The following is a 284,817-nucleotide window of genomic DNA, read 5'->3' as shown; positions in this document are numbered from 1 at the left end:
AAGCAGAATTTAAAAAAATAAAATAAAAAAAATCCAGCAGGGAGCATGTGTGTAAAATAACATCATCTGCAAATAATCTGACTTTCCATGCTTAAAGTCCTGCAAAACCCAAGCCACTATCAAGACTGCTCTCTAACTCTGAAACATTAGTCCACAATGAAACCTAACTCCTCATTCTTATTCTCATTTCACCTAATCTTACACTCATTTAGCTTCCATCAGAGTTAAAGGATTTACCTACCTGTTCTCAGTAGAAGCAAGGCAAAGAGAGTGGAAGTTGACGAGGTGAGCTTGACTCCCAAAAATCCAGTCGAGTGGGGGGGATGAGACAGTGAAGTGGCTGCGAGGGCCTATGTGGTAATTGGACTCGGAGCGCGTGTAGCCAAGATCAAGCAGGTGTGCTCTGTCACAACAAGGGGAGGAGAGAGAAGGAGAGAGAAAGGGAGACAGAGGGGAGAGAGATAGAGCGAGGGAGGGGTCCGACTTGCCAAGCTCCTCACTGGACCGAAACAATTGGTGGAGAACTTGCCCCGCTCTCGCTGCGTGCACCAAAAACAGCTGGAAATGGAGAAGGAGGAAGAGGGAAAAAAAAAAAAAAAAAAAGGGTAGTGAGTGAGGCAGCAGGAAAATGGAGACAGGGAATGGAGCGATGAGAGAAAAGAAGAAAAAAGGGACGGAGATGAAGAAGAAGAAGAAGAAGAAGAAGAAGAAGAAGAAGAAGAAGAAGAAGAAGAGAGGCAATAAGCAGTGATTGGTCTGGCAGCCTTCCTCACTGTGACATCTGGTAATGATAGGCCCTGTGTGGAGCTTATGAGAAAACGCTGCACACAAACTCCCTTTCACCTTCTTTCACACTCTCTCTGTCATTCATCCTCATTCAGGCTCCATACTGACGGCCCCAAGGCAAAAACAAAGGTGCCACACATACACACACACAAACACACACATACTTTTGTCCAGTCTATTCAGTTTCGCACCTCCCCCCAGTAAACTGCCTTTTCTTTTTAACCCCAAATCTTGATTAGGTTTGTTTGGGTTTCCTTAATGGACATTTGGGTCTAATAGCCAAAAACAGGACGTTGAGGGGAGGGGGACACTTTGGGGCACTATGTGGGAGGTAGAATGATCCCATGTATAGTCCTTATAGACTTTTTTTCAACCCCCTCACCACCAAACAACACTATATGATGTTTGGGCAATTTCGCCAATCACAGAATACCCTCATTTGCATTTTTCTTCACATTTATTGTCCACGTTTCTAAAATGCTTGCGTTCTATGATGCATGCTCACAGAAACTACTGCACAATATGGTTGTGGTCAGGGGAGACTGCTGTTGTCTTCTTCACAATGACGATAACAACATGTGTTAAGCAGGTAGAATATATTTTGTCCACTACCTTAGCGTCGCGTATCTGCTAGTAATAATGAATAATGGGATCCATACCTCCAGACTCTTCAGGAGATTCACAAAAGTTATTGGGTTTAATCCCCTTGGAGCCATGAATGTATGTACCAAACTTTGCCCCAATTCATTCAGTAGATTTTGAGATATTCACTAGTTTATGAAAGACTATGGGCTTTGGGTGAAGGCATCATTTCCTGCATTGGCATTGATATGATCAGAATCAAGCAATATGGATGTGATTTAGATATGCTTTAAAAAATCAATGCATTATTTTCAATTACTAAGGAGCTTTACATGTTGACTGAACTTTCTGGAAGGGGTGTCACTTTACCCAAAGTGAACCAGACCCCCTCCTATCACCCTGACTGGAAGGAGTTGTGGTGTTTAGAGAGACTGTGTCATGCTTGTTCAGGAAGGTCACAAGTTTAGCTTCTGCGTTCGTCTCCATGAGCTGCCATGTGTTCGGTTGGCAAGAGCGTCTAAGACTCTGTTTGCTTCCTTGTTGGACTTCATCCTATACGTCACAGATGTTGCGATTGAACATTGCCTGGAATTGATGATTTATGGGTAAAACTTTGAGTAATCTTAAAACGATTATTGTGTAATTTAAGACTTAGTTCCACTTTACCGCTTATGAATGCTAAAATTTCCATACATTCAGCAGTCCTAGAAATGTGTCACAAACTGATGTTACTGGAGGTGGATTTCTAAATAAGATGACACATAAAGAGGTCTTACACATTTACCAATAGTTTGCAGAGATCAAATCCTTGTTTGCTCCTCTGTCCTTTTATTCAGCTCCTGATTTTGTTAATGCTTCAACCAAAAGAAACACATAAGAAAGACTACCAAGGGTACTGATTGGTCTAGTGGTTTGATGAGGCTGTTGTCCCCGAAGCAGGTGGCCCAGGTTTGACCCTTTGCGTCTTTCTCACATGTTATCGCCCCGGTTTCCTACTCTATCCATCATCCTATCATCCAAATACAGGCATTAAAGCCCCAAAAAAAGAAATAAGGACTGCCTTCCTTTTGCTCCTATCTTTACCTACACTCTTATTCTTTCCCTGTAGGACCAAAGAATCAGAGTAGAGTAGGTTTCATCGCTTGCTTTTTCTAAACCTGATGGACTTCCCTGTGAGAAGGCAAAAGGCAGACCACACACATTGTGGCCTGAAGTGTTTCGAAACACAACATCACGGTCTCAGGACAACTCCACTTTTGGTTGGATAAACAATTAGCTCTTTCAGGCTACAGTATGCACTTTGTCGCCTGCGTTGAAATCTTCTGAAGCTCAAATTGAGTCCACAGATGGGAGAGCGGACAATAGGAAATGACTACCATGGAAAGAGGTCAGGGGACTGCAGAGTGATGTGGATAGAGCCAGGTGTCCAAGACAAATGGTGAGATCATACCTGGCAGATTTTGCAATAATGGGAAGAATCTTAGGCAGATGACGATGGAAAGCAGGCTTTGTATAATAGAGTGAGCAGGCGGTGACACGTGGCTTCAAGATTTTGAAGTGTTGTGGCAATCTAACCTATGACCTTTTGACTACCAGGTGGCCTTTTGCAAAAAGAATCTGGCTGTTTAAACTGACTTCAGACCTCCTTTAGGCAGATTTGAGTAGAACACCTTTAGAGATAATTAAAATAGCATAATTCTCCAGAACAGGTAAGAGATATCCTTCCACTTTGTTCTCAGGTGATGATATCCCAATGAACCAAAGAAGAAGCGGGAGGCAAGCGTTTCAATGATAGTGCAGGTGATGATGAGTAAAAAAAACAAGCTTAGAGATGTCAAGACAAGAGAAATGAGCCGGAGAAGAGGCAGCGGGTTCATTGGAATTCCAGGTAAACTTGTGTTTGCTTGGAGAAGAGAATAAAATGGGAAGATGAGAAGGAATTTAGAGGTCTTATCTGTGCTTAGAAGAAAAGAGGTCTTTTGAGAGAGGTTAACGGGTCCATATGAAGTTGTGACACAGGTATCTTTTGGATTTGTCGTAAACCAGGCGGGATTTGCCGCAAGTGAAGGGCAATGCAGGGAGTCTGAGAATGACTGTTAAAGTTTTCTGTGCAGAAAGTATCCATGATGTTTTTGAGCTCGCCTGAAAGTCAGCTTCATATGTAATGTGTGTGCTTTATACAGTATAAGTAGGAAACTGTCTTAATGACCGTTTATGAACAGGATTCAATGTATATTCTAATTATATTGCAGACATAACTACTGATTAGTTTCTGTCTAAAAAGAGACATATAGGTCTGTTTGCCTGTGCAGACATGCCTTGGGAAGGAGACGAACCTGCGACTCAAAGCCTCATCACTCAACATGCGCACATGAACATATACACAGTTTTCCGAGCAGAGCTGGAGGCTATTTCTACGCTCCGTTGCACTTCCATATATGTTGCATCACTTTCAAATATCTGGATCGCTGCCATCCATTCATAGACTTTGAGCTTTTCCATCTCTTAAATCTCACTTTGTTGGTCCAACGAGAATCCCTTGATAACACCAGAGTACAAATGATTGTTAAGGAAAAACAACCATTTAAGATGTCATTAAAGTCAGTTTTTGCAATGATGCTCTAAGGGAAATGGTGCATGAGCATTTTATATTTAAATACATCTTTGGGTCTGGGATGGTTTGATCGCTGGAAGCTCGATGAAGAATAGGGTGCAGATAAGAGATGTAGCTGGATGGAAAACAACCTGTTTAAATGCCTATTAGTTGTTGTTACCCATGTATTAGATTGAATATCTTTTACTTCAATTAAACAGTTTAAGGTCAAGGTAAAGAAAAACACAGAGGTCGATTCAGCAGATTACCTTTTTATAGATTTTAAAATGCTGCAGAAAGATATTTTAAAATGTAAGCATGGTCATGTCTTTAATACAAATCCGCTTTATGATCACTAAAAATATCATTTAAACTTTATTCAGTTTAAGAATTAATTCATATTTTGATGTTAGCTACTGGGTGAGGGAATTTAAGTCATACATTTGATCTTCCTATTAGCTGTTTGTAGATTATCAACGTTCAAAATTCCATGAAAATATATATAACAAGGTAGTTGTGCAACCGAGCAAGTCACTAACTCTGAGGAAAAATTGTCATCATGTTCTCGTATAGGCCTACTGAGAATGTCCAGTCATGTAGTTTGTGGTCAGCAAACATCTAACTGTACTTCCCCATAACGAGCTACAGTGATGTTTCGTTTGGAGAGTCAGGGCAAAGGGAGCTTTGATGTGGCCAGGTTTAGCTGTAAAGGGGAATTTGATGGATGTCATGCGTGAAACTGTAAAGCTATATGATGGCAAAACATGGAGTCCCTGCCAGGCAAGTTAAGTCGATAAGTTTCATTTTTTTAAATAAAAATGCCTCAAAATTAGCATTAAGAATGAAGTTTTAAGTACAACTTCCTGTTTTTGAATATGTCGGTCCCTGTCTCATTATATCTGGACAGTGAACGGGCACATAAGCTTAAATCCTAAACAATGAGAGATTTATTTGTCCATCATATGCTTGTCATTCCCAACGGAAGCCTTTTAAGTACTCCGTGCATGATTTTATGCACAAATCCCAATGCAGACTCTAAATACTTTACCAGCAGTGAGGTGGAGGAGCTCTGTTATTTCCATCTCTGACTGCAGCATCTCAACGGCGATGGACAAAGTAGATCCGACACACACACACACACACACACACACACACACAAATGCAAAGTGGGGGCGCCGATGATGGCAGTGACAGGCCAACAATTGGGTTCTGGGCCAGTGGCACTGTGGGAAATGACCTTATTTGGAGCAATCAAAGTAAGGCTGTGTGTTGATATTTATTCATATGATAATGGAGGCATCTAGTCTGTTTGGTTTGGTTCACTGACTGCCTTTCCTGTAAGTTGCAACAATCCCAAATGCATACACACACCCAAACAGAGAATAAGCCAGTGTGAGAGTGGGAGATTTAATGAGTATTTTTCATGATTGTGGTGATAAGAGTGCCATTTTGCCAGTCCTATCAACCATTACTGGGTCTGAAGGCCAAGCTGTTTCCAATAGCAGCCAACATTCATTCAACACTTCAACCTAGCTCTGCAGTGAAATGGACCAGAATTTGAAGGCAGAAAAAAACAGGGACGAGATAAGGTGAGAAAGACTAATACTTTTTATTGGGGGCTGTATACATTAAATTGTAAACCGATTTCAATTTTAGGCTGATGTAATATCCCACTTTGACTGACGTCAGATCCAAATGTTAAATTGATGTCAAATTCCAACGTTGGACTGATAACAGATTTTCATTCGGGCTGATTTCAGATGCCAACATTTGACTGACGTCCAATCCTGACATTGGGCTAAGGTCAGATGCAGAAGTTCAATTGACATTCAATTCTGACTTTGAGTTTACGTCATAATGATAATATTAAGAAGGTTATCTGATCAAATGGGGACATTTTGGGGGAACAGGTTTATTCTTAAGGTATGCTGTTGATGGATAGTAGCTAATGGGATATCCAATTGTCCCACTACCTCCTCAGATCTTCACCACCCACTGTCTTGTGTCAGCAATTATCAAAGGGTGAAATTATGAACTGTCATATTTCTTAGGGTTAAATGTAACCCACAGCCTAGAACAAAGCTGCACCACATTATTCTCTGATAACGTTTTCATAACAAGGCTGCCGCTGCTAAATACCATTTAAATTTCAATGTGGCAGGAGTTCAGCACCAATTGAGGCTTATTAGAAGAAAGTACACACCGCCGTTGGCCAGTGTGAGGTTGAGGAACACCAGAAGTTAAACAAAAAACCCACACAGAAAGGTAATGAATTGCTACTTAAATGTTATGAGGCTACTTGTGGTATGGCCAAAGTGAACAATAGTTTATTTTTTACCAACATCATAAACTTTGGTTTTAGTCACCAAACTCTTAATTTGAACCTTGACTGACTGGGTCTATACTTTATACCCCTAAAAGCTGCAAGTTCCCCTTTTTTTAATAAAAAAACACAAGATCAATGCTGCTGTCTTTAAGTCTCTCTTTGTTTTGGAACATTATTCTGTCATCACTCATGTCTGCTGTTTGATGAAACTCTGCACCGTAAGTCACTTTAGGGGCAAGTGTCCACTAGTGTTCGAGAGACTTCATTAATCTCGTGTTCATGTCTGGATGTGTTTGTTGGGCATTTTTCTGTGTTTCCATCTTAGCCTGGTTCTGATTTACTAGACTGAAGTGAGGAGCCAAGAAGCTCCTTTTCTGCCAACAGAGCGAGTGAAAACCTTCCCAGAGCAGTTGGGGTTGAAACAGCGAGTATGAAAGTGCCAGGTTTGAAATGAAAAGAGCTCTGAAATCTAGATGTGTACATTTTTCTTTAGTCTTTTAATCAGATGTCATGGGAACAAAACACATTGTGGTGTATTTAAGGTTGAAGATGATCCCAAAAACTCTGTACTTTGGAATTCCTACACTCAAGTATGTCCATTTGATGGTTTTATGAGAAGGCCATTGGCAGAATAATAACACACAAGGGTGGAAAATCTATAGGAGCCTAAGCTTATGGGGAATTGGAAAGTTTTATATTTTATATCCATGAAGCAAAACAACACTGAACTGATTCTCAACAGATCAGTGGTGGACTTGACTCGCTTACTAAAAGTACAATACGATCAAGCTTGATAAAAGTTTATTCTCTAAATAAAACTCATGAGAAGGTGGTTTTGAATTATTCTTCAGCTTTGAGGAATCCCTTTCTCAGTTGAATACTTCCTTTATACTAAGGGGGCTTAATGAAATCTTGGTGTGTTTATTTAGCTCATTGACTGCATTGAGTTTTATTCCAATGCTGGGAAAACTACTATTCTGCCCACATTTAATGAGAGAAGAAGAGTGGAAACTCTTTAAAGTGTTGGTGTGTGCATTGCCTGTGCACGCTCAGACGTATTTTCCACAGCATCAGCAAAGCGGACATGGTAATGGTCCAAGCTTTAATCATGGTATCCCATTAAGAAGTTGAATTAATCCATCATGGCAGCGCACATACAGTAAGGAAAGGCAGCACTTAGTCAGCATTTTCTGAGGATGGGGAATGAGCCTTAACATGAACTGTCAGATTTACTCATGTAACATGTCAAACAAAATTGATGGCAAATCACTTCAATGTGCTGCAGCATCTCAGCACAAGAATGACATTCAGACTAAATGAACTGAGAATTTCAAATAATCACCAAGGTTTAAAAAAAAAACATCCATACATGCATATAGACAATGAATAAGGCGCCAGCAGCCAATGAACAAGTGCACAAATGGTTAATAAAAGTGTAAAGGCCTTCAAAGAAGCTGCCAATTAAGTGTTGGCTACTTCCATCTGATATGAATTGGAGGAACCAGCAAGAGAGAAATATGTCATGACCAGTTAAACTGATCGGTACGCAGAGGCATTCACTGCAGTTCAATTTCAAAACTTGTCAAACATAGCATTTCAGGCTGTGGCCTTAAGCTTCAAAATAGGACTATCTGGGATCCAATCGAACGTCAGTTTGCATTCAAGTTAGAAATACATGTGCAAAGTCTGGTAAGATGCTCACAGTTACTGAAGAGGCTAAGGGCCACATTTTGCATAACTAATTCACTTTTTGGGACTTATGATTGTGATTTAACACTGAAAACACATATTTTATTCCTTAAGCTCTTTTTCATCCAATTTCGGGTCTTTTCAAGGTTTATCAAGGTTTCTGCAGCAGCTATTTGAATCATCCTGTTAACAGCTGTCACGAGATGGGTCGAGCAACAATCTTGAATGAGTTCAAGGATTGCTGATGCAGTAAATACATGAATGGCATTTATTATGCAAAGTTTGGCGTGGTTCAGGGTTGCAGATCAAAGGAAAGAAAGACAGGGATGAATAAGACTTTTGATGAGTGATGATTTATGATGTTATTTTCCCCCAGGTGTGCTTTTTAAAATGAATTTTGGGCTCTGTGTTACATGAGAAGGCATGCAACAGGTAAATGGAAATTTATATCGCCCTCTCTTCCTTTAATTATGGTAATAATTAACAGTTATTTGACAGTTGTTAGCTGATGAATGAGGAATTAATTGGGTTTATTACATTAAAACATGTGTATGACACTTTCAGAGCATGTTCTTTGTTCCGCTGTAACAACTTTAAACGTGGGTCTGCAACATTTATTTTATTAAACTTTCAGATATATAAGTAATGTAACATTTATGAATATGAAAGTATGTTAAAAGCGATAAAAAAGAAAGAGGCAGATTTAAGTGCATTGTGAATACTATAAGAGTGCTCTGGTGGAAACTTTCAGCCTGGTTTTACACCGGGTGATGTCTTCACCAGGCGATCCAAAGCTTTAAGTTGTCATATGGCCAAACGGAGGCAGAAAGTGTCTGACTGGGAAACACATTAGCAGCAAATCCCACCATGGCATCATCTGCTCAGCATGGCAGAACCATTCATGACTAACAAGAACTGGTTTGTGTCTGATTGTCACCATCAAGCCAAAAAGAGTGTTTATGGGACCAAGGAGTGCTAATATTAGTGAGAGAGAAAGTGCGTAAAGACTTGAAAGTGGTAAGACAGTGATTGAAGACGACATGGATTTATTTCTTTAACATCCTCTCAGCTAACAGCACAGAATATGAAATAACGCTAAAATATAATGACTGAGTGTGTGTTTGGAATCTAGAAAGTCAGCCTTGTTACTCTGGAGAAAATACAGCTGCCAATAAGTAGATAAACAGGTGTCTTACATACACACACATTCAATATTAGGCAATGTCTACATACCATTACAACACAGACACATCCCCTCTGACCAGTGCAGATGGTCAAGTGAAAGGCCAGCCAGTTATTTCTTAAAATGTCAAATATCTTCAAAATATCTTAGAATTGCAAAAACACAGCATTACATGAGTAAAGCACCTCCAACAGCATGTTGGCGGTGAGTGGAGAACATGGGTTATAAACAAGTTGTCAATAACATCAGGCCCAAATGTTCCTAAATCCAGCATGTTTAACTGATATCTTTTAGTATCCCTTTGGAGAGATGATTCTAGCCAGTAAAGCAGAAGGCAAGGAGGGAGAAATAAAGGAAGAGCTGTAAACAGTTTGCTAATGACAACAACAAAGCCCTCCCTTCAAGGCAACTGTTGTCCTCATTTCCATTACACAAACTCATTGTGAACGTTTTTTTAGAAATGTTGAATTAAACAAGATGCAGCTGGTTTTTGTCAAACAATAGCAAAGTTCTAAACTTTTGTTTGGTGTATCAGAAAACATGTTTGTTCGCTTTCTAACAAAGATTCAAAGATTTGTCCCATTCTTATGTCTGTGCTGTGAAAATAAGCTAACTGTGGTTGCCAGTTAGCTAAGAGATGTCTCTGTTCTTTCAAGGTAATAAAATCCACTCCGTAACTACTATAAATAGTGTAGCTAACAATTAAGCAAATGACTTTATTCATTGTGTTTGCTCAGTTAAAAAAATTGGACACAAGCCACTGCCAGTAACCGGTTAGCTTGGTAAAAAAATTACATCAGAAGCACAGGGAAATCGCAGGCTTGGTTCTATCCAAAGGTAGCAAAATCCACTCAATTGCTAACATTAGCTGAGAATCAATCAAGTGTTCCAGCGTGTCATTTAGCCAACATCACAACAAAACCCTTTACATGAACCATAAAGATGTAGAGCTCATTATGCAGTATGTTTCAGACATGTCTATGTGTTTAATTAAAAGAAAAAACTATGAATATAAAAAAACTGCTAGCAGCCAGCGAACTTATAGCTTCTGCCCAACACCAGACTCTGTTAGCATACAGAAAGTCCAATTATAACTTTATAGTTCGTCTTCAACTTGTCTGTTTCTCTATTTTTTTAATTCTTCATGTGTATTTGAATTTACGAGACAGTCAGAAAGCCAAACTGGTCATTATTAAACCATATGGCTTTTAAGCTATTTACAATTACCTCTTGCCTGTTTTTATTTTATCCACCTTCCTGTTGTTTCTCCTCCTCTTGTCTAAAAATATGTTCGCTGAATCTCAGAAAATGAGACCCAGAGAAGCCAAAATTTCCATGTAGCTTTAAAATCTGCCATTGATTTGACTTTAATAGAAGCCATTAGTTTATTAAACAAAACATTGCTGATTCAGAGCTTGAACTTTGGATTGTGCCTGTTAGTTGGAAACAGACTATTGCAGGACTTCTTGAATTTATCACTGACTTGGCTAACTGTTTGCTACTTTTGGCATATCGTCGACAGAGCCACTGGAAAATTCTTACCAAACATCTTGAACCATTGTACATCATGGAAAGTAAGGCTGATAATTCTGATTAATTCACAGGCCTAAGTAACGGACTTCTCTTGACAGGCATATGGTCAAAGGAACACATTAGTCTGCTACATGATGAAAATTTTAATTTTACAGGGTTTTTTTTAGTGTTAATCTCAATTGTCTTCATCTTCAATTTTCTTGAACTGAACATTATCTAAACTTTTAAAACTTTCCCTTCCTCTTGTTCAGACTTGTCCATACCAAAACACTTAGATGTGGTATCTGGCCTACATACTGTAAGTCATCCACACCCTGCTCTGGCAGGAGCAGCATGTGTCAGGACTTTTGGTGAATAGAAGGTCAACAATCATTCTTAACCGTGAATTCAAGCAGATGAGTCTCAAGTGTCAGCATTGATCCAAGCTCTTCCTCTAAACAGAACCCTTCCTTTGTCTATGTTGGAGGCCTGTGTCCAGCCAGACTGACAGTAAGACAGAGAGACGGCACTGTTTGCAATCCTGAGAAAGGTTCTCCTGTTGCGCCCACATTTAACATTTTGCCTGCCAGAGCAGCAGCAGTCCAACTTCCCATTTTTAGCTCTTCAGTTTATTTCTTCAGAGTGTGTGGTAGGAAACCTGCAGATTTGTTACTGTACAGTGAACAAAAACACACAATTCTTTAAAATGTTTTGGTGGTTTTAGAATCATGCTTATCAGAGGGGGGGTCAACAGAGTAAAAATAATTTGTAACTGTAATTAGCTTGTGTAGACTTTCAGGTACTGGTAATCTGTTAATGTAGACTTTTCATGAATCTACTTTGCTAGCATGGCCTGGTATCGTTACTTAGCTTGCATACATTTTTTAGGTACCTGTACTTTGCTTAAGTGGACTTTTCAAGTATCTATAAGATGCTTAAATAGACTTTTCATGGATTGGTACTCAACTAATTTGAATTTTCAGAACATAAGTTACAAGATTCCTGACTTCTAGAGTTTCTTATTTAAACAGCGTGCTTACTTTTCACTCCCAATTCCTTCCTGACATCATTGCATAACTATGAAGTTGTATCTCTCTAATTGCGTCACATGCATCCACACTTCATGGAATCCACAACTCAAAAGATGTAGTAATGGCAAAGGAAGCCTTGATATTACATTTCAGGTTGTAGGATCAGTTCATACATCATCACAAGGAGAGACAGAAGGGGTTTTCGAGTGCTTGTAATGTGCACGACACATGTTAGGGTCGTCTTCTGAACACTGATTGATAGCACTTGGATTGATGCAAAGACAAAAAAGAAGCAGAATAAGAAAAAAAACAGGAGGGACAAGGGATAAACAGACAGAGAGAATGTTAGTGGAGCCAATTAGGTGTTGGCAAAACGTGTTCTCTCCCAGACTCATGATCATTTATTTGCGGTTGATGGCAGACCAACTTTGCATGGAAAGGATGAAATGCGGTCAGACTTTTCACCAGTTTCTCCAGCGTTCTCATGAAGCTTTCCAACGCCCTTTGAACACTCCAAAACTTTGAAATAGTCCACGTGTATTCCAGGGTAATAGTGAAAATGAAATGTTATTGGAGAGGCCATCTGTGCCAGTGTATGTATGGCAGGGAATCAGAGATCGGAAGCCAATTATTAAGGCTGAGATTTTTCTTATTGGACTGAACATTTCTGATCCAGAACTTCAGTCAGACTGGTTGAATCTGGATATTTTAGCTGTTCAAAGACCGGCAAGCCGGAGGATCATTCGGTTGCTCTTGGATCAGTCTGAGTTTACTCTAGAGTCTGCCCCAATTCTTTCCACATACTTCACATTTTCTCATCCAAGTTTGTGTGGCTTTGCAGTGTCTGTCCTCTTTCTAGTCTACCAGGGATGAGAAAAATGAACAGAAAAAAACAGAGGCCTGGATGTTTCCACCTTGAAATGTCTGCAATAGTAAACCGGACAGGATTCACCTGATGGAGAAATTCAAAAGCTTGGAATCTTTTCCACCTGTTATACAACCATTTTGAGGTCACCTTCTGTTGTCTGCCTTTTGAAAGGCCTTCACCTTAAGGAGATTGAGGTAATGGATGGTACTGGAGCTGAGTCAGACTACATCATGTTTTGATTAGAATTCAAGATAATAAGGAAATGAACAAGAGGTAGTCATAGACCATAATCAGACTCATGTGTGATGAAAGTGAGAGCATAAACACACACACATACTCTTATCCTAAGAAGCTAAATGATTCAGAACCCAGGGACGAAGGGGGGTTTAACTTGAATCTACATCATTAGGTTTTGTACTGCATAAATTAGTCCGAATATATATCAGTGGACATGTGTTATGTTTAAGTGATGACATAGAGAATGTAGTCTGGTTTTCCTGCTTTAAGCAACTTTCACCTCTTCGTTTTGGTTACATTTCTATGACTTTAGGCCTTGATTGTAGCATTCAGCTGTTTTCAGAAAAAAAAGCTTGAATAAAATCACTTCTCGCTACATGCCCGGCACCAAATTCCACTAAAACACTACGTGTTACTTGCATGTGAAGTTTAGTAGCATTTAGCTGCTAATAGAGCCAGATTCAGAACATTTGTGGCCAGATAATGTTGCTCTGGATGGGCTATTTTTGACCATTAAAACTTTACAAGTTTGGTGTTCAAGTTATGTGAATTTAGTGGTTCCACACAATCCCTCTGTAACATTCCTTCAAGGAGACACTGTGTGGATCCTGGAAAGACAAAAATAGATGGATGTTGATTTTGGCTTTAGCATTTTCTAACGAAACCCAGATAAAATTGCTGACATTCAGTATCAGTGAACTTTTGTACAACTGAAGGAAAAGTGTTTGGCAATAGGTCTATACTTGCCTGCCCATTAATCCTCGTTCAAAAAGCACACTCGTTGGATGTTTTGATTCACTTTAACAGACTTTGACTAAAAAACACAATGGTCACGCCCCGTTTTAGACACACTTTTAATAATAGTATATCATGATCTGTTAGTAACAGTGAATGGAAGGTCCTAACTGGTAGGTGTCAATCGAAAGGTCAGAGTTCACAAATTAGCACAGAGAATACAGTTGAAAACTTGGAACGGTGGCAGAAATTTTGAAGCAAACCATGGATCTTTATAATATGTTTGGATTAAATATTCTACTGGATTTGGATCGTGGGGAACCTTTTATGAGCGGAAGAGTAAACCTTGGTGGTAAGAAAAATGAATCAGAAAGACTTTTTTTTTAGGTGGTCTGACAGATACTTAGATTGTGGCTGCTGTGCTGGTTATTGGATCTTAAACATGGTCGGAATCACAGGAATCGTAGCTTTGTTATCGTTGTATAGCATGAGCGATACTTACACAGAAACATCAGTGATAATGAGAAAACACTCCTCCATCAGGAAGTGGTGATATATCCAAAAAGTTTATATTATTTGTAGATTTTTTTTTATACAGACACGTGTGTAATGTTGAGTTTTCTAAGCCATCATGGCCTCTTAAGAACTTGAATCTATTGACACTGCACACAGCTCATGTTCTTTTAATAATACTGGTTAATATTTCCGTTAATTTCATCATTAAATGAATTGACTGATATCGAAGTTAACATCTTGGTTAATGGATTAATGGTTAACGGAGGTACATTTTTGATTAACATGTCCTCCAGCTCTGTTCTGACTAAGCGTCTGCCATGAGTGATTATCATTCAAATCATTTGAAAAACAGCTGACTTATTTTGCTGTCAGATTAATTCTCAGATGATTTGGATGGTCAGTCGGGTTCATGTCAACACGTTGCCAAGTTGTGTCAATTTCATTAAGTTTAATGAAGAAAATGAACGAGCAATGACAATTCTTTGGATGATCTCCCAGATTAAAACTCTCCACTCATCTTTAAATGGTATCTTATTCTGTTTGGACTTGCCTCTTTTTCCTCCAAACATGCAGTCACTGGTACACCTCGTTCGCCAAGCTTTCTTAGCTTACATCACATTAGAGCTGTGTAATACCCGCTGTGATCAGAGAAAGAAATCATCTCTAATTTGCCATCTTGTTTCCTGTGCTACTGATTCACTTAATGGCTTTAGAATCAGAGGTAAAACAGGAAGTAGAGTCAACACCTGTCAAAGTTTCAGTCGATTGGTGAGTAGGAACTTTATAATGAGTTGAGGTCATGTTAAGTAGTGCTGAGGTCCAGAAAAGTGTTAGTAAGTGGCCTCGGATAGTTATAAATTGTCTTTTCTTTCGTCCCTTTTCAATGACTCTGCTGGCTTTGTCTGCCTTTCTTTCTGAGCATTGAGATTCACAGCAGACATCGGTTAAAATGGGAGTTGGGGGAATAATTGCTTAGGTAACGTCTGCCGTTTATCATGGAAAACAATGTGTGCTGGACCTCATCTTCAGGAAACAAGCACAAGTGAAATATACGATATAAATAAATGTTCCAGTATTGTCATTGTCTGTCTTTTTATTCTACTATTTTAGGCTCTTTGAGCGTTTTGTTATAAGTGACCTGGTTTGCCTCATACCAACCTGTCTAGACTTCAACTAATTGTGTTGCCATGGTTATAGCCAACACAGGAAGCTAAAGAAACAGGGGAAGTGTTTCCTGCGGTGACCTGGTTTATAGTGTTGTAGAGTTCGGAGCCTGGGGCAGACAGATGGTTAAGGAACGAAAATACGAGGCCACCTGTATTACCAGTGGCTTGCAGAGTGAACACAGAACAAAACAAACTGGGTCATTTAGAAGGAGATCGAGATATTTCATTAAGATGAAAACAAAATACTTGTTCTTTAATTGGAGTTCAATAGGAGTAAATAAAACTGGGTCCATTAATGCAGCCTATAAAATGTATTACTAGCACCAAGTGGAATGTCTTTAAAGCCCATCTGTGGTTTGGACTTGTTTTTTATTCCATGTTTGGTGGACACCTGTTGGCTCAAGGGGTTTTCAGTCTTCACCGCCATGTCAATGTAAAGCCGGGAATCCAAGCAGTAGAGGTTAAAGTCCATTCAGCTTGGACAAAGATTCCAGATGGGTTTTTACATTCAAGTATAAACAGAAGATCTGTACATCAACCAAAGTAAGACATTGGGCAGACGGCCGTCCAACTGGGACCGACGGACGACGATCCCCTTGGTGTGTCAGGGCCTTTAAAGCACCAACCAATTTCCTAGAAAATTAAGATGGCAATTTTCTGTTTGTAAATGAGCAAGTTACCAAATCGCATATGGTTGGATAACTTGAAAATAACAAAATCAGAATCAATATGGAATATACATTGACATCTGTACTGGATGTTTAAGAGACTCTACAGACTATGTGCTCTGCTTGGTGCTGCCTGTCTGCACATGGGGAACTCTAGGCCCCCTTGTGGAGCCCCTGAATAACAGAGTGCATATGAACAGGATATTTTCATTAAACGTGTTTCTACAAAACCCAGATAATGTGAACAAGTTTACAACATGCAAAAGTGTCATTTCTGCATATGTGCTCTGCAAAAAATCTGTTAGCTGTACTCCCCTGCATGTGTGTTGTTAGTGCAGGTCCAGACCAGGAGCAGATGATGGGCTGTTTGTCTATGTGTGTGTGTGTGTGTGTGTGTGTGTGTGTGTGTGTGTGTGTGTGTGTGTGTGTGTGTGGAGGTCCCTCTGGCTCCCATGGTTTCTCTCTCTATCCCCTCCTCCTCCCTCTCATATTCCCCTCCCTCTCTCCCTTCTTTCCTTCTCCTCTTCTTCCCCTGTCTCTTGGCTAACTCAAGCGCCATCTCCCTCTCACACATGCAATAGCACTCTGATCCGGAGGTAGTCATTTTTAACCCTTAACACGGACTTTTGGATCCTTGTGAGATTAGGCTTGAGATTTCGCAGAAGAGTGAGGTCACCGTGGTCAAGCCGAACTTTGGATCTCAGGTTTAAGACTTAAGCGTGAAGATTAGGCTCGCTTTGATTGGAGGTTTGAGGTTGAATTGGCTGAGATGATAAGGGTTTAGGGCTTGGACTGGGGTGAAAGAAGTCGGGTTTTCACGGTAGGGTACAGTAGAAGAAACAGATGTGTGTGTGGAGACAGATGTGGAGAGCCACTGCAGCATCTGTATGTGTGTGCCTATTTAACAACTTCATCCAGTTACTGTTTGTGATAAAGAGCAGCCACAAATGATGTGCTGTCTATAACAGTCACTGAAATGCATCCTCTCCCCGTTAATGTTTGTTCTATTAAATAGTTGCCAAAGCTCATGAAAGTTTTAGAATACAAAATGCACTTTATGAGCCAATAAATATATCAAGAGACTGAAACAAAGTTGAGAAGCTTTCAGCCCCTGAAGCATCATGGCAAGGATTGAAGCTCTAAGATTCATAATTAAGAGAAAAAGCACGACAGCTGAAGAGCACTGCAGCTCCGTCTGCTTGGCTCAGAAGAAGGGTGTGGTTTAATATCCTGTTCCCTCTGTTCTTCTCTGTCTTCATTTTTTCTCCCTTTGCATCGACTGACTCTTGACCAGAGGTGCTTAATGTGGTTAGAATTTGAACTTTAGAATAAGTTGTCTAATATTGCAGAGGAAAAAAAAAATAAAACCTCACAAAAAGGGATTTCATTGGAGATCGAAAGCAATTAGAAAACAGAAAAATCTCTTTAAAAAGGCATCATGGTCAGGGAAAAAAACAACACAGGACTTTTTTTAGGACAAGTTTTACTAATAAAACTTTTTTGCATTCAGAGGAGCTTTGACAAGGAGAAGAGTGATGCTTGATTCATGGTGTTGTGCTTTTGGCTCGAGCAATAAATGTGATATCCTGTTTCATAAATCGAGTCAGAGTGAAAAATAATCAAAGTAAGGAGAATTTTTTTAAATAATTGAGGCACCAAATAAAAGACCCGGAGAGAATAAAGTTGCATAAAAAACGTAACCCAGACAGGTAATACATGCTTCAGAGAAGAAGACAGGCTTTCCCCGAGAGGATGCCAAGAAGGAAGCGCCCTTACTACTACTAATCCTGCAAACCTCCGAGTGACTTAAGATTAGACGTGGGACCGAATCCAGCACAGGATACAGGAGGTACACAAATAAAATCACAGTCTGCCAAAGTGCTTAAATGAGCACATGGGCTAACTCTCTGTCAGAGGAGCAGCTCATGTGATTGTTACGAGTGCGACTCCCACGCAGAAACACGGGACAGACACAGGTATGCACAAATGCAGGAATGGAGATACAAACTTTATGATGAATGCATAGGAAAGAAAGGGGGGGGGGGGGGGGGGATAAAGCAAGAAGAAGAAGGAGAAAAAAAGGAGACAAATAAGGGGAGGAGGGGTTTCCAGTGGGTCCAGGTGGACATGTGGTGTTGTTATACGGGGTCAGGGTCCTGTTGGACCGTAGGGAGGTGCCGGTGAGCTCCCTGCCCAGGCAATGCTCTACTCTCTGGACACGCGCTGAGCCAGAGCAGCCTGGATCCCTCCCTCCCCTTCACTCTCTTCTCTTCTTCTTCACCCCCCTTCCTCCCTTCCTCCCTCCCTCCCCTCCCCTCCTCCAGCTCCTCTTTCTCGGGCCCTATGGGTGCAGTGCCACGTCGCTGAGTGAACATATTAGAGTGAGGCAGAGAGGGAAAAGAGGGAAAATGCAAAGCACCTCCACGTGTGCTGATACATTTTCCCTACTTTTTCTCCCTTGTAGGAACAATCTCCCATTTTCATTTATGATTCAAAGGAAAAAACTCAAAATCTTTTGCAAAAGAAGTCCATAAACATCTTTGCTTTCTCCGTGAAACTCTTATGACTCATGCCTGAGTGTGTGTAGAAGTGTGATTTTTGAGTGTGTGGCACTCTCATTGCAGAGTGTTAGTCTGCTTGGAGCTTTAAATACAAACTTTTTCCCCTCAAGATAAACTATGCATTTTAAATGCCACACTTTCTTATTTGGCTGTTGGAAAAGAGCCAATTTAAAGCTGCTGTATCTCATTTTACACTCTTAAAACAGAGGTGGCTGTCATAAAAACGAGTTTGCTATACAATACCGCCATCTACTGGACATGTTTTTAATTTCAATTTAAAAATGTATAACAAACTATTTTCTTACCAGCATTTTAATAAAGACTTACCTACAGGTGAGCTTTGTATGACACAGAAGAGGTTGAAAAGAATTCAGTGAAAAATTAGATTTATTCATCAAAAACAGATGCACATCTCTTTTTTTAATTTGTTGTTTTTCCATTTGTTATTGGGTTAAACACAGATTTCAGTAAAAATGTGATTTTTAGGCTTCAAAATCATTTGCATCAGTCTATGTCAGACCGACCCTGGCTGGCAGGTTCATGTTATTTATTTTCTTGAGTGATTCCCCCCTGAGAATCATGGCTGAACAAACAGCATGCACAAACAGCAAGCTTCCCTAATATAAGTGAATGGAAAATTGCGAAATCGCTCCGCTGTGGAATATTTATGAGCATGGGGAAACTGAGTTTGGAGCTCAGACGGTAAACTCTCCGTGCTTCCAGTTAATAATTTCCACAATTTTCCTTTTTCAGTAAGGACCAGACAGGGATTATGAAAAACAACACAACTCAAATAGGAACTTTACCACAGAAGGATGAGTCTTCTTCTGGGGATTCATTAAATAAAAGAACAGGACAAATAATTGACATTAAATGTTTCTGAAAATCTAATGAGAACAAACATCTATGGTGCAGTGCTAGCTCACAGGGAGAGCGAAGAATTCAACAACAAATAAATGTACAATTTTCCCAATTTTTCCTTTTTCCTGTCATGTTCAGGGAGATAAGAAACAACTTTACATTAAAAAAATGTAAAAAGCCCCTGAGGAGCTTATACGAGCAGAGCACAGGTGATTCCAATCTGTCAGCCTAATCAGCTTCAACATAGAAGTAGAATACATAGAGAGGGCATTCATAGCCAAAAGAACACACATGGCCTACATTAAGTTTTACAAAGGAGCTTTTATATTCTAACAAATATTACAAAATGAAAGCATATATGTAACTCTATAATCAGTACTGGGATGCAGGGTATTCACAGGTATACGTAGAACCAAAGTAGCCAATTAATGATGTATTTTTATATCTATGAATAAATTTAATAAACTGGGTTTTTCTTCCTGTACTTTTTAATCTATGATTCTATGAATTGTGCAATTTCACCCATTTTTATATTTATATACATTAATAAAGTTTTCATTCAACTTTAAATATTGTTGTGAATTGATGCATTTCTTAATACTGTAACTTATTAATGTTTGCATTTAGATATTTTTACTTAACACTTTCTAGTTTGTAATTTCTTTAACGTTGATGTTTGACTGCAGGCTCTATAAACTCTCTTTCTATGTTCACATTGCTTTCACACACTGATTAGAATCACCTGGTTTCTAATCTACAACACTTTAATTTGCCTGCTTTTCTCTGAAGATGACTGAATGTGTGAAAAATTGGAATTGTAAAAGAACAACACTGCTGGATCTTTGTTTTCCATGATCTCTCAGACAGCTCAGTTGGAAAGTCTGAAGTAATATCCACCTCATGACATCAAGCGTTTCACTTTTTATCGTTCCTTTGAGCTGTTTTCATTTAGTTTCTGATCCGTAACAAGTTATTTTTTACATTATTAAGTTAATGTCGTAACCTTCGGTCTACCAGAAGGACCTTACTTTATTTCAAAATAAAAGCAGAGTTGACTCAAACAGCAATTACATTGAAATAAGACAGTATAAAAATCCAAAATAAAAGCCCAACAATTTTTATTATTAAATGCGAAATAATTTAATTTCAAACATTCTATTAAAATGTGATTTATTGGGATTATTATTGAAATTTGGCGATGAATCGCAATTAAACAATTTTATTTTTGACAGACCTTATTGTTTTATTTGTCTGTTACAGTGATACATTACTGCATGTAATGGAGACCAAATGTTGCCTGTTTATTTCTTACCAGCTCTTGTTTGGAAAACCTTCATGAAACCCCCCCCCAGGCAGTCACAACATTTTGGTTACCAATACCTTGGCTGGATTATTCCTGTTTTTGTACAGTCAGCCATTGTTCTCCAAACCTTGTTGGCAAAAACAGCCTGTGGGAGGAAAATTAACATCATGAAAGAAGCCAAAGACTGAGCCATCGGTGGGTAACATAAAAATAAATTGAATTTCACACTCAATAAATATATTTTTTTTACTTGCTTGGGTCAGTTACACCGTTAGCTTCTGGCATCAATATTGGATAAGTCTGCAAAGTTCAAGCTGTAAAATATGTTTTTTTCTTTCATATATAAATTGTCTTCACAGTGCATGTTTTCTTTCGAGGTTTAGTAGAAATGCACCACCTGGAATCCCCGTAAGCACCTGAAAGCCTGACCATCCAGCTTCCCCATATCGATTAGATTGTGCTCAAGCTGCACTCGTACGAGCCTGCTGAGACTCACTCTCCTGTTCCCCCAGCAGAAAGCATCTCGAGGCACTGATTGAATCTTGTTGTGCGTGAGTGCAACCGAGTGCAGAGCTTGTGGGAGCTGTCTGGGCACTTGGCGTAAAGCGTTGTGGCAGAGATCTAACTGGTGCAGGACCGGCAGAGACCTGAAGGTCCCTGGTGCTACTTTGAAGATTGTATTCCTCGCTAAACCCAGGTGTTCCAGGTTCTTCAGTGTGCTGAAAACCGTTCTCTTTAAAGACGATATGAGGTTGCCTTCCAGATTTAGAGTTTTAAGGGAGGGCGGAAGGTGTTTTGGCACCTGTTTTAGTCTGTTGCCTTCTAAATTGAGGCTTTCCAAGTGAGTAGCGTTGACGAGAGACTCCCTAAGAAGGCCTTTGTTCGTGAGTCTGTTTGCGCTTAAGTCCAACACAACCAGCTCTGATTTTCCGTTGAAAGCTCCTCCTCTGAAGTGCTCAATGAGATTCCCTTTGAAGTACAGCGCCTTGATGGATAGCGGTAACCCCAGAGGAACTGATTTCAACTGGTTGTGATCCAGGTTCAGAGTGCGCAGGTTGTACAAAGGCGAGAGCACCGCACTAGGGATGGATTCTGATCTGTTCCCCAAGGTGTTGTTGCTGAGGCTTAGAACCAAAAGTCCAGGGCAGCGAGCCCAGACGGCCTCAGACATCACACTCAGGTGGTTATTGTCCAAACGAAGCTCCTCGAGAGACATTGGAAGGTCATTTGGCACGCTTTCTAAAAGGTTCCTGTCCAGGTAGAGGCGCTTTAGAGCCGGTATCCCCTCAAAGGCTCCCTCAATGGAACCATCTGTGAGCCGATTGTTGCTCAACACCAGGAACTCCATAGAGACGTACTCGTCGAGCAGGTCCAGCTGGATGCTCTCGATGCGGTTGTTCATGAGGAGGATGTAGCGAGCAGTGTAGGGAATACCGTAAGGAACCTTGTCCACATCTTTGTCTGAGCACTGGACCACCCTGGAAGTGACACAAAACATGAAAAAGAATGCAAATGCTTTAAGGTGTAGTGGCAGCTTTTTTTTTAGAAGATTGATACCACTCTTGTGAGGTTATGTTTCAAATTAGGCTAACATCAGCAGCTGGTTAGCATAGCTTAGCATTTGTAAAGTCTGATTATAAGGCATTCACTTTACTGACATGATCCCTCAGGGTTTATATCTCACCTTCCATAGCAAGCACACTCAGGAGGACAGTAGTTGTCCATAAAGTACGGGAAGTGCGTTGGCGCCATGATCTCCTTCTTCTTCTTCTTCATTGGCTTTTGGGTTTTATTGTCCTTCTTTTTCTTTTCCTTTGACTTCTTGGTCGTCTTAGTTTTGTTCATCTTTGTTGGCGTTTGAGAAGATGTTTGTACGTTCGTTGCCAGATGTGGTCGGGGAGGTGATGATTTGTTTCGCTTCAGTGCAAGTTTGGTGGCGTTTTCCACCGGTTTGGGTTCCCCTGTTGGTTTCAGCTTGTTTGGTTTACGTATGACCTCGACTGGCTTAACACTGGGATGATTCTCGTTTATTTTCAGAGCAGGATGCGGCTCTTTGAGTTCTTCTTTGGGTTTTGGCGTTACGTTTGTTTGCACCTTTGGGATGAATTCTGCCTGTTTTGTGTTTATTTCGCGTGCGGTCTCCTCCTTCCATGCTGGTTTATACAACATATTTCTGACCTTTACCTCCTCTAAATGAGCCGTTTCTTCCATTTCATTCTGCTTGAGATAATGTCCAGGACTTTGTAACACCTCAGTGAGGAGATCTTCAAGCAGAAAAACAGACCTCCTCACATCTGGATCCACTGTTGAGACTGAAACTTCTGCAGGGTTTGGAGAGACAGATGGTGGGAAAAACTGAGGACTAACTTTTGTGTGAGACGTCAGCGGTCGAGAGGAGACTGAAGTTGCTCGTGTGGGTGTAACCAGAACTGATGGAGGGACATTATAATGAAAAGGAGGGGGATTTTGAGACTGGGTGATAACTTGAAATGTGGCAGGAATTTCCTTCCCCTGTGGGGTAGAGGAAGTGCTCAGAGGAGGTGTGAGATCACTAACCACTGCAGGATCATCTTTTTCTCTTTCTTGTGATTCATTTGAGTTTGCATTTTTTATGCTCTCCCCTTCCTCCCTTTCCTCATTTCCTCCTTTCTCTTCGTGAAGATGAATCCCTGCAACCAGCTGGCTCTCTCTTTCTTGCATCATTTGATCACTTTTATTAAAGTTTTTATCAACCTCATCATCCTTTTCCTTCTTTTTAATTAATTTCCCCCATGTTTTAGGGCTCTCTACATTGACAGTTTCTTCCTCTAAATATTTAGAAAATGTCTCTGATGTTAAAGTTTCCTCACCTCCTTTCCCAAATCCTCGATTTATGTGTAAGGTTTCTCCCACAGTCCAACCAAAATCAGCTATGATTTGATCTATTATGTCCTCCAGCTGCTCTTTTCCCCGCCCTGTCTTTGGAGCCAGTCCTCGTCTCCTCTGATCACCCTCTGTTTTCCTTCTCTCAGTGGATTCAGCAGCCTTTCCTCCCTCCTCAACTGATACAGAAACATCCATACGCTGCTCACTCCTAATCTCAGACTGCTGGTCTCCCTCCAGAGCTGCTATCTGTGTGACTGTGAGAAAATCAAAAGAAACCACAGAGATAGAAACATCAGTTAAAAGATGTAGTCTCAAACACGTAGCACAAAGAGTACCACATTAGCGTCACAACAGTTAGCCTTCCCTTTGATAGGCTTGTGAAACAATTAGCACTGATGTGTTTATGAAGGGTAGTACGAGGATTGCGGTCATTAGAAAGAGATCATATGTTTCTTTTAAAGTCAAAACAAGTGCGTCATGAAATATATTTGTAGTGGAAACAGAGCCTGAAGTTTTACTCACTGGGTTCCAACATGTATGAATTTCCAAAAACAATGAAGAAGAACATCAGCAGCAGGTTGACAACTTCCATTTTATCTGTTAAAAATAAAAAAACAATCAGGGTTTAGACACGTTAATAGAAATAGAATCAGCTTTAAAAAAAAAATAGTTTTAAAGAATTTTGAGTTGTCTGAGCGTTGATGTTGGAGGCACCATAACAACTTGATAATATATTGGACTTCCTTTTTTTCTCCAAACTCCAGGAGAATTAAACAGAATCTATAAACCCCAGCTTGAATCCTTTAAACCACAGCTCCCAATTGAGTCCACTCCTATCTGTTGAACTTTTTATAACACAGCTAGTTCCCAATTGGGTCCAACCTACTCCAAACATAGTTCCTTGCCTTTATTTCTCTCTAAAATAACTTTGTCTGGAAACACATTTGAAATAAACACAGGGTTCTTGTACCCTTGTGAAAGAATAATCGCTCAGTAAAGAGACCCTTCATCCTGATGATGCTCCTATGCTCTATCTGATAAGTTACACATCTTATTGCCCTTAGTTGCCAAGGCAACCAAAACAGCCAGGCCACCTTCAAACAGACCCCATAAAACAGGACATGCATTCTCCTTTTAAGTCGTAAAAATGCTCCAACGTTCTACTCACAACAAATACGTCAAATCAGAGTTTGCTTTTTGCATTGACTACCTTTAGTGGTGAGGTTTTTGGGAAGTCCAGATGTTAGACAAAGATTTGATGCTCTCAGAGTACAGGAGTTGAAGTTTATGATATTAGTACAAAGCCATGGTCCAATCAGCTTGATTTATGAGTGATGCTTACCTGATGTCAAAGCGGAGCTCCTGCATGTGTCAGTGGGGATCCTGCGGACCCTGCACCTGCCCGTCTGCGTGGACCGAAGAAGAAACGCTGCAACCTTTGAACCGCACGCCCCACCAACAATGATCTGTTCTCGGCGCACGGAGGGTTTTCACACACATACTGGACGAGCCCAAAGGTAATGACTCCTCAAATGGTCTTTATCTGCAGGAGGATTCTCACAAGTACCCTCCACGTCAGAGGAATCTGGAGGATCAATAGCGGGGAAAGAGGAGCAGCTTTAGTGGATGAGGGGGTCAGAGGTGACGCTGGGTTCTTACAGTGGCTTCTGTTTGCTCCGCTGAGGGGAGACATTAGCATCCCAGTGGTTAAATGAGGATGACATGTAGCGCCTGGAAAATGCTTGACTTTTGACCTTGTATGCTAATAATGTGCTGGATGTCAGGAAGTCTACGACTGCTGATGCAGGCTTTTATTCTGCTCTTCTCTTAACAGTACTTCTATTTTTACATTCTTCTTTATTTCTTATATCTCACCTAGACTGCTTTTAAAGCCGTGTGTAGTTCAGATTTTTTTCATTCAATCATTATTTTGATGTCGAGTCAAGAGTAAAATTTAAAGAAATACACAAAACCAACAACTTTTCTGGGCTTTGATGCACTTTAAATGGATGTATTTGAGCTTCTTTTCAGGTTATCAATGTCAGGTGTTACTCTTTATCGTTAGTTCATGGGACGAATAAGATTTGCTGTTCATGGATTATTCCCAAATAAAGTATTGTGTATGTTTTCGTTTCCACTTAGCTGCACTATCTGTAGAAATAAACTGTTAAGAGTTCCTGCAATCAGTCTCTATTTTTTTAGAACCAGCTGGGTCTGGAATATCTTGTCTGTGTTTGCTCATGTTTTTGACACATTGAGCATGATACAAGCACAAAAAACAAGGCTTAGCATTTCTTTAGCAGGGTCGCTTAATGTGCTGAAAAGTTAGATTTGAGAACATGAGAGCAGTTATTTGTACATTTTTATGTTTGTAAAACCCTGAAACACTTCTAGATTAAAGACTGATGCTGAAACAAAGCTAGTGTGGTTTTTAAAATCACTCAGTGAATACCTTCTTTATTCTGAGTACTATCCACAAAAACATCACATACAATGACAAGTGCTGAACGCTGAAATCTAGTGGACAAAAAAATGAACTACCAAAATAGAGAGGCTGAAGTGAAGTGCCTTTAATGTCCACAGAGAGGCAGCATGTACCCACATTTCATCGCTGGAGTTGGCCAGAGAGAGCCATGTATTGCATAACATTGCATGGGAAAATACCGCAGATATGTGTTGTGATTGTCTTGTCTGTATCTGTGCCCAAATCAATTCGTTCATACCCACCAAAAGAAGCAGACAGAAGGATAACATCGTCTATAAGAGTGATGGGAATAGGACAATGATTGAAATAAGATCCCATGCAGGAGAAGAGCTGAGGGGGTCTTTTAGCACCTTGAGCAGTGTCATCTCATTTCCTGTTGAAGGTGACGTAATGTAAAGGGGGGGGGGGGGGAGGGGGTGTTAGAACAGCAAGAATGGAAAAACAGAAGTGGGGGTGGTGTTGTGTTATCGGCCTGCACCTCTTTATGGCTAAAAATACCACAGTGGGTAACTGTAAATGTATATTTTGTTGTTTTTGGTGCATGTTCTTTCCCTTTCATTGTAATTATAGACTCAAATAATCTGCTTTAGAGTGAAAAATATGAGACACGATGTTTTTTTAAACCCTCCGATCTACTGTTCTCAGTAAAACATGTACTTTATCTGTCTGTGAAGCTTCAGAAATCCCTCTCACAGACAAAGCCAGTGATGTGAAGTCTGTCTGTCTGGATTTGTGCCTTCTAGCTAAATCATCTCTACAGTTGAATGATTGTTCCTCCGAGCATCCAGATGCCCTAGCAGCTGCCCACCCGCCGCACCAGTTGCCCCTTCCTCTTCTTTTTTTTTCTTTTGGCAGGCCTCCAGATGTAAAGAAAAAAAAAAAACATTTTCAAATGATCAAAGATACTATTTTTCTTCACCTAGCTCTCAGATTTGAATCCGTATGGGGTCTCTAGAGGCTTTTAAAGAAGTAACTCAAAGCTGGTATTTGGGTTTTGATAGTTAAAGGCAGAACAATTGATCTTAAGGACATTGTTCTATCAGATAATAACCTTTTTTTTATCCTCTCCCTTGGTCAAATCGTGACCTCAGAGGTCAGAGGAAAACTGAGAGCGTGGTATTTGTGACGAGTTTGTTTCCCAAAAAAATGAGAGATCAAGGCTGCCTCGCAGTTCAGTGTGGAATTTCCATGAGGTTTGGCCTGAATTTTTTATGTGTGTGTGCAAGTATGAAAGAGTATACAGGAGTCACAAAACATTGTTACATTATCGTATGAATTGACAGGACAGCTGAAGGGAGACAGGGAATGTTGGGAGGATAGTGGGAGGGGGGGCGACATGCAACAAAAGGACCGAGGTCGGATTCAAACCAACGACCACTGCGACAAGGACTACAGCCTCTGTACATGAGGTGTGGAATGCAACAGATAGGCTATCCGGTGTGCTTTATTTTTTAATATGCTGTAGTTTTAATTCACTCTCATTAATAACAGTAGTCGTGTAATTTATCAAGCAATCCTTTTTTAAATTATTATTTTATTTCTTTGAGAGTATTTTTTTCTTCTTTAGGTATCATTCTACAAACTCAGTATTCAAATGTGTTCATCTTCTATTTGTTCAAGCATGCTGTTGATATCTTCCCTTGAATGTTTGCTTTTATATGTGTTCCTCTCATTGAGTTGCCTTTGTGTGTGAAATGCGCGACATAAATAAACTTGCCTTGCCTTTGTTAACGTGTCTTGACTGTTAGGAGTATTGCTCTTCATCTTATTTTTCATCCTATAAAGTCTCTTTATTTTATTCATTCGGTTCAGAGTATAAGTTTGTCATTTTTATCCGCAGGCAGCATCGAGCGCCTGATGCGTATCGATGAAGCTAATAGTAATTGGACAGATAATTGATGACCACATTAACACCATGTGCCCTGAGGTTTCCCTTTGTCTGAAGAACACACAAACTCATTTACAGTGGAAAAGACCAAACATCAATATGTGTAACTCCGAGGGTATAAATCCAGGAATGAGGGAGGGAAATGGAGTAAAATAAAGAAGTTGTGTGAAATAAAGGCAGTAAAGAGGAGAACCCGTGAGTGACAGCACGGCTGTGTAAAAATAAAAAAAAAACCTCCCCCCTCTAACTATCCCATCTGCTTGGAGCCAGCAGTAGCAGCGGCGGCGGCGGCAGTGGCGACGGGGGGTTAACAAGGGCAGGGGGCAAAGGTTACAGACTGTGATCAATTCGTTGGCTAAGAGCGTCAGACCCACTTTGTGTGCCGTGCGTGGCTCTGTGGACAAAAAGCACACAATGAAAATGGACTTTGCGTTCCTATAGGATCAAATCTCTACAGTTCACTTGTGCAGCTTCTGTTTCTGAATGTGTTCGTCGCACAAAATGTCCTAAACTGCAAACCAAAGCAGTGTGATTATGCTTTGAAAATTGGGTCGCATATAAATGCTTTGAATTATTGTGCTCTTCAGCAACAGCAACAACCAAACCGCTCCGCTGTAACCGAGGTTAATGTCACATCAGGAGAGCAGAGTGAATATTTCGCTTTTGTTTTGAGTTATTTTTCACTTTAAATAGTCGTTACAGTTCTGCTTTCAGACATGTGAGAATAAAGCAAACATTAACAGACATCGACCATTAAAGTACAGAGGGTTTTTTGGCAGCAGAATGAAGAATAATCATCCAGGCTGGTTTATATTTAGGGCGACCTTTGACCTATGGCTGTTAATTAATGACTTAAAATCTTTTATCGTTTTTCCCTCTCTCATACTTTGTGCGTCCTGAGGTGAAACCAAAACAGGAACACTCGATTCATATCTGTTTACATGAGTATGAGAGACTTTATTCCGTCTTCTTCATACTTTTCTTTCTAATATTATCCAAATATTTGTGCTGCTTTTTTTTTTCCTCCAGAGAGGGGATGGGAATCGTCTTAAGCAGAGGAGGGCCCCCACAATGCCGTGTTTTCTTAACCCTGCCTAGAATAGCTCCACCAAATTAAAACCTGTGTTTTCGTTTTGGCACGGAGTTCTTGTGTGTCTGAAAATTCAACACGGCAAGGAGATAAGGAGAAAAGATAGGGAGGAGAGCTGAACAGAGGGGGAGACATTTAAAGAGTTTAGAGCAGCTTTCAGGCTCCTTCTTTGCACTTCACTGGAGTTTGAGTGAGCAGACTCTTCAAATTAAAGTCTTTTTTTTTGTTGTTGCTGATTAAGTTTATCTTACCTTCAGGTCAGCCAGCTCCTCGTGGGATGGGTCAGAACAGACTGATCAAAACAAGGTCAGGTCAGGGAAGCAGGATTTGATAAGGACACTTAAAAACACTCTGAATGAACTTGAAAAAAACAAAGCAGGGACCTGAAGAGTCTCTAAGAAAGAGTGTTCTTTTAGTGATTTTTCAGTGTCTGTTTGTCTAAGAAGACTCTAAAATAGAGCCTCTCTTTGAAGAACACACCTCGGGAGGCATATTGATCACACACACACACACATGCACGAGCCTCAGCAAACAGCCTAGAAATTGATGTTTCCCATGGAGAAGACAACTGAATCCATCTGGGTTTTTTTTCCTCGATGTGGAGATAATAGGATAAAAGCAACATTTTGGAGCAGCTTTGACATTTCACATCTTGAGCCGAAGCTAGGACCAATGCTGAAGCACTGCTCCTTTTGTCCTTTAAATTAATCCATTGTTCCCCCAGAGTGACTCATATGTTGCCGAAATCTCCATTTAGAGCACAATGATTATATTGCTCAGCTGGTGTGTGTGCGTGTGTGTGTGTGTGTGTGTGTGTGTGTGTGTGTGTGTGTGTGTGTGTGTGTTCATGCTTATCCGATTATTAATGCTATCAGCCAAGAAAAGCTCACCATATGCTATATGACGCATATGTCACCCAAAATCGATAAACTGGTCTGCACTATTAAACTTTCCAGCCCTTCTCCTCTGCGTTTATTCTCCTTCATTTGCACGCCGAGGAGGCAACAGGTGTGAAATGTGTGGGTGTCAGAGTGTACAGGATTTATGCAGGGTGTTGTATTGGTCCGGTGATGGACACACAGTGTTTGGCTGGGTGATGTGGGTCACTGGTTAACAATTCTCCAGCGCTATTAAGCAATCTGTCAAAGTGCAAAAAACACCAGGCCGTGGACACACAGACGAGGTCAGAGTTACATTTTCTCACTTGTGATTTCCTCTTTTAGCACATTAAGGTCAGTAAAAAGGACTTAGCTAAAGTGAAGCTTAGCCTGAAGATTTCAAGTGAATGAATAAACGATATCCCGTATTTGCCTGCAAACCGCAGTAACTCTTTGAACATGAATGATATAACATGTCTGTGTTTTCTTGGTTGCAAAAACAACATCAGTTAATGCACTTTTTTTAAAAGGTTAAAAAATACTAGGTGAACTGCCTTTATGAGCCACAAAGCTGGATGTATTACCATACATCCTTTCAAACTAACATGGAGACTTGTGCTGCCATTAAAAGAAAATGACTTTATGTTTTGATACAACAAGTTTTAGCTTCATGTTTATAAGCTAAAGTCTTGTTGGGTTTTTGCTCACTTTGCGTCAAAAGGGAAAGTCACGGGAAAAGGTGAGTAAAAAAATCTCAATAAATGCAGTCTTCTCTCATCTTTCTGTCTTAAAAGGTTCATGTAACTTAATGAAATGTGTATACTTAATAATAATGAGGTATGTCAAAGGTTTTCTTTTAAAAGTTTGAAAGAGAAACACAAAGAAAAACTTGTGCAGAGAAGTTTTTTTGTGATGTGAAAAAAACAGCCTTCATAGGGCCTTTGTGTGAATCTGTGTGTGTGTGTGTGTGTGTGTGTGTGTGTGTGTGTGTGTGTGTGTGTGTGTGTGTGTGTGTGTGTGTGTGTGTGTGTGTGTGCGCGTCGTGAGGGGCCCTTGTTATTATGTCCTGCTGCTTTTCAATAGAACAGCTGTGTGAGGCTCCTCCAGCCGCCTCCAAACAAGGCCCAGGCTGCCTGGCAACTGCCCTCCCATTGGCCAACATTCCACCCTCTCCAACCAATCGCGCGATCCGAGCGATGAGGAAGTGAATGAGGGGGAGGAAGAAAAAACACAACAGGGTGAGAGAGAGAGAGACTGGAGCAGAAAAGGATTGTGAGAAAGTTTGGTGAAAAGCACGCGGGGAGTTGAGGAGTGAGATTTCAGCTCATGTTTCCAACAGGGAGTGATAAGATTGAGAAAGCAGAAACTAATCACACTCTTTGAAAAAGAAGAAGACTAAACCTCTTTTCAGACGGGATTTGAGACACATTAAAAGCTTGTCATGTAAATCTGTCCCTGGAAAACTCCAACACAATTTCCTGGTAGCTTTGACCTTTTTAAAGTGCAAATAAACAACCTTTAAAGAGAATAAATCGACAAAACATCACACTTTTTTTTAAGACTTTCTCCATCTTACACTTTATGTTAAACTACAACTAGTTTTATTTGTATGAAAGTTCTGCAAAACAAACGAAAGATGACCAAACTACATAAGAAATATAGACATAAAACTCAATATAAGAGGATGTTTCAACAAATAATTACCCACAAAGTTGTATTGTGAGCCAACCGACTCGAGGCGGGCCTGTTTTGAGTGACAACAAAAAGGTGGCCACTTTTCTCCATTGATTAGGTCGGCTTTGTGTTTGGCAGGCCGAGACATGCCTTTGCAAAACCTGCGTTTCCAGGGCTTTGAGTGGGCTTACTGGGGGATTTGAGTCACATCTCCTGGGGGATAAAAGGTGTTTCTTTTACAGTAACTGTGACGTAGGCAGTTGCTAGATGTGAGGTCGGCAGACGAGGAGGATAATAATGTTTGGTGGGACTTGTTGTGGGTGATAAACAAGAGTGTGTGTGTGTGTGTGTGTGTGTGTGTAGGTGCACTGTCCTGTGCTTTTCAGACAAGTGGGTGGGCTCCATTCGTGGTTACATCCTGTAATTACCGATCAAAGCAGCATGCAGATTTTTTTTTTGCAAGAACACTCAACATGAAACACAGCTCTCCTCTCCCCTGGAGGTCACACTTCCTACAAAGAAATCTCAAATGCAGCTTCTCCGGAAAACAACCAAACTTGTTAAGAGACAGCCATGAAGAAGACGAAGGAGCGAGGAATGTGATGCGGTACAGAAGAAGACCGTAAACTACATAAGTCTGCTTACTTTAGCAAAACATTCTGTTAATTACAGACAGACGCACAAGTGAAGAAACTTCACACTCAACCGATACGCAGAAATGAACAGGGTAAGCACAGGGCGTCATTTGTCACAGTGTTAAATACACATATGATAAACAGACAGGATATTCTGCTGACATGGCACAGTAGTGGGTGACTGGGTAACAGTGTCGGTAGATTTGATAACCACCAGCCGCACCACAGCTGACACCGTTCACACAGATCAGAGTACACACTGTACAGAACCATCTTCCCCACACAGATTTTGTAAGCGACCTTAAATTTACTCACAAATGAGCAGAGTCCCCAGCTTTAGAATTTTTGAATTGAATTGATTTATTTAATAAGGACAATGCAGTTTGATATTGTTCCAGAGCAGAGCATGCAACTGATGTGCTGCACAGAGAGTTTATAGTTATTGCTTATTTCCAACTGTTGTCCCTAGTCGGGCCTTTGGGTAAATGAACCCGTCCAACATATCTCGAATATATGAACGACCAGATCAGGAGGATTTTCAGGAGCAGTCCTTCTGAAATTCTCAAGACGTTTTCAGGAGTGCATTCGTTCAAATGGAAAGAGTGTCCAGGCATGATTATGCACCGTCATCAGTTCTGTTCACAGAAGACATGCCCTGACATGCAAAAAAAAAAAAATTAACAAATGAAAGCATTTCATTTTGCACAGGGACTGGCGGGTTTATTAGGCTGTTAGCCTGTGGCAAGTCATTTTCACACTGAAGTAAAATTTACCCCACTTGTCAGCGTGTGATTGCACGCTAATGAAACCTCGGGCCTGCAGGGCTGCAGCTGAAAATCCTTCAACTCCTTTTTCTGCGTTTCATAAATTAAATGGATTGAAAGTAGACCAGAGTGGACTTTTCAGCATGGGGACAATTATGGTTTCATTTAGCCTGTTTCATTCTTCTAAATATGCGATTAACACGTAGTTATTATTACAAACTTTAAAATATGTGATGTACATCTAGTTATTGATTCATTCTTTTTCAAATGTGATAAATAGTTTGTTATTTACACCAACTTCTTGGCTCAAGTAATGAGTGTATGGTGGTCCTGTCCTCTCTCAAGGACACACAACAAATGTTGTCATCCATGTTGATGAGCTGTCTTTCTTTTAAATGGCAGCTTCAGCAGCCCGAGGCTCCAACTGGCACTAACTGTAAAGTCACCACAGAGGTTCAGGAGGGAGACAACAAGCTGTGAAAAACTGCTTTAAGAATCAGCAGTGTTTATCACCGGGTTTCCTGTGTTGTTCTTCTTCTTCTTTCTGCATCTCTGCCAGGGCTTATATTTAGATTTTTACACTTTTGCGCCAAAAAAAACAAGTAGATTTTCTTGCACTGTTGCACCTACATGAAGTTATATTTATTGTTCGTTATATGTATGGTTTGTTCAATTTGATCAACGGGGCTTGCTCTCAACTCAAAAGTTGTTTTTTTTGTTGTTGTTAGCATCTGTCCAAGCACAACTACTCACAATGAGGTCAGTGGTTTGTCAAAAAGGTACCAGGTCTGATTTCTAGAAGGACTCTTAATTTCTAGCTAACTAAATGCTAACATCTAGCACTCTTAACTTGCAGCGTTGCAGTAAAGCATGATCAGTTAGAGGTGTTAGCATATTTTTGCTTATTGCTATCAGTTCAGATGATTAGCTTTGGTAGGTAAAGGTTTTTCCAAAAGCTAGAAGCAGAGGTTTTTGATAAGCACTATTAGAATGAATATCTTGAAAATATGTTTGTTGTCAATGAGTCTGAACTTGTTGTGCCAAAATAATGATTCATGGATGAAAGATTCATGAAAAGGATCGTAGGAGTATCCTGGTTCGGGGTAAATAAGCAGATGCCAAAATGATCGAGATACTAGCTGTGTTTTTGAGACCATATGGGGGGTCTGGAATCTCAGGTTCATTCAAAGGACAACAACCCAAAAGTAGCATCCATGTGTAACAAAACTCTGAGGGGAGGCTTCCCCAAACGGACCAATTGCAGTTCAGATCAATAATGAGTCCAGCCTTTCAGGAGACTACATGTGTGAGAAAACAGCTTCAATCTGCTCCCACTGAGCTGCCCAGACAATCTCAGCTTAATCCATGGAGTCCAGTCCTGGATTACCATGTCTGCTCCACCCACCATCTCCGCATTATGGAAATTAGACAGGATTTTATGAACTCACACACAACACACAAGGACACACACTAAACCCTGAGTAAAAGTCACTGCACAGCACATCTCTCTGTTGATTACACCTGTCGTTTGGCCAGATTAGTTGGCGGGAGTAGATTTGAGAAAATCTGCTTCACACAACACAAACAAAGCATTTCAGATCATTTCGCCTTATCTGGCAGGGAGTGGGAACAACATGGCAGCTCCTAGATGTGGATTTGTTTTTTTTTGGTGCATGAGAACATGTCACCATTGTGACCGTGATACCTTTTTTTTTTTTTTTTGGTTGACGTGTTGTGCAGGCTTGTGATTTGAAAACGATAGCAGATGGTTTCCCTTCAGTTGCACGAGTTTTGTGTTTGAATGAAAAAGAGAAACTATGCAAATGAGAAGATTTTGAGAATGTGTTCCTGAAGACAAACGCATGCATGTGAACATTTTCTGTGCGTGCAGTTGTGTGTTAATGGTTCTGAATGGGGCGATCTTTTTGAAAAGCCATATTATTAGCAGATGGTTGAGTAAAAGCACCAGTGGCTCCAGCAGGACTTTTATTATCCATCTGATCTCTCTGTTGTTTTCTCTCAATCCAGCAAAAATTTCACAGCTGAGAAAAAGCTTTTAGAAGAGGTCGTGCAGTGTCTTTGAAATGCTAAAATTAATTGCTGAATGAAAGGAAATGAATGGACATGCAGGTTAAAAAACTGCTGCTGTTGAAAATGGGACAACTGGTAGAGAGGGTGCTCAGAAAAGTGCAGCAAAGCCTGCTAACATACACCGACTGATACACATCAAACGCCAGCATGTTCATTCACAACACACGCCAACACACACATGGTAGAAGCACCTTTGAAGTTGATGGGAGAACCTTTTTCGGATGCTTGGGTTTCGATCCATGCAGAATTATAAAACATTTTTTAGGTCTGGGCTTTAGACTGGATTGTTTCAGCTATTTTAAAGTTAATATTAAAGTATCTCATTTTGCCTAATTGATAGGAAAGCTGAAGAGAGAGAGAGAGGGGAAAGGTTTAAAAGAGAGTCATGACATGCAGCAAAGGCCAGATGGCGGATTTGAACCCCAGTATCTGAGGAACATCTGCTTAACAACCTTAGGTTTCAAATAGTGCACTCATGCAACCACACAAAAGTGCACCTTTCATTCCAAAACATAAAACCTTACTTTCCTTTTCCAATTTCCTTTATTGCCTCCGTCTTCTAGCTTTTTTCCAGCCGTTTGTGTTCTTTCTTGCCATTATCTTTGAGCCCAGGCTTCTGTAGAAGTGGATGATGAGTGGGTTTGTGTAAATGATCCCGACTTAAACAGTGATTTACATCCCCAGTTTAAGACTCAGTGGTCCAGACACATTCCCTAGCTGCTCGCAAGCTGTTTCCCCTTTCAGTCTGAGGACTCCTGCAAAGCTCTGCAGGCGATACAGACATTAAAGGGCAATGTATTTTTCTATAATTAGACGGGGAAATGGCACATTAAAATAATGAGGAGTGTGGATGTATGTAAATCGGGATTTTATGCAGGACATATTGTGTCCTCTCACACATACAAACTCTGTGAGTGGTCACTTTGTGGAGAAATGCAGAGCCTAATGAAAATAAATGTCAAATGCATGTTTTCTTGAGGGAGGTTGCATTTTTTTTTAAATTTTTTATCACGGTGTGCGCAATGCTTTTAATGCTAAGCTGGCGGCGAGTGCCAACCTTCTGATCCTCAGAGAGGGAGGCCTTGTTTACCAGAAAGTTTTAGTGCAAATCTCCACCAATTACTGTCAGAGTTCAAAAACTCTGGTGAGCTAAAGAAACGGTGTGATTTGTGAAATTGGCCGTGATCAAGGCCTGTACGCGAATGCCTCTTCAAAGAGTCCAGAGATTTAAAGTGTTGTGCTGGACTTTTGAAGCCGAGTTAACAAACACTGCTGGGAACATGAACATTGCCTTTCAAAGTCATTTGCTGTAATTTAAACTCAAAATTATTCCTCCAGCTGTGGAGGTGTATGCTTTGCTATTCAGAGGGACATTTCTGGAGTTACATACTGACATGTATCAAAACATTATGGTATTTGATTTTTATTTGCCTGTTTTGAAATAAATATATTAATGATGCATTCAGTTATTTCAAGGATTAATGCCATAATGAAACACAGTCATGTGGGGAAAAATGTGCTCTGATGGGACAAATCAAACTACAAGTTATCGAATGGCACTGTGGTCTTTAAGTCAAGCCAGGTTTAATCCTTGTAAAATGTTGGCACAGGATATCAGTTGTGATGTGATCTTTGTAGTCAGAGCGAGCAGAGCTTTATTAATTCTGTTATTGATTTAAGCTATCCAGGGACTTCCAGAAAGCCGCTGACTTCACTTCTTTGCTTCCAGGAATTAAAAAAAAAAAACTATAACCTGTTTCTGTTTTCCATTTACATCCCTGCTTCTGGGTACAATATGTTTCAGTGCCAGGAAAGTCAACAGACGGAAGTGTGTGTCAGTTTTTCATCCTTCTAACTTAATCTGCTGCGGGTACTTCAAGACATTGTAAGCACCGCAATCCTGTATATTATATTTCTATGTGTTTCGTTTGCTTTTATATTACACTCAAATACAAGTTTTTCACATTTTTCTTCATCTTCCCTTTTTGCCTCCCACACACAAATATTACTTCATAAAGGAGTTCATACTGTCATGTGGTCCATAATGGATCCAACAGAACACATAAATAAACCATGAAGACATTTCATAAAATGAAAACCAAACCCATTATCATATTTCCTTTCAACCATACAGGCTCTGTACTGATACGCTTTCCTGCCATCATTCATATGAGTCATCTCATGCCACCATATATGCAAAAATAATAATAATGTTAAGGGTTGATTTTCATTTAAGATATAATTTTTGTAGTAAGCGTCCATGTGGAAATGTGAAGCAAACAAGTTGGAAAAAAAAATCCTCTGAAATGGAATTATCCAAACATAAGAGGGTATGATTTTAAAACTGAATGCAGAAATGTAGCCGTTATCTCTGGTTGCTTAGTGACTAATCAAGTAACCAAGCGCGAAAAACTCCTTAAGGGGCTAATTGCATATGCAAAGTGCAGAGATCGGGGAATAAACAATCTCTGGGTGTTTGGAGAGGGTTCGGCGTATAGGTGTGTGAAGAGGATGTGACATGGATCACAGACTAAGGAGGAGCAGAGTGCATCAGCAAGGCCTCCTGCTCATTCTCCACTAGCTCCCGTGTTTGCAGAGATAGCATGTAGCAGTGTGTGTGTGTTCTTCTAAACTTCCATCTGCAAGAACTTTCTCTGTAATTCACTCAAGTGTGTGTTTGAGTTTTACCGTGTTTGTGTGCTCGACACTCCCACTCGCGCGCACACACTCAAATGACTTTTTAATTAAAGATTGTTTGAAGAGCAAATAGGAAATAACTTGAGAAAGCGATGAGATACGTCTCCCTGGGCTAATATGGAAACTGTGAAGAAATACCATGCAACAAACCTTTTTTTTTTTTGTTTTGTAGCACCTTGTTTGATTTAAACCCTTCAGAATAAAAGCTCCATTGGTTAGAACATGTAATATTTTTTTATGTAAAGCAGTAGCTGTAGAAGATGTTAATCTACATGAGGGGTATTTTAAGAATTACTTTTGCAGAGTGAACAGTTCGGCTGGTAGTGATATTAACATACATACTGCCACTGGAATTCATTGTCTTGTGAATTCCTACAGCATGTGAAGGCAGCATAAGCTCGGTCCAGGACAGTTCTCAAACAGAAGCTACTTTTTTTTACAGAATATTACGATATTTATCCATTTCTGGGTGGAAAATAGGACAGATAAAAAAAGTTTTGATACCTTAAAAATTTAAGACACGCAATTTTAACCCAAGTTTATAAAAAAATATAAAGCTTGTCCTTTGTGACGGTAGTTATTTACCTTTCACAAAGACACACCTTTGGTCCCATTTGAACTGCTGTCACACACACTTTCATTGTCCTACATTTAACCTCAGGCAAAACTTTCTCTGTAGTGGAACCAGTTTATATCTGTTAAACTATTTCTAAGAACAGAACAAAGAACTATTGAATGCATCAGGTGCACCCAAACAAACAATGTTGGTGCGCCTTAAAAATGGGAGAAATTAAGAGTAACGACTTTGTTCTTGCTGGTTGTGTGCACATCCTTGGAGACACTTTATCAAAATCTGTTTTAAATACATGCAAAGACAGAACATGCTGTCTTCATATCTGGAACCTGAGAGAGAGTGTGTGTGTGTGTGTGCATAGTGTGTGTGTTGTGTGTGTGTGTGTGTGAGAGAGAGAATCACGTGCAACAAAGACACAGACTGATAGACACTGAATGGGACACAGTGACATTTTGCATGCGTGTGTGTTTGTGCGTTGACGTCAGTGCAATCATGTAAGTCGTAATGAAGAGCAAACAAAGATCTGAAGTGAAAGATGAACACACTGGCAGGCTTCACTGGCTAAATGCTGGAACATTAGTGTTCTCCTGCTGTATAAACAGCCACGCAACTGCACTCTAGATGATAGATAATAAAGTATGGAGCTGTGGCTTATATTTCAGAAATCTCACTGTGAGTTAGAAGCCTGGATTCATTTACATCATGCAACTGCTGCACAACCTGTGAGACCTTTGTGCACATAACAAAGCTGCTTGCTGACATGTATAAAACTCGTATAAACTGTGAGGAATACGTCGCTTCATCTGCCATATTGGAAATATTTAAAACATCCCACTGAGATTCTGCGATTTTCTTTTAGGTTATGGCCTCTCTCCCTGTCAAATCTTTCTGTAAAGGAGTGGGTGTGTGTGTGTGTGTGTGTGTGTGTGTGTGAGATTACAAATTAATTTCATCCCATGAGTCAATTTTCTTTCCCTGTCAGTCTTCTATGCTTCACTGTTTTACGCACTCTGAGTTGACCATGCGAAACTGGCTGTGCTGAACTGATGAATTATGTTGCCTTCAGGTCACCGTTTGAAATACCAATATTATTATTATTTGATCTGACACAGATGGAAGTCATGGCTTTCCTTGATTAGATTTTTTGTTTTGTTTTGCATTTTTATATTCTAAGAAGAAAGAACGCTGATTAGCTAAATCTCTGAGGTTTTATTTTTTTAGTGTTTGTACAGACTCTTTAGAGTACGGCACCCTGTCCTCCTCATCTGAGTTCACCAGAAAAACAACAGGCAATTAGTATTGTTCTATAAGAGACAGCGACTCTGAGAAAGGGAGAAAAACGGAGTCTTGAATTTCCATAAAGAACAACAGAGAGAGGGACAGTAACATAATGTAAGTCACAACATTGTTCCAGTTCTGTTCAGAATCAATGAGCCCGACTGTGCGAACACTGTGGGGACAGACGTGCGTCAGTTCAGCTCATCAAGCCCTCGATACATTCTGTTCTGTTTCTCTGTTTCTCTGTGTGTGTGTGTGTGTGTGTGTGTGCCTGTATGCGTTTGCATAACCCACTCAGCCTCGATTTCATAACCGCGATCATCTCGGACATTGCTGCCTACTTCCCACACATGTGAATATTGATGGAGCTACAGGCCACAATTACATTTACCCTGTTTGGATGCGTCTTAAAAAACATTAAATGTATTCCCCAGAAGATTAAGCGTGGAAGAAAAACAAACAACATTAAACAGAGGTGAGATTTATTTGCAAAGGAAAAATGTTGCATCACACTTGACTGACTTGAGTTTTAGTAGATCATTACGACGACTCTCACTGGAGAGAACTGTTTCAAACTTTTCTTTAAATAATGATTATTTAGATATTTGTTTTTTTAAGATTTTAGAGTTAAATATCCAGGTGAGAGTTGGTGTTTCTAAATCTGGCTGTAACTTCTGCACACAACAATGTATTTCCAATGCAAAGGACGGTGTTGACTATTTGTTAAGTTTTTAAAACACTAACATCTTGGGAAACGATTGGTTCATTCAGAATACGTATTTTCTTCTTTAAGTCATTTTTTCCTTTAGTGTTCAGAAGCAGAAATTAAAGTTTGAAAATCTACTTTTTTCAGGTAAAAAATGCCAACGCTTTATTTTCTTTAAATATTCACAACTAACCAAACTTTACAATTTACCCAATGAGATTTACATATGCACACACCCGCAGGTACAAACCAGCCATCCATCTGGTTCTGTGCCAAACTGTACAACCAGCCCTGCAGTAGGTTACCATGGTCCACAAGCACTGTCTACCACCAGCTGTGTGTGTGAGTGTGTGTGTGTGTGTGTGTGTGTGTGTGTGTGTGTGTGTGTGTGTGTGTGTGTGTGTGTGTGTGTGTGTGTGTGTGTGTGCGTGTGTGTGTGTGTGTGCGTGTGTGCGTGTGTGTGTGTGAGGGCCAATTGAAGCAACCACTTTAGAACTGGATTATATCCAGGCACAGTTTTGTTGCATGCTGACGAGTGACATTTGATTTTCAGATGTCTGACCTTTTGTGACTGTTGGTTCATCAACACATGAATTGTGGTTGTGGCCGCCTTCAGGGACCCAGCAGTTTTTCTGTGAATTAATCGAGAGACAGGGGCCTCAGAGGACACCTCACGAGTCTCACCAGCTGTCTATCATGTCTTTCTGTCGGGCTCCCGATGTCAACTGCCTACGCTGCTGATGATCTTTTAAGCATTTAACAATGACATATTTCATCCCAGAGCTTTCAGATAATGTATTTAAAAGCTTGTATCTTTTTAAAGGACTGGTCTGTGTCTAGACTGCATTTTAAATCTGTCTTGTTTCAGGTCTGAGGAAACTGTAGGGGTTTATATCATTACCGTGATTGGATGCTAAACGCTAGCTAGCTTGATTTAGTTAATTTACTGTATATTACTGTATTAAGCTAAAGCACTGTTGACTTGAAGGTAGCGTCTACTTACAGGGAGATGATGAAAAATAGAGAATATGATGCAAAAAAAATCGATGTAGTTGATACATGATTGTTAGCGAGCATTAGCTTGACATTACATGAACATAAACGTGAGTCAGACCTTCCCGTCTCGCTGGTGAATTGGGGACTTGAACAGACACGCACATTCTGGTCTAGCAAGCCAGAATTTGTGAGGCTTTATGTCATCTATTTTCTTTCTATTTCCGCCTCTGCTCTCTCTGGGCAAACGACTGTCACCTGCCTCTCTTTTCACAAATGTAGTTTTTTTTGCTCAATTTTCTGTCAACATTCGAGACAAAAAAATCAGAAGGCAACGGCACGTCGATGACTCATTACCTCCAGGAGAATTAAATTGTTGCGTCGTGTTAAGAGCCAGTGTGACGAGTCTTGAGATTTCCTCACAGAGTATAGCATATTTACCTCATCAGTGATGATTACTGCGAGGGCTTGAAGCTACTGTCATCCTGTTGCCATGACATCTGGAGTCCACAAAACGATCCTGCTGGGTTTAGGGGGAGGCCTGTTGATAGAAACACATTATACTACATAAGCGTATAAAATGTACACATCTACAAAACCCACAGAGACACGTGCACACATTTTTATCCCCTTAGATAAAAGAGGGGATAAACGTGTGACTGCGTTCATGAAAACATACTGCGTGATTAGAGGTCATTACGACACAGCGTGCTCTCAGGTAGCCGATCTGATTACAACCCTGCGGCAGCCGATGACACATTGAGTGGCTTTTGTTCCAACTCTGCGTCAAAACAACATTCCTGCATGGTCCATCATTTCGGGAGCTTTTAGATCTCTCCTGACAAATCTCTTTGATTGTGTCAGTAAATATTTCATACTGGGGGAGTATGGAAATGTTATGTTGAGAAGAGTGATGCACAAAAACATCTCAGCGATAAAAACGAGAACCGAGCTGTGGCTTGAAGGCACCTCAGGGGAGGAAGGTAGGGAAACATAACAATGACACAAATAAAAAGTGTTTTATATAAAATATATTTAAATGTAAATGTGCAACAAAAAAAGCCAACCATGCACTTAATTTTATGAAATATAGCATGTATCCACACATCCTCCTGAGCATGATAATTGACTAAATGTGTTTTATGAACCTGCAGCCAGCATGCTTACATTTAACGGTGCAGAGTGTTAAATGAGTTGAGACACCACTTCAAGGTTTTTTGAAACAAATGTAAAATCTCACAGAAATTCTCTGAGCAATACATAAAGGAGATGAAATGTTTTACTGTGCAAAATCAGAGTATGTTATAAAAGAAGACGCAGAGGACGAGAGGCAGAAAAGCTAAGCTTAACACAGTGTACTTCCTGTGAACGGTTCCACCGTAAAACCCAACACGGCGCCCCTTTTTGACAACATTGTTAAAGCCCTCAGTGAGGTAGAACGTGTTTGTTATGTAACCTCTGTCAGACAGTTGCCATGGCAATGTGAGCAGGACCACCACCTTTGAGAGGCACCGACCTGCCCCGGTTTGCAGCCACATGACTCTCCTCTGCAAGGCTTATAGGTTTAGCGGACCCCCCGGTGGTGTTCTGTTTTCACGTCTCGCTCTGGATTTGAACATGTGCTGTTGTTGTCAGGAAGGATGAAAGTGCCCACAGTTTGGTCTTCAAAGAGAAAGTATGTACAGCACTAAATCTATGAAGGATTGCAAGAACGGGCATCACATCCACCCAGACCTCTATGACAATGATGAACTTGACATATTACCAGTCTGCAGCCAATTAAAGAACCTAAAAAAACTTGAGTTTACAGACAGTCTCTGATGGAAATAACTATCTCAATTGGGTTTTTGGATCTCTATAAATCAACAAAATGACACTACTAAGGTTCGATGTGACTTTCCAAAATGGTACATATTATACATTTCAACATTTAATGCTTCTGTGTTATAAAACTAAAACATTCTCAATCCTAATCGTCTTCGTCTGTTGACATAAGCTTCAAGATATGGCTACCAATCACATCCCAAAAGCATGAAATTGGCAAAAACACTTCTTACCAGACGTAAACACTGCCGTCTTGTTTCTCATGGGAATCAAAACTTCACTGGTCTTTCATCCAGTGCTTTCTAAATCCCCCGCCACCCAAAAATACTCCCATATAGATGTTAAGTTCCTCAAACTTCTGACTTCAAAGCCACAAAAAAGCTTTCAGACAGCCTCAAAAACATTGAGCCGATATATTTGATACCTCGATAGTGAGGACAAAGACAGGCTTGCTTATCATTTTACAAATATATAACAATGAATACATTATATTACACAATGAATTGTAAGCTGGTTTCACATGAAGCTGTCTTCAAACCAACCATTCTACAATTTTTTGACTCCCTGTAATGCTAACGTTGCAATGAAAAATAAATAGTTGTCCCATGTAGTTTTGGTCTATTGTTCAAGAAACCAAAATAATTCTGTTGCTGTAATCAGCTGCTGTCTTGCTCAACCGGCCCTCGAACTTGGCACTGTGCTGGAGCTTTGAGATGTTTGTACCAGAACGATTTAGCTGAGGGTGGATTAGAGGTGAAATCTTAAAGACAAATTAAGCCAGGTGGACTCCAATCCACCTCATTCATTATAACGACAATGTTACCTCGGACCAGAATTGAAGAATCAAACGGGCTGTTCTGGTTTTCAAAGCTTTCAACTACTACTTTCAATTACAGCAGAACTAGCAGAACATATTTGAAAGTTCCCAGGAGTATTAATGATCTCTAAATCCAGACTATGTCCACCTCAATTGTTTGAATGTATTATGTAAATGGCTGAATTGATTACCATAAGACAATGCCTTGCACTACTCTAAAGATATTGCAACTATGATGGATAACACAAAAACAAAATGATGGCACATTGAAAAACCAAAAATAGCTGCTCAGATTGGATTTCAGCTTGGAGTTAGTTTTTTTTTTTAGTTGCGGTAAAGGAGTAGTAGTACTTATTTTAACCAACTGCAGTCTTTCTTCTTCGGAAACCGCAGTATTTTCCCGGGTGTTAGTGGTAAAAGTGGTAGTGTCTGTCTGTCACAATTTAACTCTGAACAATACCCAGTTTCTCGTTGTAGGTTTGCAAGTAGCATATGTTAGCAAGCTTGCGCTACAGTAACAGACAACATGTAAAAACAATCTTTAGCCTGCTAGCTTACACCAGGACTAACCGCTAAACCGAACATGTCAACGCTTAGGTTTCAAGACTGTTTTCACATATTCCCTTTCAATGTTTAATCACACTAGAAAGAAACGAGGATTATCAGCGTCAGTTTGTTATGAACACTAGCACTTAAAAATCAAAAGCAAAATGGACCTCCAGTTCCACTGAGTTATGAGGTACAACCTTTTACTGCTTTTGTTTTAACATTTAAAGCTATTCAAAACTGTTCAATGATTTTCAACAAGTGTAAAACTGAGTCCAAGGCTGTGCTAATCTTTCAGTAAGTCAGCCTCTCAAGTTATTGCACGCTTCTTGTTGAACTCCTGTCCTTGACCCAAGTACTCTCATTTGATGCAGAAACTACAACAGTCACAAATATAACAACTTGTAGATATTGAAATGCATTCACGCAATGATCTGTTGTCCTTCGTTTAAAACTGGGTATTAACACATAGAAAAGGAAGATTCAACAAGTAACTTATTTTCATCAGATGTTTGACTTGTTGAACTCATTCTGTCATCTAAGTACTTTCTCGAGGGCCTTTGTAAGCTTATCCGCCGATACTTCAGGGAATGACACGAGAAGAGGAGGGCATGCAAGAAGCTAAACAGACCCATGAAGTTCTGAAACAAGACAGAAAAAGTCAGACCTCATCAGTGAATGCAAATGCCATCGCCGCACCAGCCTCGGGTACGGCCGTGACTATGGATGCCAAGAATGTGTGGAACTAATCCTGGGGATTTGGTATGCTTTTCCCCACACCTTCCCTTCGCTCTAAACTCCTCTCCCCATCTCCCTTGTCTGTCCTACTGCGCCGATTTTTATTCGTCCTGGATTTTGTTTCTTCACATTTGACTTACGTATACAGTCACCACCCATGACCTTCTTTCCATTCATTTGTTCAGTGAGTTCTTCTCACTTTTACATTTCCCATCCATTTATATTTCCGACAATTTTGATGTAGCCCCATCTTGTCCTCATTCTGCTTGTCACTCACGCCTCCCGTCTTTTTCCCCTGCCTCTTCACCCATTATCTCCTTCCTCTATCCCTGTGGTGACTCCGGTCCCTGCTCCACTTTTCCTTCTCCTTCTCCTTTTCCCTTTCTCCTTCTCACCCTCCGCTTATTCCTCCCTCCTATGGTACCCCCAACATACGCTCACGTCGGCAGGGCTCTGAGGTTCATTTGCACCTCTGCAGCAGACTCCAACGAACCATTTCCAGGGTCACGATTTGACCTTGGAAGAACTGCGCTACCATGGCAACGAGCTAAGAGCCATGCAGTGTTACCACATTGACACGAAGGACAGAAGGTCATTGACGTAGACACCGTGGTTACAGTTTTATACCACCACGCCTCACCATCAGCAGAAAGGCCCAATAAAAGTACTTTATCCTACATTTCATTCTTTCTGATTATTTTTTTTTAACAATGCTAGTTTTGTCTTTCAGTTATTTAGCAGGTCTACCAATTTGATCAGATCAGGTATACCTCAAAAACTGCTGGAAAGATCGCCAAAATATTGGGTACAGATATTCATGGTAGTTGCAAAGGATGTGACTGACTCTATTCATTCAAAATGTAGCATCTATGTAATCATCCCCATTACATGTTGGCATAGGAAGTAAGTATTGTCCACAAGAACAGCGATAAAGCTGAGAAAAATCCTACCTTTGGTCTTCCTGTCCTTTAACAGGGATGCAGGTCAAGAAGCTTACTTAATGTGACATGAAAAACTGCCAAATGGCAAGCCGGATCAACAAGGTCATTTAAAAGACGTTACATCACCTTTTAAATAAGGGAACATTGCTCTAAGGTGAGGGTCACTATAGAAACACTAAAAAGTCTGGGCTGGTGTGCCTCTTGCGTCGATGTCTGACTCATCAAGCTCAAATAAGGATATCCTGTTTGAACTGGAAAACAATCTGTTTGGCCAAAGGACCTCAAAGCTTAATTGTCTGACTGTTCAGTTTGTGTGAGTTTACGTTCCAAGTGCAAGCTGGAGCAAAATGGTTAATGGGAGGGTGTAAAAAGAGAAATTAAGTGGGAAAAGGTAGAACCCGTCTGTAAGGTAGGAAGTAACAAAGAAGAAGTAATTCATAAGCACAGTTTTCAAATGTCTTTACCCGACGATTACGTTTTCTTTTACGTATTTGAGGACTATAACTGAATACTTTTTACTTTGAGTCATTGAACACCATCTTTCAAACATCAAAACCAATTTCAACTTAAATTGTTGGGACTATAACACACAGAAAAGACAACCAAAGACATGAAACCGAAAAAACAATGCCGACGACAAGCTAATTAAGAGCAGCAAGACATTACTCATCAAACTGACTGGCACATTGGAGAACAGCTTATGTTCATTATTTTAAGATTTTTTTTCATTTGATTATTTTCAGTTGAATGGTGTCAGAAGTATGATGTGAGAGTAGTATTATCCTTTTTTTTTTTTTTTTACTATGAGTACATTTAAGAGCCTTTACACTTCTTCATTTACTCCATTACTTTGGTAAGGAAGTTGAATCATTACTATTTCAACCTGAGTTAAAAAAAACGAGTCTCCTTTCACCACTTCTGTTAATCCATTTCCCATTTGTATCCACATTTTAGACTTGTGCAATCTCTAAATCAATTGAGAAAAACTTGTGTTCCACATGTCTGATCCAGCAACATGTGCAGAGATAAATCAAAGTAACATAATGTCTAATCTTGTCATGAACAGAGTGAAAAACAACAGACCTATCTCTGTCCCTGAGAGAATATAAATTCCTGATAGCTTGCACTCTCATTCCTTGAACCTTCCCTCATTCACTCTGGATAGTTTCCTAAGTCCGTCTTATTACAGGACAGGCAGCTGGACTGTGACTCCTGCGTCACCGTGGGCAGAATCCAGGTGGCAACAGCAGAGTTTAAGTGGTGTTACCACGGTGACGGCTCACAGAGATAAATATGGCAGATTGAACACATTCAGGCTGTCAGCACTGCTGTCATATCCAAGAGGTGGATACAAAGGTGAAAAGCAGACCGACCTGGCTAAAATGTAAGGAATGTGTTCCATGTTATTTTTCAGCTCATTTTTCATTCTAACTATGCACTTCATATTTACCCAGAGTGAGGGTTTTATTGTCTTTTAATCTAGCTTTCCAAGAAGAAGAAATGAAGCAGTGGTGTTTTGCAGAGCTGGAAGAGAATAATGGAATCTCAGTATTTTGTGTTCTTGGTAGGAGAACAGTTCCCATGTATGGCCAGGAGCAGTTTGCATAAAGCTAGAGTGAAAAAAAAGGGTCTTATTGAATAATTTACAACCGGCAATCATAGTAGATTCAATCACTGGAAAAAGACCTTGACCTTACATTTACAATCTTCCATCATTTGTGGTGAACTAATAAACATGGAGAGAAAATCAAATCATCCTTGATTTGGAAAAAAAAGTAAACCCTAGTTCCGTTTGAATTACAACTTAAATTGATTGACTGATCTCCTGGTTGTCCAAATATGAAGCTTTTTCTAATTATTTCTCTATAAATAAAAGTCATTGAGTTTGTTTTGCATGCGGGGAAATGTTGGAAGCTAGCACACTCACACTGTTGCCAGGGCACACACCCAATTAACATCATCTCACGTGCCTTTAAATACATGAGGCACGCCCAAACACATCAGACACACAGAGCCATAATCATCACATCATCCAGGCCTCAGAGAGAGAATTAAACTCTCATGCATGACACAAATAGACGTGCACACTCTTTCCTGCAAGAAAATCGGCGTAATTTTTTTCCAACTGGGAAATGTAGTGTATGTTATGAATGCATGATCCTACAATTAGCATCGTGGTGTGGCACTTGCACATGCAAAGCAGCCTTCTCTTGTACACACAAGTGCAATTTGACTCTTATTTACATGCATCTGCGCAAAGGTGAAGATGTACGCACACACACGTGTACCCCACTGGCACAAACACACACACACTTTTCTGCCCAGATACGATGAAGTGATGCTACACGGGTCTTTGTACAAGTTTAATCACGCATAGTTGTAGTTTATCTGCGTATCGCAAAGTGGATAAAGTTTGTTTATTGTCAGACGGCCCCTCATTCTCATATTTGTGCTCGTATGCGTTTACTTATTTGTCAGTTTATTTTTTAATCCTTGCTGCATTTGCAAATATTTCTTGAATGTTCTGTGGCACTTCTGCAATTTTACTAGAGAATCTGAATCCTTTAATATTAAATCAGATTTTCTCTCGGATGTGCATTTGAGCTGAGACGAAAAGCAGCTTTGGAGAGCCTGAAAGCTTAAAACAAGGCTGAATTCATGGAAAAAAAAAAAAAATACAGGTCAGTGGTGAAATAGATGTGCATGATGCAAAAAGGATGAAAAAGTATTGGCATAACATTTGAGCTTGTTTAGTCAGTTGCCCCCGCCATGCCCTACATCTGTCAACTTGTTAGAAACACCATACCTCTGTCCGGGAAGTGGGAGAGCAGCAGTGTGTCTGAATACTAACGAGGCCCTCCAAAGTGTGGGGAATAATAGTGTGTTTGTGTGTGTGTGTGTGTGTGTGTGTGTGTGTGTGTGTGTGTGTGTTGACGTGTGTGACGGCTGTCTGGTGTGGGGGCTACAGTCTGCAGGGGGTCTGTTCCTCTTCACTGGGCACAGAGATACAACATAAACAAGTCTTCCAATCGGCCAATCAGACAGCACGCTTCAGTGATAACCCATGCCCTCGAAGTAACCCCGCAAACACACACACACACACACACACACACACACACACACACACACACACACACACACACACACACACACACACACACACACACACACACATTGATCCCCATGGTCAAACTCAGTCCGAATGGTTTCAAAACACACACACACACACACACACACAGCGGAGAGTATGGCATGAAGTGCTAGAGGACACGCGGCAGAGACATTCATGACACTATCTGACCTCATTTCAGCGTGGAAGTGGGGGAGGCTGCAGACACATATACATAAGTGATGGAGCTAAGTCTGGGGTCCCACGCGACGTACATAATGGCACACACACACACACACACACACACACATTGTACTTCAAAACACTTCCCAGTATCCGCCTCCGCACGGGCACGGAGGCATGCGTGATGTTGTCACCTCCAGAAAATGCAGCGTGAAGAGCTCCAGCACGGCCTGTTATGTTGTTTGTCCTTTGTGTGATCGTTGTTTGCTTCGGTTTCATCGCTCTGGAAAGGAGCCATGATGAAATCCCTGAGCGGACCACAGGATCCCTTCGTCCTCACCCGTCCTTGTCTGCCAGGGCAGAGTCTGGAGGATGAGGAGTTGTGTCCTGAGACAGAGACGGGAAGACAAATACATTTTAAATTAAAGACAGGAACAGAAATGTATTGCTCTTGTATTATTGGAGAATGAGCAGACTGAGCAAAGGGAACAACCTGCTGCTCTCAAACTCTCTATCTCTAATTCATTGGAACCTTTTATGTTGTATAAGCCAGCCACACAGTGATAATACAAAAGGGGAGATTGTGGGCAAAGTGTCTAAATGTAGAAGGCTCTGTTGAGAATTATGACGCACATTACTATAAGATATGAATTACTGTCATAACAAGGCAATGATAACCTCCTCAATACAGATAAAATTTGAAATACTATGTTTTTTTATTATTCAGGAAGCCAGTTTGTCTGATTAAACATTATTTGAATTGGATTTTATTTAATTTTTTAACAATATTTGACACACTGAAATCCCTCCTCAGTAAGATGGAACCATAATTAAACTTTCCTTTTTCTGCCCAACTCTCTCTCTATCTCTCTCTCTCTATCTCTCTCTCTCTCTCTCTCTCTCTCTCTCTCTCTGCCTGGCTGCATTACTGTGTCTGTGCTCGTGATTTAGTGGACCATTTAAGTCAAGGGCGTGTAAAGGGAACGCGGGGACAATAGACCTCGAGGTCGGATCCATTTTCATTTTACATCACATTTATACATGACACAATGCAGATAGATTGATTCGGCACCCACATACACGCATAAATAACAGAAAAGGTACGGCACCTATGAGCCTCATAACAACATACACACACACACACACACACACACACACACACACACACACACACACATGGCCACCAATACATCTTCATAAAGTGCACATGCCACTGTAAATTTCTCGACTGTATTGAGTGGGCAGAGTGCTTCTCTGGCTCTTCAATATTCATGGAGATGGAGATAGGAAAGGTCAAAAGGGCTCAAGTTAAACAACACACACATTCACATGCTATATTAGGTGTGTTCAAGGTAGGAGACCATTTTTCAACTTTTATTGCCACTGAAATGTTTCCTTCAATACCACCATACCTGCATATTGATTCATAAAGATTTTTCCCTTACGTCTGTGGGATTTATACGTTTTTTTTCGCCTGAGTAAGTGAAATCTTGATTTTCCTTGTAATGAAGCTAAAACGAACGTGTGACTTTGTGATGGTTTCCCCGCATTGCACTTCAATCCTCTTCTTGGCACAATCTGACATTTTATTGCGCTGATCCCGGGGGTCTCTCGCTTCTCCGCCATGGGTAGCAGGATTAAGAAACAAAATCCCAGCATGCTGAGTTGAGAATATTCAAATCTTCTTTCGATTCCAGACAGAGGATGAGCAGAGGTGTGGGCGCAGTCAGGCTAAAGACGGGATTGTCTTTTACAACACGCTCACTGAATCCACAAAACACAGTCTGGGAGCCGGTGAGCCTCTTGGGATAATGTGCGAGTGAGCATACTGCATCCATCTGCCCCATCAGTCCTTCCGCCCCCCCCCGCCGTCTCCATCTTTCTCCTCCTCCTGTGTTGGCCTCCCTTCATCTCCAGGTGGGCCTACTACAGCCCGCTGCATGCATGTATTAATGCTTCCTTGAAGTGAGGCGACCTTCGGACGCCCTTTAGTTTCCATAGCAGCCAGTGAGCGAGTCGTGTGAAATTAACATTCGAAGAGCTGAAGAAGCGGCTTGATCAAAGCTCCATTGATTTAGTGTCCCACATTTATTCAGAATAACCCTTCTTCCAATTAAAAAGAAGCGAGGCGATGTCTTTCTTTATGGCTAAAATGGAACTTTGCTGGAATCAACATATGTGAGATAAAGGAAACAGAGAGTGGTAACAGATTTTTACATTAGCATTTAGCTTTCTTTTGTTTTGTGTAAAAACATATATTGTGGGAAAATGTTTAGAAATCAGGAGCTTTTTGGTTTGTTGGCTTTCTCCAAATTGAATTCTAAATATACTGCCAAGCAGAGTGTTTTTTCTTTCTAATTATGCTATTACGGCAGCCTGGGATGGTGAGTCCAGAACTGCTGACATTCTTGTTTCCCAGAGGAGGAATCCTGCCGACATGATTTGGCATCACACCGATCCCTCTTAAAACACCAATATGAGTCTTTTAGTTTAGAGCGAATTAACACAACAAATGTTAAAAGGATTGCCATAAAAGTTGGTACAGACATCAAGGTTCCCCAGAATCCGACCTCCAGTAGGGCTCCTTTCCCGCCTATCATTCCCCACTCTCTCTCGTCCCAATTTCAAAATCTATCCACTGTCCTGTCTCTCCAAGAAAGCCCAAAAATAAATCTTAAAAACACATTTCCATGTTTATATGATGCTGTATGTTCATTCAATTGCTCTGCCTTCCAGCAAAGAAACCGATAACAAAATAAATCACTACAATGTCATCATAGCCACAGAGTACAGTCTTCAGGATTTCCCTTGAGTAGATTAAGTAGTTAGAGTAGTGATTTTCACAGTGTCCATCATCACGTCATAAAACATAGTTAGGAATCATTTCCTAAAGCGAGAGAGGTCGTTGGTGCACCGTCCTCTGAGGCTCATTTGTGCATTGATTTGTGTTTAAAAGGCTCTTACTTTAACCCCTTTGATGTGAGAGCAGAGGCGTGAGAGGTGGGTGTCCCCACTGTTTGAAACACACACTCATTTTTGTGTCCAGAGCTGATTGCTTTGAACAATATTTTGACACATTAATCCTGAAAACACACACAAACACCGGGTAGCAGAGTGTTTGGTGGGCAGAAGGATGGTGAGATTAGATTTGTGGGGAGTCAGGGATCAGACAGGCAACAGAGACAGATTAGTAGATAGAGATACGGGATCAACACACACACACACACACACACCTAAAAGTACACATAGAGTGGATTTAAGAGATGACATTTGCCCTTTAAGCTGAGGCAGGATTGCATGGGAAGCACACAAAGGAATGAGTAAAGTAATATACTGAAAGATGATTAATATTTCAGAAGCTTTTAGTTTGAGGAAAGCAAAAAAAAAAGAGGCAAATAACAGTCCACAGTGGTTTCTGTCTCTCCCCTGGTTATCCTCTGTCTAGCCTCACATTTAGCTTGGGATTTAGCATAATCAATTACAGTTCAAGCCCCCATCCTCCTCCTATCCTCTCCTACATTATCCTCCTCAATGTGTGCCTCCATCCATCCTCTACTGTATTCCAGCTTTTTGGCGCGGATGATTGAATGTCATCGTCTTTTCATGTATTTTGCATCCGCGCACGGGCAGAATGCAGAGACATTGTGGCATTTCAGCTGCCCTTTGTGCCCCTCTCTCTCCCCCCCCCTCCCCCCCCCCCCCCCAGGCTGCTGCGGGACGCCGATAAAAAAGACGCAACAAGCTCAGTCACAGATCAACCTTTCAGGGCCAGAAGAGGCGGAGGCGGAGTGGAGATGAAAAGGGAAGAGTGCTTCAAAAGCTCAGTGGAGTGAAGTAGGGGGGGGGGAAGTGGAGAAAGAGACATGAGTGGGATGTGGTGACGTCGGAAGGCGAGTGTGTGCGTGTGATTTCCTGCACGTGCACAGGTGTGTCTGGGACGAATATGCAGGATAAAAGCAGAGAGAGTGGAACAGACAGGAAGAGAAAAGGGCCTTTTGAGATGTGGAACGCTTTCTTTATAAATGGCTAGCCTAACCTATTACAATGCTGCATGGTCTAGTTTAGCATACGGACCGCGCTCGAGGCTATTGCACGAGCATGAATAATGCAATGATCAGCCACTACCACTCTGTTTTCTCCGTCTGTGTGTCTGCTCAACACTTCAGGGTATAAGGGGGACAAAACGTGGGCGGACTCTGCACAAACACACCCCCATTTAAAGAGACATTTTAGTGTGAGATTTATGTTCTGAACTCAAATATACATCTGTGACAGGTGGTATAATATTACACTAATCAGCAAATATCTACATCATAACTTAACCATTCCATCGTCTTTTAGACATGTTTCCAGCTCAGGTTCTTTGGTGAAAGGTGGATTACAATCCCATTTTAACACATGTAGTTTTTTGTTTTGTAATTTCTACATTATATTATGAAGTTTGGTGAAGACCCATTGCCACTATTTGATGTATTTCCCTTCGTTTGAGCCCAGTAAAACATACAACACAATTAATCCAGAATGTTTCAACACTCTCAAATAGAATAGAATAGAATTACTTTATTGATCCCAAACTCGGAAATTGTGGCGTTACAGCAGCAGGTTGTCCAAACACACAATATTAGCAAAAAAAAACACAATGTTAGCAAATCTAAACACAATATAATATTAAATACAAAGTAAATAAGCACTAAAAATATCAAAACTAAGAATGTGAATATATACAACTAGGATTTAGCTTAGCATTACTAGTCTAAAATATGAAAGATTAAATGTAAATGTGCAAAAACAGAGTTGTAAATGGACAGTATTGACATAGGGAGATGTGCAATCAGTGATACTATAAGTTAAATGCTTCACCGATTTTCTCTGGGCTTGCTTGTGATTGATTTTATCCACCATTCATTCAGACTTGATGTCACTTTGTCCAAGTGATTGATCTCTCTGCCTCACTTAGCATCACATACTCTGACGGCATATTTATTATGACATGTCTATTTATATGAATTCTACAGCGAGGTTATATTCCCTAGAGGGCTTTCCACAAAACAGACACGCTATTCTTTGATTAGGCTGAGGGGAAAGTGGCCTTTAACTGACATCCTTGGACAGACTGAGGGTTGGTGGAACGATTCAGTATCAGGATAGCAGAGAGAGAGAGAGAGAGAGAGAGAGAGGAGCTGTCCATGACTTGTAGAGCGCCGCATAAACAGCAGACTGATGCAATGTGCTGTAATCGCAGGCTGTCAGAAACACACTTTCTGTGATGGTGTGTGTATTCATGCAGCGAGAGAGAGAGATTATGGATAGCGAGAGAATCCATTAGGTCTCAGTAATATGGCTGAACCAGATCTAATGAGAGGCAGTATGTTGAGAGTATATGAATGTGTGTGTGTGTGTGTGTGTGTGTGTGTGTGTGTATTAGACAGTAATTAAAGCAATTAACGTTACTGCACAACAGTGACATCTGTGGCCTGTCGGGCCGCACAAACAGCCTCGGTGTTTACATAAAGGCTGAAATAAAAGGCACCAGACAATAAGATGGATGTTGTTGCATTACATTGTTGCACGACTTTTATCAATAGAAGTCAAATGTTCATGTGGATAAAACAACTCGGTTATCTTAATTCAAACAATTTCTTATGTAAGAAATATAGAGTTTCAGAAACGTCATCATAATGTTGCACGGGGGACTTCATTCCCCTTTCATACAATTTCTGTCCTATGATAGCAATTTGAAAGAATAAAAGTTCACTGCTAAAAAAAAGTGAAAATATGCTTTGACATGCTCACAGAGGGAAGATAAAAAAAAAAAGTTGTACTGCCGTGTTATGGGTTTGAAAATGGTTTTAATCTGGCTAATATCCCCCCCAAAGATTCTCAGAATGACAACTCATTTGGTATTGATAGCTACGGCACAACAGCTAACCTCAGCATCCTAGCTAGCTAGCTTTAGCTATGTGCTTACCATGTTTGCAGCCTTTCAACCTTTAAAAACACAGAAGAACAAGCTGTACTGCCACCATGCAACTCCACATAAATGTGTGATGGTCATCTGCGTTTGACGACAGCGTTGCATAAGCCGAGTCGGATGCACAAACATGAGGAGAAAGGAGGGAGGGGAAAAGGGGGTGAGAGACACTGAGGTAAAGGCAGAAACATGTTTTTGTCTTCTGTTGAGGTGGGGGGGGGGAAGGTTCAGTGAATAAAGGCAACCTTGTCCTGCTCTTGAGTTTATCTGGGAGCTCTATCTCCCCTGAAAAACCAATTACACCGGAGGTCAAGGGTCTCTGTCTGTGTGTTCGTGTGTGTTTGTCATGTTGTGGTTACGTGGGTTGCAGGAGACGCTGCGGCGATTGTAAGTTTGTGCGAGCGTCATCCGAGGCCGTTGGTGCAATCATGACATAAGAAGAGACTAAATAACAGCCAGCCACCCACAAAGCGCAGGTTGGAGCAGGAATGAGTCACCCGAAGAACGGCAGGAGAGCTGTTTACATAAGTCTATCAAATGGAAGCCTCTGCTGGAGTCTGCCATTACATAAGGCTGAACACAGGAGCGGTGGCTTCTGACTGTGAATAACAGCGAAGCATTACGCAAAAAAAAAAAAAACAATAGGAAAGACAAGGAATACAAACTGAACTGGATTTCAGCAGCTCATTTTATATTCAAACTGTCGAGTTTTAAGTCTATAATGGCGCAAACACCTCAAAATACACGCTAAAGCTGCTCTTGTATTTAGATGAGCACTCGATGACTTACCACGAGTAATATTAAATTGTTTACTCGATGCAAACAATTCTCACCAAGTGCTGCAGTTCCCTTCAGCTTTAGAGCGTTTGAACTTCTTTAACGTCATTGTTTTGGTCTTGCAAACATGTGAAAACCCCTGCATACCTCCTTCCTCCCACCAAATGGCAGACAGACAAAGTCAGTCATTAACTGGTGAACACATAAAGCAATGAAGAGCCAGATATCCCCCACAGGAGACGGCAGGCACCATTTGTAAGGTCATAATATGGTAATGTTGTGTTTAAACTGTTAAAAACAACACCATCTCTAATAGGTGTCAAGTGATTCCTTTTTTTTTTTTTTTTTAACTTTGATGCATCTGATACCTGAATCCCCTCCAGGACGTTAAATTCTGAGATGATACGACATGAAACCAGAGACGGTGTGTCTGCTCTCTTTTAGTTTCACTTCATTTGGTTAATGTGAGCCAAAGGTATAGTTTCGACAAATTGGGTTACGACCAACCAGCGTTTTGGTGGTGTGAATGTTAAAGTGCTGTGTCTAAAATAAACTCTGAGGTGTAGCTGCATTTTTTAAGGGAAAGTACACACAATTACCAGCTTTTGAAACACCTATACTGACCTGAATAGAAAGTTTAAAAAAGATCTAGAATTTTCTTAGTTCATATTTAGAATTTAAAAAAGGTTCGGTGGTATTTAACCTGACCTAACCACTAGGCCATCTGCGCCCGAGGCAGTTGAGCTTCATGCTAATGTTAGCAATCTAACATGATTGAATACCCCAAAGCTCCTCCTTCTTTTGTTTTCATCTGCGACGTTTTTGTTTTCCCAGCGCTCTTACGTCTTCTTCCTGCATCATGGGTACAACAATCATCAGCGATTTATTAGGGAGATAACTGTAGCCACTGCAATGGGGAGTAATTATCGGACAGAATAATTAAAGGATGCACTCGTCATCAATCATAAATGCCATTTAGATAAAACGTTCCGTTTGTGTGTGTGGCGTTGGGGTGGGATGTGCTATACGTGCAGAGCTGCGGTGCTTATGAAAGATTTATGTCTCTGTAGGTGGTGAAGGTTATATGTGGTGGACACAGATAAGCCAGCATATAGACAAGGTCACATGTGTATACAGCTGCTCATGAACACACACACAAAAAAGGTCCCCATCCCCCAAAAGTGATGAAAATGCAAAGCATGCTACCTGCTTCAATAGGTAAGCCCAACAATCAAAGCTGCCACCCTCAGCAACATCCATTATTGAGATTTGACACAGAATTACTGAGTAGTTATGATATCCCATTATCCGCCTTTCTTCTTCCTTCCACAGAATGTATTTTTTGCTTCGCTGGAAGGATTTTTGTTTCGCTTGCTGGAGTATTGTCAGGGTGAGAAAAGAAGCAAACTGGAAGCCAAAGCGAGGAGTCTTAAAACCCGTCTGTGATTATGAAGAGACGGCATTTAAATTTCATCTCTTGTTCTATTTGTGAACCTCAGCACTTTTCAAACAGTCAGGCGGATTCCAGCAGCATGGAAATGGGCTGGGAATAGGGTTGAACGTCAAACACATCAGCATACAAAGTAGTGCACAACATTTGAAATGTTGAACAATCCTCTGCCATAACAATTTAGTCATGAAGAATAGTGTGTCTGCTAAAAGACAGAAGAAACGCTGAAAACAGCTTGGAGTTTGAAGACAAACACTGAGCTTGTTGGATCAGTTTGTCTACAAGATGAAAGATTTCAGAGACAAAGAAAGACCTGCTTGTAACATCACCCCTTCCAAAACATCTAACGCTAAACCAGTCAGGTTTGAGGATTTGGAGCTCCCCCCTCCTAAAACATGCAACGCACTACATTTAATCATCTAATCTCATATTCAGTCATCAAAGCGTATGGAGTTCTTTTTCCACAGGCAACTGAAAAATTCAACCGGAGTGTTTGTAACAACTCGACAGATTTGAAATGCAGGAGAAATCCGTATTTCTTATTCCTGCTATTTCTTTCAGAATCCACACCTTATAGGAAAATCAGGATTGACAAGTGGAGCAGACAGTTTGAGAAATGGAGTAGAACCTTTGTGAACATTAGTGCAACTTCTATCTAGAGCAAAGACTAGGACACTGCAACATTTAAAAAACAAAAAGGGGGGGGCTTGTATGTATAAAACAATTAAATTCATAGACTGAAAACAGGATATATTTTAGGCTCTGTAAATAAAACAAGGCTAAAAGTCAACAGCCATTCTAGCTGCAATGTGGGCCTAAACATGGACACGTTACGCCAAATGATGAAGTCAGAGTGACCATGCTAATGCTAAGCTTGAGTAGAGTTTAGCCTGTAAGCTCTGTTAGTTTGGTGGGACACCATGCTAATATTTGCCATGAAACACGCATTTGGGTTCACTTGCAAGAACACCATTAGTTTTGAACACGCTTGGTCATGCACTGAAATGATTGGACAGTTTGGCCAGATAGTTATGCTATGTCAAAGAGGACTCGATTTTGATGTTCCTGAGGAGGTATTTAGGACTCATAGCTGCATATTTTAACCTTGTGGTGTTGCTGGAGGGACAGTGAGTGGAGCATTCAAATAATTTGGATTCAATGCCTGGGAACAATATTACAGCAGGTCCATCCAAAAATATGAGGATATATTCAGTCTAGGGCAAAGTGGTGCGCTGACTGAGTCCCATTAAGGCTAAAAATATATATTTGTCACATTGTTTCCGTATGAAACTGGAAGCTCTGGTTAAAGATATCATTCCATCTCACCACCTGCAATCTCGCACCAGTGTCAAGTATTTTTAATATCTCCCTCGCAATTTTTGCCCCGTGATGGATCAATCTCCCAGTCAGGGGTTAAAACCTGCCGATAATGGGCCCATCCATCCTCATATAGTGGGACTTGGGGGGGAAACTTGCTCACACACAGGCACACACTTCCTTTCACACCTGAGCCAGAATAGATGAGCAGCCCCCCCTCCTCTGTGTCTCTCTAATATGGATGAAGGAGCTCTACTTGGCAACTTGACGACCCTCATTTCCACGCCAGTGGAGAGCGTCTGATACAGCTGTAGCTGATGAAATACATTACCGGGAGATGCAACTCTGCCGCTACAGATGATACCTCTCAAAGAACAAAGGCTGTCAGCGATGAAAGGACAGTGGAAGGAACACCTGTTTCCACGGTAATGGGTGTATAAAAACCTGTAATCGAGAAGTATCAATCAGCTGTTGTAAAGAAGTGAAACACTAAAGTAAGTGTTGTGAGTTAAATTCTTCAAAATGTTTGGTAGCATTGGGAAGTCCCCTTTAAGAAATACCAGCGTCTGCAATTTTTAAAGTTATTTTGGGTAATTGAATAAAAAGATAAACCTTCTTTAAGTTGGTTCTAAAAATAGTGCAAAGTTATAAAAACCAAGCGTTAAAACTTCTGTTACACTGTGTAGTTTAACAAATCGATTCGCTGAATATTTAGTTACTCCAGTGTACATTTTACTCGATCTGTAACAGCTTTTTAAGGCCTGGTCACAGAAGGTTTTAGAAAATGAAAACTGGCACTAAAATAAATGAATGCCTATGGAAACGCTGTGATCAGAGAATCCGATTAATGAGGTGAAAATAATCTGTGCGAATCAAATGGAGTTAAACTTCTTTGAACTTTGGCTGAACCATAGCAAGCCATTTTGACAGCGCTAATCTTTGAAAGGGAGTCCAAAATAGAAGCTTTTTGTAGCGCATTAACGTTGTCACACCATTCAATATAATATAGCCTCCTGTGCCTGAATAAAGTGACAGTAAATAGACCGGAGCTGATGGACAAATGAGGGGTCTGAAAAAAACCTGACTTGTTAGCCTGCGTAGCTAAGCGAATGGGATAGCAAGCTTGTAAGCTTTGAGAAGCCATTTTTATTTAACACATTTGGGAAAAAATCTTCAATTGGGGACTAAAAAGAACAATAGGGAGAATACAGATTAGGTGTTGGAGCTGCTTTGACAGGTGCTAACTTAGCTAAACCGGCTAACTTGGCAGCTAGCAGTTTGTCAACGATGCTTAGTGGCTACATTTCCAAGCTTGGGGCCTATTTCTTGTGAAAAAAAAGGTTTGAATTTATGATAAAAGTCATGAAGAGGGTCTTAAAACATAGAACAAGTCTAAATATCTAACAAAAAGAATATATATAATATTCTATTTTCAGCGTTGTAATTGTACACTTTTGTAGGTTTACAGTACTTTGGGTAAGATGGAGGTCTATGACATATAAGAAAATACATCAGGCTTTAAAAACCCAGACAAGTTTGTGGCTAAAGGACTTTTAATGGGATTTGATGACAGTATAAAAAGAGTTAAACATTTAATTATCAGCCCCATCCTTTCACTGATAAAATAATACTGTTGCAAAAGCATCAATATGTCACGTTTTGAAATGCTTTAACCTAGAAGTAATGCGTGTGTTTTCTTGTTATGTCCTTGTACATGTGAGATGGTTCTGTGGTTCCAGTGATGTGTTGAGCCCATATGGTCGGCAGGTTGGACAGTCCCGGAGCAGTCCATTATGTGGAGATTTGGCAGCGCACACACCGTTACCTCCCTCCACACTCCTGCATGGATGATGTGGCAACACACACCGAGGTGCAGCTTCAGGGTTTGTTTATGTGTGATCAACTGCTGTTTTTGCTTGTGTTAGTGTGTGTGTTTGTGTGTGTGTGAGGTAACTAAGCGTCCGGTGTGTAGGAGTGTGTCCTGCCTGGAGAGTGTGTGTCCTCGGAGCGGGCATATGGACATGGAGACGGCGATCAGCCAGCCTGGCTCAGGTTGCGGCTACTTCACGGTCACCTCCTGGACCAGAGCAGATGCCATATCGGCAACAAAGGAGGAGAAGAGAACACACACACCTACAAAGCCATGATACAAGCTTTGTAGACATCATTTTTCAGCACACCTTTCAATACACTGAGACTGAAGTGTTACTTTCAGAGTCAAATGCACATTTTACTCACTCTGTATGAAGGCTTTAGTTGGCAAGTGTTTCATCTTTTATGACTAACAACAGAAGATTAGTAAGATTCAACCCTTGCATAGAAAAACCACACAGTCCCCACTTTATCACAGCCTGTAATTCTACGAAATATATGCTTGTCAACCAAGGTTTAAAAAAAAAAAAAAATCTTGCTCAAGTGTTGCTTGCAATCAAATTTAAAATAAAGATTATTAGTAGAGAGGAACAGGTTTTGCATGATCATTTTGTCGCAAAGGAAAAAACCCTCTGCTACATGCTACCTAAGTCCTGATCTTTAAAGGCCATTTTTCTACAAAAACACAACAAATATATGAGGATATTTTAATAGAGATTGAAAGAGATGATTGTGGTATTGAAACAGTTCTTCTTATTGGTTTCAAAGTGTGTTACAAATCTTTAATGTTGACAGATTTAGAGATTTAGAAGTATACTGTTGCAAAAACCAATTTACAGTAAACGCCCACTCACATTCAAGCTCATGTTCAGAGGTGCAGAATGGTTTTTGCAGAGGTGAGCAAAGCATCCCACCAACCAGACGCAGAGACTGGCTGTCTGGATTTTTGTGTCTCAACAATCTACTCCTCTGCCTCAAGACGGACACGCAAACACAAACATGCTGTGAGATATCTGTGTCAAGCGCTAGCACAACCACAACTGCCCGAGTGTGTGCTTACACAAACGTGCAGACTGAGCAGTGGAAGTGGGTCATCTCTCTATGGGGCAGGAGAATAACAACAGAAATATATTAAAATAACTGCATCCTATCAGAATCATCCCAGTGTCTGTCTGCACAAATGTAATTACACAGCGAGGGGTAGGAATACATATTGTTGTTTTCAGGTCATGAACAACCAGATTGCGCTTTTTTTAAATGAAAAGTAGGAATAAAGATAGCATGGGCAAGTTAACATTTTTCTGTGCGTGTTTGTGTGTGAGGGTGGGGGTGGGGAGGTGAAGAGGTCGAGCTGCTGTCTCGTCTTTTGTCCTTCTGGCTATGCCCGCTTACATTACATTTCAGACATAGTGTGCACACGCTAATCGTTATGCACGCACAAACACACAACACACACACACACATAAGCGCTCTACAGCCCCCCCCTCCCTCTACTTGACCTCGCCATTGGCCATTAACTGTCTAAATGTGTTGTTGCACAACCCTGACCTAATGCCATCAGTGCACATAAAAGAGGTTAAAGCCAGCAAAGAAAACTATTTTCACCATCCTGTGCCCTTTTTAGTAAAAATGATAAGTAGACTAATAGAATGTCAACATTTTACGGACATACAACCTATCGTATGTTACACCTAACAGTGATGTTAAGAAAGAAGTGGTAGCCGCCATCCAACACTCCCTGGGCTATCCTTATTTCCATTGTTCAGTGACCTCTCAGTTGTTTGTAAAGTAATTAAATGATGAAAGTTTGTCATATTATCTACATTTATATTTCATAACCTGGAATATAGCATTAACAGCCTTTGAGTTTCCCTGCCCGAGCATCACATTTGAGGAAAATAGCCGCTGTGTGAATATGATGTATTAGACCAACACCTGTAAATTGGATGAAGCTGAGAACCAAACAAAGACACTCACTAGTACGCATTTCTACTCCCTCCCTGCCCTGCCAAGCTCCGGCTCGCCCATGCTGGCGTCCCTTTGTGACGCACCATTTCCCTTTGTTGTTTGCACCGAGTAGATATGCATGCTGGGTGGATATGCATGCTGGGTGGATATGCATGCTGGCCGTCCTTCCAGGCCTTTAAAGAAGTACAGAGGTGTCCAGCGAGGCGCCTGCCTGCCCTTTTACACCCTCACATGGCCAAACACGGCTTGAAAGGCACCAAAGACCGACCAAGATTAAAAAAAAAAAAACTGGCATAGAGGGCCGACTCAACTGGACTTTATGAATAGGTTGGTTGTTTTCTTTTATAAGAGTTTGATGACGGAAATACTATAAAAAGCCAATCACAAAGCTGAGTCTCCAGACAAACATTTGGAAAAGAACTGAATGCAAAGTGTTGTCTCTAAAATAAAAATGGCACTAATGAAGGAAGCAAATGTATCATAAATTGAACAAGGTCAGATGTTAGACTGACATATACAATAAGGCATCTAAATCTGTTGAAGACAATGGGTAAAGCCACAGTAGCTTAACTACATCAAACTTCATTTCCAAAGGCTTTAAAGTGTTCACAGACTCATGAACATGCTGTCATGCTGGGTTATTTAGTACATTCTCATTTCAATAACATATCTCACAGTCGTATTAACTCTCTGATATATTGTCTTATCGGGTCTATAGGCTTCATATATTGGGTTTGTTGAGACCCCTCAGGAAGGTAAAAAGAGGAAAGGTCTTTCTGTTGTGTTCTACACGGTGACAAAAAGCAACAAAGTAACTGCAAACATCAAGAATAATATAAATGTAATGCAGCATACGTATGAGGTTTGCAAAGACACTACAAGCGAATTAATGAGTTTACATAGAGGCTTCAGAGCGATTAGTCAGAACATCCACAGCCTGTCACTGCATGTTATTTTCCCAATATAGTCTGTTTACGACTCCTGCCGAAATGGCCCTAAAGTCGGTTTTAATCCCTGAATTAGAGGAAAGCCTCAGCTGTGTACACACCAGCCTGCTCTTTCTAGCTGCAGTTATGATTCTGCTCTGATCCTACATTTGTCTTTGAAATAGATTTTTAATAATTCCTATCACGAGCCAAAACAAAAAACTGGGCAGGAAGGTTTTACAATGGGCCAAACACTGTAAACAAAACAATCAGAACAGGATGAAATTGTGCATCACTGGAAAGAATTGATCTTTGAGACATTTGGGTCTTTCCCCTTGGTAATTAAAAGGCTGTTTACTAGATCCCCTGATAGAGGCCTGGCTGCTATGGTCGAGTGGACGTTCGTAGAGAAGAGGTGAGGGCTGTCCAAAACGCTGCCTGTGCCAAAAGCACTCTGGATGGACCGCCGTTAGCCCAGCAACCCCACTCAGTGCTACTGCCAAAGCCACACACACAAATCGCACACATACACCAGCAGCAGACAGGCACTCTGTCAGCCGGCCGTGCCAGAATAACCCCCGGGGTGGAGGGTACATTAACTAATTGCTCAGCCCAGCTTAGAGACGAGTTGGGGTGGGAGAGGAGTCCAACAGAAAGACGGAGCATGAGGAGAGTGAAAAGAGTGATCACGGTGACATGAATAGATGCACCAAAAAAAACAAAAAAAAAAAACAGAAAGACGGACAAAAATACTGAAAGACGGACAGACAGGAGCTTGTTTACATGGGCACGAGTCCAATGCAGCATTAGGACTCAGGCCAGCAGTGGCAGGACAATGGAGCAGGCTGCAGGGCCATGTGTGTTTGTGCATGTGTGTGAGGTATTCAGTTTTCGGCGTATAGGACAATGGGCCAGTGGGGTATTGAAGGATAGGGGGATTATAGGTCAGGCCAAAAAGAGAAAGACATAGGATTGAGAATTAGAGGGGGGAAAGAGAGGAGCAAAAATAAAAACACAGGTAAAGAAAAAAAACACAGGTGAAAACATAGCATCAAGCCCTCAGAGATACATCAAGGCTCATCTTGTAAAAAAAAAAAAGGTTTTCTGCTCAAGGCCTCTTTCTAGCGAAGCTTCAGATCTGCCCCTCCGTTTTCGCCCAGGCTGCCTCGACAAAGTGTCCAACACCAGCGTAAAAAACATCCCACAGCCCCCCCCCGTCTAACCCCCTCCTCACTCCCTTCATCCTAATACACAAAGGAGACCCACAAAACGAATCGACCAAACAAGTGTTCGCATTGTTGCCGGCAGTTACGCAGAATGGCGAGGATTTGGAGAACTTCTGCTCGGTATCTATGGTGATGAGAGTGAAAGAAAACAACACTTTTCTTCACGGGGAGTGTGTTTGTAAGTGTGTGTTTGTGTGTGTGTGTGTGTGTGTGTGTGTGTGTGTGTGTGTGTGTGTGTGTGTGTGTGTGTGTGTGTGTGTGTGTGGGAGGGGGGTACTTTCCAAAGGCAGAGAAGCGCAGGTGTTCGAATCCTCCCTCTCACCATTTCTTTGCCTTTTGCTTTTACTCTGGGTTGTTTTTGTTGCTCTTTGTTAACTTTCACTTCAACTTTCTGAAAAGCTTGTGTCTGGAGCCAAAATTAAAAAATGTTTAAAAAAACAACTCCTGCATTAACTTGGTCCTGTTAGTCCTCAATAACATTTGAGTCTGTGGAGTCAGACAGTTCAAACAGTAGTCCCAGGTTGCTAACTATAAGAAGAGCTTACAATGGTAACTAGTTTGTTTTAAACATGTTTGGCAAAATTAAAACTATGTTCATCAGTTCTGTGGAACATTTCAGCTAAGGGCTCATTTCTGCATGATAGCGTATCACGATCACATTTTTAGCATGCTGTCTCTGCAAATCATAGAAAAGTAGAAAAATCTGACGATTGCTTTTCGATTGGTCAGCTGTCAAGATGCTGGAGAATGAAAATCCAGACAGACAACAGGCCATAAATAGGGGTCAGCTGCCGTTAACAAACAAGCTAACAATAGAGCGAGCCACTTTTTAGCCAACATTTCGATGGTAGGAAAGTTTGAGTTAATCCTTCACACTTGTCTTCGATACATTTCTCTAAACCAGAAAGAAAAACATGATTTTTCCTATCGTAACATTTGATTAAAAATATAACCAGACAGAGGTCTTTTTTTTTTCTTTTTTTTTTTGATGCAGTCACCAAGACAAAACTAGAAAAATCCTGCTTTAATAACGTCCAAAAAGTACTGCAAAATATTCTCACTGACAACAGAAGATCGTGATTATTAAACTCAACGACATCTGCAGTGATATACTGGGAGTCAATGTTTCCCCACCAGTGCACAAAACTAATCATAAGCGTTTCACATGCCCACCTCTGAACACAATAAATCCGTCAAAAATTGGCCAGTTTTCCACAGAACAGAACATCTAATACCCTGTCCATTAGTGACGGTAAATATAGCCAGTAATGTTCCCATTCTCAGAGTGATGCAACCATCCCTGGCAGGATACTTTATCCTTCAGTGGCTGCAGGTGGCGTCATCTCCACCCTGGCACACGTAATGACCCTCGAGTGTGTCTGGGGAGCGGGTCCAGCTCAGGAAGACAAAGGTGGACAGCCATGGGGGCTATTTTCTTTCCTGGTAATTGCGCAGCACTTTTTGCACTGAAAGCTCTCCTGCTGTGTGACGCCCTTCAATGATGAACACTGCGGCGCCCTACTTTGGACAGCTGGAACTGCAGTCCTCACATAAAATGTGTGTGTGTGTGTGTGTGTGTGTGTTTGTGTGTTTGCGTGTGTGTGCATGTGTTGTTTCTGACTGACATGCGGGATGATTCAAGTTGTCACACACATACAGAGCACTGTGAGTGGTTTGTGTTCAGCTATATGGGGAAATATACTCGCTTGATAATCCTCTCACACCATGTCTTTGTGTGCATGTGTGTCTGCAGGGAGTGAATTGTGTACTTCCCCTGATTCTTTTCAGCAGATCTGTTTTCCTGCCATGGCTCGAGCTCAGGACAAGGTTGCATTACACACACAAAACTCCTGGACACACACACACACAAAACCACTCGCAAATCTTGCTTCCTAGCTTCCTAATCCTCTTCAGGGTCCACCTGTTCAGTCACATCTGCATTGACACCATTTAATGAGTTAATGATGCATCAGTTGGGAGTTTCTGACCAAATGCCGTGTCCAGACGTTTTGGGACCGCGGCATTGACTTATGCAGGGGTGGCATAAAATGTATGGTTGCGCACACAAACCTTTTATTTACATTTTCTTTCTTCACTTGTCATATGTACTTCAATTCTAATCATTAAAAAAAATCATCCTGATGTTAGATTCCTCCGTTAAAAAAATGTATTTAAAAGAAAACAAAACCTGGCAGAATTTCAACATAAATCTTTTCCATGCTTGACTTTTTCAGGATTACAAATTCAAAGATGTGTCTCCAAAGTCACAGTATACTTTTTTGGGGGGGTTTGCATATGGCCAATCAAATTTTGGGGCCACACCACCCCAGGCTGCCCAATGTGTATGCCCCAGGAAGTTACATTAGACAGAGAGGCTCTAGATTTTATTTTTTTTGCCTTTGTGCAGTTAGTTTAGTGTGTTAGTCTGCCTACTCTACCTGTTGATCTCCTGACTTCTTGACCTTTGACTTGACACCTAAAGCCAATCTTTCTAATTTAGCTCACACTCTCCTGTTACCTGGCAGACATTTCTTAAAGGAGAAACAACAAGGGAGAGAGTGTTTTTCTTCCTCCTCCTTTCTCGATTAACGACAAAATCAAGTTTCCATGACCTCAGTGATTAATTGCGGCCTCTTGCTTCTCCATCATCTTGCCTCTGTGCGGCTGTTTGCATATTTATTCCTCTTTGAAATCTGGATTTAATGACGGCTAATCACCTGGGGACTTGGCAGAGATTCGGCTGAGGAAATTGCAACGACTGACAACGAATGGCCACTCATTAAAGGTGACCAGTGATTGCAGGTTATGGCACACAGATAGCAGAGAGAGAGTGGAGCAATCACTGCATTTTCATCACACAACATACATCAAACATATCCCTTTAAAGTTCCCAGTAAGTGTTGATTAGCGAGTAAGATGCGTGCTGATTACCGCCTGAAGAATAAAGAGGAATTTGTGTCACATGTTTCCATCGGGTGAGGTCAGCTTGGCTTCCTCTTTTGCTCTCACACGCATGCAGCCACATTTTCTCTCTCCTTCCCGCTAGTTACTTGCCTCTTCTATTCCACGGAGTGCCCTGCTATGCTGTCAGAATTGATTTGCAGCACTCAGACTCTAGCTGTTAAAAAAAAAAAAAAAAAAAAAGGTAAAACTCCATAAATGCTCCAAACCGGTTCCGCATCTTCTCCCCAAGTCTCATCTCACAGCTCATCTCTCTAAACGGCAAAATATTGACTCAAGAAACGAGATCATATTGATCTTTACTACAGAAATAATTACATTTTCTTGGTACAGCTGCAGTTAAGGTGTTCAATATTGTGCTCAGTTTCCTGAGGCTAGAAGAGATCTGGAAAAAAAAAAAAAAAGATTATGTCAGGTATGAGCTGTAGTTTCTCCAGGCAAGTGGATAAAGCAAAAAATACTCAACAACAACATAACTGTGCTCCTTAACAATGGCAGAAAAGTTTATTTCCCTCACAGAGGACGGATATTTCTTCATCATTAGGCTTGTTTGAATTATCATGATTTCTGAAAGCACAAAAACATTAATGATAAATAAAGTAAATTACTGTTCTGAAGTGACATACTACAAGCCGCCATTCATAGTTTTGACATCGTTACGCAATAGTAGAGATTATTTCACTCCAAAAAACAGAAATGCTAAGTCATTATAAAGCCTGAAAGTCAGTTAGGTACAATAAATAAAGTATGTAAAAGTAATTAAAACAGTTACATTGATGGGAGGATTGAGAGTGACATTGGGACTTGCTTTTCTCACCCATATATGGTCGCCCTTGTTTCCCCATTGGCTCTATTTCTGTGGCAGTAAATTATGAAAATAGACTCAAAGAGTCCTCCAGTGTCACATACAAACGGGACATACCAGCATACACACGTACACACACACTTACACACACACATACCAACACCTGTTGCGGCGAGGAGGCCATTTTTGGGCATGCTGGGATACCTCAACATTACGTAAGGTGGCACAGGATACAGATGTTGCATCATACGTACCCTACATGACCCATACACACACACACACACACACACACACACACACACACACACACACACACACACTAACATCTCATCATAGGTTCAACAGGTGTTAAGGTCTGGTTTTTCAGTTTAGTCATCTCCACAGACTTTTCCGTTTTCAAACTGAAAAAGTGATAAAAGACGAAATACATTTTTTTTTTCATACTCCAGAATAGAAAAAATATCAATTAGATTATATTTTATACTTCAAGCAGCTCAATACAACCAACTCAATACTGAATGTATGTCGCAATACATTGCAATGTGTGGAAGTCAAGGCCTGTCCATAGGCGTCAGCAGGATATGACTGGACATGAGTCATGTCCAACAAAGAACAGATGACAGGAGGTGAGAAACTGGTTACCATGGTGATACATAGGCGGAACAAACAGAGTGGCTTTAGATGACGTGAGAGGACTGTATGCACCGTAGACACTTATTACTTTGGATTTATGACTAAATATGTTCACAGAATAACCCCAACTCAAGGTCCACTTACCCGCTTTTCAAAGAGCTTTTAACGGCATCCAACCCAATCTTAATCATTTAGACGTGCTAATAGAACAAATGTGTTGAAAGCTAAAGAACCAATTTCTTTCACACCAGTCCTGAAAAAAATCTTCAAAATACTTCAATTCTCAATTTTTGGAGGACTTGCATTCTTTGTAAAAGTAAGAAACGAGTCTAAAAATGGGTACAAATGTGTACATTTCACCCCCGACTTAAACACATTTCGTCAACATTAATGTCAGTGTGACATTTGGTGGCACAGCCGCTTCTTTCACTGTTTCTTCTTTGAAAGGTCATAGGTCACATTCATACAGGCCTTGTCCTTTCTCTGCTGTGCGAGCAGCTTTCTAGTCATGCGGAATTGGAGTGTGAACACCCACAGCTTCCTGTCTCCTCACCAGCTCATCCTCAAAGAAGCCCACTGTGTGTGACCTTTTCACAGATGTGGCAGTAGTAAACACGTATATGCAAAGGTCCCCCCCCCACCACACACACACACACACACACACACACACACACAAACACTTCTTTAATCCCACGACTGATGTAACAGAACATTCTCTAAGAGGATTCAATCTCATAATCGTGTTTATGAGCTTCTTATAAGTGTTGAGAGTGTGCGTGAGGATAAGTTGTGGGAAGCATGTTTCTCCACATGATGTGAGACCATGAGTTTGATTACAGTATTTTCATTATTTTACAGATCAACTGTTTGTTTATCAATCATTCTGAATACATATTTCTCACAAACATTACTGGTGAAGCACAGAACAATGTCTCCTTTATAAATGCAGCCCCATCGTACTTTCCTGCAAGCATTTTCAGGTTTATCTCAGGGGGATAAAAGTAAGCTGCCGTGTTTTGATTACGCAACTGGAACCAACAAATTAGAACATTTCTTCTGGGTTTCAATAAGAAGTGAGTGTCATTTTGTTTATGTAACTAATTTTTTGCCAACTCCTATCTATACTTGTGCAGTTTTCAAAACTTAAAGGGGTATCTCACAGCAGGAGTTAGAGCCTAGTCGTTTCATAACGCTGTCTATGCAGTATAACGACGCTATTATTATTTTAATATATGATAAATGACAGAAGGAAAGGCAGAAAGGGGGCTTCAGGATCTGACATCAGGCTCAACATGTAAAGCCAAAAAGCATGACGTCATAGTGCTTTGTGTCTATACATTTATTAATAGACAGCTTCTGGATAAATCAACATCTGAAAAGACATTAGAAAGTGAAATCTGGAGTAATGTAAGACAAAACTTATTGTCAAAACAACATATTTGATAACCAGTCAGCGACTGTCAGAAAACAGCTAACATTAGCATTCAGCTGCTCCAACTGGTAATGTTAGCACTAATTTACATCTTAGCTAACATGACTGTAAACAAAGAAGTTGCTTAACGCTAACATTATCATTTTAAGTTATTGTTGTACAGTACGACAGTAACGGCTCAAAACAAAAGTGTCAGTAAGGAAGAGGCTGGATGCTAACATTGGCTGCTGGCTAAGCTAACCAGCGTTTTCTTGACTTTCAACTTTTGGATTAATAAACAACTAAACCACAGCTAAAGTTAGCATAGTTAGGTAACATCACTGAAAATAAGACATGACTGAACGCTTCCCTGATTTTTAAAGTAGGACTTTTATTTTGAAAGTCACTCCTCTTTCAGTCAAACTAACTAGGAGAAGGCGTATGTCTTTCAAACACTGTTTTTCAGCATGATGGTTAAAGTTTCCCTTTACTTAACCGTTCTCCAAAGAGGTAGCCAAAGCTGCAGAGGATTAAAAAAAAAAAAAAAAGTCCACATTGATGAAGGCTGACCTTTCTTTGTGAACGAGGGGCCGTGTGAGACCGGTGAGAGACAGATTGAAGGAGACAGAGGGATCCATGGCTTTCTGACAGCTGAGGTTGTTGGCTGAAACCTGAGAAACGGGAGATGGGATCAACTTTCCAAACAAGGGGGTTTCAGCACAACAGGTGTCCATACTATCTATACTCTCATTCGCTTACTCTCGTTTTTTTCCCCTTCCTTGGCAGCTGCATCGAGTTTCGTCTTATCAGATCAGAGAACAAAAAGGGAAGCAGAGAGGAAAAGGAGGAGAGTTGGGGAACAAACAGAAGAAGGAAGAAAGCTCAATTTGTTGGAAGAATGTCGACTGAAGTTGTTAAACCGTAGAAATGGAAATGATTGCACAGTTTTATGCTTTTTTAATCAAACTTACGGCTGGGAAATGGAGCAAAACAGACAAAAGAATGAACAAACTTTGGCACATGGGGAGAGATAAAGGAAAAATAGTTTTGAGCGCCCGACGGGGGAGTTGTTGACGTGCAGGGTGGGTGTCTATGCCTCATTGTCTGCCCCATCTGTCTAGCTTTATCTCTGCTTACTACCCCTCTAGCCCCTACGCCTCCTCTTTCTCCTCCTCCTCCTGTGCTTCCCCCCCTCCCCTGCAGCCAGTTCACACCCTCCATTGTACCCGGTCAGTCTCTCCCTCCCTCCCTCCCTCCCTGCCTCCCCTCCCTGCAGACAACCAGGGAGCTTCCACCCACAGCAACTGGTGGCATTGTTCACATGCGCGGCGCACATATGTGCACAGTTGCCTGCCTGTGTAGAATGTATACACTCAAACATACATGTGAGCATCTGCTGGCACTGGTGGCATCAATCAGGATCACCCTGATGCACATCAGATGGCTGAAATGCTGTTCAGGGCATAGTTTGTCCTACATTTGTGCTGAAAATAGTGCAATAATTGATAAGCCCAAACGCAAAGAACAAAACATGTTACTGGTAAAAACTGAAGAAAATGTGAGGATTAGATCATATAATGAGGAGAAATAGATGCTCAACTATACTTTCATGACTCCTTTGATGGTCATTCATTGCATTTTTTAAAGTATTAAATTGTTTTCAGAGTTAAGAATATTAGTAAATGTACTTTTGAATAGATTTAGGTAGAGATTGCAATAAATAATAACAGAATACTTTATTACAAGAGGAAGTCAGTCAGTAAAATGAGATAAAGTAACCTTATCTGTTTCTGAGATATGCATACCCTTTCTCATTGAGAGTTACACAAGATTACTTATGTAAGTCTCCAACTCAAATATCAGTTGGTCTTTAGCCAAGCACAAGAGCTCAAAGCTAGCAGAGAGACTCAGTTACCCTGTGGTTCAAAGATTGACCTTCCAGCACCTCCATACAAACAACTGAACATCTCTAACTGCGTGTCCTAACAGCAATGGACGCTATAGCAGTCCACATTGCATCCATTAAACACTCATTTCTCTGCTCTGTGAGTTCCTGTTCCCCCTTGCAAACAGTATGACATCTGACGCTTTTATTTTTAGAGACAGAAGTGTCGGGGTCGAAAACGACGTGTCATGTCGCGCTGCTTCGTGCTGCATAGCTCACAGACGGTTAGAACATGGAGAAACAACACTTGACACAACACTGAGTGTGATAAAACTCACATTACTCTCCATTAAATATGACTCTTATCTTGGCAGTTAGCACAGGGTAACATAAAACGGATGTCATCAAAGACATCTCTAGCAAGTGTTCTGAAATCTACCTTGTAAAGCTGTTTGACGAAAACACACAACACAACAATTATGTTCTTTATCTACATTTTAGCAATTGTTGCCATGTTTACCCCCTGCTCCAAGGCTTTAACTATCTAAGCTAAGCTCAGCAATTGATTGTGCCCCTTAACACTCTTATTATACAGACATGAAAGTGCTACCAATTTTCTCAAATAACTCTCAGTAGAGGAAGAATGAACAGCTCTAAAGATATTTTTCTCCATAATATAATTTTAAATGTGAACAAATCGCAATTCCTCAACATAACTGCAGTGAAAACGCCAAAATCTATATAGTATCATTCCCTTTTGACTGCTGTCTCCTGCCTTTCCTGAGGCACATATGAGGGAATGAAACACAGACACCTATCAGTGCAGTTATATAGGGATCGCTCATAAACAAAGCTGCAGTGCACAGAGGGAAGATAAACATTGTTTTGGATGACATCAAAGATGTCCTTGGTGAGGAGCAGGGATGCAGGGGAGGAAGGTTTAGTGTTTCCCTTTGAACAGGTTTTGTTATTGGCAGGAACCATGTGGGTCTTCCTTTGTTTGGCTCCCGTATTGAATTCTGTGAAGAAATATATTTAAAAAAACAGTGTAAAAACAGCCTCACTGAGGAAACCTCAGTTGAGATTACTTGGGCAGGTTTGCTCCACACTGGCAAATTAAAGAAGCTTGGATCGCTTCAGACTCCGGTTCCCAGGAGAAAGAGTTGTGTACTAGCACAAACGCCTCAAACGTGATACTTAACACGTGCACACAAACTCTCTCTTACTCATACAAGCCCATTGTGGAATACGCAAGGCATTAAGTATTTGCAGACAATCATGTTCTTGGTCACGTTTTTTCTCTCCCCTGACAGACAGGCACAAATGCAAGAACAGAAATTGTATTTGAGTTGATTTCATCAGCCAGTTCTTCATAGTCTTAATTTAACAGTAAAAACTTACTTTACTAAAATGTGATCTTTACTTGTCAACAAAATCTAATAAAGAATCACCTTTTACAAACTGTAGTCAAACTAAATTTACCTCAAATACACCCCAAGAAAAATATGTCTAAAACATAGCTCCTCTGTCTTTGGTAAACGTTCAGCATTGTGTCCATGGAGCTGTTCAACTTGGAATGTCTCCCTCTCTTCTTTACTTATGGGCATGTATTCAAAACACAAATATACAAAATGATACACGGGATGCAGTTTGGTGAGTAACACTAAATGCAAAAATAGATTTTGTTTGTTTACAAGAGATATTCCTAGGGACCCGTTAAGGTACCCTGTGGAATACCTCAAGAGATACATGTTTGTAAGAGTTTTTCCAAGTGTTGTTGGTATCAGGCTTTTCTCTGTTCAAATTTTGGTGGCACTGCTTTTTAAGAAGCTCAGCAATCTACATCAAAGGTGTTTAAAAAGAACACAGTCTTTTAGACATTTATCTTAGGTCTCATAGATCCACACAATGCATTTTAATGAGAAAAACTGATTGTAATGAATTTAAAGTTTCTTAAGATAGAAAATAATTCATGCAGTGGCAAGTAACTACTAATTCCTCGCCACTGATCCTGTTGGGATATAAGATTTGAATCTTTTGCCGGGAATCATGGCAGCGCCCATTTAAATGTGCAAATAAAAGCGTGCCTTCAGAATGTAAATACACTGAGGGACTAATATAACAAAGAACAAATAAAACTACAAAGCCCACAGTCACTGCCACACACAGTTGCCTGCTGTGTTGATCTGGGGTTTTTCTGCTTTCGAATAACTCATGTCTTTTGTGTCTAACTTCACTTTGTTTCCATTCATTTTGTCTCATCACAAACTTCTCTCCTCGCTCAGATCTTTTGAAGTGTTCTAAATGAAAACATCACAGTGTTGCAACGCCACATCATTCATTCACTTGTTCATCAATGGCTATTAATAACCTAGTTTAAAGAGTACTAGAACATGATACTGACAGATGTGCTGCCTGAATCAGACTCCATTACGAGTTTATATAAAATACTGTGTATAGGTCACAATGTTAATATGATAAAAGATGAAGTGTAATTATGAAATGGCACTTCGACGTAGAGATAAATGTGGATGTTTTTGAATAAAGATAAATGTGGATGTTTTTGAATAAACCAGTCATTTTTCCACATGATGAAAACCATCATAAAACTGTATGATCCAATTGCATATGTTGCCATGCAATGAAGAACAAACAAACAACAGATCCCTGTGCTCACAACTAATAAACACATGGACAACTCACAGATACACACAAATACACACGTATTACTGACATCCAGTTTGCTAATACTTAAAAGACAGCGCGGCTTTTCCACCCACCCACCCAATAATTTAATGGAGTCAAAAAGTAGGCCAAGCGTATGCAGCCACAGTCACAGGCCGCTTTCATGTTGCAGCACGCCACTGCAGTTTGCATGGTGGATATACAAAGTGTATAATTTCCATTATTATTATCCTTATAGAAAAAAACGAGAGAGAAAAGGGAGCGGAAGCAAACAGGAATGAAGTGCCTACTGTAGGAAGATGTTTATGTTCTGTCTAAAACTGCACAGTAGGCCAAGATCCAGTTATTTTGGTTGGATAATCTAATTACATTCATTTATTGAGGAATGTATTTCATGGTGGAATTAAGGGAATACATAGAGGGGGAATCGTTTTATTTTAGTATAGATATCTATGTCACAGTTAACTTCATTTTGTTGTTATGCTGCTTGGAGCCGGGTCACGTTGGCCTCCATTTCCATGAAAAACTCAAATCGTTTTTTTCCTTTTATGGATCCTTTAGTTCACTGGGTTTCTGTGTTTTAGCAAAGCAAGCTATAGCAGGATATTGAATGTGAACCACAACTGTTTAAGCCCATTGTGCACGTATAAAAGGAAAAAATGTGAGAAAGTACACCGAGAAAGGCAAGAAGAACGCGGGAGGAACTTTTTGGAGAGGTCAGCACTTCTACACAGGGAGTAGAGTGTCTTTCCACAAACATGCGGCCGCGTTGTTTTGATGCACTCGACGGTTGAAAAACAACCCCAGCTGTGGTGGAGAGTCATCGAGGAGCCAAAAGCTGGGGAGCACGCTGAGAGAGAGGACGGAGAAGAAAGGGGGGAGAGATGAGAGGAAAGCAGGAGAGGGACATCTTCACAGAGAGTGAGAGAGAGAGAGAAACACTAAGGGAGATTAAAAAAGAGAAAGAGAGGGCTCGGATATGAAGGGTAGCAGATGTTTCCCTTATGAGAAGAGGTATTGAAAAGCGGAATCCTGCTACTTCATGCCCTCAGTCATGTGTTCAGTGTGATATAGGCCAGTGGAGCATGCAGTGAATTACATTTGTGTACATTATGGGAGAGGCAAAGAACACATAATTCATTTTGGTGTCCTTGTGTGCTTGCAGTGTGTCTTAAAGATATAAAGCTGTCCGTCTGACTTCAGAGTGTGGGAGCATCTGAGTCCATGTGATGTGTGCTCTTCTGCGTCTGAGTATCTTTATTATGTATTTTTCCCCGTCCCTTTTGTGCTCAGTGTGTAAACATAGGAAAGACGTAGAGACTCACAAGGAGGGGATATATGGCATGATAAATCACAATCAAACAAAGCAATCTGTGTACTGTGCAAAAAAAAAAAAAAAAGCCATATGAACAATAAGAAGATGGAACAAGATTTGCAGAGTACCAACAAACAACCTTAAAACAAAAAAAAGAACACAAAAAAGCAGCAAACAGATAAACAAAGATACAAAAGTTGGCCCTCAGACAGTTGGTGTGTGTGTGTGTGTGTGTGTGTGTGTGTGTGTGACTCCCTTACAAGAGTAAAAAGGAAAAGACTGAAAATAAAAATCAAGCTTAAATGGAGCAAAACAAAGGGGTTATATAATGAGGCTATGAAATCGGTTATTCAGAAAATGGGGGACACTTTAGCCTTTATTTACAGTCCGAGCAAGTAACTTGGACACGGCTTACTACTCTGTGTATGTGTGAGTTTGAGTGTGTGGGAGTTCTCTTCGTGCTTCCCCCACCGCCTGACACAAGTAGGCCAACAGAGAGAGTACCAAGGCGCTGGAATGTGTGGCAGGGGTCCAACTTATTCCAGCCGAGGCAGCACTAAATCCTATTGGAACTAGTCTGAATGCAGGCGAAGGAGTTGTAGCGCATATGTACCCCCAACACGCCCCAACAGCTGCAATGGGGGTGGAGAGGTATGTGTGTGTGTGTGTGTGTGTGTGTGTGTGTGTGTGTGTGTGTGTGTGTGTGTGTGTGTGTGTGTGTGTGTGTGTGTGTGTGTGTGTGTGTGTGTGTGTGTGTGTGTGTGTGTGTCCTCCACAGCCCTCAAGTGTCCAATGTGTTATATATATATCGCTGTGTCTCCATATACAACCCCCTTCTGTGTCTGTTACATGGACTGTCATATCGAAGTGGACGTACCCATTGGGTTGCTCACTCCTGTTTTGAAGCCTTGACTTAGTTACTATGGAATTCACCAGAAGTGGCCACACATGGACGAGCTGAAGCCGAAGAGAAGCAAGGGGGTTAGCAAACGCTACATTCGCAAAGTTGGCACAAATATGTTTCCAATGGCGTGACACTATATTTGTGGCGGTATTTGACTGGAGACGAAAAAAAGGCAAAGATGGCTGGTGTAACGAGCAAAATATTGTTTGCTTGGAAGCCATCTTTAGACGGCAAAAGCCCTGAAATCCTCTTTTGGTTGCAAATCTCATGAGAGTCTTTTTTTTATTCCTTTTTCACTTTTTCTCAATCTCCCTCTATGAGATATTAATTTGATGGGTGAACTCAAGAAAGGAAAATGGAGTCACCTCATCAGTGCGCATCAGGAAAAAGATTGGGTGTCTTCAATATTTCCTACTATTAAAATGAATAATGAGAAAATTCCTTTCCTTATGGCTTCTCTACTGTTCCCCCTCATAATTTTTCTTTTTTTTTTATCTTAGGTTTAATTTATAGCCAGTGGCTCTGCCTGTCTCGAGGTTCTTCTGGAAAGCTCTACAATGAGAACTTGCGATGCCTTGAATGGTTTACGATCACTGCTGAAGGTTCAAAATAGCAGGAGGGGATTTGGTAATGGAGTGTGTATAGAGCAAGATGAAATACAACCCTTTATTTCTACACCCTGTGACACATGATATATGAATGGGACTTCCAGTGCAGTTCTGTTTTAATTTTGGTTCCATTCATTCTTTCATTACTCTTTGTAATTTGCCACATCAAACTTATTTCACTTTTCTTTGGAAAAGATGAAACATGACTCTCGGGCAGTGCCGTTTCTCTTACACCTGGGCCTTCAGCGTCCTACTACAATAATAACCTCAATATGATGTCACAGCTATAGGTTATTGTTATGTCTACATACACTTAGTGCAGATACATAAAAAACAGCAAGGATGTCGTCCTATGCTGCGTCACAAACAGCCAAAATCTGTCATGGCCACAGTAACAAGAATTCATTCCTAAAAAAACAGTCACATTTATTCCATGACCACCAAGTGGGTATAAACCTGCCATAAAACCCAAATAACAGATTCCAACAGGCCTCCGCACATTCCAGACAAACTGCTGCACTAAAACAAACAGCGCACACTGAAGCGCACAGCCGGGCCAATGGAACATCACTGACATCAGAAGCAAAAGTATAAACCATGACTTCAAAAACATGACACATTAATAAAGCTATAAGGAAAATACACTCACCATGGCTGCGTGTTAGTTAAAGACAAAATCCATTCTCAATCTTGTGGTGGATCTATGCTTCCCCTCACTCTGGTTCGTCGAGTTGTAGATCCACTCCGGTTTCCGCAAAAGTTTTCAAAAGCACCAGTCCTTCTAAGTGTCCTTCTGTGCCCCGGTTAGGCTAGTCCGGCTGGCAAACCCAGCGTGGCTCCAAACACCAGGTCCATCAGACTTACATAAAAGGCATTCCCTTTCCCTGGCTTCGTCGGGGCTGGTGGCTGCGGGGGTGAGTTGACCCAGCATTTGATGTAAGAAATGAAGATAAAATTTATGTATGCTGGGTCATGTGAAACTGGCATATAATCACTCAACCTGAGCACATGTGGGGGTGCTAACCTGCGAGGAGGCCCAAAGGCTCGTTGTGCCAGCGTTGCATTGTCAACCCTTGGTAATCTTGTTGGGTCTGACAGCTCACAGATAATAAGTGCACAAGATATGCTTCCAGTCAACTTAAATACATTCTGACTGTTTATCGTATACCTTTAGTCTGCATTTAATTTTCTGTTAAACCAACTTAGAATATAGCCGCGAGGAACATCCCTAGTCACATTAAATCTTTTCTGAAAAATAAGCTTGTAGGCTAAGCTTGTGAAGGCTGGGTAAAAAAAAACAGGGCTGGGGTTTGGCACTGGTTAAAGCCAATCATGGAGACGAGATAATACGGGATTAATAACCCCTCAAGGCAAAATGGGGAATATTAAACATCCTGATCAGCTAATAAGTTTGACTAACTTCAATAGTCTGCTTCATCCTGGAAGAGTGATCAAGTGAATAAAGCACATTACGGGGGCTCCACCTGTGCTCGTGGAATTAGGGTTACCATGCATAAACTTAATTATTTATCCAATTTCAGGTTGTGTATCTTTCATGGCGAGGTGTGAGGTGGGTAATGAGTAAAATATTAGTCCTGTAGGGAAATTAGTCTGCTACAGTTACTCATTAAGCTGCCAGTCCTATGTAGGTCATATTTGTTTTTGTACGTTGAATGTTTTGATATGGCTTTATTATCCATATCAGACATACACACACATACACACACACATACACACCTACTCAGAATACACCCGTTAAGCTCATTGATATTAGTTGTGGATGTCACCGATTCTGGAAGATATTATTTATTTAATAATGGATTGAATGTTTTTAGGGAGAGAAAAAGGTGTGTGTGTGTTTTTAGAGTATCTACATGAGTGTTTTCAGAGTGTCCTTGTTGTAGTCAAGCTGCAAGGCCAAGTGTGTGTGTGTGTGTTTGAGTGTGTGTGCGTGTGTGTGTGTGCGTACGTGCCTTTGTAGCATGCTTATGTAGATTTGTGCGTTATTAAATTGTGTTCCTGTTTTCATGTGGGCACAGTTTGTTCTGTACATTTAACGGCTGTGTGTTTGTGCTAACACGTGGATGCTGCTGACTGTTATGTCTCCAATGTGGGTGTTTTGAAGCCATTTGACAAAGTGAGTGAGTGTGTGTGTGTGTGTGTGTGTGTGTGTGTGTGTGTGTGTGTGTTTCACACAGCTGTGTTCTTCCTGTCAGCTGTTTTACACTCTCAGTATATTTCCACTTAGTTTCTCAATAAGAAATCTTATAAATGATTCTGTCTTTTCTTATTCATGCAGCATTCTAATCCCTAATTCACTCTAATTCCTGATCGCATCCTTTCCAATTCCCTTCACCCAATCATCCTTTATCTCCTCATTGTATCGCTCCATCTCTTGTTGTTTTTCTCTCTTGCGAGCAAATGACATCTTACCACCGACACAAACAGGAAACAGCTGAGGCGCTGCACGCCCTTTGCGTAGTGTTTCCTGTCAGTTTCTCAGAAAACTCAACCAAAGCATCGAAAGAAAACCGGGCCAACATCTCTACAAACTGTTGAGGTGAAAACCAGTCAGGGGCAGGAGGCGGGTTCATGTGGTTGGAGGTTAGCAGGCTGCATGTTTACAAGCGACGGGGACTTTAAATGAACACGTGCTTAGCGGGGAACAGAAGTTAAATGGCTCTTTTGTTTGTTTTTGTTTTTTTTCTTCGTCTGCTGTGATGCTGGGAAACAAGACATTACACTGAAACCCTGATAACATACAGCACGGCTTGTTCTGTGACTTTTAAAATAAGGGCTGGATTTGAAAAGTCCAGAGGGGATAGACATTTAAATGTTTTATGTCAGAGCTGAATGTCAGAGCTGGAAATACACACAGTTTAACAAAGGACAATTTTAAGCCTTTAAGAGACGTACATTTCCGTTTCAATAAGCCAAATGTTGGTCTTAAAACAACTCTTTATTTAGTAAAACCCTCCTAAATGTCCTCTCTATGCTTGAATACAGACCTTACTAATACGCATTCTGATTATTTATCAATTTACAGATGATGCACTGATGTCATCTCTGTGTGTCGGCACTAACACCCAATGTGGTAACGCTGATCAACGTAAGAAATATAATATACATTGTTTTATATGAATGTTTTTTTTATGAACAGAAAAGTGGACTGACTTCTTAAATAATAACAGTTGACATAACTTTGTCTGTATGGCACCTTTAGAAGTGTGTATGACTATTTAGAAGGCAACACAACAGAAACCCAACAAGGTCAGATGATACAGCAAGACAATATTAAAGCAAAGCCAATATGAAGTCAAATCTGTAGAGGACAAAAGATGTAAAAAAAAAAAAGCTCGTAAGGATCGTATGGGCAGAAATCAAAACATTTGAAAAATAAAAAATGTAATTATAAATTTAGAAATATAGCTAAAAAGACAAAAGCAAAAAAAAAATTAAAAAAAATAAGAGAAATAGAATTATATATAATAATATAATAAATAAATATATAATAATATAAATATAATAATAAGCGCTATAAGGCTTGAGTTGGCATGCACATTGTAAAGGCTAATGGTTCAAGGTCTGTTTTGCAACAGCAGCTCAAAGTCAAAAACACTTTCGGGACAATTTGAGGATGTGAACCTCGTGTTTCTGTGTTTGTGAAATGTCTGTTGCGAAAAAAAAAAAAGAACCATGTTGTCGGCCCAGTGACCTTATATTCATGCCTGTGTGTTTGAAATAGCTGTCAACTTCTGATTGATTGTGAGGTCCTCCGTCCTTTTGATACAAAAGGTTTGGACTAAACAAATCTGTTCCAGCGTTTGTTTGTTTATACATAATGTACCTACACCTCTGTGTGTGTGTGTGTGTGGCCAGACCTCCTGCAGAAGGCCTCTCAATAAGCCCCAGAGCGAAGGTTATATTTAGCTAGCTGCTTGTCTCTCTCTCTCTCTCTCTCTCACTCTAAATATTTCAGAGCGATGCCGTCTGGTTGGGAGAGGCCGACCACAGGAATATGTTGCCTCCATGTCTGACCACCAACTTTTCAGATAACCATATGTGGGAGAATACAAACGGGTGAAGACATCGGCGGTGGTTAGCCTGTTAGTTTATCATTACGAGACGCAGCTAGTTCCTATCACTGCTGTTGGCTACAGGAATGACGAGAAAGAGTCTCGGGAAAAAAAACAAAAACAAAAACAGTTTCAGGGTTTTCAAAAGCTGCAAAGTGGGAGGAGCTGCTGAGTACAGATTTATTTCTGCCACTGCTCTGTGTTATTCTACATATTAATATAAGAGTCTCTATATAACTGGATTAATGATGATGATTAATGTTTGTTTCTAAATCAACAATGGATTTAAAAGTTTTGCCCCTTTCTGCAATTCCATGAAGGGTTTTAGTGACTTTAAGCTAATTGTTTTGTTTACAAATGGACAGTTTTTGTTCAGCGTTAGCGCTCTTCTCCCTTGAAGCAAACGTTTTGAAAGAAAGAAATTACTGTGAACAGACAAAGTCAGAGGCTAGCCTGCTAACAGTATACAGCATTTAGCTTCTAATTAGCCACATAATACAAAAGAGAGTTAGTTGTGAAAGCAACCCAAAGCAGAAATCAAAGAACAAATTGCAGACTTAGGAGGCCAACATCTTGATTAGAGCATCTTGATTTGGTGATAATATGCACATTTTGTTTTCTTTTTCTGCTTTAACTGCTTTTTCTGTTGCTACCAATCACCAACAAAAATGCAAATACTTTCATGCTCTTTGTATATATATCAAGAAAGTGTTATGTACATATATTTTCCTGTATTCTTTTATATTTTGATGGTTTATGTTATTTATGTATTCTACATTACCGGACAGAATTGAAGCTTTTCACTTGCTTTCCGTTTTAATTGTATTATTTCTGATACATTCAAAACACAAATGCTACTGCGATGTACGTACAGTATGTGCGAAGCTTCTTGAGAATAAACCTGACTCGGTTTCGGGCCCATGTCGTTAAACAATCAACCTTGACTCGCACAGGTTCGTGCAGAAATAGAAGTTCCAGTTCACCGCAATGAAGCTTAACATAAAAATCAAATCAAATTGAGCTAAACGTTTTACCTACTTTGTACAAATCATTGTTGGCCTCTTCTAGAGACAAAGAATCAAGCTTGATATTTCATTCTTGTATGCACACCGGTTCCTCTGGTTTAGTGTTTAAGTTTTAGTGTCTGTATCTAAAAGTGCGTTTTGAAGATTCAAACAAGCCCCGTTCAGTCTGTCTGAAGTTTAAAAAAAGAAACAGAAGATGAAAAAAAGATGGGAAACTTTCTTTTCGCGTCTTCCTTGCTCCAGCCGTTCGCAGCAAGCCATGAACACACAAAGGCGCTGTGCATACAAAGACACACACGACCACATGATTCCCTTCGAGACCCCTCACGTTACCCCAATAAGGCCTGCTGCCAGACTATGGAATGAATCCCTGTTCTGGGGGAGTGTGAGCTGACAGGTGACACCAGCAGCCCGGAGGAGGAGGAAGGATAAAGATAGACGAAGGACGACGGGGTGTAGAGGTGTAGAAAGGAGGGGGGAGAAGAAGTGATACGAGAAGAATCTGGGGTCGGGACATAAAAGGGTGAGAAAAGAGAATATCTATTTTTGTTTAATGAAAGAAGAGAGGGCATGAGGAAGTAGAGCTGAAGATGGGCCTCATCCAACACTTATCTGACATCCTTCAACTTGTGTTTATGTCTGCAGGTGGGCCTCATTATTTGGTCTGCCATGCTGTCATTAGTCACATTCGCGACATATTTCTTCTCCAAACCCAACCAGATGTCTTATCGCTTCATGAAAAAAACGGCGGTCTCAACAGAAAGCTATGGGTGGGGGCTAGAAAAGACTTTGTGTAAGTTGCAAGTTTTATGTTTCTCATAGTGACGCAAGTGGTAAATAGGGCAACTGGGTTTTTTTTGGTTCTCCAGGAAGAAATATCTGTTTTAAAAGATGGAAAGAGGAAATTATAATCCTTATTTGAGCAATACAATCCGGCGTTTTGTTCTATAGCTGTCACACTAAAGTAACCTCATCCCTTAAGTCCCCTCCCTCAGTCAACCCACCCAGCATTAATGACGTGTCCGGCCCAAGCTGGAGCTCTTTGTCCCCGCTGTTTTTTTTTCACTTTGTTCATTGTCCCTGCACGGATGCTGGTGGGAAGGGCGTGTGCAGCGGGGGGCAAAGCAGATGTCAGAGAGAGGATGAATGGCGCCCTGAGGGGAACGGGAGAGATGGCTAGTGTAGCATCGATACCTGGGAGACCCACGCAGACAGGCGGGGCAGGGCCGGGCCGGGCAGGGATCTGTTTCAAAGAGGAATCAACTTGTCCTTGGATTGTGAATGACGCGCATCCACACAAAGATAAAACAAACTCAAGTATGGTACTGTTGTGGTTTATAAGTGTATCATCAAATATCTGACCATTGAAACACTTTAAATTAGAGGTGGTACCAGATACAGAGAATCATTAGTGGGTTTTTTTTTAATGGTTTTTATTTTTCTGCACTAGTTTATGATCAATCAAAGTATTTTCATGCTTCATGCTCTTAACCAAACCGACTTTGAGAAGTATTAAAATACCCCAAATACACATAAAAGCAAACAGTGTGAGGTTTCTTCCGCAAAAAAAATGGCTGTGTGACTTGTGCGGCTGCAGCATAGCTTTTGTCCTTTAAGCAGAGGAGCATAAACACACACACACTCTCTGCAGGAGGGCTTCCCTGTCATCTCTCTGGCAATAAAGCGGGTCCCAGATATCCCCCCCCCCCCCTTCCCTTCTTTTATAGCAGACACACAAGCTCACACTGTCACTCACCATGCCTTTGTTCCCCAACAGCAACATATTGCTTGTAGACATTGTACAGTTTGGGTGTACATGATGCCACAAACTCCGAGGAAAAATCTTTGTTATGAGGAAAGAGTGCAGAGTACGATGACACGATAGTGTCTTTTAAGAAAACATTAGTAGAAAGGAGAATTTCTATTGGAGGTTAACGTCAACAGCTTATAATGTTTATGATTCCACCTATCTTAGCATTCTCATGAAGTAATCTCCTTATCTTTCTGTGGAAATCAGACACTCCTTTTAGGACTTTCCACCTAATCAAACTATCTCCACATATGATATGATATGACCTCAGTTGCTATGCACGTTGGAGATGAGGGCAGAAAATATTACATCGCAGTTTCATCAGCGCAAAGCTGAAACTCCAATGCAATTCTTATACGACAATTTGATGATGTTCTGCCACATGTTGCAATAGAATTTTAGAAAAAGCGGTTTTATGGACTCAAAAGATTTTCATGCTAATGGTTTTGTGGCATCCATTAAGGGGCACATTCATGCTCCAACAACTTTAACATATCTCTTTTATTAAAAACTAAATAAAACATTAGTGCACACCAGATGCAGTCAGGTCTTTTTTTTCAGGACGTGAGAATCGTGTCAAAACATCTTGCACAAGTGAGTCATTGCAAAACTATGTCCAGAGGGGATTGCAAAACTCTGTTCAATCTGGATCATTTAATGCGTTCTGTTACTCTTGGGTAGGTTTTTTTTTATTCCCTTCCCCGACACAGATGATATTTTCATGCAAGAAAAAAAAAAAGCCACACTGAGCCGTGTCGTCAGATACATCCTGAGAATCTTTAACCCCCTTTACGAAGAGGTCTAACAGGGAAATTCAGCAGGAGAGAATTTGTACCAAAAAAAAAAAAAAAAGAAATCACACGAGGTTAAGAAAACAGGCCTAAATCTGACTTAATCTCTCATTGTGAAAATTCTAACTACAATACCCACACTCTCCAGCTGTGGAGGCCTCACCCTAGCCAGTGTTTTTGCAGAGGTAAAGCCCGACTTCCACAGAACACCTCTCAGAACCCTGCAACCCCACGCCCTCGGCTCCTGCTAAACCAGCTCTCCTCGTTCTCTCCTTTGTCCCAGTGTCAAAACGAGCCGAATGTTTGTCTTTTTCTGCCTGCTGCTGAGCAACCTGTTGGGGGGGGGGGAGCTGCAAAGCCTCGCAGTCTTAATCCAAACTCTGTTTTTTTTTTTTTGCAGAGTCAGCTGGTTATGATGAGGTGATGTTGTGTGTATACCGGTGCGCCCTGGCAGTCTTTGAGAGATTCCTGGCTTAATGTACCATCTGTCACTTCCTATCATTTAAGAAGTGGAAGCACTGGCAGCTCTTTTTGGATGATTGGATAATGGATTGGGAGTTTCATTCCGTTTCTGAAAACATCATGTGCATTTGGACGTGAGGTAGATGGATTTGCTGATCAGGGCAGGCAACAGTCCTTTTAGGGGAAAAGCAGCAAACGGCTTTTTTTTAAATGTTCCACAGTAAAACCAAAGAGAAAAAAAATGGGAGCTTTAATCAACATTTCTTACATTAATGCAATCTGAGTGTGCAAGTTTGAGTTCCACAAATGATTGCACCATTAAGAGTCCCTTTTTTTCCCTCTAAAACAAATTAAACACGCGCTAAGATAATGTGCTTATGGAACGCATGACTTAAAATCTGTTTATAGACTAAGTGCTGTTTACTGTTCTAAGAGAGGCACACATGTTGTTTGGCAGCGGAGTTGCTGACTTTAAGTCTCTTTTTTTTGTTTTTTTGTACAGATGGCTCACTCAGCTCTCAAGCAAGGGGTCAAATTCCAATCTCACAAGATCAGCAATCAGGCTTGCGTAGCTTTTAATATAAAAGACACAGGCCAAGATTCTCATTCAGTACACCACAGAAGAAGCACAAGACTTTTCTGTTAAATGTAGTGATTTAAGCATTCTCTGATGGTATAATCTTGAATGGGTAAAATAATGACACCTCACAGGATATATGATGCCAAGATAGGAAATCTTTTATTACAGAGAAAAAAAACTTTTCTTCCAAAATATAGAAATCTGTACAACTTCCGCACAATCAATTTACATGAACTGTACAAATTTACAGCAGTTCATCACAACATACCCAAGGAAAAGAAACTGAACACGATAAAGATGTACTGACATGAGATCACAAGATAGACAGCTTTTCTTCTTGGGTAAGCTCAGATTTTTTTGTCTATTTTCTGGTTTTGTAGGTAAATAGAAAATAAAGGAAAAAAAAAAATATGAAAAGAAAAAGAAAAAAAAAAAAAAAGAACAAAAGGATACGTCTACACTTACAGATCATGGAAACTAATATTTTTTTTTACCAAAACAACTTTGGTCCTTGCCAACACTCCCATCACAAAATGGCTTCACTTACGAAAAAAGCGTTATCCATGTTAAAAGATGAAATACAAAAAAAGGAATACATCTAAAAACACCTCAGGATAGCAATTATTGGCACTTCCCATGTGTAATGTTATGTACTCTACCATTTGTTGTACAGTTACAATACATTCTACAATATGTAAAACACCTCAAATGTGAAAGTGGCAATAATTCAACTAATCAATGACAATTTTTTGACGACAACAACAACAACAAAACTGCTGTTCCCTTCCTGTTTCATGTCTTAACATGCACAACGTTTTTTCCACAAGGGTATTTATTGAATGTCCGAGGCCTGAGTTTGGCAATACATTCCAGGAGAGACTCCTCGCGTCTCGAAAAAAGAAATATCACACGTCTTCAACTTGACATATTTAGTGCATTTTATGTGCTATTTACCTCTCAACTTCCCAAAGCACTCTCACAACGATTCTGTAATCTATGTGCGCACAAGCTGAATGGATGCCATTTAGATCATCAATATTACCGAGGAATAAACCATTTCGGGTGGCAAAAGTGGAGTTGAGAGGGTGACGAAGGGCGGTTTTGGGTTTTCATTTTTGTAGCTCTAAAAATCGAGGTCTGTTAAAAAAAGTGGGTTAGATCACCAGACTAACTAAGGGCTTCTCTTAAAAAGAGGACGAGGGGGAGAAAACGGGGATGGCAGGGTGGAAAGATGAGGGAAATCTACCACTGTGACCATAAAAATACACTGAGAAAAAAGTGAGACGAGACGATTATCTCGCACCCGAAATATAGACCAATCTCAAAAACATTGTCACTTGACGGAAAAAACGTTAATGTGATTTGACAAAACTCGAGAATGAAAATAAAGGTTGTGGGCGCGCTACTCTCCATTTTTCAGACGTGGAATCAATGCTTTTCACAGATTGCTGAAGGGAGTATCAGCAGAGAGCATGGGAAGGGGGTTATGGGGCGGGGGGGGGGGGGGGGTTGCAGTGCGTCAAAGGCTATAGCTCTATTACCCATGATCCTCTCAGGCTTAAGGGAGCTTAAACACCCATAGGTCTGGTGATGAGCGGAGAACCAGCCTGCCGTGACAGATTTTGCCAGCAGGCTAAGGCCCGAACAACACCCGAAGCCGGCCGAGCATCTGTTCCGGCTTCCTGTTAACCCCTTTGGACCCAGAACTGGGAGTGAAGAGGGGGTACGTCAGACAGCCATCAAATCCTTTCATATGCATGTAAACAAAGTTGCAATCCAGTGAGATGAAAACAAAACAAAAAAAAAACCAACAGCCTGGTACCCTCAAACTCGTTTTTTTCAAACTAGTTCCCCCCCAGTGTAGCTCGAGCACGCCATGAGCGTGTGCTGGTTTTTGTATCCACCGCTGAGGGAAAGGGTCGAGGGCTTCTGGTCGGGATAGGGGTGTTGAATAGGTCCAGAGATCGGAGGGGCTAGAGGGATTTTAGCTGCCCTGGACATTAAGAGTCCGGCCCTTGCCCCCCCGATTCTCTCAAACCACATCTCCCCCGTCTCCCTGCCTTCCTTACCCAGCTCCCCTCCCCCCCCTGCTGATGGACGATGATATGTGTCACATTAAGTCTACCTGCATCCACAGGGGGTCTGCTAGCAGCGTGCTGGCTTGGCTGAACAGGAGGTCTGAGCTGAGGGGTGATATGTGGCACTTGAGGCACTCAAACCCCCCACCCGAGAAATGGGTGAGGGAGGTGGAGGGTGTTAAAGCTGCCAGACTGGAGAGGAGACTCCTCTGGTAGTGAGGGTCCGGGCAGCACTTTGAACCAGGCTGGCTTACAGGAGCCTGATAAAAGTTTAAAAATCACAAATGACTCAAAATTCATGACAATGAGGTCTTCGTAAGGCAATGCACCTCCAATGCACACATTAGGACAAGTCTCTCCCTTTAAAAAGACCCTAAGTAGAGCTAATGTGAATGAAATAGAAGGCCGGCAAGGCCTGGGGTTGTTTTTAAATCCAAGTTAATTTCTGAACAGTCTGTGCTTCAAACCTCCCTTTGGCCAAAGTCTCACACAGTCATCACTTAGTCCAGACCTTTCTGACTAACTCCTCTCTCTAACAGCAACACAACTCACCATCTGTGTGTGTGTGTGTGTGTGTGTACGTCTGGGGTGGAGGGGGGAAAACAGCTTAGCTCTGCATCGTGCCAGAGCGAAAACAGTGCCATGTGAACGGATGACAAAATGTTTCTTAACAAACCACCAAAAATTACTCTCCACCTACAAGTCAACAGCTCTGAAATGTTCAAATACAGTGTAAAAAGAGGGTTTTGAAATCCAGAGTTGGACACTCTGGATTTTTAAAAAGACAGATTCAATAGATCCCAACATGGGAGCTACGGTATGAACATAACGGCTAAAAAATAATAATGAGGAGGGCAATAAAAACGGTGTGAAAAGATGACATTCGAGTGGATGGAATGCAGGCGATTTTCTCTAAGAAGTACACATCCCACACAATCTAACGTCAAAGTGCATTCAATGTCAATTCTAACAGGGCCACATGACCACAAAAATTTGGGTTAAATAGGCCCCCCCTTTTTGCTACACTTTGAATTTTGGTGATGCAGGAGCCGACAAAGTGGTGGGAGGAAAAGAAGGCGCAGTTAGCAACAACATGAGAACCTGATTGTGATCATCAACAACATTCATGAATTAAGGGGAGGGGGGGTGGAGACGGGTCCCCTTGCCCTCCCCCTGGAAAAGCTACACACACGGGTGATGGGAGGGCAACAGTGCAACAGGACACGCTGGTATCCATAGGTAACAGGTGTCACGACACATTCCACATACTTACAGGCCAAGAGACAGTTGAGATTTCTCTGATTGCTCAGAGTTGATGTTAAACTGGGGAGGGGAGAAGTCAGATCTGAAGCCCTTTTCCTGCTGCAAGATAAAGAAAGAGTTCCCTGTGGTCCAAAAGGGGGGTTTATAGAAAATAGAGATGCTCTTATTGGTTGTTTCTTTACCTTGAGTATGGATTGTAAAAAAGGCTCAGACTAAACTTCGACTCCCCACCTTCCCAGGAAACAAAACAAATTATTTAAACCACAGGACTTGTGAAAATTCAAAGGGTACTTCCTGTTAAAAAAAAATCTGTCCAAATTGAGGTTTTGGTGTTTTTGGGTTAGTGTGTGGAACGTGTACCTATAGTCACCACGAGTAAGAAAAGTGCAAAGTCAATGAAAGCCTCCCCTCAGAGATGGAGCCGATCACCGTGCTGTTTACAGTTGAGGGGCGAGGGTTATGGGGGGGGGGGATGGGGTGGGGATGGGGGGGGTTGCAGATGGAACCAGTACCCCTGGGGAATCCTGGTTGGTTTATTGGTTGGTTGGTTTAGCTGCCCCAACAATTCCATTTCCACAAAGCCGGAGTGCCCAGATGATCCAATGACAACAGAACAAATGATAATAAAAGGGGTAGGGGGTTAAAAAGAGCAAACCTACAAGGTTTCCATCACCTGGACGATAGGCCACATCCTCTTTTTTTTTTTTTTTTCTCCTTTTTCTTCTTTCACTATTTCATTTCATATTCTTAGCTTTAAAAAGGCTCGCCCCGGGGTCTGGTCACGTGGTCTGACCAGCCACGGCGTGACCCTGAACAGAAAAAGTAGGCCGGCTGTGACGACGTGCCTCTTTAACTGGACACAGTCATCATATTGTAGGCTTTGGAGGGACTTGTTCTGCCCAGCACCATCAGTTCGTCCTTGCAGCTGATGTGACTGTCCATCGTCCCGTTGGGTCCTGAGGGGGAGCTGGCGGTGGCCGTCATCGGCATCCCTGGGGGGCAGGGCTGCGACTCGTACAGGACGCAGATGGAGCCGTCCTCGCCAATGCGGTAGGACACCTCGAAAGGGTCGACCCACAGCGTGAGCTCGCTGGGAAGCAGCAGGTAGAGTTGCTGGATGGTCAGGCCGATGCGCTGGCCCGCCTGCCCCACCAGGGGGTCCATCTTGTGGTTGATGCGGATGCAGCGATAACCTGAGCCCTTGCAGGGTCTGTCTGGGAACCAGTGGTGCTTGTATTGCTCTGTTGGGAGAGAAAGGGAATGATTGAATTTAGCTAGAAGTCTCAAGACTACTTATTTGTGCATCTTCTACAATAGAATAAAGATTTTCCTGTAACTACTTTTTTGTGGTGTTTCATTGTGGACAATATTATTGAGAAATCCCCCAAAATAGAATTATTTTGATATAAAAAGGAATCATATTGTCTTATTTCACTAACTACAGAGTTAATATTTTTGGTTTGTTCAAAGTACAGGACAGAAAGCATGTACAGTCGAACAAGTTTGTAAAGAAAAACATCACCACCTGTTCACAGCCCTGATAAGCAGCCATAAAGAGGCAGCCAGCGGTCTACGTGACAAAAAGAGGGCAATTGAATTGCACAATCCGTCCCCGGGCCTGTCGTCAGTGTCACAAAGTCTCCCATAACCGGCTGCACAAAAAAAAAAAACACCAAAAGTGTCGAAGTCCCAGCCAGCCATCTGGGCCGTTTATCCCCGCCTCTTAAAGGGACAGGATCCTATTTTGCTGTTGTCTTTTTCCCTCCCCCCCCTCTCTCTTGTCTGTGTGGAAGTTTTTCGAGTACAGCGAAACCAGTGATTCAGGGTGACGCCACTCGATGCATGCTTCATGCTGCATTTTAGTGGTTAAGATGATGGGAGGAAAACTAGACTGTTGACTGCTTTTGTTGAGTGTACAAGGAAGTAAAATAAGACTCACTCTTTCCATATGAGAGTTCACTTTTGGCGTTAGAAAAACCTTTGTAGGAGAGTTGTTTTTCTCTTGATTTTTTATTTTATTAACCGACCTCTGCTTTTGGCGACAGACCAACCCACTACTTTGAGAAGACTCATCCATATTGAACTCCTATTGCGGCCGCTGAAAAACAGAGCGGAGTGAAGCAGGGCCGCATTCAGACTGAGGCCCGAAGGCCACCTGCATGCAGTCAGAGGTGAAAAACACCACCTCTCCCCACCGCTCCGCCCTCTGTTGTCTTATCACTTTGGGGCCGTATTCTGTTGAGCTAATGGAGGGGCTGGCACTCGTGAAAGAGCACAAGGGGGGGCTGAGATGACCTTTCAGCTGCAGACTGAGCCAAAAAAGCAGCTAACTACCTACAAACCCTGGAGCAGCTGGGAAAGGATCAGCTCGGCCGGGCCTATTCTTAAAAACCAGGGCACAGAGGGGCAAGAGAGGAGGGGGGAGGATATAGCAAACAGAAAAGGAAGCAGATGTGTGCGGGTGTAACCTTAAAAAGTTTAAAGAAACTCAGTTGTTTGATCAATAAAGTAAACCTTGAGCACTGGCAAAAAAAAAAAAAGTAGAGGGCTCCTGTGTGTGCCTCTCTGTGTTTGGGTATTTCACATTCTACCACAAGCATATCACGCTGCTAATGATAAACCGGAAGAAACAGAATCCTGCTAACCACCCTTACACAACTATTGAGGTTTCTGGTCACTGTTGCTAATTCACACACCTCTTTGTGCAAATAAGACGCTCTCTGCTTTGTAGCACGCACACAGTGATTTCTTGTGATTCCTACAGATACAAAGGAGCTGTGGCCTCTCCGAGTACTGCATTTCAACTTCCATGTTTTGTGGAAATCCTATTACTTTTTAATATTCCTTTTAACTTGATAATTCAGCAGTATGGCTTTAAGCAGTATCAAAACACCAAAAACATTTTTTATACCAGTTTGAAAATTTGTTTTATTTTTATTGGCTTCATTTTTGTATAATTTGTGTTTATCCTAATAAATATGGATTGGGGTTACTGCAGTGGATTTCCCCTCCATTTCCTCCTGCTTTTTCTGTACTGCTGCCTCTCTCTGTGTGTAATGTCCGCCTGTAGGCACCGACCAAAACACCCCTCCCCCCCACACACACACACGGCCGACTCCATTCCCAAACTTTTGTCTGTTTACATACATTGTGAATAGAGTCCATGCAGACGTTTACTATTTTCAACACAGCTCCAAATAAACATAAACATTTACGCTTTTAAAACCCACAACACGTTATCTTACATCGGCTTTTAGACCCTAGATAATCATTTGCAGTTTCTCGGAGCTACAACCGATGTTAGTTTTTCTGCTACTTTTTAGCACAGCCATTGTTCATGCGATTTAGACAAAACAGAAAATAAAAAAATAAATAAAACTTAATATTTTGTTCTGTATGAGTAGTTCATTTCAACGCGTTTTGCATCCCCCAAAAAGTAAGGAATGTTTACGCATTAGTGAGCTCCTTATGGGAGAAATGTAGGTCATCTGCTGTTATGTGCTCGGCTTCATAGAGAGTGGCAGATGTATAGCAGCTTTAGAGGCCTGCGACTGGAATGTGTTTACAGCAGGAAATGAGAGACAATACCCTGAGCTGCAATGTTCTTTAAAAAATAAATAAATAAATAAATACACTCATAATGCTTTTATTTAACATGGCATTAAAACTAAGAAAACGTAAAAAAAAAAATTTAAAAAAGCGTTTTGATGAATGATGATGAGCGATGAATCCAGATTTTATTACTATTCATTCTGTTTTTTGGCACTTTGTGTATGCAATTATAATGAATGGTAACCAACTGTACACTTAAAATGCCAAATCTACAAATACCTTAACCAATTTGTGATTATGGTGTCAATGGACACAAATCGCGTTTTTTATAATCTTTGGCATTGAATGAAATGGGGAACAATTCGTCCCTTTATGGTATTAAGAAAAAAAATGGGTCTTAAAACGGACATATTCCGTTATCAACCATTATCGCCTAATGCATTACGTAATTGTCAAGCCTCTCACTGGGGGATGTTCTGCTGTTCTCTGAGTGTCATCGACCGAGGCGCACTTCCTTGTTTGAGCCAAGCGAATTTTTCCACTCCCCCTTTTTTTTCCCCCCCTTCTGCTGCCTCTTATAAACAAAGTCGCAACAACTAACGACTTGTTTTGTAATTCTTGGTTGAAAGAAAAAAAACATTGTATCGACTTAATCGTCGACGAAACCTCGACTGGGGCCCCCTCGCTGTGTTTATACTTGTTTTTCCCTCTTCGACGTGCGCAAACAGTGATGCGCGGTGGCGACGCTTGATAGTGATAGTTGGGGGGGGGGGGGAGAACAAAGAACGGCTTCTTCTGAATCATCCTCAAACCTTACTAGAAGCTAAATTGCTGCACATCACCATGCAACAAAACACTGGAGGTTGTAGTTTGTGAAATAAAAAGGAAAAGTGTGTTTTGTGTGTAATATTTTTTTTTCCCTTACCTGCCAAAATGTCCTGTAAGCTTTGGCTGAATGTTTGGACCTGTCGATCGTTTACGTGTCCTTTTACCCTCAGAAATCTCGTCAGAAATACGACGGCGGCGTTGATCTCTGGTTTCATGGTTCCTCGGGCACAAAGGGTATGCATTGAGAAAAGGCAACGGCGACGGTCCCCGCGCGTTTGTTGTTTTTTTTTTTTTTTTTTTCTCTCTCTACGTGTTTGTCCAACCGATCGTTTTCCCCTCCACCTCCGAGCAGCAGTCCTTATCTGTTGTCGCTTGGGTCGTTTCTCTTGGCATTTATTTCGTCGAGGTAGAGGGAAACCTTTGTTTTGCAAAGATTGGTCCGCGTAAAAAGGGACGATGCAGTGCTGGGAACAGACGCCTGTTATTTGTAAATACAAGGGGGGTTAAGGGGGGGTCCCTTAGGTGCCACGCTGAACCAGCCCTCCCGCTTTACTTGCCTCCTCCAGAGTGAAGCTGTAGGAGTGGGGGAGCGGGTTTTTATAGCACCCCCCTCCCTCCCTCCCCCAACAGCACCGTCACAAGCTGCTACAGCAACAACAGCTCACCAATGGCTGGCCTCGCCTCCGTCTGACGAGCCACATATAGGAGGAGTGCGGCGTTCACGTCACCGCTCTGAAAATAAACAGAGGTACACAGCATGAAACCGTGCTGCGTTTACTGGCAGTCGGAAGCACGGCCTGGAGGAGAAAAAAAAAAAAAAAAAAGGGGGAACAAAAGCAAACGAAAACAAAGGAAAGCTCCCCTCGATCATAATCGAAAAAGTTGAAATCCGCCACAGGAAAACAAAAAAAAAAGTATTAGCAAACGCCGAAACTATGCCTCATCGGGATATTTTATTACGGTAAAGTCGAAACAAAGTATGGAAGAAAAAGTACCGCAATTTAGGCCTGAAACGTTACAGAAACAAACAGAGCACATAGCTATTCTGGTTCTCTGCCAATAGCTTCCATACTGCAAACTTAATAAAGAAAGCAGCATTCAGTATCTCAAGAAGAAACGTCCAGGAAAAAGATTTGCACATGTTCACTGCCATTAAAAAGACTGATTTATTTTGTGTGTACGATAAAAGTATCCTTTATCGTTCAAAATTGTTTACCTTTCTGGTATTCTAAAAACTATTATGATTGCCTCAAATGCTATATTAAATTGTAAAATTAAATTAAAAGTCCACCTTTTTGTGTAACTCAGTTTTCATATACAATTTGTCGGTTGCAGTATAGCCTTCCTCCTCTCCATTGTTCGTAAGACATTTCTACAGGTTGTCCGGTCGGCCCTGGAGTTTAGCATGCTGACCAGCTGCAGGCCTTTGTTAAAGGTCATCCCCCACTTCTCCCTCAGTCTCATTTCATCTCCGCTCTCAGCTTTGTGACAACGCTCCCCCCACTAATTTAAAATGATTTACTAAGCTTAGGTGGCAGGGAAGCATTTTTACCTCTAAATTTATCTTAAGGATCCAAATTTGCCAAATACAACTTAATTCATTAGAAAGCTTTCAATCCAAAAGCCTCAAGTTTCTATGTACATATTCCCTACAGCAAATTTTCTAATTTTTCACAACAGTTCACGACTAGAATATAAAAAAGGGCAATGTGAGTATGTTAAAGAAATCTGTGTTTCCTCAATTCCACTATTTACCTTATTAGTTGGATGGGCCTGAATATACAATAATACACTTTCTAAAGTACTTGTAAACAACATTTTAGCCAGACAGGTTGGTGGATTATTCACCAGTCTTTATGTCTTGAGTCATGGTTTTATTGCAGCACATTTCAGGTCAGGACAAAGAACAGTGGCCAAGGAAACAGGTGTGTGCATGTGTGTGTGTTTGTGGGTAAGAAAGAGACAGGAAGAGAATGAAAGACTGTTTACTTATAGCTCATCAGTTCTGTTTTTTTCTTTCTTTCTAAGAGTACATGTGTGTCTGTGTGCAGGTGAGCACGTCTGAGGGTGTTTATTTGCATATGAGAATTGTCAAACTCTTTGTGTGACTCTGTTGAATTGTGGTAAGGAAGCAGTGAGATCTGTTGTCCTTTCAGGGTATGGTCCCTATGTCCTCATTCAAATCAGTGGAAAAGTACAGGCAATCTGTGCTTTGTTTGTTGCAGAGACAACTACGATGACCCCGCTGAGTTCTCCAATCATGATGCAATCAAAACGGAGCAGGAACAAACTGATTGGCTCAACTACTGACCTAAAGGTGTAGAGGAGGACACACAATATATGGACACGTGCGTCCATAAAGAGTGTAAAAGGTGAATCGCGCTGACCTGTTTCAACTCATCCAGCGACAACTCATTTGAAGTCTAAACATCTTTATCAAATGTTTGTGTGGCTTTTTCAGTGGGAGAAACACGGTAGCTAAAAGTAAATCCATGAATAAGGTCTGTACAGTTAGTTACAAAACAAACTCCTTTCATGGTCATGTGTAATAAAGGTCTTTTAATGTCCACGGACAAATCCATACAAGTTCACACAGGTGTATGAACCTCAAACACAGTCACAGTCTCACCCACGGTTACGCACCAACTTGCTATTTCATGTCATAGTGCAGAGAGTTTCGGTGTGTTCCAGAAGGTTTAGACATTTCTATTTCGCTTTATGTAGACTGACACGTACTTACTTACTTCTGCACATGCTGAGGTTTAATTCAGTCGAGAATTTCCCATCGCCCAAATCATATCGGTTTACCTTAACCTACAGATTTCCACATGTAAGCTGTGACTTTTCACATTACTCCCACGTTGCCCTAACAATGTTCACAGCAGTGGTGTGGGATATGGTGTTGGACGAGGCAAAGTATCACTGACTTAATACGTATAATGTTCAAGTGAGGCCGTCATATGAGGCCAATGTTAACCACTGAAGAAACGGACACATTTGGACCTTTAAGATGGACTTTTACTCTCATTTCTTAATATTTTTTTTCATAAAAGTTGTTGCATTTGTTGTAAAAAAAAAAAAACAACCTCCAAAGTCTGCTAATGTGACAGAGAATCTTGTCCAAAAGAACACAAAGGAAGTAACACAAAAACTTGGCTTTTCTTTTTGTTGAAGGTTTGTATTCGTCTCTGATATCCAACACATGCTCCAAGCTTTCATATTTATGCCAAAATAAGGCTGCAGTAATTTCCAAATTGCTATCATTGTCCTCACACAAGTAGCTTTGTTAGCTTCTCTTTGTCGTATTGTGCCCCTTAAACGGACCTCGCTGAATCAGCTGTGTGTTTTTGTGTATTGTATAAAGATGTTATCTCTGCTGTTGCTATTTGTTGGTTGCCGTCAAACTTGTACACTGCTTGACCATTTAGGACAATAAAATCAAAGTCTAAATCTTGTTTATTGGGGAGTAAAGACGCACCTGAGAGCCAATTAGTCTCCCAGATAGCCATAAAGGCCGCGTGAAAGAGCCAGGAATGTGTTTATTACATTGGGATTAAAGCTCCTGAGACTTTCAGTTTCAGTTGATCATGGCGCCCCTCGGTGGACAAAGGAGCACCTCTTATCTCTTTGCCGATTTTGAGCTATGAAGGTATATCATCCGGCTTTCCTTTAACAGACATGTATCATTCATCTACAGATATTTTCCATTTGCTTTGGAAAATGTCAACAAATGCTGTTTCTGCAGCATGCTCGTCGAACGCCTACCCCACAGCAGCAGTTATAGATGTTTAAAGTGTCTATAAAAATAAATGATGAGGTATCTTCCTGATGATCTTGATTGCTTTTGTAGATCATAAAAAAACCATCTGCATTAATTTGAGTCAGTTTCACAACCGGTTAAAAACTTCTCACAGGAGCTTTAAGGACAGTGAGAGACAGTGGGAACATGGTTTATGCAGCAGTGGCTATAAAAGGATCTGTGTATGTTTTGATGGTTTTAAGTCACATACACTGTGATATGTTCACGTGACTAACGTTGGCACCAGGGTGTATGGATGATTCACAAACACCACACAGCTGTAGCAGCTGAATGAAGTCAGCTTCTGTCACCTCCATTACTCCTGCAGGATTTTCCTCCAGGGAGAGCGGCAGCAGCAGCAGCAGCAGCAGCAATGGAGCAAGTAGGAGATTTGCAACTAAGCGCGCACACACACACACAACACTGTGCGGACAGGCAAATGCCTCATTACAAGCAGTGTGTGGGGGTTGTGTGGTTGAGTTTTGTCAGCTCGGCAGGGGAGATAAAAGTCAAATAGGATAAAAGGGAAAGAGAAAGAAAGTACAGGCAACAACAGACTGAGCGTTTGCGAGTAATTAAAGCTGGAAAGCCCCGGACCTTTCTGCACTCTTTGACATATTTAAAGTACAAGACACACTGTGGACAGAGTGCACCTGAAACTAAAACCCACACAAGACTGCAGAAAAAAAAAAGTCCTGTACCACTGCTTGTTTTTAAAGTGAGGGCCACCAGCGCTGGGTAAAATGTGGCCCTGCTTGTTGCCAGACAAGGGTGGGGTATCCTGTCGTATGTCGGGCCCTCAGTCAGACTAATGAATGGAGGCTTTTATCTTGAAACCGCACGTGAACTACAGTGGAGGAAAGAATGTCAGGTCGGGATTTGAAGCGAGGGAGACCTTAGCGGCTTGCTAGCGTGGGCAGAGTTTTTCCAAACACGTTCTTCTTTCACACACGCCAACACACACATGGCCTGTATGTAAACACTTGGATGAGCACAAGGGTACAAAGAGTCATACCCACACATATACCACCAAAGACTCTAACATCTGCAGGTCATACAAAAGTTAAATCAACAGAGGCAGCATTCATCCAGACAGGAGACAAAACAACGCCCCTGACGTTCCTAGCACACACATAAACACGCACGCAGATCTGACTAACATTCCCTCAACGTTCACAGATACCCTATCTCTCTCTCTCTCTTAGGGCTGGATCTGTCTTATCATCTGAAGGGAGATTCAGTGGCATTGAAGTGCGTCTCCTCGCACACTGAAGTCATTTGGATTTGTGACGGCCTCACACATGTAGCGTGTTTGTGTCCTGAACCATCTGTTGGTAGAGGCAGAAGCTGTTTTGAAAAGTTCAAATTAGCCTCTCATTAACCAGATACAAAATGTTGCTACCAAGCAAATGCATCAACGATCCATTGCAAGGATTCAGGGTTGTTTTAAAATGAATAAGACACTTTGACTTCGATTGACCGAGCAAAAAGCAAAAAAGCAAGGCTGGCTTAGACTACAGGACAGAATAATAGCCCCAAGAAGTAATAAAATCATTGTTCAGATATGCTCATGGATCTGGATGCAGCAGTCTTAATGGTAGAGCATCTTGGTGGCTAATGTAGGCTATAGTTAGCAAATGCAAAGCTAATGAAAATTACCAGGGCTGGGACACTTTGCTTTTGTTGCTTTTGTGCTGATTCCATTTTAAAAAGAGTCTTTGGTGTCATTTCCACTTGCTTTCTGATTCAATAGTATCGATTATTGGGACTCTCTTTTCCTTTTTAAACAAAAACCAAAGTGGAATATGATCTAACTATCCACATCACATATAAGTCAGACTTTGCTTTTTTAATCATCTATTTGTTTTTCTTATCATCCATCAAACATTGCAACATTTAGGTGATCACACAATTTCACTCTCTGTGTGATGATTATCTAACAAGCGTCTGTTTTCTTAGTTACCTGGGCGACAAGGCCCACCCCATGTGGTTTATGATTAGATGCCTGGAGCAGGACATCAGCACATAACTGAACAGAACGGGCTAAGGTGCTTCAGTAGTAGCTCCTGGTTGCCTAAATGTGCTGTTAGTGGATTTAACCTGTTTGTGTTTGAATGCTGGTTTATGTGATTTGTGTGCTTGTCAGAGTGTCCTGGTTATATTAGGCACTTTGTTACTGTGTGTTTTTAAAAAGTGTTACAGTACCTACACACTTCTGATTTGGCTGCAAAAAGATAAATGGACCTACTTAGCATGCGAGCTAATGAGCCAGCCCCACTTTAAGCATATATAGCATTACTGCACCAGGACTTTATGGTGGATAAAGTAATGTTGTGGTTAAAATGGCAAAACTGAATCAAGATTCCATGGTGGCTGATGTTACCATGTATTACTAAGCTTTGGTTAACTGTCATGGTGGCTTATTTTAGCTAATTTAGGAAAACTTTATGTAGATGACATTGTTGTATAACTGAGAGCATTGGACAGGACTGTATACGTCATAGCTGACTTAGGACTTTACCTCTTCTCTGTTTGTTTACTGTTAGCATTTACCATTATCTAATGACTATCATTGGTAACCTCAGTTTGTCTCTGACCTTATCTCACTTCTGGGAAAGTTTACTTTTGGAGTTAGAAACATGCATGTCTGAAAGTGTTAAATAAGATAATAATAATTACTTTATTGTTCCCAAAGGTGCATTTGTCTTGGACTCTGTGCTGCAGTTACAAGATAATAAAAAGTACATAAATAGAGATCATACAAAACACAACATTTCATGCAACAATTCCACATATACAGTACATGAACACCTTCTTACAGCAGTGACATATTGACATGTTGAATCCATTAAATGTGGTACATTAACTCAATGTAGATGTATTTTTAAGTGGTATTAATCCATTTACTGAACTGGGTCAGCACAAGTAACTTAACAACACAGCAGACTACCATTAAGTAATAAACTAGTATCAAAGATTATCATATGTTCTCCTCACTGGAACAGCTAGTTCCTGTTTGTTAATAGGAGCAAAGAGCAACTGTCTGGCGATGTGCTAATCACAAAGATATCAACAAAGTCAAAATTAAAAAGCAGAAGTGGACCGTTCTAAAATGACCCAAAATGGAAATTGAGGTCCCCACACACACGTGTGATGTCACTGCTCTCTGTGTGTAAGGGTGTGGCTGAGACGGGGTAATCACCTTTCAGAAAAACAAGTTTGAGGAACTCCCTACGCCCTTCCCACTTTGATCCTCGGTCACCAGGAAGGGAATCATCTGAGAAAACCACAAACTTTCCATGATGCTCTCTCTCTCTCTCTCTCTGCTGATGTTAAGTCAAGCAGGAAGCTCTCCCGGCCTCCCTTACCACTCGACTTAACGCTGTGGCTTGGCTATGACTTGTTCACAAAAATGGAGCAACGTGCAAGCTGACTGCCTCAGGAAGCTCTTTTTTCCAACAAAGACTTTTATATATCGCTTCCTACTTCCTATTCTGTCTAACTCTCTCTTTGTTTACTTAATTCATTTGGAAGTTGAGGACCAGATGGATCCTCCAAGCAGAACTGCCCAGGAATAAGCACTATACAGCCCTTTTCCCCTTGCAGCTATTTTCCATTATTCCTTTTAATAGTCATGGCTTTCCAGCTCCATATTGAGTTATTTATGTTCTGCTGTTTGCAAGACAGTATGCACAGCATGCACTGGCTTTAAGTTGGAAGGTTTAAAGTCGTCTGTAGCTGTGCATACTGATGTACAAATTATTCATTTCCTTGTTCATGAAGCTGGCATGCCAAGTGACAATCCCAGTAGTTTGACCGCAAAAGGAAAAGACTAACACACTGCGAGTCATTAGACATCTGTGAGTTTAACAATATAAACCCTGTACAGCTTGTATGCCACAGTGTGTCTAGTGGGTGTATTTATAGCAGTGCCATTTGAGACCATAAGCGACCTGCCAAGACCAGCCAAGTCCAGTTTTGAAAGATGATTCCAAAACGTTCCTATCAACACCTTCATATATTTGTGAATGTCAAGAACAATGTATGTGAAAGTGGACTGATTTACTGGTGAATTTTAAAACATCCAAACTAGATTTCAACCAAAAGTTAAGGCCTCATGTTGTTTGGGTTTCATAATGTTCTCAGAGAGTCTGTAATAAGGATCCGTCCAGTACGTTCAAAGCGGCTATATTCCACCTGCCTGGGCTCCAAACTGCACTACCATGATATCAGATACACCTGCTGCATATAACTTATTTACTGATGATCTGCATCACCTTTTAAGGATGTCCAGCCTGTACCATTGCATAATGGTGTGAGTCTAAACATGCTAGATCCTGACAATGAATGGAGCCAATGCAGTAGATTAGCAACAAATAATTGCTCTACCTAGGGTTAACATCGCACCAGCCTAGAAAGCCTTTAAAATATCGCACAGGAGCAGAAGTTAAATAACAATGGTGATGGTGATAAGGAGGAAAGGAACATCTTTCACCATAAAAAAAATATTTTTAAAGCATGTTTTTGCCTTTTTAGCTGTATGGCTCTTGAAAATGTTTGGGCTATTGGTTAACTACTACTTCAGTCTTTGGTCCAATTTCAAAACTTTAAATCTCTTGGAAGGATTTGCTTTAAAATTTTCTACAGACAACTTTGTTAATCCCATGTTGACCTAGTGGCATCATCTTGTCTTATTGTTATTCTATAGCTGTGTATTAGATGTTAATAAAGACATTTTAGCATTTGCCAACATGCTAAACTAAGATGGAGAAAATGGCAACCTTTATACCTGCTAATCATTAGCATGTAGCATTGGGAGACTATAAGCGTTCTAAAATAAGCTTTTAGCATTGCCTGGTACAGCTGCTGACAAAGCTATTATTAGCATGGCTGATAATCTAAGGCAGGTTTTGAAGCTGGCAGTAAATCCCCATTTTTTTCCTTACAGGTTTGCAGTAGCTTTGGTTAGCATTACATGCTTCTTTAATCTTCGCTCGATTTATTTAAGCATTTAAACAGATGCAGCCCCTTAGTTGGCCTCATTTCTGAAAATTAGATATGCTGTGTGTGCATCCGAGCAGAGAGACTACACTTGCTGACTGGCTGGTGTGTATGTGGCATATTGCATGTGGCACGTTGCATGATCTCGTGAAGTGACTTACAGACTTTCCCTGGTGGAATGGCAAAGTTTCAAAGCCCTAGGGCTGACTCATAGACACACACACACACACACACACACACACACACACACACACACACACACACACACACACACACTCAAAAACACTCAAATACACATGTACAGTAGCCACACTGAGCAGGCCATATAGCACGGTGTCTGACTGTGACTGCGGTGCGTTTGTGTGAGATATAAATATGTAAGATTTCGATGAATATTACATACATCGTGTTCTTCTCACTTTATCTGGGACAGAGACTTCACACTAACTGAACTAAAACTCTACTGTGTTTGTTTGTGCTCATCCTATTAAAGCTAAGCTCGGAGTGAAAATTGATGATTATTGGTGGTTCAAAAAAAATCTGAAGCCTTTATTGATTGGATAGCGGAAGAGAGACAATACATTTTTCTAATACTGAATACTCCCCTAAAACCAGTTGGATTTAATTACACAATATTGGTGTAAAATCATAAATAGCTACCATTAAGAAAGCTTTGCTTAACAATATACTCAGCTAACATCAGACTTTCTATGTTTGTTATATCGTTGCATGATAATCAACCTGAGAAGCTATCAGCAATCATCCTCTATCGTCATCTGATAGAGGTCTTTGACATCACAGACTAGCGCCCGTTCATGTTTCTGCAAGTCTCAGTTCAACATAGATAGCGAGATATACAGCTAGACTTCACTCCGGCTCACTTCAGCCGTATGAGCCCAGAAAAGAAACCAATTTTCTTGTGATTTCCTTGCAATTTACAGGTTTTAAGTTGGCTGAAATAACAAGATGATGATGCGAGTGTGTAAGAAGTAGTCTGTCCCCCAAGGGAAGAACAAAACAACTTTTACAATGTTTATTAAATGGAGGTCAGATCGATCATTTTGTTTGCAGTTCAGGTACTCGAGTACTTTCAGGGAGACAGGCTTTCTTGACACATGGCAAGCTTATTCATCCACTCTCCTATCCCTAAATAAAGGCTTAAAAAGCACAAAAATAAACCTCCATGATAATTAAAAAAAAAAATTCAGTGAGTCAAACTTTTTCTTAAAAATGTGAATCTTTGATGTAAAATCTTACATTAAGCAGTTTCCTAAGAATTAAACAAAGTCACTTAGAATAACCCTATAATGATAACACGAGTTATTTACAACAAACTCAACTCAAATCATTGTCATCATGTTTATTTCTTGCAGCCTTGTGTACATGGAAAGTCCCTCTCCCTGACATCTAACAGTATAACTTAGAATTACTTCAAAGACAATAGAAAGTGTATGATAACCTTATCATTCATTCAGATAAGAAGATATGGCAGCCCTGGGTCCGCCCTCTCTCAAGGCTAAATGAGAAAGACAGACTGAGAGAGAGAGAGATAGAGAGAGAGAGAAAGCAGGAGTGTACATGTGCAATGAGAGTCAGCGTGCCTAAAGCCGTCGACATGACTCACGCTTTAAAGAGCCTCAAACAGCCTGGGATCAAATCCAGTCTGGGCCCACGCAAGCTGTCATTTCACTGCAAGCTGCTATTCATGACACGAGCTGTATAGTTTCACAAGGCACGGCCACAAGTGGAGACAAGCTAAGACACCCGAAGAGTACAGCTCCCTCCTTCACATCTAAACAGATATACAAGCACTGCAAATGTGCAAATAGGGGCAGTCGTGACCAGAAGACGAGACACCTCACCGTGACTCACGTGTTTGTTTGTGGATTTTTTTTTTCCCCCGTGCTGCTGTGTCCCCACGGAGGTCAAGTTTGTCAGGGAGGAGGTTTTTGTACAGTACTGATGATGGCCACTTGTTTGCTTCCCATGAAAAAAATTGAGCACTCAATGTTCTTTTTACAGGATTTGAGGTGAACAATGCAGAGAGCTCACCCCCCCATTTCCATTTGTTTCTTTTCATATGTATTTTTTTGATAATATGTAAATAATCAAATTTTATTTTATACACCCATTAATGTTTTTTTTTTATACTTCCAATTTCCATTTAATAAAACAACTCTGGTAATTGTAAGAGTAACTGTGCTTTAAGTAACACGTGTTTTTGTGTGTGTGTTTTTGTGTGTGTGTGTGTATGTGTAGATGGAAATAGGACAATGAATTAAAATAGTTTAGCATGCTGCTTTTGAGGAAAAAAATCAACCTTGTTGATGCTGTGTTTATGGGTGAAGTTGAAAGCTTTTTTTTTGTGTTGGAAATTTCATGATCTTTTGTTCAATAACAAAGGGCAGGAGGCTTGCTTGAACATAACCTTTGACCCTTTTCACTAAGGCTGTCAATGATACGCTGTCAGTCACAGCATGTCAGAGAGCTATTGAATAATGACGTGCTAAAAAAAAAAAAAAAAAAAACCCTGTTATTGACTGCAGTGCTGTCTTTGCCAGCTAGCTGAGACAGGCAAACATTAAGGAAGTGAAAGCACAGGCGTCAGCACCGAGTCATAATAAGAGGGAGATGTATCTGATTTGGTTTTGTCATTTAGAGGGAACTCCAGTGTTGCAGCCGCTCGTGCAACGTAAGCAAGCTGAGGTAATGCAGTGTGGATGGTGTGTGGGGGTCGCAGTACTTTATTTTTCTGAAACTGTTTTCACACATGCGATCCTGAAAATGTCTAGAAAATGTAAGGCTGTCTGTCTCTGAAATCTTTCAGAGTTGCCCTTATGTCCCTTACAGCATGACGCTTTCCCTGTCCTCCTCTTTCCCACATGGCAAATGACGCGGCTGAGCCCGACACTATTATGACAAAATCTGCCTTTATATCAGCGCTACACTTTATGGGACATATATTCAAAGTATCGACAAATGTGCTGGCGAGCAGAAATATATTTAAAAATGCACATCTGGGCTAAATTACTGAGACAGGATCAGGATTTTAAGAAACAGACTATCAGATTATTATTTTGTTGTTCGTTTTAGGTCGTTTTTATACTCAAAACTTAAAAAAAAAAAAAAGTCAAACAAAAACCCTATACAACTTGTTGAATATACTTTTAGGTCTTCATTTGGAGTTAAAAAACTTCAGTTCCTACTTTATGACAGCTATTTCTGGTTGAGTCAGTTACAATGAACATGCCAGGACATGTACCGTTAAGATCCTGTTTGAGTAATGGTTTGTCTGTGTGAAGCTGTGGTGGTGGTGGGTGGGGAAGGTGAATAATGCCAAGCAGATCATATTTCAGTCCCTTTGTGATCTTAGAGTATGATAGAAGAGATTGGGGAAACTGAGAAATAATAGAAAGTTCCTGTCCTTAAGCTTACTGCATACGTGTATGAAGTCCAACTCAAGTTGAATCTGTTCTTTGGCTAGTTTACAACATGGTATGTGGGTGAGGGATGTTAAATCATGTTGAGCTGACACTGGACTTGGCCCAACAGGGTCTATACGAGGTGATGAGTGTGTGTGTGTGTGTGTGTGTGTGTGTGTGTGGGGGAGAGGGGGTGTATGGCAGTTTGTATGTCTGCAGGGGAGGCGATAATGACTCTAAAGTTCCTTCATCCTGTCTTATTTGGCAGTATGAAACATCGCAGAAACCATCCCGTGAAGACGTGACAGACTGGATTTAACCCTGACATGCTGAACGAAAACAGGCCAATCAGATCTGAGGTTAAAGAGTTCATAAAAACACAAACACGAACCAGCAGCCTCTCGATCATCATCAAGCTTGAAAAAAAAAACTGTGTGTTGTTGTACTAATAATGCTTTACAAAAGAGGAAACAAACAGTGCTTTTTTTAAAAAAGATTTTATGTTTCTCCAAAGGGAGAACATGTGGTCTCAGTTGCCATGGCGATGTCCACAGATCGTGCTCCCATCATCAGAGTGGGTTCAATCCAAACATCACAAACAACTGAGGAGACGCTGCTTCAACACACAGACACAGCGAGCATTCCTGTGGGAGGACGAATTAAACCACACAGAGGGAGCGAATGTGATCACGTACGAACTCTACAGTGGGGGGGTGGAGACATTACAAAGAGAGTCATGAAGCCCCTGAGAGTCACAAGTTGATTGAAAAACATTAAAATTGCCCAAAAAGAAAACAAAAGGCTTCGTAATTTGCATCTCCCTGAGTACATTTTTCACAGTTTCTGTCATCTTCCCTTTTATTCTAAGTGACTTTTTGGATTTGTTTTGCATGGAAATAGATGGGCATCTGTGCTCTGTGGGGGGTCCAAGCACAAAGCGATCTCGTTATCTTGTAGAAACTAGATGATATCAAGTATTTAATACAATATGGCACGCTAGCTTTTGGTTATTTTGTAAATGGAAAACACACGCATTAAAGGCAATATTTACTTCTATAGAGGACTATTGCCTCTTGTTCACTGCATGGTGGGCTCAATAGGTTTTAAATGATCTAATGATAAAGTCCACAAAAATAGAGAGTCTACAGTATCAAAGAAAGGAAGAAACTCTGAAAAGCATTCATCCCACGTTGTGGCCATATGGCGACCAAGCCTCTCAGGACTGCAACAAAGAAAGCTAATCTCCAGTTGTCAGCTCTGGCCTATATAGAAGGTATAGAAAATGACAGGTACCCCCCTCCCATCACCATCCCATAGGACTGCAGGAGTTGTGAGGGACCACACTGATCCAGGCTTAAGCACTGACAGGCCCTGCCTCCCACCTCTGTCTCTGCAGTAATTAAATGAGTGCCAGCAGTGAGCAGCACTCAGGAAATTGGCCCTGTGAGGCTCCTGTCTCTGCTGTCGCAGGTTTTCAGGAGGCCTGGTACAGGTGGTGGTAGCAGGGAGGACAAAACGACGGCCAGGGAGAGGCAGAAAATAGAGTGAACGGGATGTAAACATGACTGGGTGGCAGAAAGTGACAAATCAAGATCGAGAGACAAAGAACCGGTTGGTCAAGGTTAGAGAGGAAATGAGTTTGCTGTGGAGGAAGTGTGAATGTCACAGCGTCTCTCTTCTCTCCCGCCCACTTACACATTATTGAGAGTATTAGAGTGATGTCATTTCCCAGCTATAGAGAGAACGTTGTGCAGCGTGTTTCCATGCTCCCGTCAATTTGTTCTTAGAGGTGAAGATTGTGTGATGGTGAGACAGAGTGGGTGTCATTGAAGAATAAGGGAGACGACTGCAGAGGAGAAAGTGATATAGTGTCAGGGCAGACACATGTTCTTCAGCCGCATGCACAAAGCTTTTACATCACCTCTGTACACTATCGGCATTTAAAGGCTTTATATGCGCCCTTGAGCACCAGCATGACACCAAAACATTGTTGTGTTTGCATGCTAATGCTAGTGATCTTTACTACGCTCATATCTTCACACTGCATGTAAATTTACCTGAAATGCAGTTAAGCAGTGAGTACAGTATGTTATTCTTCTTTTCTCGAGTCCCTCAATGAAACAACTTTTATACACGAGGGGAGGAGTTTGCCGGCCGTCCTGGCGATGTAAACAAACTGAAGATAGGACTCGGAAAACTCGGAAAGCATCACAGACAGTGGGACTCGAGTGTTACACCCATTGTAGACAGTCATGACTCACAGAGTTATTTTCAGAGGATATACTTGATTTATATTATATTTAAGTGTGAAAAATCACATATGAAGCCTTTAATATGACAACTAGGTGGAGCTATCTCTTGACTAACAACAACTAAGCTAGCCGAGTGCTTACGGCATCACAAGTCCTGTCCTGTTATGTGTACAGTTCTTTGACTTAGTACTTAATAAAGTGTGTTTAAAAGGCATCTGATGGTCAACCGTCCTAAGTCCTTTATACACTGTAGCCTGGCTTGCTCGCAAAAACAATGAGACAGGAGTTTTTTTTAGTTTGATTGTGCTAGGCTGGCCAAACTAAGCTGTATTGAAAATGTATCTTCCAAGATGTATGGCCGTTCCTAAAACATACTGTAACTCGACTGGTATCGACTGTACCTGCTTTGTGTTGAGACTTTTTCAGACCCTATAGGCCTACCGTTCAACAAGTGCAAGTCATCAGGTTTTTTTTTTCAGATTGGATTTTTTGCTGTTCTGGACGACTTGAGGTGTGTGTTCATATGAAATGAGATTCCTGGCCCCAATTTGTACACCCTTCAGCAATGGCTTCACTTAGCTGGAAGGTGACAGAGGAAGCTAATTGGCTTCTTTACTTGCTGCGGCAAGGCTGTTGATCAAGTGTTGGCATGCTGCACGCCCTGGGAGGCAAGACACATTCGCACTTTGTGAGGATTTGCTGATGGTATCTGAACAACCCCCCCCCCCAACTCTGCTGTTGTGTTTAGTTGTCAATTATCAGATAAGATGCACAACACAAAAGACAGAGCATTATTTAATATATTCCTACAAGGGTGGAAAGGGTTGATGCTAACAACAGCCAGTGGACAAAACGAATGATTTTATGTCAAGGTTGCTTTAGATTGCTAATATTAGATAGCAAAAGAATTGTGCTGAGATGAACAGTGTTATTGTGGAGGCAGTATCCCTACTGTTCCTCGTGGTTACTTTTTAATGTCATTCCTTTGTGCTCCTAGTGTTCCTTTGTCTGTCCCAATTCTAATCAATATGAAGACTTTATTGGCAGAAATGTTTTGGAGCAATTTCTCCCAAGATTCATAGCACACAAAATGATCAAACTTTTGGACAACTTTGGCTTTGTTTTCCTCTCCTGGCTCCTGTCTCTACTCCTTCAACAGACCTGTATGCATCACCATCCTCAGTCTACAAACCTGCGTCTCCTCAGTCCATCCTCAGGCATTTTATCTACCCATTCTCTTCATTCATTCTTTGCCAGATGTTGTTGCAGCCACAATTGATAGCGTTACTTCAGGGCCGAAGTCAGTTATTTTCCAAGATTGCTTGTGACTCCTTGTGTTTAGAATTCTAACCTTCTTCTCTTTTGTCTCAGTATTATCTTGATCGTGTTTGTCTCCTGTTTGCCTACAAGTCAATCTTCAGCTCCTCCATTACTAGCAATCCAACCCTGCCACCACTGGATTCCCATTCCCTGTTATTATCTGTGGCCATCCAATTCCCTGCCACAATAAAACCCCTCTTTATCCCAATTCCACGTTGTCGGTGTCCTGCATTTGGGTTCTAGCTGCTTTTGTTAAACAGGGCATGAGATGAGAATAGGTGGCTGAAATAACAGTCCCAGGGAAAATGACGTAAGTGGCCTGTTGACAAAGGTGAAGCCAAAGGGAGGAATGTTGTTAAAATAAGACTAAAACTGAAAGCAGAGGGGAGGGAAATAGCATAAAGGGGGCAAAAAAGAAAGAAGGAGAGGGAGACTGATGGGAGCACACTACGCAAATGTCAGCAGAGTTATAAATAAAGGCAGAGACGGTGCAGGAGGCAGAATATCATGCCCAGGTCAAGGCCTTACAGACAGTGTTATACCACTCTGCTCTTTCAATAGCAGCTCTAGGACCTGCGTTTGTTCATATAGCTGTCATGCTCTGGAACGTGTCATTTGCATTACCTGAAAAACGTTAATCCTAAAAGTCAACATTCCCTGACCTGTTGTATGGAGACACTGTTTTGCATGTCGTTGCATGTTTTCTGTAGGAGTTTCTTTTTGTTTTTGTACTGTGTGTAGATGCAGAATACTTATTTTCCTACGTGTGCTTTTGCACGCTTTTGTACGTGCATGTTTTCCCTTCTATATCTGTGTTTGTGTGTCTCTACAGTCAATAGAATAAGGGCTGAAGGTTTGTTTGCTGTTGGTGTGAGAGACTCTCAGGGTGATTACCTATGGAGGCTTGGATCGATCGTTCATCAGGGCAAAAACCGCACACATTTAACTCTATAACGCTTAGATCACATAGGATTCCAATTTTTTAAATGACACCTTCCTATGTGGCCTGCATCATTTTTACACCCTCAAAATGCGACATACACCACAAGTATATGTTGCATGGAAGACTACACCACTAATACTTATTGCATTAACTGTTTCTCCGCTGAAAAGCGATGACCTAAGAGCCACACTCTGTCAATAACTACATAGTTATGTGTTTAAGCATGACAGCACTGTAATGCATGAGTCTGAGTCTAGACACGGCCTTGTGACTTTTCAGGTTGGTTTTGTTTTTGCTCTTCTGTTTTCGGAACTAGTTAAAAACTGCTGGTGAAAAAGGAGTAATGGTTAATAAAGAATTATTTGTTAGCTTGACGAGTGCAAAATCTCAAATGCATAGGCACTCATTTACAGCATTCGCTATAAACACACCTGCTACAACCCCAGTCTAGACTGGATCTATCATCGCCACACAAGAACAGGGTTCCTTGTTCCTGCGTCCAGCCAGAGCTGAGCCCTCTGTGTTTATGAGGGTATTTCCTACCACGGGGTATTAAGAAAAGGCAGGAACAGGTTAGTGGAGCGTAAAATGCCCCCTACAAAGCAGTTCTTTGAAGATTAGCATACTGTTTGCTGCTGGACTCGGATTTGGAGTCAGTACCACAGAAATGATCAAAATTACACATCATGCAGCCAAAAGTTCAAGCTGTCCCGAAGACCACAGTGTGTTTGTGTCTGTGTGTAAGGTCTACATGTACATGCACATGTGCCTGGTTCAGCCTGTGTGTCAAACAGTGGATGATTAAAGTGGAGAAAAAAATAGAGGGACAGCTGATTGTAATTGACCAAGGCAGTGGCATTCCAGCGCCTGGACTCAAGAGGCTCTTTGATTGTGGGAAATCAAGTGTGTTTTAAATATTTTCACTCAGGCAAACACTAACTCGTTTGTCTTTCGAAAGATCGTTTCCAGTCTGACTTTGTTTTCCCACCAGGAAAAGTTCAACTTTATGGAATATCTTGCAAATGAACTGCAAGTGCATTCATAAAAACAGCTAATTAACCAAGAACATAAATGCACATTGCAAACAATTGGCATGTGTTTTTATACTCAGGAAAGGAAGCAAAGAATAAGCTTAAGTCTGTAAGACATTGTAGCTAATGTCTGTGTTGCAGAATACAAAGTGGCAAAGATTTACATTTAAAAAAATTAAATGAACTTCCACTTTTAGCAGTTAATCTGTACACTATTTGGATGTGAATAAAAGCAACTTTATTTCTGCATGTTGGCAAAATAACTGCAATATTTGAAATAAGATCTTGACAACCATTAAAAATATCACCATGTACATCTCTGACAATTTTTTTTTTGCGTTACAGTACAATAAAACACACACACACACACACTTTTTCCTCTGTGGGGCATTTGGCATAGTTTTACCTTTGGCCAGACATAAGAAAGATGTAAGAAGATGAACTCAAGGAAAGCTCTGTGTCTTTTAACGGATCATAAATTGGAGAGGCATGATATTACCTGAACCTACATCACCACACACAACCCATCATCGATACCAGCCAAGGAAAATGCAACCATTTGGGCAGTAACCAACAGATACAACAGCATGTGTTTGAAAAAGATAAAGCCCAGTGCAGTGCTGCTTGCCTTCAGGGAACCCTCGGCAATTTGTGCCCACCATCAAAGAGAGTGACTGAAAGGAACAAAAATGTCATGTCAACAATGGAACAAATGCAGTTTCTACTTCTTAAATGATATTTTAGAGCTACTGTGTATTTTTTTTTTAAGTGTATCTGAGGGTTTTACGTTAAACAAAAACATAACTTTTCATGAGCCAACAAATCCTGAGTCTGGGTATTTTTTTTTTTACTACTGAAACTAACTGAAGCATCCATGGATCTCCAAAGCATTCCCAAGACCACGGCAGAGTCTCACCATGCTGATGTGTGCCACAGGGGTCTGTCCTGCACACAGCTATTGCCATAGCGACAGGCCCTTTGAAGAACGTCCTTCATGTGACTGTGTTTTGCTTTTGTTCTTGGTAATTAAAATGGATTATCAGGCCCCCTCCACAAATTCTCCCCCGAAATGCTTTTACACACACATTCTCCTCCTCTTTGTTTACAGAGAGCTTTGATTGGAACAATTAAAGTAGAAATGAAAGAAATGAAAGACAGGCGGACAGACAGACAATGGCGGGTAGAGGCATGATCTGGGATTCCCCATTAACCCCCAAAGTCAGTAAAAGATGTAAGAGTAAAATAATGGAGAATACGGCAATTGAGGTTCCTGCAAATAATAGTCTGTGACTCGTAAAGCTTAGAGAAATTATTTGACAGTTTGGGTAGAGATGCCAAAAGGTACAGGCCTACCATTAGATTAAGGTACGCAAACATATAAGTAAGACAGCCGAAAGTGCTTAAGTTCAATGGATTACTTAGAGGCCAAGGCTAGTTGGTGTGCTAATGGTGACAAGCTCGCAGATATTTGGTCATATTGGAGCTGCTGAAAGTAAAAGGCTAAGTTGCTACAGTAAACCATCTGATAACACACATTTAAATTGTACAACTGTGGACAGCTAAATGTAAGCTTCTGTCAAGATGCTATTAGTGCACATGTAAAGGCAATTTTGGAGCTTTAAATAGGATCATTTCTCATAGAGAGGAAGTCCATTTTCTCCTCCTTTCATAATATGTGTAAGCTAATCCTCCATCAAACTCTCAGTGAGGAAGCACACAAGGTGAACAGTATTTTCTGTTACTGAGCGTTAAAGGTACATTTAGTTCATTTTTAAATTCTTCTGACTACTACTACTGTAGCAACGCTGACCCAAACTGGCCTTGAGATAAACATCTGCAGCGTAAACGTTGCAAGACTTGTAATTTTAAATGTACTGTAGCTATGCTAAGGATGACAAATTGGCTTGGTGGTTAGAAATATAGTCCCATGACTAAATGATCTAACTTCCAATCACTGCAACAGCCATCTATCCTGACAAAAGCCCTTCAAAGGCCCATTAATGTGAGCATTAGCTAAACTGTCTGAACTGCCGCATAAAAGCTATAAGAGCAATGTAGGCTGGGGTCAAACTTGATGTAAAATCTCACTAACACTGGAGAGGAGTGCGGTGACAGTGAATGATAGCCGAAGGAGAGAGTAAAGTGGACAAAAAAAAAAAGACCGCCTGATTGGCCGAGGGAATAAAAAGGAAGGGTTTTGGGCTGATATGAAAAGCAAAGCAGACATCAAGCGGAGGACTGAGAAGAAAGCCACAGAGGGAAAGAAGAAATTAGCTTGAAGCCGAGTATGTAGAATCAAAGCACCACAGTTTCATTTCACAGAAGCACTTTGGATAGGGATTACATAGGGAACAGCGCCAGGGAGAAAGATAGCGGTAGAGAGACACAGAGAAAGAACGGGGCAAAAGAAGGAGAAAGAGGGGGCGCTGACCTACTTTGAATGGGGATTCTAATTCGCCGTCTGAATCAGAGAAGGGAAGAAGAAAGAGGAAATGAAAAGAAGAAGATGATAGAGGCCTTTTTGCTACCAGTGTCTCCTACAGCAAATTTAAACCAGGCAGCAATTCTACCACAGAAGACTCTGTTGTCCTAGATGAGCCTTTGTCTTGCAGTGGCTCTTTGGAGAAATCATCTGGCTCCAGAGAGTTTCCAATGGCTGCCGTTCAAACCAGCACTAATCAATCTTTCCTCATAATTTGTCAGCATTAGGTTTTAATGGAAACAACCTATACAAAGCCCATCCGTCTTGTGTCGTAGCGTGTGAAGCCCTAAGTCTATTTAGTTTCCACCTCTATGCCCCATTATCAGAAGCAGAGTTCTTAATCCATTTATAATGAAATGTCATACATTTTAAAGGACAGGAGATTAATAAGCAGGCAGGAGAGAGCTGAAGGGGCCGAGGAACAAATATTGACCGTAGGAACGTAAATGGACATATGGGAAAGCCAAGGGGAATGAAAGGAGGGATTGTGTGTCTTTGTTACATTTGATAGATATGACAAAGAGATGAATGGTCAGAGCGTTTTAATCTTAAGGTTCAGTATGAGTTAATACACACAGACATACACACCAACAGTCCGACTGTCATTGATGCCACGGTGCATGCATGGTTCTTATGGAAGGATTTCCACTTCAAATACCAAGCTACACACGCACACAGACAGAAACAACATAGGAATCAAAGCCATGCATACAGATTGTACATGTATTAATAGAGAAGATACAGAGATATATGCATTCAGCTCGTGCAGACAAAGGACATACATCGTCGCCTTTTGTCATTGAGAAATCAAAATCAATAGGCCTACTTTAATACCACAGAAAAACTTGATGCAAAAACATATGCATTGATGCATAAAAAAGTAGACTTGTTATATTAGAAGTGATAATTCTATCATTTATGAGGCTGCATACTGCCAGCTGCATATTAGTTTTGCACACACTAGAAAGCCAATAAGGCTACAAATGGAAAATACATGAAGTCACTACTTATGGCCTTAAACGTGAAGGCTTTTTCTGTCTTTGAACAGATGTTTGCAGACGTTCAAATCAAATTTTTGCAGAGGTTGAGAAGGCTCCGAATATTTTCTTTTCTAGGGCTCTTTGCATCTGGACTCCCGCTGTGCCTGGGCAGTTCTCAGGGCTAATTGAAATGAATGAGGAGGCAGTATGTATTTTGGCACAATGCAAATGTCATTGAGAACGCAGCCTGAGGGTACATATTCCCATGCCCCCCGTATTTTGGTAGGTCAGAGGTTAGCATCAGCTGTAGCCTCTGGGGCTGTTGTTGAGTGGTGTTCAGATGCTTCAATTGAACACTAATACGCCCGGCTGTATGATTATCTTTACATTTTATTAAAGTAAATATTGGATATAAATGAAAAAAGAGCTGAACTTTCCTTTGAATCATCTCAGAGGCCAAATGGAGGACTTAGGTTTTATTGAATTCAGTGCAGGTTCAGGTGTGTTTAGCTGGATTTATTTGAAGCAGGCTGTGTTGATAAACTTGTTCACCACTAAAGCCAAAGGTTTGAAGATGAATCTGTAACTCGCAGCTGTCTGAAGCACTTTGTTTCTCAAAAACGAAAAGAAAAAAACTGGTCAAAAATGTTACCAAAACTCACATTTTCTGATTTGTACAGGTCAAAATGTTGCTCCAGGGAAGTGTTTACAACCCTTTGAAAGATCACCTGAGGTGCTTCTGGATTGTTCTTTAGATCAAACCTCTGACGGGTATCAGCGAGTGCAGGTGGTCATGTCCATTTTTGCAGAAGATCTCATCTGCTCCCTCGGGCGTAGGAAAGTAAGATGAGCTGGGGATGCATGGGAATAGAACAGGGCGTGCTCAACCTGGATGAGTCACCCAGTGCTAAGAACCTCACACGTACACACACAAAGGGATGAACATACAACAGCACAGAAAATACACACAAGACACAAATGCAACCACACTTGAGATAGAGAGAATATAGGACTGGTAATACGATCTACAGTAAAATCACAGGCTGTAAATTCTTACTTGCTCACAAAGAAATCCACCCTTTATTTAGCTTATGTCTCTGATATGTATATTTTTCCGAGACAGGGCTTTGCATTTTCCTAATTGAGTTCTGGTGTTTCTTTCATCAAAAATAAACTTAACATGGCTTTTTCAGCCCAAGCCCTGCAACACCCAGAAAATATTTGAGTTCTCCAAGCAGCCAGAAATCCCCGCAACCCTTTAAAAACACCCTTCTTCCATTAGCGCTCAAAACCAATTAGCCCTAAATGTCCATATGCTGCACGACTTCATATGGAAAAGGAACATTTATAAGGCTGAAAATGAGCACAGCTGCACGCTCGCTCACCCTTTACGTCGCCACCGAACCAACCTCTTTCCAACACACACCCACAGGTTTATATTCATTAGCTCGCCCTAAGTGTGTGAGAGGCTTTTCCACACGCTCTCGACGCTCTAACGTAATTGTCTCATAGATCGTCTACCAAACCCTCGAGCAGACTAATGTGGAAACTTCTATGCAGGCACATAAAAACCCCATTGAGCTGATTCATATATGAAAGACAGGTGAAAACAAGCATCGACAACAGTCCCTCCCCTTGAAAGAAGATCTCTTTGGGTTAAAGATTCTCTCTCCTGCTTGCTCCATCGGGGGAATAAAGGGCTGAGAGGAGGGAGAGGGGGGATGATGTCATTCTTACAATCGATGCAGTCTACTTGATGTGATTTCTGCTAAATTTATTAGCATCATATGCATCAGAAGCCTCTGGGGTGAAACTGAGTGGCAGCAAGAGGGGGATAACATGGCTTAGTCTCCTACTTGCGCACATCTGTGCTCTCCTCTAATACGAAGACATGGCTTGTCGGCCATTGCCAATAAAGTGATGGATTATCACAAGCTGTTATTGAGAAAATCTCATCTGCCAATTGCATATCGAAGGTCCAGAAGGTGATCAAAGAAACTGCAAAATACAAATATGTTAAAGGATGCTGCATCACATTCCTCCCCTCATGGGAACTCAAGGGTCTTTGTGTCTCTCTGGTGCTGACCTCAAAGTCTTATTAATAAGAGATAAACCCATCAGATACCTCAGAGCCTGCAGGAGGTGGAGCGGCCGGGGACCAGTGGGAGGATTGAATCCATGTGAGCTCATTGTTTGTCTGCTGTGCATCTAGCCACGTGCCAAAAATTGGAACGATGTGAATGAAACAACAGAGCTTTGATAATGTTAGCTATGATGCTATTTTTTAGTATCAGCTTAAAGTCATCTGTACAGCATGACTTGGAGGCCATACCTGCCTGTCTATTTGTCTTTGTCATAAATATACAGAGACAAATATGAAAATGGTCATTAGGTGGATGATTTGATGGGCTGGCCTGGAAAACTGAGATATAGGGAAAGTGGGGTGTTCTTTTTTTACTTCATAAAGTCATATATTGGCTCCCTCAGTGCTTTATGTACTTATGTAACTATGTGGGAGAGGATAAAGTGAAACTATGGAGGATTTGAGTGATTAAGCCATGACTTGAGACTGGCCAGGGGGTAAAAATGCTTGTAGATTACTGGGATCAGAGGGTCTATCCACATCCCAATGTCACCCAGTGTCTCTTAGCTACGGGGATAACAGGGGGTCTGGTTCAAGGAATATGGGATTTACACTGAGAGCAGGGCCGAGTGTGTGTTATTCCAGTTGCAGGGAGGTCATAGGGTCTGCTTCTCTTACCTTGGTACATATGACCTTTCACAGCATCATGCAGAATGTGTCACACTTCATCAAGCATAATTACACTGGGGAAAGCAGTTTAGATGCAAAATCGACCTTCATGACGACGAACAAGTCCCAGTCTCCTTGACTGAAAATACATATGTGCGTGGAACAGCATACATAAACACACATACCTGATTCATGCATGCTTTTCATACAAGTGGACGCTATGTTACGGCCCATAAATCAGTTAAGTGTTATGCAGAACATCTTGGCGGTGAAAGATTAGCTTTTGGGAAGTAAACACGGTGGGGGGTGGGGGGGGGGTTCTTTGGGACAAACGTCCCCTCAGGCTGTTGTTATTCGATTCAGTGTGTGACATGACAGGGATCATAAAAGCCTATGGCTATGTTAAAGGATGTCACAAAGGTTTATTTGTGTTAAAGGGCTAAACAACCTTTTTTTTGTGGAAAGCAATTTTTATATTATTGTTTTAAGAATACATTTTTTATGGCGGGTATATTTCATACTTTATTTCAATCTCACCATTCCGGATGTTAAACAACCAAATTCACAAATAGCTGAAATATGCATCACCAAATTACAAAATAGCTTACAGAACACTGAAGCTGTCATTATATTAACACCAGAGCTCTTCTGGTGACTCATCAATCTAAAAATCAAATCAAATCAGTAAATCATAAACTGCTAATAGACATTAAAATGGATAGCGTGTCAATAATATGGAAAAGTCAAGTATAGATTCACTTTTTTGAATGTAGTTGAATGCATTTTGGTACATGGGTGACTGATTGCCTCTAACTAAAAGATTACTTTTTGTGCACACTGTGGTTATAACCTTGCAGCTTCATGTCTAAGGTGCAGTTTTTTTCAGTGTCTGTTCAAGTTTAAAGCAGCAGCTGTTGTTTGATTCGTTCAGCTGAATCACTTTACCTGCTCTACCAGCTCATTAAGGGATGGTCTTACTTAAAGGTTAATCCAGCATTGTCTGCTGCAGACATAAATACAGTTTGCAGTGTGTCTTAATCCTGGGTGCTGACCAGGAGTGGTCAATAACAGAGTAGTGTAGCCACAGGGCAGGACAATGAATACCGGCCTTTCTTTTCAGTCTGCCAGGAGACATCAACAGGGCCGATTGTACTACAGGGATCGGTGACATCATTCATTCTCTCAGCAGGGCAACACACACACACACACACACACACACACACACACACACACACACACACACACACACACCCTCCTGGGCCGCCCACTCCACAGGCCAGTGGCTCTAAAAGAAGGCTCTCACAAAGCGCGAGGTCAAAAAGTCCAGTGAGTAGGGCGGGCGAAGAACTCCATTGACCTACAGCACAGACATAATCAACAATTGTCATTTGATGAGTCTCCACAACAGCTCTCAACAAATACACACACACACACACACACACACACAAACATAGAACCTACTATCACTTTCCAGCAAATACTACACCACAGCCTGCATCTGTTTTGGAGTCATCACAGGCGGCTTGTTGTTAGCAAGATGTCCCAACCCCCACAGCACTGTCTGCAGAGGCCTGCCTACTTCAATGGGCCTCTTATATCTGCAGAGAGAATACAGTCGATGCCAAACAAGACTGGCACAGAGAGGGAACAACGTGGGCACGTGGGAAAAGCATGGGCGATCTGCTGCTTGTCTCGTGATCTAGCACAATACGTTTTCAACGGGGAAGCTTGCAAACAGAAAAACAAAAGTGATAGTCTAAATCCGAGCTCGTTGTCCCATGTGAGACAATGCTCGTTTTGCACCAGAGAACAGTTATCGGATGGATGACAATTTAATTTGACCTCCTTTGGTGTTAAGGCTGCAAAATTAGAAACTAACTATTATAACAGAAAGATATTTTTCACTATCAAATTCAAAACATTGACCATCCAGTGGTCCTCTGAAAAGTGACCACTGGATGGTAAAACAACATCTGAAAACACCCCCTGCTTTCAGATTTAAGGCGGTGGGTGGGTTTAACACTTTTTTTGTAGTTTCTGAAAAACAGATGATTTAAAATGTGCACCAAAGCTGAAAAAGTAGTTCTATTTGAAACTTTCTTGAGTTCCATCCCGGATGACAGCACTGCCCTACAAAGGCAAAAGACCTAACGTCGCCAGAGTGTAGAACTGAGAAAAATGACTTTAAAGTCTTTTTGTTGTCCAGCCAAATGAGTTGCAGGCAGAATATTGGAAATGTGGCAATTCTTTGTCTTTTTAATCAGGTTATTAATGCACATAAAAATCTTGAGCTTAAACATGACTTTTGACCCTTATTTGGAAGTTAAGGTACTTTGCCGTTCCATTGCCTGTACAATAATAAGGGGTCATGCCAAGGACAAAAGGCAGTAACTTCCATTTGTTAGCTCCCTTGGTTGCTGATCACTATATTAAATCAGTATATGATAATAATGATAACATATACATGAAATCTAGTGATCATGGCACAATTAAGTGCTTGATGACAGATTGTAAAACAAAGGCATAACACCTTAACTCCACTGCAGTAAAACAGTAACTTCACTTTGATCCGCAGCAAAACAAAGGCAGAAGACCTCAACTCAGTTTGAGCAAATTCCTGAATGCTGCAGTACAAAGGCAAAGACCCCGATGAGTGAAGTTACTGGACTCTGCCTTGGTTTCTCCAGGGCTTTTGGAAGTTAAGGCAAATACAACCTACTATTTTCTCAAAAGAACAACACAATTGACTCAAGATATTTGTCCACATAATAAAGCACATCTGTAATGTTCCAAAAATGACAAAAACTCATTTTCGAAAAAATTGAAGTTACTGCCTTTTGCCTTTGTAGGTCAGTGCACGAGAGAGGTGAAATGTTTGAACTGTTGGTGGTGCCTCTGAAAAAAGGGATCGCCGTATAACAAAGTTTTGAGAAGAGGACCATGGCAGACCACAACAAGCAATCCCTCTGTTGGGAGTTGGGACGTTTCATCCAATCAATAAATCAATTTTTACTGTGGATTTACTTTCAACTGAAGTGATGGACCACAAGCTTCTCAAGCCTATAAGGCTACACAGCTAGTTTAGCTAAAATGCCTTCCTGTTGCTGAAGACAACGTTCTCAAACTACTGACAACAGGTTACAGTTTGACAGAAAATTTCAAGATACAACACAAATCATCTTGTTCATGACTGTTATCCACACCGGCGTCACAAAATGGCCAACCATTTGGGATGCAAATTCTAAGTCTTGTGAGGATCCTCAGAGATGCCGTGGGTGTGGGATAGTATCTCTTGTGTTTGCGTGTCCTGGGGGGGGGGGAATGCTGTGGAATAAAACAGCCCAGGGACAGCCAGTCTGTTGGAAAAACACACAGTCGACTGCATCACCAAGGACTCGCCTCTGAATCAACAAAGGCCGACTAATGGCAGCAGATGATGTGTGGATGCGATGGCCCAACTTTCGATTCCTTATCTTTTTAACTGCTCTCCGTGTACCATAACAAGTCTGTCTGATAATCCTTTTAGGCCGAGTGCGTGTTTGTGTGTGTGAGAGCAAAGTATGTATAGGCGTGCACAGAATGGGTTGTGTATCTGTGTGTGTGGCAGATAAGCGTAAACAGCCCTCTCAGGCTGTAGCATTTGCCTACGCTGATTACATCTCCTTTGCCTTCACCAACCACATCAGCCTTGCCCCTTATTGCTGCAACACACACATACACACAAACAATCAGATTAAACACTCAAGCAGCCCTTGCACAGGCATGCTAGATGTTAAAAAAAAATAAGAGAAGCCGATCTGAACCAGTCCAAACTTCTTCTTTTGGCTGTACTGTCAACAAACAGGCCGTTTTTTTTCTTCTTCTGTTCATGTACATGCAAATTTAATACCCCGGAGGTAGTTAAATGGTAATCTCGGACAGCGATGAACTCATAGTTTCCTGTGCTCCTGTATGCTAATGAGAGGTTTTATGGGATTTATAATTATAGAGCCGCGGAGAAGGGCTAAGGAGCCATAATGAGCCGTGCAGCCTGGTAGGTCCTCTGACTTGAGCGCTAAAGGCTAACCGGTAAACTCCTATGGATATTGATCCTTTACATATTGGTTAGGTCTCTATGTAATGTGTTAGATACTAAAGGAGAGCTAAAAAGTAAGTACGTTTTGAAAAACCACCTTCATGTTTATTGTCTGGCAACAAAAAAGTAGGCCAGAAGCTTTTAGCACATGCAACCACAAGATGACGCTTTATGAGCGGATTGGAAAAAGCTCTTGGGTTAGCTAAGATTGAAGTTTGATTAATGTCTAACATTCTCTTTAAGGAGCAGCTTCAGTCCTAAAAATGTGATGTTGTTGGCGAATTCAACGCGTCGCTGGAACAAGTTCCAACCAAAAAGCAGGCGCTACCAGTCAAGAACAAATAAAGTACTCAGAAGCGTCTTGTCTCGTAACACTTGTTATGAGTTGACGCTATACAAATAAATTGAATTGAATTGAATTGAATTGTGTTCTGACAACTTGTTGGTTTGATCAGATACGTGAGAAGCTGAAACTCTGCCAGATTGCATTCAGTGCGTGCCAAACATAACTGCAGCGCTTACTTTTCATGTGATGAAATCATTGTTTATACAGATTCAATGGGAGTGACTAAGTGTCTTGAGTAAGCCAAGCATCTGGCGACGAGGAGCTGTTAGCCTGGAAGCTAAAGCCTATTGTCCTAAACTGGTTCTCCCTCTATACCAAGCTGACCTTAAGGCCCTGAGAGCCATAAACAACTCAGAAGTAAATACACAAGTTTCAACACAAGTCATTTGGCCTTCCCAAAATCACACAGAAATCCAGCAGAGCATGTGTGGATGATTTTCCAGCCTTTATCTTCTTTATAGCTGTTTTGACCTCTATGTGAGGACAGAGGAAAGGAACAAGGCCATGCTTTATTGCAGAGTTAAGTTGTGTTCAGACTCCAGAGTGATAGCAGAGATATTTTTTTTATATTTTCTCCTGGATATAAGACCAGGAACTTCAAGCAACAATTTAGATATATTAAGTCTCATACGTAGGTCATTTTTAAAACAGACACTTTAAAGAAGTAATGAAAAAACATCAGAACCAGCAATCGGCTAAATTGTTGTTCTAAACATCAATATCAGTATCGAACCTTATTTTTATAATTGGTGTATCTCTAGTCAAAACATGTATTTCGATCAAAGACCACGCTAAAGTTCCCTCCATGTTCTAAACATACAACATTTCAACCAGTATTTTTCTTTGACGTTTTTCTCCTAAGACAGGCATCGATTTTTTTTTCTCTGTCAGTGCAGACTACATGTAAGCCGATGCAAACTCAGCTGAGCACTGAGATGGAGGTAATATGAGGAGGAGGAGGAGGAGGAGGAGGAACACAGGAGCACATTCACCACTGGGACGCTCACAGTAACTTGTCATTTGGCCTTTAACATCTGCTCCAGCCTGACTGACCTTTGCACTGCAAAAAAGAGAGAACGCTGTGTGTTTCTGTCTGGCGGCCAAAATCTATTTTTTCCATGAAATGAGTTTACAGTCAACAAGACAAATTCTTAGCAGAACACAACAATGTGGGTTTTTTTCTTTTTTACTGTTTCACAATCATCATCAAAAACACTTCCACTAATATATTTCTGTATTTTCTGTTTCCCTTTTCTCTCTACTAAAGTCCCCTCTTCTTTCTCTTCATGTTTATCACCACAAACGATGAAGCTGAATCTGTCAAATAAAAATCCCCACTTCCATGAAAGAGGAACTTCCTGTGTTAAGACTGCCTCAATGCCACCAGACAAAGAAAACTACAACCGCTCTTAATATGAAAACAAATAGACTATAACCCTTTTCACACATACGGAAATCTCCGAGATTTCCAGGAGGAGCTGTGTGTGTGTGAACGCAAACAGCCGAATCTTTCACTCCGATATTACCCGGAGTTTATCCGGCCACACCCCTGGTATTTTTTCCGCAGATAATCCGGAGGAGCTGATGTCTGAACGCGGCCGAATATACTCCGGAGATTTCACTTTCAGCCAATGAAAAGAGAATGACGTTTATATACAGTGACCGGCTAAAGTGGCTGCCCGCGACCACTACGATCTCGTAATTAAACGACTGCATTTTGTTTTCTGTTGGTCAGTATGTTGTTCTCCACTCTTTTGTGGATGCTTTCATTCCATTGGATTACACATAGCATTGATATAAAAGCAAATATTCTCATTATAGCGTCGTGTAGCGGACTCTGTTGTTTTTGGCCACTACTTCCGCGTTGTTTTTTTAAGTCACGTCTTACGTCGGGAAATCCCCCCCGCGGCCCCCCTCCCCTCTGACAGGGAAAGTCCTCCGCTGTGAGGAGCACATGTGAACGGCTAGGTCGGGAGAATCTCCGGAGAAGTCCTCCTGCTAAATATCTAGATATTATCCGGAGTGCATATGTGAAAACGGCATACGACTGTTTTTCTTCTTGTGCGTACGAAAGGAAAACGGCCTATGCTACATCTGTGAACCACATTATCAACCTGACAAGTAATTAAGCCTGGAAGACACGGGGTTAATGTACAGAGAAAAGGAAAGAAATCAGGATGATACTTTGTCTAATCACTGTGTTTAAATAAAACCTTTACACCAAGAGAAGAAAAATAATTGTTTGGTTTATTGTCTGATTGTACGTTTTGAGTTTGCCTGGCTTGAAGAAGTACAAATTGCACTCTCACATTATTTTCCGGCCACAAACAATGACATGTTGAAACAGGAAATCAAACTACAAATAACTGCACTTACCCACAAAGCCCTTGTGAACATGCACACATGCTGAAATCACACTTGCAAATGGAGAAATTAAAGCCAGCGGGTCAACACGACCTGATTTGAGATATTCAGATCAGCTTCCCTCTATGATTACGCCTCACATGTTGAAAATTACATGTGTGATAAATCCGCACCCCTCTTCACTTACACTTGGCAATCAGCAGCATGATTGAACCCCTCTTCTCCAAACACACCGTAACAGAATTTACACATCATCACCTTGCTGCAAGGACACTCTCCGCAAGAACCCGGAAGGTTTTACATACATTACAATACGGGACGCCTCTTAGCTTAACGTCTTGGGGTATGAAAGGCCCGGAAAAAATGATCCTATGAGAACAGTGTGTCAGTCAAGTGTATTGTCTATGATAGGGTGTGTTGTGTCTTTCTTCCCCCACACAATGCCTTATGGATTACATTTGCATTTGTCCCCTAAAGATAATATTCACCACCGAGAGGAGAAAGGAGCCGGATGCCTTTTTCACAGGGATGGGAAATATCTTTTGGGAATTGAGTTGCATACCAAATACTGCATATTTTTCTGTTTCTTTTAGTATCAATATGAGGACGTTTCCCCCAATAAACAGCTGTTTATGCAGATTAATAATCACATTTTTAGCTAGATAAATCACTAGGTATGAGTGATCCTTGTTTGAATGTATGGGTTAAACCCATTATGTGATTTCATTGACTCCACTGATTCCTTTATTAGTGTTTTATCATGGAAAAACTCCTCAGCAAAGTTTCTTAATGCAGCTGAAGCCGGCATAAACATTGGAATCTCTACAAAAACCTCATGTGTTTTCTGCTTACTTTGGGAATATAAAAGTCAGTATATAGAGCACAGCCTGGCAACATTTTCCTAGAAGTCTCGTTTTGGCCATGAAATAACTGCCCCCAATGTACTGTGACTCGGACTTGGAGAATATAGTCATTTTCCAGCCAGTAGCAGTTGTTCTATTGCTCATGAAGTCCAAGGAAAACATCCAGGCTGCACATAACATTGCTTCATAAAAAGTAATGCCACACTGCCTATTCCAAAATGTAAATGTTACAACTGTTAACCACATACGGGAGCATCCAAGAGTCCTACAATGCTTCTTTTCTTTATGGATTATCTCAGTGAAACATAAAAACTGTGCGTGCAAGTTATCAGATGAAAAATAAGGTTAAATCAAAAATGAAAACATCACAAAATCATCATAACTTTTTAGCCAATACAGTGTTATATCCAAGGCCTCTATTCATCATATTTCACCCCACTAGTGACAGAGCTGCTATTGTGAGATGAGTAAAAATCTGGATATAATCAGCCTTATCTCTCCGCATTAAGTTTTCACAGAGTGAAGGATGAAAAAAACGGTAATTAACAACGCTGAGATTCACCCCATTAAAGAGGCACTGACGGGTGTGCTATTGAAGGCAGGGGGGGAAGGAAGACAGATAACGGGGGAGTGTTGGGAAAGGCAACAGCATGGAGAAGCAGACTTCACCCATTACCTCATCAGCATTACTCTTAGTGACTCTGGAGCTGATGAATGAAGGCGTATGAGAGCAATTTTATGACAGGCAGCCAATGGGAATGGAGCTAGATGAGAACTGGGAAGTCAAAAAGGGTGGAATAAACAACAAGCAAAAGATATATCACACACAGGATTCACACGAAAGGACAAAATGTCCCTTTTCCTTTCTTTACAACATGCTTCAGTTCGCTCCTCATATGCGCGTAGACCCCACAAAAAGTGACTTGTTATCAGTGTACTAAATATTTCATGTGGTCTCTCACATTCAATCTATGTGCACTGGGGTGTGACTGCTCGTGTCTAGACTCAGATTAAACAGTGAGAATAAGTCACCTGGAGTTTTTTTTTTTCTTCCCCCCGCTTATCACACAACGCAAACATTATGCACTTTCCAGAAGGCCAGGCCGTTTTTCCTATGCAAATGACACACATTGTTTGCTAAACCAACATAATGACTGCCAACTGACGACCACACCTGTTATACAATATATGAAATAGAGGGTGTTGGTTTAAAAAGAAAAGCAGCGATGACGTTCATAGGTTTGTGATTTACACTGGAAAAGGTGCAATAAAGCAGTAAAATGAAATGTCTTAAAGCTGCTGTGATGAGTTTTATGCTGGTGATGAAATGGAGTGAAATTATTAAAGATACATCTAAATGACCTACAAAACAAGTAAGACTATCAGGGACGAGATAAAAACTGTGTTTGTAACTACTGATTAGGGGTCGGTGTCAGACAAAGTGAGTTACAGAACGCTGCCAACACTCTTTGTTTACACCTCCTGAAGATATTGACACGTGTAAAACGATGTTTGCAGACAGTCTGTTTCTGTTTTACCGTTTACTCTTCCTCGTCATTACTCTAGACACCTAAATAACAAACGTCCCCACACAACTGATTTGAAAGATGCCGGTGTTTCTTCAAACCGCATCCTGGTCCTCACCGCTCGCCGTGTTAAAATAGTGTGTGTAATCTGACACCAGTGTTGTCAGAGTCCCCCAACTTTAGCGCAAAGTGATTGGATATCAACTTGGGGAGGGGGGGGGGAGGGTTTCCTTATCCCGGCTTACAGACACACACAAACAGAGCCAGTTCAGAGAGAAATACTTTGCATGGAAGCTCGTACACAAATGCGTAAAAAAACGCAATTCACAAGTGCATATTAAACAGATGACGCTGTACCGAACGATTAAGTGTTACACTGCCTCTCACAAGGACGTACAGGTGAACTATGAAGGGTTCATTATGAACGAGTATTTTAGAAAGTATCAGTACTGGTTCTGCATTAGTTTAAGGCTTTTTCAATCTGAAGCAGGCGCATACTTCTCCACAGCTGTGAGGATTTTAAATAAAGTGAGTGTTAAGTGAGTGACAGACAGAGGATCTGTGTTTGAGGCTCCTGGATGAGCTTGAGTAGCGCGATAGTACAGGCGTATCTCTCTTTGCGAATGGAAACATGGGTCAGAAAGAGCTGATAAACCAACAAGACCTTTTGTGGTCTTCCAGACTACAGGACATCAAGAGGACAAAATTAGAAACGGCACTCATCTGGGTCGAAGGTGACGATCACAGAAGTGAGCGAGACAGCTGCTCATGTACGACTGTTTTTCCATTCATGTCTCACCTGTTAATGATTGTGGTCTTTTGAGGGTCACTTTGTTTGGTTTACCAATTCACAGGAAGTAATCCGCTCTTTTCATCTGTTTATTATGTAATGACCCACCACTGACGGCGATCTGTGTTTGTAAAAAGAAAAACTTGAATAGTGAATGATGTGAAGTTCAATAAAAGAACTGATATTGAAGAATATGTATTGGAATTTATTGTATAGCTATTTTCAACATCTTTCTCCTGAATCCAAAACGAATCCAAAATGCTTTTTGTTGGGCACCAATTTATCCGACAGTATCTTCAGTTGTCGTATCTGTCTAATGTTCTTATTTAGCGAGATGAATTCAGACCTGCGATGTGTTCATCGCAAATAACGACGTCAATAAAATAGCTATTTATTCTGCAGCCCTAATTAGCATATAAATGACTTCTCTGAAACATTTTCTCTGTCAGATTTTTATCACCATATTCGGTTCTTTCCTGTTGTCTGGAGAGTTCCTGTGAAATCTGCTGTGATGTCGTGAGCCAGGATCTGAGGCTTTTAACAATGATCTCCTGCTGTGGAAGCCGAGCCTGGGCTTTTTTATATACGGCCTTTAACGATGCAGTTCTGGCTCGCTGACCTGATGAAGTCCACATTTCAGGGAGGGCAAGGGCATTGGCATACATCTAAGCTAGAGCTCCTCCAATGGACATGTTTGTACTAAATAACACACAGAAACACCTAGAATCACATGAAAAAAATTCCTACCAAATATCCAAATTTGCTGCAATGACCCGCTTTGGCCTGAGTTTTATGAGCCTTTCTCCTCTTTGCAGCGTCTGTGAGCTGTTAACTACGTCAACATTTTTGTGTCTTACCAAGGAGGGGGCACCTTGTGTGTGACAACACAGGTCACAAACCATAGCTTAGGGTGGAACATAAACAAACAGAGTTGGCAGCCAATCCTATGGGTAAATTAAAAGAGTATAAGCTTCTCTGCAGCATCAGGGAGCTGTTTGTCTTAATGTTAGCAAGAAAATAACATACTTATCTTTGCATTTAACAATCAGGGATTCCGAATCTAGTTCAAGAGGATCCTAGAATTATTTACTAAAAAACAGGAGTGTATTGAGTTTTCTTCCCAACCTTTTTCCCGGGATACCAGCCAGTGTTTTCTCAACCATAATCCCCTTTTCTTTAACCTCAAGGCTACTGCCGCTCCCTCATGATGGAGGAATACTGTATATATGTGAGTGCTTTCAGGCTTGTGCAAACAAACAACAACAATGTACTTCTCTTCCTCAGAGGCATAAGGGAGCTGGAAAGTTATAAATAGGGGTATAGGGGAGAAGTGTGCAAAATGCAGCTAAAGCAGCATACAGTATAAAACATTCAGATATGTGAACCCTCAACATCTGTGCATCATCTGCATCTTCCATGCAGGACTTCTGAAGAGGCTTTTGTAGGCTGAGAGTAATTAGAGGCTCTTCTGCTCTTCCGCAATGTAAAATAGAAGTTCCTAATATATTAAACGCGGGATTGGAGATGGAAAACTGTGTGTGGAAAACCACATGCACAATGGGGTTCAATTGATAAAGTGATCCTCCAAGATGTGAAGGAGAAGGGAAGGAAGATAGGAAGAGGAAGAATGGCTGTGTGGGATTTTTAAACTGCCAAACCTTGTTAGGCGATGGACATGTTATCTCTATGATTAAATGCCCTCAAAGTAACAGTCTCTGGTAATGGAGATGTGTTGCAGCACTTTGTTACTCCATGCATTTCATGTGTGCATACATAGCCATGCATGCAACATGCAAGTGTGTGTGTGAGCATCTGATCCGTCTATGTGTCTTCCATGTGTCCCCAGTGAACTCTGCATGCCATTAAAGGATGGTAAGGCTGCAGCCATTAGCGTAACAGGATCAGACCTCTGAGACCCTTAGAGACTGAGTACACACACGCATATATGTGCTACAGACGCTCACTCAGAATCGAGACACACTCAAAGATATACTGGAAACCATTACTGTTTCCTCTACAGAAACTTTTTTTTTTTCTTTGAATGTTTTGACTCTTAATCGGCGTAAAAAAACTCCAAAAAAGTACAAGATAAAAGATAAAGTTGTGTTTTACAAAATAAGACAACTTGCGCGAGGAAATTTATTTTTGTTCTTTTTCTAAAGCTGACAGAATTGAGTGGAAAACTGTTATTTTTAAATGACGGTTCCTATTCAAATGCAAAAAAATGTAGAAATTTAAGTGCCGTCTAGACGTTTAAAGCACTAAAATCTGAACAAAAAAAGAGCAGCAGCACTTTCAATTTTACACCCCAAAGTCACCCACACAGTCCTGCAGAGGAGAGAGAGGGAAAAATGGAAGTCTCCTTGTTTTTCCTCCTGTTTTTCCTTCCCCGAGAGGCAGCGCTCACGGCCAGCCGCATCACTTCCAGCAAGCTATAATTATCAGCAAACTGATGCAGATTACTGGAGGAGAGAGAGAGCGAGAGGGAGAGAACGATAAAGAGAGAACAAGAGAGAGAGAGAGAGAGGGAGAGGGTTTTGAACAATGGCTGAGAAAATGATAGGCTTGATATTGAGGTCTCATGAAAAAGGCTAAACGGTTTGCAGGCCCTGATGAAGACCTCTATGGTTGAAACATGTTAGCTTTTTAAAGGATTTAGACATTTTAATTGAGGCATTTTATATATTTCCTTCCTCAATTTTGCATTTTCCATGCTTGGAGTCCCCCCCCCTCACCCCCTTTTATGTGTATTTAATATTTCCCTGTGTTTTTCAAGAGTAACCAACCTTTTTGTCTTATATTTCTTCGCCTACATTGACCACATTGAGCAACCAGTCACCCCCCTTTTTTTCTAGAGGGAGTCTAAATGAGTTGATTCTGTGCTTCATAAAACAAGCTAGTCAATAGAGACAGGGGGGGTTTGTGCTTGGCTGCTGTAAGTGTTTAGCACTTGAATGGTTAAAAAAGAGACAGAGCCGGAAAAAAACGAGAGTCTTTGTTATCGGTTTCTGTTGTTGCTCCAGTAATGAAATTGCCGTTGATTGAATTATGGAACGAGATGAACTGTTTCTTGTACTAGCCTTCGAGGCGAGGTGCAGGCATGAACAAATGGGCCGCGGGCCATATTTGGACAGCTTTGGGCCCAAATGGTGTTGTGTTTCCACGCTCAGCTCGTGTGACATCGGGGGCCGTTTTGCTGTGAGGTTGGGGGTGGGGGCATAAGATCAGAGATGTTATGAAAAATGAGCTAAATGAAACACGCATGGCCCTTGTGGTTTTGGATATGCACACAGGCAAACCATGCAGACACAAAAATCCAAACACAAGCTTGAACATGAAACACACAATCACACTGTCACATTAAATGCAGAACATTTGGAACCAGTTGGACGAGACAACACCCCCATCATCTACCCAATAACCTCTGGAGTCTGCTTTTCTCAATCACCTTATAAATCCTGTTAACTTTTGTTAACCCCTTCCCTCTGCTGCCACTCCCTCTCTGACACATATTCTATCTCACACACACGCCAGCAAGATGTTGTTTTGCCCCAGCACAGGGTTAAAGCCCCTCCCCTGCCCTCCCATCAGCAGGTATTTCTGGATTCTCATTGGTGCCCTGAGGAGAGATATTGCACCACCCTCTCTGAAGGTTCAGTGACCTCCAATACAAAACATCAACATCTGATTAAGAGGGAAGTCAGCTGTAGTGACTTACACTGTTGTTTTAAAAGCTACATTTAATTAAATGTTCAGGAATCCTGCATAGATGTATACAGATTCACACATTCATATTATGTAGGTCAAGTGTGCAGGGTACATTTTGTGCAAAATTTCTATACTGTGCAGTGAGTCATCTAATGCAAATATTTTTCTCCAAAACGAGGCATGCAATAGTGATCTATGTTCATGAGTGTATTCCCTTACAGTGGCCAACAGGGTTATATAAGCTGCAATGGGTAAAAAGATTTCTATATGGAAAATCAGCCCAGAAATTCAGGAACAATGCAACTTCAAACACATACAAAAGTCCAAAGCTGCAAATAAAAAAAAGATGCAAAAAGCAGAATTAAATGCAGAGAGAAAGCATGCTGCAAATCTAGGCAAATTTGTGGTGCAACTTCATAAAACATACAAAGCTATAGGGGGAGAGAAGTGTGAGAAAGTTTATCTGCAGTTTAGGTTTTAGTCAGAATAAAAAGTTACAACCAGTGTTTTTCTTTTGCATTTGTTTTCTTGGTTTATCTATGTTTTTTTTTTTTTTTGTTTGGAGTGGTTTAGTGTTTGCACAGTAGTTCATGCATTATTTGTTTTTTGCATGACGTTTTGCCATTTGCAACACATTTCCATATGTTCTGGTCTTTTGCATGTTTTGGTTGTTTCATTTGCACCATTTTTTGAATTTGCAGTGGCAGTCTCCTAATGAAACTCATTTTAGGCTTTTGCAGTGTGTTCCCCCTTGTTTTCCAACTTAGCTATCTTGTGCAAAAAAAGAATCTACAGACAAAACCTTGCAAAAATGCCGTGTGTGTGTTTCAAAGAGTGTATTTTTTAAATGCACGTACACTCTGTCTCTAACATCGGCCTGTTTGATGAAAACAACTCCAAGCTGTGGAGGTGTGATGCTCTGTTGACACTCAAAGGCCCTCAAGGTTGAAAACAGCCTGAAGTTATTTTTACCAAGATTCACTGGGGAGTGTGTAAGGCAACACATCTCTCATAGGGTCTATACGAGTGTGTGTGTGTGTGTTGAGGCCATATGTCGTGAGGTGTAAGTGCAGGTTACGCTTCCACACCTGCATCCTTTTTATGGAAGCAAAAACACCCCGCAGACAGTCCTGCATTTGTACAGCGGCATAGAGGAGGGGGCTGGGAAATAGCGTCACCTTGAACGTACACAGTTGGCTTGGCAGGGTCTCAAAGTATGCACGCACAAATGGTAAAGCAACATCACCGCCATTAGTGGACTTTGTTTACTCAGGCAGCTCTCTGCTCTGAGGTCTGTCCAGTCAAAACCCTTCCTGCATGGAAAGCGTTTCATTTTGTCTTCTATAAGGTTGTTTTTCACAAAATAAACCACCATGGAGGTAACAGCATATTAAATATAATGTATGTACAGCACACTCGGTATACTGTAGTACAGTAACAGAGCGAACCTTTACAGAACATCTTGTTCAACTGAGGCAGAAGAGAATGGTCTAAAATAGTCAAATGTGACACTGTAACACTGTATATGATAATCAATCCTTTCACCTCAGCCCATATGAAATATAATAAGGTATTAGAAGATAATAACAACCCCTATGCTATGCCGCTCAAAGGAGTTAAGCAGATGTACAATGAGGAAATCTGTTCAGCATACTAATCAGCATGAATCATTCTCCCCCGAGTCGCTGCTGAGATTCTCCGCTTTGTATGTCATGTGAATAATGTAACCTTTAAAATATGAGATGTACATTGTCTCTGAAGATGCAGACCTGATAGAGACGGTCACAAGGTGAGATTTTTACTTTGTTCCAGGAGTTGCAGTGTGAAAGAACATCTTGTCGAAAAAGGACGTGGCTAAAGTGATTTTCTGTGAGTACGATGGGAAACTTTAACTCTGCAGTACAAAGTTGTACATGGGTTCAAGAGGAATGTAAAAAGTTTCTATAAAGTTTGAATTTACTGTAATTTATCACTAAAATAGAATGTCTGATAATATTGCTGAGATGTTTAAAACGAAGCACACTATGAATAGGGAAAACACTGCAATGTGTACCATACTTCTCTCTCCACATGTGGACATCGTATAACACATCGCCGACAGCCAAACCACAAGCCAGGGCCGACCTGTGGCTTAGGACCCCACCCATGTCTGGGGGCTCCCCTGCACATACATTTTCTACATGATTATGTTTCTGAGGTTGCATGCAAGGCTACTGTGGCAGAAACTGGTTTTAAGTTTCTAGCTCTACATGCTAGATCTGAATGTAGAGGTTTTTATCTGCTCCTTGCAGTTTTAGATTCTTGTTGTTTGAAGTCTTTAAAATCTTGGTTATTTTTAACCCCAATAAAGTAAGAGACATGTTATAAGAATCACCCTAATTTGTTGAAACATTTGTAGAGCTGGTGAAATAACAAAAAAAACATTGTTTATCCTTGCAAGGATATGTCAAAATGTTCCAAAATATCTTGTTTTCCATCACAATAATGGGATTCACACTTAAATTACATTTCTGTATGTTTTTCTCTGCTCTATTTTTTTCTTTCATTCCAGCACAACAAATCTTAAGACAGGCTTGTTACAGTATAAAAGATTTAGATTATACATGCTGCACAGATGAGGCACAGTAGAATTGTATTGGGAATGCTGAATTGTTAACAGCATGTGCTAATTATTTAAAAGGCAACAGCATTAACAAATACTTATACAACAAACCATGTCCCACAACTGAACATAAATCCACATATAAAGTATCCAACAATAATCACAAACATGTTATGCCCTTAAAGGTTTATAAGTGAAGCCAAAAGCAAGACCAGAAAACAGGGTGGTGGGTAAAGGGGTATTTATTGACGTGAGGCTTGAATGAGAGGCTGGATGGTTGAGGCGCTGGAGCTCGGTAGTTGGAGGCACTGGGGAAAAAAGAAGACAAGGGAATAATTAGTAACAGGTATCCAAAGCACAGAAAGTTTACTGATGCTGAGAAGCCAATCTACCACGGTGTAGGCGGAAATAATCTGGCAGCTTGGGAGAGTTGAACCAGGGTATAAATGCTGCAGCCGGTGATTACAGATGACGAACAGGTGAGTGATTGCAGAGAGCTCCAGCAGCCGATAAGCCACACCCAGCCTCTGAAAGAACAAAAACACAAGCACTAAACAAGGGAAAAAAAACACAGAGCTGTCCAATCACCACAAAACAAACACAATTCATTTTAGACATTACAAAAAGGGTCTCTCGTTTCTGAAAATCAACCAGCTGAGAGCAAAAAAACGACTCTCCCGCTTGCTACGGTCATTTACGGTAAAGCACATTCATTGACCGTAACCATGGTTACAGCAATACAGAACTCCCTCTAGCTAGTTGAAGCTAACGTTGGCCCGAGGCACACAGTAAAAGACAGAAGTAGCACACTATAAGCGTATAATGCTAACTTACCTTATTAGTCGGAGGTCGGTCCCAAAGTCCTTTTCTTAGCGGTCCTCATCGTTTTCGTCATTAAACTCCAAAGTCGGTTAAAAAACAAAACGTCCATAATGAGCTGATCAGCTTCAACAAACGAGAAAACGCAAACTTGTTCCACAGAACATACTGAAATGATTTGTTTCTTGTAGTAATTCTTCTGCCAGAGGAACATTTGTTTATGTTTACCAACATTCAATCAGATGATACACATCTACCGATCAAGTCGCACAATGAGCCGCAAAGGTTCATGGTCATTAGCGCCTACCAAATGGAAATAAAGAATATTGTTTCTTTAAATATATATTTTTTTATTTTTTTTTGCGTTAAATATAATAAAATGCAGATTGGTTTTATATCATAAATGAAATACAAAAATGACTAAATAAGAATTACACTAAAAATAGTTAGAAACTCTCGACTTTGCTCAACTTTGGCTATTGGGACCTACAGAAGTTACAGTCTGTCATACTGTGGTGCAGGAGAAAGGCATTTGTTGGCTCAAAACACACTGAGATGATGACATGAACTCATCTGAATGACATTCAAGCAGCTCAGAGTACTGCTGCTTATAGTTCTGCATCAGTTTTTATGCTACGCTGTGCTGAAGTGTGTGTCGTGAAGCAGAGGGGGACACGCAGGATGCAAATTGATGCAGTGAAATTTATGAGGTGGTTGTATTTATGGGAAAAGGGCTGTACTGACTTGCTGGGGGAAAAAAAGTAGTGTGAGTTTGTGCTCTGGCTGCTGTCTCTGCTATAGTTATGTTTCATGAGAATCTCTCACTTGCTTTTCTCTAAATTCTCTAAAATTACCTTGACAAAAAATAAGTATTTTACCATTTTATCCACTCAACAGTGAGGACGCGAGAAGATAAATGAAAAGTGAAGTGCACGGATGCCCTGAAGCATTATGCGTCACTGTGGGAAAGATTCACAGCTTACAGTGAAAGTGCTCAATCAGGGAGAGTAGAGTTGTCTGGACTGTAGACTGACTATTGCATAATGAATGAAGAGGAGCTTGTGGTCACGTACACAAGAGTTCTTCCAACCAGCTTTTACATGCTCTGTATACAAAAACTTAGATTGACAATGGAGGTAGAAAAAACAAAAAGTCAGAGCTGGCCCTTTTGTTCAAAAGTGAATTTGGACCTGGTATATAAAAAAAAAATGAAACGCTGAACACTGTGTGGAAGAATACTACACCTAAAGTACAAGATTTACAAAGAAACTTCTAAACCTTCCACATGTGTTCACATGATCACAGGCTGCATACAACAATGTCAATGTTTCTGTTTGTATCGTGTGTTTGTGTGTAAATGGTAAATGGACCTGAGTTTGTAAGCGCTTTACTAGTCTTCTGACTACTCAAAGCGCACGTCACACCTACCCATTGACACCCGTTCACGCACTGATGGTAGAGGTTGCTCTGTAAAGTGACCATCAGAAGTAACTAATCCCATTCATACACAAACGTAAGCGACCGAAGAAGCAGCGGGAGAATTTGGGGTTAAGTGTCTTGCCCAAGGACATTTTGCTGCAGGAGCTGGGGATCCAACCCCCAAACCTTCTGCTTGAGAGACAACCGACTCTACCAACTGGGCCACAGCCACCCCATTGTGTGTGTGTGTGTGTGTGTGTGTGTGTGTGTGTGTGTGTGTGTGTGTGTGTGTGTGTGTGTGTGTGTGTGTGTGTGTGTGTGTGTGTGTGTGTGTGTGTGTGTGTGCGTGCCAGTTTGATCTGCAAAGATGATCTTCTGGTTGCAGTTATGATCAGTTAAGAGAGCAGATCATGTCTGTTCAAAGCATTATTCATGTCCATTCAAAGATAAACTATAAACTCTGTGGGTTAGTCAGAAAATAAGCTTACTGTTTTTCATACAGCATCTGGGAATACAGCTCTGTTTACTGGAATGGATATACAATACAGATTTTTTTTTTTTATGATTCAGTTCCTCTGGCTGAACATCGTAACCTCTTTTCGCAAACACTGCTAAAAACATTAAGTAGAAAACTCTGCATCCAACGTATCGTTCACATGTCATATTCGCTGTATTGTACAATATTGTGCAACTTATATATGGCACACCTACAAATGATCCTCTGGATAGAAGCACTGAAACTTTGGGGATGTAGTTCTCACACTTGTATGTAGTTTCCACTGGTCCAGTTGGAAGCGTGTCAGAAACCAGGATGTGTCTATTTTCCACCCACAGTGATCTGATCCGCTCTAACTTCCCGACTCAGAGCTATGGAGGCAGCAGAAAGTCAGAGTGACGACGATGAATGAGACCTTTGTTTTACACGACATGGTCAACAGGGACTGTGTGTGTTTTTGTGCATGAGCCGTGTCCGACGTTAGCGAGGGTGAAAAGGTCAGTTCTGTTTCAGTGCGAGCACGTCATGGTGTAAATACTTGATTCACTTTTCTGTTTTCCTGGAAAAACGTTCTGGTTAGGACGTATAAATCGATGAGGAAAAAACAACAAATCCAAAGTTGTAACAGAAAAAAAATGTACTGTACAAAACAAGATACAACAACATGTCACAAGTTTGATTCTTTGAGTTAATTGTTCAGTGAAGTCGAACGTATGTCGTTGTGTGCGTCCTTTAAAAAGGGGACAGCTTGTGTGAAAACATCTACATGATCGGTGTAGTGGGAAAATACTATCTGTCTGTTGTCTTCGTTTGACTTTAAAAGATTAGGATGTCCGTGCGTCATTTAGCAATTAGAAACTGTTTCGCTGTATGGCCTTGGTCTGTATCTCCAACAGGAACACTCCTCAGGATCAGGGTACAGCATGACCCTAGATCAGTGCCCTCCTGACAAAGGAGTTTCTGTTGGTGTTCCTCCGTACCAGGTGCCTTATAGAAAGAAGCTTGCATAGATAAATCACCAGGCAAACTAGCAGAAGGCGCAGTCACTAGGGCAAGCGGAAACCAATGACGATGTATCACTCATGTATATGCAAAATACCTACACCCTGTGAAAGTATAAATATGCTCTGCAACCTGGACTGCCCCGGGAATCTTTGATGCACTTGTGACTGGTGTTACTTTTGTAGCTGATTATTACACCTTTTTGCAAAAGAACGTTTTACTATATGCAATAAAATACACAAAGACAAAAGACTTTGACTTGAGATCTTTCATTACCAACAGAAAAATCCACAACATCGGCTATCGATCCAGTTCAGTATCTGCGGCCTGCTTGGTGTTTTTGTGTCTGCTGAAGTCAGCAGGAAGTTCCCACAGACCCGCGGAGTGTAAACACAGCTGTCTGGATCTGTGTGTGCGTGTGTGCGTGTGTGTGTGTGTGTGTGTGTGTGTGTGTGTCAAAAAGGTAATTAAAGCATTGTAGGTGGGGCGGAAAACAAGGGCAGGGAGGTCATAACTGTGATTTAGAGGGGGTTTTGCACCTCTACTTTGATGATGCGACACTGCTTCCCGTGAACCAAATTAAGTTTGTTGGATGGATATCTGCTGTTTTCTACTTTCCCCTTCTCTATTTTTTAAATATCTTTACACCTCCTATTTTTCACTTGTCTAATTATTCTCTGTCGCTGGGCTAAATCGATATCATATTAGGTTTTTTCAATTGTTGGAAAAGAACCTTAATGTAAGTGACAAGCCTCTGCTACTGCCCATTAGCTTAGCTTCTTCCCTCAGCCTAGCATGCAACTCAATCACTTGTAGCACAACTTTTGCCAACCTTTCTAAAGAAACTCATTGCTCAAAGTTATGACATGGGAAACCATGTAGCCAGGTATTCAAATGATTAAGACTGGGAAAACTTCTTCAACAATAAATACAGTTGCTGGGACATCTGGACAACAAGTCTAACGATTCAGCAGGCGAGCTGGTGGATAAAACACAGAGGAAATGCAAACAAAGGGTAAAGAAGAGGCTACATTTTCTTTATTCACATTAAAAGTGACAAAGAAACAACTTCTGGTCTGTTATTGGTGGCCCTAGATTACTTTCATGGCTAGTTAGCCTGTGTGTGTCCTCGCTGTTAAGATAATAAATGAAAATAAGAGAGTCCTTTCTCTACAATGTTAGATAAGCATTTTAACCTGCAGTTGCAAGGGCTGGAGCTCTTTACATAAAGTCAAGAATACAGTGTTGTTATCAAGCCTAGAGCATGCTGTACAGATTGTAAAACCACATTTCACAGCGAGGCACATTTTTCATATGTGAAACTGTGCTTTATCCATAAAATTGAATGGATGAGAGCGGTGGGGATTGGAGCAACCTGAAACAAACTTTTGTGGGAAAGTCTGAGGGAGTCAGGGGTTAATGTGCAGAGCCGGGCGTAAACAAGAGGGCCGAGCCCAGCCTGGGGTTCAGTATCAGATAAGAGACAGATTAGGGGAGTGGTCACAGCATACAGACAATACAGGACCTTAGAAAAAAAACTGTGGCTCTTGATAAAGCAGTATGTACAGAAAGCATGTTGAAAAGACAAGCTCATGGGAGAGAGATTATTGCCTTTGAACTGTTTCAGACTAATATAGCATCTTTAGATTATGTTATTGTAATGGGGTGTGTGTATAGCTGACTTAAATTCTAACATCTCAGCAGCAGCAGGCGACAGGAAGCACATACTGAGTAATACTCATCCTGAAAGATTAACTGCTGTTTATGTGCGCAGGATCTAACATTTAAAGTCTGTGCAACAACACTGTGTAAGTGTAAGAAGCTGCAAGGCTTCCCCTTCACTCAATGGTTGCAGTGAGGAAGCAGGGATTGTGCTCAGTGCTCCCACTGCTGGCCAGACACGGTACCGCAAAAACACTCATGCAGGAGCACAGACTGTGTGCAGTTTAACCTCTGGCCACCAGTGGTCATAACGTCATGTATGAAACCTGGTTTGTCCAAATTGAAATCAATGAAGGCAGAGACAGAAAAGAGGCATTTTGGGGTTAGTGTGTATGAGTGGTTAGAAGGTACAGTTCAAGTCAAGAGAGGAGGTGGAGACAGGTGTAAGAAGTGTGTTTCTGTGTGTGCTTTTTGATCTGTGGTCAGCAATGAGGTTAATGGTGTTTGCTGTATTGTCACTTCTTAGTTATTATGTGGCCGTTTGTGTGTTGTAGAAATAGAAGCGGGGCTAAAAAGGCGAGCAGATGTGCTTACAAATGGTTTTCTGTAAGTGGTGGTGAAGGATTGTTTTTGAACCTTGTTTTGGTGCAAACAGAAGCTTGAGGTTCGGGGAGAGGGAGAGGTCAGAGGTCGGGGCGCAGAGGTCCCGTGGAGACTGAGAAAGTCGAGCTCTTTAGAGGCTCTTTCAGAGGAGAGCACCTTTGTTTAACGGGCAGATTTATGTTGGGGAAGCAAGGCAAAGTAAAAAAAAAAAAAAAAAAGAGGGAACAGAAACGTGTCCTTTGCGAAACATAAATATTACCCCTCCTCTTGAGTTTCGTGAGAAAATCCTTATTTTCCTCTTGTGTTTATACAGCTCTAGCTCTCCGGGCTCCCACGTCTCATCATCAGAGGTTTAGGACATATTCTGCGTTCATACATAATGCATCATATAGCGTGTCTTATATAAGGAGAGTTGGAAACGATTCACTCCCACACCTCATATCTCAGAGCAGAAACGCGGCAGCCCAGCGGAGGTTCAGCCTACACGGAAAACAGCCAACATACACTTTTAAAAGAATCACAAGCACCCTGTAACCGCACACAGACAAAGGACAACATCTTAAAAAACCCAAAGGCCCACGTGCGAGAATCTGTACTGTAATGTAATATATGCAAAGGGACAGCTGCCAAACAAAGACTTAAATAAACACACACGGGGATGGGAAATGTCAGATGGCTGTCGAGCATGAAGCTCAGGTGGGATCAGAGGGGGGAGGGGGAAGCACCTCGGCAGTTTCTCATTTACAGGGAATAAGGAAGAGCTTTGTGTTGACAGGAACGCAGAAGGTCACTTCGATTAAAAAAAAAAAGGGGACAAACCCAGAGAGGAGTCATGTCACGGCGCTTATGTTTAGATTAATGTGTGTGAGTGGTTGCAAGAGATTAGAAATACAAATGTGAAAGTGAAAGTTTTTGTTTAGTTTGTTGGACAACTGAATGATTTGAGTGTGCAGGTAAGTAGGGATGAAAGAACCAAAATGTTAGTCATTTGAAGAGGACAAGGAGGGAAAAGAACATTACATTTTTGTCAGATTGATGCTAGTTAATCTTGCATCTTTAAATTCAATCGTTCACACTCTCTCCTTTAACCATTTTTCTTATTTGTGACACATAAATTATGTCACAACTCAAATGCCACTTTGGAAAACGACCATACTCCTATTCAAAAAGGACAATCTTTCCCGTATAGATGGCATAAATACAGCTTCAAAAATCTCCTCAGTAGCACATCACCTGATCATGCTGCTGCTTATATAAACAGAATGCAATTAGCAAATAGACAAAACCCTTGTAAGCATTAAATAAGCTGCATTACCACAGCACAGCTCCAAACGCAAGCAAATACTGTACATAATGTAAAACAGAGCACACGTGCTGATTTACATAAGACAATGGCGCCCTCTGGCGGTGAAGTTAAAAAACGGCGGTGATCAAAACAATAGACGTTGCAACAGAGTCTTACACAATATGACAGTAAAATACAACATCAAAGCAAGTCAAGACAATTACAAAGCTGCCTGCTATGAGAAATGTACTCAATTATATCCAACATTTTGTTGGTAAATCATATCTTAATGGAATGAAATGACAGAAATAGAGACACACTGTAGTTGCTGCATATATTGAGATGAGATGAGATGAGATGAGATGAGATGAGATGAGATTCAACTTCATTGTCATTACACATATACAAGTATAGAGTAACGAAATGAGGTTTGGCATCTCACCAGAAGTGCAAATAAGCAGAAAGTGCAAGAGTCTGTGCTATGTACAGTAATTGCAAAATTTACAGATGTAGCCAGAAAAAGTGAATTATGAGGTAAATCTGGATGGCTGGATTAATGGGATGCAATAAATATAAATAAATGCTATAAATAAGTAATGCTATATGTTATAAGTGTGTTCTTAGGATTATATTATATATTCTATCCAATCTAGGATTTGATGTCTAGATAATGGACTGAAACAAAACAAGAATTCTATTTAATTTTGAACTACGTGTCCATAATGTGCACAGCAGCATATTCTTCCTTTTAGAGATAGAGATTATAGTTCCCATTTCAAATCAGATACTGTGTCTGAAGTGTTTGTTGTATGTACAGTACTTACAGAAAACATACTTCTCTTTATTTGTTTTACCTGAATACAAATTAATGCATAGGTAAACTGACTGGATTGCCGAGATTTGTGTAACTTGGAAAAGTACCACCTCAAGTCATTTCTGTGGCGCCAGTGGACTAGTGGTTAGTGTGTGTTGTGAGGGCGTAGTTCTTCAAGCAGGCGGCGGCCCGGGTTCAAACGGACCGGAGGCTCCTCACTCTCTCTCTCTCTCAGGTTTCTAACTCTGTCCTCTATCCTGTCTCTGAGCTAAAAGGTGAAAAAAAGCCCAGAAATAAACTTCAAAAAAAAAAAAAAAGATAGGTATTTTCTTTGTCACTTTCGATTGAAAACGACAAATAAAGTCCGACTCCCGTCACAGAAACTGCTGATTATGTTTAAGAAGTGTGAAGTCAGTCAACCACTTGTTGCAGATGGGCTACAGTGTAAAAGCTAACTGAAGATGACAGTTGGCATGTTAATGGTTAACACCAAGGTGCAGCTATTTGCATATCATACATAAACTGCACACAATTATTAAATAAACATTCCCACTAGATGTAAAAAAAACCTTTTTTTTAATTCACAAACGAATTACTCACAATTCCACTTCTTTTAAGAAAATTATATTATTGTTACATTGTCTTAAATTAGGGTCTTTTTTTTTTAATAGTTCGACCCTCCTCTAAACAAGTATTTACACATTTCACAGTGAATTTGGTATTTTTTGGTTACAATATCATGAAAAGATGCATAATCAAACCCTGTTAATAATAATAATAATAATAATATTTTTAAAATCAACACCTCTGAAGGGAAGAAAATAAATCACCAAGTCTTAATATACATGAACGAGTTAATAAGATTAAGGCAGGGAAGAGATGATGAAGATTTTTGTCAGATTCGACGTCCACTTCCATCGATAACAGTGCAATAATGCAGCTCTATCATAGGCAAGTCAGCGGGCCTTACAGGTAGAAAGTGTGACAGCATGCAAGTAATCAGAGATGAGTACCTTTAAATAAGGGCTCTCTACCAACGTATCCCAACTACAAGCCCGGATAATAAGCATCTACGGTATGTCATGGGGTCCAAAAAGGAGGGAGAGGTGCTAGAAAAGTCCAATCTTGACGTTGTTCACGCCTCCCTTTCTTCTGACAGATGTTCTCACGCTTCAATCTGAATAAAAGGCTTGGGGGATGAAAGCTGTAAAATGACCTTACTCCGCCCGACCAGCCTGAGGAAGTTGCACAGGGGACAGGAATGTCAGGAGAAGAAGTCGAGGATCCGGTTAGATCTGCCTCTGAGGCACGCAGCCCTCCATCTCCAACACTTCGGGCCATCCCTCGAATTTGTTTGTATCCGGGCTGTTCTTGATATGCTGAGGAGTTAAACACAAGGCACATATTTACTCATCACGTAATATAAACCCATCTGGTCTGCAGGAGTGGTCACATGACACACTTATGACAGAGGAGAATGAACACTAGTCGGGTTGGGCTGTTCAGAGCTCTGATAAGCTGTCCTAACAATGACATCACCATCAGGAAGATTAAACACAAACGACGAGAACACTGTCCTTCAAGTTTGCTTGGACAAACCCCTCAGATGTATTAAAAACCCACAAGGTGTGCAAGCACCTTTGCCAACAAGTGTTTCACCCTTCATTGTTAAACATTGACAAGAATTCCATTGAAGACTTAGTATCAGTAGCTGTATCTCATTGAGCTGGGAAATGAATCCCAATTTAAGCCCTATTGTGATAGGAGCATTAACACTAAACACATCGCAACAGTCTGAATTCATCATGATAAATAAGATCAATTATATCTGAAACAAGCGATGCTTTGTCACTCAGCATGTGTTCATCTCACCTACTGCATGGAGACATAGGTTTATTGATGCAGTCAGGTGAATCTTTAATAGCGCTCAGCTAACCTCACGTTAATTCATGCAAATGGAAAAAAAAAAAGAAGCCTTCAGGGTTTATTTTGCCTCCAGTAGGGACATGTTGCTAAGAGATCTTTTCTCTAACATGAACAGTAGCAGATACACATCAAAGCTTTGAGATAAAGCTAATATGCACTCTTTGATTTTTGTTAATCACACTTTATATCGATATTTCTAAACAACATTCGAGACACAATAGATGCTTCTCTGAGGTACTGGCTCGCTTTAGTTCTGGTCTATTTTTGTACATAAGATCAAAGCAACGTTTGCAACCATGAGGTTAAGAAGACATACGAGTAAGATATTGAATTCTACTCGGCATCATTGATTCTATTCAGGTGACGACTCTTAAGAGTTTAAACAGCACCCTCCCACCCAAACACCCCCCTGTAATGTTTAAACCGGAGCTTTTCTAAAGCCTGCTTGAACCTTAACACAACACACCTTTCTAATTCCCTTTCACTCACTGAATAATGCACACTGCAGATCTAACTAGACACAATATCACATTTCATATGTCCAATATCCTCTAACTTGGAAGCCTTTCCTACAGGCCTAACCTAAGCATACACACGTTTATTCTCTGTGTTTGAACTCATCAAACAGGTCAGACATAAATGAAGATGAAATTGTCTGATTAGAGTAAAAAGCTCCCGATGAAATACGTTTCTTTGGCTGTTATTTTTGCCTCTGCTAATATTTTGTGGATTTGAAACGGGAACACTGTTGTTGCCGATTCTGAACGGTTTGCATCTGTGAATGTGAGACAATAGAAACATTTGATCTGTGGGTTTTTGTTACCTGCTCAAATGGACTCTTGGTCTTGATTCCTTTCCCTCCCACAAAGACCCAGTTATCCCGGAAGCCCAAATTATTCACGGCCGTGCTTCCCAGTTCAGCAACAAGCTTCCTGGCTTCATCGTTGAGTCTGCAGAACAAAGAGGTCTTATTTCACAGACGCGCCAAACGTTTATCGATCAAAATGATATCACTCGGCATAAAATAATAACAAGAAGAGTTCATACTTTGTTGCAGGATCGTCGAAGGAGGCCATCATCACGACTGTTCCTTCCTCGATTTCCTTCAGGAATTTAATGAAGGGAGCCACATCTGAACAAGACGACACATGAGTTAACACAAACTTTGCATGAAATGGGTTTTTCTTTTTAAATTTGCAAATAAAAAGGCTGTGACACATTCTCACCTCCTGCCCACATGTCAAAATTGTCAGTCTTTAAAAGCTCTCCAGTTACCCCTGCAGAGCGACAAAGAGTCAGAATTAAAACTTTTTACTCCTTCAAAGTTATTAACACATTTCTTTCCCCACAGGGATTACATTTGTGCAATTCATTATTTTTAAAACAGCTCAAATTTTAAAATAATGAGGCGTATGATGCGTTTGGTTTTTTATTGAAAGGCTCCGTATAATGTAGCGCTTAAGAGTGAAACGCAGTCCATTTATTACTTTCATCGAGTTTAGCCTAATTAACTGAGCAAACAGACTTTAAGGTGTTAACGTTACCATTAATCAGGGCAATGTTGATTCCTCTGCCTACGTTGTTCTTCACTCCGCTCATGATTCTAAAACAAACAAAAGGAGGACAACAAGAACGTTTCCATGTGTACATCATATGGACTCAAATGTGAAGACATTTCCTGTTGACTTTATAAACAAAACAACAATACTTTATTTGTATTTCCACTAATAAAAGCAAACAGACAAATAAGAGTTAAAGATTAGAAATAAAAGTACAATCAAATGAATTAAAGACATCAGCACTTTTCTAGTCTTCTCTACCGCTGAGCCACAGCCGCTCCACAATGGAAGTCAGCCGCTTTAAAACCGATGGTGACAGCAGAGAGCAAACACTAATTACTTGCGATGCTCCTCAAGACTGAGAAGATAAAACACACAAAAGGCAACATGTTGACCGAACAGTGTTTGCTTAAATTCAGATCGACTGTTTGCCTCCGTGTCTCTGAATGATTTAAGATGTCTTTTTTTACTCACAGTTTGTCCTCCAGGCAGAATCTGGGCCCGACCACGCTGGCTGCTCCGCTCGCCATCTTGAAGGCAAAGTGTCCACTCGGACATGATTTGGACAGCCCACATTTGTACTTGACTGGTTTTAATGCTGTGAATAGAAAAATCTATTTACACCTTAAGAAACAGGGAGGGATAATCAGGGAACATGTGATGCCTTCACATACCCCCATAAGCAAATAGGTGCCGACTTAGAACAAATTTCAGCAGTCCCTTTGTATTACAAGGAACCTATGAGTACTCTAAAAACCTAATGTAAACAACACACCTATGAAACCCCTTTCTAATAGCTTTGTAGATTTAGCACATGACACACATCTTTACCATTCTTGTGTTGACCCGTTTAAGAGAGATTTATAAAAAAGGAGAAACATGTATTGAAACAGAGCGGCAATTGAGGAAATTATTAAACAGTGAAATGATGATGATTTAAGGATACTCACAGGCTTCATTCACTAGCATACTTCTTGCTGAAATTTGAAAAAGAGAGTTTCAGTTACAACATCGTGAAAAGTAATGAGAATGCAAAGTGAGGCTTCAACCTGAGTGCTTCAATAAAAGAAAAACATTCTTCTGGTGTTGGGAAATACTTTCCAATTTAGCTTTACTAAATAAGTCTCATGATTCCTCTACAGATACGCATACAGATAACATTCTTCCATGAACTGCTCAGGGCAAATAGCCCTCTAGTTGTGGAAGGAGTTTCATCTTGTTAGAATAACACCGGTAACACTCACAGATGACGTTGCTCAGCTTGAAATCCACGTTTATTTCCAGGAGTTGAAAAGCCAGAAAGACTGCTAGGAGGAATGCAAAGATGAGCGCGGCAAACTTCAGAATACCTGAGTGGGTGAGATTTACAAAAGACAAAATAAAATAAAGAGAACAAACAAGGACACCTGCCCATTTAGGACATTTCAAAACGTGACGCATTCTGTAGATTTCCAATTTCCAAAAATTATAACATTGCTTTACCTGGGAAAAGATAGACAGATAGATAGATAGATAGATAGATAGACAGATAGATAGATAGATAGATAGACAGATAGATAGATAGATAGATAGATAAACAGATACATAGATAGATAGACAGATAGACAGACAGATAGATAGACACTTTATTGATTCCGAGGGAAATTCAAAGCATCCAGTAGCAGGTTACAAAGACGTACATGACATGAAACATTTGTAACATGCATATATATTAACCTGAAGAAAGATTTAAAGAATACCTCTAGATGAATCAAACTTAAACTGTGCTATTAAAAATAGATTTATACAAGAAATGTACATAACCCGTGCAGGGATTAAAAACATATGTGTAATTTAAAGCAAGAACCTATAAACAGTTGAGGGAAATAAATCTGTAATTAGACCTGAATATAAAGGCAGGCAGTGCAAACACTAAATTAAAGGTGCTGTTTAACTATTTAAGTAAACTGAGGTGACTCTTGGGACAGATGGGAAGTGGGAAAAAAGTAAGATTTAGTCCCAAGTGTGCTGCTGTCCTTCTCTCTGCCACTGAAAATTAACTAACCAAAAAAAATAACACATATTAAAAGCTCATGAACTCAGAAAAGTCGGGACACTGGGGTCAAGCGAGGAGCACTTGAACGCAGCACACGCACAATAAAGCCTGAAGGGGAGTGTAAACATTAGGGGGTACACTTACCGCCAGCCCTGACCATCTTTACGACACCCCTGTCACTTTTTTTCCACAGCTAACAACCTGTGTGGAGATAAAACAAACAACTTACTACACATACCTCGGAGGCTAAATCGTTAAAAAAAAAAAAGGCGCACTCGTATCATCTTCAGCCTTCAAAACGTCGTCACGTCCATTCGTCGGGTTACTTCCTCATATCTGACTAGGTTTACTGACCTGCACCGAAACTGCAGCGGCAATTCAGAGGTAGTTCTCTTAATTTGAGAGCAGCTTTAGATACATGGTGTTAATTCACGTTTTTTTTTACGCCACACTTACCTGTTCAACTGCCACAGCAACCCCCGAGCCTGGTGTGTTTTCTGCCACCATAAACTGGGCAGTGGTGATTCGTGTAAAAGGCAGTGACAGCCGAGCTTGTACGCGAAATACGCGAAGGTAAGATGCTCCACTCTGTTGGAAAAACCGAAGACGAAATTGCGAGCCGAGACGAAACCGGAAAGAACCACATTTCAGATACTGTTCAAACTTCAAAGTATTTTAATGAGCAGACATTTCCGATTTTCAAAGAATAATAAAAAAAAAAACGATTATGCATACATGGATTCTTTGTTTTCACAAACTGGTTTTGACTGTGTTTTCGTTAAAGAAATTAAAAACTTTTCATTCAACAGATTCATTCACGAAACTCAATCCTTTTCCGTGAGTTTTATAGTACTGTATTACTTTTGCAGTTTGTAGTCAATTTATTAATCTTAAATTTACAGTTGCCAACTTGCCTGACATACATCTTAAAAACTTAACAGTAAGTAAGTGAAGCAGTGGCACATTTTTTAAAGATTTTTTAAAAAAAATTTAAGAGTTGGACATCATGTTAATATTCTATCTTTGTTTCTGTCCCACCAACATCCTCGTTTTCTTCTTCTTCCCTAATTCTTTTAAAACAGACACGGCACGTCACAGCGCCACCGGTCTTCTTATGGACAGATGCTTAAAAAAAAGTTCATAGTGGATTGAAACCAAAGATTATTTTAAAATATAAATTACACAATTGAAATCATACACAATGTGGTCATTTTCAGCTTTTTAACAAACTGCACTAGTTCAGGTTTGTCTTGTTTTCACATTGAACAGAAAGTAAAAAAAAATATATAGTGGTACAACACAGACTAGACTTAAAACACACTGTACAAATCAAAGAGTTAGCTATGTAAAGCCATGACTTGAAGTAAGCTCAATAAATTAAGACATTCTGTTATGTGTCAATCAAATTCTCAAGAAAGCAACTCCCATGAAAATATCAGGGATACGTCTAACAAGTTCGTTTAAAGCACAACTGGTTTCAATTTGAATTTATTTCATCCATCACATGGTGTTTTGTGTCATTGGAGGAGATCCTGTCCAGAGAAAGGAGAAGAAAGAAGCAAATGCACATGAGAAATCAAACCAGATGAAACATTTTGTAAAGTCAAAGGAGTAAAGAGCGCTACATCAATCTTAGCCTACATCGTCTGAGTCCTGGTGGCAGGTGGTGCCATTACTGCTGATGGCACTCTGAAGATCTGCTGTGATGGCGTTTTCATCATCCTGAATCTGAAGGTTGGAGAAACGATACGCTGGTACCCTGTACATGGAGATGTAAACCGCAGGGATTATAACCACACTCACACTTGGGCAATTGACCTCTGGCGTCATGCTGTTATATTATCATTCTTCTGTGTTCCAGGTTGTAAGTCATATGACTTTCTCTGGATCTCACCGATACTTTTCAACTCAATGCTTTTTGTCTTGAGATAAAATTAATTATGAATTGGTGCTATACAAATAAAAACGGATTGCTTCTTAGTTGATCTGGGGTTAAATAATGCTATATTTCAAGGTATAACAACATCTTTGATAACACGTTAAAAAGTGTAAAATAACTAAATTTAAAAGTGTCTGAATGCTAATAAGATAAGATAAGATAAGAGAATCCTTTATTTATCCCACAATGGGGGAATTTACATTGTTACAGCAGCAAAGAGCAAAGGTTGCAGACAAAAAGTGAATAAAAAAAAAGAAAAATGAAGAATGTACAAAAAAATAGATCAGCTATTGACAAAAATGTAGTCCGTAATATTCCGTGTAACACAGACAGACAGATTTAATATTATAACAGCTCTGTTTAACTCACCTGTTTCTGTACACCACCCTCTTGACAGCCAGGACAGCAGAAACAATAGCGATCAGGACAATTGCTCCGGCTCCTGCACACACTAGGATCAACACCAGCCGCTCTCGCTGTAAAACAAATCAGGCATTTCTAAAAAACAAAAAAAATTAAAAAAAACATTTGATGATACTGACAAATCCATTTTAGAGCAGCAATACTGACCGGTGTGTCAAAGTGTGTGATTGGAGATGAGGACCTGGTAGGTGGACCAGGACTGGGTTGAACCCCACACGGTCTGATTACTGTCTGCTCGGCGAGCTGAGGCGAGAATCCCCCCTCACATCTGTCACTAGGGACCTTACGGTAACTACAAACATAGATGTGAGTGTGTGAGTATTAGAACAGAGGGTGTATTTCTTAGGTTTAAAAAAAAAAAGAAGGTGTATCATCATTACCCTGCTGTGAAAAGCTCGTCCTCCTCTCCATTCAGACAGAGCTCCAAGGTTTTATTTGGAGCGCTCGATTGTCTCACACACTCGGAGGTGTTCACATGTCGATAGTAGCCATAGTCGCTGTTGAAAAGGACAGGGGTAATTTAAGGTTAGAAAATCTGTCTTGGAAGTCCCTTTAATGTTTCAAATCAAGCGACATACCATAAGTAATCTTCTCTGGTGCACAAACAGGGGCTTTGCTTCTTGCTCACCACAAAGCCTTTCCCGTTTCTGCACACCGATTGTTTCTTCAGCCTCCTGTACGTCTCTTTGACGCCCAACACGCAGCCGTTTCTCTCCACGTCTCCTCCGTCTGTAGAATGAGCCAACCACTTCTCGTAGTCCTGGTCATTACCTTTACATGAAATGATGATCAACGAGAAAACAATCGTAACAGACAAAGGAACCTTTTAGATGGCTTTCCAATTGGTTAACAAATGTAACACAAATTTCACTTTTCAAGAGTGTAGCCACCATCCACAAAAACAATCATGGAGCAAAAAAGCTCCAGCTGTGTTTAAGAGATTTCATGTACTGCAAATAGTGCTTATGAACATATGGTTTAAGCTGACAGAATAAAACTACAAGTACCAAAAAACAATGTTCTACTCCAAAATCTCAAAAGACAACCACTTTTTTTTTTAACCACAAAGTAAAACTCTGTAGCTAAAAAAAAAAAACAATTTGATACCCCTGAAATATTTGACTCAAAAATCCAAAATAAAGAAACAAAAATCAAGCAAATTAAATAATCTTCAGGTATAAATATTACAATAAACACTGTGGAAAACAAACTTTTTCCATGCCCTTTGAAACAAGTTTAAAAAAAAGCCAATGGAATTGAATGAACCACAAATCTAATGTACCAAATGTGAAACAAATAAATAAAAATAAAAATTTGGCCCAAAGTCTTGTCTTCCTGTTGGATCTGCTTACTCAATATATAAAGTCCATTTAGGAAATATGTCTTCAAGGCCTTTAGAAGAGGATATATAAAAGAAAAACAACAAATATTACACAAGCTTAAGTTTTAACAGTAAAATATTGAAACGTTTGACACACTAGAGCCTGTTGGAACATTTGTCTTGTCACTTTGGTAAAATGTAAATGAAATTAAAAAAAGAGGAACATATTCCCTGAGCAAAGTCATGGGTTCTTAGAATGTGACGTTCATGGCTGGGTTAGTATCTGTAACAGGAAACATGGAATGGTGGTAATATTCCCTTCAGGGGTCAAGTGAGCCTGTGAAAGAACAGATATTTGTCGTAGATATAGAAACAGCATCTTGACTCACATTGTCTTGTAATGAGGCTCTGGAAGTCGATGGTGATGGTGACCCACATGGGCTGGCCGTCTTCTTCCGGTCTGAAGCCCCACACGCTGACATTCATGGCCTTGGTCCCCGGCTCTGATGCCAGACCCGCGAAGAAGAACGGCTGCTCGGTGAAGTTGTACGACTTCCAGCACTGGCCCTCGTCTGTGGAGAACCTGGCACAAAAAAAGTTTAGTATTTTGCGCAGCTTTTTTTTTCTGTTGACAGATTAAGGGCCTCCATTGTTTTCTGTAAGTACAAATATTTGCTCAGTACTTGATAGTCTTGACTTGTCCTTCATGCTGGGCCTCCACAGCCACAATGAGACCCCCAGAGTCCAGTATGCTGTAGTGGTGGGTCCCCCTCAGCGTCCCCCTCCAGTTATAACCCCCGTCTGAGGAGACAAACACATCTGGATGCTGCGAAGATGACAGAGAGTCACCAACCGTACCTGGAGAAGAGGGAGAAAGTCTAAATGCATCTTAAAGTCATCTTGATGTGAGATATAAGAAGAGGGAATGAAGATTAAAAGAAATGGTGCATTGCTCTTATGTTACCATGTGCGATCACCAGACCGATAGCAGTGGGCTCAGACAGAGCTAACATGGGAACAATGCGGTTGTTGCGACTGTGCTCTCCATGAATATGAAGGTTACACTGAGGAACACATACAAACAAAGCACTTCAGTGACTTGTAAAACTCAACATATTTCTAATATGCACATGCAGACTGAGGCATGACCTACATTCTTCACTTGCTGTCCACATTCCACATTGTCAGGTTTGTCAAGTTGTCTCCATGTTCGTCCTCTGTTGAAGGAAATGACGGATCTGATACGGCCATCTGCAAGAAAACATCAATATATTCATGCTTTAGCACTTCAGGAAGTAGCGCTGTAAAAAAAAACGACATTAACAGATAAATACAGCTGTTGAAGAAACCTTATGTCATGTACAATATGACCTTTCTTAACCTGCATAGGGTTAAGAGGCAAGGCTGGCATTGTTTTTTTTTTTTTTCTCCATATTGTCTTCTAAACAACAACAAGATGTTAGTCCACCTCTTGATGCCACTGGAGAGCTAAAACTTCAAAAACATCTCCCAAATGTTTAAAGGCTTTCTCATTTCCATAGAACGTATAAAACATGGAGGTAGTCTCAGTGACATCACTGGTTTCTGAAGAGGCGTTTTGAAGCCCAACGACGGCCACTTGACTGAGAGGTGGATCTGAGGCAAGCCTTAAGCCTCAAGACGATCAACCGTGTTCCCAATTATGGATGTTTATGTCACACTCTAATCCAAAAAGTCTTCATTTAGAGAAATGAAGCTATAAATGCTTTTTACTATAAAAGCACTCAGGTTGCAACTCGTACCCTCGTCCAGTTTGTTTGTGAGGTAGACTCCTCTCAGGGAAGTGATGTTGGTGAAGTCGCTTTTCCTCTGCCCGTCAAATAGATGGCGCTCCAGGGATTTGGAGAACAAGATGCCCCGGTCGTCTGACGTGTACATGGTCCCAAAGAAGGTGTCTGAGGAGAGACGGAGGGAGACTTTCAAACAGGCTTTTTTTATTTGTTAGTCAGAGTGAATAAAAACTCCACTCTAATGTATGTAGAGGACATTCTGTAGTCGATACTGTATTCATTCACAGCTCATTGGCAGCGTCTATCTCACAGATTGCCGTTGCCAAAATCTCAACACGTTTGATTGTAATCCGGCAGATGTTTCAACTGACAAAGGTTGTAAAAAAAACGATGATAGAGTCACTCAGTAATCGCCATCGCTTTGAAAAAGAATTGTCACCTGGGAGCTTTTGTTGTCACGCTGACACAATCCTTTCAACATCAGCATCATCTCATCAAGTCACCATCAATCATATTTAAAGTGTGTGAGGCTCACACACACACACACACACTCACACACTCACACACGTCAGCTAAAACCATGAAGGACAAGCTCAGCGTAGCTAGATGACGGACAGGGTTACCTTTCCAGTCTGCGTGTGTGTGCGTGTGTGTGTGTGTGTGTGTGTGTGTGTGTGTGTGTGTGTGTGTGTGTGTGTGTGTGTGTGTGTGTGTGTGTGTGTGTGTGTGTGTGTGTGTGTGTGTTTGTTACACCCTGATCCCGAGATACGTCTGTCAGCTTTTGCAGTGTAAACTAAATCTCCTTCCCTCCAAGCTAACAAAAGATAAAGCCCCTTTACCCCCATATCTACCCCTCTTTATCTGAGAAGCACAGAAGTCCCCATCAGCTAACTGAGCACGGAGAGAAATCGAATTATAACGTCAGGAAACAGGAAATAAAGACGTGCATGAGAAAGAGTGAGAGAGAAGATGACAGGAAGAAAAGAAAAAAGAAAGAACAAAGATTTGCGAGCGCAAACACACGCTCACTATGATGGAATGATTTGTCAGCAACTCTGAGAACTTGTGAAACCAGTCCGGCCTTTGCCAGCCAGCTTTTCCATTACAACAAAAGAAGCTGGGAGCCGTCAATTCTGCTTTGTTTTCCCTTCAAAGTCTGCTTCACTATGAATGTGTGTCAAGGATTGTTTTTAAGTGTTTTTTTCTGTGTGTGTTACCTCCGGGGTTGTCCACATGCATGAAGAGCATTTCTTCATCGCCGTCCAGGATGGAGTAAAACTACAAAAACACCCCGCATATCAAGAGAGAGAGAGAGAGATAGAGAGAGAGAGAGAGAGAGAGAGAGAGAGAGAGAGAGAGAGAGAGAGAGAGAGAGAGAGAGAGAGAGAGAGAAATTAGATATGGGTGAGAAAATCTGGGATTGCAATAAAAAAAAAAAACACAACAATATTGTGATGACTAATTTCATCTTTGCAATAATGCTCGTCTAATCGCCGTGAGAGAGAGTGTGTGTGTGTTTGTGCTGTCAACAAGATACAATGGGTGTGTAAGTGTAAATGTCTGCGGGGGGGGTTTTCCCCCTCCAGACAAAATGTGTTACGTTGGTGTTGAAAAAATAAGCATGGTCATTGATGTTTTTCCTTTGACTTCAATAAAATGTATCTCTGTGTGTTTTCACTTAAAGCTCCAGTTAATGTTTTTAAACTGGTTATGAAATAGACTGAAAGCAAGAGTAATGCCTCTTTATGAACTACAAAAGCAAACAAGACCATCAGCGACACCATCGATCATTCCTGTGTAGTTATTTTTAAGTGTACATAACAGCTGGCGGGGGTAGGTGTCAGACGAAGGGAGTTATGAGAAAGCCTTTGTTTACATTTTTCTAAAGCAAATATTCTCAGTGAGTGTAAAGATTCACTGTTAAAAGAGAAGTTGAGATTGTTTGTTTTTCTAATACTCCATGCTTGTACATTTAGAAGACAATAAGCAAGGAAATGAGTCTTGTCTAATGTTGATATCATTCATATATGATGCTTATATTTATATTAATGATAGATACAAAGTACAGATATTCTTATCCTCTGAAAGTGTTTTGCACATTCCTCCTCGCTGTTAAAATGTTTATATTTCTCTTTTCTTACATTTTTATTGGGCATTCCTTTTTGTGTTTTTTTTTGGACTTGTGCAGCACTTATTTGTTCTTCTACTTCTCTGTGGCTACGTTTATCATCAGGCACCACGACACCAGTGCAAACTCCTCGTTCATAAAACCTTACTCAGCGTTAAACTTGATTCTGCTCCTGTCTTCACTAAGTCGTCTGACGGTAATGGTCTCGTTTCTCACCTGCTCTGTTGAGGCCGAAGGCAGCAGCGCTCGGCTGAAGGTGTCTCCCTGGTCTGAAGAGAAGTACATGACCCGTGGGGATCTCTGGGCGTTAAAATAAAACATCAAAGTGTCAAAACGTAATACCCCAACAATAAAACAGAACAGAGTATGGTGATATTTCCACTCATATAAACGTCTTACAGGATCTTCCATCACAGAGAAGAAGAGAAACGCTCCGATGTAGCCGAAGCTGAAGATGTCCTCGTGGATGGTGGTGAAGGTTTTCCCCAGATCCGTCGTCCTCTTCAGAACCAAATCCCCTCGCTCCTCCGCGTCAACTAAGGCGCCGGGAAGAGGAAAGAAGTCAAAGATGGAAGACGCCCACCCAAAAGACACTCTTTTGAGCTCTCGTGAGGTTGTCGAGCTTCGATGGGAAAATTGAGGCAAGCAAGAATACACCTTGAATCTCTCGCTCTTTAATTGGAGCTTCTAAGCTCAAACTTTTCATGTACTCCATGCGCAGTCAAAAGCACTTCATTCAGCTCTACTACAACAGCCATTGAATAGCCCAGAAATGTTGTTTATCTTGCAATCCTCATCATCTTGCAGTCTTGTATTAATTTGATATTGTGTGTACAGTAACAACACTTGTAGCAGTCTATGCTTTTATTGTTGTTTTTTTTGCGACCTCACTGCCAGACAGGATCTTTTGTTTTGGGATGATAAAGATCTGAACCAAACAGAAAAAAGTACTATAAAGTTGTGTTTATGTGTTTTTTTTAATTTTAGATATGATAATATTAGAGTTAGCCCTGTGAGTGAGTAACGAACAGTCCAGGGTATAACCCGCCTCTCGCCCAATGACAGCTGGGATCGGCTCCAGCCCCCCGGGGTTTGACTGATTGTCATATTTCTTTTACAGTTTGAGTATTTAAAAAAAACTGCATTTCATCTCACAACAGAATCATGTTACAGATTAAACATCAGGGTTTTGGTGTCATGGCTCATCTAGTTGTACTTTTTACACTCAACAAATGATGGCTCTCAAGAGTTCTTAGACTCTTAGGGGTATCACATTTTTCTAAGCTTCTTACCTGCTTCTGTTCGACTGAAGCTGAAGAACAAATTAACGCCGGCCCCCCTGATGAAAAGAGAAAGTAACACCAGAAATGGCTCAACAATTTCCATAGGAACGGTTTCCTAACAGTGCCTTTCTGCTCCAGAACATTCTGCATATTTTATACATTTATTTAAACAAATTTTCAAAATAAGACTCGTGTTTTCTGTTATTGAGTCTGAGTGGTTTAGTTTCCTGTTTTTACTCACCATGAGAAAGAATGCACTCCATCGTGAACTTTTGTCCACTTGGCGCCAAAGTCCAGAGAGAGCCACAGTCCGCCCTGCGAGTCCAGAGGGAACAGAAGAAGTGTTTACCTTTATTTCAAGGTGTGTGCTCAATGTGTGTGTGTGTGTGTGTGTGTGTGTGTGTGTGTGTGTGTGTGTGTGTGTTTCTGAATGTGTGTGAGTACAAGTTTTACTCCAGAGTTTTACACAGAGTGAGGGAGGCATCCAGGACTTTGAAAATTGAAATAAGAATAAATGAGAGAAACAGAATTTAGAGGACAGAAAGTGACGCACATCGATGCTGAGGGCCACAAGGTAGTACGGGTTTAGGAAGTGGTACGTGATTGGCTGAGCCAGGTGGAAGGGCAGTTGGATGAACTTGAAGGTGGCGCCAGCATCCCTTGAGGTCAAGATTATCCCGCCTCGGTGGTCCACCACTGGAATGTCTGCCGTCAGAATCACCTGTCAGTCAAAATCAAATTAAGAAATGTGTTCATAAATATGTTAAAAAAGAAAGTGACGCTTTATATTTGGCATCAATGCTTTTGTTTAGCATGTTAGGCAAACCACAAAGTGAGGACAAGAGAAAGTGGTTTGAAAGTGCAGTTGTGTCACAAACTGATTAGACAGCAAAAGAAGTGTAAGACGTGTTCACACTTTTTTCTGAGGTGAAGGAAGTGAAGGAGCAACAAAGTTTCTCCAACCACCAGCTGTAACCGCTTACACACCGGACAAACATCCCCGTGTGCGATCACACAGTTAACCTACAGAGCTTCCTGGTCCAACGTTGACTCCGAACTCTTCCTTGATGAAGGTGTTGTTGATCCGGTCGGAAATGTCATGGAAGGATTTTCCATAATCGGTACTGAGGAGGGAGAAAAAAGAAAAGTTGTGACACCATTTCTTGAGTTCTATTCCGGTTGGGAAGGATGCTAAAACGTACCTTCGATAAAGTCTTGAGGAGCCTCCTTCTAGGAAGGTGTCTATAGGGGCACTGATTGTTGAGAGGACCAGGACGACCTGAAGAACGAAGCAATTGTGACTGAAATTCAGAAATATGAAAGCATCCATTTCTGGTTCCCCCTACATTGTTATTGTTGTTTTGGAGTTGTTTCTGTGAAGTATACTCACTCCTGTGCCATCTCCAACCCATGTAAGAATGACATATGATCCGTCATCACCGTTAAACCCGGTCTGAGAGAAAGAGACAAGAGCTACTCACAAATGTAACAGCCTCACCTCTACAGGTCAACAACTTAGTCGCACAATTTCACTTTTTGTCAAAGCCGATGATAAGCAAGGTAGTCTAAATGAGGCGGATAAATATGATTCTAAATGTTTGACGGTTGGTTAAATAGGCACAACAATTAACATAGATGCCATTTAATATCATATTGATGCTTAAAATGAGTTTTTGGGTCATGATTCCATTTGCTTCTGTTACAGTTCCCCTTGTTTGTTGTATTTTTGAAAGAAGAACATCACCTGGAATAAGCATGTTAAAGTTTACAAAAAGCAGATTAAGCAGGAACAAATGTATCTTCCTCTCCAGAACAAACAAACAAGTTGAATCTGTTTTCACATTCTTTTTTTCATATTCAGATAAACTCCTAACTTTAGCTTTCTGCAGGTCACCTGATTTTTCTTTTCGACATTGGTCCATGCCTTTTAACCAAACCCTTCCCCACATTCAGAACAAAGCACTCAAACACACCTCACCTCGTGCGTGTTATCATCCAGAATCGTGTGCTCGGCGTGGGTGAGGGGAGTCCGGCAGGAGGTGAAAGGGGGTCCGTGAGAAGGTCTGGAGGCACCTGCTGAACTGCTGATGCTGGTTTCCCTCCTTGGACGTGTGCGCGCTTGGCCCTGACTCCCATCCTGCTGAGTCCGACGGAAAGTCACCGTCCTCCCCCAGCTCTGACTGCTCCCGTCTTCAGCACCCAGAAGAAGAACGCACAGCCCACCGAGGACCACCAGTCTCCAGATCATTATCCGTGAGGAACTCTGAAGAATCTCACTAAAGAATATGAGCTCCAGAGGATTACTGCCGATACTGACTCGGTTAACAGTGTTGCGCTAAAGTCAAGTGGGGGGGGGGCGTTCTCGGACGCGTCATTAACATAAAAAGTGCTGCGTGATGCGGTGCGTGTTTCTGCCCGCATGCAGGTGACCTGAGCTGCAAGGAGCATTTACATCTCAGGTGAATCTGATGAAAACACACCCATGTGGTGTGCGTGGGATTCAGTTCAATTCGAGATACGTTCCGAAGATGAGGTGGAACAAAAGAAGTCGTTAATGGAGAAGTTCGTTGTGTTGTTTTCCTCGCTTTTAACTTTGTGGTTGGCACAAACTAAACAAACGTCACAGTCGAGTTTCACCTGTAAGGCTTCCAGGTGATCGAGCATGTCTTCAAGACAGGTGCCAACGTGCACCAGCAAAGGTTATGTGCTTTTACGCACAACACAATTCTGTATAACATGAACGCAAGAGGACGACATGTAATCACCTTTGTGTTTCCAACTAGAACGCCTCACGCCTTGACAGAGCTCCAAAGTGGTTTTGCGATGTATCTAGATTAATTAAATCACACGTATGTAGTTAGTACAGCTGAACGCAAGAGGGCGCCATTCACACTTCTTATATACAACGAACCGTCTTTATTGACAAATTTAATATATACAAAAAAAATGTATACAAACTCTGAAAGAGGATGAACATACAACAGAAAAATACACAGGAGCAAGTTCATTCAAACATAAATCAAGACTAACTCTAACTCTAACTAACTCTGGGAACTTAGTATGCAGCCCTCTGTGGTAATCATAGAAAAACCTAGATTTCAGGATAGTACCAAAACTGTGGTTATCACTCCCGCAGAGCAGTCAGCTGGATCACTCAGTGACTCTCCTGTGTGCACAGCTGCACATAAGAGGACGTTAGGTTTGGCAAATATCAGTCAAAGAAAATAAACGAGGCAGGCTGAAATAAACACAATAACAAGGAATAAACGCAGTACAAATAAATGCAATACATTAAATTCATAAAAAATAAATACCAGAGATAAAATAGAAAATGTCTTTATTGACAAATTTAATATATACAAAAAAAATGTATACAAACTCTGAAAGAGGATGAACATACAACAGAAAAATACACAGGAACAAGTTCATTCAAACATAAATCAAGACTAGGGGGGATTATACATAAAAAGAAATAAATAAAAATCAAACTTTTCCAAAAGTAAACATCAGGCAAATGTAAGCAGACAACAAACTGGAGCAAGGACAAAAAAATTCAACAAGGGCCAGAAATCAAAACAACAAGAATTTCGATAAGTCAGCACTAATCTTTCTCTCAATCCTGCTAGATTTCATTTTTTTCAGAGAAAAGAAAAAATATTTGAAATAATTTAAAAACCAGTCAAAGGAGGGTTTGCTGTTTCTCCACTCACTGCAGTGAATATGATATTTACTCATGAGTAAAATAACATTTACCATGACAGTAATTGAAAGGTTTAAATTATCCATAAAATAGAGAATACTATAAGTATCAAAAGATGGAATATCATTCATTTTTAGCGACAACCAACTTCTAATGTTGACCCAAAATCTTTAAGACACAGGACAGAATACAAACAAGTGCTCTAAAGTCTCTTCAGATTCACCACAGAAAGCACAAGGGTTTTCACAAAATTGAACCATTTTTTGAGAAATGCAGCAGTGGGATAAATCTGGTGAATTATTTTAAAATGGGTTTCTTTCACTTTCTTTCACAGGCATCTTCATATATTTAGAATGTGCTTTAGTCAGAACAGAAAGCTCAATTAACTCTGGGAACTTAGTATGCAGCCCTCTGTGGTAATCATGGAAAAACCTAGATTTCAGGATAGTACCAAAACTGTGGTTATCACTCCCGCAGAGCAGTCAGCTGGATCACTGAGTGACTCTCCTGTGTGCACAGCTGCACATAAGAGGACGTTAGGTTTGGCAAATATCAGTCAAAGTCAGTCACAATAACAAGGAATAAACGCAGTACAAATAAATGCAATACATTAAATTCATAAAAAATAAATACCAGAGATAAAATAGAAAATAAATGGATAAAACAAATGAAAACAATACATAAAAAAATGCATATGCAGCTCTTGTTTTGAATTTTCGTACCTCCAGACCCACATGTAAGAAGAGATAATTTACTAAAATGGTCAGATTATTTTTTAAACTTAATTGTTTATAGAGTATTTGGCAAAGCTACCCTCTCAGGATTGGAGAAGGTTATGTACCTGCAGTCTTTCTTCTCTTTCCCTGCACTGGATCCAAACCCTGAACCTTCTCTTTGTCAGGCAGCAGTCCTTACCACTACACCAAGTCGCTGCCTATCAGAGCCTGCTTTCTTATATATTATATATATACATATTTCAAAGTCAGAAAGCGAGAACATTCCAGCTCCACTAGGAAGGACCTGGCCTGGGGGTCAAACCCAGAACCTGCTGACTGTAAGGCGGCAGTGCTAATCACAACACTAACAAACAAGACTGGAGATGCTTGCCTGTGCAGGTTTTTGGACTTTCCAGTATATTTACAGTAGGTAGATCAAAACTGTGGTCAATGTGAACCGGTAGAAAAAAAGCCAGAACACTCTGGCTCCACATGGGATTTGATCCCAGAACCCTCTTGGCTGGTTGTTAGCTGTTAGGCAGATGTGATCACCAGCACACTAGTGCGCTACCTTGCTACTCAGGACATGTATATGTTCTGTACAGCTGAGCGGCTCCTCATGCTCACTTGTTTGTTGAAATAGGAAATCAAATCACATATTTATTTTTCTGATGCAATTTTCTTGCATCAGATAAGCAGAAAAATAAATGCTCAGAGCCACAGCTATGATGTAAAAAAAAAAAAAAGTGGAACTAGCTCAGATCTAATCTCATGACCTTAAAGAGATAAAGACTGTGGTCACGCGAACAACAGGGTCGCATAACCTCTGACTCTGGTCAAAGGGTGTTTCTGGTGCTGAATGAGGAATGAATTCCTACATCTATTTCCCACAACTTTCAATGACTTCTGCTTTTCTTCTTTTTTTTTTGTGTGTGTGTGGACATAATGTGTTTCCGGAATCAAGAAACAATGTGCACACTCAAGATTAGTTCATAAGTGATCCCCTGTCATGATTTGGTCTTTTTGAGTTTAGTTTTTCAGTGTTTAGTGTTTCTTCATGTTCTCGTGTGTTTCGTTCATTCTTGAGTTCTGTGTGTCTTCAGTGTTTCATGTATTTATTTTGTAGTTGTCCTCAGTGTTTCTTGTCTTGTGTTCATTGCTTCCTCTGTGTGTTTCCCTCCAGTGTTGGTTGCCCTCATTGTCTTCACCTGTGTCGTTAGTCTCACCTGTGTCTGATTACCCTTTGTTTATTTAGTCTCTGTGTTTCTTCCTTTCTGTGTTAGTCCATTGTATGTATGCTGTATGTTGTATGCTGTATGCTGTATGCTGTATGTTGTATGCTGTATGTTGTATGTTGTATGCTGTATGCTGTATGCTGTATGCTGTATGCTGTATGCTGTATGTTGTATGCTGTATGTTGTATGCTGTATGTTGTATGTTGTATGCTGTATGCTGTATGCTGTATGCTGTATGCTGTATGTTGTATGTTGTATGCTGTATGCTGTATGTTGTATGCTGTATGTTGTATGTTGTTGGAATGTCAATTTTGCTCGTGCTCCGCTGTGGCTCTCTGTTTTTGATCCCTGTGTTTTTTGTTGAACTTTGGAAATTAAGTTTTGTTGCCTTTGGCCTTCTTGTTTAATTAAATATTTTTGGTTTCTGCACTTGAGTCCACCTCCCTTGTTTTACACACCGAAACCGTAACATCCCCACCACCCAGGTAACGGACTGTTTACATGGCTACCCTCTGGCCGGCGCCTTCGACACATCAAGGCAAACTCAGGAAGAGCTTCTTTCCTCAGGCTGTCCGGACTGTTAACTCCACTCTCCTCAGTTAAAAAACAAAACAGAACTGTGATGATCCACACACACCACACAATCCAATCTGCACATCGCACTTTGACACCCTGGACACTTTACACACTGACACCTTACACTGTTTACATTATTCTATATTTTGTACATTCAAATAATTATTTTTTTATTTTTTACATTATATTCTATTTTACTGTATATATGTGTATTAGTAATTTGAGTGTTTATAGCATGGCCTTGTGGAACAGTCCTTACATTTCACTGCACATCTGTATGAGCATGTGACAAATAAAAATCTTGAATCTTGAATCTATTAGAACACAGAAAAAATGCCAGGATGTTGGCATAGAATGGGAAAAATACAACGTATACAACTCGAAGAAAGACTGGAGAACTACAAACTCTGAGGTCAACAAACGAGTCCTACCGGCTAACAAGCTAGAGGCATTTTTCAGTTGAAGTTTTTCTGAGTTTGACTGTAGTTTTCTGGCCTGCCTTTGCTCTGCTGAGTCATGGTCCTCTATCAAAGAGAAGCCTGAAAGAGAACTTCTTTTAACCAACATTCTCTTAAGGTTGCTGCCAGGTCAGGCCTTGGCAAGCTTCAATGGTTACATCAACAACTGAGGCTTGGATTCGGCTCCTCCTGGATTTCTGTGAAGGAATTGCTTTCACTGAATGAGAGAATAGCTCTTCTGTAGTAAAACATCTGGACATGAGCCTCTGACAGATGTTCAGCTTCACCATCAATACATTTGGCCGTGTTGATGTTTTTCCAACTGTCTAATCCAACAAAAAAAAATCCTGAAAAAGAGGCTGAAAAAGAGTAGCCAAAACAACACAGCTCCCTCTGCTGGTTGAAGAAGAGAGAATTCCAATATAATTTTTTTGTCAATTCTTTTTTTTTTTAATTGAATTGTGAGGCATCGTTACACCCCTAATTAACTCTGGTAGAAAGTAACTCTAGGTTGTGTCTTTTTTTTCCCAAAGGGAATATTGAGGTTTATAATTATCTACTGTGCATGGGTGGTTCTAGGCAGGGTCCAACAGGGGCCAGTGCCCCTGTAACACTGAGCTTGGTCCCCCTTGTGGCCACCCCTCCAAAAAGGAAGAGCCCCCCCTAATAACACATACACAGTATTTGACTCACAATCTAGTATTAAATACTGTTACTAAACCAAATAGAAATCATGGTATTTAATGATGTGCGCTATTATTTGGCATAATATTTAAATATTTTTTAAAGCGATCATCTTTGTCTATTTTTCACCTGGGTTTAATGTTCCCCTCTGACAAATCAACTGGCCCCAGTTTGGCCCCCTCAGTGAAAAATGGTCTAGAACCGCCACTGCTACTGTGTATTTTATTTGTTCCAGCAATCCACTGAGTTCAAAAATCAAAATCTGAATCAGATTTTTCTTTATTTGTATAATTAATATCTGGCATGTACACACTCGGTAAGAATTAAGCAGCAATTCAGCATTTTAGCAAGAAAAACACCAAAGAGTAAGATAAAGGAAATGGTACAGGATGGTTATAATGGGAGGATGTTTTTTTTTTTTTGCGTGGGCCGGAGAGTCCACACACCCTAAGGCGTCATTTTTGGGGAAGTAGTTACTGCGAACTGTATAGCTGAAGCTAACTTTACTCTTGTTCACACCACATTGTAACACATTTCTTTGGAATGAAAAAAAAACATCCGCAACAGACTCAGCCCAGTTCCTGAAGCAGCATTAAACGGGGTGGGGATATCTGACTGTATGACAGTATTTCACTGCGCTGAGACGTGTGACAGCGTGTTCTGCCAGGTCTGCGTAAAACATCCATCTCTCCAGGATGTTTTGGTTCATGCAGGGTCTCTGCTTTCTGCCTGTGTTTTTGGTCATCTGGTCCTCTAGCACTTTCATTATTTCCTACCTTATTGCGCTTTTCAGACGTGATGTCGACATAATCTTCCCATACATAAGGTAAGTTCTGTGTTTAAGGGAAGCGCAGAGGAACTGGGGTTTCTGTAATCATTACAAAAAGCCTAATCTGAGGTATTAAAATGCTCATTAAATTCTGTTTTCAGTGATTTCTGTATGAGAAACCAGGCATGTGCAGTTACAAAGTTAACTTTCGTTTTCCTCCGCAGTAGTTTGGCTGGTACCCAAACTCCAGCTGCACGTACACATCTGCAGCAACTTCAGTTTTTCACTTCTCCCTTCGTTGTTAACTTTAGAAGGGTGCACAGACATTTAAATTTTAAGAAAATAAAACCCAACAACTTGTCGGATACAAAGAGACTTGCAGCATGCTGAGGCTTAACTGAGGATTGTCTTCCTTCTTCCTTTTTAGTGACACAAGTGCACAACCCCCAGAGAGCTGCATTTTTGGCCTTATGACATTCATCTCTGCATGTGCAGGTATTTTTATTTTTTTTCACCTCTGTCACTTTAAGAACATCTGCAGTGTCACATTTGTAAACTTCTTCTATTGTGCAACTTTGAACATTGCCAAGCGAGGAACCACATTGTCTGAAGATGTCACTCACAGTTTCCCTTTTTTCAAGGAAGTGAAATCAGAATTAATTTGTTGGATGCAAGAAGATTAAAAAGTGACAGACTTTGATTAAATCTTTGTGGCTAATCCTTCATCTGACCTTTCCACAGTAATAGCCACCATGTACGCCAGGTACAAATATGTGCAGAAGCTAAGTGAGGAAACGCATGTGGTGAGCCCCTGTCTCAATAGAAGTGCTCTTTATGTTGGGATGGTGTCCTGTTTGGGCATGTGCATTGTTGCAACCTTCCAGGTATGTCTTCACATGTAATTCCAAACGTGTATTGTAATCACATAAAAGTCATTTAATATTTAATGTCACATTTCCTGCTTTCCATTTGCAGGAAATAACAGTGACATTCGCTCACGATATAGGAGCTCTGCTTTTCTTCGTGTCTGGAATCTCCTACATTATCCTACAAACTGTTGTATCGTATAAGGCTTATCCATATGGGTGCTCCAGGAAGGTGATCGGAGTACGCTTGTGTATCTCCATCATTGCTACTTTAGCATTTTTCCCCAGTATCCTTTCATCAGAAGTCAGATGTTATCAAATACAGACCTACATGATTTCTCTCGTTTCCTGATTTCCTCTCGTCATGATCATTTTTTTTTGCCATGACCAGTAAATGCGAACTGCTCTGTACTTTACAGTTACTGTTAAACGCTATTTTCCTCAGTGAATAATCCAGCTGTCGTCTGTGCATATTTTGTGAAACAAACCGAGCTGCACAGAGACCCTGACGACAAGGTAAGGCACAGGTGTCACATACTTATCAGAGAAGTTCCACGAGGATTGGATGGAATACATTTATTTTGTTTTTTGGAAATGATTTCAATCAAAAGTGAACTCATTTGTATCCCTGGATCTTGATCGTGTTCTGAATGCAGCATCTGTGTGTCTCTTTCAGGACTATCCTTATCAGTTAGCCAGCGCTGTGTGCGAGTGGACGGTTGCATTCAGCTTCATTTGCTTCTTCTTCACATACATTGACGATTTCAAAGTGAGTAGAAAACAGTCACGACGGACACTCTTCTTCTCCTCTCTGTCGTCAGATGGGTGTTCTTACTTCTCTCCTCTTCTCCTTTCCTACAGCTTTTTACTCTTCAGGTGAGGACAGTGAACGAGGGTTAGGTCCTGATCCGTCTGCAGCTGCCAAACTTGAAACAAACACCAGCTTTTTTTTAGATTCTGAAGATGTGCTGCACTTATTTTTGTAAAAATTATAATTTTTACACCGTTTTTACAACATTTACGCTGAAAAATATGATTTTTGTGAATCATACAGCCTGACTGAATATGTTGATAGATTATAGCTGGTACTTTTGACGTTCGTATTTATACATACCTGTGAGTCAGGAGTGGTTTTAAAGAGGGGAAAAAAACTGACCACAGCCTGTATCTTTATATTTTTTTATACAATCTGAAATCATTTATATAAGTGTCCTGATTGGTGCCCGTGTTTTGTCACTTTGCACTTTGCCCTTGATTGCCACACCAGCGTGTCATTCTGTCAGACCTGTGACACCAATAAGAGAAGTTCATCACACAGGGAACACATGACTGTCACACGTTTGAATGGGGAAAAAAAACAATCAAACTGACACACGTGTTCTGTGTATAATTATGAGAAAATATGATCAGTGTCAATGCAAGATTCTTATCATGATGAAAAATGGGGAAGCTGCCACTTTTTATAATTTTATAACAGCTTGACTTTTTGTATCAGGCACAGAGTTTAGATTTAATTGCACTTACTGTAAACGTTTCCCAGTTGGAACAGATACGGTTTCTTCTCAGGCTGCTACATAGTTCATCAGTGCAGCTCTTATTATTGTATCTTGAATGTGTCTACAGCCTGGAGCTCATGCACTGAGAATAAGGCTGCTACATGGATACGCTCAGGCAAATTCAATCACTTCAATGTCATAAACAGAAATGGAGCTGTTTGTGAATTAAAGATGGATTTTTTTTTAATGCTGTTACGCAGACAAATTCTCTGCTTCAGTTCAATTTCTTTATGCAATACAAGCCCCAAATGTGTGTTTGCCATCCCTAGACAGGATGTTGTTTTTATTTGAAAGTCTTTCAGGAGCTTGAGGAAAAAAAACTGTATTATTGATTCAGAAAATGTTGAAAAATAAAAACCCTGGGAATTTGGGAACCTCTCGTCGAGGGCATGAGACTAACATATGGTTTTTCCAAAGCCACAATCCCGGGTTGTAAACTGTAAGAAGACAAAATAGAGACACAGATCATATTCATGTTCACTACAGATACTGTCTTCACAAAGGAGTTGATGCTTCATTCTATTACTGTGTATTGATGTTCTGTGAATGAATGTACTATACAAACAAAGGAGCACTGCTGAGCTGCAAAATAAAGAAACACTTTTTTTTTTTTAAAGCAAATGGATTGTTTATTTATTTCAACATTACTTTAGAGGGGAAAATAGAGAGGCCTTCCAGACTTCTTTAACTTTTTCAGTCATTATGGTGTAAAATCCATTCATGGGAAATGTGCATGAATTTGACCCTCTCATTTTGTGGCTCATTCAAACGTTACTCAGTTTCACAACTGTACATTTTTTTGAGCATGTTGTCACAAGTCCTGATAAATGCAATGTGATCTGTCGGCACAACCGACAAAGTTAAAAGCTGCAGTTTACTTTTTTTTCTTTATAAAGGCTGTTTTCTGGGTTTTATAGTAGAGATAGGACAGTGGATAGAGTCGGAAATCAGGGAGAGAGAGAGAGAGTGGGGGAAGACATCGTGGAAGGGATTCAGACCCGGGACGCCCGCCTGGAAGACCACAGCCTCCGTACATGGGGCGTGCACACAAACAACCACTAATCCACCATCGCCCCAAGTCGACTTTTTAAGTGTTTTTACATCTTGTTTACTCTTTATTTATGCAAAGGTTAGTACACAACACGGTGTTATCACCAGAGTATTTTAGAACTCCAGCAATCCACTGAGTTCAATAATTAAGTGGAACTACAAACAGACAATGCATCCCTATTTATTTATTATCGTCTTCAACTCATAACACAGCAGGGAGTTTTCAGTTGGTGAGTCAAAGTACTTGTAAAAAGCTTTTTTTAGTTTTCAGATGCAATATTTAGATTTTTATTATTTTTTTTAATTAATTGTTAACCATCCTAAATATATCAAATAATTAAGTGTGCAACAAGGCCTGGACTTGGTCTAAATACTTCTACTTTAATTAATAAAGCAAGAGAGGTCTTACACTTTGTGTGTGGTCGTTTCTGTCGCTCCGACGTGGCCAGATTTCATCAATTGTCCAAAAAATATACACATTGTCTGTGTCAACTAGGTAACACAATTTAAAAGTATGCAATCATTTGATTTGTTTATTATAATCTGTGATTAATTTGTATGAAAAACCTCACCGTTTTTACAGCCTCAACGCGTGAGAATAAAAAGTGATATTAAGCATCCAGTTCAAGGACAAGAAGTCTAAATATTCCTGAAATAAAAATGTTATCGTGTTCTGTCATCGTCTTTAAAACAGAACTACAAAGTACGAGTTACACATTGAAAATACCCAACCTGCATTTTTGGTCCTTTTTTTTTTTTTTTTTTTTTTTAACTCAACCCTGTACAACAGCATTTAATCATTTGAATTCCTCTCAGTACAAAAGGTAAAAGCTACTGCCACCTTATGAAGACTACTGCTAATACAATCAACAAGGAGTTCATTCTTTTTATTTCAACAGTAGTCATTGGTGAAAAATGCTAAATGTATCAAAATGGACGAGGTCACAGACTATGTCAGCTTTCACTGAAATGGCACTCACACTGACTCCTCTGTTTCAGGCACTTCTATTTGCACCCTCTCAGTTTTTACAGACACAGCAAACCTACTTTTCTCACGCAGATCGGCTTTTACAGGAAGCTTTACAGATGAGGTGGGCGGAGGATGTGCGATGTCAGTCACTGAAGGATGATTCACTGTCTGAGCTGGTGGCAGCGGCGTCTTGATCCTCGGCCCCCCCTGCTGCTCCGTCTGGCACGGGGGCATCGGGTGTGCTGTCACAATAGAAGGAGGGAAACATTATCAGTCAGGTTTATCAGATGTTTTACATGATGCCACATGAATTCAAAGAGACACTCACTCAAGCAAGTTTGGATCCAAACCCTCCAAGACCATTTTATTCCTGATAGCCAAAACCGGAACTCCCTGGAATAGAAATAATATAATGTCAGGCTGTCTGAACTTTGTTTTACAGGTTTTCAGGAGTGCATGTGTAAGAAACAGCTTGAGAAACAGAAGGAAGGAGTGTTTTTTTTTTTTTCTCTGTGCAGGACTTACCACTTGAACCATTTTCAGGTATCGTGCGTAACGCGGGTCCTTGCACACTGTCATCACATTCTCTGCAGCCGTGTTGTCTTCTTCTATTGTTTCTGTTATTGTCGGCTCTGGAGCAGTCTGGACGGACAGCAACATGGAATATAAATATTAACAACAAGAGAGTGTGTAGTAACGAGTGATTAAGACAGCACAGGATATCAGATGTGGTACCTTACTTCTTCTTCGAGGTGGTTCTCTTAAGTAGGTTTAAAACCGGTAACTTAACTCTATTAAAATCATTAGTTCTGTTTTTTCTCTTTGCTATAGAATGCAATAAATTATTATTTAGGTATTTTGAAGTAATTTTCTTAGTTGCACACTGGTTTAAAGAGACAATTTCTACACTTTGTGTCTGCACTAAATATGAAACTGCAGCAAGAAACTGGTTAGCTTAGCATAAACAACGGTAAAACATCTACCGAGCAACACTTCTAAAGCCAGCTCTTCTGAACTCTCTACTGCACATTTTATATTTGCACACATACTGAAGTGTAAACCAAACAGGTTGTGGTTTTACGGGGGTGTAAGGTGCATCAACTACTTCTTCTTGAGCATGCTGACGCATTGCCAACTGGCCACGTTATTAACCTCCATCAAATAATGCTATATATGGTCGTTAGTGTGCATGTGAATGTGTTTACCACTGGCGGAGGCAGAACGGCTGGAGGTGGAACTTCTGTCTGGCTCTGAATAGTAGTAGTGGGTCCATTAGATTGAACAGGTTGCTGCTGACTGGATCCTTCTATTGTGACATCCTCCAGTCCAGGAATGGAGGACAGCTGCTCAGAGCATCACAATATTCAATACATGGTCAGTGCATTAGCGAGACAGTGCGTGTGGAGTGTCATGAACAGCAGAGGGATTCACTTAAACACTCACCTTTGCTTCCAAAATGCACAGGGTTGTTTCTATTTGCTGTATGCGAAGGGAAATGTTTGAAAGTTTCTCCTCACACACTGTGGAGAAACGATTGAGGAACCGGACAGTGTGCACAACAAACTGATTGAGATAGGCAACCACTCTTCTCTGTTGAATAGCAGGCACCTGCAGGAAACAGATATCATATACATCTATTTTAAGAACGTACCCAGGGCTTATTTTACTAAGTAAATGTCCTTATCAGAATAGAGGCATTTCTGCCATGTAGGTTTGAACCCACTGCAACCTTTGAATATAAACATAGATATCTTTGTAATGTTAACAAGTTTATAAACATATCTATGAAATTAATACTTACACAGGAAATACCTTTTTTCAACAAAAACTTTGAAAATCTATAAAATAGTATACATTTGCTTTATAAAAATGTATTTACTGGCCTCTGGTCACTTCCTGTCAGCACCTGTGTGTCCAATCAGACTCAAAGCTGATCGTTTGCTCTTACTGACATTGTTCCCTTTTTTTCTAGATCCTTGCTTGTGTTGTTCTTACTCTCTGACGTACGTCGCTTTGGATAAAAGCGTCTGCTAAGTGAATTGTAGAATTGTAGAAAGACAATCGTGCAGCTTTGGCAGCAAAACCAAACATATACTTGTGATTAATTAATTGATTTTTATAGGAAATGTCGTTTTTTTTAATGAATGACGGCTAAACTTAAACAAATCGGGATAACATTGTTCTGACAACAGGCAACCAGAAGTGCAACAGAATAAACAAAAAAAATATGAAGGCTAACATGACATCAAACAAGACGACTGTAAAAATCTAAACCGTATCAATAACATAGTCTAATGTCTAGACAGGGGGAAAAAACCTTTCATTAATTAATTATACCTGGTATTATTGTATTATTGTATTTTTTCTACCTTTATTTAACTGATGTACATATGTTTGATTTTTATCTTCTTGTTATTTTTAATAATTATATTCAGGGGTGCAAAGATAAGATTTAAGAGATTATAAGATTTACTTTTATTGAGGGAAATTTCAGTTTTCACACTCTGTAGTCATGCAACACACATAGGCTGAAGTATATACACACAAACAGGATCCTATGAACATGCACTAAGGGAGAGATGTCAGAGTGACGGAGCGGCCCACAGTGGGCGCTCCTGAGCCGGTGGTGGGGAAGGGGGTTTGGTGCCTTGCTCAAGGGCACCTCGGAAGTGCTCAGGAGGTGATCTGACACCTCTCCAGCTACCAGACCAACGTCCATGCTTGGTCCGCACCGGGACTTGAACCCAAATCCCTACAGACTGAGCTACTGCCGCCCCCCTTTTTTTTAATTTTTTTAATTTTTAATTTTTTTTAATTTTTTTTAATTTTTATCAGGGATGAAAAAGGTGACATGGATCCAAAAAAAGACTGCAGGATTTTTTTTTTTTTTTTTTTTTCAGCTTGTAGAAGTTGCATTTGTCAATTACTGCAATTGACACCATTTTTGCACACATGGAAACTGACAGGGAAAAATGAATATTAGTGCATTTACTCTCTTTGTGCAAAACAAGTGAATCGGCAGCTTTCAAAATGCATTAACTCTCTCTGTGTGAAATTTGTCTTTTACTAACAGTCATAGTCTGGTTTGCATATACTATTAACTGTCTGAACTGTGTCCTCTCTTCATGTCAACACGTAGCTAGCAGAAGGGTTCATGTTAGCTATGTGAGGAATACAAACCTTAGTAAGATCAACACCAGAGCCCACAATCGGCAGTCCGTCCTCGTCCATGTTGAATTAAAACTCCCTGCAGCTCAAAGAGCACTTTTAGTTTCTGCGGTTCAAGTTTTTCTCGTCAGAAAGACACAAAGTAGCACATTTAAAAAAAAAAAAAAATTCGGATGTGAAATGTTTCATGTGACTCTGGACTGCGTCATCGCGTCCTGACGTCACAGACCGACGGCGTGAGGACGCATCCGCTTGAAGCAGCCAATGGGATCCGTTGATATTTTATTTTGAAGCATATTTTTGGCATCTCAGTTTGATTTCGCGAGATTAAACTAGAGTTGGTTACACAATATAGTAGTGGGAAATAATAATAATAATAATAATAATAATAATAATAATAAAATAAATGTGAAGTAAATACAAATAAAACACTGAGGGTGGGGGGTAGACTTTTATTTTGAAAGAGGAAACACACCGGACGAGTTGAGGAAACGGGCGCTTGCGTGCTAACAGCGCATGTTAGTCCCCCCCAAAAAATTAAATAACATTATTTAACATTTATTTGTTGACGCTACATGAACCTAAATTGCACTAATGGAGGCTTTTGAGTCAAAAGAGAAAGTTAATGGTACGTACTTTAATAACCTGTCCCCTCTGTGATCCAAAACAGGCTTTGTTTATGTTAGTCAGCTGCTGGTGGGACCCGTCTATTTAAAGGAACAAATATCTGTCATAAACTGTCAGGCTTTTTCTGTTGCATTACTTATGCATTATTATTCATATTAAGTTAAACATTTAATTGGTCTGAGGTGTAAAAGACAGCTGTGAATAATAGATTTGTCCAGCAATTATACTGCTTCATAACCATAAGGCAGGTTCAGGATTTCTTAGATTTTGCTTATTTATAGTTCTATCATGTAATTTTTGATTATTTCCATTTAAAAAAAATAGTTTAAAATACTTGGATTTGGTAAAACAAGTGATGCTGAGTTCGTCTGCATGTGCTTTCTTCAGTGTAAAGCTCACTGATGCCCTCATCAGATCATCTCTCCCATTACAACTTGTGTCATTTTTCAGATCCAAGCCTGCCTCTCCCATCTCTGCGCCTCCTGGTGCCCCCGCTGCAGCTCTTGTCCGCTGCTATGTGGCAGCTGGCGAAGAGGAAAGATGTGCTGAGTTACGAGAAGCTCCAGGAGTTTGTGTGCACGGTGACGGAGGCGGCCCCTGGACTCATCAACCACAGACAGAGAGCCCAGCTGATCCTGGGTCTAAGAGCGAGGGTGAGCGGGAGTTCAGTTTGGTGACATAATCCATTCACACATAACAGCTCAAAGGCTTTTGCTGTAGCAGTTTGTTGATATTTCAGTTGATTCTGGAGCTTTGCAAAGGCTCATCGCGAGGTTCTGTGGATTCTCAAAGGATCCAGAGCTACTTGGAAAGACTCCCTGTAACCTCGACACGGACAGATGTAAGTTCAGTGAACCAGCGCCTTGTGAAAACTTGTAATGATAATCAATCAATGACGTGAACCCTTGTCTGTGGCAGTACAGGGATGCTGAGGTGAAGACAACAGAGTCCACTTTCATTGCACTTGTTCAGAGCCTGCTAAAAGATCCAGTTGAGAGAGCATATTTCTTCCAGGTCAGACATATTGTAATCATTTCATATCTTGATGCTGCTCCTATTCAGATGTATAGTAAATGAAAATCCGGTGATCTTTTTCCAGGAGGTGTTCCCAGTGGAATACGGGCCTCGGTATGATGCCGCTCTGCATGTGATACTGTGGGAGCTGCTGTCAAAGCTGGAGAAGCTGTTTCCAGTTCCAGATTTAAAACAGGTATTCGGACTGTCCGTGCAGACGTCTCATGTTGTTAAACGTGCCGTTCACCAGAAACTTTAAACGCCTCTGCTGTGTGATGACAGACTGCGGCCTGGCTCGGCTCGGCTCCTTCTGTTTTGGAGGAATGTGTCGAGACGTCACCCGAAGAGCTGAGCGCCATCTTCAAACACTACAAGAGTTCAGGACTGCTGAAGATGCCATGTGAGTAGAATCGAAAGGATGGGTCTGTTAAAAGTGAAAGGATTACATACTCTTATTTCAGCCTCTTATATATAAGTATATAAGTCCTGCTTCTGGATTTTTTTAAATATCAGTTGTATTTTTAATGATTTACTTTTAAAACTCCACTTTTGATCTTTGCTTTTATGTCTTGTGTAAATTGGCCTCAAAATTGTTTGCCAACAGTTGAGCCTAAAATAGTCATTTTAAGCCAAAGAAAACACCAGTGCTGTTAGGTTGTACAACACAGAATGAAAATAGATTTAATTTTAAAGCATGATATTTGTATTTGCTAGTGTAACTGAATCCTCAAGAATCAGGAAGAAATGGGAGTGTTTAAGTCAAAATCCCCAAATTAAAATTTTCTTTTTTGTTTATGTTTTTTTTCACAGATGGTCCTTCGTCCACCATCGGCAGCTGCATAATGTCGGCTCTATCCATCCCTCCCTCACAAAAGACAAACATCTCTGTTGGACTGGAATCCATCCACAATTACGCCAACGTCCTGAACCCTGTCACTTTCGTCAGTACGGATCAGTACAGCGTTGTCGCCGTTTACACTGAAGTGGAGGTCGGTGCGTCTGAGGTCGACGAAGAAACGGTGGAGGCCACTGAGGTGCAGGTTCAGACGGATTTCTATGAAGAAGAGATCATGGCCATGAGCGCGGAAAACGCCAGTGAGGAGGCTAACGGCTCACGGGCGGAAGAAACAAGCGACACTGCGGATGTCGCTAAAGCTCTGGAGACTCTGGCGAAAACATTTGCGCTGAGGAAGGAGAGCCTCGGTCAAGAAGTTCAATCAGGGAAGGAAGACTCGTCCCTTAATGATGAGCCGCGGCTGGGAGCAGCAACCGAGGAAGCAAAGGAGGATTTCCCCTCTGAAGATACAGGGAGCAATGTGAACTCTTTGGCAGACCTGAAGGATAATCATACATCCTTTTCTGCTGATGAAGAAGTCACAGAAGAAGGTCCAGGGTCTCCAGGTTCAGCTAATGTTCGCCGATCTACTCGTTTTCATGTGAAGACCTCAACCAGCAGGCAGAATGCATGTGAAGTCGAGAAGCCAAAAGAAACAACTGAAGAGCTAAAAATGTAGGCAACACATTTGAACTGTAATTCTATAATTAATTACCTTTTTATGCACCAATGTTGAACATCGAAACATCGGCCCGTCGGCAAATAATGTGGAATGCAGCAATGTCAGTGTCTGATCTGTATTTGTTGTCTTATGGAAATCTGCAAACGTCTACATTGTTGTTTCTTGTTGATTAACCTCAGAGATTTAAGACTGAAATCAATATTTTCAACTCTTTTCAAGAAGACAAAAAAAGCATGTTTCCTTACATTTTCCACTGTTCCTGTAGTCGTATTTTCAGTGTAACATTCATAGTATTTGTTGTTCCAAAACACGTCAAAGATGAATCTACAATAAATGATACAACACGTTTGTTTTCACAGGAGCAGGGCTGATGGATCTCTCGCGCCCTCCATCATAGCCATCAAAGGAAGTGAAGGTCATTCTCTAACATTAAACAGAGAAACATTTTAGGTACATTTTATTTGTGAAGTCCCCTCATATTATTTCAAACCTCTGTCTCTCTTTTTTTTTTTTTTATGTGCAGGAGATTCAGAAGAGCTGACCTCGATCATCTTCACCTGCTCTCGCTGTCCCTTCCACAGCTCTGAAGAAAACAGCCCTCCTCACTTCCACATGCAGAGCGTTCGCACCGAAGAGTACAGGACACTTGCAGGCGCTACATTCACACCATCGCCTTCCGGCACGGATGAAATTTTCACGTCAATTAAACTTTTCCCCAAAGGAAACACGGAGCAGGATGCAGCAGAACAGGATGAGAGTCCAGGCAGAGTAAGCGTGTCTCAGCCCCAAAGCAGACAGAAGGCCCTGACATGTGAAACGTGCGGCAAGACGTTCACACGCACGTCAGATGTCAGGAGACACCAGCTCATCCACACTGGAGAGAGACCATTTCACTGCTCGCAGTGTAACCGAACCTTCCAGCACTCGTGGGATCTCGCCAAACACGAGAGCAAACACCGCGGCGTGGACATTTCTTTCTCCTGCCAGCTGTGCGGCAGCTCCTTCCCCAACCTCCGCGCTCTCACCGTCCACCACAAGAAGTCTCACTCGCAGGAGAGCCAGCTTCCTCAGATCTGCTCCATCTGCAGCCAGAGCTTCACCACGTCCTCCGAGCTGCTCGAGCACAGGAAGTCCCACGTCGCCAACAAGCGCTACATCTGCCAGCAGTGCGGCGCGGGATTCGACACACTGCTCGCTCGCTCCAAGCACCGGCAGATACATCAAGTGAAGCATCAGTTTAAGTGTCAACACTGTGAGAAGACGTACACACGGAGATCTGACGTCAAGAGGCATTTAAGGACGCACACAGGAGAGAGACCTTACCAGTGCGACCAGTGCAGCAAACGCTTCTCTCTGCGCTTCTCGCTTATGAAACACCTTCGCGTTCACACAGGCGAGAGGCCTTTCCAGTGCTCCCAATGCCAAAAGAGGTTCACACTGGTCTCAGTGCTCGCTAGGCACGAGAGGATGCACACAGGGGAGAAACCGTTCCTTTGCTCTCAGTGTGGGAAGGGCTTTTTGTCGCAGGGTGAGCTCACAAAACATCACAGGTCACACGTGGACGTCAGGCCTTACTCCTGCAACCTGTGTGACAAACGCTTCAAGAGCAAGAAAACCCAACAGGAGCACATCGTCTCCCATACTGGTGCCCGTCCATACCCCTGCACCTACTGCGGGAAGGGCTTCACAAAACCGTACGCGCTCACCAGACACAATCTCATTCACACGGGGGAGAGGCCATTTCCCTGCGCGCACTGCGAGAAGACGTTTCTAACCCTGAACGAGGCGCAGCTGCACCAGCGGATTCACACGGGGGAGAGGCCGTACCCCTGCAGCGTCTGTGACCTCAAATTCAAGAGCTCGTCGGTGCTGGCCCGACACAAACGCTGCCACTCAGGGCTACGGACGCAGAAGCCGTACTGCGAGAAGTGCATGACAACGTTCACATCCAAGGCCAGGCTGAAGGAACACATGGAGACACACAGAGAGGAGGGAGACGCAGCACAGTCTGTGAACACTTTAAAGCCAGAGGAATTGAACAGTTAAAAAAATAATGATTACCTGTGTGGTAAAAGAATAGTTTTCATCAGGAGAGATCATATTTTAAAACGTCTTCTCTTGACCTTACTGTCAAATGTTTGACAATTGAAGCTGATGGGTTTTTCATACTCACTAAATCACAAAAAATTGTTTTTTTTTAAAGAAATAAATTTGACAAATCATTTTTATACTTTCATGTTTACTATCTTCTCCCAACTTGTCTTTGGAGTCTGTTACAGAGAACTACAATTATGTTTACCTCATCCTTATTTGAATTTGAGATCATAGCTGAAACCAAATCATTAATTAAAAATATTTTTTTACTTCTTTCCCTGTCTATTTCTCTCTTTGCTCTTTAATCGGGTGCATATTAATATTAGAAAACATGACGTTTTCAAAAACAGGTAAGAATAGGAAAATGAGAAAGGCTTGATTATTTGATCAAAAAAAATAAAAATCCATATTATTAATAAGCCCCGGATGTTGTGTGACTTACAGCATACTATTCCAATAAAAAAAATGTTTTTAATGAACAACATTCAGATACTTTTATGAAAAAGGACAGAAGCTAAAGTAAAAAAACTATTACATATCTATATATGCTTTACAAACGTTACTGACTTTATGAAGTGTATAAATGTTTTAGCTGAGAACACTTTCAGGAAATCAGGTGGGGTCACTCTCTGTTAATTCACTGTAGCGCCACCATGAGGTTGATATTTTTGCTGTGTAAGTGACATGTCAGTACAACTATTGGGTTTAACTGCCATGAAATGGGTTATTTTGTGTATATTAAATCTCCAAACATTCCCACAGCACCTTGATCAGGTAAAAACATTTAAATGAAGTTTGTGTCTAAATACCCGCAAAAACATTTACATCCACATAAACCTCATCTGTAGGCTACTGTTAGTTTGGAGTGGATTAGCCAATGCTAACATGCTAAACCAAGACAGAGCACAAGGTTAATGAATTATGTTTAGGATTAGCCTTTTAGCTCCACTGTGACAAAATACAGCTTTCCAGAGCAGGTAGCATGGCATGAGTTTTTTATTTATTTATTTTTTTACTAATTCAGGCCTTGTAAAATCATTTAATTTAAGGAACATTTCGGCAACAAGACAGAAAGTTTGAGAAACACAGCTTAATTAAGGGAGTTTCCTATGTGTTGCTTCCATTGTCTTTCAAAAAGGGTGATTCTGCAGGCACCAAAATAGAGAAATGGTTTCCCCAAGGCTCTATCTTCATGAGGCTGTGCCAGGGGTTTCTTTGATATCTCATCCTGCAAGTGTCAGGTGATGTATTTCCTTCATTTTTTGTCTAGAGTGCACATAAAACCCAGTCAGCTGGTGGTTATAGAGCAAATATTAATTATAAGCTCCATAAACAGGACTTAATTTGCCTGCACATTAGCTCAAGCTGTCGGTGGTAAAAATCCCTCTGCATCACACTGCATGCTGCTATTTTCTGTCTAAACTGAAGAAATAGATGCTTTTGTAAGTCTTGGATAAATCTCAACACACCAAACATTAGGCATTGTGTGATTTTAAAAAAATGCTGTTAAATAAAAATGCGCTGCAACCCCTAAAAGCAAAATGTGGGATCTACAGCTTTAGTAAATAAACAACATTAACCTTCCTCTTCCCCTTCCAATGCGTCTGGCAACTCCTCTCCCTGTCACCACTATTTTCACTATTATGTCCTTATGAAAAAGATCAATTTGAATGTCTTTAAATAACTGAGAGGCTTTAATTAGATCTGATTGGGCAGAGGATCAACTGGAGGGAAGTCAAAAGGGAGCAGTGATCATTTAACAGGGGGAACAACCGAGTGCAGTTAAGGTAGAGGGGTTAGAGTGGGCGAGCTCAGCTGTTTGAAATTGATTATCTATTTTCAGCCTTGCATTTGTTTCTAAACTATTTTTAAAATTAAATAAGAGAGAATTGCTAGACAAGATAATAACACAGTTACTGGTGGTTGTAACTTTATTGTCAATGCTGCCATAAGTAGGGGGACGAACAGAGGATGGAATAAGCCGCCGTCAGACCACAGCATATCATAATGTGGAAAAATGTAAATGGGCAGAAATTGAAACTCATTTAATTTGTCATGGTTCTACTTTACATTTTATTTTTAGTGACACAACAGTGGTTCTAAAATGTAAACAGAGATGTGGACAGAACCCACCCTTCATACACAGTTAACAGGTGTGTAGATGTTGCGATTCTGGACAACGATGTGCCTCTTATTTATTTGCTGATTATGTCCTGAACATATCAAAGTGAAAAGTGTTAAACATCCTCCTATTTTTTTTACAGTTAAAATGCATCTCTTACTTTGAAGCTTTGCGTTTCAAAATGTAAAAAAGTTTTGCTGCATGCTGTTTAACACTTATTCTGACACCTACCCCCGCATTGGTGTCGGACATTAAAAGTAACACTATAGAAATGGTCAATCTCTATGCGGATTTTTTTTTTTTTCTTTTTAAAGTCATAAAGAGGAATTAATATTAGTTTTAGTTTTTTTTTGTATCAGCTAATTACTCCTCAGAGGAACTTTCACATGACTTGCATATAACAACTCAAATTGTAAATGGTATACATCTTATGTGGAACTCTTTTAGAGGGTTTAATCTTAATAACTTCACGTGCTTTTACTAAATCTTTTTGATTGGTTATCTTGAAGTTGGGTGAACATCAATTTAAAATGGTTTGCGATAGCTCAAATAAGTCTACAGTTTAAGATATGAATGTGTCTTCAGCATTCAGTTAGCTAGTCTACTGATTTTGTTCAGTTTCAGGTTATCATTCTGCCAGGTTAATTTAAACTGGCTTGATTATTAACCCTACCATGACCCAATAATTCATGCTTTCTTGGTTTTTGAGTTTTTTTGCACAGAAGTGTTATGATTAAATATTTGCTGTTTTTATTAAAGTCTTAAAAAAAAAGAACAGAAATGCTAATTTGTGTGTCATATCATATAAATGCAGCTCCATAGAATGACCAAACTTCAATTCTTAAATGCTTGGTGACACCCCTGGACCAGATTGTCGTACATAACATATGCCTGTTCTAGATTGTATTTTCATTCATCAGTATGTCAAACAAGGAAAGCTAGGGAGAGTTTTTACACTTCATAAAGACAACACACACTGATTAGATAGTAAGGGTGATTTCCCACACTTCTAAAAATAGATAGTTGTAAGACTAAATGGGATGCTCCTCCTCACCGAGAGGGGGTGTTAACGTAAAGAAATGATGTTTTTTCCACTGCAATCACCTCTCGTCTTGACCAGAGCGTGGGGCAGCAGCGAGGGAGTCGATGTATGGATGTGACTATCGAAGGAATTTGATGAGCTATTGACCATGCAGGTGGAAAAGAAGCCCGTAATAAACAAATAAATTGGTTTGCAACAAGGAGGCTGTGGATGCAGATAACAGCGCGACGCGACACCCATCAGTGTGATTTACAATCCAGCCGGCGTTGGTGGTCTCAGTGGTGGATTAATACCCGGTCATAAAGAAGAGGGGGGGGGGGGGGGCGGTGTTGTGCATTGCAGGAGGAAGAGAGTGAAGGCACTGATAGAGGAAAGAAGAGAGAGGAGGAGTGTGTGAAAGAGAGAAAGAGGGGGTACATAAAGCTGGTGCCGGGATCATGAGCTTCGCATTGCCTTACGGGTCGTTGTCTGCTCGGCCGAGTCCCAGCAGACGATCTTTGGACTGGGAGCACGAGCGGCTGGCAGTGCGAAGGCTTTCCTCACCGCGGGGTCTCGATCTGCTCTCTCCGCCTCCTCTTCCTCGCCGGCCCTCTGCGATCCCCGGCTACCTGCTGCCCTCTTACCAAGAGCAGGAGGAGCAGCTCCACCAGCAGCATCAGCGACTTTCCTTGTCCATCGGCTCAGAGGCCTCCCTGGCTCCTCCGGCACCTCCACCTGTGGGCGCCGTCCCACCTTGCTGCCGCCCAGTGGGAGTCATGCACCTCCTGCGCTTAGGTCTCCTGGCGTTCAGCTGCCTGTTCTGGGCAGCAGGCTTGGCCATCTTCACCCTGGGTGTTTGGGCACAGATTTCCCTTGCTGACTTCATGCTGCTGTCTGCCAATCGCTACCCCAACGCCCCAATCATCCTTCTGTCCACAGGGGCTGCTGTCACCACCTGGGGCTTCCTGGGTTGCCTTGGGGTGGCTGCGAATCTTCCCTGTGTTCTTAGGGCTTACGGGTTCTTTCAACTTGCTGCACTTGTTGCCGGTTTGGCAGCTGGCCTCTCAGGTCTCTTCTATCGCGAAGACATTGCCGGAGGATTTCGCAGTGGCCTACAGCGAGCGGTTGCCGGCTATACCGAAGATGAAGGGCGTGCGGATGCATTAGATAGCCTGCAGAGGGCCCTGGAGTGTTGTGGAGCTGAGGGTTGGCGTGACTGGCTCACTTCGGACTGGGCTTTCCAGCATATGACCTTCCTGCCCACTGAGAACGGCAGCTCGGTGTCCTTGCCGGACAGCTGCTGCATGAGGCGCAAGGGCTGCAAGAATCGACCTCTCCTGTCAGACTATGTTGAAGAAGTTGAAGCTGCAGGAATCCATCCACACGGCTGCTTCCGCAAAGTCTTCAGCTTGGTCAACGACAACGTCTTCCACATTGCTGCCACTGTGTTAGGACTGGCCTTTACCCAAATCGGAGGCATTGCACTGGCTTGTCTGCTGGCCAACAAAATGACACCGAGGCAACATCGGCGTGTTGTGGCACATTAATGGTCAACTTCACAAATAGCAACGCCTACTAAAGATTAACCAATTGGTTTGATTGGGAATGAATTACACCTTAGGAGTCATAGAATTGCAGAGCGGGGATAGTTATTTTGAGCATCCAATTTCCATTGATATTCTGTGTAGACAGGTCAAGTAACCAGCATGTTAAAACCTTACAATGCTTGGATTAGTGTAAACTCTCCTGATTGAAAAGTTAGCAAATTCTTTAAAACATCTTGTTCTCTGAGTAAACTCAGTGTAAGCCATTGGACACCAGCCCTCAACTTTAACCCCTGTTGAGTATTTCATTGTGAGAAAAAGAACTAGCTAAAACTCAAACAAGAAGAAGCAAAGTTTTATAACTTGATTCTGGTCCTACAACTTGAAATCCATTAACTTTTAGTTTCTGGGCCAATAAAGATGAAAAGAGCAACACCATGTGTTTTTTATTCGAATTGTGAACATGTACCCTGAATTTTTGTTTGCCATGTCAAATCTCTTCTTTTTTTTTTTTTTATAATCCAAGCATAGAAACATTTAGGATGATGGTCATAAACCCAGGTTATGCAAAAGTATAATTTGTTCCCATGTAGAGTAACACACGACCATGTAGGATATAATTACTGCAAAATTGTGGTGCTTTAGTGGTTCAAAAAGCAAATTTCGCAACCTGGAACTATTCACACTTTGCAAGTCTCTTACACTGACTGATTGCCAGATTGGGCAGCTGAACTGTAAATATAAGAAAAAAGTGGTTGGCAGTACATTGAGCTTTTGCCCCCTGATGAACAATGCAGCTTTGTAAAATAATTGTGTAAATATATGCATGGGTTAATACACTGCAATATATAAAATGTATGAAACACACCTACAACTAAAAAATGATTGAGTACATCCATTTTGGGTAACCACTCTGGTACACAACACTGAATGCACAGGAATGTTCACCAGCAGTTTCCACTAGACCTTATTTAGTCTGACTGTGTTCGACAGATGTTCATATCTACATCACTGAGTCTTCCCATCACAAAGACTTCACTATGCTAGAATGGGGCTTTAGAAAATCACCTAAATAATCTAATGTTGTCTGTAGCATATTATGCACTTTCTACATCTACAAACGCTGTACAGTATGAATGCCACTGTGTCGAGTTGCTGTAAGATGAAGACTGCTTGAAAAAAGTTTGTCCCAGACATCTCTGTTGCTAGAGTTTGTAAATTCTGAAGCACAAGTTGTTTTAAATCATTTCATGTGAATAACATTTCTGATGATGCTAGCATAGGCCTACGTATGACGTTGTACAGCCGACTACTAGCATGAAACAACGAGTCTGGATAAGATTAGGATGTTCTCTTCTGCAACATAAAACTGAAGTTGACTTCAATAAAAAGCTTTGGAAAGTATTATTACTCATTTATTTGTTTATTTTTTTGCTTAATCAAAGAGGGAGAACATTTTGCTCATACTACTCTCATCTTTGAACGCTGAATTTTAAGCTAACACAAGGAGCTGGTTAGCCTAGCATAAAGACTGAGAGCAGGGGAATAAACAGCCGCCTGGTTTCACTTAATTTTTGTGGAATCTGTTAAAAAACAGGAACTAAACAACAAATTTGTGATAATAAGTGAGCTGTTGCAGTCATTAGACTAGCTTGCTGGCTGTTTAAGGCTACGTTTAGCTCTGCTTACCTTCCTTTGGCTGCAGATTCATATTAGCCTTACATTGATCACATTTCATATATTCTATAGAATTTAACCTTTCCAATTGTTAAAGAAAGTTAAACAAAAAAAATATTGCCACAAGCTAGCAACCTTTCTTTATTTCTTCTCTGGTCTTGATACTTAGCTAGGCTAACCGGCTGCTAGCCAGCTCAAAATTCAGTTCACAGACATGAAATTGGTATTTAGCATCTCATAAAAAATACCAACAGGTTTATTTCCCAAAATATGATAAATATTTAACCTTATTCTAAATATGTTATGTATGGAAGCCCATTTCCGCCAGTTAAAAAAATAAAAATGAAAATAATAAGGTCGAAATTATGAGATAAAAAGTCAAAATTATGAGATAGAAAGTTGAAATTATGAGATAGAAAGTCATAATAATGAGATAAAAAGATGAAATTATAAGACTTTATTATTTTTATTTTCATTTCTTTTACTGGTGGAAATGGGCTTCCATAGTTATGCTATGGGCTAGAGATTAAATTCATCATCTGTAAACCTCAATATCATCCATAACAACTATCATATTCAGGCCTTTTTATTGCCATTATATTTGTTTATTTTATATTATATTTATCCATATATATTATGTTTTATGATCAGTAAGACTGCAGACATATTTCAAATTGTAAATAACCGATATGTCATCTTCAAACAAAAATCGTTGCCTTGTTATGGCCTACTGAATATGATATTGATCAGACGCTGAGGGTAACGCCAAGGTCGCCTGTGCTTGAATATATTGAATATATTCATAAATCATTTTTTGATTTATTAAAATATTGGATTTGAGGATTTAATGTAAATCAAACCTGCATGGCAGAACGTTTGAATGGCATGCTGCATTTGAAGGACTTGTAGAATAAGCTCTCTGTTTTTGTTTTATCAGAAAAGCCGTGCTGGACGTCTGCCAGGGTGGTTGGTCCTCACTGGGACCTCTGGGTGGGCAACTCAGAGTTATGGTCAACTGGATGACATCTCATTTCTACCACCTGAGACAACGGTGATTAGATCTGCCCTTGAAGGGGAGACAACAGACACAGAAATCACTGCTTAACTTGATATGCCACACCAGCCTGACCCAGCATTGATTAGTTGATGGAACAGAAAATCACATCCTGTGCTGAAATTCAGTGATATGAAGTAAATTTTCTTAATATTATAAGAGCAATTCACATTCAGACTCGGAGAGGCTTAGGCACTCTGGCCGCTAAACAACAACCACCATTTTCATGACCTTATTATGGTATTGATTAGCCTACATTATGCTCCAATAAGGCTTGCGGATGCTCTCTGTCCCATTACACTGTCCTTGTTTCACCCATTTGGCCTGAGGTTGCTACATCCCCAACAGCTGTTTCATCACAGAGAATATGAGCTGTGAGAGGCGTTCAAGCAACACCTTAAAGCTGGGAAACCACAAGGGACATTTGGTTCATAACACCAGTAAAAATACATTTTGGCTGGGTGCTTTACTGTTTTTGAGTTTGACAAATACAAATGTCCCCACCCACCATACGGGACACAAGACTGTGGAGTGAACAAGTTAAAGTTGCCAAAACACCTGCTTGTACTGAAGTGAACAAAATGTCTTAATTATGGATATTTAATAAGCATCACAGCATTTATTAATTCAGGATGCATGTAGTATAACCCAACTTAACACAGCATTTTGGAGTTGCAACCTCGGAAAGACTCTTGATTCCTTTAAATAATGGAATAAGGTCTTCAGTTTTTATGTTAATTAATGTTAAATCCTCTTTATTAGCCATTAAGTCCTCTAAAAAAGGGCAAGTCCTCAAAGTTTGCAAAATAAAATTCAATGAAAAGTGGAAAAAGTGGTTAGTGGTGTCCCTTTAATGTTGCAGGTATTAAGGGTGCCTAACTAAATATGGCTTTGAGTTGTTAACCATAAATGGGTGTGTCTTCAAAGTCTCGGTATCTCTCCTGAATCTGACAACACTGAGCTATTTCACTTTGGCTGGAAGCATATTGAGGAATTCAGAGGATAAATGTATCCGGCCTTGGAAACGTAGCTTGGATGAGAATCTCCCTCCTTTTGGTTTGTAGCCTACATTCAACTCTAATAGATGCAAGAGAATTATCCACAAGCCTTTGAGAGGAATTCTTTTTGATTTAGGAAGCACATCGTGGAGGAAAATATAGGCCTTTACCTCTACTCTCCGCCTCTTTAGGTCTGCCCTACAGCTGTCTCCTTTTGGTCCTATGCAGTCTGGACAGCAGCCTGTACTCTGCCCCACATTTTTTATTTGGCGTGCCTGTCGCTGCGTAAAAGTTGCCGCGCCGCGCATGGAAATGTAGCTTCTTTGCGCACGACGAGGTCTCCAAAATGGACTTACGATCCGAACTCCTCAAGTCCATCTGGTACGCTTTCACATCGCTGGACGTCGAGAAGTGCGGGAAAGTGTCCAAGTCGCAGTTAAAGGTAAGCAGGGAGATGGGAGTAACGTAACGGATTCTCACTCTTAATGTTCTTTGTGTGCTTTGACGTGCTAACGTGTAATTTGGGGAATCAACGTTATAATCTGTGGAAAGAGTTCACACACTGACGCCCTGCGAGCTCATACACAAATCCAAAAATAAGACGTCTTCTATCAGACACGTAGCCTATTCAGACTGGAGGTGTCAAGTGAATCCATTTTAAGCTCAAAGTCCGAACCTTTTGTCTATGTCACAGAACAGCACACAGTGACATAATACCACCACTGCCAGGCTTTTGAATCATAAAGGCTTGCCAGAACAGCACATATAGATCTTATCTGTGCTCTCTTTCCTCTCAGTGAGGGCTTTATTTGCCCTGTTGCTTCTCGTCCAGTTCCTACATGCCTAATTGTGCTCCCACAGGAGTGAAGAATCCAGGGAAATAGCAGGAATCTGTTCTGACATGCTTAGTCACTCAGGCAGAGGACTGTCTGCCTGTGCTCAAGTATTTTAACTGCAGGGCAACAAATGACAAGGAGACTAAACCTTTGCGTATTGTGATTTATACATCTTTATCTGTGTGTCTGTGTTATTCATCAGGTGCTTTCCCACAACCTGTACACGGTGCTGAACATCCCACACGACCCTGTGGCTCTGGAGGAGCACTTCCAGGATGATGATGACGGCCCGGTGTCTAATCATGGCTACATGCCCTACCTCAACAAATATATACTGGACAAGGTACTAGCACAATACAATCTTTTAATTATATTGATGAAGTATCTCACTGTAGCATTATTATAAGAATATTTAAGGGCCTTTTTAAAGATTGTGTAAATGCTTATAGTTCTTCCACAGTTGTGGATTACAGTAATATGAGTTTTAAACTACATAATAGTCTGAAATAAGCCATTTGTAAAAGATAACATGCTGCTGAGAAATGCTACTTTAGATATAACGTTATAATGAATGCTGCAGGTTTATAATCCCTATGGATGCTTGCATGCAATAAGGGGGAGGTCATAGTGTAGTACATTAAAACTCTTCAAATGTTTTAGTTGTTTGCAGAGATGGTACATTGAATCAGAGTTATAAATAACAGCAAACATATAGATAAGTACTGTATCTACAATCCCAAACTAGCAGAATAGAACTTCAGAGAGTTGATGTATTTAGATTGATGGAAGGAGAAGGCTGCGGAGATTCTCTTCTTCTTTATGTAATCCAATCCCATGAAATGACCAAAAGCTAAAAATAATTTACTCAATGAATAAGTATTTCGTAGCTTGCTTTTCCTCTCCTGTGCTCTAGAGCTGTGTATAGTTGTCCTCAAACAAATAAAAACACATGAAGTGGCCACAGAGCTGCATGTCATTTCAATATGAACTCAGAATGTTGTTGTTTTTTAACCCAACCAAACATGTGAGATCTTGCAGCTAGAAACTTGAACTGGAGCGCCAAATGTGTATTTTTCAACCGTTAAAAATAGTCCCCTTTCAGTACAGAATTCCTTTATTTTTAAAGGTTTCTTTTTGTAACTTTTTTGGGCCTTTGTTCAGAGACGGAGTCAGAAATCAGTGAGGGTAATGACGTGCAGGAAGGGAGCCACAGGTCTGATTTGAGCCACGACCGCCCAGTTGGAGCTATTTCAGGAAATTATGTTAGGCGTTTATAAGAAAATTATTGTGTTTTTGAAGATTTACAGCATCAGTGGGAATGAGTTGGTATGCTACAAACGGGTAAGAAAGACAGAAAATAGACAGAAATAATGTTCACGGGTTAAGTGATTTATACAACCTGTTATCTTTGTTTCAATCACGTGATATCTTGATCCTGTTTAAGAAACGTCACAGTTATTACAAAGTGCTCTTTTCTGTCTCTCAGGTCAAAGAGGGGATGTTCGACAAGGAGAAGTTCGACGACCTGTGCTGGATGATGACCAGAAAGAAGAACTTCAAGGGGGTACCACAGGGGGCGCTGCTATCAGAAAGAGACTGTTTCAAGCTGTTCTGTTTATTCAACCTCCTGTCTGAGGACCGCTACCCGCTGGTGATGATACCAGAGGAGGTAAGATAATATATGAGGATTGTTTATGTGTGAAGCTCGATACTTTGGGGAGACCTGATCAGCTGGGGTCAGGGGCGTGGAAATAATAACGCCTTTAAGTATAAAATGTAAACATAACACCGCAGGAACAAAGGGTTATATTTATTGACTTAAAATCTGAATAAAGTGCAGAAATGTCATCCTTAGCATTCCCAGGCCAAACAAAAAATACAGAGAGAAACAAATTACAGAAATAAACACGCCTACACAAAAGTGCTGTCACTAGGATTGCTTGGTGTAAAGAATATGCATCATATAACTATTACCACCAGGCCCAGTTTGTTTATGTCTTTTCACAGCTGAAATATGCAAGTGCAAGTCAGTAAGTTAATGAGCGTCTTCCTTCCTGCACTTCCTCCATAATTCTTTTGGTTTCCTGTCGAAAGAAAAAAATGCTTTGTATTATCAGCACAGTAGCTTTCCTCTGTGAACGTGTGTGTTACAGACGTTGATACTATTTGTCATCGTACTCAGTGTGTGTAGCCCCACTGTAAACAATTCATTTTCTTATATATCAATACTTCTTAGCTGGAGTACCTTCTCAAGAAAATCTCCACAGCGATGAGCCAGGAGTGGGATGAGAAGCCCTTGGAGGACCTGCTTACCCAGGATGCAACAGTGCGGGACGAGGGCACGTCTGTGTGGAGCTTCCTGGAGCACATGACCGCAGGCCGGCTGCTGAGGGTCACCAGCGCCGAGGCCTTCAGCCTGGCTCTGGACGAGGTCTTTCTGGAGATGTATCACAACGTGCTGAAGAGGGTGAGTTTCGGGTTGTGTCGTATCTTCTCTCATGATGTTTGTCTTGGGGTTTTTTTTCTTTCTTTTTCTTAATCTCTCGTTCTTTGTTGTCAGGGTTATATGTGGAAAAAGGGGCATGTTCGAAGGAACTGGACCGAGCGCTGGTTCGTGCTGAAGCCCTCCTCCATAGCTTACTACGTCAGCGAGGCACTAAAAGACAAGAGAGGGGAGATCCTGCTGGATAAGAACTGTGTGGTAGAGGTCGGTGAGGAAATGTAATGTAAACACTGCATGTTGAATGATAGTACGGTAAAAAGGCAGATTCTGCACTTTGGATTTGTACACATAGACTTTGTAATTTGACTATGAAGCTAAACTGTATGACAATGTGTCTCCACTTTTTTGTTCCAGCCTGTTGCTGACAGGGAGACGAAGCGCTGTATGCTCTGTGTGAAAACATACAATAAGACCTTTGAGATGAGTGCGTCAGACCAGAGACAGAAGGTGGAGTGGATACAAGGTGTGTTGGTGTGTATGAATATATAGCATAGGACGTGACCTCACCCTCCGCTCAAGTGCTCCCAGATCGCTAGTTGAGATTTCCTTCACCTGTTTTTTTTGCAAACAGCAAACCATCTTGGTCAATGTACGTGGAAAGCAACTGAAAGTGTCGATGTGCTTCCTTTCTTCAAGGGTGATTTTGTAAGTTTCACATCTCTGCAAAACAATCTCAGACTGTAGTCCCGCTCAGACCGCCGTTTCAAGCTGCGATATTTACGCCCCCGTGACGCCTTCAGTCGGAGTTTCAGGTAGTTGAGGTAGTAACAGAGGCGTTACAGACGGGAAACGGGGATCAGCAGAGCCAGCGGGGGAGCGCAGTGCAGCGCTGTGTGTGTGCGTGCATATCTTTATGTGTTTCTTACATGGAGCTCGAGCTTTGCTGTGCTTCTGCAACGCCGATGTGCAACGTGAATTCCCAGACTGGGACACCGATATTAAGCCGCCGCGGAATCAGCATGAACGCAAAAAGACGTGATAGGTGAAATAATGATAATTGTTAAGCCTCTTTCATCTGGTTCAATCACCACTTTATTGAAACTTTCAATAATGTAAAGTTATTTTTGTTGGTGAAGTTAAGAAAAAAGAGATATTGCATTAAGATCTCACTCTATATATATATATACATGTGTGTGTGTGTGTGTGTGCTATCCCCACAGCTATTCAATCGGCACTTCGTCTCCAGGCTGAGGGCAAGGCCTCCCTACACCATGAACTCAAACTCAAGAGGCGGTTCCATCGGGAACACAGCCAACGGGAACGCTTCAGGAGCTCCCGGAGCAGCTGCAGCAGCCGCAGCAGCCAGTCGGACGACTCGAGTTTCCAAGAGCTGGAGAAGATGGACAAAGACAAAGACAGACAGGATTTAGAGATAGAGAGCATCATACAGGTAAACGAGGACTCAGCGGAAGCACGATGGATTGGAATAATGTACGTCTTAGGTTTGATGGTGCTTTATGTGGCTCTTGCAGCACGCACGTGAACTGGAAACCAGAAGAAGGGAAGCAGAGGAAAGAGAGAGGAAGAAACAGAAGGAGGTGCAGATGGAGCTGGAGAGGCAGCTGAAAGAGGCCGAGACTGTAAGAAAAAGCTTCGAGTTTATTTACAATTCCCTGAAAAGCTATTAAGAGTCCACCACGTTGGATTTAATCTCTAAAAGCAGCACAAAACACTGGCATTATAAAATTCAGATTCAACCCTTCAGTGGTTTTAATGGTGGAGAAACAGTTACGGCATTCCTGGAAAAGGTGATTCAGGAATAGGTCAGTTCTTTCAACCTTACCGGTGTGTGTGTGTGTATGTGTGTAATAAATGTGTGTGTGTGTGTGCTCTAGCTGAGAGACAGCATGCAGGCCGAGATGCAGGAGAAGGAGAGAGAGGCTGAGCAACAGAAGAAGAGGATCCACGATTTGGAGCTGACGCAGGGGAAACTGGAAGCTGCTCTCCACATGGAGATCCAGGCTCGGCTGGAGGAGGAGAGGGCCAGACAGGAGCTGGAGAGGTAACACACATACACACACCCTCTCTACTTTTGTTACCAGTAGACTGAAACTTCAGCTTTTGTTGTATTTTCCCCCTTTTTTTGTTTACATTTTGGCATACTGAACTTCTTTCTACTGTTCTCCAGGTTGCTGCTGGTGGAAGAAGAGAAGAAGAAGCAGTTCCAGGTCCTGCAGGAGCAGCAGAGGTCCACAAAGAGCCTCAGCACCATACAGGAGGCCCCAGACGGCAGCACGGACGACGACTCGCCCTCCCTGGCTCTTCACTCCGCCTCCAAGGAGCTCCAGGACCTGCGGGCATCGCGCCAGAGGAGCCATCAGCGCCTGGAGGTAAGACAAAAATGCAGAGTGTTTGATTTGCTCAGTTTGCAGCACATTTAACTACAAAAAAAACAAAACACACAAATAATAATTATTTTCAAGGAAGTACAAGAGAGGCTGAGGAACGCCAGTCAACACGTACGGCACTGGAACGTCCAGCTGAACCGCCTGATGACACCCGTCACTCCTGGAGGTGCAGTATGCTCTTCATCTGTTTGCTTGTTTGGGTCTGAAACTGGTCAAAAACCTAATTACAATTTAAGAAGAGGGTCTTTAACTGTAGTTGAGCCTGAACTTTCAAAAGCTGTTAACTTGTTTTTTTAGATTATGCAGCTATAAAACCAACAAACAAATGGAACCAAAAACATCACCCACTTTGTCTGAAACATTACAAATATTTAAAAGAATGTGTTTTCTTTGTAGATCGTTTGGAACACCGCCTATCATCCAAAAACATGTGTCCCAAAAAGGAGGGAGCGCTGGCGAGTAACGAGTTCATCTCTAAGTTCAAGATAAGAGCCGATCAGAACACGCAGACACCGGAGGACGTCGAGAGGCTGGAGGAGCAGCTGGAGGCCGCCAACCTGTCCGATGGATCGGGGGAATCGCAGGGAAAACCTAACGGACGAATGTGATTGTCTGCGGTGACAGTCGAGGCGGCGGAAAGTTTTCAAATCTACAAGTTCAGACACGATAATAAAATTCATCATGTGTTCAATGAAAGGAAAGCGTATTTATATGATGAAATGCACACTCAGGTGGAGAGTGAAGAGGATGAGCGCAGTGCGATGTGGATTTGATGAAAACACATCTGAATAATTTCAACTGACATTTACAGTTTTGTACAATAACGTTTATGATCAATAAAAATGGTTTGTGATATTTGACTTTTTCTTGACAACCTCGGCCAAGTTACAATTTACTATAGACCTAGGGAAATATTTTATATAACAAAAATATAAAAGCTACAGAGCCCCTGCATAGGAAACGATTCCTCTTTCTAAAGTAGAAAACCCTGTTCTGCACATATTAAGGTCACAAATATTGCGTTGATTGTCTTACCCGGCTGATATATCACTTCCAACATCCATGTTTTAGAGAATATGCCCCCAAAAATGTGTATTTTATTTGTTCTTTTAACAGGGACACATGCAATGAACATTGCTGCTTATGCTTTAAGGATTAAACAGAAGCATTAGACTTAAAAAAAAAAAAAAAAAAAATAGATTATTGTGGGGTCGCCACGGGGTGGGTGGGGTGGGGGGAAGGTTTGAATGTTTGATTGATCCTGATGTTTTCATTTTTATACATGTATGTGCTCTAGGGGGGTAAAGGGGAAAACAGTTGTAATATAAGATGTAATTTATTTGTATATTTCTAAATAAAAAAAAATGATCACAAAAAAATACCTTATAAACTCAATATAAACATTAAATAAGTTATTTTGTTTCAAGTTACGTTTGTATAAAGATACAATGAGGGAATGATTTGGTTAAGTTATTTGTTTATCATTTATTTAAGTGTCCAACAGGGGGCGGTGTCACGCGTAACAACCGGAAACTGACCAGGAAACAGACTTTAAAACTACAACCAACATGGCGGCTTCCAGCACCGTGTCATGCAAGCAGTAGAAACGCCGTCTTGTAGTCACATATTCACGCTTTTCTGTCGGATATTTTGAGTTTTTCCAAACAGATAATGTCTCTGTTTTAACCCGCGAACACACATCTTGGAGAGAAGTCCGCCATGTTGGTATCAGCAGCCTGCAGGAGGAAGGTCAGGTCCCTGGTCTCTCTGAGAGACAGAAGACTGTCCACCAGCCAGCCTGGCCCACCGGACAAAACCCACAACCCTTCGCCAGAGACCCCCGGTCCTCTCCCGGACAGCGAGCCGGCGGGGCAGCCGAGATGGAGACCCAAAAAGGACCCCAGCGACTGCTCCGTGCTCCTCTTCCCCGGCCAGGGCAGCCAGTTCGTGGGCATGGGCAGAGGACTTTTAAAATACCCCAATGTTAAGGAGATGTTCACGGTCGCCCAGAAAATCCTCGGGTACGACCTGCTGTCTCTGTGCACGGAGGGGCCCGAGGAGGAGCTGATGAAGACGGTTCACTGTCAGCCGGCTGTGTTTGTCACCTCGCTGGCTGCTGTGGAAAGACTCCACCATGTAAACCCGAAGGTAAGCTGTTCACTGTGCGTCAACGAACGAATGGATGGAAAGGTGGTGCACGTCACAAACACGTCAGAAGAAATGCAGCGTGATAAAAAAACATGTTTTCTGTGCACAGGCCATTGAGACCTGTGTCGCTGCTGCAGGATTCAGCGTTGGAGAATTTGCCGCCCTGGTTTTTTCTGGTGCCATGGACTATGCAGAAGGTAAACAAAATTTTTGATTGTTAGATTGCACATGGTTTGGATACTGTCATGCCAAAAGTCCACATTACATATTATGTCCTCCAGCTCTGTATGCGGTGAAGGTGCGTGCCGAGGCCATGCAGAAAGCTTCAGAGCTGGTTCCTAGTGGGATGCTGTCAGTCATTGGTAGACCACAGGCGCAGTATAAACACGCCTGTCTGCAGGCTAAAGAGCACTGCAAGAGCCTGGGCATGGAGGACGCCGTGTGCTCTGTGGCTAACTATCTGTTCCCTGATGGCAGGGTCATCGCAGGCCACCAAAAGGTATGAGACTTTATTCCTCTCCCTGAAAGTATTGATTCAAAATACAACTTTGAGGTGGATATGCATGTTGCCTTATTTAGATTACGGCGATCTGTTCTCGGGCTGCTTTGGACTCCTAATGTTTTTACTTTGTTGACGTTCCAGGCTCTAGATTTCCTCCAACAAAACTCGAGACGTCTCGATTTCATGAGGACCAAACCTCTCCCGGTGAGCGGGGCGTTTCACACCGAGCTGATGCAGTCGGCTACTGAACCCCTCAGAGACGTGCTCCGACAGGTGGAGGTCAGTCAAACCTAACTTTCCCAGGCTGCAGCATCCCTTCACTGTGCGTTCTGTAAACATCACCCTTTTCCCCCCCAGGGTAATATGGAGGAAAATTGTGGCAATCTTTTTTCCATCCTTTAAGGCCTCCTCTTTTAAAAGCACTGCCCTCATTGCATTATATACAGTCACTATGATTTGCCTAAAATTCAACATGGTAATGTCCAAACTGAAGGAGACACCAACATTGTCAAACTGCCTTCTCTTTGTGTGAGAATGCACAATGAAGTATGCCAGAGCTGCAATGATTAAGCAGTTACATACTTGGAGGGGAGAATCGTCAAAAGTTCAAATTTACTGCTAATCAAATCATCTTTTTCTTTTTCCTTTTTAAGCAAACGATTTGCCAAACACAACTGGTTTTAGTTTCTCACATGAGTGAAGGATATTTTCTTTGTTTAAACTGGTAAAAGGCTTTGACTGGTGGGCAGCGTCTTACAAAAGATTCATCTATGAATTAAGAAATAAAATGATCGATGAAAATAAATGGTTATAGCTCAACCACACAGTCAATGTCAAATAATTTCTATCCTCATTCAAAGCCTTTTTTTCCCCAAACTGCCACTTGTGGAAACGTTTGCTTGTTTTGATTTGTGTCGTCTCCCCCCCTGCACAGATCCGTCGCCCTGAAATCAAGGTGTACTCAAACGTGGACGGCAAACGCTACATGAACGAGAGCCACGTCCGCAGGCAGCTGGTGAAGCAGCTGGTGTCGCCGGTGAAGTGGGAGCAAACTCTGCACGAGATCTTCGAGAGGACGCAGGGGAGGAAGTTCCCTCACACCTACGAGCTCGGCCCGGGGAAACAGCTCGGGGCGACGCTTCAGAAGTGCAACAGGAAGGCCTTCACCAATTACACACATGTGGAAGTCACCACTCATGAAGACTGAGAAGTTGACCGACGCACGGTTGGGGGGAAAAAATAAAAATTGAACCTCTGTGCTCATTTTAAAGAACACAAGATTTGCAAATCCTACAAGCTCCTGTGGCAGCTTCTTTTGATCTTGTATGTGTAAATAAAATATTATTTTTAATCATGGATCCACAAGTTTTCATCATGATGTAGTTTATTTGCAATACATAAAAAAGCACTTTCAAATCAGAAACAGAAAGCCCAGCTCCCCTTGTTTTATATTAGGCCTGGTTATGTCTCATTTACTTTTTTTAAAAAAGGTTTCTTATACCAGTAAGAAACATATCTGCTAACAAAAGACTGCAAACCAGCAACAGTCCGGTCATAGAAGACAGACTTTTAAACCTTAATACATCCGTGAAACAACATGTCACTGCTACAATATGCTGGCCAAGTCCTCAGGCAACACTGTAAAGCTAATTTAAACCATTTCAACAGAACAAATTTAATATCCTTTTTTCTTCTCCTCCTTGTTTCTGTTCATTCGGTGTGGCAAAAAAAAAAAAAAAAAAAGTAAAGGTAAACAGCAGTTATAAAATCAGTTAGAAATCATCATCACTCATAAGCAAACATTGTTTTTTTTTTTTGTTGTTGTTGTAAAATACGTCCCACAAAGACCCGTCTTCTCTATTCCACCCATAGTGCACCAAACATGGTCACCGTAGCAACCAGTGCCACCATCACCAGGCCTCCTCTGGTCCAGCCAGTGCAGGTGACTGGTTTCAAGCTGGACACCTACGATGTTAAAAAGAAAGAAAGAAATTCAAATCAGAGTATTATTTTTTTATTAATTTGGAGATATTTATGTTACTTATGAAACCATTTGATTTCAGAAAAAAATATTTTTTGCACACCTTATAAGATAAATTGTTACATTAGTAAATTAATTTGAGCAACAACAAAAAATCTGTTATTCGCATATAAAAAAGCTTAGAGGTTTTTTTTTTAACATTAATTCAAAATGGCAATGACATATTTAATACAACAGAATACAAATGTTACCCAGGCGTCCGCTCTGAGGATCCCCTGCCCAGGAACAGTACCCGCTATCCAGGCTTTCACTGCAGCAGACAGGCCCTGAAACCCCAACAGCTGACTGTGGATATCCCTGGAAGAGAGCACCGCCACATTAAAATATCTTAACCACTCACATGAAGCTCTAATGTTTTTAGCTGTAATAAACCAGGAAGAGGGATGTGTTTTTCACACTGATTGTATACCGATAGATCATCCTGGTCAGTGCCTGAGCAGGCCTCAGAATATGGAGAGGAGCTGGTTGCCAGTTTGGCCGTCTGCTAGCCCACTCCTGGTCCAGCTGGTCTCCAATAATAGCCAACTGGCGCCCAATGGCTCGTACAGCCCTGCCATTGGCCCTGAAGGAGTCACAGACGGTACATACATTTATATTTGTGTGCTTTATATCCTTTAGGTGTCAAAAGCATAATCATATCCCTCACACTGTAAATGAGAGCTGCATATAGCCACTTGCTTCAAAATTGAAGCCAATGCAAAAGTGCCTTTAAACTGCATTGTTACGCATGGCCACTAGGGGGGGGCGACTAAACTGATTGCAAAAATCATTCTGATTGTGTGGATCCAGATGAGACAAATGGCCCCTTTTCTCAGTTGATTTATAACATTAGTTAACACTTTCTTCATGAGTTTATCGTCCAATCAGAATTCCAAGTCTTCTCCAATACATCACGATTTTAGTTTTGTGCATTTGGGTCCGATTTGAAGGAAATGTGACGATAAAGCAGGTTGTGCTTTTAGGGCAGGACTTCCTTATGTTGACTGATCAGAGGACTGTACCTGCGATTCACGTCAAACTGGATGCCGGCCCCCACCTCACCAGGTCCAGCCTGGAGGGAGACCACACGACTCGGCTGTCTTGTTAGCTCCACCATCTTGTTTTCTGAGAAGAGAGCAGGTATTATGCAAATTATCCATGCTATATTTGATAAAGGCTCCATGGATCGAAGGTGTTTCTACGTTATCTTTGTTGAGCACTTAACATCAATGTGCTGTGTAAATACAGGGTCATGTGACCAGGACAGGTGGCTGTGTTACTGGGGAGAAAAATCCAGGTAGATAAAACAGGCCCTCCCATGTTTAAAGAGATGACATCATTTGTTTGGTTTAGTCCAACAGTTGGAACACACTAACTACTGTATTTTGCACCAGAAGGATGTGTGTGTGTGTGTGCGCCCCCCCCCCCCCCCTGTTTGTGCATAAAACAGTACATGTTATCTACCTGCATGACTGCATTTATGACTTGTTATTTTCAGTTTCACCTTAACAAACAGGTTTGATCCCTCCTACTGTGCGTGCACCTGTCCTAAGACTAGTTCCTGTTGTACCTTTGCTCATGTGCCTTAATGCAAATCATCCATTTCCATAACTCAAATCAACCAAACTGCCTGACCAAGAAGAAATAAACAACCCCCACACTGAAGAATCGACTTAAACGTTAATCATTTGTTTGTTTGTATGTTCTCAGTTATTTCACTTTTGAAAAAGTGCACATATATGGATTCATCTTTGCAGTGTGATGCAATATTTGAAGAGAAAACGACCTTTAAAATATAGCTCTATGTATGTGGGAAAGTTAACATAATACTCTATATACACTACATACTATAACACATCACTATATTTAACATGTCAACAAAGGTTACAAATTATTACCTTATTACCATCCTGCACTAGCCTTTAGTCTCCTACCATATTGTCATAACAAAAGATGAAGTCATCCTTCTCAACCAAAGCAAACAAAGGTCGTTTTGAAGATCACATTTATTGGATTACACATTAAGCCCCTGGAGAAAAAAATAATTTCAATCTGACATACACAGCATGTCCTGATTGTCTCTGGATGATTGAAAATGGAAGTGTTATCGTATTTCATTTGAACTAAAAGTTAGAGCCCCGCCGAGTGAAACAGGTATGTACAACAAAAATGAGAAATGACCCTTACCTTCTTATTAGATTAAATCGGACGCCGCCCTGTAAAACATAACAAGACATGATGAGTGAAATGTGTTGCAAGTTAGAAAATTAAGAAATATTTCAAATGTTTTTTTGCTCTACTTACAGCAGCGTCCTTTAATCCTGGTGCTTTCGGTTAACTGCCACAAATGTGATTGGCCACACCCTTACCTGCTGCTATGGAGGGTGACCACAAGGGGGCGAACGCAATCATGTTTGATAAATATTGACGTGTAATATCCAGAATGGATTCTGACGTTCCCTTGTTGCAGTTCTTTATTATTATTATTATTATTATTATTATTATTTTAATAAATTCACATTTTATATCTTCATATTATGTAGCCTATATATGATCACGGTCTTGACCTACAATATATTTGATTTTATTTGGAAGAGTTTCCAATTATTTTTAATTACACAATTTTCAACAGTGAAATTTACATTTTACATCTATTGAAGCTATATCAAATGATTACACCTGAGATGTTTAGGGGGAAATATCGCCACCATAATTAATGCTGGTGGTATTGCGCTTGACCTTTAATTGTTTTAATTAAAAACGTACAATGTATTTTTCAGTCGTTGCTATTTGAAATCCCTTGTATTTCTGGGCACAAATGTACCTTATTTCTTTTTTCTTTTTTTTTTAAACAAATATAAACATGATTAAGGGGGAAGTCGTAATTAATCTCACGCTGTCCAACACTGACCCCTGCTGGTGCTTTCGTGGTAATGACACTCTCCGTTGATATCACTGCGTCCTCCGTTGCTAGGCAATTCCCCGGAAGGACCAAGCCCAGAACGACGTCGTTAAATGACAAGACTGTGAGACTTCTTTTGCAAAAATTGCAAAAAATGCAATTTAATTGAATTGCATGGTAGAGTTTTCCCGAATGCATTTGTTATTACGTTGTTTTTTTTTTATGACTTTTACTGTGAAGAGTAGTGTGTCCGCCGTGGGCGTTGTCACTGAGTGGAGCTTCACGACGCCTGGATCAATACATGTAGCTGCTAACATGAAAGCACATTTTTTTAGTTAGAGCTATGGGTGCTGCTGTCAGGCTGTGCTGCCTGTTGTTTTCTATGTCCTCTTGTTGAGTGAAGACTCTTTGGTGAGATTACATCACTGTCAGGGTGATGTCCGCCCAGCCTCTGCAGCAGTACGGAGAGGATACAGCAGCCTGCTAACTGAGCCAGCCCGGCTAGCTGATGCTGATGACTGGCTGTTTCCTGACATTGATTTGCAGGTAGGTAGGTGACTTGGTGCATGGTGGCTGCATGCATTTTCCCCCTCCCTTCTTTGTGCATTCTCCAAAACGTATGTGTTTTATTCATATTAAGCTCCTTTTGTTTTTTTGTTTTTTTTTGGTGCATGTTTACTTTTTTTGTTTGTTTTGTGCTCCATCCTAGTGGGAGGCACGTACCATGGCCGGTAAGGTGAAGTGGGTGACAGATATTGAGAAATCTGTGCTCATCAACAACTTTGAGAAGAGGGAATGGACTCAAGTCACAGAAAGCGACGACTGGAATTTCTACTGGTAGGCGTTTGTCTTTATTACACCTGCATCTTTGGATATCGTTTCATGCAAAACGCCTTACTAAGACTGGAGAGGATACACTAATGATATATTGTTCAAGTACTCATGAAATAATGTCTAAAATACTCTAAATATGTCAAGCAATAAAAATCCTACTATGGTGAAAACAGATTATTGTCGTGAACATGTATGTGTTTGATAGTGTGTATTACATTATTATTAAGAACACATTCAAATTTATCATTACATGAGTTTTGCACAAGATAAGATATACATTATTCATCCCAGAAGGGAAATGTAGGTGTTCCAGCAGCCAGCATACATACTAACACACACACACAACACATATATACATACATATCCCACCCATACAAAAAAACATGAACCCACAACAGATAGCCAGGATAAAAAAAAGTGGTATGGATGGTCCATGTGCATAAGTAGCTGTTACTCATAGATAACAGTACAAAATACTAGCTCTGCCAGTGCATAGTATGATAGATAAATAAAGAATTATTATAAAAAAGCAGTCAAGTGTGCAAATATACAGGTGCAAAATGCAGTATGCACGTATGGATTTGTGCCCCTCCAAAGGGTCATGAGCAATGACGTAATCTGGTCTGTTTTAATTTAAACTATCGAAGACACAATGTATGTTTATCTTATTGATACCTTTTAATTAGTAATAATTATATTACAATGCTAACCTCTAGGCTCCAGACTCTCTAGATCACCAGGTCTGTTTGTACTCACACGCAGGATGAGCATCCAGACCATCAGAAATGTGTTCAGCGTGGACACCGGCTACCGCCTGTCAGATGACCAGATGGTGAATCACTTCCCCAACCACTACGAGCTGACCAGGAAGGACCTGATGATCAAGAACATCAAACGCTATCGCAAGGAGCTAGAAAAGGAAAGCAGTCCGCTGGCAGAGAAGGACGAGAACGGGAAATACATTTATTTAGGTATCTGTTTGAGAATGAATGTGGTTTCTCTCCCCCGCTCCCCTCCCCCCCCCCCCCCCCCAAACAGAAACAATGGTGAAACAGGCTGTCCTAAAAAAAATCGTCATATTTTCTCCTTTTGCTCTGCAGATTTTGTCCCAGTGACGTTCATGCTCCCGGCCGATTATAATCTCTTTGTGGAGGAGTTCCGCAAAAACCCGTCCAGCACATGGATCATGAAGCCCTGCGGGAAGGCTCAGGGCAAAGGCATCTTCCTCATCAACAAACTGTCCCAGATCAAAAAGTGGTCCAGAGACAGCCGCACCTCCACGTGAGTAATTAGAGACGTAAACATAACATTTACAATACTGAGGCACCTTATCTCATCTATATTTCCAAGCTAATCTAAGCAAAAGCAGCTGTTTCTGTCCTGTTCTCAACTCGATCAGTATGGAAATCTTTATTTGAGTTTACCGCCAACTGTAAATATCTGAGAAAGGAGTGAAACATTTAAAATGTACTGCACATGAAATCCTGTTAAATCTTAAGTCTTTGATTTCCGGTTTAACATCCCAAAACCTTTAAAAGATTTTTTGTTTCTTCTTCTTTCTCCAGCTTTGTAGCAGCAGCTAGTGGCAAAGAGGCCTATGTCATCTCCCTGTACATCGACAACCCTCTGCTGATAGGAGGGAAGAAGTTTGACCTGCGACTCTATGTTCTGGTGACCACATATCGGCCTCTGAAATGCTACATGTAAGCCCTGGATTTAAAGTTTGTTTACAGATGATACAACCATGTATGTAGTCATGATAAATAACTAGCATGATCAGGTATTAGCCTGTATTCTAACCCGTACTTAGTGTTGTTATAATTTATTAATTCAATAAAGATTAAACCTGGAAATGCATTAAATCATCATTCAAGCGTATATAAAGCCATTAAGGCTTCAACAACATCTATTACATTATTGATTTATACTACACAGTCAAACTTGATGAATTGATTTTTTTGTCACCTTATAGTCAAAATAATGTATCAGTCGCGAAAACATAGCAGGTATTTGAATTAGCAATGACAATAATGGTATGTAGCAGCCATGATTGAACTTCTCTTTGTGTTTTTTTATCCTCAGGTACAAGCTCGGCTTCTGTAGGTTCTGCACGGTGAAGTACACACCCAGCACCAGTGAGCTGGACAACATGTTTGTTCACCTGACTAATGTGGCCATCCAAAAACACGGGGTAAGTAGAAAAGGAGAAACAAAAAGTGTTTTTTACTCAACAGATAGCCATCTTTTTTCTGACAGACCACTTTATTTTAAATAAAGCTGCCCTTGTTCAGAAAAAAACAAAAGCTATGTACATATTCCAACATCTATTTAGACTGTGTAACTTTACTGCAGGATGACTACAACCATGTCCATGGAGGCAAGTGGACGGTCAGTAACCTCCGTCTGTACCTAGAGAGCACCAGAGGGAAGGAGGTGACCAGCCGACTGTTTGACCAGATCCACTGGATCGTGGTGCAGTCGCTCAAAGCTGTGGCTGTAAGTGGAGACACATTCTTTTTACTCCATATATGACACACTGTGATTGTAGAAATGTCACTACAGGTCTCCTTTGCTCCCAATATACTGAAGTTTATCAAGACAGTCCTTTATGTCGCTGTCTCTCCGGGATTTTTTTTTGTAGCTTTTTCAGTAGCACATCTGCATCCCCCTTCGATAGCTCAGTTGGTAGAGCGGAGGACTGTAGTGGTTACACCAGGAATCCTTAGGTCGCTGGTTCAAATCCGGCTCGAAGGAGAGACTTTTAAACCGATATTTGGCCGTCTCAATATGTGATAGCAGTAGAAACCTCAACTGTAACCACTCTTCATACAAACGTGTGTGTACACACTGTTCGACCCTTGCTGAGTAATAGAAACATGTATCTATATAGTGGTTTGGTAAGTTCTCCTCATATTTCACTTGGACTACTGACCTGGTAAATGATTCATGTAAGGGTCACAGACTTTTTTTTTAATCCCACATCGATCACGTTATTACAACAATCACAGATAAACAGCTGGTCAAAACACTGAGTAAACATCATTCCACCACTGTTTGTGTGTGCCCTTCGATAGCTCAGTTGGTAGAGCGGAGGACTGTAGTGGTTACAAGAGACATCCTTAGGTCGCTGGTTCAAATCCGGCTCGAAGGAGGGAATGTTTTAGCCATGCAGTAGGAATCCTTTAGGAATGACAATTGGTGAAGTCAGGTTTCCAGTATTCCCTCCCTGCTGACTGAGAGCCAACACCACCACAACACACATGTTGAGACGGCTGCTGAAAGGGATGTTTTACTCTGTTCCTTTTTGGGGGGTTGTGTTATTAGTATGGGCCCTCCCTTTTAAACACACAGCTGTACAAACACCTTGATGTGGACGGTGCACACTTCCCTTTTCTGCCAAGTCATCTGACTCACTTCCCCTCTCAGGTCTGCCCACTTTTTGTGTCGTAATGGTTACCTCCACAGTTGTATTCTTTTTTTCTCTGTTCTCTGTTCTCTGTTTAGTCACCTTTAATGTAGGTCAATCCCTCCTTCTAATTCCTGCTTCTCTCTCTCTCTCTTCCAGCCTGTGATGAACAACGACAAGCATTGTTTTGAATGTTACGGGTATGATATCATCATCGATGACAAGCTTAAGCCGTGGCTTATCGAGGTGAGTAATTTAACAGGAGTTATTACATGCTAACACACCCTACACACTCGACTATAGATGATCCTGTGTGGTGTAATCTTTACCTCATCCCTGAAGATCTACATCATGCCAGGCCATAAATACTTAGCATGCTTACACAGACTGACTCCTCAAGTGTTTAGCAACTTTTAAATGCCCTTGAGGTTGATCTTTGAGTATCGCTCTGTGCTGAAGGTGTGTCTCTAATTCCTGCATTTAATTATTACACCACACAGCAACGCAGGGCTGTTACAGGGGATTCAGTTTTTTTCCTGTTTTTAGATTTTTTTTTCTTTAAAACCGGTTGTCATAGTTTATTGCACACATTTTTTTTGCATCTGTGCCATGACAAGCAGGGTTTTCTAGGCTAGGTCTGAACTATTTCTGCAAAAAGAAACCAATCCGGTCTATTTTGGGTCTGATAGAATCGGTTGTAGGGCATTAACGCTCCTCTGTGACGACAGTGACACAAAAGCTCTCTTCCCAAATCATTTTTACTTGCAAGTATTCCGGCAATAATGTTATGCAGCTGAGGCAGTTGTTTTTAAACGCCTAATGCATCACAAGACACGAGGGCAATGTTGCATGAACACAGTTCTCTTTTAAATGCTAATTTTCCCCTTTCTTTGTCTGCGTCTGACTCAGGTCAACGCCTCTCCCTCGCTGACCTCCAGCACAGCCAACGACCGCATCCTGAAGTACAACCTCATCAACGACACTCTCAACATCGTCACACCCAATGGGGAACTCCCAGACTGCCGCTGGAATCGCAGCCCGCCCCGAGAGGCCCTGGGCAACTATCAAGTCCTGTGAGTGACTTTAAAAATCCACCACAAACTCTGCATTGTCTTAAAGCCATACACAGCGATCCTTGTGATATCAGTCACAAGTGATAGTTTGCTTTCCCGTCTTGGGGGGGGGGGGGGGGGTCATAGTTCTAACCATGCAGGACTGTAGAGAATGTCACTAGTAGATGTTACTTGTAGAGACAAACTGGCTTGAAGGAGAGATTTGGATTGCAACACTTTGTAGTAGTTTGGACTACAGTTGAGGCTCTACCTCCCAAACTACTTTTGAAGACTAGTTATCAAAAGAGTCTTACACAGGGTTTATATGAATCCATGAGCTCTTTATGATATGATTCTGTCCTCCTTCCATTGCTCGGTTGGTTGAGCGGAGGAAGACTCAAGCAGAATTGATAACAGGAATTCTTACGTTTTCTGCTCAAAGGAGAGAGCTCCGACTGTGTTGTGTTGCAGTATTGTAGGCTCCATACGGTTCAGCGTACAGTTGAACAAACTGGCCAGGCGATCAGGTCCATCACACTTGCAGAAATCTCCTGAAAATCTCAGGATGTTCCGCTGAGTTTAAATCCCCTAAGCGGTGGAGAGACTAACAGTGCTAGTCTAAACGCAACCCTGCTGCATGGCTAAAACATTCCCTCCTTCGAGCCGGATTTGAACCAGCGACCTAAGGATGTCTCTTGTAACCACTACAGTCCTCCGCTCTACCAACTGAGCTATCGAAGGGCACATGCATGCAGCGGTAGAATGATGTTTAGAACGCGTTTTGACCAGCTGTTTATCTGTGATTGTTGTAAAAAAAAACAACAACACAACATGATCCTTGTGGAATAAAAAAAGTCTGTGACCCTTACATGAATCATTTACCAGGTCAGTAGTCCAAGTGAAATATGAGGAGAACTTACCAAACAAATATATAGATACATGTTTCTATTATTCAGTGAGAGAGATACAAACACACACGATTGTAAATGGAGGGTGGTAATAATTGGGGTCTCCTCTGTTATCATAAAGCATGCTGTGAGTGACGATTATCGGTTTAAAATGTCTCTCCTTCGAGCCGGATTTGAACCAGCGACCTAAGGATTCCTGGTGTAACCACTACAGTCCTCCGCTCTACCAACTGAGCTATCGAAGGGAGTGTGCATGAGAGGGGCCTCACTGACATCACATTCTGAATAGACTTAACAGAATAGTGTGGCCAGAGTGGGTTAAGGGCTCAGCAGGGGGGCTGTTTCAGCAAAGCCCTTTGTTTACACACTCCACAATTCAGTTGGAGGAGAAGGGTGGGTCGGGGTGGGGGGTTGGCTGGCAAGAATCCCCCCACACATGTCTTTCCCTCTTAACCTGATTCCCCCGTCTGTGATTCCTGCAGGTACGACGAGGAGCAGGCGCAGAGCGAGAATGCGGAGCGCGAGCTGCGGAGCCGCTCAGGTCAATCCCTCGGGTCTAAGGGCACCAAGGGCAGCGCCGGCGTTCGGCCTGCTGCTGCAACCTGGAAGTGAGGTGATACCGCTGACTCTTAAAAGACTTCCTGAACATTTTTACAGGGTCCACCTGTGGGCCACAGTGGATACAAAAAGAACACAGACTTCCTTTTTTTTTTTTAGCCTGACTATTTTGAGGACTCTACTTTTCATGACCGAGGGCACAAGAGGGGCAAACAAACGTCGCTGCTGGACAGGAGGGAAATCAACGTCGTGGTCGTAAATTTGGAAGGTTTAAAGGGTGGAGTGTGTGGCTCTTTGTATGAATGAGTAACTAAAAATGTGGAAATGATGTTGAAGGGGCTGAAGGTCAAACTTCCCCAGCTTAAAGCCCCCTATAAATGATTTGAAAAGAACTTTAGGATTGAAATCAGAAAGGGGAGAGGGGGGCGGGAGAACTGCAACTACACAAATGAAGAATGTTCTCTGTTATACACGTGAATGGCATTTGAATCTCACAAGAAGGAGGAGGATTTTAAGAACCTGAACTATGCATGATGAATGAGTCCTTAAACTTTAACTTGACCCACACAGGTGCTAGAAATTATGAAATCTGAAATACGTTATTTAGAGGGAAGAGAGTTGACATAAGACTAAAGGTGTAAAGATATAGTTTACAGATAGGACGTATTGGAAGAAATAAATATATTTAGAATTGAATAGTGTTTTTTTATAGTGCTAATGATTATGTTTGGGCTGGGGATTGGGGGGGGGTCGTTAATAAGATTGTAACGGGTGCTGATTGCACTTTATTTCTTTATTTTTGCTTTGATATCAAAGGCTATCCCATGTTTGATTTGGACTATATTTATTGCACATTAAAATCTTAAGTAATGACATGTGTTGGGAATGTGTGCCCTCAAAGCTTCAAGCTGTTTATTTTCTGCAACTTCTGAAACATTGATGATGAGTAACATACATTTTTGATACACTGAAGGAGGGCTGAACAGTATCAGAGTTTATTGAAGTACTTTCATTTTGCAGTGTACATTGTGGTATTTCAAAATAAAAGCACTTTAAGCTTTTAGAATCCTTTGAACATAATTTTATCATTTAGGTGATAATAACGATGTTACTAAAAATGGGGAGGGGGGGGGTTGATTAGATTTTCTCAACCATTAATCAAGGCAAACTGAAGTGGAGATTCTCATGTGAACGACTTTATTTACTCTAAGACAAAGGAGCGTTGGATGAAACAACAACAACAACAACAACAACGAGATCAAATCAAGCTGCTGATGCTTAGACAATATCATTCAGCCCTAATCTGATGAGGAAATCTCCATCGCATTTGCTTTACTTACTTCATAACTTTTACATTTATTGTCAAAGTCTGAAATTCATCTTGCTCCATTTGCAACGTAAAAATTAAAGACAAGATCCAAAGATACAAACATTTGACACAATGTTTTAAACACCAAACACATATTCAGAGGCCTTCGATGTACTTTGATCTGGGATTAAGCTCCATGTTTATATTAGGATTGACTGGTGTAAGAAAAGAGTCTGACTTTATTAAAACATAGGACTGTGTATCTGAGGTTTGAGGGTAATAGTTCATGTTCACTGTTGTGATCATGGTTAGGGTAAGAGATAATACTGTTAGCTAGCCTTAACATGTTTCATTTAATGGAATTGGGGATTATATTTTATTATGATTTCTTGATACTTCTCTGTGGTAAGGGGCCCTGAAGCCTTTGATGAGTCTAATCTGTCTGGAGTTAAGACTAATCCCTGGTCAATTTTCCAAAAGGTCAATGACCTTTATGGTCTTGCTGTTACCTTGTCATTAAAACAAGTCACTGCGTATCACCGTGTCCTACCTTAAAGGATGGACACACCACCCCCAACACCACCCTGTCCCCTCCTGGACCTGGTGCTGGTTACTACAAGCATAGTAATGTATTTAAGTCATAGTCCTTTTATTCTGTGATCTATACCAAATTCCCTTTACTATTTGATCTTTTTTACATTACTTATATCTTAACATTAACGTTACTGTTAAAAAAAAATCCTCCACTGCTTGGGACCAAATTTACGTCGAGTTAACATTCGCCAAATAAAACGATGGTTTCGGGTGAAACTAAGGTCCCTCTGCTTGTTTCTTTTATTGGGGTTATAAACTGTGCAGCTCATGTTATGCTCTTGACTTTGAGCTCTTCTTTGATAAGCTTAAGAGTTCTGCTAATGCTCTGCATAAGACATGTATTTCTCCCATTAAGTTTTTTCTCTCCGTCCTTCCAATAAAATGCCTTGACAAACGTGTTCACTTTAAAGCAAGGGTAAGTGTTATACGTCGAATACATGGACTGTATATACGGTCTGTGGTGTTACTGGCCCTTTAAAATGTCTTCATAAACTGCTTTGAGTTTCTATTGGAGGGGATTCTTTTTTCTGGTAAAGCCAAAATAGCAATAGACGCTGTGCATCTGAAAGTGAATTATACCACCCTGCAGCAAATACATCTCTATTCAGATTATAGAATTAGTTTATGGCTTCCACATGAGTATACTGGTGGCTTGTGGTTGAAGAGGTACAAAACTAGAAACAGGTATGGGGTTTGATGTCCTATTTTCTAAAAAGGGTTGAGGTTAGGGTTTAAAAAAACAAAAAGAACTGTTATTTTTTAAAGATGTTGAATATTCTCCCACGTACCCCAATCATCTCTTCCTTTTCATATATATGAGTAAACAAGCTAAACAAACATCTCCACTGTAGTTTTCAGATAAGCTTGCACTTTAATGAATTACTGTCATTACGGTTTAACATCTTCATGACCTCTGCCACAATGAACCTCTTCATTTTACAACTCTTTCACCTTACATGTGAACATTTCGAAGCATAAGCATATAAGCATGCTATCAATGGCAAGAAATGTTATATAGGTTTAATCACAACCTTGTACTCCCATTTAGAAATGTACGACGCTTCAAGCTACTTCTTACTTCACTGCCGACTTCTACAAGATGCCTGCAGGGCCCCAGACCTCACAGTGGGAACCGGTGCCTCAGGGGCCTCAGCATTAAGTATCAAGAGCAAGTTTTCAAGGCACGTGACGTCACACAGCCGCGCCTCTCCCCAGTTTTGCATGAAGTTGTAAAGTTTTGACTGTTACAAGATAGGAAGTGTGTTTTAAAAAAAAAAAGGGTTTTCACAATAGCTTGAATTACATTGTTGAATACTTGATTTTTAGATCATGGAACAGCTATAAAGCTTCTGTATCTTAAACAGAATTCATCTAAATAACAGGAATCCCCTTATGTTGCTTTGACTCCTGTTTTTGTGATACATTAGGGTGCGTTAGTAAAAATTGAGGAAGAGACACAGGTTATATTTAATTAACTAATCCAGCTATATAACTAAATAGAGATGCTCCATAACAACATATTGAAGTAATGCAAAATAATGTTTTAGTTTTGATTGAGCTTATTTCTGTACACTCCAAAACTATCATGCTTAATAAAATAATCATGCTTTATGTATAATAATAATAATAATAATAATAATAATAATAACTTTATTTATACAGCACCTTTTAAAAACACAGGTTTACAAAGTGCTTTGACAAACAGCAAAACAAGAACAAACTAAACCAAACACAGAAAAACATAAACAAATGCAAAACACGAAAAACAATTAAATACAATTCAACAGAAAAGAACCCATATTGCACGATACAGTATACACTTTCAATATTCATTTGATGTGTAATAAAGTAGGGTCATTACAACTAAAGTCTATTGTCAACACCAAAAAAAATCGTCATAGGTTCATCACAAGAAGAAGAATTCACTTTCCACATCGTCTGTGGTCTTATTTTGAAAGTCTTGAACCGGATATGCTGCACCCGTACAATTCGTAACTGACGGGTCGCGTCAAGTCAGTCAATCGATGGTGCAGCTGCCGAGCGGAAAAAACGGGCGAAAAGATTCGTAAATTGGCACCAACGAGAGACATAAACTTCACCGTAACACATAAACCCGAAAGAGGAATAAAACCAGGCCAGGTAAGCTCAAACCAAGACTTTTTTTTACGGTGTATCTTTAACTTTTTTTTTTTTTTTTTTTTGAACTGGGCTGTGGCTAATTCGCTAACATCAGAGCAACGGGCTCACATTAAAGTTAACTTCCTTCCCCGATGTGAGGACATTAGTGGCTCTGTAACCTTTTTTAAATGACTGAATTCAGTTAAAACAACAACCTTGAGTAATCTCTTATTGATAATAACATGTTAAAATAAAGTTTTGAGTTACAGCACGACTGCAGTAACTATGGTGTCCCAGTGTTTTAAAGTCCATACACTGTTGTGTCGTAGCTGGTGTACAAAACGTTTCAGGGATTAATGTCCCCCCTCCTTATTTGTTGTTGGGAACAAAGATAATACGTGTAGTTCCTCTTGACATTTTTACCCCCGCAGGAAGAGACTAGTGTGTAGTTGCATGGAGATAAAGGGCGGGGCAGGTTTCGCAAGTTAAGATAGCCCATGGTCCCTGTCATGTTATTATACATACTGTACGTTTACAGGGTTGTATAATGTTGTGTTTTCCCGACGAGGGAGAGGTTGGATGAGTTCCTGCTGGTTGCCCTTTCTGATTCTGGGCTAACCCATCCTCCCAGCTCACTTAAAAAAAAGAAATACGCAGTGCCATCCAGCTGCCAAGTTCAGTCCTGATTCTGAATGTTAAGACTGAAACTCAAAGTCACACACACACAGAAAGACATGTTAGGTTTCTCCTTAGAGGCAGTGCATCTGTTTATTTAATGTATTGATCATTTACAACCAAATGCCTGTCACCACCTGGTAATTAATCACACGAAACAGGAAACTTCCTAAGCATGACACACATCAAATAGTCATACAAATAGTGAATCACTGGAAGTTGTCAGTCATGCATAGTAACAGTATCTGTGCTTTGTTGGGAGGGGGGGGGGGGGGGTGCTGTTGTCAAGGGTAAAGCAGTAGTGAAAGCTTTGCTGGTTCCTCTTTACTGAGGGGGGGGGGGGGGGGACATGTGAACTGATTGCACCGTCACAGAACCGAATCTAAACTTAGCTTGAGTACCCCTGTTTGCGTTGAAGGCGCCGCTCTCCATTTAGAGAGATCTTCATTTGTGCTTTCTTCAAGTGCACATGCAAATGTCAGAATCTGAGAGAGCAGGAAGATCACTGAATTTAGATATCACCAATCGTCTTGTTAGATGTGCTGCTGCCTGCCTTGGCCGGGACACGTTTGTATGTGAGATTTTCCCCTGGTTAAATTCATTTTAAATAAATAAAGATCATGCTCCCTTTATATTGTTAAATGTGCTTCCATCGATCATTTTTTCCCCCTTTTCCATTTCTTGATTATTTAGAGAATAAATTACAGGTATTTTGAAAACATGTAGGATTTTACATTAAATATCTAGATTTGGGATTGCTTATCAGACAACACTTCATCTGGGTGTGTAGGGATCATGTGCCAGTGCCCAAATATGAGTTTAATTATCAAGACATTTAAAGCTGATGATCTGGATATCCTGGGTCTTCATGGAACTATTCATCAGGTAAAACAAGGAATTGACGGCGTCACTTTGCTTTCTAGGAAATTATAACAGGCATTTTTTATGACACTTCATGGGTTCAACGATTAACTGACAGTGATAGTAGCTTTTGGGTCGTATCCATAGAGTTTCAGGTTATTATACACCCGTAAGCAGCCGGAGAAAGCTATAAATATATTAAAAAAAACACACAGCAGGTGAACTGTGTTCTAGACCTTTCTTGAAAATTCTGCAGCTTCTTTAAATGCATTAAAAGCAGGACAGTGCGTGCATGACAGGGGGCTTCCACAGGAAAAGGCTCCTGTCGGTTACGTCAGGATCTCCCCTTCCCTGTCATGTAATACTGAATTTCCCTCCATTATGTTCCTCTCCATGCTGCTGGACTGCCCTGTGGAAAATGCCTGAAAGTGTGGAACAAATGCTATTGTTTCTGACAGTGGTGCAAGGCGGACCGATCGGTTATGTTGAGGCTACAGTTGACCTGGTGTTGATGGGCCGACAGTTTCATTGTCTGATGTTTTTGGAGCCCCTTAACCGCGGCATACAGCTCTGTTAGTGATCTCTAGAAGGATAGCTGGTTAGCTGGCAGTCCAGAGAATCCACATTGGAAAGACCATAGTCCTGTGAGATCAGCAGTCCTCTGCAGCTGTTGAGCTCACATGATGAAGGAGGGCAGAGGTGCTTGACTGACAGGGAAAAAAAATCATGGTCATGAACTGTGATTGCCATGGAAACTTTTGACCTTTACACTTCTTTGCAAGTGTGCAAGTATTGTATTTTTCTTTCTCAAAGCCTGGTCTGGATTTACCGCTGTCCTGCTGTGAAACTGCAATATTAAAGGGATAGATCAGCTCAACGGCACTCCAGGCATGCAAGATATTGCAGGCGTTTTATGCAACAAAAGAAGGAAGTGGAGACTGACAGAAAAAACAAGCCCTGGTCAGATACGCAACTTCCATGTCATTAAGACATTGGCAGAGTAGAGCTCTTACTTTTTTGAGCATGCTTGTTTTAATCAAACACTTTTTAAAATTTGTAATTTAAGCAATGCTGAACAAAGCTAAAACCAGCAATTATTATGATAGTTCCTCTTAGAAATCATTGTTGTTTCATCCATCTGTTCGGTTTGTTTCCTGTATTGATTGGTCAGTTAGTCAATGACTTGATCGACGGATGCTTACGGTGAAAGTATTTAAATCAATTACTTCTGAAAGTTCCTGTGAGGAGTTTTTACATTAATCCTCAATGAGATTCACTCGACCGTCACGCAAGACAAATAATGAGCCAGTTGGCATTTCTGGAACAAGAAATGTTGGCTCTTGCCATCTTGAAAGTTCTTCTTATAACCGATAGTGTCTCTAATCATAGAATCAGACATGAGAAAAGACAGTTCCTCTTGTTTTTAAATCCAATAAGAAGAAGGCCATCCATTATCCTGTAAGCACTGTGGGTTGTTACTTACATGATAATCATGCACACAAAACAAGAAGGTCTCAGTGTTTCGCAGGAAAGTAAATATGATAAAAAGACATTTCGGTTTTTCCAGCAGTTACTGATTAGTCCATCGAGCCAGATTAAGGCAGAATGAAATGTTGAGATTGTGTGACATTAATTTAGCTATGTCCTTGCTATGCCTGAGAAGACTTAGTGTTTAAATAGCAACGGTCTGGATCCTAACAAAAAAAGTTGATTTCATGAACACCAATTTGGTTTCCTGGGGCTCTTGTTTTTATTTTACAGCCACTTTCAATAACACCACCACCGCTCCAGGGTGTGCACGTGCTTGACAGCCGTGTATGAGCTCATCTCTGCTGCATGTGTATCCTGTTGTTTCCTGCTCCTTCGCTCCATTCCTGTCACTCATTCTGTGTGACAACCCTCAGAGAAACATAAACACAAGATGAATACACAGCTTGTTGGTTGTTTCTGGGAAAGGAACATTTTCTTCTAAATTTGTTCCCACTATCTTTTCAAAATGTTCCATTGCGTGTCTCCTCGTTTAAAGGAGCAAAATGTAAGATATCTACTGAATTAAATCCTAAAATGACCTTACTATTTCATAAGACATGTGGAAGTGCTGGTTTCTCAAACAGCAATGCAGAAGCCAGTATGAAGGCGGTGTTAAGGCACCCCTACATGGCCGTTTTGGACGCCCCTCGGTTTGCCATATATGAGGCCAGTTATCTGGCTAAATGGAGAGAGGTTAGGAAGCAGAGAGGTTTCAAGACCGATGCAGAGCTGGCTAAACACTGAAGCTTGGCACACTGAGTCCACAACATGGCAACCACAAATGGTGTATCAATAGGGAAGAGGGGCCGGGGGGAGACAGCTCTGTCCAATGTTGTGCCTGTGCTGGTTTTAAAGGTCATTGGCCTCTCATGTGTCTCTTACTAAGACATGACTCAGGTCTTCTCATTGCCAGCAGCAAAGTACAGTTCATGTGCTTTTAATAACACACATAGTCATCACTTGCTTTGACTCTCTCAGTCTACTTCTTAACCCTACCTTAGCTTTTGCTATTCACAAGTTAAAGAAGACCCTACTACTTCTTTAAAACAGTGTAGTCAGACATATTTTTGCTAATTTGTGTGTTGATAGATTGAGTTAAATAAGTAGTAACAATGTGGGAACTTGCTCAATGTTCAGTTTTAGGCATGGTAGTACTTAGGAATGCATCTGTTCTCCTCTATCTATCTAGCTGTTGTCAGAACCAGAATTCCAGCATGCTGAGTACATTTACTTATCAGTCTTTAGTGGATACAAGTGCTGTATTTGATTATGTAATAGCTAAGCCTGTAGTTTAAGAGCTCTAAGTTTCTGCATTCTTGTTGAAATCTTGCTTTTCTTGGCATGAAAGACTGTTGCAGATTTTTCTGTCACTTAAATTTGAAAAATAATAACACAAGTCCCCAGGCTTACATTTTTCTGTAGATTCTCATGCATCTTATTTTCTGGTTGTGCATAGCAGCACGCGCTGTTGGATTTTCCAGCGTTTCCCTGTCGAGTGATAGATCGAGTGGACTTCAGACCTCGACTTAGTCAACAGTATTGTTTACAGTTCTGGGTCAAGCCGTGTTCAATTGTTCAACACAGCCCCCATGTCCTAGAGTGCCAAGGTTGTGCAGACAGTTGTTCCTGTTTGCCGTTGATTACATCAGGCCTGCGAAAGAGCTTTGGTGATGAAGGAATCTCCAAATGCATTGTTGTGGTAATTATTTAGTCCCCTTCTACACACGTGCATCCTCATGTTTTCATTTTAAATTTGACGACTACACAACCTTAACTTGAGTGATGGGATATAAAATTTGATCATTTTATTAGAGTGTATTATATGTATTGTGTCTTGATTTTCATTGTTTAAAGTTGCCATGAAACTGAACATCGGGAGTATCTAACTGCCCTGTCGAAGATGGGACATAACGTTGGGATGTATTTCAATTGGATCGTTAGCTTTGACAAAGCTTTTTCATTGGTGGAAAAATTAGTAAACACCCCTGAGTGCAGGATGAGTCATCAGACATTTGAAATGTTATATAATACCCAGATAATGTTTTATGAAAATATAATGCAGATAAATAAACATTTAACACAGGAATGGGAAAATACATTTTTCATTTCATGGGGACTTTGAATTTTGACATGTTGGCTGCATCAAAGCTCGTCGCTGATCCTCCTCCAGATTTGTAATATTGACATTTACTTTAACATAATTAATTCTTATGTGGAGTCCATGCAGGTTCTCAGCAGGTCGGACGACTCGTTACCATATTTAGAGCAGATATTTTAAGGCTTGCCATGTGTTAGTCATGTGTCCTCTGTCATGCTGCTGCAGGGATTTGTAGAATGAAGAATGTCAACAGCTGGTAGGGAAATAAAAGAAGGGACAAGAGGACAACACGCATCTTAATAATGTGATAAGAAACATAATTCATCTGGTAATACACCCTGCATTCATCTTTGAGTCTCATCCGTAATTAGTCTGATAGCTTGAGCCTTGGAGAATTATGCTGTCCACTCAGCATATTAAAACGTTGGGACATTTCCCATTTGTTTACACAGGCCCTTTTCAGACTGCTATTTAAAAAAAAGTGCTGTAACTAAGCTCTGCCCTCATCACGTCTTTGTACATTCATATAGATTCCACATCAGCGTAATAGTGATGTCCCGTTGTGTGAATTCATATTGCATTTCAATTTTGTGTAAGCATAGCACAACGGGAGCTCTGATATTACTGTTCTATTTGATATGCAGTGTGCTCTACACTCACAATTGTGTCCATTATCATAAAGATGTGGAGCAGAAAAAACATGTGGTTTTTCTCTAGAAAAAGTGACACACATCTGTTTGTGTGTGTGTGTTTCACTGTCCTACTTGTTAACTACACACAGTGTAAAGGAAGAATTGTTCCCCAGCTAGCAGTGACCACAATACCACCCTCTGTCCAAGTCCTGCGCTGGAGGGCACGGGCCACTGACCAATGACCAGCACACACACACACACACACACACACACACACACACACACACACACACACACACACACACACACACACACACACACACTCTTTCTGACACACACTAAGAACCAGCCCTCATCCTCTCGCTCAGCTGAAAGAGGCCCTGTGTGTTCACATTTGGCACTAAAACACATCTTATGTGATGTGATCAGCTCCTAATTAGAGAAAGGTATTTAGACAGAGATAATTGATATTTGAAAGAATGAGTGGAACTGACCATTAGACTGGTCAAAGAATAAATAAACAAGTAAAGTGTGAAGTTGAGTGATAGAAAAAGAGATTGCTTAATTAATCCTCTGCTAAATGATTTATCATGACATGCTGTAGCGTCATTGAAATCAAAATCATGTGTCCTCTTTTTTTAGACGTGTCACTTGAGATGCAGATTAGATGAGTTCCGTTGTCTGCGGTCTGTCTCAGCTGGATGTAACCACAGTCTGAATATAAATGGTTACTTAAGAGATGCCCGATCTGAACAGGGGCCAGTCAGAGCTGTAGAGAGGGGAGATGCTCCAGACTGATGAAGAAGTAGAGGAGAGGAGTGAGAGAGAGTGGGAGAGAGAGGGAGAGGGGATGGAGAGTGGGAGAGGATGGAGGAATAAAGAGGCTGTTGAGTTTGAAATGATGGACGTGGGGAGAGAAAAAAGTAACAGAGGAGCGACTGTCGTACCCGTCTGAAGGAAACGGAAACTGCCTGCTGTGTGCTTCTTGACAGTTTTATTTTTTCTCCCTCTCTCTGTCAGGATCCCTCCCCCCCTCCACCACACACACACACACACACACACACACACGTTATGGCTGATTTCGATCTCTTGTGCAGCTCGCAACACTGCTGTTGTTTCCGTTTGGTGAGTAGAGAGCTTATAAATATAGCTAAAACACCCACCTGCTGCTTAGATTATCAAACCAGATCACACACTTTGACTCCCCTCCCCCTTCCATCTTCTGACCTGTCTCTCACAGTATTCAGCGTCTTATCAGTGTTTCATCCATAACTGTAATATCTGGAGAATGTTGTCATGACAGTGATCAAAGTTGGCGCCATGTTGTTGTATTCAGCCGTGAGTTTCGTAGTACACAAAGAGAAAGTGAAGGTGAAGCGATGTGTGACGGAGTGATCGAAAGATATGTTTCCTTCTCTGTTTGTTGCACATCTATAGTCTATAATCCTGGCTGTCAAGTGTTGTCAAACTATAAAATACAAGAAGAAGAAATTCCGGTTTTAGGCATTCAGAGTGAGTAAGGTATGATAGTGCTGTAATCACTTTAATTCAACTAATTAACACTTTTTTTTTTTTTCAAGGCCCTACACCAAGTGTAACTCAGGGCAGCCGCGATGTCAGGGTCCTACGATGACTCCATGATCGATGTCTCCAGTGATAGCTTCTGGGAGGTAAGTCACAGGAATTTGTTCCTACAAATCTAAACCCAGGATGCAAGTTTTTCTTCAGTGAGTTTTAAATGCTGCTTTAAATGTTGCTATAGAATAAAAGACGTCTCATCTTCAAGTTATTAAAAAAAAAAAAAATCCAGTCAGAACAAATTCTTTACCACAATCAATGTGCAACACAAAAAACATTAAAATGCACAGTATGTAAATTCCGCCAGCAGGGGGCTCGCAATCAAAACAATAACAAGATATGACATTGAGACTGGGGGGGGGGGGATCATGGGAATTGCAGAGATTGTTTTGTTCTGAAACAAGTTGTATCAAAGTATTGCACATTTTGACAACCTTAATGGTCTCTGTTCTCAGGTTGGTAACTACAAGCGGACGGTAAAACGGGTAGATGATGGACACCGACTCTGTAATGATCTGATGAATTGTATTCATGAGCGGGCTCGTATTGAAAAGGCTTACGCACAGCAGCTCACAGAGTGGGGGAAGCGATGGAGACAACTCATAGAAAAAGGTAAGAATATATCAAACTCAAGCTTTGTATTAGATTTAATGTAGCTGCTTTTTCCTCTGGAGTCAGAGCGTGTGTGCTAATGACATCATGTGTCCTCTATAAGGGAGAATGCACTATGATACAAATGCATTGACATTATTTGAAAACAGATGTATTTTACTATATTCCCTGAGAGTCTTTCACAGACACTGACCGGTGGTAACTCCTTCCTCAGGTCCTCAGTACGGTACATTGGAGCGGGCGTGGTCAGCCCTGTGCACAGAGGCGGAGAAGGTGAGCGAGCTCCACATGGAGGTGAAATCGGCCCTGATGGGAGAAGACTACGAGAAGCTGAAGAACTGGCAGAGAGATGCCTACCACAAACAGATGATCGGCGGCTTCAAAGAGACGAAAGAGGCGGATGACGGCTTCCGAAAGGCTCAGAAACCCTGGGCGAAGAAACTCAAAGAGGTGTGGGAGTCAAACCTATCCAACACATACACTGTACTTCAGTGGTTTAATGTGGTAGCATGTTTCAAGTCACATTTTTCAAACTAACAGTCAAGCAGTTTCCATATGCACTAATACTTTTTTTCACATCACTGATATAGCCTCTCAATTTCACCCTTCATTTCACATGAGTACATATTACTGACTCACCTTTGTTTTCCCTCCATGATTACCTGCTTACATCAACAGAGCAGAAACCCTTTTGCAGCGTCTCCATCCTGCATGAGAAGCAATTGCAGAACATTAGCCACAGTGGGCCAAGGCGAGAGCCAGTCCTTGTATCCTGTAGTCCTTAGTCTGTCAGTAGAAGGGAAGGAAACACTGGGGGGTGGGCTTGTAGGAAGACTGGCTTCTTTTAGTTCAGAATCAGGTCAATGTATTTCCTACTACTGCTTACACTTTAGCAGCCTATTTACTCTGGAGCACATGCATTCCTCTCTTTGTTTGTGCATGAAATATTCCCTTAGACAAAGATAGTTTTGATTCTAGCTTTTACATTATGCAAAGTAAACGTGTATTTTCTCAAAACATGTCAACAAACTTTAGTAAAATAAGCTCTTCTCCACTTATCAATAAAAATCTGTGCTTTAGTCCAAATGAAACGCTTTCTAAATGTCATCATCATAATTACTATACGTGTCATACCTTGTAATCATCCTACACACTGAAGTTTATTGAGCAGGGACAAATACATTGTACATTGTTTCATATAAAATATAAAATAGATGCCATGCATACAGGTTTCTAGTCAAGACTAATTTGCAACCACTGCATATGCAAGTATTTGTTTCCTTAAAGCCACTGAACCTTGTGCAACCTCTAGGCCTCTTGCCCTCATTTCCTGTGTGTGTGTATTGTTACCAGTGGGTATGTGACATCCTGGCCTTGTCATTGAGCGGCAGGGACAGTTTTGTCGTAGTGATTTATTGATTGACCAGACAGACAAGGGCAAGTAGTAGAGGGCAGAGAGAAAATTAGGCTAATTAACTGGTCCAGAAAATGAGTTGCTGACATGTATGTCGACAATACACACATACATGCTAAAGAGGATACAGTGCAACTCGTAGTCCGAAGCCCTTATATGTTTTAATGGATGGAAACTTAGTTTTGCCCACACACTATAGAACACAGCCGCCTGTTTTATCAAATTATAGAGAAGTGCAGACTTTTGTCTTTGGATTTTAAGTGCTGTCAACTGAATGACATTACATCATAATTTGTTCAGTAGGGACATGCCTGCTCTGGCCCTACCCAAGACAGTCTTTAAATAGAACAACCATGCACGATTGTACTTCCTCAATTCTCATTTGATGACTAAATATACACAAAGTGTTCGAGGAGTGGTTATTTCCTGTTGTTATAAATGCGTCACACACACAAAATGATCAGGCGTCAAGGTTTCCATGTTGCCTACATTTAATGAGTTGGTTATTGTACATTAAGTGTCATCCAGGTTATTCATTCATTCCAAAATCCATGTGTCTGGGGCCTTGATGAGCAAGCTTCTCTCAGTAGGAAATAGGTTGTCATCATTCCCAAATAGACAAATGAGTAGCAGAAAAATAAGACCAGAAACAAACCTGAGAAACTCCCATTTCTTTCAAGACTGGAAAAAACATTCACACGTCTAAAAAATGATCCCTGCCTAAGATGTCCAAACAACTTAAGCACTTTGAGTTTGTTCACATTTGTACTTTATTTTCACTGCTTGAATCTGCAGGTGGAGACAATGAAGAAGTCTTACCACTCTGCATGCAAAGAGGAGAAGCTAGCAGCCAGCAGGGAGACTAACAGCAAACTGGAGAGCAACAACAACCCCGAAGCCCAAAAGAAGCTCCAGGAAAAGGTGGAGAAGTGTCAGCAGGAGGTGCAGAAGGTAGGGTTTCCTTTAGAAAATAACAAGATTGGCTGACTGGATTGTCTTTTTGGCATTTTAAGAGAGGCATTAGAGGTCTAATCTTTAAATGTAACGTATAACAAGGGGTATATTCTTAAAGTTAGGAACACACCAACACTTAAAAGTTCTTTATGAATATCTGCCAAGCAATCAGTTTTTAACATCTGCTAGCGTCTGAAATCCTCAGACATATGAATCATCAAATATTACTCTGACTTCCTCAAAACTTGGCTGGTGCTCTTTCCAAAGATCTTGAGAGGAGTTGTGATTTGGACACGTTATAAATAACCAGCATAGGAAGCAAAGTCTGCTGAAAGGGGCGTGCACATTGGTAGAGACACACATCACTCAGACGCCATGTTGTTTTGCTGTGTTCTAATCCTGACTTTACTCCTCTCTGTCTCTCAGACTAAAGAACGCTATGAGAAATCCCTTGAAGAGCTCGACAAAGTGACCCCTCAGTACATGGAGAACATGGAGCAGGTGTTCGAGCAGTGGCAGCAGTTTGAAGACAAACGCATCCGCTTCTTCAGTGAGCTGCTGCTGGAGGTGAAACAGCACCTCGATCTATCAACCAATCACAGGTCAGCCCAAGGACATTGTAAGGTCACACGTTTATTTTTTTTCAAACGTTATTCGGACATGTCTGGATGCATAAATGTAGCTCCTGGAAAAGATGCTGACAAAATACTTTCTCCATAGATTCCAAACAGTGTACCACACGCTGGAAGACACGGTCTCTGCTACTGACGCTGAAGATGACCTGAAATGGTTCCGGTCCAATCAAGGCCCAGGGATGCCGATGAACTGGCCTCAGTTTGAGGTACTACAGCCTTACCTTATACTCATGAAATGGTAGGACAAGAGAAGGAAGGCTAAATGTCCGCAAAAGGAGGGGGATCCTTCTAAAGAGGCTTTTTTTAGCTTCTAAAAAGTTCTCGAACACATAAGCTCATGGTCCCTGATTTTATTGAAGGATTTCTTTTTTGGTGCTGACGTGTAGACACAAAGTAATAGCCATTGTATGTACATAGTGATCTAATTAGTAATGCAGTACTTACTTAGAGACCCCATGGTGCTCCTAAAGCCCAACTGTGAGAACCACCAGACAGGAGGAATGAGGAAGTTGTGTAATAAGTCATACTGAAAAATGTTTTAGGAGAAAAAACAAAAACAAGGGCGACATTGCCATAGTTCTATTTAATGCTTGAAGAAGCCATAGAAGGAATTATAGCCCAGTGTCATTCTTTGGCATTGAATTGTGTTATTTGGCAGCAGGGGTGGAAGTAAATCTATCCTGGACATTCAGAGTGGCATTCAGAGGGATGTAGTTTATGTCATCCTCCCATCAGGAGGTTAAATAAGAAGAGAAGAGGAGAGGGAGGGCGACGAAAAACTGCATGCGCTTGCAGTGGAACAATTTACGGTGTTGTTTTTGTGTGCGCTTGCAGGCATTGCTGCTCCAAAGTAGCTGCTTATTCCACTTCAATCCTTACATCATCACCAGGCTGTTTTTCTTTGAGTAGGGCTTTGTTTTTGTAGTTTTTTTTTTTTTTTAAGGAGGGGATCAATATTTTCTGTGATGAGATAAACTCAAAACGAGAAGAAGAAGAAGAAGCAGTAAGGCAGCTCCTTGAGGGTAGATATTCAAAAGGAAACATGGACAAACTGGGAGCAAACACCCCTCACTCATGCTGTAATTGTTCTTCGAGCTCCTGGCTCTTTTTTTTTAGATCGTTGCCACTCAAAAACTAACGTTTTTAAGGATTTTTTTTTGTCCTCATTAACTCTGTTCCACACCTGCTTCCCTTTCCCATTGTCTAACAGAATTTGGACTGGTCCCACCCTCGCTCCTTTAAGAGAAGGTCCATTGTAGTGAGTTCTGCATGGGAGGGCTGTTCTTTTCACAACAGCCATGGGGAGAGATCCTTTTTTTTCCAATAACACTCTCACTCCTTACTGCTTCCATTAGTGTGTGTGTGTGTGTGTTTGAAGTGGTGTTCTTTCTATCTTGCATCTCAAAGAATATTAACGAGACAAAGATGCACATGGTACATTCAGATACCACATGGCTGCCCTCTGCACTTGTAGTATGTTCCTGTTACCTGAAATCTACACAATTTTTACAATCCTTTTCCTGGATATCACAATTCCTCTGTAAACACGTCTGTCTCTCTTTTCTTTCTAACCTTTAAACTCTGACCCCTTCATTCGCACTCCCTCTCATGATTCTGATTCCCATTTGACCCCTGCAGTGCGTCTCATGATGCCACCAGGGCTCAGCAGCAATGTCTCAGAGGTCATGAGCCACGACAAGCCGAACAGTAAACCTTTTGATCTTTCAAAATGTGAGAGTGCTGATAAATCAGAGGGGTCGGAGAAGCCTTTTGGGAAGCTATGATGTCATAGTTAGCGGTGTAATATATCATCTATATGAAAGAGGGATAGTACTGCTTCTGTCTGAGTGATGATCGTTTAATTGACACACATGGCTCAAACTATAGATTGATAACAAGCTGTCAAAAAGTGGCTCTAAAGTTAACCATTGTCCAGAGGCCCTCGGCCACTTATTCCACTCTCTCTTAGTCCACTCTCCTGGGTTATCCTCTGGTGGAGGGGACACTCCCTGGTTCTGTGTTTCTCTCAACAGGTGATTGGACACTGTACATGGCTGTGTCTTTTCAGGCCTGCACTGTAAAAACACACGCATGCATGTACAGTTTTGAGATTCAGCGACTGGGTCAGAGCCTGAGCGATGTATGACGGACTGTGTTGAAGTGTGTGTGTGAATTGCTGTGCACTTGCCTGTGACTTGCTTCTACTAGATGTGAGGGCGTGTTTGGAGCCAACCGCAGAGTTGTAAATTGTACGTGTAATACTTTTCTCTAATATGTGTGTGTGTGTGTCTACCAGGATTGGTCCATAGACCTGAACCGAACCCTCAGCAGACGAGAAAAGAAGAAACCATCAGAGGGCGTCACTCTGACAGGCATCAGTCAAACTGGGTCAGATCAGCCTGTGCAGCCCGCCAAGACCAGCAGCAGGTAGATACCTCATTCATCACTAGCTTACTTTTTGGTCTTAAACAACACACACACACACACACACACACACACACACACACACACACACACACACACACACACACACACACACACACACACACACACACAGAAAACTGAGCATCTGTCCGTATTGCACACACTCTTCACCAACTAAACTCCCAACACCGGCGATAATCCTCACACGGTCTTCAACGTTACGTAAGGGGAGCTCCGGGTGTGACGTCTGGTTGTGGGGTTGTTTCCAGGGGCAACGGTAAACATTTGGTCACCGTTTGCTGAAAAATAATTCCACCTTGCGAGTCTGGAGTCGGCTGGTACATTCTTGAGAGGAAGCCAAAAAGTAGTGGGGAAATGTTACTCATACACGGCGAGACCTTGAGCATGAAATGTTGTGACTGGAAAGGTTTTTTTTTGTTTTTTTTATAGTAGTGCTCAAGTCGAACACATGGACCTGGGATCATGAAGGTTTTTGATAAGTATTGTGTTTTTAGACAGCTAATTCTGTAGACTGTAATGAAGAAGACGTCTCAGTCAGAGTTAAAAGCCTCTAAATGTTTGACCTGGCTGCTTTTGATCACATGATGATGTCGTTCTCAGCCCAGATAAAATAAGATCAAAATTCCCAGCAAAGAATTGTGTCTTTGGTGTTGTGGCAACAGCACGGAGGACATAACATTGGTTCATGGATACGACGGCAAGCAGCTGATAAGGATTTAAAAACACTTCTCATGCATCGAAATAGTGACAAACCACACTGAAGAGTCAGATTCAGTTTGGAATATTTATGTTAAGCTTTACTTGAAAGTGAGAGTTGTTTAGTCCCTGCATTGTTGAGCTAATTGCTCAAGTTGTGGAGGCAGCACAGTGTGAAGTGAAGAAGTGCATCGAATGATATCGTATGGTATCTTATCGCACCATGCTTTTTGTTGTTGTTGTAAGTTCAGTTAACTGTGAGTATCCTGTGTTGTGTTTGAGCATATTGTTAAACTTACTTGGTCTTAACTTCATATTTCTTCACAATTTGGTAACGTGGGTTAAAACGGGTTCTTTTAATCAACCAGCATTAACCTGCCGTCTGCTGTTATCCACACATCAGCAGGGAGATGTGTGTATGCAGCATTTCTAAAGAGGAGTGTTCAGAGGAGTCAACAAAGGGAATGTCAGGCACGGGAAGCATTTGACCTCCGAACTTAGGATAATTGACTGCCTTGGGACTGGCTCTCCCCCAACCAGCATTTACAGCACATTGTTTTCCTGTCGTTTCCTTCATCTGTGGGTGTGACTGGGGGGATTTTGTGTACGTACTGGGTCTTGATAGAGCCGTAATTATCTTTGTGCAGTCACAAAGGATTTTTAAGAGACTTGTGAACGATGGTGACGTCATGATGTAGTTTCCTCTTTTTTTAACAGCATTAAAAAGCATGTAAACGTTTTCACTAGTGTGTTGTCTCAAGCTTGAATGAATATAGTTGAAAAAATCCACTGGGTAATATAAACCACTCTTTGAATACTTAGGCTCCTAGTTCTCAGGTGGGGCGTATGTGTTTACTAAAAACGTCCAAAGTTACATTGTGCCAGACTCCCAGTGGGACAGTGTTTGCTGTAGTAACTCCTCAGGCTTAAGTCAGAGGCGCATGGCATGACTACACAAACAAAGGCGTTCACATTTCTCCGTTTCACACTCCTCATGGGCCAACTCGTAGCCACTGCTGTTGTAAATGGTCCGGTACTTCTGTAAACAGGGAGAAGAAACTCTGTTTCCTCTGATACAGGTGGAGGGCCGGCGCAAGTTTTCGTTCTTTGATGCAGAAAGTCAGAATAGCAGGAAGTAAACCGCCCTCATGTGACTTCAAAAGACAGATTGTGCACCTACACATGCCTGAGCTGACGATTCAGTGTTTGATGTGTCACTCAGGAACCGTCCTTTTGTTTTTATAGTTTGTATAAAATGTGGTTTTAATGGAAGCACTCAAATCTAAACAGGTGAAACTGTTATTGTGACTGTAACTGTGTTTCGTCTAAACACGGGTTACACAGAGGTTCACTATTGATGTCACTTGTGCTTATTCATTATTCCCATCCCTCTCAGTCTCTGTTGTGTGTAAGCTTTCCTTTGTAACACTGTATACAATCATACAGTTTAAATTATATGTCATTTTTGTAATAATAGGTCCTTGATCTTAGAGCGAGGCAGGATTCTCAATTCCAGCCCAGACCATCAATATAGCAATTTTGCTATATTTTCATGTGTTTGTGTGCGTTAAGGTTGTCAGAATTATCGATTCTCTTGATACTTCTGGATACCATGATACAGGCTTTAATGATCTAAAAAGTACAGAAGCTTTACAAAACAACATCTTTCATACGACATGGGTGGTCTGGAGGAATGAATCCATAAAAGAATGTAAGTCAACTCCTACACAATGTCTAAATTGCACAAATTCTGTATTTGTGCAATTTAGACATTGTGAGGTTGTCTGCAACTTTCTGTAACTAAATCAAGAAATTGGGTGATTAGGACTTCTATTTTAGTTGCTGTTGTATCAAAACGAAAATTGTTGATTTTCTCTAGTATCGGATCGAAGTTTCAAATTGTGATATCATGACAGCCCTAGTGTGTGTGCATGTCAACAACCCGTGTCTCACTGTGTCCCATGTTGTCAGCCTCACTGTGCCTAAAACAGCGCCAGTTGGCTCAAACCCCTTTGAAGATGATGAAGAGGAAGACGATGAGGAGGAGGAGGAGGAGGAGGTGGCAGTGGAGCAGCAGACCACAGTCAACCACATCAGTGTGAATAAAGAGGAAATAAAAACGTTGGTGAACAGGAGAAAACCCCTTCATGCTCCTACAAACCCTCCCCCCGCCTTTTTTTTTTTGTTTCCATCTTTTGTTTCCCGGAGCGCCGTTCGTGCTGCGTCTCTTTCCATTTCTTTTTTCTTATTTACTCAGTTTCCTTCTTTCTTGTAACTCTTCCTTCCCCCCCTCAGGTGGCTGGTTGTTGTTTTTTTTGCTCTGCATGGTCACTGGAATAGCCTTTCACACAGCCTGTGTGTTCGTCTGTCACATCTAACAGTGCCATGTCTTGCAAAACATTGAATGTCATGCGCATGGGGGCGCATGTCTCTACTAGTGGAAAATATTTCTGTCTTACAATCAGATCTGAATATGGAAAAAACCTCAGGGCGTATTTAAGTTACCTGCAATATATAGGTTTGTCTTTTATATCCACACAAAAATTGCCCTGTGTACATAATAATGGTAAATAAAAAACATTACATTTTTTGTAAGAATCTCTAACACTGGATAGAAATGACTTCAGATATCACCTAGTTAGAAAAATGAGCAGGTCATTTAGTGCCATAGTAACTTTGCAGTGAACAGATCTGACTGTAATTCCTCTCTGTATGTGCTGGTGTTTGTTTACAGTTTTTCACCTTGTAACTCTGTCAGAGCATAGAAAAAGCTCTCTGTCTGGTGTTTAGGTGGCGCCCTCTGCTGGCTGCTCAAGCTGAAATCCAATCATGCACTCACATCGATGATTTGTCTTGCTTCGTCTCATGTTGCTGTGTTGTTGTTTTTTTTTTTTTTTTACGTGTCTTTTGATATGTTGTCATGTCGTTTTGCTGCCTTTCTTTGGCACTGTGTGCACTTTTCACTTGAAGTCCAGAGCGACTTGAAAATCATTTGTCTTGCTGTCTGAACTGAATGCTTGCTTTGTAGCTTTGATGCAGTAAGAAGTAAGCATGTACTCCACTTATTTAGAACTGAATGGAGACTGTTACCGGGAAGAATCAGAAAAAGTCCCTGGATTTTGAAGATGCACTTTGGCCTGTTTTGTGTGCTCTACTTTGGTCTGTGTTTGATATATTTTCTTGCTTTTCTAACTTTTTATCTTTTTGTCCCTGCTTACACCTGGCATGACTGGGTTATCCCGTCAATGCAAAGAGGCCTCGGCATAAACACTGAAACCTGTTTTCTAAGGGGCTACTTTGTCTGTCCCTCCAGTGCGAGCAGTGTGGAGAAGACTCCTGACTGGTCAGATGAAGACACAAGCGTAAACCCTTTCTCAACTAACGGCGATGGGAATCCATTTGAAGAGGAGCCGGCTTCTCCGGTCGTATCCGTACCGGTCAGAGCCCTCTATGACTATGAAGGACAAGAGCAGGACGAGCTGAGCTTCAAAGCAGGTACATGTCATACTCTTGTTAAAGATTTGGACTACAAATTGGGACTACAATTCTTGAATACAAATATTCACCTCCTCATTCTTACTCTCTCTAGGGGATGAGTTCACCAAAATTGGCGAGGAAGACGATCAGGGTTGGTGCAAAGGTCGGCTCAAGGAGGGAAAAACCGGCCTCTATCCTGCTAACTATGTTGAAGACATCCAGTAATGAATCATCACGTAAATTAAAAAATGTGAAGGAAGAAGAAAGTAGTGTTTTGGGAAATGACAGTGCGGCTGGAAACATGAAAGCTCTGCCTCATTTTTTTTTTTTAACCGTTTCCTCCCTGTTAGTAAAGACTGCACTGCTGTGGGAGATGGACCGAGAGATTATGAATGGACCACTCAAAATCTTGTTGCTCGTCACAGATCGACCCTCCTAGAAGCTTAGTACAAAAGATGGAAATAAACCACAAGTTTCCAGATTCAGGGGGAGGAGGAGCTCAGAGAAAAAAAAATGCTGTCAGTGTAAGATATGTCATGTTATTTAGAAATCCCATTTATGCTGTTACAAAAAAAGAATACAAGCTTTTCAAGTATATATTAGATACGATTCAATAAGATTTGTGTGAATTTATGTATTGTTTAAAAAAAAAACACTGGGATGACAGTCTAATTGTCTAGCGATGTTACATGCAGCCTTGATATGCAAGCCACTATGGATTCATTAAGGGAGAGGACCTTCTTTATAATGACCTGCTCTGTGCCTGATCAAATCTAGTCCAGAAATGTAAATTCTTTCATTTTAGTGGACAGAGTAGTCCCTTATGTTGAGATAATTGTGCCAGATTGAAAGTGATTTTTTTTTAGTGCTTACATAGTTTTGCCATTCTTTTCAGGGTTTTGTTAATACACTCAGTTCATTCACTGTTCTGGTTAGATTTTGGAATAATGGCGATCAAAGGAGCCATATCCTGGCATAGGCTACAATAGTTCACTGGCATTGAATGTATAATCACTGATTGTATTTTCTCACTTCTTGATTGTTCACTTTTGCTTATGTTAGGGTTTTGTTTGTTTTGCAGCCACCGGCATGGGCTACGTTTCATGCAACACTGAAAATCTCTCACACGTTTATCGCACTTGAATCGCCATGTCTAATCCTCTCACTTCTTTTTGAAATGTCAAGGTATGGGAGAGTATATTTTTAGTGTATGTTATATGCAATAAAACAACAGTTGAGTATGGTGTCACATACATTCATGTAAATAGCCTCAATGAGACGTACTAGAACAAATTGAGGGTGAAAATCTGATCATACGTAGTTGGAAGTTGATTGTTAATTTATGATGCCACAAGTGCTTTTGTTCTACTCTTGTTAGAATGCTGTGACTGAAAATCAATTTGTATAGTAATTGAATATTTTATGGCAAATATCCCTGAAATCTGTTATTTTGTTACATTTGTAAATATGATTTTTTTTTTCCTTTATTGAGGAGCCTAATTAATTAGATAATAGCATATAAATACTTCTGAATTATATTCTTGGAGCTATGATACAAATGGATACAGCTGATGAAATTACCTTAATACATGATACATTTTGATCATCAAGTATTTAGACCGCTCGCATGTTTTGTAGGATAAACTGCTGGTTTTTGATTTGTTCAAGCTCCGACTTCATGAGCTTCCCCAGTGTAACGATGAAATCATTGAAAAAATGCTGTTTTAATGCCTTCAACTGCAGCAGGAGAGGAGGATAAGATATTTTTGCATTTATTAATTGTGAGAAAGGAGATGTCGTGCTCATGTTTTCAGGGCATGCTGTCGTTGACACGCAGCAACAGATGTACTTGCACAGTAAGGTTTGTAAATGTTGTCTCACAACATAATAAATGAATTTATTGGAAAAACAAATGTTGTCTTTGTCTCGAGAGCTGAATCTCTAATGTACCGTAAGGTGATATTCTTATCTAGTGAGAAAAAAATGTATCACCTTGTAAGCACAGGTTAATTATCTTGTGTAAACATTACATGGTGTGGCAGCAAGTCTTGTTAAAGCATTATTTTGCGGGACGCTTCATGTGAAAACTCAGAAGAGCATAGAAGAAAATGTCATTTTAAGCATCAGTTTGCGAGGACTTTAAAACAGAAGTGTATTTCTGTCATTGGAATTAAATTGTGGAATTCTTTAAATAATGACTTGAAGGGGCTGTGTTCAGATATTTCAGTTTAAGAAAATGTACAAGAACAAAGTTATCAGTGTTCTGTGTGTGTTTTCCTTCTACTTCCTGAGGAAGTAAAAGACTGAATTGTCAGATTTGTTTTATGTTGGCATGATATTCATTCATTACCTGTAATTGGACCATCCAGACATTTATTCTTTGCTTTTTGAGTAAGGGAAGCAGGCAAAACAAGAATTATTCTTCTCCCTGCTCCTTTCCGTACATATAAGTATGAATTGTTTTTTTCTGTTGTGTTTTGACATGTATAAAACACACAAAAAAACATACATAAATAAAAGAAAAAGAAAAACGTAAACATGTATTGTTAAACAGCAGCCAAATTAATGCATCTGTTACTGAATACGCCATCCGCCAATGTAAACCACATTACCCAGAAGGCCTTGCTACAATAACATAACCACGGGGCGCTTTCATCCAATCACAGCTTGAGTATGACGGTCTCCTACTGACGTGTCGCACTCGACTATTACTGAGGGGAAAAACACAGGTCTTGTTTTTTCCTGCTACTTCTGTAACCCGACAGGTATCACCCACGGACTGAACCATGTCAGAGCCCAGCAAGCAAGAGATTTCAACTATTTTTAAGCGACTTCGCTCCATTCCTCCGAACAAGGTGAGAGTTTCAGCCGCCTGTGTGTGTTTCTCTCTTCAACAAGGAAGTCAGCTGAACTAAAACATTGGACACGTCGCACTGAGAAACGCGAAAGCGAGTTTTTAACCTACTGGCTTAATTAACCCGCTGACACTTGTGGTTTTTTTCCCACCCTGAATTAAATGAACACATAAGAAATAACCATCTGTGTGTCAACACCATATTGTGACATTTACAGGAGGGCTGTCTGTCACAAAAGATCACCTGACGCAACATTAGCCAGGTGGTTGACAGCCCAGTTAGGTGGCTACATTTTGACAGCTGACATTGGCCATATTTGTTGAGTGCTTCATTTCTGTTTGCGTTTAGATTCTTCCACACCTGGAGTTCACTTGTTAAATTGAAAGAAAGAAAGTAGGGCCTGAATCATCCCTGCAAAAAAAGTCAACTCCATTGAGAAATTCCCCAACAGCTGTTTGAATCAGCAACTCATTCACCAGACACACATGTATTTTTATTAATTGTATGATCCTCCATGCAGAGGGGATAGAGGAACAGCTTCAGTCCTGCATGCTTTATTAAAAAGTGGATGAATCTACACATATTGTAAAAAAAAAAAAAAAGCTTTATTTTTTTCTGCATCTTCTTCTGTAGGTTTGCTTTGACTGCTCGGCTAAAAACCCGAGTTGGGCCAGCATCACCTATGGGGTGTTCCTCTGTATAGATTGCTCTGGGACTCACAGGTCTCTTGGGGTGCACCTGTCCTTCATCAGGTGAGTCAGGATTTCTTCATTATACTACTTTTCAAAAACAAACACTGTTGACGTAAGAGGCAGTCAGCAAGAAATGGTAAACAGGCAAGACATTACAAACATTATAATAAATAATCAATTAATTAAATTGGGTAATCTAAGACAGGGCTTCCCAAACTTTTCAGGTCGTGACCCCCAAAATAAGGGTGACAGAAACCCCCCACTGTTCTTTAAGGTGGTTAGTTAGGTTTATGACGTAGCGACAGCCACGCACACACTAATAAACCTATCCAAAAAACTAGTCGCACAAAATAATACAACAGCCTAAAAAAAAATAACTTAATGATACTGTCTTATATGACATTGGACTACTTTTTGCATATTTACAAAAATGGTAAAAAGATATACTCATGCACTTTTAAATGATTTTTAATTTTTTATGGAAGGCATCTCGCGACCCCCCCCCCCAGCTCTTGGTGGCTGGCGACCCACCTTGGGGCCCCGACCCCCACTTTGGGAACCACTGATCTAAGAGGTGGAGGTACTATAAAAAGAAAGGCAAATAAAGTGCACGGCGTTCAAATGATAATAAGCTATCGTTCAGGTCATTTGAAACCTGTGCGTGCTTGGAGGAATTTGAACCATCTGCTACAAGAACCTGGATGAAGCCATGAACCAATTTATATAAAATTAAAACAATCGATGACAACTTTCAAGTATGGATTCATTTCTTAAAAAATAAAAATAAATGTGTGACCCAAAACATTTAAAAAAATAAAGAAAACCTAGACATGAGTCAAGAGTTGGGGAAAGAAACTTCATGTACCTCTCAAACCCGTTTAGTCACATAAAAATAATCAAGGGTTGTTCAAATCCTAACACTGTTGTGATCCACAGGTCCACGGAGCTGGATTTTAATTGGTCCTGGTTTCAGCTGAGGTGTATGCAAGTTGGAGGCAATGCCAGTGCGGTCAGTACATAAAGGCAGAATATCTGCTGCACGGTATTAAAATCCTCAAAGCATTGAATCCCATGCATCTTTTGTATCTTCATTGTTTCCTGTTTGCTTTTTCCAGATTTCATTTTTCAACCAACATGGTTGCACAACAAGCGCCGCAAATTCCAAATACAACAGCCGAGCCGCTCAGCTGTACAGAGACAAGATAAAGACTTTAGGCACACAGGCCACCAGAAGTCATGGCACCGAGGTGAACGCAGATGTGTTTCGTGACTTTGTGGTTGAGATTAGCTTATACCACTTTGCATAAAATGGTTGAAAACGTTAAAACGTTGAATCATTTTACTTCTCTTCTTCTGTGCAGCTGTGGCTCGACAGTCAGGCTCCTCTCTCCCCAACAGCACCAGACGACAAGCAGGTGGATTTCTTCAGTCTGCTTTCACAGGTAGGGATGTGGGATTTCTTAGTTCAGAAGTGATTTTTATGAAGAGCTTGTTTGATTCCCAAACAGTGGTGCAGAAAAGTCATTAGTGTCCATGTAATGTTTTTCAGTCTGAACCTGAAAACTTGAACATTGGCAAAATGAGTCTAAGCTCGACCTTATCAGAGAGGCCTTCAACTCCGGTTAAAGAGGAGAATGGAAATGGTAAAACGTTTTTTCTTGTAAACAACATACAAACCATTTATAGGTGTATTTATCGCAATAACATCGATGTGGGTGATCACAAATAAATTATATCTTTTCAGGCAATCCAGAGGAGGGTCCAAGCGTGGATATGCTTAGTATGTCTCCAAAAGCAAATCTAGGTATGATTTTTTTTTTTAATTCACTTTAAGTTATAAACATTTTTAGTTTAATGGTGTATTTTAAGTGATTGTGTTTTGCTGAATGAGTTAATACAATAGAGAAACAGCCTAAAGTAAACTGATGAAACCATGTATTTGCAGTATTATTCTGTATTACAAAGCTGGGGGGGCGAGTTAATATTCCCAGTTGTTGATCTGTTGGAGAACTTCAGACAGAAGCTCTGAAGTGTTTCTATCGTCTTTGCCGCGTTCACAACTAAACACTATTACATAGCAGTCACAGAAAAGTTTGACTGTGACACTTTTTAAAAGCAGGTTAAGAAAATTAAACAAATTCAACGTTCCGATTTAGAAATAAAAGTCAAAACCAATTGCAGGGTTCCTGTTTGGATCCCTGTAAGATATCCCTTATCGCCATAGCTACCAAAGGCAACAAAGCTGAAATTTTGAAAATCCCTACTTGGGAGACGTTGTATCTGAATTATTGGAGAAGAGAATATAAACTTCACTGTTTGATCTGTCCAGATGTCCCATCTCTTCTTAAGAAGAAGCCAGCTGCTGCCAAGAAAACCGTATGTATTCATATACCTAAACCTTTGTCTCTATCTTTGATTACATTGTCACAGACTTTGCCTTACAAACTGTGTCTGCTCCTAGTTGGCCTCTAAGAAAGGCGGTCTTGGCGCTCAGAAGGTGAGCAGCAAGAGTTTCTCCGAGCTGGAGAAGAAAGCTCAAGCTGCCGACAAGCTCAGAGAGAAAGAGGGGGGGCCGGCGTCCACCAAGAAGAACACCCAACCTGAAGAATCCATGTACGTCTCTTCATGTCCTCCTGTTTCTGTAATGCTTTCTTTTTTTTTTGCTTATTCCCTCCCTGTGTTGATCATTTTTTTTAAAGCTCTTGTCTTTCTTGTCCTCAGCACTCCATCTCTGCGACTGGCCTATAAGGATTTTGAGCAGCAGAGGAAAGTGGAGGAGAAGAAGTTTAAGGGATTTGAGGGGAACAAGAAGGAACAAGCTGAGAGACTGGGCATGGGACTGGGCAGCAGAGGGTACGACGATTGAGATTCTTCAAAGCAGTGATCCTGCAGTGCAGCAGATCGAAGAGTTACCTTTTTCTTATGTCTGTTTTCTTGCACTCGTATCCACTCTGTTTCCTGTAGCGAGATGTCTCACTCGGTGACGTCGGACATGCACATGATCCAGCAGGAGACTCCTGTGGGGGCCAAAAGCAAGAAAGGGCGACGGTTCAATGACGACGATGATGATGAAGGATCCTTCAGCCCCAGGTCAGATTGAATCTACTAATTCAATATTCTGTGATAGTCAAGAACATTCTTCTTTTATTCTTTATCTTTGCTTGAATGTTGTGGTTTAATGTCACACTTCAGTCACTGCTTTAATGATACCGTTTCTGAATGTGGTCACTTTTCTCCAGCTGTGGATCGCTGCACTCTCTGTACTCGCATATTACAATCCATTCACAACGGTTTTATTTGTTCACCTGCTATTTTTCCTGAACGTCCTTCTTTCTTCAGGGTCTCGTCTCGATACGAGAATGAAGCAGAGACGTCTGATAGTTATTCAGCGCGGTGGGAAAGTAGAGGTGAGGTCGAAGGCTGGATGAAGGAGAGCAAGAAACCAGAGCCGGACTTCTACCTGACCTCCACGATCTCATCGCTGGACGACAGGTACATCATGTCTCTGTCACTGCAACTCATCATGTCTTCAACTTCCTGTTTGTTACTCCATGTAGAGTATCCAGCAAATCCAGCTTTGTTTTATTTGTGCTAGAAGTGCAAAAAGAAGAATAAAAGGAGCAACTTGTGTTTTGAATCCACATGCAACAGAAATGTGATTGAGATAGACAAAGTTTTTTCTTTTTTTAATTGTTGTCTCTTTTTTTAAAATTGTTTTTCAAAAGGTCCACATCCAGAAGAAAACCCGAACCGGTCTCGGACTCGGGGGAAGCTCAGAAAAAGTTTGGAGTTGATGTGAAATCCATCTCTTCAGACATGTACTTTGGGAAACAGGATAACTCTGAGGTACAAAACAACGTCACCCGCTCCGCATGATGTGTTCACTGAATATAATGTCTTGAGCATGTTCACAGACGATTTGCAGAACTTGTGGGTTTAATAGCTTCTCATGTTTATATAGGCACTTTAACTCCTGATATACATATCTAGTTGTGAATAAAACAAGAAAGTACAAAATCTCTGGTTTGTCCTTTAGGCTGAATGCAACTGATGGTGTTAGGAGTCTTCACTTTTAGACCCTGACTGAAACAGATGCCTTTCAGAACAGCTGCTGTAAAGTGTTATCTGTGTTGTTTAGTACGAGGCCAAAACCCGACTGGAGAGATTCTCTGGGAGTTCCTCTATAAGCTCAGCGGACCTGTTTGAAGATCAGAAGAAACAGGCTGGTAAGAGACCCCCCCCCCTTACCAATTCAATGAAAACTTTGCGGACAATTTGAATACGTGCAAACCTGTTTGTTATCTGTCGGTCTGCTTAACTCTGAGTTCGTCTCACGCTCACAGCGAGTTCCTACCGTCTGACCAACGTGCTGCCCAGCGCTCCTGACATGGCCCAGCTCAGACTGGGAGTGCGCTCTGTTGCGGGGAAACTCTCCGTCATGGCCAGTGGTGTCGTGAACTCTATTCAGGTCAGTAAGGAAACAAAACACTCACATTAACATCAAACAAGAGAAAATTCAACTTTTTTTTTTTTTTTTTTTACATTCCACTCTGCTTTTCTTCCAGGATCACTACAGTACTTGAGTCGTGCTGCTCCTCCTCTTGGATTCAGCAGCCTCATCATCATCCTCCTCTGTTTTACAGAGTCTGAGAAGCTTTGCAGTGAGTGTTGGTCACTGCAAAGGACAAAGCTTCTCTATAAAAGACCCCCAGATATCCCTGTAAACATCTCTATCTAGTTTTATATTGGATAATGTACATAGAAAAGTTGCTACAATCAAGATGGTGGAAGCACAATATTTCATGGGGAGTTATATTCCCCTGTCGGCATCTTGAAGGGGCATTAATGTGTATAATTTAGAAAAGAAGAACATTCAGTTTGCAGTTTATTACTTTCTTTGCTTTGTGGTCTTGAGTTATAAATGTTTAGCAACGCTGTATGTAGCAGGAGCGACTTCCTTTAGGTGATGAGTTTAAAAAAAAAGAATCCTCAGCAGTGTAGAGGAATAAGTTGTACCTTTTCTTTTTAAGTGGTTACAATCGTTCATTACACACAGTGTGGGGTCCTATTGTTATTCTTTTTTTTTTTTTGCACATTGCTGAAGGTTTGAAAGTGTCCTTTCTGTCCCAAAAGTGCACTTATGTTTGCTTTTCCACAGACGGGACCAAAAGCTGAATACAGAGGCCTTGAGGTGTAGCTTAATGTTCATACGTCATCAGTTTGAATCTGCCACATTAGCGCACAAGCTTTCTGTTGATGTTTTTTTTTCTCTCTCTATATCTGTGGTCAGGTGTGTGTGACGAAGTTGATATAAAATTATATTTAAAAAAAAAAAAAAAAAAAAAGTTTGACATTTTGGTAAAACCCCTGGTTGGCTTTCTTGCTTTAGTTGAGTTTTAGATGAGACGATCAATTCTAGTCTCATATTAGTCCGTTATGATATATGGAGCTGTGAGCAGCAGCTTGATTGGCTTGCCTGAGCATACGTGATGGAAACGAGGGCAGCTTAAAGTAAACACGATGTTGGTACAGCTGAGCATGTGTACCTTTAAACGGAGCCAGGCGAGCTGCTTTTCCCTGTTTTCAGTCTTTATGCTATGCTAAGCTAAGCTATGGCTGTTGTGGTTTCAATCTATTGCTAAAGGCCTTAGGTAATCAGTTTAACAGAACCAGAAAGCCCCTTAATGTAGACTAGTTGCACTACATATTTATATATATATAATATATATATATATATTTCTTTTCTTATTTCTTTGCTATTGTTTGGAGTTTGACACTTTAAAATGGTTTTAATGAAGAATGGGGTCAACATTGTAACTTTCAGATTTATTGAATTTAAAAGGGTGCCTTTTGATGATGTTTGGGTTGTTTTTTTTTTTGTTTTTTTTTGTAGCTGCTTTTTGTTAAAATTAGTGTTTACATGTTGGAGGTTGACCTTTTTTGTTGTTGTAACCTTCACTGTTTAATCAGTTAACTCTCCCAGACAAACCATTTCCTGATGTGGTGGGACCTCTTTGTAGCTCTTAGGCCCCACCTTGAATAAGAATGTAAACATCTAAAGCTTTCAAAACTATTATTTGTCTTATTATTTGCTGTTCCTGTAAAAAAACAAAACAAAAAAAAAAGAAATGTGGTTAATTCTTGGCACTTATAGCTCTTCAGGTGGGGCTATAGTTAGAAAATAGAACGCAGCTTGAGAAAACAGCTTTACTATAACGTTTGCCGCGATGCTAAAAATGCTTAAATTAGATTTTGCAGAGTTTCTAAAGCCCTGATGAGGAACGCTCACTCTGTAGTAATTCTGCCTCTCAGGACTTTGATTTGACTTGTAAACATAAAACACTAAAAGAGGGCAAAAGTCTGAGTTTTATATCCTTCAGTGACCAAATATTTGTCTACTCCATCACTTAATGCCTTAGTCCAAAGAGGTCTGATGAGCATGCCCTCGTTGCTTTATTGTTGAGTCATCTGGTTATTTTATTTGTTTTGCACATCATTTGTTAGACATTGCACGTGGCAGCTTTTTGCTTGAATGTACTTTAATGTAATTTAATATTTTGCCTCTAAGTTGACATTGCATCCATGTTAGGACTTTTTTTTATTGTATCTGTTGATGTTTGTATAATATTTTTTTTTTGTGCCTTCTTATGTTAAACATTGTTAAAAGTTACCTAGAAGAAAAGCAGCCCATGTAATTGGCATGTCCCATAGTTAATAGCTGACACATTGTGAAAAGAAGAGAGCGAGTATGGCTGTTAAATATGAAGAATTATTCAACGAGAACTGTACAGTAGACTGAAATCCTCTATAGATACGGTGGTGTATACGGCTTTGAAATCAAGTTTTTGGCATATTTTGACACTCTAAATCTCAGTTTAGATTTTTGGAAACATGTTGAATAAATGGCTTGTGCTTACGCTGCGTGGTTATATTTTGCCTGCACCAGTTTTCCATGTTATAAATAAATCGTGTTACTCTTGGGGGGAAGGTTTGCATGTTTATCAACGTTTTGTCTTCAACAGTCGTATTTTTTTTTTTCTCTACAAACCATCCTGAACTGAACAATTTTCTATTTACAATTACATTAATCAGGAGCTGTTTTTAAGTTCCCTTTCTATGCTTCTTCTTTAATAAAAAATAAATAAGAATTCCTGTTGATCAGGACTGCATAAAAATGTTAAAAAGTTAAATTCTATGGGCTGTTCGGAGGTCGGAAATATATAGTAAAAGCAGCCCTTGTACATTTCCACATTTACTCCTGGTGGCTCTCTAATTATTTGTCTCAGTTCTCCTTTAAAGTTATTGATAATCCATCATCATAGCCACATTCAGAAAATAGTTTGGCATACGCTTACGTGGCTGGCTGAGGCGTTTATGGTACGTCTTAAAATGTCTGAAATCTGAGTGTTTCATACAGGAGAAAAGTTAGACCAACAATAAACCGAAAAGCGTGACATTCAACTGTAACATTGTTTTGAATCACTTTGTACTTATAACTACTACAGCTTAAATATAACGATGTAACCCCCCCCTCATCCCCCCATTCAAGATTTATGTTTTCGCAATTGCATTTTGGATGCTTTACACAAGCAACTTGGTTGGGAGAGTTTGTTTTTACGAGCCGGAGAGGAGCACTTGAAGGCGGCATTTTTCCGAAGCAGCTGAGGATACATGGAGAGGATACATGTAGCGGTGAAACACGACAAACGTAGCAGATGATACTTTGATTTAAAATACTTCTGCTTGAATGTATCCATTATGAACACACCTTAAAAACAGTCGTCTTATTTAAGTCTGCAGCGGAACTAATGGAGAGTTAAGACTGTTATTAGCCTACTATAGGGTTTGCTGAATTCCATACACAACCAAACTTACAACTAGTGTGCCAGTGTGCTAAAATGCCTACTGAGGTAAAGCAGAGGAAGAAATCACCAAAACAAAGTGACGAAGTGTCGGAGACGTCGGCTTCAAATGGTAAAGATGAAGATAAAAAAACCAAAACGCAAGCTGGAAACTACGCAGCAGCAAATAAGACATCTTCGTGTTTCGATACGAGAAGCATAATGTGCTTATTGTCGCTTGCTGCATGTGGAGCTTTGAGTTGGTGAGTCAAAAAAAAGAAGCTTCCTCTGTACATTTTCTGCATGTGTTTCTGTGAAGTGTTTCCTTGATTTGAGTTTGTGTACCTTTCTGTGATTCAGGATGGTGCTGCAACAGAACGAGAGGTTCTCGGCAATGGAGGAGAAGTTCAAACTCTTACATGGGAAGACTTCAAGTCTGTTTAACATGGAGGAAGAAGTGCTTAAAGTTTCTAAAAAGGTGCGTTCATGGAACAGGTTTTGAGCTGATTTGATGTGTGTAGTTTTTAAAGGGCCCATTCACACAATTTTATTTTAAAACAGAAGCCGGAGTGGAGGCAGCTTTTTTAGTGTGTCCCCAGGGGGTTTTGGACTCTGGGACCCTCATACAATGGTTGTCTGTGGTGCCCACATTATTACTGGAACTGCTTTCCACTCTGGAAACAGACCTAACATTAATTACTGCCTAGGCTATTTGGCTGAAGCTGCAGTCAGCTTTTCAAAATTAATTACATTTTCAGTTTTTTAATCCTAATAAAAAGATGTCAAATGTAAAAGAAATAAAAACCTGACGAAGTAACCTCTGCATGCAAAGTATTGCCTGTCTGTTCAGTTTTTTTTTTGTCTTCCCTCAACTAAGGTCAACTCATCCATCATGCATGCTTCCTACATCTATAGCAGGGGTGTCCAAAGTGCGGCCCGAGGGCCATTTGCGGCCCTTGAGGGGATTTTTTGCCCGTTTTGGCCCGTGACTTCAAATGAAGAATCAGAAGATTTTGGCCCGAGGCCTTGATTAAGATCGGCACATTATCTTGTTTTTCTTTTTCATGTTAACAAGGGCTGAACAATATTCCTAAAATAGAAAATGTTCAGTAACATGTATGTTGTTGTTGTTGTTTTTTTTTAAATCTACAGCTTTTACTATTTTCCACATTTTTTTGTAAACTATGAAAAAAAACGTATGGAAAGTTTTTGCAAACAAGCGGACTGTTGTTTAACCATTTAATGACCTGAGCTAAATGCAGAAAGCTTTTCCAAAAAAAATGAACCACGTCACAGGCTTGATTCTGAGAAAAAAAACAAATAAAGTAGAATGAAGAAATCAAAATATTTGATTTATCTTTTATTAAAGGGTTTCTTTAGCGAGCCTTTTGATTCTGATCTACAAAGCCTTACTATTTTTTCAACTATATTTAAAAAAAAAACAAAAAAAACCTGTGGCCCGCGAGCGATTCTAACGCGACAATTTTGGCCCGCAAGAAAAAAAAGTTTGGACACCACTGATCTATAGTATCAACACAATGTCTGGTATCAAAACAATTTAAGTTAATTTCAAATTCGGTTGAATGTTTGCATGCACTTAGTTTCTGATTTAATCGTGTATGAATGCTGAGGACCAAAGAGCTCCCACAGAAACAGCCCTCGTATGTCCTTTGTGTTGCGGCTGCAGCTTGCCGCCTCTGAGGACGACCTGCAGGAAGCGCTCTCCACTGTTTCCTTGGCAACAAGACTCCAGCAGGACATCTCCACTCTCCACGCTTCTGTCATGGCCATGCAAGCCGACGAGAACTCTGCCAGCCGTGACCTGCAGACCGTCAACGCCCACTTCCTCAATGTAACGGAGACGTGGCAGGAACGACTGGCCGCCATCTCCTCTGACCTGGCTGCTCTGAAGGCCGAGTCCCGGGAAGCCCATGCTGGAGCCACAGACCAGGTGAACGAGGCCGAACGGAGGGCCCGGTTGCTGGAAGAGAGGTTGCAGGAGCTCGAGGACAGCACCAAGAGGAATGCCCGAGTTCTGGAACGCACAGAGGAGGACGACACTAAGCGAACGCAGGAACATTTAGACTGGAACACCAAGCAGATCCACCACCTGGAGGTGCAGATCAGCAGCCTGAGCAAGAAGGAGGCAGAGCTCACCGCTCAGCTGGAGGAGCACATCCCCCGGGCACAAGAGTGTGAGAGGCACCTTCCGCAGGTGGAGGAGGCTGTGCGCGCCATCCTGAGGCTGGGGGGTGACCTGAGTGGGGCGGAGAAACGTCTCGAGGAGGTGACGTTGCAGGTGTTTGGGACTGAAGACAGCATGTTGAAAGCTCTGAATGAAATCCTGGAGATCAGGCAGGAGCTGGACACACTGCACGCTCAAAACAGCATCCTCAAGATGAAGAACGAGCTCTCCGTGGTCAAGGAGGCAGTCCGTGAACTCACCATGGTCCTGAAGGAAAATACGATCGACAGCCAGCGGGACGCTTTAGAGGAAGAAGGCTGGAAGGAGGAGGAGGAGGAGGAGCCCTGGGAGGAATGGGAAAAAGATGAAGAAATGACTCAACCTCTTCCTGGTGACATCACTGAATGATGTCACTCCTTTGAGCCGACTAGGGGAGAGGAGTGTGTCTGAATTTTCTGCCAAAGACTAAAAGACTTATGTGAATGTTTTTCAATATGTGCACCTCAGTCTCATGTCACTGCATTAAAGTTTCCTGATTTCAACATGAACTCTGGTACACGTGCCGTCTATAAGACAAGCGCAGTCTAGACTATTTATTATAATGTTTGTTTAATGTGGATTGACAGCTTTTAGGTTTCTTTAGTATTTGTTTAAATCACATACAGTTACTTTCAAGCCAGCCATTTGAACTAAAACACAAATATAGCAACATGTGGGTGAGTCTTTCCTGATAAAGCATCATGAGAGCTTTTAGCAATTAATCCTCATGTTTTGTTTTTTTTTGCTTTTCTTTTCTTTTTCATTTGTACATTTGGATTTTTTGAGTTTCCATTGGATGTTTGAAGGAGTAGAAGCGATTTCATGACGTCTTAAAGAAATAAGTTTTTATATATACCTGACCTTTTGTAGACCGAACACAAATCAGTTATTTGATCATAAAATAAACTGATCAGTAGAATGTATTTTTCTTTAACTACGTATGAGTCAGTGTTATCTGAACTTATTTAATAAAATGTGCCTTTTAAATTAAAATGCTTTTCCTTCTTCTAAACCCTCTTGAGCACTAAAATCCACTAACTTGAAATGATGTCTTTTAATATATGACCACTTTAAATAAGTTGCTCCTAAAGTCACACACTCGTTGCTGTTGTTTCCATCGATCGATGTATTTCTTGTCTGTCCTGTTTCAGTGTGAGAGCGTCCAGCCGATGCTGGAGGGTCTCGGGGCTCTGCAGCCCCGTCTGGAGGGTTTTGAGCAGGATGTGAGCCGGCTGAAGGAGTGGTCCTCGGGGCTGACTGAGAAACGAACCCAGCTCCAAACCAGCCTGACTGCACTGAAAGACGCTGTGGGACAGATCGAAGATCGGACCTCGGCCATCTCAAAGGACTTCAACAACAAGGTGTGTCCCATCATGTCTTTTATTTTACTGATTCTCGTGAGGAAAATAGTCGTTTGTCCTTCACTTGTGCAAACTGTTGATCCAGATGTAGGGAACACAATTTAACCAAAGGCAGAAAAGAAAAGGCTGTGAATAACCGTTTACACTTGTTGTATGTGAATATAAATAGTTTAAAAAAAAAGCTGATTTCATTTCCTCTCTTCTCCTCGCTTTGTCCGAAATCCAATAATAAATAGTTACCCTCAAATAAAACAGAACAACTTTAAATCCAAACATCCATGGAGCTGCAACCATCAGTTGTTGTCTTAAATGATTATTAAAGCAATGATTTGTCCATCAAAACATTTGCATAAAGTTCTGTCTTTGTTTTGTTTTGCTGGGAAAAATTCACAAGACATTAGAAGAGTCTCAAAATGTGTAACTGCATATAAAGCGATGCAAGGGAACTCTTCAGTTTGGCACCTATGATGAATAGAAAATAGTAAATTGGGAAGTTATTTATTGGCCATAAAGCCTCTCTTCATTAGATTAAATAATGCAATCAGCACAAATATATGAAGATTAAGTGGAAATGTCTACTCCCCCCATCATACCTGTTGCAATAATGTTTCTTGCTCTCTGTCCTTCTGTGTTCCTCCTGTAGGTGGCGTCAGTGAGGACTGACGTTCGCAGGATGGACGGTCTGCGGTCAGAACTGGAGTCTCTGCTGACTCAGCTGGGCGAGCTGGACGACAAGACTTCTCAGGTGGAGCGTAGCATGATCAAACGCATCGGGGATGTGCTGACCAGCAGCATCGACCGAGTCTCGAATCTCCGCGCCGCGTCCGAACGCAACACTCAGGCCATAGAGCAGCTCCGCAAGCGTGTCACTGAACTCGCTGTGGCTGACGACCTCACGTCTGAGCGCCTGAGGGAGCTGGAGAGCGGCAGAGCTCGACTGATCAGGACGGTGACCTTCGCCGCCGACCTGAAACCAAAAGTGGCTTCTATAAAGAGAGACTTCGGGGCGTTTGAGCCTCAGCTGTCCGACCTGACTCTGCGGATAGGGAGACTAGCAGAGGATCTGACTCAGAGAGAGAAGGAGATTGCTGAGCTCAGGCAGACATTAGCTAACCTCACTGCAGTGGAGGGAGATTTAAGTGTTACAGCTAAACAGGTTAGTCAAATAGCTGATATATCTGATATACACACATGAGACACACACTGCAAAGAAACTATTTTCACAACAATCCGGTCAACTGTTGTTCCAATGTTTGAAATTTCCATGTAATAAATCTTTTTAATACCCCCAAAAAAATCTATAAACCTGTGCTATTGTAAATTTTACACATTAAAAACACTAAACTGCTTGTTGGGAACGTGAGGCGAGTGGGTTTGAGGTGTGTCCCCAGACAGCAGTTTGTTGTGGTTTCATGCTGATGCTCGAGGGCGACGTCTACTGGGTCAAAAGTTGCACACTCTTCCTTTAAAGCACAAAGCTGGGAGGTATGCTTTTGAACAATCTTGCGGCTGGTCTGTCAGCATTTTGAAAGGTTGTAATGACTTGATTTTGAAGTTAGGTCATGAGAAATGTTCCCCCTCTGGAGCGACCTGGTCCGGATTTGATTTGGTTGTTGTTCCCTGTGAACACATTCTTGTGCCAAAATTTTAGCATTTTGGGATTATAGGAGTCTAAACTTGTTTTCTTTACTGCTAAGGGTTATAAATAAAACTATTATGTCTCTTTGGTGAACATTAAGCAACATCAATAAGGGGGAAAGCTGCTTCTATATGAGTATACGAGTGTACAGTTACGAGTCCTGACAAATAAACTCCTGCAAATAACCCTCAGCAAGAAGAGGAATCATCCGTTTCATGCTTGAGGGTTTATTTTTCTACCTTTGAGCACAGCCTTCTCCTGTGTTTAGTCATTATTCTAAACTAAGATTACTGGCTCATTGCTTCAGCACCTTAGGAAGTAGATGCACCAGGAGTGAAACAACCTCAAATATAATGGTGTCTATCAGTTGCTTATTTGAAAATTAACACATTTTGATTTGTTTTTGTGGATCATACAGGCAGCTGACCATGTATTTGGTCTTAATTGTTTTTGAAATGCCTGAAAAATTCCAGTTGATTCAAATTTCTAATGACTTTCCAACATGCACACAAAGCCCCATCTTTCTCCACTTCAAGCCTCAGAGTTAAAGCAGTTTCTATAGTTCATACCATGTTACTTCATTGTTCACGCTGCGTGATTCACCCTGGACAAAAGCTTCCTCGTCTTCTACCAAAACTTGAAATTCCAGTTTGTTGTGTTTTTAGAGGCTCTCCTTGCTTCTGCTGGGTCCTCTTCTTCACTCAAAGGGCTTATTAGCATCCATTCTAGTAAGTCAGATAACTTTGAAGTTTTCTGCTGGAGTGTCCATGCAACTGGAACCTCAAGCATTCAACAAGTAGGCACATTTCTGCAGGACACCTGGAAGAGGGAAACATCTAAACACCCATCGAGATAATGACATGTTATCTGTGCAGGTATGACAGGGCGCTGTATGTGGTGTTCAATCTGTATGTGGTGTTAAGCGTCCTAACTCCATAAAGATTGCATGTTACGTATTTCAGGTTAGGTAGAAAAATGTGAATCATTGAGAGAATTCCTTTGAGGGTTTTCACATGACCTGGGCGTCCTTTTTTTTCTTCTTAAATTCAAAGTGTGAATTTCCATTTCCACCCATACCATCAATTATCACCCATGACGTAACAGTGAAAGCAGCTAAAGTGAAGCAACAAGTCAACGTGACACCAAGAAGCAATGCCTCACAGCTCTGGGTCAACAAGAGTTTTTTATTCTTGTAAAAAAAACAAAAAACATGTAGTAAATAAAAAAGGAGTGCTCAAAAAGAGCTCATTATTGCATCTGGTTTGTCGTAAATAAACAGCATTTGCACGTAACATGAAAAAAAAACAAAAAAACGGAAACATTAGAAATAGAAAAACTACAGTGCAGAATGAGTTTGGATTTGAATTCACAGATCAGCAGTTCAGCTCTGACTCGCTCTCCTGACTGAACCTTTTTTGTTGTTGTTGTTTTTAGCTACTAAAATGTGCAACATCAACCATCAAGTCTGAGACAAAATTCTTCATGAAAAAAGGCAAAAAGTGAGCGAGTCACCGTATCAAACTGCGGCCATTTCTTCCAATGCTCAAGCCCAGGGTAGGAAGGTTAAATAGTGTAATAAAGGCACCTTATGTTGTGAGGATCTGACTCATTTCACTGCTTTTAGGTTGACCAGTGACTAAAAAGACACCAAACAATGAAAATCTCGAAGGGCTTTTGGCCGTTTTTTCATGTTGAAGATACATTTGATAGCCTCTTAGCTACATTCAGAAAAAGGCTAATGTTAGCATTGAGCCACATCCTTGCTACAATTACCATTAGCAAGAAATGTAAGCTTTTCTAACCAAATGACTTGATGGATTCACTTGATTTTTATGACTTAGGGCACTGTGGTACAACAATTTAACAGCATCTGAGCTTACAATTGGGGGAAAAAATTGGCCGCCATGTGAGTATGGTTAATTGGCATCCTTTAGGAAAAAAATGATTGTCCATGTTTTTGTTTTCCTGACGTCACACCCCTAACTTTAAATCCCTACTTCCCCTTCTTGTCCTGGGTTTTGGATAAACCTGCCAGCGTCTTTGTGGTGTCTTGCAGAGATTTCTGTAGCGCGGCAATAGCCTGATCGTGGCCTTCTAGCTTAGCAGCTTTAGCTTCCAAGCCAGCCACCATGCTTGTCAAGCTCTGCAGCTGCTCTGGCTTGACTTTGCCGCCATCCTCCAGAGCGGCGATCCTCTTCGTCACGTCGCTCACCTGCAGGGTTAGCTGGGTTTGGGTGTCCATGCTGGACTTGACCTCCTCCACTCGGCCCTTCAGTGACTCCAACTCCTGCTCCAGAGCCGTTTGGACTTTCTCTACGGTCTGCCCTTGCGCAGTCAGTGTGCTTTCATGGGTATCGAATTTGCCAAATAGTGACTCCACTCTTGTGCTGATGTCTGATACGGATGTGGAAAGTGAATCTCCGCTCTCCTCTGCTGCTTTCACTCTGGCTTCCAGGTCGTCCCAAGATTTCTTGACCTGAGCAGCTGCTTCACTCGCCTGCTTCTCCACATTACGGACAGCGACAGCAGCCTGCTCCACGCTGCTCTCCAGGGTCTCGCTTTTGTCCTTGAGAGCCTGGACTTCAACCTCAGCTTCAGACAGTGACAGTCTCAGACTCCCAACGTGCTCCTGAGCCACGGACCTCACTGTTTCTACTTCCTGAGACAAGGAGGCGACTTCCTTGTTACGAGTTTGCAGCTCCTCCCTCACTGCACCAATCTGCTGCCTGAGGGAATCTGATGCAGCGTCAGAATCCGCTGATTCAGTTCTGAGTTCAGCTACAGCATTGACAATGGCAGAGAGCTCCTGTTTTATGAGCGCGGGGTCCTCCATGTCACCGAGACGGGCCTTGAGATCAGCCAGCTGGCTCTGCGCCGCGCCCTGAGCCTCGGTAAACTCGGCCATGCTGGCCGTGATGGACTGACTCACCTCGGCCAGACGTTCCTCTACAGTTTTCTCCAGAGACGAGAAGTCCCGCTCTCTGGCCTCCTTCACCTCGCTGATCCCGTCGGAGAGGTCCCTGAGTAGATTGTTCTGGAGCTTCTGAAGGGCCTCGTCGACCTTCCTCGTCTCCGACTCGCCCCGCTTCATCCGGGTGACAGCGCCCTCCAGCTCCATCCGTGTGATGCCCAGTGACGATTCCAGCCCATCCACAATGCTCCTGAGAGACTCCACCTGTACACGACGGCACAAAATACAGCTTTAGTGTGATCTATCACATCCAACAATGCATTTCAATCCAGTAACTGCTGTATAACCAGAAGGCAGCAAACATCAGCTCAGTTCACGTTGCCAGATAACAAATAAAAAATAGTTTATTTAGTTTTAAAAAGTAGAAAAAAATGCTCTAAACTAAAAAGTCAAAACGACCAAATTTCAAGATTGTTTTCTCTTGACAGGAATGCAGATCATTGCTTTTGTATTCCATATTCAAAATTCAAACTGTACTTTAAAAGAGCGTAATCAAACTTCTCAGAAATGTTGCATAGATGTGGTTTTTTTTCTCCACCACTAAACTCTCTCTGTTCATCTTTTAGCAGCTTTGGACCAGATTGGTTATGCACCTCCAAGTATACTGACACAACAAGTTTTCTCTAATTCACATGAAAAGTGAAGAAACAATCAATCAATTAATATATGAGTTGGTTTTTTTTCTGCCAAAAAATCCAATAAACACATAACTTTCTACTACAACTAATACATTATAGAAAGAAGTAGAAGGCTTATTATATTATCATATAGATCAAAGGGACTGCTTGTGTGTGTGTGTGTGTGTGTGTGTATCTGTGTGTGTTTTAGAGAGTCAGAATATTGGATTTCAGGGTTATCATGTCAATCAGTGTTGTGCTTTTTCAGAGGGCACACCCTGATTATTCATTTGATTGTAACCTCAGGAATGTGTCAATTACTCTTCTTCATCTGTTGTCCCAAAGCACACACACACACACACACACACACACACACACACACACACTCCTCAAACTCACCATCCGAGGGAATGACTGTTTGATCTCTAAAACATTCTGTGTCCATTTCCTGTCAGTATCATTACATAGTAAAGCAGAAACATTGACTGTCATACTGAATATGTATGCGAGCAAATCTACTTCCTGGAGCAGGAAATTACCCAATCAGAATTTGTCTCTCTGCAGCATGTTACCCCGAGGCAATGGATAACAAAGGTTTAGTATCTAAATAAAAAAATAATGTAGACACTTCATCCTTGGTTAAACCCCTCCCCCAACAGCTATTGTCCAATCATATCCTCAGGAGACATAACGAGGCTTGACAGGTGAGCTTAGATCTCTCTACATGGTGAAGATGTGTGTGTCAGTGGCTTTTAAAGGAGATAAGTGTCATTCAAAAAATTGTGTAGATGATTCTTTTAAATTCTTACCAAAGATCAAAAACAAAATAGACAAAGTAGCCTAAGGGATTGATTAATAGTCTATACATCTGCTCAAACCTGAGCTGCAATCAGCATGTTTACAAAAGTAGCATTATCATTATCTTAACTTATCTCTTAAGTGGCTTCCAAAACCAACAAGTACATCTTCAACTAGATTATACTACATTTGTTTTTGGGATAAATTAGCGTTTGATGGCATCTCATTTGTCTGGAGTCCAAGACAAATTTCCCAAAGTGCATCTTATCGTATCATACTGTAACATACTGTGTGGTTCATGGTCTTCAGTGAATTTCTGCTCTCCCAGCTTTCTGCCAGCTGGGACAGAGTTGGCTACAGGTCAACTGAGACACATCTGTGACTGAAAGCTTGATTTAAGACAAAACTTCCTTTATTTATATTCCTAAATTAACTTCTACGCTCCTCTCAAGCTTGTGGCCTTTCCTTAAACATTCCTTTATTACATTTCAACAATGTGCTTATTTAATTACATTAGGTTGTATAAAAAGTAGGCTAAGTGTAATATGTCGAATTTATTGGCAAGTGACAACATTTAAATGATCATTGAAGCTTAATTTGGACTTTTTGACTAGTAGGGAAAAAAAATCAGAACTTTAAGTTCCACCTATACATTTGCACGAGTAGAGGTGAGTCATCATTAAACTTGAGTCAGTGGGCTAGTAGTTGCACGACATCCCAGAGTAACATAGACCAATTTGACATACACTGCTGTATAAATAAGTACAGGAAGAACGCATCAAATCAATATGTTTGCAATTGTATGCATGTTTTACTTTTTGAGCTTTTCTCAATGAAAAAGTACAAGGAGTTCACCAAATCATCCCTGAGCTTTACCAAGGCGACCCAACCCCCCACATTTGGCTCCACACAGTACAGCAGCTATATGTACAGTTATGTAATGGAGCAACAACAAAGTTTTGCATTGCTTTGGACTAGTAAGGCTTTTTTTCCCCCTTCAGTAGGAGGTTTGCAAAAGTTTGGGTGGTTTTAACTGAAAATGCAGTTTCCTACAGCAAGATGCTTCTCCCCATTGATTCCCATCTTTTTCCACATACCTGTTGAACCACACTCTCCATTTTGCTGCTCAGCTCTGCGTTCTGTCGCGCACTGTCCTCATGTTTCGCGCTGGTCTCACGAATCTCCTCCACTACCTGTTGTAGATAAAAAGCAGCAAACCCCGCAGCTCCTAATAACCCCAAATAAAACACTGTGGTGAAAAACAGCCCGAGGCAGCTCCCTGACTGTGGCCCCTGAGGTGCGGGGCCACTCACCCCGTTGCTGGCGCTGCTCTTCGGGCTTTTCTTCGACGCATCCTCGGGAATGGATGCGGGGGTCTTGTCGCTCGAGTTGTTCTTGTGTCGGTTTTTTGCTGTCATCTTTCAGTGGGAGCTGGCTGATATGTGTGTGTGTGTGTATGTGTGTGATGGAGAGTGTGAGAGCTGCTGGTGTTTCCTTGCAGTCGTGGATGGAGACGTTTTCCAGTCCAGGCCCCCAAACCGGACAGGCAGCGTATCAGGGAGCGCGTCGTGTCTTTCCACGGGGGCTTTTAGCGCTGAGGTATGCGGATGGGGGCAGTCCCATGCAAAACGGGGAATAATAAAACACCAGGAAATAATGAATGATTCCTACTCCTCTTAAACTTTGGCGAATATTCTTTATTTGAACATCAGGAGTAAAATCCATATTTTATGCACCCAAGAAAGCAGGGGAAATTGCACTAGTAAGTGGACTGGATGTGACTTTAAAGCAGATAAGGAAGAAACGATGCACCAACTTATTACTAAAAGATGCGACACGTATTTTAATCTCTGTGTTTATTGACCACTAGTTATATCTTCGTTTGTTACACACTATACGTGACAGTTATAAAATACTGATGCAAACTTAGTGCAAGCTCTTCGGTGCACAGCGGTGCAGGGAGGGGCTGCTTCTCCCCTCCAGTTTGCTCCTCCTTTCATACGTGGCAGCTGTAGTCCCAGCCCTGCATGCATGCTGCTGTTAAAGCCCATGAAGGTTACATACACATCGGAAACCACAGCTTCTCTATCCACTGACAAACAAGTTAAACCTCCAAGTCTTCAGACGAGCCTTTCTCACTTGCAAATGTGAATTAATCATTTTTATTTCACTCCTTAACTTTTGATAAAAGTGTCCACAAATACCCCATTCTCAGTGTGTGTTTGTTTGTGTTTGATACTCAGCTCACTTATAATGGCCATATAATAAAAAAATCCATACATGCATACCAGCTCTCTCTGGTTACATGAATGTAACCAATTCAGACCATCAGCAACTTTTCAAAAGGAGTTAAGAGTGTTTGCTTCTAAGGTTTTGACACGAGATGTCACTAGTTACAAGATACATTTTAAAGTGATTTGGGTAACACTTTATATTAAGGTGCTTGTTATAAGCATTAATAACAGGTAATAAGTCACTTATAAGTCACTTATAAGACCTTATTAGATTCTTATTAACACAAATAAGACTATATAAGTGTTAATATAGGCATAATTAACAAATTTAATATGTCTCATAAGACACTTATAGGCTCTTATTAGAAACGTACTAACGCTTTATATACCGTCATAAACATTAATAAGATGTTTATGAACATTAATAAGACTTCATGAGTGTTAATTAAATTATAAATTAATATTATTATTGTCTTGTAAGATAAATTAACACAAAGAAACTTGTTTATAAACCACTTATCAACATTCATAAGATGTTTATTGACATTCATAAGACTTTATTAGGTTCATATTAATGCCTTATGAAGGTTAATAAATACTTTAGAATGCACTTATTAAGAGTTAATAAAGCTCCTCTGCAGGTACTGGATCTAAAGTGGAAACACTACTTATAAAGGCTAATACATACTTTATTATGCACTTATTAACAGCTCAGTGGGAACAGGGTCCAACTTTCAAGTAAACGCAGAAACAAAAAGGAGGTCTGTTGAACTTCCACTCAAACAGTTTTTGATAGAAGATCAAAGTTTTACTTTTTGTTTAACATTCGCTGTTCTCCACTCCAGCGGAAACACTTCTAAATACAATCTGCAGTCCATCCTTAAAAAGGGCCATTCCAACAACTTGAAGCACAGTTAACAAATGCAGTGAGTAAAACACTCCCTTTTCTTGGGCTGACAGGAGGACACCAAAAATACAAAAGGACAGACCTTGGAGTGCATCTTCAAACACAATCAGTTGAAATGTAGAACACTTCATTTTCTGCAGCATGAGAAGTTCACAGCAGGATGAAGGTGATCTACAGATTTTGATCACAAGGACTGGGAAAGATAAAACAACACTGTAAAAAAACCAAACTAGTTATGTCTTAAAAAAGTTAGTGTCTGAGTTGCCTTAAAATGTTAAGTTACCTGAACTTAAAAAAGATAAGTTGAGATACATTTGTGATTATTCCAAAGAAATAAAATGTTCTATAGTCAAATAAACTTGACATCAAGTCAGTTGTACTTAAATCTATAAGTTCACAAAACTTTTGAACACAACTCAACCGGTGAAATTATCTTGTTATCTAGTTGAGGCAAAATGCTCTTTCAATTTCTTTTGACTTAAAATCAAAGTTAAAATACTTTATCAAAAGTTGAATCCATCTAAAATATTGAGTTAAATGAATTAATCAATTTAAATTGAATATATAGATTTATATTTTAGCCAATTTAAATCAGTTCAGCGTATACATTTTTAGTAGGGCTGGGCAAGTTAACGCGTTATTTTCGCGTTAACTAATTAATTAATTATCGCCGACAATTATTTTATCCCGCATTAACGCAGTTTTTATTGTAAAAGTCTGTTGCTCACTGGCTTTTATTAAAAGTACTTAATAATGACTAATTAAGAGCCAATATGTTACTAATTTGCATGCTAATAAGCAACTAATTAATGGTGAATAGGTGTACCTTAATATAAAGTGTTACCAATAAGATTTACACACACACGCACACAAAAATGATATAAAAGATCAATTACTTCAGACAGCTAAATAACGGCTTCTTTTTGTGAAACCTAGGTAACTGGAAAAAAGAAGACTGGGAGGCTTCTGCATGTGTTGTGATGGGTGAGTAAATATGGTCTCTTTTATTCCTTCCTTTTTTTTGTCTCTTTAGAGTGCACATACTGAAATATGTTTTTTTTCATTAAAGCACATGATGCATTATTGATTCCTTTGTGAAAGCATACATACAATGCAGGATACAATCATTGACTTTAGCCTTTAAATGTTCCATGACGGTGTCTGTAAGGAAACTGGGATTACTCACAGTGCGGACTATGTAAACAAGAATGAGCATGATATACACTTTACATCCAACCTGCAAGAATAGTGACATATTCTTGCAGGAGGAAATTGTGAGACTCATGTTATTGCAATTCACAGTTTTGTCCACTAGATGTCACTGTGGGAATAGATTTGCCTAACAAAGTTCAACTGCCTCTTTCTAAGAAATTTTCAGACTTTGTTGCCTGAAAGTGTAAAACTGAAAATGATTCACAGGGATAAACAATGGTTTGTTTAGATTATGAAATATATTCTCAATTCCTGTAAACTAGTTTGCTTCATTCTCAACTGAATGATGCAGGATTAAAACTTATTTTTCATTTCTTTTTATTTGAACCGTACGGCAAAACTAAGCTTAAACACACACAGTCTGATGGTCTCTTTCTATTTGCCATTTGAGACTGTGTTAGGGTGTGACTATTTTTAGCCTTCGTCATTCTTTGCCTCTCTTTGCTGATGGACACAGTTGTCCCTTGCAACAAGGAACCCAGAGTGTCTTGATTATCCTGGAGCCACCTGCTGTCCTCATGTACTGCTCAGACACGTTTAAGTGGAACTCAGTCTCCTACGGGATGAGACAGACATGGGGCTTGAAGATTTGTTTGTTTTTTGTCTTTCAAAGCCACAATTAGCCGCTCTTCACTCATTTAAATTAAGACTGTAATATAAACCCTCTGGAGATAAAGTGTCCTCTGCCTCATACGTATGTAGCAGAATAACATGGCGCTTTATCGTAAGGAAGCATATGTAACGCAACCGTTTAATTTGGAATCCTAGACGTGGTAGAGCACCTGTTTCCCCCCCGTCTGTCATCTCAGCCTCTATAAACTGCATCTGTCTTTTTTCCACTGATAACTCAAGACTTGGGAACATTAATTCTTGACATCAGCATTTAAATGTTGCAGCGTGGGAGCAATTAGGCTTTAATCCGCACAGCACTGGGAGCAGAAAGCCTCCAATAGCAAGAATGTTTTAATTACATTCCAAAGTGGAGACGAGGCTGAGGCAGTAAAGCTCCTCCTGCTCGTCATTGTCCTTACTGGAAGTCCTTTGTTGCTGCTGAACGCTATGATAGAAGTAACTGTGAGGAGTAAAATGATGCACGGATACTGGATACATCTAGATGGATTGATTCAGAGATAAAATGGATAAAACACAATAATGTTCAATAAGATTAGGTACTAAAAATATGACAACTAAAGAAAATGTAGCTACAACTCAAACATACCTGTTTTTTTCTGAATGAGCAAGATACAGATCGCGTTACAGCGAGCGGTGCTCACATTTATCCGCTCGACGTCAGCGCCTCAGTTGCACTCTGTGGGGATCCAGTATTTTCAGGAATAGCCTGATTGTCTCTTGAGTCACCTCGTACCAGCCTGAATGTATTTTATATGCATCGCGTTATATCAGGGAGGCATGTTTTATCAGAACTGCAAAGATCTAGGTTGAATGCAAGTCAACAAGCTAAGAACAGCATCATCTATTCTACCTAAAGATACAAGTGTCTTCTGATGTATCAAACCAAATTAAAACTGAGGTTTATTCAGAAAGACAGAGCAGACTTTTACTGACTCATGTGAGTGCAAAATGCTTCCATAACAACCACTGAGCTGCAGACAGTGCTGAAAGGAATGTGTAGTCAAGAGCTTGCTTTTCTTACCACCAAATGGCTGGATGGTTATCATTGTAAGATCACCTTGAACATTGATTTTTGTATCATAAATTCTGCAAAAGCTGTAAATATCAATACTTATACGTTGATTTTGCCATCCGCCTTAGGCCCAACAACTTGAGCTAACAGACCTATCTGCCAGGTTCCCTTAAGGAGAATAGAAGTAGGGTTCAGCTTTACACACAAACATCTCTACATCTCACACTTTGTTTATGATACACAGGATATTCAAGGTAATGGGTCCTTTTGGAGAATATGAAAATGTAACTTATTAAAATTCATACACTCCGCTGTATTTAAGAGATTGCAATATACTTGGCAAATAGGAGTTCTTAAAAAGATTTTGGCTATTAAACTTTCATGATCATTAGCCGGCCACCCTGGATTCAGACGCCGGTAAAAATCCCTGATGTTTAGTTTTTTGGAGAGCTTTTATAACTTTTTAATTGGCACCTTTTTAATTTGACTTCAAAACCTTGGATTTTTTTCAGCCCGAGAGGCTTGTTAGGCTTTGACAAGTATGGATGTTATTTGTTCAGGATGATTCTACACTGAGTTTCTTTATGGGACTGGAAGGCATGGGCATGTGTGCGCATCTGTTGTGTATCTGAAATAGTCTCTCATCTTGTCCTTACAAAGGAATGAGGAGCTGCAGGGTCATTGCAGAGAGCAGTGGGTGGGGGGGTCTGAAGGGGGGGGGTAAGTGGGGGTGTGCCTGACAAGACTCGGTGCGGAGAAAATAGACTCTTCCATCTGTCTCAAAACCCGCCCTGCTGTTGACCCACGCTGGAGGCTCAGACAGTGGTCACATGACAGATTTGAACCCTTAAAAACTCCCCAAACAGAACGCCTCAGAGTCTCCTGTGTTCAGACACCAGCTGGTCCTTAGTGTTCATCCTGCTTTCTCTTACCATCATGTCCGACACTGAGGAGATTGTGGAGGAGTACGAGCAGGAGGAGGAAGAGGAGGATGAGGAGGAGGTAGAAGAAGAAGAAGAAGAAGAAGAAAAAGTTGAGGAAGAAGAAAAGGAGAAAGAGGATCATACAGAAGAAAATGAACATGAGTCCAAACCTCGGCATAAGACAACATATGTGCCAAACATCGCTCCTCCAAAGCTCCCCGATGGTGAGAAGGTGGATTTTGACGACTTACACCGCAAGAGGGTTGAGAAGGACTTCAACGACCTCCAAAGCCTGATCGAAGTGCACTTTTCCAGCCGCCAGAAGGAGGAGGAAGAGCTCATCGCCTTGAGAAACCGCATTGAGCGCCGTCGGGCAGACAGAGCCGAGCAACAGCGCGTCCGAACAGAGCAGGATCGCGAGCGCCAGTCACGTCTGGCCGAGGAGAGGGCGAGGCGGGAGGACGAGGCCGCCAAACTTCGCGCCGAGGAGGAGGCAAAGAAGAAGAAGATCTTCACCAACAAATCATTCGGTGGCTACCTGCAGAAGGTGGACCAGAAGAAGGGCAAGAAGCTGACGGCGCGGGAGGAGAAGAAGAAGGCCCTGACGGAGCGCCGGAAGCCGCTCAACGTCGACCACCTGAACCGGGACAAGCTGGCGGAGAAGGCGCAGGAACTGTGGCAGTGGCTCCACCAGCTGCACGCCGAGAAGTTCGACCTGGGCGAGAAGCTCAAGAGGCAGAAGTACGACATCTACGTGCTCCGGAACCGAGTCAGCGACCATCAGAGGGGCTCCAAAGCGCCTAAGACCTCTCGCTCGGCCAAGGGCAAGTCTGGCTCCTGGAAATAAGAGCTGCTCCATCCGACAACGGTTTCTTTGGACTATTTGGCGTGACAACTGCATCATAAATTATCTTGGAGGGATTCTGTGTGGACTATATGGTGACTCCAATTATTGGACTGAAGTTTAATCCAATTCAGTGTCATAAAATCTTAACTGATGTATGAATATCTGCTTGAACTTACTCTCTGCTGCTGATCTTCACCGGTGTATCTCTTCATCACTTGTGGTTATTAAAGCTTACAAAAGGTCTTGTGTTTATTTACTGCACGACAAATTTATCTATTGGGTTGTTTTATCGTTGCATACCAACGTTGTTCTCGTGCAACAACTCCAAAGCACTCTATAAGTACAAATAAAGACATTGAATTGGTTGAAAGAGAGTGCATTGGATCTTTTGAACGATTTGTAGTAAACATGTATCCCGGAGCACCTCAAGCTGACATTTCTTTGAGCGCCTGCTTTCTTTCTATTTTTAAATGTTTAATTATGCTCCATTAAATCTATACTCTAGATTTTAAAATATTTGTGTTCAAGGGCTAAAAAGTCCTCAAAGAAGTTGCTCAAATTTACTTGAATCCTCCTAATTATTGACACATTTTTTTTATATTTAAGTCAAGTAACATAGTTTCCACTATTTGAATAGTCTGCTTTATATCAAGTTATTTGACACACCCCTCTTACAACACAAAGACTCCTTGAATAATTCTCTTGACGTCTTGTTGATTGGCCGGTGGAGAGTCGTTTGTGTTCAGATCCAACAGGTGTCAACAGCTGACTTTTTGAGGAGCTAATTTAGTCTCTGAGTTTCTGCAGTAGCAGTGCAGGCCTGCAGTGTTTTTTAACAAAAAGGCCCCAACTGTTCACTGAGAGGTCAAACACACAACCCCGAGTGAGAGTCTGCGGGGAGGAGGAAGCTTTACAGTACAGTCGGGGGCGGTTGTTGTACCCTTTGAGGTATTTGAGTGCACTCAGCAAGCGTCAGTTATGCAAAACCCTTCAACATACAGAATTAAATGTTATCAAGTTCTTTTCCAATATAATTTTCAAAGCTCCTGAGATTAACATTTGGTCTGTGTTGATTTCTTCAACCGTCAGAACTAAGCTGTACCTTTTACCCCTTTGCACATTTTTTCCTCTACACTTTATGTTGTAATTTTTTTCTTTAAACGAAAAATCTCATCCTGCTTACTTTTAATAGTCAAACACAATCTTTGCCATGTAAAATTGAAAAAAAGGCTGATTCTGTAGCTTTGTGTTAATTAAATCCAAATGAGAAATTACTACATAGTTATAATGAATCTTATCACTGATGGTGTCTTTTGCTTTAGTAGCTCACATGCAGCCTTTAGCATTATTTTCAGTCAATTTCATAACCAAATAAAAGTGCCTCACAGTGGCTCAAAACAAAATGTAACATTTTAGTAAATACACATAATCCATAAAAATAACAGCATCAATTTTAAAAACCCCAAATTATATAAACATTACATTCTCTTTAAAGATCGAACATGTTTTAAACCTAAACCACAATGCTCTCAGTTATTACACATGCCATTATTTACAACAACATCATATCTGTTTGTGTGCATGTAGTCTTAGATATCATGCTGCTGTAGGTCAGATGAATGTCAGAGTTTGCAGTACCGTTTATCTCCACTAGGGAGCAGCAGAGAACCAGTTTTTTTTTTTAACAAAGTAAGTACTGTAATACCAGACTTAAAGCTGTATTCATACAATGCATATTCTTTTGATTGTACACTTAACTTAGCAGTTATATTTAAAAAAAAAAAAAGAATGTGGTTGCATTCAGATGAAAAAAGAGTTGGGAAGCTTTTATGTCCAGAAAGTAAAGCGATCAGTGTTTCAGATTTTTGAAGGTTAGAGTCTTTGTCTTTGTCCTTACATGAAACTTTGGATTTCAAAGACTTTCTTACTCTCATTTAAAAACAGTAAGTCTGTGAAAATGCTGTGGACAGGTCTGACCAATAAGAAAGTTCATTTTTCTCTCTCTCTCTCTCCCTCCCCCCGTGCTTTCTGATTGTCACACCGCCTCAGACTGCTGTTCTGCTGTCATGGCCGCTGACAAGCTGGTAAAGCCCTCCAGACTCGACGGTATGTCAGCAGGTTACCATGGTGACGGAGGGAGGCGGTCTGTGTGATTAGTGCCAGCTCTCACTTTGGAGCAAAGGTGTCGTAGCACTGTATTGACGATGTTTTGAAAAACAGGTGACTTGCACTTGGGTACACAAACAAAATGCATCAATAGAGGCAGCCAGGGAACGACATGCTCCCAAAACTCTGCCGATCAACTTGTTGCTGGTTGTTGATACAGTTTTCAACTTCATCTGTTTGTTTGTTTGTTTAAGGATAAGAACAAAACAAACTCAACAATTAAACTTATAGCAATACAGGATGGATAATGGATGGATTTAATGAAATAAAGTATGCACTTTATGGTGATACATAAAAACGTGTCCACTCATAAGCCTGTTGAAAAAAGGATTTATACCGTGTTGTGTGTGTGCATGTTCAGTGTGTGTGTGTGTGTGTGTGTGTGTGTGTGTGTGTGGAACATCAGCTGCAGGCTCTTCAGGGGGGTGTTGTCTGCTCATTAGTGCCCAGCGGAGGCCAGAGGATAATGTGAGCGCTGTGTGATTGACAGCTTCTCAGTAACACGTTCAGCTCCAACCGAGAACTTATTACGAGGCTGCGTGTACATTAAGGATGTTAGTGATTCAACTGGTGATGAAGCTGGTCTACTCTGAGTTCATTTATCAGTTGTAAGCATGTTTTTTTTTTTAAAAACACATTTTCTCAAAGATTATGGTTTTCGCACTCCCCCCCCAAAAAAATCTCTTTTGTTTGTTATATTCAAACCAGATTAAAAATCTTCCAAAAAAAGCATGAAAAAATGTTCAAAATCTAACAGATACGGTGTTAGGAATTCACATCACATAGAAATCTGGCCACTTTTATGATTTTTTACAAACCTGACCTAAGAGCTTTTTTAAGCAAATCATGATAATTAAAAAAGTGTTAAAGTGTTAAAATTCTATTGTGAAGTCCTTAACCTCTTGTTGCTTTAACCTGAGACTGTAAAGGCCAGAGTCCATCCCAACCATCTCTCAGCCATTGATTTAAGTGGTAAATGTTATCTTTTAGAGTCGTAGTTTCTGGATTCGAAGCCAGAGATGTCCCCTAGGTAAAACTCCCTCATGAGGCTTTTAAAAAAAATGCTGTACATTTATGGCGGATGATTTCTGCTGTGAGTTGGCCTTAAAAAACACTCACACATGTACACAACATGCCGGTGGGGAAACCAGCTCAGAGAAAGGCCCGCTCTCTGGATGCCATTAGCCTGTGGTTAAATGAGCCGGCCCTGGAGACGCTGCCTTCTGGGCTTATCTCCAACCTGCTTCAAATTGAGGAGGGAGTTGGTGGTGTTCAGAGGTATAAAAAAGATTTAGGCAATTCGACAGGGCATTAATCTGTGCACATCCTTAACTTCCTGCAGGTTTTCCAGCCTCTGTCCCTGCGGTCATATAAAGATCTGATGTTGTTGTGCATCCTTATACCACCTTATAGTTACTATGTGACACTGAGTTTCTAAGTACAATGCTGGAGGGTCTGTCTGTGCTGGAAGGAAGCCATCAGGATGAGAATAGAAACATCTCTAATTACTAACACACTTCACCAAACCTCTTATGTGGAGGCTCAGCTATCAAGTGGCTCCTTGTGTCAATGATCACTGCTGCTTAATTAAAAAGATGAATTAAAAACATGAATTTAATTGTTTTATGACTAAATTAATAAGAAGAACCACTAGTGACTTTTTCTTTAACAACAGATGATTTGAATTCACATAAATGTTTTTAATTTCTGGAGCAATGCATTGGTTAAAGATCCTGTTTTGGGGTCTTACAAAATGTTAATCATGAGCTCAACAGAACAATATCGAAACACAATCGCCTCGTCAAGCTAATGTGTGTGTGTGTGTGGAGGGGGGGGGGACTTTCATGTTTTGTTGGTTCTGGCGCCCCCCTGTGCTCAAGCATCTCTTATGTTTAGGTTGATCATGTCCTGTGCATTTGAAAGTACTATTTGTGAAACAAAAAAATCTTGTTTTTTTAATTAAAAGCCAAATGTGTCACTCTTTGTTATTATACTCTTTGGACAAAATGTATTCAGAGTGCTGTAATTTGTCTCATTTTAAAACCTACCCCCTGGCAGTTTGATTGTCTGTTCATTAAGATCCCCATTAGCTTCTGTGTTAAACAGTAGCTACTCTCCCTGTGGTCTCCATATATTCATTGACAAGATTACATTAGTTAGATTACATAAAAACATAAAAACAGTGGTTGAAGTCATAAAAAATTACAATCAAGAAATAGACAATGTTGTCCCTGATGGTCTTGTTTGCTTTTTGTAGTTCATAATGAGGCATCAGTATTCATTTTATGATGTTTTACAACCATTTAAGAACTCCTCACAGGGGCTTCAATCAACTGGTATAATATCTGCATCAGGCAATCAACTTTTTTAGTTTTTAAGTTTTTTAAGACTACAGAAAACAAATAAATTATGCATAATTTCATAATTCTGCAGACAAAGTGAAGTGAGGGGTAAGAACTTCATGCTTTAATGGCACATTTTGATGCAAATCCACTCAAAAACTAGAAAATAATTGAATATTACTGCTGATAAATCACGAAGGGAATTCATGTTATTTGTTCTATTTCCTGTTTGTTTTTGTTCACATTCAAAGTTCATGCCGATGTGCTGGACTGTATTGTTTTGTACTCCTGAAGAACATACAGATGGCCTGTGGGTGAGTCATTTCAAGTCAGGTTGTGTGTGTGTGTGTGTGTGTGTGTGTGTGTGTGTGTGTTTCTTGTTTTGTCACGTATCGTAAGGAGTCTATAAATACAAACCTGACCTGAGAGCTTTCTGGCGGCGTTTCCCACAAACAACGTTGTAAGGACGCAGGACAGAACTGTGAGTCACTGCTGGTTAGAGTGGGAGCTCAGGCTGTTCATTCATGGGAAAACAAACGCAGGACTGACATCACACATCTGCTAGCTGCTGTTAGCACAAGCTGCAGACTCGCACATTGTCTGGGGAATACTCTGGAGTTTATTATTTGATGTAATAGCAAGCGCTCTGGTGCTAATTAAGGATTACTATCAACACAAAAAAATCTAGACAGACTTTTCTCACAGTCTTCAAAATAAAGCGTCAAACTGAGGTGAATAAAAGAACAAGCAGACTTTTTGTCTAACTTTCATGATCAACTGGTCGTTAATTCCACCACTTTTTTAAAAAGGATTGATTGCCAAGACATTTAAGTTCCTTTTTTTTCCCCATCTTTTCACCAAACATGAAAATACAACACTGGAAAGTTCTGAAACTCAAGTTACAGAAAAGAGATGAATAATTAACGTCATAAATTACATACAAAAAGGGCCCCAACCTTTGCATTTTCTCATTCATTTCCATGCTCTTAAATGTTATGATTTTGTGGCTTTAAAAAGTCTGGACTGTTTGTTCCTGTTCAGTCAGTGCGACAGATCTGACGTCTGTGTCTGTGCTCATGTTTTCTGTAGGCACATGTTTGTCTCTCCCACTCTATACCTGCGACGGAATGAGTGTCGTCAGACATACGGCTGCATTTAGATTCAAACTCACATCCTTCACCGTGTCATTTCTGTCTCTTTGGTGATTCACGCCGACTTGTCCACCTCTGCTTGGTGTGTAAATCAGACGAGGAGCTGGAGCATCCTGTTCTCCTCCAAACGTGTTATTAACACTCCTGCCACTGCAACGCCGCTGATAGTACTGCTGCTCACACCTGTTGGAGCGTCTTGCATCTGGCGTCAGTGGCTTTCAGGATGTCCTAATTACCGTCTTCAGTCTCATTTTGAAACAGGCCTTAATAGAAGAGAGTGAGTCAGAGGGTATGAAAAACAAGCCAAGCAACATGGATGATCTCACAGCAGAGAAAATCCCCACTAGGCTTTAAAAAGATTTAACTTTTATCTCTGAATTAGTCAAAATGCTCGAGACAATAATGTAATATTTGGATGGGTCTGATGACAGATAAGCTGTCTTTGTGTTTTGAAAAATATAGTTTTCAAGGTTCAACACTAACAAATCATTATGATGTGATTAAGTAGTCAACACATGCCAATTATAAATTACGTGCATTCGATCCAGTATATCTATAATGATGCAATAGCAGATCAGAATATTCCTCATCAGGAGCAGACTTCTGGTGGTTTAAGAATTCCTCAACAGGGCTTGAACCAGCCCAATATTAAATAAGCTGTTGTGATTGGCCGTAAGCTTTTTATGTCTCAAAATGTTAACCTTGTAATTGACTGACAACCAGTACCCTACCTCCCACCAATTGATGGGATGGATGGATGGATGGATGGATGGGATGGGATGGGATGGGATGGATGGGATGGATGGGATGGGATGGGATGGGATGGATGGGATGGATGGGATGGGATGGGATGGATGGATGGATGGATGGATGGGATGGGATGGGATGGGATGGGATGGGATGGATGGATGGGATGGGATGGGATGGGATGGGATGGATGGGATGGATGGATGGGATGGGATGGGATGGGATGGGATGGGATGGGATGGGATGGGATGGTTAAATGTAGACCTTTCTATCAGCCAAGGGAGCTCAGCTCCACTATTGTAACTGCAGCCTACATCCCCCCTGATGCCGATGCTAAAGCTGCTATGAAGGAACTTTACACCGCTATCAGTAAACAACAGACTGCTCACCCGGAGGCAGCATTTATAGTTGCAGGTGATTTTAATCACTCAAACTTAAAGACAGTGCTCCCTAAATTTCACCAGCACGTTTCCTGCAATACAAGAGGAAACAAAACTCTGGACCATGTTTACACAAACATCGCAGGAGCATACACCACGACCCCCTTCCCCCACCTGGGACAGTCAGACCATCTTTCTTTGTTCCTCATCCCCAAGTACTCCCCACTCATCCAACGTGTGAAGCCATCAGTGACAACGATTAAAGTGTGGCCAGCGGGGACAGACTCTGTACTTCAGGACAAGTTCCATCACACAGACTGGAGTATGTTTGCTTCGCAGGCTACCTTGGGCTCTCACACAGACATTGACACCTACACTTCTTCTGTGCTGGATTATATCAACACCACCATCGACAGTGTTACAACATGGAAGCAGATCACCACGTACCCAAATCAGAAGCCATGGATGAACAAGGAGGTGCGTCTCCTGCTGAAGGCCCGCAACACCGCCTTCAGATCAGATGATGCAATGGCCTACAGCGTATCCAGGGCAAACCTGAGGAGGGGCATCATCAAGGCCAAGCACTGTCACAAGCTGAAGGTAGAGGAACACTTCTCCAACTCCGACCCCAGGCGCATGTGGCAGGGCATCCAGGCCATCAGTGACTATAAACCCAGCAACTCCACCCCGATAACCACAGATGTCTCCTTCCTGAACGAGCTAAATCACTTTTATGCTCGTTTCGATAGAGACAACAGGGAGACGCAGACCACGACCAGACCTCCTGCAGACAACCAGCCCCTCTCACTCACCTCCACAGACGTCCACGCTGCACTGAGCCGGATCAACGCTCGAAAGGCTGCTGGTCCAGACGGCACCCCCAGGCGCGTGCTTAGGGCATGTGCGGAGCAGCTCACTGGGGTTTTTACGGACATCTTCAACCTGTCCCTCGCCCAAACAGCTGTGCCAGCATGCTTCAAAGCCACCTCCATTGTCCCAGTGCCGAAACACTCCAGCCCGACAGGCCTGAACGACTACCGCCCTGTGGCACTCACACCCATCATAATGAAGTGCTTTGAGCGACTGGTCCTAGCACACCTGAAAAACTGCCTCCCACCCACACTGGACCCATTCCAGTTTGCCTACCGCAGCAATAGGAGTACAGAGGATGCAGTCTCCACTGCGCTGCACTCTGTGCTCACTCATCTGGACAATAACAACACATACGCACGAATGCTGTTTGTTGATTTTAGCTCAGCATTCAACTCTGTCATCCCCTCCAAGTTAAACACTAAACTCGGAGACCTGGGCTTCAACACCTCCCTCCGTCACTGGATAATGGACTTTCTGACCAACAGACCCCAGTATGTTAGGCCAGGACACACCTGCTCCACCACCATCACACTCAACACAGGCGTACCACAGGGCTGTGTGCTGAGCCCATTCCTCTACTCCCTCTTCACCCACGACTGCAGACCTGTACATGGATCCAACACCATCATCAAGTTTGCGGACGATACAGCGGTGATTGGCCTCATCAGCAACAACGATGACACGGCCTACAGGGAGGAGGTACAGCATCTGGCCGCCTGGTGTGCTGACAACAACCTGCTCCTCAACACCAGCAAGACGAAGGAGATCATCGTGGACTTCAGGAGAGAAAGAGGAAGCACGCACAACCCCATTCACATCAACGGGATGGCTGTTGAACGTGTCTCCAGCTTCAAGTTCCTGGGGACCCACATCACAGAGGACCTCTCCTGGTCCACTAACACCTCCAGTCTGGTTAAGAAGGCTCATCAACGTCCTCATTTTCCTGAGGACACTGAAGAGACACCACCTGTCTTCAGCTGTACTGATGAACTTCTACCGCTGTGTGATCGAGAGCATCCTGACCAGCAGTGTCTCAGTCTGGTACGGAAACTGCTCTGTCGCAGACCGTAAGGCGCTACAGCGGGTGGTAAAAACCGCCCAGCGCATCACAAGGTGTCCACTTCCTGCCATTGAGGATGTCCAAAGGAAACGCTGTCTGCGGCGAGCTCATGGCATCCTTAAAGACTCCTCCCACCCTGCCCACAGACTGTTTACCCTCCTGCCCTCCGGCAGGCGCTTCAGAAGCCTCCGGACCAGAACCAACAGACTGAGGAACAGCATTTTCCCCAGAGCTGTTTCTCTACTGAACTCTACCCCCCGAACTCTGAACTCTGTCTCTCTCTCTCTCTCCCTCTCTCTCTCCGCACCCTGCTGACCCCCCTTTCCCCTGCATATCACCTCACACCCATCATCCCCCCACCACTCCTCCTGGTCACACACACACATCTCTCATCCATCTGTATTATTGTATTATAGTATGTTCATATTATGTCCATATTCTTTATATTATCTGTAAACTAGTATAGCATGCTCACTGCATCTTAATCTGTATATTATTAGTATAGCATGCTCACTGCATCTTAATCTGTATATTATTAGTATAGCATGCTCACTGCACCTTAATCTGTATATTATTAGTATAGCATGCTCACTGCACCTTAATCTGTATATTATTAGTATAGCATGCTCACTGCATCTTAATCTGTATATTATTAGTATAGCATGCTCACTGCACCTTAATCTGTATATTATTAGTATAGCATGCTCACTGCACCTTAATCTGTATATTATTAGTATAGCATGCTCACTGCATCTTAATCTGTATATTATTAGTATAGCATGCTCACTGCACCTTAATCTGTATATTATTAGTATAGCATGCTCACTGCATCTTAATCTGTATATTATTAGTATAGCATGCTCACTGCACCTTAATCTGTATATTATTAGTATAGCATGCTCACTGCATCTTAATCTGTATATTATTAGTATAGCATGCTCACTGCACCTTAATCTGTATATTATTAGTATAGCATGCTCACTGCATCTTAATCTGTATATTATAATCCTAAAAACACACTTATTTTGTAGCATTACTTATTTATAGCATTTATTTATATTTATTGCATCCCATTAATCCAGCCATCCAGATTTACCTAATAATTCACTTTTTTTGTCTACATCTGTAAATTTTGCAATTACTGTACATAGCACAGAATTACTGTACATAGCACAGACTCTTGCACTCAATTACTGTACATAGCACAGACTATTGCACTTTCTGCTTATTTGCACTTCTGGTGAGATGCCAAACCTCATTTCGTTACTCTATACTTGTATATGTGTAATGACAATAAAGTTGAATCTCATCTAATCTCATCTCATGGGATGGATGGATGGGATGGGATGGATGGATGGATGGGATGGATGGAAATCAGTCTTATGGGGACTGACATGTCCTGGAGCTATTAAAACACAATCTGACAGATTTGTATGTATACTTGAATATTTTAATTTAGGATTCAGGCCAAATTTTTTTGGCTCGCCATTCTGTGAATTCATTTAAATAATTGCAAAATAATTGCATTTAAAAAATTGCATTTTCATTTTTTTCTAATTCGAGCTTGGTCCTGTTCCATGAAATGAAAATGAGGCCTGAGGCTTGTTACTGTTATGTTGTGAAATTTTGCACCAATAATTACAGTTTTAGCAAATTGCATGAATCTATGAGATTAGTTTATTACCCTAGAGAATTATTAGTATTAGTATTTCATGTCAACAAAAGAAACAGGCCAGAAGGAGAATACAGCATGGACAAAAACACATTTTCATACTTCCAAGGTCGTTGCCAATGTGTTTTTTTTATTGCCCCATAACTTTATTTCACAAATTAAAATATATTTGTAAGTAAAGCAACAATTAACACATTCACACTTTGGGGTTCAAAAGTTCCCCTGCTGGTCTGAGTATGAATCCATGCCATCTTTACTCATGAGCTGGATGTTTTCTGTCAGGACAAATCAATTGAAGAAGGAGAAGTAATGAGAGTGGATTCCTGTGCTCTTACCCATGGGGTAAAACATCTATTTATAGCTGCCTTTATCACTTTGTCCCCTCGCTGAGTGGACTCAGTCTAAAGCTTCATAAAGCATGCTTTGTAAACCTTTCTCCTTTCTGCTGGTGATGGTTATAGCAGCAGTCGACACCTAGCAACTTCAAGTGCCAAGAAAAATATGTAACCAGAGCAAGAGGCATCTCCAACATTGAATTCTCAAAAGACTTTAATTTATGCCTTAATGTGATGGGACAGTGGATTGATTAGGAAGTCGTGGAAAGAGAGCTGAGAATGACATGTGGGAAAGGAACCACAGTCTTGAACCCGGGCGGCCCCCTCGGAGGACTACAGAATCTGTACACGGGGCGCGACCTCACCACTAGGCCAGCCTTCCCAAACTTTGGACTGCTGTGGCCCCACTTTAAAATGTGAGCTCAGTAGATCTGTAGGTGCTCTGCTTGTGATTTGGAAAGCAAACAGTAACACAGAAGCTGTTAAAACATGAATGAAGCAGCTCTTTAATAAAAATCTGTTTGCCCTGACGCAGACACAATACAGTTTTATCTATTTGTGTTATTTCTCGATTGTAACTGACTGGCCACCAGATAACTAAGTTCTCTGTCATATAATCTGTAAGTCAGGGGATACAGAATTATCATTATCAGCTATTGAGCAAATTTAGCATTTTGGAATCAGTATTGTGAAGGAAATATCGACAACAGAACATCTTGCATCTTGAGTTTGTCTGTGTCTGACCCCCCCACAGATGTTCCAGGATGTCAGGTACATTTACATTCGCTCCATGACGCTGACCTATCAGGATCATTTGAACTCAAAACTATAGCCTGCGTCTGCGTCTTTAAAGAATCCCTTTTCCGTCACTGTGATTGAAAGGTATATATTATAAGATTCACACATCATTTGCATATTTGCTGAAGACTTTTTACACCATAAAATTTTACACCTGAAGCATCTAATCCTTCTCCTACCAGAAACATTCACTCGTGCCCAAGAGCAAATGGACACCCATGGCCATAAAAAGGACAGTTATGCTGTAATGGGTAGTGGCATTACATAACTGTCTCTCCATCCACCTCTTAAACTGTAATTGTTCTTAGAATAGATACAGCCCCCGCTACCTCACCATTAATGAGTTGACCCCCTGATCCTGTGTATCCAGCTCGCCACCGATGATCTCAGGCTCTAATAAATCACACCTGTCTGTGCACATTGATATTTTCAGCTTTTGGAGTGTCACTGTCTGGGAAATGAGGTAAATAGAAGCATCCCAAATGCCAGACTTGGTCTTAATTAATAAACCAACAGATTTAATATGCGGTGGGCAGAATATTTTTGATTGAATAAAAAAGAAGACACAAATGTTTTATTGTACTGGCTTAACTGAAGTGTTAGCTCATGCGATTTAAAAAGTGCCATTATCCAAAGCATAGAATATAGAGTAGAAGACCTAATTTTCATTTGACATGCTTGGGCAAATTAACAGATAAAACTTGTGAGAATTTCTGTTTATTGTTGGATAGCCCCTTGAGATGAACCATCTCGTTTTCGAGAGGGGTCCAACACCAAAACACATAACAGTTCAGTTCGATACAGTCACAGTCACAGTCACAGTCACAGTCACGCACAACATACACACATACAATGAATGGCTCTATTTGCCATTAAGTATGTGCAAATGAAACAACAAGAAACTGTAATTCTCAAAGCACACACCAAATGTTTGTTCTTCCAAAACTGTGCACCAGAGCAAGGAGAATCTTGATGAACCAGTGCTGTGTGCACAGATTTAATCCAGTCACATTCGAGGCAAAGATTGACCCTTTTTTAATTGCAAATAAGCCTCGTTGACAAATATCTCATTTGAATCATGCAAGGGTTTACAGCTTGGAAAACCAAAATTGTTTGCATCATCAGAGACTAAGTAACAGTGGCACAATATTAAAAAGCTCCTTTGTACATGCACTAATGGAGAGAGATGTCAGAGTGAGGGGCTGCACATAACAGCACCCGAGCAGTTGGGTGTTTTACACCTTGCGACACAAACACTACCTCGGCAGTGCTCAGCCGGCACCTCTCCATCAACCAGACCAATGTCCACTCTTGGTCTGTTCTGGGCCTTGAACTGTCGACCCTTTGGTTCCCAACCTAAGTCTTTACAGACTTCTGTTGCACCTTTGTCTGGACTGGCTGCTCTTTCTGGCCCACGCAAGGTAGAACACAAAACTGCAACAAAGGAGGGTTGGTGCAGAAAGAGAAAATGACACTGGGCTGCAAAACATTCTTCTTCTCGTGTTTTCACAGCAATAATAAAAAGCTGCAATACACTCTGTGAATTGGACCTCAAGGTTGCGCAGATGGTGGTGGTAAATGATCTGTAATATATCATTCTAACAGTGGCTACCATTCATAACCATAATTCTGCAGCTACATTGTTAATGTTAGCAACGTGGCAAGTGCAATGTCCTCCCAAGTCTTCATAGTGCTATGGTGTTCAATACCCAGCTCAAATAAGTATCCAGGAAATTGCAGAGCTTTAATCATATGCATCAACCCATGGGGCCATTAGCCCGTGCCAAGTAAGGATACGACTTTACTCTAAATATAGTGTTAGTGTTCAACGAGTGGGCAGCTCTCATTGCCAAGGAAACTAATGCAACATCCTCCCTTTGTCTGTTTCCATCGAATCCTGTGGATCAAAAGGAAGTTGTGTTGCAAGAGATCAAAATGTTCTCTTCATGTTTCACCATCAAACAGATTGAGGATGTGAAGCTTTTTTTTAACAAGCTTTTAAAATTCATCTTAAGTGTCTTGAAAGCAAACTCAGGGCCTTGTGTCGCTCAAAGGAGCGGTTATCTAACATCTAACACATTTCCTTTAGCCTCAATGTTAGCAGTGGTTTAAGGAGGCAGCACGATGCAGGCCCACCTTCAGAGATAAATAACAGCTATTCACACGAAAAAAAAAAAACCCTCCTCTTTCACCTCAGTTATATTTTATTCCACTTGTAAAATTCAACTCTGCGATTTTGGAAAAAAAATACTAGAAATGTTTTACCGCTTCTTGCGTTCATGCTGTTGACTGGAAGAATCAGAGCTGCTTTAGTCTGGATCATTAATCCCATTAAAAATGTAGTCAACACTGTTTGACCTTCACTTTTGTGAAAAGGAAAATATATTCTGTATGTTGACAGCATGTTGAAAAGCTTGCAGACAAAAGGCACTGTCAAGGTTAGCGATGACATGCACACCCAGAAAAGAAACACATGCTGTTACTCTTCAATTTGTATTTATTTAGTTAAAATACATATGAAACAGATACACTAAATAATATTCCAAATGTTACAAAAAGTTATCACAAACTGTACACATCAGGACGGTTCTTGCAGTTGTTCTTGTTCAATATAGATTCAACCAATATACAAACGATTACAGCTCAAAGCTCTAAACTCCTACACATGGAATAGCTTAACAAGTTAGAGTTGGCTTCACTGGGGTCTCCAGTTTGACTAATTGTTCACAACTATTACAGAACATGTTTAAATTTCACTCGAGTACAAGGCTGAGCTCTTCAAATCATCACCAAACAATAGAAATACATTTTTGATGTCTCTATTTCCATGAGTATACGACAGATTCTTAAATGTCACTTTTCAATATATACAAACACTTTCATTGACAGTATATACAAAGGTAAACACAAAGATCAAAATTTTATAATTATTATTTTTTTTTTTACAATATCTTTCTATGTATATATTTTTAAGCATAGGGAGACATGCTACCAGTAAAAATATTTCATTTTCATATTTTGGGCAGCGCAGGGGAAAAAGCTTGTTAATGTGCAAGTTAGATAACAGTAGATAGCCATTTTCTATTAGCTATAATGTTTTTTATTAGTTTCTTATTACTCGTGAAAGATGAAGCTGAGTCCATGTTGTGTTTCAGATGGATTCAAATCAATTTCATATGACGTCAAATGTACACAACATTTCCTAATATGTAATGTCTTTTATGGATTATAAGTCCCTGAATTTGTAAAGAGTGAGGAGAAGTTGTTGTTCACTAAAGTTTGGCTACATTAAGGCCTGTGTCCACACATTTTCCATACAAAAGCAATGCAGATCATCGTTTTCAGCGCTCAGCCTCCTGAACGCTAAAATACAGAGTTAGCGTTTTTTTTGTCGCTAGGCTCACAGCACTCTCAGTTGAAAACAGTTCAACTTTTGAGACTGCTCCGAGGTCGTCAATATCACTTTTCCCTCCATGACAAATCAAAATGAAGAGGGGGTGGGACTTCTGATATCTGTGCTCGTCTTTTTGAGGATACAATTTACAGGTCTAGAGTTGCCGCTTGTGCCAGGACACCATTCCTTTACATTTTTTGCATGTTTTCTTGTTGATATATATTGTTAAATAAAAGCAAATATTAAGCACACAGAGCTATCTAAACACACCTAACGGTTATTACCGGGAGATGTGGAAGTTCACTTTTAGCAACCTAGCAACAAAAACAATGCTTTAAAGCGCCGCCAGCGCAAAAAACAACGTTAGTGGACACAGGCCCTTAAATTTCTATTACGCCTATATTTTCTGGTTAGTTAGGCTAATTGAAAGTTAGCTAGGCTTTTCCTTATCTAGTTAAGGATGCTACTGATGTCAAGTTTTCCCATTTTTTCATGGCACATTAGGCAGTTAATAGAAATGGAACAAACTCAAGGGAGCCACTTTCCTCTGTGCAGGCTCAGGGTCGGGAGCTAAAAGCTATTTTAATGATCAACTAGAGTGCTCAAGGTTTTTAGTCGCACTAAGGTACCAGACAACCATTATCAATTCATCCCTTCCAGATTGATCAGCAATCAAAAAGACAACTAGTACAATTCGAAAAATGTACTAGTTTTTGTACCCTAGCAAATGCACTGTACGCTAACCAAATGTAACAAAGGACTAGCTCAATGGCTAGCAGTAGCTGTTGTCTAAAGGTAGATAATAATGGGTTATCAAATATGATGTCTTACTTTGAAATATGGCCATTTTCTCTATCCATGGTCCATTTTACTTTATTTTAAAAAAATCCATTCCTTACATTTTTGGTATTTAATCAAATTGATTAAAGAAGGATCAACTTCTACAGGCCTGCTGGTCTATATCTATCTATCATATAAGCTACGATCTAAAATGTTTCTTTAATATTGGCAAATGTATTTATATTTTTAGTAACAACCATTAAAAGACCTTAATCCAACCAACATGTATGGTAGAATGTGGAGCCATAATATTAACCAACGTAGAATTAAAGTTTTTCAAGGGGTTTGACATACAATTTATTGAAGGACTTTTGACCCCACAAAGTGAGACTGTACTTTATATCTGTACATATTTTAGCTACATGTATCTGCTACAGGTTCTCTAAATCTGACAGCCCTGATGTCTGCATGTAACAATGGCTGGTTAATAATTACTTTGACACATTTACGACAGTTTCTGCAGCTGAATTTAAAGATATTTAACCAGCCCTTGAGGATACAGTTACCAGCATTCATATCAAACCTGGCTATAAATCAGTGATTCAGTGGCTTTTTTGTATCTTGTCAGTTTTTTCCTAACATTTTTTCACACTTTAACACTTTAACTGTTCACCCTTTCAAAGTGCTAGCTCACTAAAGAGCTTTTGGGGCATATCCCGAGGCAGTGAGGCTTCTTGCAATGAAGCTGTTGCCTGTGTAAATGTTTGGCAAATACAGCTTTTCTGGGAGTCTCAAAGTGAACATATGAAAAACAAACTTTAAAAGACAGTAAGTGCTGTGCATAGCCAGAAGAGTTGGAGTTCAGATGAACGAATTAAAAACAATTTCAATACAGCATTGTTTCTAAAACATATGTAAGAAATGAATGAATTTTAACACAACATGCTCACAGGAAACTGGTAGGCACCACAGCTTCATAAAAACTCTAAACTCTTATTTCTTACACAGGTGGTTTTATCTCTACCTGGGACCATCAAGGCGTCTGTGGCGGTTTGGGCGAAGGGCACGAACCTTGACTCTCAAAGCTTGTTGCTCTTCCCGGCCACTGGAAAGTAAAATATCACAAAATGCAACAAATTATAGAGGCGTCCTTTGGCAAAAAACTAAGCAGGTTATTTCTGTAGACCTCAGGATGTACTGTGATCATAGGCTGAAAAACTTGATTGGCTCCACTTGGTCACAAAATCAACTAGTTTCATCGTAGAGTTTAGTTTGGACTTGGCGCCCAAACTTGAGTCACAACTTATACGTAGCTGGTGCAACAGGTCACAGAAGCAGAGAAAGGAGATCAAAGTTTTGATTATTTAATCATCTCAAGAAAACGTGCAACTTTCTCAAGATAAGTTCGTCAACTTTTTGTCACAAACACACAAAAAGTTTCTTTCTCTTATACTTGTGACTATTAGAAGTCACCACCCCCATAAAAGCATGCATGGATGGCATCTTGGAAACCTTATATCAGATTTAAGTAGAAGATATTTTCATTGATCAAAACATCAGACAGTACTGTGTAGCTTTGATAGTAAACCTGAAGGCTGGAACCAGTTTGATCAAATGAAAGCACTCATTTTACAGTACCATGTATGATCTTGAGAAAACTAAGTGTATGCCAAAAGATAAATCATCTCCTTTTCCCTTTAAATCTCCCTTTTCATTTCTCAGGAAAATGACATAGCTTCATAGAACAAAGTATTGAACTTGTCATCTTAAGATGACAGTTTAAAGATCAAATTTCTCACTTTTGCAGTGGTAGTATTTTTTGTTGAGTATGAATCCCACACCCCTGTAGTCTGCTAAAAGGTTTGTTCCTTCTTGGAGCCATGTTGCTGTAGTCAGATTCAAGGCAGTTGGGATGGAGCCTTTAAAACAGTAGGGATAACAACTAAGATACGACAAGGACTGATCTTCATCTTCAAATGGCTTTTTTCACTTTGCAAACTCCACAAAGCGATCAAAAGATTGTCTGACACCTTTGCAATCCTACAGCAAGATCTTCTTTTCTGTTTGCTCTAAATTCAACACAGTTAAAAACACAGCTTCCATTTTTAACCTCACACTGTATTGTACTACACAACAATGTTTTAAGGAGCGCAACAGAGGACAAGGTTTGTGCCTATGATCACAGTTGTTACCAAAGCATATGAAGTAGTTTTACCACTGAAAATGGGTAATCACCTGTGATTTCCTATTCATCAGATGGAAGTAGGTGTGGCAAAAGAGGAAGAAACATTGATGAAATGTAAAATATGAAATTACAATTAAAGGGGGAGACAGTTAGCCTACCAGAAACTGTGGAACTGCCTTAAACTGTTCGCATATAGTCCTTATTTTCTGAGTTCTTTTTGACTTTTGTTGCTGTCAGCTAAGCTGACATATTCCCTGTGGAGTCAACCTCTGATGGTGAAAAAGGCTCAATAAAGCGTTCTCTATATTATTCTATTATTTTATAGTAAACTGTGCATATTATTATGACATTATGGAAATAGCACCTTTGAATGCCCTGGGCTAGCTGTGTCCCCCTCAAAACACATTTGATTTTTCTGTATTGAGAGCACAAAGTTGAAGTTAATGTTGATGACTTATCTGAGTCCTTGAAAAACAACAGAATCATTTCCTAAAAAAATACCATATTTTCTGAAATTATGGCCAGAGTTATTGTAGGCACAAGCAAATTAAGGATTTACCTAAGTAAAAGCTCAGTGAAAAAATATTAGGGTGAACACATTTTTGGTGTCTGTAACAAAATAAGACATGACTGCAATGTATGCGTAAGCCATGCTGTATTTTGCAGTGGCATAAAATTGCCACAAGGTGGCAGTAGGTAAATCTGAAGTTTCTTGGAACCAAGTTAACTAATTTTGTAAACAGATTTCTGCAAATGTTTGGCATTTGTAGCAGATGTTCCACTGCAAGGACAATTGTATAACCTAATGGTTACTTAGTTGTTACTTACTGGTTACTTAGTGGTTACCTAATGGTTACTTAGTGGTTACTTACTGGTTACTTAGTGGTTAGTCAAAGGATACTTAGTGGTTACCTAATGGTTACTTACTGGTTACTTAGTGGTTACTTAGTGGTTAGTCAAAGGATACTTAGTGGTTACCTAATGGTTACTTACTGGTTACTTAATGGTTACTTAGTGATTACCTAATGGTCACTTAGTGGTTACCTAATGGTTACTTACTGGTTACTTAGTGGTTACTTAATGGTTACCTAATGGTTACTTAGTGGTTACTTAGTGATTACTTAGTGATTACCTAATGGTCACTTAGTGGTTACTTAATGGTTACTTAGTGGTTACTTAGTGATTACTTAGTGGTTACCTAATGGTCACTTAGTGGTTACCTAATGGTTACTTAGTGGTTACTTAATGGTTACCTAATGGTTACTTAGTGGTTACTTAGTGATTACTTAGTGATTACTTAGTGATTACCTAATGGTCACTTAGTGGTTACTTAATGGTTACTTTGTGGTTACCTAATGGTTACCTAATGGTTACCTAATGGTTACTTAGTGGTTACCTAATGGTTACTTAGTGGTTACCTAGTGGTTACTTACTGATTACTTAATGTTTACGTAGTGGTTAGTCAGTGGTTACTTGGTGGTTACTTAGTGGTAGTTTGATTTGTGGTATTCTGTTTTTGTTAAACGCTATTCTTTCTGTTGATAGTAAAGAAAGAAAAAATGTAATCTTTAAAAGATGTGAAAATTGGCTTTTTGACCATTTCTGTGTTCAACACAAATTGCTGTAATCATGCCGTCTTTCAGACTGAAAGTAAAAAAGTAGTATTACCTCTCCTAGAGCGTGCCAGTGTGTGATGGGCTTCCGCGGATAAGCCAACATTTCATTCCAGTGATCCCGTCCAAGACCCTCGGCATCTGGCCCGGTGCGACACACGCCTATCACCTCATTGTGTCCAACCCTGTTAGTCATATAACACACACTTTTAGCAATATTAAGCCTAAAACGCAAAAATCATAACTGAGCAGAAAATGAATACATTTTTACTACAGGTAAGAAAGACCTTCATTCTAAAACTTAAAAGCAGTCTAATTTTTTTAGAGATGTGTTCGCTCTATCCTTAAATCATACAGAAGCTATATGTTAGCTCATACTCACCGATCATAATCCATCACCATGATGGACAGACTGACTTGTTCCACGTTCTCTGGGGGGATGTCAAAGATGATGGCCTCGTTGTATACTGGATTAAGTGTGCTTTTCTTGGTTGTCGTTTTCCGCTTTTTCAGTCTTCGTCCATCACATATCAGGTAAACCTTCACATAAGGATCTGGGAGACATATTTACTGTCATTTAACAATCCAAATATAGATTGAAATTATAGTAAAATGGGATGATATCAACAAAATTGAAAAACTCAAAATGTAAAGAGAATGTACTATTCTTTAAGTACACCCAAGACAGGCATTTCCCTTTTCTGACACGGGCTAATACTTTTTCTTCTCCCTATATCCATTTTAAGTGGCCACCTGCTGTCTCTTTTCAGTTCAGTTTGATTCATGGATCAGCTTGGGGTTTTTATGTGAGCCACATCTCATTTGCTGTCAGGTTACCTGAAGAGCCTGTGATGTCCATGGCTTTGAGGTTTCTGCATTTGATGACTGTTAGGGTCATTCTCCCTGCTGTGGGGAGGTAGCACAACGAGTACATGATCTCTCCCAGGTCAACACTCTCCTAGAGGACAAAATAAGAAGCAAAACATGTATTGTACATGGTAAATTATGTGACCATATAAAGAACTGGTAGGCAAAAGGTCTCAGTTAATTGCATAAAATTGCAGGCTATATTGCCAATTCAAGGCAGGATATTGCAACCCCTGTAATGTCTACTATTCAATGTAACTGTTACAGAGGTGTAATGGTGTGACCATGGTTATCTTCAAGATCTTATTGTTGTAAGTTTATAAAGTAATATCAAAAGTGATCACAAAAGTAGAGCACCAGACAAAAAACTTCTTGCCTAGAAACTCAGAATACTTTGGGTTGGCTAAAAAACTGACAGCTGAGGGTAGGTAAGGAGAAGATTATGTTCTGGCAGTAAGACAAAACATTATATATTTTTCCACTTAAATCAGCAATGGGATTAACCACCTCTGCCCACAAACATTTGGAAAAGCTACAGATACCATAAAGCTATCTCTCTCACACACACACATAATTTAAGAGTGACACAGCCAATACCTTAAACTTAAGTACAAGTCCACAAAGTATCAGAAACTGCCCTCAGGTGTGCCAGCACAGGAAGTAAATTCCAGGCTAATCTGTGGCTTACAGTTAAGACCAGGTTGGTTTTATCTACATGCTATAATACACAAGTCTTAGGAATGGCTCAGATGAAAGTCTGCTGACTGATATAACTGCTTAAAAAAGCAAAACTGACTCTCTCAATTGACATGTCCTTTAAATGTTCTAACGCTAACCATCAGTATATCAATAGCAATAGTTACGGGGAAAAGTTGCAAGTGCTTAAAAATGTCCTGTATGGCAATTTGACAAAATCCATTTTAAACATCCTGATTGTGAATCTTCATTGATAGCCAATTGCTTGATATGTATGACACTCACTAATGAAGCCAATGCCTTTAAGTAAGACATTAAAAGTGTAGGGTTAGGGTTAAAGCACCAGATCTTTTATAGAAACAGTTCAATTGAGGATAAACTATCTTCATTATGCTGTAACTGAACACCTTGTTTGTGTTGATATTCAAATTTGAAAGAATACTGCTGCCAACTAAAGAAAAAAATAGCACAAAACTTGTGCCAGTGCTATATTTACCACTCAAGAATACCAAAGAGTTTCTGGAAAATATGTGTGGGTGTTTGGCTGATGAAATGCCTTTGAGTTATTTAATTAATTTCACCTGCCACTGTTACAGAACATTGTTGATACATTCAGACTCCTAGAAGGGATTTAGTGTTCATATTCACAGTGTGTTTTCCTGAATAAGGGTCTGGCCCATCAATGTAAGGGTTTGGCATTGGTAAGTTTGAAAGCCAACTCACCGTAGTTGCTGCATGAATATCCTTCCAAACCACTGCCTCCCTGGAAAGATCTGAGAGTTCAAAGAGGTTGTCCACCACCACCTCACCAATCATATCGTGGCTGGTGAAGCGGTCAAAGTCATAGACACTGAAGTGCAGCTTGCGGTTGCAAACCTCATCATACGCCACGGGGAAACAGAAAGCCTCATCAAACGTGGGGTTCAGATTCTTGCGATGGACTCGTGTCTGGAACTTCTTCTTTCTCTCTGGTAACAGGTAGATCTTCACGTACGGGTCGGAGGTGCCCGTGAAGTCTTTAGCAGGTAGGTCCAAGGCCTTAAGGATTCTTACTACCAATGATTGTTCCTCATAGTCGTACTGCAGTGAGAAGCTGAGCTTCCCACAAGTCTCTACAGGCTCTTTTTCCTCACCCTCTGAGTCCACAGATTTCTGCTTGTAGAGTTCTGGTTTTATTCTTCCAATGCTCACTGTTGAAGATTGCCGAAGAGGTACTGTGTCCATGCTGAAGTCAAAGCTGTTGACATTCATCTGACGAGGCAGGTGGCGCCGGAATGAATTGTGTCTGTTGAAAAGGGGAAAAGGCATTCAGTATACAGTATGTCTTCAGCGTTGGAGTTATTTGCATGATTGGCTTTCTTTTGATCTGTGCTAAAAAAAAAAAAATCAGGAGAATGCAAGAGTTAATATTGGCACTCATGGAACTTGTTTTGATAAAGCTTGAAAAGTGGTCTTTGGTTGGGCTTAAGACTTACAATAGGCATGTGAGAGGCATAAACACCCACTGATATTCATTTGATGTACTATAGCTAAGTGGTGATTTTAATTATGATGATGACAATTTTTATGATGCATTTGTTGCTGATAAGAACACTCAAGAGCCGCTGTAATGTCCTTTATGCATGTTTGTATTTAATACATGGACATGTTTCCATGACCATGCCAATGACTTGATATGCATATTTTGTCCTTTTCAGCCTGGTGATTGGGCTGATTGTGCCCAAAATCAAGACCCAAGGCCAAGTAAAGGTGGCACTCTTTACCCTCAATTCATCCTTCTTCTCCTTCTTGCTTAACAACCACCTGCTGTGCACCTGATAAACTGAAGCAAAGGCCTCAAGTGTAGCTTCCACTTAGGGTCAATCCAAAATTGCACTTTCAAATCATTACTCAAAGGCTTTTCTTTCAATGTCCTTCATGCAGTGTGGTAATAGCAGCAAATGTTCACAATGACCTTGCCAATCAGTCTAGTAAATGTGCTGAAGGTGTCTAAAATTCCTGTTTTGTGAAGATCCCACAACGTCTATATCATAGACAAGCTAACATACTGGAGATCTCAACAAATTGCTCTATCTAGATCAGGGGTCTCCAACAGGTAGCTCGGGAGCTACTGGTAGCTCGCGGGCAGGTTTTCAGTAGCTCACCTATAGGTTGACCGACTGTTTAAAAAATAAAAATAAAAATCTAACGACGGTAAATGCACCTCTTACCACTATTCATATATTTGGCCCATAAAAACAAGTGTGAAGTACTAATGTTTTCTTGGACATTCATGTGAATTTAACTCAGCTGATGTGTACTCTGTAAATAAACGCAAGCGATTTGATGCAAGTAGCCCTTAGCCACTTCCATTTTTTGAAAGTAGCTCTCAGATGAAGAAAGGTTGGAGACCCCTGATCTAGATGAACACAGGTGGTTTAACTCTGAAAGGATTCCCAGACAATACATGGGACAATAAAAGACACAAGTGGCCAAACAACCATTTTTTTCCTCCTTTATTTTTTTCACCAATTACTGTGTTGTTGTTTCTGTGGGAAAAATGAAAATCCATCTCCAGCATTCAGTTTTGAGCCCCATAACAAATTACCTGAATGCTGCAAATTTCTGTGAAGTTGACATCTTTCTAGAAAACCACTGCCAAGCCAATCCTGTCTCCTAGCAACTGGCCCTCCTCCTTCTTGACAGTAGGACAATCACAGCCATCTGACAGCCATGGCACAAATTATATGCCACGGGAAGCCGGGCTGGAAATTAAATACCAGACTCATGTATCGTAAACAACATAAAAAGCTGCATGTTGTCTAAGAACCAGTACAATCTTAAGGGAGAAGGTAAAAATGCTTTATCTCCAACACAGCACATTGAACACGACCTGTCAACTGAATATGAGAAACTAATTACTTTGTATTAATGATTCTTCAAGCCTCCAATTCCCCTTTAAAGCATTACATACACTAAATCCACGCGGGATTACAACAAACGAACTACCAACACTGGAGATAAATCCCCCGATTTTATTGCTGTCTTTTTCAGCGTTTGAGAATGTCACCATGAATACAGGGGTAAAGGTAATTTAGTACAGAGATAAGTTCTTCTGTCTTCTCCTTACTCCTAAAATCTTGAAATTGAAAAAAACGAATAAATAAATTGTCAAAAAGGCTAAGTAGACATCTAAAATCATGCAAGAAGTTTTTCTTATCGCCTAAAAATTGTACAAGCTGAAACTGTCAGCAGATTAGATTACTGAAAAATGATTTTGATTATTAGTCAAACCATATTGTGTCTGATGCCACAACTGTGCTGGTTTCATCCTCTGACATGGGAACATTTTCAGTTTTAACTAGTCTTACATAGTGGTAAACCAAATACAGAGCATGGTTTTTGGACATTTTAATGCAAATATGACACAGCTTTTGTACATTTTAGACCCTGTTTGATACATTGATACTGCAAATAATCATTAGCTGCACCTAAACCACTTGCTTAATTAGCCTTGTGTTAATAGAGTCTGTTGGAAAATATTAGAAAGACCAACATTCCTTTGAACATTTCAATACTGCTGGTAAAGGTTAAAAAAAGACATTGCCTATATTTTTCTGACTTTATTAACCTTTTCTATTTTGTTAAGCAAGGGTGTGCTTGGCTTGCTCTTAATATCCCAAAAACAGAATTAATTTGCGTGTTTTTTTTTGTTTTGGTAGTTTTTTCATCCAGAGAGGGAATAATCATAAAATCATTTTTTATTTTAAAATCCTATCAAAGGAGTAGGCGTAATGGTTTAGACGGTAGGCATTGTAGTCTTTAACCTTGCCATTCTCTTGCCCTGGTAGGTGTGTTATTTATGAAGATATTTGTCTTCATAAGATTTAATTAATGGGCTTTTGACGACATTATACCAACGCAATTGTCAATAACATTTCCCTCTGAGAAAGTGAGCGCAGCTGCCTGGTGTGCCTCGCTAGAAAGTAACCACCCAACATGACAGCTCCAACCCAGCAGCACTGCTAATTATGGACGTTGTAGTTTAAACATAGTGCTCGAAAAACATAGAGAAACAAGAGCTGGTTGGTTAATTACTAGGGTGGCATCCCCTTTGTAACCATAGCAGCTTGACTCGCGCGTACAGAAGATTATAGGGATCAAATTGAGGAGAGAAGATATACTGCTGCCCTTGCTGATGAGCCTTTGCGGAGGGGGGGTGGGGAGTGAGGTTGTTCTGTTCAGACAATGAAAGCAACACGCTGTTCAACATTTGTGACTGCATTTCAAGGTCAGCAGCCAGTCTGTGATGCTTTGCATGACACGTGCCAAACCACCTCAGGGACATTGGCAACTCTGTCACGATCTGCCAGTACCATTCTCATTGTAAGGGCGTCAGTATTGTGTGTGGGGATGAAACAAACCAAAGTGGCTTCAAAAAAGCTACCATTGTGCTGTAATTGTAAGTACAGGGATGTAGGAATAGCTTGTGATCAATTGTAATGCCCTTTCTAAAGGGAGGGGGTTCATGTGGGGTACCTGGAGGAGGACGTTGGCTCTGTGGTCTGCCTCTGGATCTTCGCCTGTTGGCTCAGCTTCTCCCTCAGGGCTGTTTGCACCTCCGCTGGGATGTCTGGAGACGTCTGGCTGATCTTCATGGCCGCCTCTAGGAGCTTTACAGAGCTCCGCCCATTCATCTTCACCTCCAGCGGGTACTTCCTCTCAGCCTCCAATGCTTTACACTCGTTAACCGGAGGGGAGTTTGGCTGTGGGACCTCGGGGAAACCCACGCGGAGGCCATTTTCAGCGTGGTTTGTCAGAGTCTTGCTCCTCCAGAGGGGCCAGCACAGCTTCCAAAAGACAAAGAGAGATACTACCAACAGGGCGAGGCCACAGAAACCCACGACCACAGCAAGCAGACTAATAGAGATGTCTACATGTAACCATGGAGGAGGGAGGGACCCATAGAGGTGGACAGAGACAGAGAAAAAAGAAAAAGAAAAGGAGAAGCAAGCAAAGGGAAAAATGTGACGGACAAACATGCAAGGGAGAAAGAGAAAAGAGGAGAAAAGGCAGGCTGTAAGAAAGAAGGGGCAGCATACGCACCTGTTTGATAAAGCAGGACAGTATAAAGTCAAATTAAACCTCAGCATCAAGAGAATTACATGACTTAGGAGGAAAACATGCATTTAGTCTCCCTCCTGTTGATGCTTTTTGCTTTTCTAAGCGATTTTTTAAGTTGTTAGTTTGGACTGACTGTGCTTAATTAAAAAAAAAAAAAAAGCAAAGCAAGTATTGTTTAAAATGTGGAAATCAAACTAACACTGAATAGATTCCCCGGATTTCAAAGTGAACAAAAGAAAGAGAGACAAGAGAGAGGCATAGTTCTAATTCTCACTTATATAGCCTCAGTCTGTTATCCACCTGTTGCTGCTTCATCCTGAGCTGCAGCAAGATGCGTAACAGGTAGAGAAACACTTTCACATCAGCCCAAACAAACACAATAAACGACGCTGATAAAGTTTGAAGATTTTTTTTTTCTTGTTGCAATAATAAGCCTATTTATTGTTTTCAATTAAACAAACACAAGTGATTCATTTAGTTGCATTCAGGAAATGAAAAAAACAACAACTTTATTCTATTTACCTGCGTGTCCTTTACCTGGTATGGTGCTCTCCAGTGGAAATATATCCGCACATTTCTCCCTGTCTACGTGTCCCGTGAGACAAAGTTCCGAAATGATATGGAGAGCCCTTTGGCACAAGGTGATGCTGTCATCCGTCCGGACACTCATGTCTCTCCTGTTAAGCCATTGCACGCCGGAAGAGCCAGGCGGTCGGTGGTTCATTTGTGCAGCTGTTTTATGAGCCGCAGAGTGCAGCCTTTCCGCGGGAGACAGCAGGGAAGCGCGCTGCGTCCTGATCCATATCCAGCGCACAACGAGGGGACGACTGGCCAGACGCGCACGCTGCGGTTGAATAACAGGCTGCAGGCTGCTGGAGTCCAACCCTCGATACGTCCAATGGCAATGCGCATCAGGTTGAAAGGGTGAACTGTCGGTCGGTGTGCAGTAACGGGATTACTTTTTCTAGTAACGATCAGAGAGTTATCCGTGTATGTCCCCGCCTCTCGCTCCACACATGCTGCTTTATTGACTCCAGTCCTCCCAACCCTCAACAGGTCTTTTCTCCCCTGAGACCCTGAAGAGTATGCAAGGTGAAATATATTATACTCGCACCATCTATTATCTTGTATATCTGAAAATTAAAAAACGCATCATGAACTATGTTTTCTTTGCCATAATCACAAAAACTGATTTACACTCTCTGTCCATATATTTTTTTGTATGTTTTCTTCCAAGTCTTCATCCAGCTCCTTCTCAGATAAATGGTAGACCATGTATTTTTTTTTAACATGTATTTTTGGGCATTTATTGGAGAGATAGGACAGTGGATAGAGTTGGAAATCAGGGAGAAAGAGAGCAGGGAATGACATGCGGGAAAGGAGCCACAGGTGGGATTCGAACCTGGGCCGCCCGCGTTCTCATGATGGATAGGCCGGGTCTTTGTAATATAGCAATAAGTAGGGTCTTTTACCTGCTTTTTGTAACATAACAATGAGTGAGGTATTTTACCTGCTTT

At 40.9% G+C, this 284,817-nt stretch overlaps 19 protein-coding genes and 4 non-coding genes across 35 annotated transcripts in view; 12 read left to right on the top strand and 11 right to left on the bottom strand.

Moving 5' to 3' along the window:
- dcn (decorin) overlaps positions 1-517 on the bottom strand; it is a 19,407-nt gene extending 18,890 nt beyond the window's left edge. The window contains exon 1 of the mRNA XM_020653655.3: positions 242-517. The gene's annotated coding sequence lies outside the window, so the exon portion shown is untranslated. The remainder of the gene's footprint in view (positions 1-241) is intronic.
- Positions 518-18,929: 18,412 nt separating this feature from the next.
- Positions 18,930-25,153, bottom strand: wu:fc23c09. The gene is made up of 4 exons (XM_020653667.3): positions 24,825-25,153; positions 24,005-24,079; positions 22,302-23,736; positions 18,930-22,095 (listed from the first exon to the last, which is right to left on the bottom strand). The coding sequence occupies exons 2-4, from the start codon at positions 24,072-24,074 to the stop codon at positions 20,997-20,999; spliced, it is 2,604 nt and encodes an 867-aa protein (XP_020509323.2). The 5' UTR covers positions 24,075-24,079; positions 24,825-25,153; the 3' UTR covers positions 18,930-20,996.
- A 61,833-nt stretch (positions 25,154-86,986) lies between these two features.
- On the bottom strand, positions 86,987-95,152 carry btg1 (B-cell translocation gene 1, anti-proliferative). The gene is made up of 2 exons (XM_020647713.3): positions 94,670-95,152; positions 86,987-91,433 (listed from the first exon to the last, which is right to left on the bottom strand). The coding sequence occupies exons 1-2, from the start codon at positions 94,812-94,814 to the stop codon at positions 91,042-91,044; spliced, it is 537 nt and encodes a 178-aa protein (XP_020503369.1). The 5' UTR covers positions 94,815-95,152; the 3' UTR covers positions 86,987-91,041.
- Positions 95,153-143,487: 48,335 nt separating this feature from the next.
- Positions 143,488-149,033, bottom strand: fam3c (FAM3 metabolism regulating signaling molecule C). The gene is made up of 10 exons (XM_020647700.3): positions 148,905-149,033; positions 148,593-148,649; positions 147,658-147,762; positions 147,364-147,390; positions 146,888-147,011; positions 146,399-146,457; positions 146,081-146,131; positions 145,902-145,986; positions 145,678-145,804; positions 143,488-144,307 (listed from the first exon to the last, which is right to left on the bottom strand). The coding sequence occupies exons 2-10, from the start codon at positions 148,606-148,608 to the stop codon at positions 144,218-144,220; spliced, it is 684 nt and encodes a 227-aa protein (XP_020503356.1). The 5' UTR covers positions 148,609-148,649; positions 148,905-149,033; the 3' UTR covers positions 143,488-144,217.
- A 404-nt stretch (positions 149,034-149,437) lies between these two features.
- On the bottom strand, positions 149,438-159,659 carry si:dkey-159a18.1 (sortilin). The gene is made up of 21 exons (XM_020647738.3): positions 159,290-159,659; positions 158,702-158,764; positions 158,514-158,590; positions 158,339-158,435; positions 157,865-158,032; positions 157,553-157,626; positions 157,321-157,367; positions 156,428-156,564; positions 156,245-156,328; positions 155,118-155,178; positions 153,913-154,065; positions 153,285-153,382; positions 153,096-153,195; positions 152,815-152,989; positions 152,521-152,714; positions 151,389-151,581; positions 151,191-151,307; positions 150,958-151,102; positions 150,757-150,863; positions 150,090-150,207; positions 149,438-149,980 (listed from the first exon to the last, which is right to left on the bottom strand). Exons 1-21 carry the CDS (start codon positions 159,557-159,559, stop codon positions 149,966-149,968), a joined length of 2,493 nt encoding a protein of 830 aa, XP_020503394.2. The 5' UTR covers positions 159,560-159,659; the 3' UTR covers positions 149,438-149,965.
- A 5,508-nt stretch (positions 159,660-165,167) lies between these two features.
- Positions 165,168-168,487, top strand: dram1 (DNA-damage regulated autophagy modulator 1). The gene is made up of 7 exons (XM_020647730.3): positions 165,168-165,506; positions 165,877-165,944; positions 166,191-166,333; positions 166,425-166,602; positions 166,773-166,831; positions 166,992-167,084; positions 167,177-168,487. The coding sequence occupies exons 1-7, from the start codon at positions 165,376-165,378 to the stop codon at positions 167,213-167,215; spliced, it is 711 nt and encodes a 236-aa protein (XP_020503386.1). The 5' UTR covers positions 165,168-165,375; the 3' UTR covers positions 167,216-168,487.
- washc3 (WASH complex subunit 3) lies at positions 168,123-173,288 on the bottom strand. Of its 2 annotated transcripts, XR_002278412.3 has the most exons (7): positions 173,072-173,288; positions 171,335-171,499; positions 171,097-171,234; positions 170,417-170,533; positions 170,220-170,284; positions 169,969-170,133; positions 168,123-168,308 (listed from the first exon to the last, which is right to left on the bottom strand). XR_002278412.3 is itself a non-coding variant. In XM_020647731.3 (6 exons), the coding sequence occupies exons 1-6, from the start codon at positions 173,120-173,122 to the stop codon at positions 170,034-170,036; spliced, it is 636 nt and encodes a 211-aa protein (XP_020503387.1). In that variant the 5' UTR covers positions 173,123-173,288; the 3' UTR covers positions 169,793-170,033. The 2 variants fall into 2 exon arrangements, 1 of the variants encoding a protein (XP_020503387.1); XM_020647731.3 differs by lacking the exon at positions 168,123-168,308 and having other exon boundaries at positions 169,793-170,133.
- Positions 173,289-173,527: 239 nt separating this feature from the next.
- Positions 173,528-178,586, top strand: si:zfos-932h1.3 (zinc finger protein 16). Of its 2 annotated transcripts, XM_020647701.3 has the most exons (9): positions 173,528-173,687; positions 174,137-174,339; positions 174,426-174,527; positions 174,605-174,700; positions 174,786-174,896; positions 174,983-175,100; positions 175,511-176,210; positions 176,577-176,632; positions 176,741-178,586. In XM_020647701.3, the coding sequence occupies exons 1-9, from the start codon at positions 173,654-173,656 to the stop codon at positions 178,261-178,263; spliced, it is 2,943 nt and encodes a 980-aa protein (XP_020503357.2). In that variant the 5' UTR covers positions 173,528-173,653; the 3' UTR covers positions 178,264-178,586. The 2 variants fall into 2 exon arrangements, with proteins under 2 accessions (XP_020503357.2, XP_020503358.2); XM_020647702.3 differs by lacking the exons at positions 173,528-173,687; positions 174,137-174,339 and having other exon boundaries at positions 174,350-174,527; positions 174,610-174,700.
- Positions 178,587-178,717: 131 nt separating this feature from the next.
- Positions 178,718-186,245, top strand: LOC114921004 (tetraspanin-7-like). Its single transcript, XM_065951482.1, has one exon. The coding sequence runs from the start codon at positions 181,913-181,915 to the stop codon at positions 182,999-183,001; it is 1,089 nt and encodes a 362-aa protein (XP_065807554.1). The 5' UTR covers positions 178,718-181,912; the 3' UTR covers positions 183,002-186,245.
- Positions 186,246-186,654: 409 nt separating this feature from the next.
- On the top strand, positions 186,655-193,267 carry def6c (DEF6 guanine nucleotide exchange factor c). 2 transcript variants are annotated; one of them, XM_020647740.3, is made up of 13 exons: positions 186,655-186,785; positions 186,919-187,169; positions 187,766-187,906; positions 189,050-189,232; positions 189,800-190,030; positions 190,124-190,270; positions 190,421-190,529; positions 191,227-191,456; positions 191,539-191,646; positions 191,902-192,068; positions 192,195-192,396; positions 192,490-192,580; positions 192,811-193,267. In XM_020647740.3, the coding sequence occupies exons 2-13, from the start codon at positions 187,074-187,076 to the stop codon at positions 193,020-193,022; spliced, it is 1,917 nt and encodes a 638-aa protein (XP_020503396.2). In that variant the 5' UTR covers positions 186,655-186,785; positions 186,919-187,073; the 3' UTR covers positions 193,023-193,267. The 2 variants fall into 2 exon arrangements, with proteins under 2 accessions (XP_020503396.2, XP_020503395.2); XM_020647739.3 differs by having other exon boundaries at positions 186,679-187,169.
- A 693-nt stretch (positions 193,268-193,960) lies between these two features.
- mcat (malonyl CoA:ACP acyltransferase (mitochondrial)) lies at positions 193,961-196,422 on the top strand. Its single transcript, XM_020647706.3, has 5 exons — positions 193,961-194,562; positions 194,672-194,759; positions 194,844-195,061; positions 195,206-195,343; positions 195,999-196,422. The coding sequence occupies exons 1-5, from the start codon at positions 194,134-194,136 to the stop codon at positions 196,269-196,271; spliced, it is 1,146 nt and encodes a 381-aa protein (XP_020503362.1). The 5' UTR covers positions 193,961-194,133; the 3' UTR covers positions 196,272-196,422.
- An 8-nt stretch (positions 196,423-196,430) lies between these two features.
- Positions 196,431-199,478, bottom strand: bik (BCL2 interacting killer). The gene is made up of 6 exons (XM_065951483.1): positions 199,389-199,478; positions 199,272-199,300; positions 198,107-198,209; positions 197,515-197,667; positions 197,297-197,402; positions 196,431-197,029 (listed from the first exon to the last, which is right to left on the bottom strand). Exons 3-6 carry the CDS (start codon positions 198,199-198,201, stop codon positions 196,922-196,924), a joined length of 462 nt encoding a protein of 153 aa, XP_065807555.1. The 5' UTR covers positions 198,202-198,209; positions 199,272-199,300; positions 199,389-199,478; the 3' UTR covers positions 196,431-196,921.
- Positions 199,479-200,007: 529 nt separating this feature from the next.
- On the top strand, positions 200,008-207,619 carry ttll1 (tubulin tyrosine ligase-like family, member 1). Of its 3 annotated transcripts, none has more exons than XM_065951480.1 (10): positions 200,022-200,536; positions 200,696-200,823; positions 201,583-201,791; positions 201,921-202,101; positions 202,386-202,523; positions 202,903-203,011; positions 203,173-203,316; positions 204,386-204,472; positions 205,136-205,299; positions 206,669-207,619. In XM_065951480.1, the coding sequence occupies exons 2-10, from the start codon at positions 200,711-200,713 to the stop codon at positions 206,796-206,798; spliced, it is 1,275 nt and encodes a 424-aa protein (XP_065807552.1). In that variant the 5' UTR covers positions 200,022-200,536; positions 200,696-200,710; the 3' UTR covers positions 206,799-207,619. The 3 variants fall into 3 exon arrangements, with proteins under 3 accessions (XP_065807553.1, XP_065807552.1, XP_065807551.1); XM_065951479.1 differs by having other exon boundaries at positions 200,027-200,532; XM_065951481.1 differs by lacking the exon at positions 206,669-207,619 and having other exon boundaries at positions 200,008-200,532; positions 205,136-205,303.
- Positions 203,488-203,574, top strand: trnay-gua (transfer RNA tyrosine (anticodon GUA)). The gene is given in 2 exon segments: positions 203,488-203,524; positions 203,539-203,574. It is a non-coding gene; the product is annotated as a tRNA-Tyr (tRNA).
- trnay-gua (transfer RNA tyrosine (anticodon GUA)) lies at positions 203,885-203,971 on the top strand. The gene is given in 2 exon segments: positions 203,885-203,921; positions 203,936-203,971. It is a non-coding gene; the product is annotated as a tRNA-Tyr (tRNA).
- trnay-gua (transfer RNA tyrosine (anticodon GUA)) lies at positions 205,933-206,019 on the bottom strand. Its single transcript is given in 2 exon segments — positions 205,933-205,968; positions 205,983-206,019. It is a non-coding gene; the product is annotated as a tRNA-Tyr (tRNA).
- trnay-gua (transfer RNA tyrosine (anticodon GUA)) lies at positions 206,345-206,431 on the bottom strand. Its single transcript is given in 2 exon segments — positions 206,345-206,380; positions 206,395-206,431. It is a non-coding gene; the product is annotated as a tRNA-Tyr (tRNA).
- Positions 207,620-210,627: 3,008 nt separating the features above from the next.
- pacsin2 (protein kinase C and casein kinase substrate in neurons 2) lies at positions 210,628-230,285 on the top strand. 5 transcript variants are annotated; one of them, XM_065951038.1, is made up of 12 exons: positions 210,628-210,786; positions 218,142-218,231; positions 218,595-218,751; positions 218,966-219,201; positions 220,961-221,116; positions 221,546-221,721; positions 221,840-221,960; positions 222,965-223,012; positions 224,051-224,181; positions 226,867-227,016; positions 228,209-228,390; positions 228,485-230,285. In XM_065951038.1, the coding sequence occupies exons 2-12, from the start codon at positions 218,175-218,177 to the stop codon at positions 228,595-228,597; spliced, it is 1,527 nt and encodes a 508-aa protein (XP_065807110.1). In that variant the 5' UTR covers positions 210,628-210,786; positions 218,142-218,174; the 3' UTR covers positions 228,598-230,285. The 5 variants fall into 5 exon arrangements, with proteins under 5 accessions (XP_065807110.1, XP_020503378.1, XP_065807112.1 ...); XM_065951039.1 differs by lacking the exon at positions 210,628-210,786 and adding an exon at positions 217,664-217,686; XM_020647722.3 differs by lacking the exon at positions 222,965-223,012.
- A 767-nt stretch (positions 230,286-231,052) lies between these two features.
- arfgap3 (ADP-ribosylation factor GTPase activating protein 3) lies at positions 231,053-238,835 on the top strand. Of its 2 annotated transcripts, none has more exons than XM_065951037.1 (16): positions 231,053-231,227; positions 231,861-231,979; positions 232,856-232,928; positions 233,035-233,166; positions 233,281-233,361; positions 233,469-233,562; positions 233,673-233,723; positions 234,249-234,295; positions 234,381-234,532; positions 234,641-234,772; positions 234,884-235,009; positions 235,259-235,411; positions 235,645-235,765; positions 236,058-236,145; positions 236,263-236,387; positions 236,485-238,835. In XM_065951037.1, exons 1-16 carry the CDS (start codon positions 231,159-231,161, stop codon positions 236,500-236,502), a joined length of 1,581 nt encoding a protein of 526 aa, XP_065807109.1. In that variant the 5' UTR covers positions 231,053-231,158; the 3' UTR covers positions 236,503-238,835. The 2 variants fall into 2 exon arrangements, with proteins under 2 accessions (XP_065807109.1, XP_065807108.1); XM_065951036.1 differs by having other exon boundaries at positions 233,664-233,723.
- Positions 238,836-239,567: 732 nt separating this feature from the next.
- Positions 239,568-244,642, top strand: ikbip (IKBKB interacting protein). Of its 2 annotated transcripts, XM_065951354.1 has the most exons (4): positions 239,568-240,023; positions 240,121-240,238; positions 243,136-243,345; positions 243,989-244,642. In XM_065951354.1, the coding sequence occupies exons 1-4, from the start codon at positions 239,818-239,820 to the stop codon at positions 244,538-244,540; spliced, it is 1,086 nt and encodes a 361-aa protein (XP_065807426.1). In that variant the 5' UTR covers positions 239,568-239,817; the 3' UTR covers positions 244,541-244,642. The 2 variants fall into 2 exon arrangements, with proteins under 2 accessions (XP_065807426.1, XP_020503365.3); XM_020647709.3 differs by lacking the exons at positions 243,136-243,345; positions 243,989-244,642 and adding an exon at positions 241,448-242,950.
- Positions 244,643-246,148: 1,506 nt separating this feature from the next.
- ckap4 (cytoskeleton associated protein 4) lies at positions 246,149-250,911 on the bottom strand. The gene is made up of 2 exons (XM_020647729.3): positions 250,468-250,911; positions 246,149-248,159 (listed from the first exon to the last, which is right to left on the bottom strand). Exons 1-2 carry the CDS (start codon positions 250,786-250,788, stop codon positions 246,978-246,980), a joined length of 1,503 nt encoding a protein of 500 aa, XP_020503385.2. The 5' UTR covers positions 250,789-250,911; the 3' UTR covers positions 246,149-246,977.
- Positions 250,912-256,237: 5,326 nt separating this feature from the next.
- On the top strand, positions 256,238-257,380 carry tnnt2c (troponin T2c, cardiac). Its single transcript, XM_065951587.1, has one exon. The coding sequence runs from the start codon at positions 256,305-256,307 to the stop codon at positions 257,136-257,138; it is 834 nt and encodes a 277-aa protein (XP_065807659.1). The 5' UTR covers positions 256,238-256,304; the 3' UTR covers positions 257,139-257,380.
- Positions 257,381-271,141: 13,761 nt separating this feature from the next.
- syt10 (synaptotagmin X) lies at positions 271,142-284,347 on the bottom strand. 2 transcript variants are annotated; one of them, XM_065951536.1, is made up of 7 exons: positions 283,838-284,347; positions 282,716-283,109; positions 278,921-279,482; positions 277,472-277,592; positions 277,017-277,188; positions 276,690-276,819; positions 271,142-273,941 (listed from the first exon to the last, which is right to left on the bottom strand). In XM_065951536.1, exons 1-7 carry the CDS (start codon positions 284,022-284,024, stop codon positions 273,870-273,872), a joined length of 1,638 nt encoding a protein of 545 aa, XP_065807608.1. In that variant the 5' UTR covers positions 284,025-284,347; the 3' UTR covers positions 271,142-273,869. The 2 variants fall into 2 exon arrangements, with proteins under 2 accessions (XP_065807608.1, XP_020481942.1); XM_020626286.3 differs by having other exon boundaries at positions 283,823-284,346.
- Positions 284,348-284,817: the final 470 nt, after the last annotated feature.

The sequence above is a fragment of the Labrus bergylta genome, chromosome 23 (assembly GCF_963930695.1).
Source record: "Labrus bergylta chromosome 23, fLabBer1.1, whole genome shotgun sequence".
NCBI classification, from domain to species: Eukaryota; Metazoa; Chordata; class Actinopteri; order Labriformes; family Labridae; genus Labrus; species Labrus bergylta.
The sequence above is the reverse complement of the archived record's forward strand: the minus strand, read 5'-3'. Positions and strand labels throughout refer to the sequence as shown.

Bases quoted from the DNA above. Each gene is read 5' to 3' on its own strand.
- btg1 (XM_020647713.3), bottom strand. From the start codon at position 94,814: ATGCATACCCTTTGTGCCCGAGGAACCATGAAACCAGAGATCAACGCC. The intron at 91,434-94,669 runs GTAAGGGAAAAA...CTCTCCCAACAG, and splicing joins CTTACAGGACATTTTGGCAG to AGCAATACAAGCACCACTGG.
- syt10 (XM_020626286.3), bottom strand. From the start codon at position 284,024: ATGAACCACCGACCGCCTGGCTCTTCCGGCGTGCAATGGCTTAACAGG. The intron at 279,483-282,715 runs GTACCCCACATG...CCTTTTCAACAG, and splicing joins GAGCCAACGTCCTCCTCCAG to ACACAATTCATTCCGGCGCC. The intron at 273,942-276,689 runs GTAATACTACTT...TTTACTTTCCAG, and splicing joins ACTGGCACGCTCTAGGAGAG to TGGCCGGGAAGAGCAACAAG.
- dram1 (XM_020647730.3), top strand. From the start codon at position 165,376: ATGTTTTGGTTCATGCAGGGTCTCTGCTTTCTGCCTGTGTTTTTGGTC. The intron at 165,945-166,190 runs GTATTTTTATTT...ACCTTTCCACAG, and splicing joins ATTCATCTCTGCATGTGCAG to TAATAGCCACCATGTACGCC. The intron at 166,334-166,424 runs GTATGTCTTCAC...TTCCATTTGCAG, and splicing joins GCATTGTTGCAACCTTCCAG to GAAATAACAGTGACATTCGC.
- mcat (XM_020647706.3), top strand. From the start codon at position 194,134: ATGTTGGTATCAGCAGCCTGCAGGAGGAAGGTCAGGTCCCTGGTCTCT. The intron at 194,563-194,671 runs GTAAGCTGTTCA...TTCTGTGCACAG, and splicing joins TCCACCATGTAAACCCGAAG to GCCATTGAGACCTGTGTCGC. The intron at 195,062-195,205 runs GTATGAGACTTT...TTGACGTTCCAG, and splicing joins TCATCGCAGGCCACCAAAAG to GCTCTAGATTTCCTCCAACA.
- ikbip (XM_020647709.3), top strand. From the start codon at position 239,818: ATGCCTACTGAGGTAAAGCAGAGGAAGAAATCACCAAAACAAAGTGAC. The intron at 240,024-240,120 runs GTGAGTCAAAAA...TCTGTGATTCAG, and splicing joins GCATGTGGAGCTTTGAGTTG to GATGGTGCTGCAACAGAACG. The intron at 240,239-241,447 runs GTGCGTTCATGG...TTGCGGCTGCAG, and splicing joins TGCTTAAAGTTTCTAAAAAG to CTTGCCGCCTCTGAGGACGA.
- arfgap3 (XM_065951036.1), top strand. From the start codon at position 231,159: ATGTCAGAGCCCAGCAAGCAAGAGATTTCAACTATTTTTAAGCGACTT. The intron at 231,980-232,855 runs GTGAGTCAGGAT...TGTGATCCACAG, and splicing joins GTGCACCTGTCCTTCATCAG to GTCCACGGAGCTGGATTTTA. The intron at 234,296-234,380 runs GTATGTATTCAT...GTCTGCTCCTAG, and splicing joins CAGCTGCTGCCAAGAAAACC to TTGGCCTCTAAGAAAGGCGG.
- def6c (XM_020647740.3), top strand. From the start codon at position 187,074: ATGGACTTACGATCCGAACTCCTCAAGTCCATCTGGTACGCTTTCACA. The intron at 189,233-189,799 runs GTAAGATAATAT...AATACTTCTTAG, and splicing joins TGGTGATGATACCAGAGGAG to CTGGAGTACCTTCTCAAGAA. The intron at 190,031-190,123 runs GTGAGTTTCGGG...CTTTGTTGTCAG, and splicing joins ATCACAACGTGCTGAAGAGG to GGTTATATGTGGAAAAAGGG.
- fam3c (XM_020647700.3), bottom strand. The intron at 146,132-146,398 runs GTAACGTTAACA...GTCGCTCTGCAG, and splicing joins CAACATTGCCCTGATTAATG to GGGTAACTGGAGAGCTTTTA. The intron at 145,987-146,080 runs GTGAGAATGTGT...CGTCTTGTTCAG, and splicing joins TTTTGACATGTGGGCAGGAG to ATGTGGCTCCCTTCATTAAA.
- ckap4 (XM_020647729.3), bottom strand. From the start codon at position 250,788: ATGACAGCAAAAAACCGACACAAGAACAACTCGAGCGACAAGACCCCC. The intron at 248,160-250,467 runs GTATGTGGAAAA...CGTCGTGTACAG, and splicing joins TGGAGAGTGTGGTTCAACAG to GTGGAGTCTCTCAGGAGCAT.
- tnnt2c (XM_065951587.1), top strand. From the start codon at position 256,305: ATGTCCGACACTGAGGAGATTGTGGAGGAGTACGAGCAGGAGGAGGAA.
- pacsin2 (XM_065951038.1), top strand. From the start codon at position 218,175: ATGTCAGGGTCCTACGATGACTCCATGATCGATGTCTCCAGTGATAGC. The intron at 218,752-218,965 runs GTAAGAATATAT...CTCCTTCCTCAG, and splicing joins GAGACAACTCATAGAAAAAG to GTCCTCAGTACGGTACATTG. The intron at 221,961-222,964 runs GTACTACAGCCT...ATTGTCTAACAG, and splicing joins TGAACTGGCCTCAGTTTGAG to AATTTGGACTGGTCCCACCC.
- washc3 (XM_020647731.3), bottom strand. From the start codon at position 173,122: ATGGACGAGGACGGACTGCCGATTGTGGGCTCTGGTGTTGATCTTACT. The intron at 171,500-173,071 runs GTTTGTATTCCT...TGTTTCCTGCAG, and splicing joins CTGGTGTTGATCTTACTAAG to GTGCCTGCTATTCAACAGAG. The intron at 170,134-170,219 runs GTGAGTGTCTCT...CTATTGTGACAG, and splicing joins TTGGATCCAAACTTGCTTGA to CACACCCGATGCCCCCGTGC.
- bik (XM_065951483.1), bottom strand. From the start codon at position 198,201: ATGGTGGAGCTAACAAGACAGCCGAGTCGTGTGGTCTCCCTCCAGGCT. The intron at 197,403-197,514 runs GTATACAATCAG...GCTCTCTTCCAG, and splicing joins CTGACCAGGATGATCTATCG to GGATATCCACAGTCAGCTGT. The intron at 197,030-197,296 runs GTAACATTTGTA...TTAACATCGTAG, and splicing joins TCCTCAGAGCGGACGCCTGG to GTGTCCAGCTTGAAACCAGT.
- LOC114921004 (XM_065951482.1), top strand. From the start codon at position 181,913: ATGAGCTTCGCATTGCCTTACGGGTCGTTGTCTGCTCGGCCGAGTCCC.
- si:dkey-159a18.1 (XM_020647738.3), bottom strand. From the start codon at position 159,559: ATGATCTGGAGACTGGTGGTCCTCGGTGGGCTGTGCGTTCTTCTTCTG. The intron at 158,436-158,513 runs GTACGTTTTAGC...CTCCCTCCTCAG, and splicing joins TCCTCAAGACTTTATCGAAG to TACCGATTATGGAAAATCCT. The intron at 151,582-152,520 runs GTGAGTCAAGAT...TTTCATGTAAAG, and splicing joins GAGCCTCATTACAAGACAAT to GTAATGACCAGGACTACGAG.
- ttll1 (XM_065951480.1), top strand. From the start codon at position 200,711: ATGGCCGGTAAGGTGAAGTGGGTGACAGATATTGAGAAATCTGTGCTC. The intron at 200,824-201,582 runs GTAGGCGTTTGT...ACTCACACGCAG, and splicing joins GACGACTGGAATTTCTACTG to GATGAGCATCCAGACCATCA. The intron at 202,524-202,902 runs GTAAGCCCTGGA...TTTTATCCTCAG, and splicing joins CGGCCTCTGAAATGCTACAT to GTACAAGCTCGGCTTCTGTA.
- wu:fc23c09 (XM_020653667.3), bottom strand. From the start codon at position 24,074: ATGGAAGTTGTCAACCTGCTGCTGATGTTCTTCTTCATTGTTTTTGGA. The intron at 23,737-24,004 runs GTGAGTAAAACT...ATTTTCTCACAG, and splicing joins TTCATACATGTTGGAACCCA to TCACACAGATAGCAGCTCTG. The intron at 22,096-22,301 runs GTGAGATATAAA...TGTCACTTCCAG, and splicing joins GAGTGTGCTTGCTATGGAAG to GGTGGTCCAGTGCTCAGACA.
- si:zfos-932h1.3 (XM_020647701.3), top strand. From the start codon at position 173,654: ATGGAGGCTTTTGAGTCAAAAGAGAAAGTTAATG. The intron at 176,211-176,576 runs GTAGGCAACACA...TTGTTTTCACAG, and splicing joins ACAACTGAAGAGCTAAAAAT to GAGCAGGGCTGATGGATCTC. The intron at 176,633-176,740 runs GTCATTCTCTAA...TTTTATGTGCAG, and splicing joins AGCCATCAAAGGAAGTGAAG to GAGATTCAGAAGAGCTGACC.